Source organism: Rhineura floridana, chromosome 22 (genome assembly GCF_030035675.1).
Source record: "Rhineura floridana isolate rRhiFlo1 chromosome 22, rRhiFlo1.hap2, whole genome shotgun sequence".
Classification (NCBI taxonomy): Eukaryota; Metazoa; Chordata; class Lepidosauria; order Squamata; family Rhineuridae; genus Rhineura; species Rhineura floridana.
This window is the reverse complement of record NC_084501.1, coordinates 12,159,075-12,426,624: the sequence shown is the minus strand read 5'-3', so window position 1 is coordinate 12,426,624 and position 267,550 is coordinate 12,159,075. Positions and strand designations below refer to the sequence as shown.

Sequence of the window (267,550 nt, the reverse complement as noted above, 5' to 3'; positions counted from 1 at the left end):
ATCACAAGAGGAATTATACTGCGCTTAATTAGGAAATCGTGCCATTACACATGTGCAGAGTGCTGCTGTTTCCTCACTTTAAAAAAATCAATTATTTGCACGTATGTGGACATGTACGAGGGCCCAAGTGTAAGTTTCAGAGAAGATTAACTCGATACCTCTTTCATAGAAATTAAGCCATAACAACATGCCACAAGTTTTTGAATTTAAGATTACCCCTACACATCCATTGCCAAAAAACTAAACAAACACAAATTTTAAAATGTGAGGAAGACTTGCTTTCAGCTGCATGCAGTTTTCCTCCCCCAAACAATTTTAACTTTTCTTTCTCCAAAGCACTTTTTTCTCTGAAAGAACGAAGTATTCCAACCACCAGACAAAAAAAAAATTGTTTCAATTGAGGCAGGACGCACTGCAGCAGGGCAGAACGTATTCGCAGTACGTTGCTCTGTGCTGAAGATGTGATAATCTCTGCACGTGGGTGGAATACATCACACCAGACTAACCATAATCAGCCTCTGTGAGATCTGAGATTAGGGCAAATATCTTTCAGGTTTGGGGAACGAGTCGTATTCAAAATTAGGCATAGAGCCCAAAACTTTCATTTTAGAAATCCACTGACAAAACGCAAAAAAAGCCTGTTGGAAATAATAGAACCAGCATTTCCCTGCATTCAAGGTAGTCTGAATTTATGCTAGGGAAAAGCTTGTTGGAAGCAGAGCTGCACTTTTTCTGGAAATACTCGGGCAATGCCCTTGGCTCAGACCAGCCTGCTCTGTGCCACCCAGTAGCTGCTGCAGCTTTTAATGAATGACTGCAGGGAAATGGTTAACACAGAGTAGGTTGGAAACACATACACAAGCCATCCCCTATTTCTCTTCCCCGTTTCCAGTTCACAAAATTAAATGCAAAATTACTAAGTAGAAATAGATCTTTATTACCAAAAGAAACTCAATTGTTCGCTTGCTTGCGCCTTCCCTACCAAGGTCTCACTCACACACACACAGCTAAACAAAAGAAGAAAAAGTTCCCAAAGTAGGAAACGCTGTTGCTTCTCTGGTTTCTGATGAAGAGAATTGGCCTCTAGGGAAACTGCTCCAAACATACTTAAGACCAATATATGATTCTGGGAGGAAGGGCGGGATATAAATCTAATAATAAATAAATAAATAAAATATAAATGTAATAAATAAATAGTCTGAATTTTGCCAGGCAGTTCTCCAAACAATGTTTACAAAAAATGCATATATTAAGGGAAAGTGCCTGGCAATGAATTTATTAAATTTATATCCCACCCTCCCAGAAGGAGCCCAGGGTGGCAGGCAAGTGATAAAACACAAAAGCATATTTTAAAACATTTTAAAAACAAAACATACTAAAAGCACTTCCGGTACAGATGCAGACTAGGATCAGGTCTTTACTTAAAAAGCTTATTGCAAGAGAAAGATCTTTGGGAGGCGCCGAAAAGGCAACAACAATGGTGCTTGTCTAATCTTTAAGGTGTTTATAGTTGGTGAAAATAGCATAGAAAAATGTGTTATGATAGAAGAAATTGCTTACAAAAATGTGTACATTGGTCAGAACTGCATACAAAAAATGCTTATTAGAAATAAACAGTAAAATGCTAAGGTTTTGTAAGATTTTTTTTTACATAGTAGCAACTTGCTGCAGTAATGTGGACAACTGAGTTTAAGAATGGAAAAAGGAGAAACAGATTGACAGATCCTTCTACCGTTCCTGGTTTGCGCAGGGTGCCCAGTTGCGCCTTTCATGTTCAAATCCAAGCTTAACGCCAGTGTGCAACAGTGTGCGAGACCAGATAAATTTTCTGCAAAAATTTCATTCGGGTATTTTACAGGTAACGTTTTCCCCGCGAACACCCTCTTGCTAAGGAACGTCCATGTCATTCTGCATAATGCAGCGGCATCGTTGCAGGAACAGAAAGCCATCCAAGTGAACCTTTGGGGGTCCTCTGCAGACACACAATCAGCTTGCAGTTATACGCAGGAGCGAAAGGGTCACGCTTATGCAAATATCAGCCCAATGGCCAACAGGACAAGCTAATAAGGTTGAGTTATTTCCCATTTTTTAATATATGTATATTACAAGTGTCTGCTTAGCTAGACAAGGGAGAGAAACGTCCGAGTATGTAAGGCAGCTGTGGAAGCGGTGCCGATTCCAGTGGTGCTGAGTTTGCAGGGTCTATGCGCTCTCCGTCAACCCTAAATCCGTCGGGAAAGTAGCCTCGTCTGCAGTCCTGCACGGTCCAGTGTGGCTTCTCAGCCTTATGCCTGAGATCCAGAGCTTGGAAAAGTTACTTTTTTTGAACTACAACTCCCATCAGCCCAATCCAGTGGCCATGCTGGCTGGGGCTGATGGGAGTTGTAGTTCAAAAAAGTAACTTTCCCAAGCTCTGCTGAGATCAAGTGTAAGAATGCACAACTGACACCCGCAGAAGGAACCTGGGCCTATCCCGCTCCCCAGCCACTGGCTCTGCGTCAGGAGATCCACCTTGGACTTGCCAACGTGACTCCCGAGAAAGGACTTTCATGCCAGATGCTTGCACTGCATCCAGACCCCTACCTATCTAAAATGTAGTATTTTACCTTCCCTTGGCTTACTGTGTGTGAGCTTGCGCTCCGGGAACAGCAATGTGTGACATTCTCACGCACCTTACACCACCACTCCGTTTGAATACGCCGGATACAGCCGCCGCCGCAGCAGGGAACGCCTTTGGAAGAACCCCCTTGCCTCGGAGGAGAATCCCCGTTACTGAGGACCCACGGCTTGAGGCTACAATCGGCGGAAGATGACTGGGCCGGCCAGCTGGCCCCACACAAGGCGAGACTGGCTTTGCCCCAATCTCCCTTCTTGATATTCTTGAAATTCATTCATTGGACTCTGACCTTGACCTGCCACCTTCCCTAAGAGGACCTGCATGCCTTATCATATGCTGCTTCCTGCTATGGTTTGTCAAAAGTGTTTTCTGCATGCACCCGCCTTCTGCAGGAGTGATACATGCGGCTTCATGACCTGTACTTTCATCTGTAATCAGACATTCTCTAATAAAAAGATCCATCCGTTCTTATCAGTCTAATATCTGATATTGGGGACCAGTTATTAAGTGGATTTTTGCAACAAGGAGGATGGCTGGGGGGCTTGTTCCAGCCTCTCCATGCATCAGCCAGGTACTGCAGTCTCCCCAGGAATGGTGCGCAAAACATTTCTAGTTGAAAAAGAATTCAGAGCTTGGAAAAGTTACTTTTTTGAACTACAACTCCCATCAGCCCAATCCAGTGGTCATGCTGGCTGGGGCTGATGGGAGTTGTAGTTCAAAAAAGTAACTTTCCCAAGCTCTGAAAAAGATAGATGGAAAGGAGTAGTATGTCTAGTCAATTTTGACTCTGCTGTTTCCTTTCTCACCAGCCTTGCCTTTACTTAAATCCTGTGTTCTGGTCATTCTCTCGTCTTCCTTCATTCTTGCTTAATATTCACCTCAGAGGATCCACTTTTTAACATTTTCTTCCCCCACCCCTGAAAATACTCAGCTTGAAACCCCTGGAGCCAACTTTGACAGGTGGGCAAGACAACCCACTTGTCGATCCCTTGGCCTGATCATGATGCCCCATGGATTGACGGGGGCTGTCCCGCCCACCTGTCAAAACCCCTAGTGTGTGGAGCAGGGGCTAGGATCCCCAAGTGCCAGCCAGCCAGCCAGCCTCTGGCTTGATGCCAGTGGGTCATCTCTTGCGTGTTGCAGAGGACGCTTGCCAATGGCTGGCGTCTTCCCCCCCTCTCCCCATCAGCTCCCAAAAAAGAGCCTGGCGCAAGGGCTGGCAAAAGCCCTTCTCTCTCCCCTCTCCCCACCCCTGGTGTTTTGCAAACATCCTTTGCAAGTGGGAGAAAGTCCCTCTCTGAGCCATTGTCTGGTAAAAAAGGGGGGGGCTACCTGCCTCCGGCAACTTGAGCACAAGTTAAATCCCCCACCCCTTGCTGGTCCTCTGACAAGCGGTGGGGTGAGGGCTTAAATGCTGTTTTTGGCTGCAAATGCCTGTTTCCTGCTGGCAGAATTGAAACCACCACCCCCTCGCACCCATCAGCCCACCTCACCACAAATGGAATCAGTTGCTCTCTGCTCTTTGACACCTCCGTATGATGAAGGAGGTTTTCTCTGGACAGAATGGAGGCTCAGTGGATGTTGCAAGCGATAATATGTGGTGGATATTCTCAGCAGAAGGTGTTCTTTAAGTTCACTGATCCTTCTCTGGTATTTATCTTCAGTGTTGCAAATAAGTTTAATTCTCAGAGCTAAGCTATACACAATGTTTTTCTTTATATGCTTAGGATGGCAGGATTTCCAGTTTAAATAGGTGTGGGCATCAGTTGATTTGCTATAGAGATCAGTGGCTATTTTGTTGTTTTCAATGGTGAGAAAGACATCAAGAAAAGGGATGTGCGGATTGTTATTTGTACTATTAAATGTAAACTTGATAGATGGATGTTTAGAGTTGATGTAATTTTAAAATTGTTCTAAACTGTCTTTACCATTTGTCCAGACCACAAAGATGTCATCAGTGTATTGCCACCATAAAAGTGGTTTGTTGATGGCCTTTTTGAGGATCTCCTGTTCCAGTTCACCCATGAAGAGATTCGCATATGATGGAGCCATGCGAGTCCCCATAGCTGTGCCTTGTAGTTGCAGGTCGTGTTCTCCATTGAATGTAAAGTTGTTGCAAGTCAGGACTAGTGTAGCTAAAGTTGTGAGAACCTCCGTTGGAGGATTGTTCATATTCCTGGTGTTAAGGAACTCATTTAAAGCCTGAAAATGTAAATGTACTGCCTTCAAGTCGATTCTGACTTATGGGGACCCTATGAATAGGGCTTTCATGAGGCTGAGAGGCAGTGACTGCCCCAAGGTCACCCAGTGAGCTTCATGGCTACGTGGGGATTCGAACCCTGGTCTCCCAGGTCGTAGTCCAGCACCTTAACCACTACGCCTGAATTCCATCATTATGTGGTATATTGGTGTAGAGATGTGACATCTAAAGTAGCTAGTATAATATTGTGGTGGATTGATACTGCTTGTTTAAAGACTCCATTTTAAGCAAGAAGTCCTTGGTGTCTTTGATATATGATGGGAGGTTTTGCACTATGTCTTGTAAATTTACGTCAATGTACAGAGAAATCCTTTCAGTGTATGTGTGTGTGTATATATATATGCATACACACTACACGCATCTACAGTCTGCATCTGTGCTGGAATTGCTTTTTATGATATTTTTAAAGCTGTTTCTTTTTAACATGTTTTAGAGTGTTTTTAGTGTTTGTTTTTTTGCACCCCTGAGCTCCTTCTGGGACAGAAGGCAGGATATACATTTAATCAATAAAGTAATGACGATGATAATAAACATGAGGATCCACCTCTGTTGCTCCACCTTTTCCCCCCACCTGGCCCCTCCCACTGTTTGCATCTGGCCCCTCCCACCACTGGCATTTATTGATTTATTTGCTGCGTTTATATGCCACATTTTCCCTCCAAGGAGTTCAAGTGACACACTCTGGGGTCCCCCCACCCCATTTTATCCTCACAACAATCCTGTGAAGAAGGTTTAAGGCTGAGAGACAGTGACTGGCGTCCAAGATCACCCAGTGAGAGCTTCATGGCTGAGTGAGGATTTGAACTCGGGTCTCCGGGTGCAACACTGCTACTGCAGTCCTGGGAAGGCTGGCCTAGAGGGCATGAAAAAGGCTCCCCGTCCTAGCTTTAGAGCTAGAACAAACTTGTGTGTGTTTAAAAAAAATACATATATTGGAAGCTCAGATTTTCAGGAAACTTAATATTTTGCTTAATATCGCAATCTGTGCCTATACCAAATAGTAGCTACTTTGTCCCCACCCACCCCCTTGAGTTAACCTTTTCTGAATATTCTAGCATGAAATGGACACATACCTTCAAAAAATTTATTATGATGATGATGATTGCTACTGATTTGGTTATTACAAAGGAGCAGAAGGGGGGCAAGTTACACACACATTTGAGGTGTAGGGAAAGAGTATCTTAGCCTCCTTTGCTATGGCGGAATTGCACAAGGGATTTTTTTTTGTTATGTGTCCAGGGGGTGCGGCAAGAGAGGGGGAAAGGTTAGCGACGTTCTGCATCACTTTCCAGCTCTTTCTAAGAAAGTCTGCTCATGGGCTGCCTTGGAGAAGCTGCAAAGAAACAGGGAAAAACTGTTAAAAAATAGATAGATAGGAGGCAGCCTGTCAACTGGTTGCTCAACAAGTTTTATCTTTCCTGAAATGCCCAGTTGCCCCCCAGCTGGCAGTTGCAGACAAGGAAGGGGCTGGCTTGTGCAGCTGTGGCAAGCTGAGCGGGCCCTGGCCAGCTGGGGAGGACTAGCCTCGGAGGGAGGCAACGATAAACCCCCTCTGAATACCGCTTGCCACGAAATCCCTATTCATAGGGTTGCCATAAGTCGGGATCCACTTGAAGGCAGTGCATTTCCATTTTCTGTATGTGATGCAATTCTCCTTTCTCCCACTAGGGGGAGCCTGTGATGCAATTCCCCTTTCCACCCCCAGAGGGCACATGTGAGTCAATTATCCTTTCTCCCACCAGAGGGGATCTGTCATATCTAACATGGGAGACCTTTGGAGGTGCCTATACCACACCAGTGTTAAAGATCCTTTTACAGCCGAGTTTGCAAAACAGCAGTACCTTCCTTTAAAATTCCAGCAGTACCTTGAGTACTTAAGTACTTTTCCTTCCGTATTGCCACCTCTGTTTACTCCCCCATGGGGAGGACTTTTGCCTGCTGGCTGAGACAACTGCGCTATGGCTCCGCCTTGCATTTACACAACCTGGAGAGGATACCTTGATGAAGGCGGCATCTGGTTGGCCTCTGTTAGAGCAGGACTCTGTGGGTCCCTTTCGCTTGATCTAGCTACTCCGGGGCTCTTCTGAAGTTCCCAAGGAGGGACTTCATCAGTCTTGAACTGGGTGCCTCAGGAACATTCAGAAGAGCCTGCCTGCTGGATAGGGCCAAAAGGGGCCCACAGAGCCCAGCATCCTGTCCTTGCCGGGGCCACGGTCTGCTTCAGGGTCCGGTCCGCCTGACTTACGTGCAAAACTGTTGACCAGGTAGGTAGGCTTATTGCTGCACAGCAAAGTGGTGAGGCTGCCCAGAGAGCCGGTTCCCACAATCTGCACCTCCGAAGTGATCCCCAGCGTGGCATTTTTCTGCGACGGGATGGGAAACCGAGTCGGCAAAACCAGGTTTGACAAGGGCTATGTGACGTGCATCCCGAACTCACGAGGGATTGATCTTTTAGTGTGCCAGTGCCAACACTCTGAAACTTCCTGCCTATTGATATTAGGCAGGTGCCTTTGCTGTAAAAGCCTTTGAACATCGGGGGACTTACTTCTGAGTAAACATGCATAAGATTGTGCCATTAGACAGATTGTAACTGTATGAATTTTAGTTACCTGATATTAATTAAGTTTGTGTACGTATTACACAATAGTTCTAAAACTAGGAATGGGACCCCATGATTTTTGTTTTCAGATGCTTCATCATTTTTAGAAGAGGGTCCTCCACCCCTATCTCTGTCAAATCTGCTGGGCAAGACCCTTAACTGAACTCCCAGATTGCTGAACTGCCAGTCACTATAGACAATATTCAACTAAATCGACCAATGATCTGACTTGGTAGAAGGCTGCTGTCAATAACACCTTATTTGTAAAGTTATTAACTAAAATGGTTCTGTGGCAAGGAATTGTGTGGGGGAGGGACATCTTGCCTGAATTAGGGCTTTTGGGAGGCCATGAAACTGTCGGTTCTCACAGTTGAACTCAGTTAATTAGGCAGGAGTAAGAGCACCTGCTTATCAGCCTGAGACTGGTGCCTCAAGGCCACAGGCCTGAGAAGGCTGGAGAAGCGTGCGACTAAGTTACTCTGCTGGCATTGTGTGAGTATAGATTAGGCTAGACAGCTTTGTTATTTTTTACCTGTGACTTGAACTCTCTGCCGTTTGTATTTTACCTAACCCTTGGGGTGTTTGGTTTAAGGAATTATTTTGCTGCTACATTTTTGCACTTCTGTTTTACTAAAGTTACCTCTTATATAGCAGTGTGTGTTCACTTCAGGGGGGGGATTGGCTCTGAATCCAGCACCTTGGCCAATTAGCCACAGGCTACCGTATAGTTGGGTATTTTGCCTGAAGGCTCCAAGACAAGGAGCGCATCCTTGGCCCTTGTCTTTTGGAATCCTTGGCAGGTCTATTTCTGGCACTTTGGATTTCCTCTTGGCCCAGAGTGGGTGACCAGGTTTAAGGGATGGTGGCAGTATTCCTACCTTGCAGGGGTGGTGGTGGTCTAAGTCAGCTCTGGTAAGGGAAGCATGGGTTGTGCCTGCCTGGGATCAATTGCCCTGGCCTTGGGAGTTGACCCCCCCAGGGAGAATCCTGGAATTCTTGACAGTCGCTTCCTAGGTTTCCGTTTATGTCGGCCTTTTATTCAGAACCATGAGGACTAGAAACTTAGGGTTGTTTTTTAGGGAAGGGCTGGCTCAGTGGCAGAGCCCATGCTTTGAATACAGAAGGTCCCAGGTTCAATCCCTGGCATCTCCAGGTAGGGCTTGGAATGTCCTGTGGCTGCCAGTCAGTGTAGACTACACTGAACTAGAGGAACCAAGGGGTCTGACTATGTCTGAGGCAGCTTCCTGTGTTCCTAGGTCCGTCCCCTGAATGCCTCCCGATGCTTACCAAGACAGCTTGGAAGTAGCTCTCCAGTTCCTGGCACGACGGTAGTGGTTCAGATGCCTCCATCTTGCGTGTCACACACCCTTCTGGTTGGCCATGATACACCATCAGGTGCTGAGGGGAGGGGAGGGGAAGGGGCGGGCAAAGAAAGGAGAGAGGGGGTCACTCCACATAGGAGGTACTCAAACACCTTGGGCCAGCATCCAAATCCTTGTGTGGCTTGAACTTTCTCCTGCCCTGCCCTGCGGCATGAACTTATTGCTCTTGGGTTTTTTCCAGCTGCCTGCTGTTTTCACTGCATCTCCAACTAATTTTGCATATGTATTACTGTTTTTAACCTCTCTTTTTTTAATTGTTTGCCATTTTGGAATTCATTTTGAAGACAGCACGGGCTATACTTTTCAAATGAATGAAATGCTCCCATGCTCTTAAGTTCACCTAAGTGCAGTTCAATTAATTCTGATGCACTTTGGATACCTTTAAGGAAGATCTCACAGAATCACTAGCCCTGATGATACTTAAGGAAAAGGACACACACGTGTGCACTCGGGAAGAGCCACAGCTCAGTGGTACAGCAGCTGTTTGACATGCAAAAACTCTCTGGTTCAGTCTCCAGCAGCTCCAGGTAGAGCTGAGAAAGACCCCTGCCTAAAACCCTGGAGAGGTGCTACCAGTCAGTGTAGACAATACCCGGTTAGATCGGCCACTGGTCTGCCTTGGTAAAAGGCAGCTTCCTAAATCCACGTTGGTGAACTACAATTATTTCTAATGCGTGATTGAATAACTTAAAGAGACCTCATTAAAAAAATAACTGGCCTTTTAGCTCTGTCCAACTTTAAACCTGGCCCTATCGATGATTGCACAACTCACATTTCTTAAATCGCAGGTGATCCCCGGTGCCACCCCCTGGTCTCCCAGTTCGCTGAGAGCCAGCAACAGTGACGCTTCATTCTGGACGTTGACTTGAGGTGGCAGGAAGCTGAAGGCGTCTCTCTGGAGCGCGGCAGCGGAGACAAAGAACAGGGGAACAGGTGAAATGCAGGTTGGCCTTGATGGCCTTAGAGGCCCCTTCCAGCTCTGCCGTTCTATGATTCCTCATGTTGAAGGCACTGGATGTGGCCATCCGGGACTTCCGCTGGGGAAGGCAGACCGGAGGCCGGCCTCCATCACCACCTCCCTCCCTGGCACCGTCCCATAGACATGTTTACCTGGAGGCAGGCTGCTCGGCCCAGGTGCGTTGCCACCAGGACCCCCACGATGCTGATGGTAAGCGCAGACACAGCCCCAGCCATCAGGATCACCAGCTTGCGGTTCGAAGCCACAGGAGGTTCAGCCAGCTCAAGGCCAGAATGGAGAGTCTGGGGGGGAAGGGGAGAAGTGTGTGTGGGGGGAGAGAGAGAGACAGGGAGGGTGGCATATATCTGGGATGAGATTTGGTCACACAGGTGCCTCAGCAGAGCGCACTACAGGGCTGCACAAGCAAACAAGTTCAATGCCTGTCAGTTTGGGGGGGGTGTTTGTTTTGGCAGAAGCACCTTCAGGAAGATGTTTTTCGATGTTGATTTTAGAGGGTCTTTTCAGTTGTGGCTCCCCATGTATGGAGTGGGCTCCCCTGTGAGGTCCACCTGGCACCTTCATTGACCTGTTTTTGGTGCCGGGTAAAGACTTACATTTTCTCCCAGGCATTGCATAGACTGAGATGAAACAGATGTGCCCCATACGTTTAAAGCACATCCAATGCACATTTTAAGCATATGACTTCCCCCAAAGAATCATGGGAATTGTAGTTTCTTAAGGGTGCTGGGAAGTTGTAGCACTGTGAGGGAGAAACCACGGTTCCTAGGATTATTTGGGGGAAGTCACGTGCTTTAAATGTGCATTGGGTATTACTTAAATATATGGTGTGGACCATGCATAATGCATGACAACTTCCTACCCAAGCTTTCTGTGATTGTATGGAGGTGGTTAGTTTTATTTTTTTTGTTTTTATGGTACGGTATATTGTGTTTTTAACAATGTTGTAAGTCACTTGGAGACTTATTCAGAACCACGAGGACTAGAAACTTGGAGACTTATTAGTAGTAGTAGTAGTAGAAGCAGTAGTAGGTAGTAGTAGTGCAGTTTTGCCTTAATGTTACCATCCACTTTAGGATTCTGGATACTGGATAGTCTCTACAATGGTAAGATAGCTTCAGCACCTAAATTCTGGTCCAGGGGGCATTGCAAAAAGTTTGGAGGATCCAAAAAGTGTGGAAGATCCATTGCCAAGGCGATGTCAGGTTAATTCCTTTATTGTTAATTTGCTGAGCAAGGAAAAATGTGGCTGGCTTTCACCCAGGAATGCAAACCACAGGGTTGGCACCGACACAGGTTTAGTCAGAGAGTAGATGCACTGAAATTAATGGACCTGGGTTAGTTATAGCTATGTATATCAAATCAGGGGTGGAATCCTCTCCATTTTTACATTTGGCTTTAAGGTATTATATATATATATATTGCTTTGCAGAGAATTATCAATATTATAATAGTTATTTATTCACGAGTCTGCACTGATATCGCTGTTTATTCTGAACTCTGTCGTTATTGTTGCCTGTTTACATTCCTTTTCAAGGGCATTGCAGAGCAGATTAAGACAGATAATTAAGTCAGTGTCTTCCCCCCTGCTGCTTACAATCATCACCTCATTCCCCACTGCTGCTTTCTGTCTGGCAGGTTACTTTCAACACTTCATTGGTATCAGTGAAAGGGAATACACATTTGAAAAGCTGCCATAGAAAATAGATTGATAAACGTATCACTCACGCTATAGATGATTTCAAAGTGAATTAAAAAAAAATCGGGAAAAGAAGAAGAATGAATAGGAAACCAGGCGTGGAAAGCTGCTACTTCAAAATTCTCTCCGCAAAGATAGAGAATATCAGAAATAATTAATCCAATGGCAAATTCAATTATTGCACAAATTGAGCCTATTCTGAGAATGGCCGACATTGGATACAACCCATAGTTTTGAACATGAACTGTAGTTTGTTTTTTAGGTCTCTGCCTTGGTTGCTCATTTGTGTTGGGTTTTTTAAAACCTACTTGTTTTGATTTGTTTTTTTTTTTTTTTTTTTTTTTCAATAATTTTTATTCAGATTTTCATAAAACATACAAGACAAAATCATAAAACATTCAAAGACAAAAAACAAAATCAAAAATAGTTAAACAAAAAGAAAAAAAGAAAAGAAAAAAAAAAAACAAAAAACAAAAATAAAAAATAAAGAGTAAAATATTGACTTCCCATTTGTCAAAGATCAAATCAGTTATAAGTCTATAATATATAGCAATCCTGTCTCTTAAGTCATATTATAAAGTCACTTTCCTCCAGTAGTTATCTTACTTAATCATCAAATCTCATAAACATTACTTTATTCTTTCCACAAAAAGTCAAAGAGAGGTTTCAATTCTTTAAGAAATATATCTATCAATTTTTTTTTTCCAGATAAGCATATCGATTAATCCATCTCATTACTAATTATGATAATCTTATTGTCATAACCATAGTCAAAATAAACATTTCAATTAATCCATCACATCAGAATCTGTTAGGTTCAGTAATTTCAGTAGCCATTGTTCTATTATCTCTATTAGTTCCATTTTCCATCTTCCATCTTCAGTAGTCTTGTTAAGTCCAGTAATTTCAATATCCAATCTTCCATTATCAGTATTCCATAATAATCTTGCTGTCAAAGCCATAGTCATATAGTAAGAGTCTGATGGGAATTACCTCTATCCCAAATATTTTCTTGCCATCCATTCTGAATAAGTTGCTGAAATACTGCTGTAAAATCATATCTCTGTTCTTTTTTTCAAAATACACTGGGTCATCTCTTAAAAGTTTTTCCATTGTCACATGGCTGCAGTTAATTCCATAGATTTTCTCTATATTGGGCTCCATCACATCATTCCAGTCCAGAAGATAATCCATGCCATTGATAACTTTATCTCTAGAATCTTCATTAATTTCTTCAGAGACAACATTGAGTTCCAAACAATAGATTTTATTTCTAAAGTCCATAGACTCCAAATCTTGTTCCTGTTCCACGTTTGTTCCAATCTCCGGGATCTCCTCTCTCACAGGGACCCCTATTCCAGTCTCCAGGGTCTCCTCTCTCACAGGGACCCCTGTTCCAATCTCCGGGGTCTCCTCTCTCACAGGGACCCCTTCCAGGGTCACCTCTCTCACAGGGACCCTTATATCTTTAATCTCCTGCTTCATTTTACTCAATTCAATTTTCGTTATCTCAATCTCATCCATTATTCTCTGAAACATAGTTATTTCCAGATTCTCAGCCACTTTCTTAATTGCCATTTTAAAAGAAAAATATAGGAAAACCACTTCTTATTTCAGCAACAATTGGGTTAATACTCCAAACTTGGTGACATCACAGTATAAACAGAGCAGACAGCCTTATCTCTCCAATAGTTAAGTAAACAAAATGCAGTTCCCAGGATCGAAGCAATTAATGGCAATCGTCAAGAAACAGATTCGTCAAAATAAAATAGACCAAAAAGAGAGTAGTCTCAAAACAGTATAATATTTTTCAAAATAAAAATCTGGAATAGAAATCCCTCTTCTGTGTGTATCTTTAGAATGCAAATCCAGGACAGCTTTTTGCAACAAAAACAGAGATAAGCTATTAATTAGTGCGTAGCAGAGAGAAGTTACGGCTCCCCAGTGAGATGTCAAAAACCGATCAATCTGGCAAATCTCTTTTAAACAGCAACAATTTAAGTCAAGTAAAAGAAAAATATAGAAAGAAGGGTGCTTGCCTGTTAGTGCGTTCTCTCTTAGAAGATAAGATGAACGTTCGCTTTAACAGATAGAGCTTGCTGTTGAAAATCCGTCCCACCTTCGTCGGCTGGACCTCGTCCCATAAATTAATGAGATCTGGTCGTCCCAACAAAAATAGGCTTTGAGGTTAATCTCTTCGTTTCTCCCTACCCGGGAGAAGTTTAATCAGTCAAAAAAAAAAGAAAAAACTGACTGATATATCTGAATAAGCTTCTTTTGAGGCAGGAGCCCGTCTCAAAAGCAGGCACAGGCTAAGTCACCCTTCCCGGAAGTCCTTGTTTTGATTTGTTTAAGATTTGTTGTTTTTATTATATGCTTGTAAACCACCTTGAGATTTATGTGAAAGGTGCTTCTTAATTTAATAAAACAGAGGGAAATAGGAACAGATGTGTAACAAAATATCCAAGACCGTCACCCTTGTGGGCTGGCCTGTAGCGGAGATGGTGAACATGAGCTGGATTTGAGCCTTAACCTCTATATCCGTACCATACATTGCAAGACCGTGGCTTCCCCCAAAGTATCCTGGGAACTGTAGTTTGTTAAGGGTGCTGGGAATTGTAGTTCTCTAGGGGGAAACTGCATTTCCCAGGATTCTCTGGGGTAAGCCGTATGCTTGAAAAAGTGACTTAAGTAGAGAGCCACAGTGGTTTAGTTCTGAGGATGCAAACATATTTTAAACCACAACTTTAACGTCCTGTCATATAATGATTAAATGGTGATAAACCTAAAATTCTTAACAACCTTCGTCCCCAGATGATCAGAAAACACTAAACCTTTCTATAAATATATAAAACATCTAATTTGTCCAGAAAAATAATGGAAAGCTTCTGAAACCACCTTTCAGTAGTTTATTTTTATTGGATTGCTGGAGGGTGGGTCCATCTTCTAAATTTGAGGAGGATTGTTCTTTTTAGTTTACTTTCACCAAATTTCATTGTGGGGCAATGGCAATTGGTTCAAAGTGGGGAGATGTGGGTCTCCTCCAGAATGATGAGGGATTGATTTATTTTATGACCACATGTCGTTCTGAATACCATCAAATGCAAAACGGCAACAAGGGGTTTTTTTGGGCGGGGAAGACAGGAATCAGAAATCTGTATTAGGGCAAAATCTTTATTAGGCCAACCAGATTATTGCAAAATAGTGTGCAAGCATTCAGGTCTTTTTAGGGTCTTCTAAAATCAGGGGCAATTCCTTCTTAAAAAACACAACCCCAAAGCAATCAAAACTTTTACTCCAATGTGGGACATTAGATTGATTTAAGATTCCCCCTCATCCTGATCACACTCTGCACCCCGAAATGTCACCTTGAATTCTCTCACTACCTTAGACCTCTGTGTTTGCTCCCCATAATGCTGCTTTCCGGATCAATCCACTGACTTAAAATGGAATCTCCTCTCAGCCCCTCATTTTTGCAAAGAAGCTGCAAAACTCTCACCTGCCCACCTCTGCCCCTTCCCCTGAAATCCCTTCTTTCTAATCGAGTGGCGCATCTGTTTCTCTGGCTGCTCGTTAGCAAAGGGAAAAGGCACTCTGCGCATGCTCCAAAGCACCCTTGGCGTGTTGGAGAACTGTGCCCCCAAGATTAATATTTGACCCTCGCTAGAAAGACAGCAGGCAGAAATCCAGCTGATGCAGGGGTTTTCCTCACCCCCATGATGACAGTGCAATGATGGGGAAAGCTTCCCCTGATGGATTCCTGCCTGTCACATAGCCATTAAAGGCACAGGAGACCTAAAAAAAGACACCCCCGATTCCAATACCCTCCCACCTTTAAGCCCACTACTTACATAGGGAGGGCTTTTGAGATGCAGTCCTGCTGGCCACGATTCGGGGGGCTTCTCCTCGCTCATCATTTTATCTTCAGTGGGCCAGCGGCAGGACAAATCTGACCCAAACTGTGCCTCTTATACAAGTGTGGAACGCCCAAGGGCAGCTCTTATAAAGTCCCACCTGCCTGGCTCACAGCCAAGTCAAACAATGCCCCTCTCTGTGGCTGCCTGCATCTTAGGCTGAGTTTCTCAGCTTTTTTTGTGGGGAGGACACACACACCCCACCAAAAAAATACCTGTTGGCCAAAAGATGTGAAGGCCTATTTATAGGGCTAATCCCGTTTCCAATGGTAGGTCCTGGATTAAAGATTCCAGGTTTTATCTAAATCCTACTCAGAGGAGACGCATGGAAATGAATGGACTTCAATTAGTCATGCCCATTGCTTTTAATGGGTCTGCTCCGAGTGTTTAGTGTTTAGGCACAACCTTCCTTCCTTTTAATTTTTTTGGTTCAAGCGACAGGATCCTCTCTGCCGTCCCCGCCGTTTAGTGAGAAAGCAGGTGCACTCTGCTCATGCCCTGATAGACTTTCTTCTTTATTATCCCTTCAGGTGTTCCACAGAGCAGCCTCACAATGAAAACAAATTCTGGCGCGCAGCATAGGGGGATTTCTAGAAGAGACAGCAACAATCTTAGGCTGCAGTCCTAAACCCACCAATTTCGGGGTAAACCCCATTGAATTCAAAGGGACTTACTTCTGGGTAGACAGAACATCTCAGGAAAGCCTGGCCAGGCTGCTGGTTCAGGCCAAAGGCTCATAGAGTCCAGCATCGTGTCCTTGCAGTGGCCAGCCAGGTGCTCATTGTCTTTGTAAAGCTGAGATAGTGGCAAGACCTACCTGTTTTTGAGGCTGAAATTGGAACTGGAAACCAACTTCAGTCTTGGGCTGTGTATCTTTAAAACGTATTTTCCTCAACAACAGCAACAAAAATCCTGGGAACTGTAGTTTATCCCTCACAGAGCTACAATTCCCAGCATCCTTAAACAACAGTTCCCAGGATTCTTTGGGGGGAATGTGCTACCATTCCCAGCACTCTTACCAAACTAGTGTCTCTCTCTTCAGCTTCCCATCTATAAAGTGGGAGGGTACAATGGCCACATACCTCGCTGGGTTGTTGTGAGGGTGAATCAAGATTACATAAAGTGTTTGGCCAATAAAAAGCATTCGAGAAATTGCCCCTGGCACTACCATTTGCACTGGTTTTTTATGCTATTTCACCTTGTGTGCACCAGGCCGCCATGTTGGGGAATTCCCTCCCTTCTGCCGTACCTGAAGGCACCACTAAGCGTTTGACAAGGTACCTCACCAAAGGCTTCTGAGGAAGCTTAGCAGTCATGGAATAAGAGGAGAGGTCCTCTTGTGGATAAGGAATTGGTTAAGAAGCAGAAAGCAGAGAGTAGGAATAAATGGACAGTTCTCCCAATGGAGGGCTGTAGAAAGTGGAGTCCCTCAAGGATCGGTATTGGGACCTGTACTTTTCAACTTGTTCATTAATGACCTAGAATTAGGAGTGAGCAGTGAAGTGGCCAAGTTTGCTGACGACGCTAAATTGTTCAGGGTTGTTAAAACAAAAAGGGATTGCAAAGAGCTCCAAAAAGACCTCTCCAAACTGAGTGAATGGGCGGAAAAATGGCAAATGCAATTCAATATAAACAAGTGTAAAATTATGCATATTGGAGCAAAAAATCTTAATTTCACATATACGCTCATGGGGTCTGAACTGGCGGTGACCGACCAGGAGAGAGACCTCGGGGTTGTAGTGGACAGCACAATGAAAATGTCGACCCAGTGTGCCGCAGCTGTGAAAAAGGCAAATTCCATGCTAGCAATAATTAGGAAAGGTATTGAAAATAAAACAGCCGATATCATAATGCCGTTGTATAAATCTATGGTGCGGCCGCATTTGGAATACTGTGTACAGTTCTGGTCGCCTCATCTCAAAAAGGATATCATAGAGTTGGAAAAGGTTCAGAAGAGGGCAACCAGAATGATCAAGGGGATGGAGCGACTCCCTTACGAGGAAAGGTTGCAGCATTTGGGGCTTTTTAGTTTAGAGAAAAGGCGGGTCAGAGGAGACATGATAGAAGTGTATAAAATTATGCATGGCATTGAGAAAGTGGATAGAGAAAAGTTCTTCTCCCTCTCTCATAATACTAGAACTCGTGGACATTCAAAGAAGCTGAATGTTGGAAGATTCAGGACAGACAAAAGGAAGTACTTCTTTACTCAGCGCATAGTTAAACTATGGAATTTGCTCCCACAAGATGCAGTAATGGCCACCAGCTTGGATGGCTTTAAAAGAAGATTAGACAAATTCATGGAGGACAGGGCTATCAATGGCTACTAGCCATGATGGCTGTGCTGTGCCACCCTAGTCAGAGGCAGCATGCTTCTGAAAACCAGTTGCCGGAAGCCTCAGGAGGGGAAAGTGTTCTTGCACTCGGGTCCTGCTTGCGGGCTTCCCCCAGGCACCTGGTTGGCCACTGTGAGAACAGGATGCTGGACTAGATGGGCCACTGGCCTGATCCAGCAGGCTCTTCTTATGTTCTTATGTTCTTATGTTCTTGCAGCGACATATATTTTTGCCCAGGCTTCCCTGGACCCTGTCATTACAGAATTTGTTTTTATCATACTGTTATTGTTTCCATGTTGTGTTTTTGTAAACCGCTTGAGAGATTTTACAAAATTGTGCTTTTCAATAAATACAATAAAATGAACAAATAATAGATGTGACAGGCAGAATTCCAAGCAGTACAGCTTTCCCCCTAGCATGGCAGCTGTATAATAGGCAGAAATTCATCAGATGAAGCAGGGACTTCCCCCCACGATCCTTAAATGTCAGGACAAAGCTTGCCCTGCTGAATTTTATTTTGTATGTCCTGCTGTCGTTAAAAACGCAAGAAGAAATGCCGGCAACCTTATATTTGGGAATGTTCCGATCTACATTCAAGGATAGCAAACCCTCTATTTTCAGGCCCCCAGAGGGCTGGCAGAAGCTGGAGAATGGAGGCCTCATCTGTCCAGCCAAAAGTTTTTGGCTTTCGCTCGATTTGCTCAAGTTCCACCATCTGACCTCCTGGGAAGAAAAGGCCCTTTGGAAAGTGGGAGCAAAGGCCCCTGATCACCTAGCCATTGAAAACGAACGAGATCAAGCACAGACGAGGCCCTGTTTTTGGAAGAAACTGCAGCATCATGATCAGCTCGGAAAACTTCCAAGTGAAGGACCTTGGCTTTCGCGGAGAGGGGGAGAAAAAGGAGCCTGGTTTTGGAGGTGCATAAAAGGAAGATTGTTTACAAGCTGATGAACTGGAGCCCAGTCGCAATGACAGGCAGGGATGAGGAGATAAAAATCAGACTTGGCTTCCCTTGGTAAGGTGGAAAAACAAAGGACAATGCCTCCCTAGCTCAGAGGGAACGGGAGCCCTCGACGATGTGCCGTGCTTTAACTGCTTGGTAGCAGCCTTCAACGCTCCTGAGCTAGACAGACCAATGGTCTCACTCGGTATAAGGCAAACTTCCTATGTTCCTATTTATATCAGCCCTTTTATTCAGAAACATGAGGACTAGAATCTTGAATCATCTTCACCGTTTACATTTATCTCCTGCCCTTCCTCCCAGAAGGAGCCGAGGGTGGCAAACAATGAAGGATAAAACTATACAAACATCTTTAAAATAATTTCAGAATGGATGCAAAACTGGGAAAGAACTCTACTTGAAAGGCTTGTTGGAAGAGGAAGGTCTTCGGTAGGCACCGAAAAGGCAACCGAGATGGCGCCTGCCTAATATTTAAAGGGAGGGAATTCCAAAGGGTCGGTGCCACGCAACACTAAAGACCCGATCCTGATATCATACGAAACAGATCTCCTGATAAAGATGGTATCTGCAGGAGGCCCTCACGGCAGAGCTACACAGTGATCAGCTGAGTATATAATGGGTGAGATGATCTTTCAGGCATCCTGGTCCCAAGCTGTAAAGGGCTTTATACACCAGAACCAGCACCTAGAACTTGGCCCAGTAGCTAATGGGCAGCCAGTGCAATTATTTCAGCGGTGGAGGGGAAGGGCCCTCTTACAACGAGGCTTGTGCGAGCCGGGGCACATTAGCTATTCAACCCATTGCGCCGATCAGAAAAGAATTGCCGTCAAGCAAGCAAAGCTGGGCGTGCCACACCCCTTCGCCGATCTCCTACCAGCTCTGGAACGGAGGAACTGGCAGTTCCAAATGCACAATGGTAGCAGATGTGCACAGAAGAGCTTTTGAAGAAGACAACATATGAAACCCTCTTGGCCCAGGAACCTGAAATGGGGAACCCTGGTGGCTCTCTGGATGTTGCTGGACTCCAGCAGCCAGCGTGGGCAACCCTCAGGGGGTTGTAGTTTAGTAACATCTGGAGTCCTCCATGCCTGTGGTACTCTGAGCAGCCCAAGGATGTTTCACTGCGATCACTGCACGGGATTGACAGAATCGTAGAGTTGGAAGGGGCCTATAAGGCCATTGAGTCCAACCCCCTCCTCAATGCAGGGGTAGACCCACCGATAGAGTAAATCCACTACTGTTAGAGTAGGCCCACTGAAATTATTCAACATGACTTAGGTCCATTCATTTCCATGGGTCTGCTCCAAGGAGGACTTAGTTCCATACCTCCCATATTCTCTGCCCCGCCATTTCCATTTCAATCACTTTCTCTGTTGTCTCTCTTTCCGCCAAATTGTAGAGCATCAGTTCCCAAACTTGCCCCCCCCCGCCCACAGAATTCTTGAAAATTGCTGAGGGTCTCAAGAGAAGGCTTAATGGTTTTTCTGCCTGTTATGGCAATTGCAATGCGCTGTGCTCTATGGTTTTTAATTGCATTTTTACAGACATGCAGCAGACTCCCTGAATGAAGCTCTCGGACCACCATTTGAGAACCACCTGTTGTAAGGTCCATGGGGCAGGGACCTGTACTGAAATAAATGCATAGTTTTTTGCCCATTGTCTCACTTGTCTGCTTTCCTGGATGGAGGGCATGTCCCTCGCGAGGATCTCAGATGGGGAACCTGGTACCCTCCCGTTAGTTAGTTAATTAACTAATTACAACATTTACATCCCACAATTCCTCTAAGGAGATAAAGGTAGCTTACATAGTTGTCGCCCCCCCCTCCATTTTATCCTCACGACAACCTTGTGAGGTACGTTAGGCTGACTATGCCTGTGCCAAGGTTACCCAGCCAAGATTCATGGCTCAGTGGGGATTTGAACCCAGGTCTGCTGTGTCCTAGTCTACCATCCCTGATCATTGGCCATGTTGATTGCTGTGGCTGATGAGAGCTGGAGCCCAGCAACATCTGAAGGGCCATTGGTTTCCCCATCTGATTGTTATGTGCCTTCAAGTAAATTACAACTTATGGCAAACCTGTGAATCAGTGACCTCCAACAGCATAAACCACCGTGTTCAGATCTTGTAAGTTCAGGTCTGTGGCTTCTTTTATGGAATCAATCCATCTCTTGTTTGGCCTTCCTCTTTTTCTACTCCCTTCTGTTTTTCCCAGCATTATTGTCTTTTCTAGTGAATCATGTCTTCTAATGATGTGTCCAAAGTATGATAACCTCAGTTTCATCATTTTAGCTTCTACTGATAGTTCTGGCTTAATTTGTTCTAACACGCAATTATTTGTCTTTTTCGCAGTCCATGGTATGCACTAAGCTCTTCTCCAACACCACATTTCAAGAGTTGATTTTTCTCTCATCCGCTTTTTTCGCTGTCCAACTTTCAGATCCATACAGAGAGATCGGGAATACCATGGTCTGAATGATCCTGACTTTAGTGTTCAGTGATACATTTTTGCATTTGAGGACCTTTTCTAGTTCTCTCATAGCTGCCCTCCCCAGTCCTAGCCGCCTTCTGATTTCTTGACTATTGCCTCCATTTTGGTGATACAAGCATTAATTAATATTAATTCAATAATTAGTAATAATAATAATAATACTGATATATTAAATAGCGCTCCTAGTTTGTGAACATGCAAGACACAGCTTTCTTCTTTCCCCATCAAACTGGGATTTAAAAGAATTTATTATGCCTTATAATCAAAATTGCCCATTATTACCCAAAATCCCTTGCACACCCCACCCAGAATGCTCCACTCTTAGCCACTTGTTTCCCCACAATCCTTTGCGCGCATCCAGTTAAAGGCGACTATCCCAGAATCTCTTGCAGCACCGTGTTTTCCATTCAATCCCCTCTCGTCTGAGGAAGGTTTTGACGGACGGTTGCCACGGCCAATCGACAATCAGATCTGGGTCCTCCGGGGCCGTTCATAGGTGGTGCAGTTAGAGGGCTGAGTCATTATTTTGAACAGCAAGAATAGCGCCCGCCTTCTCATAAGTTGTCTAGCCAATAGAAAAAGGACGAGAGGCCGAGCCACCAAATGCAACTATTTTGAGTGACACAGACGTTCCCCAATAAGCCTAAGGGCTGGATGACTTTTTATAATTGACGTGACATATAACCAATTAGATCTCCGTTAGCTCCACTGTGAAAAGTAATGGGAGGTTTTTTTATGAGACTGGCTGCCTCAGCAAATGGACACCTGCTGCACTTTCTGTTTTCCCTCAGCTAACCAACCAATACAACTAAAGACCCGCCTTCCTGAGGCTCGCAGCCAATTGAAATGCGCTGTTGAGCAGCATGTTGAGTGACACATCAGCTTGGCCAATAATTGGAGGAAGTCTCGGAGAATAATAGATATCTTAGCCAATGGAGGAAGGGTCACTAGCTAATCGCGGGTGCCCTGTCTCGGCTTGGCAATAGAGAGCGGAAAAGGCGGGGGGGAGAAATAAGCCATTTGAGCGGCATTCCGCCCACCCAATAAAAGTGGGCTGCGCATGGAACGCTCTGTTCCAACCAATGAGGAACGATCCTGGAGAGGGCGGGACATTCTCTTTGACTGATAGCCGCCTTGGCCCAATGATAAGCGAGAGAAGCAGAGGCGTCTCTTGGCAGACGCCGCTTCGACCCAATGGAGCGCGAGGAAACCAGGAGGTGACCCTCAGAGCGGCAGCCCGCCGCGCCAATCACGAGCCGCAGGGTCGGGTCGGAGGGGAGAAGCAGGAAGCGGCCAAGGAGGCGGAGGCCGCTCCGCAGTCAGGAGAGGGGCCTTGCGGGGGTTGTGGAACCGGCGGACCACCTGCCCCTCTCCGAGTCGGATTACGCCGCCAGGGCACTCCAGGCAGACGGAGCCGAGCAGGTAGGCCCGAAAGCCTTTACCTTTAAGGGGGTGGGGCCTTGACAGGGCCCGCCCACGAAGCTTTGATTAAACGGGGGGGCAGAGAGAGAGAGAGAGAGAGAGAGAGACCTCAAAATGGAGGGGGGCTTTTGGGGGGGGTGAATAAAGGGGAATGAAGGGGGGAGTTTGATGCCAATCCTAAATGAACTGGAGGGGGAAAATATGTCAAAATGGAATGGGGGGGCTCAAAAGGTAGGGAGGGGGGAGTCCCCCCAAAAGCAAGATTCTAGTTCTCATGGTTGTAAATAAAGGGCTGGTTTTGAGGGAAATATGGGGAGGGGGAGAACCTCGTTCTATGCTGTTCAGCTTGAAATGGGGGAGGGGGTAGAGAGGGAAGGTCCATCTCAGTCCTGTTTTCAGAGGAGAGGAAAATTTGGGGCACGGCGGGGGGGGGAGAGAGAGTGGTGCTCCTCCTTTCGGGTCTCAAAATGGGGTTGGTTGGGGGGGCTCAAAAGGAGGGGAGGGCCCATCTCAGTCCCCTTTTGAGAGGAGAGGAAGTGGGGGAAGAGAGAAACTGGTGCTCCCCCCCCGAAAAAATGTTGGGAGAGGGAGATCGCAACGTGAGTTAGGAGGAAGGGTCTAAGTACTGTCTTAAGAGGACAGGAAAGGAATATTGAAGGGGGGAGAGAGATTGATGCTCCCCCCTCCCCCAAAAACAACCTTGGAGAGGGAGATCTCGGAATGGAATGGAGGGGCTCAAAGTGGATGCGGGCAGGAGGAGGAGGAGGGTACATTCCAGTCCTGCTTTTGGGAGGGCAGGAAAATAATAGTGAGTGGGGGAGGCTGGTGTTTTCCCTCCTCCGCCTCCCCAGAAAATCTGTCTCTCTCCACCTAAACTTAGGCTTAGGGAACATTTCAATGAGATGGGGAGGGGGCTCAAAATGGGGGAAGGGTCCATCTCAGTCTTGCATTGAAGGTGCAGTGAAGGCATCTGGGCTTCCTTCGCTCCATATATAATAAATAAATGAGGGGGCATCACCTAGGTGGCAGAGCGCACAATTTTCATTCCGAAGATCCCAACGTATATAAACAAACATTATTTGGAGAGGGGGGAGGAAAGTGGAGAGGACAACTCCACATTTTAACTCCTTTAAATAAATAAAATATTTTCAAAGGGCTAGGTTTGAGGGGCTTGACCTTTTTTCCCCTTCTCCCCCCCAAAAAAATAATCCTAGGAGATTGAAGGGGATGGGATAGAGGAACCCCCAGATTCCTTCTCTTTCTCCTCCTCCCCCAAATCAGGAGAATCAAGCATCCCTATACAGAGAAATATATCTGCCTATCATGAGTGTGGCTTATTGAGAAAATGGAAATGGACTGCCTTCAATTCGATTCCGACTTATGGCGACCCTATGAATTGGGTTTTCATGGTAAGCGGTATTCAGAGGGGGGTTACCATTGCCTCCCTCTGAGGCTGAGAGGCAATGACTGGCCCAAGGTCACCCACTGAGCTTCATGGCTGTATGGGGATTTGAAGCCTGGTCTCCTAGGTCATAGTCCAGCACCTTTTTAACCACTACACCACAATGTCTCTCTAGCTTATTGAGAGAGGTGAAATATTTCATTTCCCCGTGATTGGGGGGGGGTAAAGGAAAGGGCTCCACTCCCCCAATACATCACACTCATGAGGTGAGGGTGTTTCTTTTGGGTGGTGGGAGAGACTTTAGTCTCCCAGGGTTTTGGGCAGATGGAAGAGAAAGAATGTGAGGGAATTTCCATCACCCCAAACGCTTGGAAATATATTGATATCTAACTCCTCAAGATAAACAAATTAACTCAAGTAAAGAAATACTGGGAGATTGTTGCCTCCCCCCCCCATTTTGGGACAATTCATATTTGCAGGATGTTGGGTGGGAGGAGATCTCCCTGTTCTCTCCAAATTGAAAATAAATCCTGAAGCAGAAGGGCAGAAAATCTTTGCAGAATTGCAAATTTGGTTTTCCCCACCCTTTTAAAAGTAAGCATCTGGAAGTCTTGTGTCTGATAAAGGAGCATATCCCCCACTCCAAATATACACTAATAGGGGTGTAAAGGGGCTAACCAAATATTTATCTTTTTATTATTTATTTTAAGCATTTTAATGCTTGAGACAGTTCTTGAGTGGGCTTTGAAAGGGGCTGGATGTAAGAGTTTGCTGTAGCTGTGCTCTGGCTCCTATTGATCCTGTCCCTCGTGAGACGTTCAATATCTAAGAACGGACGTAGCTCAGCGGTAGATCATGTCTTGCCTGCAGAAAGTCCCAAGTTCAATCCCTCCTGTTTGCAACCCTAAAGTGCTGCTGCTAGTCAGTGTAGACAATATTGAGCTAGATGGCCTGACAGTTTGACTCACTATCGGGCAGCTTCCTATGCCCTTTTCTAGGATGGTAAAGCGCTTTTGCCAAGTCTTGCATAGGTCAGTTTAAGTGAGTTTAAAATGCTGATTTGGCCATCAGTGGTCTGAGTTGCGCTGAGCATGAGCCGAGGGCCAGTTAATTCTGCACCAAAATCCCAGCGGATTTGTGTATTTTCTTGATAGCTGCCAATAATTTCTGTGACTTTGCGTTCCAGATCAGAGTAGGTGGAGGTATGCCTGCACAAGTAACTGTTGCTCAGATTTCTCACAGAACTAAATTGTCCAAAGCGGCTGTGGTGATTCAGGGATGGAAAGCCCACTAGGCACTACATGCAACATAGGAGTCACCAGGGTCCTTCCTTCATGAAGAGCAGGAAACAACAGCCACCCACAGCATAGACAGATAGCATGTCAGTGAGAAAGCTGGGGTTCTCCCTGAGATGCTAGCTTTCTACTTCCAGGGATTTGGGGGGGGGAAATGGACTTCCCTCCCGTCCCTTTCTGTCTGCATCGTGAATTGATGCGGTCCAGGAAAGATTTGTCATTTGGAGCTGCCAGATGCCTGCAGTGGCTTTGTTGTTTGGTTTGTTGGCCCTGAGACCAGACAGTAGCCAGATGGGGTAGATATGACAAGCCCTCCATTGATTCATTCTGTTTCTCGCTCTCGCTCTCTGCCTGCCATGCTAACGTTAAGACTAGTTTTAGAGTGTTTTTTTTTTTAAAGAGCCTACCAGTGTGGTGTAGTGGTTAAGGCGCTGGACTACGACCTGGGAGACCAGGGTTCGAATCCCCACATAGCCATGAAGCTCACTGGGTGACCTTGGGCCAGTCGCTTCCTCTCAGCCTCACGAAAACCCTATTCGTAGGGTCGCCATACGTCGGAATCGACTTGAAGGCAGTACATTTACATTTTACCAATCCTTATTTTTCTTTCTTTCCTTCAAAAATTACACTTTTTTCCAACTGAGCCGCAGCCTGACTCCTGCTCTCTCCCCACCTTCCTTCCTCGCCTGGTGAAGTTAGCAGATGGTTGAGGTTTAATTCTGTTAAACACATTGGAACTGCATCGCTCGCCAGATTTCGGCTAGGCCAGGGCAGGCAGGTTTTAATCTGGAATATTTGGAGGCAGGAATGGAAAAGGGAGTTCTAGCCTGACCCTGTTTGGGATACATATTTTGAACCATGTGGGCTGGAATGCCAAGATTTAATCCTGTTGCACTGAGGAAGAGTTTGAGCTTGTTTGTAAAGCCACGTCTCCCATCTCAACCCGTCCGTGGAGTTTGTTGGTTGTGGCTGGGGGGAGGGGGAAGTGATGTGGTGGAAGGCCTTCGGGGAAAGGCTGTAGCTCAGCGGTGGAGCATCTCAGTGGCAGGTGACAGGTCCCTGTCCTGAGGAGCTTACAGCCTGACTTTAGACTCTGCCAGAAACGCAAGAGGGGTGAGGAAGGAGGGTGTGTGATTGGGGGCGATCGCGAACAGGTGCCATGGTGCACACACATTTGGCTGGAGAAAAGGATGGAGGGGCGAAACCCAAAGCGGAGGAGGGAGGGCTGTCCATGAAGTGCCTTCCTCTGAATCAGACCATTGGGTCATCTAGCTCAGTTTTCCCTACACTGATCGGCAGTGGTTCTCCGCGGTTTCGGACAGAGTCTTTTTTTATTTATTTTTATCCTCAGCCCTGCCTGGAGATGCCATCGGGGATTGAACCCTGGGTGCTTCTGGATGCAAAGCAGGGGCTCTACTACTGAGCTCTGGCCCTTCCCCTTAAAGTAAAAGAAGGTTCTAGTCCTCATGGTTTTGAATAAAGGGTTGAAACGTAGGAAGGTGCCTTGTATCGAGCCGGGCCTTTGGTGCACCTAGTTCATTGTTTATGCTGACCGGCACCAGGGCGTCAGGTACAGGCAGGGGTTTTTTTGTAGGTGCTTGTGAGATTGAACCTGGAACCTTCTGCATAAGCAGTGGTCTTTCCCTAAAGACCTCAGCCCCTGGAAATCCAGGGGCAGAAATGGATCCCCCCCCGATGTCTCCTGCTGGTGAAATGCTATTGTACATGGCCTGGGACCACAATACCTGTTGGAACGCCTCTCCCGATACGAACCTACCCGTACGCTGCGATCAACCGACCCAGAGAGAAGCCCGGAAGGTGACAACGAGAAAAAGGGCCTTTTCAGTGGTGGCCCCCAAACTATGGAATTCTCTCCCTGATGAGGTACACCTGGCGCCAACGTTACTATCTTTTCGGCGTCAGGTAAAAACCTTCCTCTTCTCCCAGGCATTTTAACATTTTAACATTTAATATATATTTATTTTAATATTTAACATCTTAACATCTTAACCAGTTTAATACTTTTTTAACAGTTAATATTTTAGTATTGAGTTTTGTACTCGTTTATGTGTTTAATTATGTTTGGGTTTTTGGTATAATTTTTCTGCATTTTTAGTTGTTTTAATAATGTTTTAATTGTTTGGATGTTTACATGTTGTGAACCGCCCAGAGAGCTTCAGCTATGGGGCGGTATAAAAATCTAATTAATAAATAATAAATAAATAAATACTCTGTGTGTTGTGTGTGTGATCTTTGACACACACACACCCCAGCACACACACACCTCTCCACTCCCAGAATGCCAGGGAGGAGAACAAGACAGCAGCAAGAATTCGTAACAGGTTTTGTGGCTCCCTCCAACCAAACCCGCTCAGCAAACCTTGCTGACCACCTGCCCAATTTTCATCCGGGGCTTGGGGTAGACAGATTGGCCTTCCAGCCAAGCTGTTGTCTGGAGGCTGCTGCGTCCTTGGTGTTTGTTGTCGTTTTCTGTCCTTGCGGTGAGATCTCCACCCTTCCCTGGCATGTTGCGTCTTGTTTGCCAATCCGAGGAGACGCAAGGCTCGGGAAACTGCCAGGCTTGTCTGCCCCTGCTCTGCTGGCTGGGCGATCGGAGGCGCTGGCTGCGTGTTTGCATCATGAAAGAAGAGAGACCTCTTTCTGCCGGTGCCCTTCGGCCACTTTGCACCCAGAAGGCCCCAGGTTCAGGCCTCAACAGCATCTTCAGGTGGGGCTGGGAAGGCCCCAGAGAGCCACTGCCAGTCAGTGTGGACAGTTACTGCGCTAGATGGACCAATGGCCCAGCTCGGTGTAAGGCAGCTTAATAAGGTGCCTGTGTGGGTTTTCACATGCCTAGCCTGAGTTTAGGAGCCTCATTTTCCACCAGGGAGGGGGAACCTGGACGATGGGGTTTGTTTGGGGGGCAGCAGGGAAGGAGGGACTACGTCTGGATGACTGGAGACACAGAATGCTCGCGCTGTGTGTGTGTGTCTCCTTTGGCCCAGCTGCAAGGCACTTTCACAGGTGCCACATTAAACATGTGCCACCATGGCACAGCCGGACTTGCGGCCTGCACCAGGCAGCTGTTGCTAGCCGATGGGCTGGGTTTGTGGAAGGGGGGAGCGGCGTGGCAAGGCCTTCCTTGGCCTGCCCTTTCCCCAGCAACTCAAAGGCCACGAGGAAGCCACTCTTCAGGCCAAGGCTCTCCTTGCCTCTTCAAAGCTGCCCCCTCTTCCCCCCTCCCCAACCCAAAGAATGGAAGCTGACTTGTAATGACAATGCTCTCTGGGGTGGGGTGGATCCCGCAAGTTAACCTGACAGGCTGCAGTTTAAACTTCAATCTTTCAAGAGGAAGTTTGTTGCCTCTGTTGCTTTGTGATGCTGATTTCATCCAGAAAGATTTAGAAATCCCATTTAAATCAAAATAGACCTCCCATGGTGGTTCTTTCTGTCTTTAGGCTGGATTTGGTTTCTGTAGGTGAATCCTTCTCTCCCCCCCCCCAAAAAAAATATACACATTTAAATCACTTTGCTTTCCGTGGTTTGTTGACGCTGGAACAGGGGCCTTGGGGCTTTCCATTAATCTGGTCTTGTTCTGATTTTAGTTGTGTGCTCAGAGCATCCAAAAAAGCTTTGTGTGTGTTCATGCGTGCGCACACTTGCAGTTGGGCATGGAAAAACTCACTGTGAATGATTCCAGTATCCAGTATTCATCCAAGGCAACAGGAAGAGTCAGCTAGAGCGGCTTTCACCAACCTGGTGCCCTCCAGATATTTTGGTCTGCAACTCCCATCGGCCCCAGCCATCGCGTTGTAGTCCAAGGCAACTGGAGGGCGCCAGCTTGGCGAAGGCTGGGGCTAGAGTGTCGCCCACAACTGATCGCGGCTGTGATCCTTTACGATCTGCAGGAGAAGAAATACTTTTTTTACAAAATAAATCGGGATCTCTAGCAGGGCCATTGGCCGTTCAGCGATGAATTGTTTTAACAATGAGTTGGCCTGCCTTTTCTGATCTGATCAATCATAACCGGTGATATTTGAAGAGATGTGCTCATTTCCATAGCCGAAACTAGAGGTGCCTTTCAGAGATGCGGAAGGCACTGTAGAAGGATTTGAGATGGGATACCAGTGTTGTTAGAAAGGAAGATGGCCGCTAAGGTTTCTGTCCTGTTTGATTCCCTTTTACACGGATGCACCGGAAGGAAAAAATATTTCAAACAGTGCGCTCTCAACTGTTGATGGGGAAAGGGGCAAAGCTCACTGGCTTTGCATGCAGAATACCTCCAGTTCGGTCCCTGTCGTCTCCAGATAGGACTGGGAATTTCCCCTTTTGAAATCGTGGCAAGCCACTGCCAGTCAATATAAACCAGGAGTGGGGAGCCCTTTTCCACCCAAGGGCTGCATTCCCTTCTGGACCACCTTCTGGGGGCTGCACGCTAGTGGTGGGCAGGGCCAGAAGCAAAAGTAGGCGGAGCAATGAATGCAAATCTTACCTTTGCACCGTAGGCTAGTCTCCACGCACACCCCCTACGTGCCCTTCTTCCACACAAGTAAGAGGCATTGTTTTAAATGGGTTTGTTTGCTGTATATTTTCATTATGGATGTTTTAATGTAGCTGTTTTACTGTGTATTTTCATTATGGGTAGCTGTGTTTTTCAAATTGGCTTTGTCCTTGTTATTTTGCTGTTGGCTTTTACTTGTTTTTGAGCTGCCTGGGTACTTCTTCAAACGAAGGCGGCATATACATTCCTTTATTAAGGATGATGTTGGTGATATTTGTTTATCGAAAACATTTCTATACCTCTTAATCATTTGCATTTTTAAGCGGTGTGCATGAAAACAAACTCAGTGTAACAGCAGTCAGATTTCAAGGACACTTTCCAACCAAGCAAAAATGCTCAGAGTATGGCCTGGAGAGAGTTCAGAGGCCTGGGTGGCCTCATTCAGCACCAGCACCGCCCCTCGGTGTGGACTGTGCTGAGCTGGATGGGCCAACCTTGTGACACTGTATCGGGCAGCTTTCTACGTTCCTATGACCTCAACGCTTAAAATTGGTCCTGGTGCCACTGCAAGTCAAGCGACTTGAGCGTAAGCTGACTAATCTACCAGGTTAGAGCCATCAGCCACACAGTGGTCCCCCTGAGAGGGAGGCGATGGGCCACCTACGCTCCCTCTACTGGCCCGCGAAAAGCAGAGCTTGGAAAAGTTACTTTTTTAAACTACAACTCTCATCAGCCCCAGCCAGCATGGCCACTGGATTGGGCTGATGGGAGTTGTAGTTCAAAAAAAGTAACTTTTCCAAGCTCTGGAAAGTCAAGAGACTTCTGTGAAATCTGGGGTGCCTCAAGCAGATCCATGTTCTTGTGGCCAAATGAACTTCCCCCGTCTTACTTATTGATTACATTTCTGTCCTCCAAGGAGCTCAGAGTGCAGCAAATACACCCTCCCATATTATCTTCAGAGCAGCCTCGTGGGAGAGGCAAAACCGAAGGAGAGTGACTGGCCCAAGGTCATCTAGCGAGCTTCTTAGTTATGGAGGGAATTGAACCCATGTCTCCTCGGTCCTAGCACAACACGCTAACCCCTACGCCACGCTGACTCTCCATTTGGCTCTGGGCAGGTTGCTAACTCTTTAAGGCTTTTTATGGGGGTTGGGGGGAAGAGGCTGACCTAGTGTGCAAGCGTCCTAGTGTTGTGCAAGTATGTCCAAAGCACTTCGTGTACATCATCTTAATATTACATCAGCCTTGAAAGGTAGGCCAGTGCTGCACCCTCCTCCCCGCACCTCAGTTACAGATGAGGGGTTTGTTGAAGTGAATTTTTTTGGTTGAGGTGACTTAAGCTGTTGCTGCGCAATTGATGGCTCCTACCAGACAGGCGGGCACTTATTTAACCTTTCCTGAAGGAAGTTTTCACCACCCGCTCTCCTCAGAGACCTCATCTTCCTGCTCTATTTATTTATTTATTGTATTTATATACTGCCCCATAGCCGAAGCTCTCTGAGCGGTTTACAGTAACTAAAAACATTTTTGTTTTTTTTAATCGAGGGTGCACATTTGGAAGACCTTTCTGAAATCCACCTGCCTTTCAGTCCCTGAGCATGCGAGGGTCTGCAACTGGCCATCTCGGGGCCAAATCCCCCCCCTCACAGTGTTGCTATCATTTCCCTCTCACCCACCCTTGCACCCTTTCCCTAACCGGATGGTGGGCCTTGGCATCAACCCCGGTTTGTTTCCTTTGAGGTCTGGGCGGCAGGCACTGGCCTGTTTCTTACCCTGCCCAGTTGCCAACCAGAGTCTCAAGAGGGGTGGGGGTGCTTGTCCTTCCCACCCCCCCAGGCAGATTGCCAGAACCTGCAAAGCCTTTTTCTGCAACCCTCTCCCCTCCCCCCCATAGGTGGCTAAAGAGGGCCGTGCCGAATTTCTGGGCTTCCGGCATCGCCAGATGGCAGAAAGCTCTACCTGCTAATTACTCGGCCTGGCTGGCACGGCCACGGAGGAGAATGTGCCGTAGTAAAGGTAGGCCTGGCTGCTGCTCCTCCGCTTGGCTCCCACGGGAATCTGGTGCTTGTTTTGCTCAGTCCTCCCCCCCATCTCTCTCTGTCTCTCTCTCTCCCATCACAGCTGTCCCTGCCGAGCTCTGACCTCATGAGCTCACGCTGGGAAGCCGAACCGGGCGGCCGCCCTTTTGCCTTTGAGCAGCAACTGCCTTGCCTGCCTCCTTCTCTTCTCCTTTCTCCCACCCCCCTCCACCCCGGCCACTTCATCGTTCCTTTTCTCTCATCCCCACCCTGGCCTTTGCACGCTCTCTTTCGCTCTCTCGGCCGTGACGCCCCCAAGAAACTTCCTCCATCAGGTTAGTGTTGCCTTTTTGCAGGTTCCTGCCGCACTGTTGCTTGACCATCGAGGCACCGCAGCACGCACAAACGCCCATTTTTGCCAGGAACCCGATTTCCAGGTGCTTCTCAGGAGCATGGTGGAGTGAGGCGCCCTGAATAGATCTTCCCACTCCTTTCTTCCCTGCATACTCTGCCCCGCACCCATACACTTTCCCTTGGGCCTTCGTCCTTTTACCCCACTGCAGTGAGAATTTTTTTGTGCTTAACCTTGCCGGGGTGGGTGGACGGGCATCCGAATCTTGATTGTGCCCTGGAAACTAGAAATAAGAAGAGGCCTGTTGGATCAAACCAAAGGTCAACCCAGCACCCAGGGGCTGCATACACACCCTGTGTTTAAAGCACTTAACTTACTCCTCCCAAAGCGATAATTCCCAGCACCATTAACAAATGACAGTTCCCGAGATTCTTTTTTGGGGCGGGGAGGGGGTAAATGTGCTTTTAATGTGCTTTAAATGTATGGTGTGCACACAGCCAGCAGCCAATCAAGTGCTTCTCCCTAGCCCCTCCGGAAACCCACAGGTAGGGCGTGAAGCCGGTTGCCCTCCTCTGCTTATGTTTAACGTCTGGTTTCCTGAGGTACACTGCCTCTAAACATGGGGGTTCCATTTCACTATCCTGTTGATAGGCAGTTCCCCTCTGAGTTTGGCGCAAATCACTTTTTTTAAAAGCCATTTTAAAAGAGGCATTGGCAGGTACTTAAGTGCTTCCGGGAAAGTAAGGCAGTGAGGGAGAGAGAAACCCCCCCACAAGCTTGAAGTGGATATTTGGGGGGAAATTATAGACCTCTTCCACCAGGACTATATCGTTTGATAACAGTGATGGTGAGGATCATGTGATCAATGTTCACCCATGGTTTAAAAAACAAACAAACCTTGCACTGACATGCTCACTTTTTACATTTGGGGTGTTTGGGGAGAATAAACAGCCAGCCTCTCCTTCTCTTGGAAGTGGTATAGTCTTGGGAGGGCTGTATCTCATGAATTTTCTCAATGTGTCACAATGTGGCCCTAAGCTGTACCGAGTTGCAGTGCATATAGGAAAAAGCATAATTTATTTATTTGCTTGGCAAAACATGAGCAGGGAGCTGGTTGATAATCTGGGTGGGATATGTCTGGAAAAGATCTGAGAGGGGGAAAAAATTGTACTGCGAAGCCATAGCTCAGTGGTAGAGCCCCTGCTTTGCATGCAGAAGGTCCCAGGTTCAATCTACGGCATCTCCAAGTAGGGCTGGGAAAGACTCTGGTCTGAAACCCTTGAAAGCTGTTCCTGGTCATTGTAGAGAACACTCAGCTAGGCGGATCAGAGGTTTGACAGGCAATGAAGCAGCTTCGTATGTTCCTGTTTAAAACCAGCCTTTTATCCAAAACTACAAGGACTAGAACCTTACTTTACTTTTAGGGGACAGACAGTAGCCCAGTGGTGGAGCACTGTTCACACTTTTACATTCAGCAAGTTTATAACCTGTGTTCTTGTGTACGCAAATAGTCGGCAACTGTACACTGTACAGTTCATCACACGTCACACTCAGTGAGTAGTTGAGGTGTACAAATCAACAAATGGTCCATTTTTCCGAACAAGGGGCAGCTTGTTCACACATTACACTGAATGTAGGTACAAAATTTCACCAGCATTATGCATCCATCCCAGACATATTGCCATGGTGACATTTTGTCATTCTTTTTAGAAATACGCTAACAGGAGGAAATGAGATAATTGACTTTTTGAACTGCCAATGTATCAGCCCTTATCAATGAAAGTAATATATAAGGTGTATGCCTATTAAGTCACAAGGCCACTGAAGAAGGCTCTTTGTCAAAAAGCGTTTGGCTGTTTTTAAAAGCCTTCATCCCGTGCATTTCCATAAGTCAGGCTGTTATTTGCAGGCATCGGAAGCAGAGCCATTTAAAAACTAAAACTATATTTGAGGTGTACAAATAAACGAATGGTACACTTTTCCACACAACTGCTTGTACATGTGCAGGGGCAGTTTTTACCTACGTTCAGTGTAATGTTAACAAGCCTTTTGTTCCTCACGGAAGGGAAAAGGTGGCCACCCGAGGGTATACCTCTTGTCAATGTGTGGAATGGACGCTTCCAGACGCTTACCCAAAGTTCCCCAAATTATACTTTGCTCATGCCATGAGCACCAAATGTTTTGTTTACCAAAGATTTTTAGTAAAGAATTTGCTTTTTTAAAAAAACACTTAGTCAAGCTGAAATAGCCAAAGGGATTTAGGGTGGCTGGGGAAGTAGAGCAGCCATCTTTTTTTCCTCGGCCTTCCACCTGATGCCTTTCACAGGCAGCCTGATGTACAGCCTTTCCTCTCTTTTTTTACTTTCTGGAACAAAAGCCTTCACCCCCTACATTTCCATAAGTCAGACTGCCATTTGCAGGCATCGGGAACAGGGCCATTTAAAAACTAAAAATAAAAACACCTAAAATCAAAATTGATGGCCGGCAGACTTGAGGAGAGAAGCTTCCTACTCTAGGCCTGGTTTGGACCTTGTCGTAGGCCTCCCTCGTTCCCTGTCAGCCTCGCAACGAGCCGTGCACTCTTGGCCTGGAACAACAGGAGAGGCAGTCGACGCCTTTTGTGAAAGCGTCTCCCTCCCTTCTTCCTCCTCAGCAGCTAATCCGTTCGCCTCATGCAGTTATTGGCAAGGCTGCCGTTTTGGTTACCCTTTGTGGTAAAAGGGTCTGAGGTGGCCATGAGGCTGGCAAGGGAACATTTCCTCAACACGTGTCCAGGGGCTTCATTTTGTGTGCTTGTGTAGAGGGGGGTTCATCTAAGGGGGAAAATGAAGTGTATATAGAGTGTTCTTATATACACTCTCCCCTCCCTTCAAAAGCGAAATGTTTAAACCTTTGGGCAGGAAAATATCTCTTGTGGGTCAGGAAAGGAACAGGAAAAGCTGCTTTTTCCCTCCTGCATCTCTTTCTCTTCAAAACTGCAGTCTTTTTAAACAGCCCCTCAAATTGGAGCAGAGTGAGCCAGGAACAACAGGGACAAAACCCAGCTAAAACCAAAAATAAAAATGTTCTAATAAAAGGGACTTGACAGAGATTTCCCTCAGCATCTTGGTTGCTGGAGCACAAACCGGAAGAGGCTTTTGATTAATTTATTTATTGACTTGGTTGTTTGTGGAGGCGATATCTCGGTGCCTAAAGCACAAACTGAGAGAGGCTTTTAACACCTTTATTTATTGACTTGTTTGCTGGGCCAATATATCTGAATGGTCCACTTGGGCTGAGCAGACCTTTTACCACCTTGAAGTCCTGTGTTCTCTTTCATGGAGGCCCAATTTGGGTTTCCAGGAGCAACCATATCTTGCCCTGATAATGTGTGAAGCAGACCTCGGGGATAAGAGACCCAGGTTCAAATCCCCACTTGGCTATGAAGCTCACTGGGTGTCCTTTGGCCAGTGGCCATCTCTCAGCTTAAGCTGCCTCACAGGGTTGTTGTGGGGAGAAAAAGGGGCTCCTAGGAGGAAAGTTCGGATATATATGTAGTAGTAAAAATGTCCTTATTTGCTTCTTCACATAAGCATTATCAGAATAATGCCTGCCCCATTCATTCCTATTGAAAGCTAAACACTCGCCCTCCTGAATAGTTTGCACATCACCATGGTAAGCCAGAGTTAATCGTTTACCATGAATGCCAAGATGGCCGCCCGCTTCGCTCCTCTCTAGATGGCAGGAGTAACAGACCATGACCCCGGCTCAGCATTGCAGATGAACCGGCAGTGGTGGTTTGTTTCGCTCCCAAAAAAGTCACAGTTGGTAAGCCAAGAACAAACTTTGGCTTTGCATCATGGTTTGTTTGGAATGAAACAAACCATCGTTCAAACACTGCCTCTGGGGTACAAGAAGTGTCTGAGGATTTTGGTGGACCGCTTGCTGGTTTTTCTGCCTGTTGTCGCAATTGTAATTCCATCAAATCCAAATTATTTGTAATAGAGTAAAAAATAAAAATGTAATAGAGTAAGAAATAAAAGAAGTAATAAAAATGCAATGTGGGCCCCCCGACTTTTTAAAGAAGGCACGACACAAAAGGAAAATTGATTGCGGGGAGGAGGAAACAAGCAAACTCAGGCGCAAGTTCTCATTTACAAGTTGTTCTAATGACCACCTGGGGTGGGAAACTTTCAAGGGGAAGTGGCGCCCAAAGTTGCTGGGGTCTCAGCTGCACTGATGGCCAAGTTCCCCCAGACTGCGCTTGTCTGAGAAAAGCTGGGGCTGGCATGTGTGTGTTTGGGAGAGCATGCAAACGGGTGGAGGCCTTGGTGTTTTGGGTGGTGGAGCCCTGTCACTCTTCTGTGAGGCTCGCTTCTAGGCAGTGATTTTGAATCTGCTCCTGCAAAGGCGAGGCACCCCCTTTTGAATAATTCTGATAACTGGGACCTAGAAGTGGGCCGTATTAGAGGTTTTCTTTCCTTCAAATCCTAGTATTCTGCCTTTTATTTAGGATGTTAGAAAAATTGTTGGGGGGGGAGGAGTGGAGGGGGAAAACAGAAAAGATGGAGACAACCTTACATTGAACTTTGGTCCCATGTTGGAGGTCGGCATGAGCGGAGGATCCCAGGTCTGGAAAGGTGTCAGCCACTGCCCTAGGGACTATCGAATGCCATGTGACGTTTTCCACATGCGTTCAGATTAACCACTGTATTTAAATACACGAAAGGACTGCAGCTGAGTGGCAGAGAACCTGCTTTGCATGCAGAGGGTCCCAGGTTCAAGCCCCAACGGCATCTCCAGGGAGGGCAGGGAAAGATGCCTGCCTGCAACCCTGGAGAGCCACCGCTGCCGCCAGCTGGTGTAGACCAGCCTTTGCCAACGTGGTGTCCTCCTCATGTTTTTGGACAACAACGCCCTGCAGCCCAACACCTGCTAGCTGGTGCTGATGGGAGTCGTATTTCCAAGCATCTGGCGGAGGCTGGTGTGGACAGTCCCGAGCCAGATGGGGTCTATGTTCTGACTCAGTGTTCTGATCCTTTTTAAATCAGCCCTTTATTCAGAGCCATGAGGACTGGAATCTTGATTTATTTTTTAGGGGAAGGACTGTAGCTCAGTGACAGAGCACCTGTTTTGCGTACAGAAGGTCCCAGGTTCAATCCCTGGCATCCAGGGAGGGTGGGAAAGACTCTCATCTGAAACTCTGTACCACTGCCGGTCAATATATACACTGAGCTAGATGGGGCAAGGGTCTAGACATAAGAGCTTTCTATGTTCCTATGAAAGCAGAACCATTTTTTTTCTTCATTGCCTCCTAGGGCTTTCTCAGACCTTCGCCATGGGTGACATGAAGACCCCAGATTTTGAGGACCTCTTGGCGGCTTTTGACATTCCTGACATCGACACAAATGAAGCCATCCACTCTAGCCACGAGGACGCAGAGGCACATATCAAGCCCATCCCTGTGGAGACGGCGGTCCCTGAGCACGTCCTTCCTCATGCTGACATCACCACAGTCAGCGTCATAGTGAAGAACACAGTCTGCCCCGAGCAGCTGGACCCTGCAGACGGACGTGTCAAAGAAGGCCACGGCATCGGCTCGCGCTTGCTGCAGAACGGTTTCACTGCCCCCGAGGTGCCCCGTTCCTCACCCACCCTCCCAACAGAAGTGGTGGCTGGCGCTAACGGGGAGTGTTGGGCACCGAAAGAAAAGGGGACCAAGAGCCTTGACATCTTTTCTCACTTCAGCCCCGATCCTCCTGAAGACAATCCGGCTAACCTTATTGACCGGCCGCGAGAATGCAAGTTGAAAGAGAAGACTCTCTCTGTGCCTTCCCTCTCCCCACCCCCCCTGCTTTCTCCTGTCCCACCCTTGGACTGCCACGAGATGGCGGTGGAGGCCGTTGGGTCTCTCCCTCCGACTTTCCCCCAACCCTTCGAAGCTTGCCCAGCCGGTGGAGGAGTGGGCCTTCCTCCAACCCCTCCTCCTCCAGCCCCTCTGGCCATTAAGCAGGAGTCCGACTGCGAGGCACCCTGTCAGGAGGCCAGTCCTTTGGGCTGCCCGAAATCCAGTTCTGTTTGCTACCCTACAGACAGTTCCCCTATGGCATCCTGGCCTGGTCCGGACACAGATCTTGGCAGCAGCTCCAGTAACGCCCCCGATGTCAAGAGCTCTCCCTCAAGCCCCCAGGACCCGTTCTTCAAAAGCTCTTCTCCGCTGGCAAAAGCGAGCCCGGGACCATCTGTCTCGCCAAAACAGCCCAGTGTTGAGACCCTGAAGGAAGAGGCCATTGAAAAGCCCATACAGTGCCCGCAGGATGCATCCAGCGGGGAGGAAGAGGAGAATGAAGATGAGAGTCCCGGTTCCCCCTCTTCCAGTTCTTCGCGGCCTCTGAAGGTGAGGATCAAGACCATCAAGACCTCTTCCGGAAGCATCACCAGGACGGTAACGAGGGTCTCTTCCGACTCAGAGCCCGGAACTGCCAAACTGCCTTCAGACTACGACATGCAAGAGGCTGCTGCTGCCGAACAAGCCGTGCTCCCCGCTGCCCCAAAGAAAGAAGAAGGTGCCATGGAGTCTCCCAATCCGAAAACAGTAGCCGCCAGTCCCTTGAAGGCCATCGAAGGGCCCAAAGTAGTCAGCGTGCAGCTGGGGGATGGGACCAAGATCAAAGGGACGGTCCTGCCGGTCTCCACCATCCAGAACGCCAGCAGCGCCATGCTTATGGCCGCCAGTGTGGCGCAGCAGAAAGCAGTGGTGCTGCCCAGCAAAGCTGTGGCCAAGAACATTGTCAGCTTGGTGCCACAGGCCCTCCCCAAAGCCACTGGCGGCCCGGCGGCCCAGCTGGCCACCATCACAGCCAACCAGAAGGTCAACGGCACCACCGTGGTCGTGATGCAGCCGCAGAAGTCCTCTCCTACCGTGGCCGGCACAGTCATTTCCCGCAGCCAGTCCAGCCTGGTGGAGGCCTTCAACAAGATCTTGAACAGCAAGAACCTCCTCCCCACTTACAAGCCCAACCTGGTCCCTCCGGCAGACTCTAGCCTGACCCTCCCGCCACTCGGCTACCGCTGCCTGGAGTGCGGCGATGCCTTTGCCTTGGAAAAGAGCCTGGCCCGGCACTACGACCGCCGCAGCATGCGCATTGAGGTGACCTGCAACCACTGCACCAAGCGCCTGGTCTTCTTCAACAAGTGCAGCCTCCTCCTCCACGCCCGGGAGCACAAGGACAAAGGGCTGGTCATGCAGTGCTCCCACTTGGTCATGCGGCCCATTGCTCTGGATCAGATGATCGGACAGCCCGACATCACCCCCCTCATCTCCCTGCCCTCCCTGAATGCCAGCAAAGTGGCCGCCGCTGCTACCGCTGCCGCGACTCCAGAGGCTGTGGCCGCAGCCAGCGGAGCAGCCTCTCAGGACCTGCCCGTCCTGCCTTTGAATGGCAGCACTGAGCAGGCGACCACCAACTCCTGCCAGTGCCTGGAATGCAAGGAGCCATGTAAAGATAAGGCTGGCCTCGCAGCACACTTCCAGCAGGCCACTGCGTCCACCTCCACGGTAAGCTATTGAAAGGGCAAGGCGCTTGGTTGGGCAGAAATACAGGCTCTTTGTGGACCGGGATGCTTCCAAACGCAGGCTGGGGTGGGCGGGTGCATGGGAACCTTGACCGGAATGCTCCATCCATTCAAAAGCTCATTGTACGCAGAACGCTAGCAAGACAGGGAGCAATATAGGAAACGACTTTATTATACTTCATGAGCTTCATGCTTTATGAGCGGCGTTTGGGGTCAGAACTCAGTTTTTCCGTTTCTGTCACCTGGAAGGGGGGGGGGATATATTCTCCGTTCCCTAAATAGGATTTCCCCCAGGCACCAGCCAACATAGGAGGCTGTGAGTCAGACCGTGGGTCCATCTTGCTCAGCATTGTCTATACTGGCTGGCAGCTGCTCTTTGGGGTTTCAAGGAGGAGTCATTCCCAGCCTATCTGCCGGGGATTGAACCTGGGACTTCCTGCCTGCAGAGCAGGTGCTGTGTCACTGAGCTACAACCTTTTGTTAGTGAAACCCTGGTTTAGACCAGGGCAGGCCCCGATTTCTGCGGTTCTTTGCCAGCGGCAGAATTAGGACTCGTGACATGCTCTCTCCTCTCCCCCTTCCCACTATGCTCTGTTAATGATTGGATTAACCATAAACCTCCCTGGGCCCCTTCGGGAGGAAGGGCGGGATACAAATTCAAGAAAAACAAAACGTGTACCTTTTTCTCCCCTCTCTCCCAAAGGTATGCAGCACATGTCCCATGATCATGCCCAACCGGTGCAGCTTCAGTGCCCACCAGCGCATGCACAAGAACCGCCCGCCCCATGTCTGTCCAGAGTGCGGGGGCAACTTCCTCTTGGCCAACTTCGAGACGCACTTGAAGGAAGCCTGCCTCCATTTCTCCCGGAGGATAGGCTACAGGTAGAGACATGGTGGGGGGGAGAATCCAACAAGGTTGTCCCTTTTTAATAGCCTTGTCCCTCAATGCGGACATAGTTATTTAACGGCTTGGCCATCGAAGCAGGAATCCAAACCTAGGCCCAGGTTGAGAACCGACTTGACCTGCTTGCCTTTGATTTCTGACTGGAGCGTCTGTGGTATGGAAGTCATGATGGAGCTCTGTGGCGACTCCTGCTTACTTGTACGTTCCATATTTGGGTGGTGTTCGGAGCAAGCAGTTGGAGCCTAAGATGCTAAGTAGAGACTTTGGCTTGAGACTCTGGCTGTGTCCTTCATCCTCTCATATTATCTATTTATTAACATTTCTATCCCACCCTCCTTCCATCGTGGAACCCAAGGCAGCGAACATGTAGGGTTCCCAGGTGGTCATTTGTCCAGTCGCTGACCAGTTCCAGAACTGTTTAACTTCAGTAAGGCGGATCGTCTCTTCTGCCTTCGCACCCCTGAGACCCTTCCCTCTTTCTGTCCGGGGTTGGGAGTGGGGTGGCTGAGCCATCTGTTCTGTTTAGGACCTGGTAGGATGGGGCTTTTCCATACCCCCTCAAAATCCCTGCTTTCTCCAGCGTGTGTGTGGCAGGTGGAATGCGGAGGTGGGGAGGCTGAGCTCTCATCATGCCGTGGGGTCTGCCCAGGGTAGTGGCTTCCCCTAGTTTTCCAGCTTGTGGTCTCAGAAGTAAAGTTTACTCCAGGAGTTCTTTCCTCTGGCTTGCTGCAGAAGGTTTCTCCCCCCCTCCAAAAAAAGAACGGAGTCCTTGCCTGGGGATGCTGTCGGCAATTGAACCTGGGGCCTTCCGCATGCAAGACATGCTGTGTCACTGAACTATCGCCCTTCCCCAATTTCAGTGGGTCTACTCCGAGCAGACTCGCTGAAGTTAATGAACCTAAGTTAGTCATGTCTTTTTAACTTCAGTGGGTCTGTTCTGTATCAGCTAGCATTGGATACCACATGTTTTCCTTTTCTGCTTTAATGTTGATTTTCATTATCTTGTATTGTATTTTTGATATTGTATTGTTTAGCAAGCTGCCCAGGAAATGTTTATTGATGGGCAAAGCTCTCTCTCTGTCTCTGTCTCTCTCTGTCTCTCTCTGTCTCTGTCTCTCTCTGTCTCTGTCTCTCTCTCTCTGTCTCTCTCTCTCTGTCTGTCTCTCTGTCTGTCTCTCTGTCTGTCTCTCTGTCTGTCTGTCTCTCTGTCTCTCTGTCTCTGTCTCTCTGTCTCTCTCTCTGTCTCTCTCTCTCTGTCTCTCTCTCTCCCTCCCTCTCTCTCCCTCTCTCTCCCCCTCTCTCCCTCCCTCTCCCTCTCCCTCTCCCTCTTTGCGCCCATAGATATATTAAACAAGTACTCCCCGTTCTCATCCGCAGGTGCCCAAGCTGCTCAGTTGTATTTGGTGGGGTGAACTCCATCAAATCCCACATCCAGACGTCCCACTGTGAGGTTTTTCACAAGTGCCCCATCTGTCCCATGGCATTCAAGTCAGCACCCAGCGCTCATGCTCACATTTACACACAGCATCCGGGCTTCAGCAACCAGCAATCCAAGTGAGAGGGCATCTCTGTCTGTCTGTCTTGTATCTGTCTGTAAAAAAATGACTAAAACTGAAGAAGGGCATGATAGAACAGGGGTAGGTAGGAATCCTATGGCCCTCCAGATGTTGGACTCCAGCTCCCAAATCTTCATAAGAAGAGCCTGGCTGCTGGATCAGGCCAGTGGCTCATCTAGTCCAGCATCCTGCTCTCTCAGTGGCCAAACAGTAGCAAGCAGGATCTGAGCACAACAGCAGCTCTCCCCACTTGCGATTCCCAGCAGCTGGTTTTCAGAGGCATATTCCCTCCGACAACAGAGGTAGAACATAGCCATGGTGGGTACTAGCTGTCGACAGCCTTAATATCCTCCACAAATTTGTCTCATTCTCTTTTAAATCTATCCAAGTTGGTGGCTATCGCTGCCTCTTGTGAGAGTGAATCTCATAGTTTAACTCGGCGCTGTGTGAAGGACTTTCTTTTGTCTTCCCTGAATCTCCCAGCATTCAGCTTTGTTGGATGTCCACGAGTTCTGTTGTTATGAGTGGGAGAAATTGGCCATGCTGGCTGTGGTGGCTGGGAGCTGGAAGCACAGTGACAGGTTCCCTGCCACTATGGTGGAAGTTTATGTGACGACACATGATGTAGAGTAGGGGTACCGAAACCCCAGGCCTGGATCTGATGTGCTTCTCCCCAGCAGCCGCCTCTACAATACATTTTTCTTGCACTCCAAGAAACCTCAGATTTTGGTGGTGTCGGAAAATAGAAAAGAAAAAAAATTAAAGCAGATGTGGTGCTGTGGTGGGCAGAGAGGGTTAAATCCTGATGGGGATGCGAATTGCCTCCTACCAGTCATCGTATCAGTGGGGAGGAGGTAAAAATCCTGCATGAGAAGAGTCCATCAGCTGATGGCTGTTAGCCGTAATGGCTGTATGGGACTTGCATGTCCAGAGACAGTCTACCTGTGGGTATTAGTTGTCTCCTAGAGGGGGCAGGTCACAAACATCTATTTAAAAGCCAGGTTTTGAGGGTGTGTGTTTTTAGGGCGCTTGTTATGGCCACAGAAATATAAACAAACAAGTGCTAAAATAAAGCGCAGAAAATGTCACTGGGTGGCCTGTAGTGGGGAGCGAAAGAGAGTGCAAAGTGGTCTTGAGCATCCTAGCAAGCAGGCCTTCTTCTTGGTCTTTGATGCCACAGAAACAAAATATTTTCCCAGCTCCTTCCCTGCCTGGCTCCCATTAAAAAGGCACACCTCTTCCTCTGTCCCCTCCAGGATGATCTACAAGTGTGCAATGTGCGACACGGTCTTTACCCACAAGCCCTTGCTCTCCTCCCATTTTGACCAGCACCTGCTCAATCAGAGGGTGAGCGTCTTCAAGTGTCCGGACTGCCCTCTTCTCTTTGCCCAGAAGCGGACGATGCTGGAGCATCTGAAGGTGAGGGGCGAGGCGGGAGAGTGTTGGGAGGCGGGGAGCTGCAGGCTTCTCTGAGCTGGCTTTTGGCGTATTCAGTAGAGGGAGATGTTGCACGTTTCACCCCTTTGGGAACAGGTAGCATCAATGATAAACCCAGCTGGGAAAAGGACAATGTTTCAGTACTCTAGGAACCATTACACGGGTTCTACATTATACCACAGCAGTATAGAAAAAGAAAAACTGGAATGTGATGTTTGTGGGTTCCTCAGAGCCATAGCTTTCATTCTTTGGAGGGAAAAAAAAGTTTTGTAATCTTTACAGTTACTGGCTGCAAAATTTTGCCTCCCAAGAATGATAGCTTTCTTTCTTTTTTTTTAAAGAAAAGAGATAAGTTATTAGTCCTCATGGTTGCAAAGACAAAATCAGAAGTGTGTGAGCAATGCCTGTTCAGGTCTCAGAAGAGACACCAAATAAGATTTTGAACAATCGGAGGGTAAGGGATTTGTTTCCCCCACACTGCGTCGCTGCCACCATCCTATGATGGACAGAAGCAGAATACATAATGCAAAATAAGAGGGCTTTGTGCAAAATGGCCCAACTGCATTTAAAGTCCTTCCATAGCCAGTGGTAAAGCACGGTTGAGGGTGCTGTAAGTGCCTACTTACTGTGTGCTGATAGTTGTGCTGTTCACTTTGGGCTTGAGGAATCTCTCCAAAAGGCGATGTGCTAGGCTAAGCTTAAGAAACTGAAGAAAAGCCCTGTTAGATCAGCCCAAAGGCACATCTAGTCCAGTGTTCTGTTCCCACAGAGGCCAACTAGAGAAGGATGATGATGATGATTTGTAGGGCTGTAGCTCATTGGTTGGGCACCTGCCTTGTATGCAGAAGGTCCCGGATTCAATCCCCAGCGGCATCTCCAGGCAGGGCTGGGAGAGAACTCTGTCTGAAACCATGGAGAGCCGCTGGTGCCAGTCAGTGAGGGCAGCACTGAGGTGGATGGAGGAAGGGGCTGCCTTAGTGTATGCTCCTTTGAGGGCTCTTCCCACTTTCTGCCTCTGGCAGGACGTTGACACAATAGGCCCTGTCATGAATCCCTGCCGTCAAGGCACTAGGATCATGCGTCAGACCCAATTCCCACCCTTAGGGTAATTGATCTGGAACCAGAAATACCAATTTCTCCTTGCCAAGGCTGTGTACGCTCACAACAACCCTGCAAGGTAGAAGGTAGGCTGCCACCACCCCTTTTACTGGTACCACTCAGAGTCAGGGGATCTCTGAGTCCAGACACTAGGTAAACCAAGGTCCAAAAAGACAAGAGCCAAACTTACACTCCTTGTCAGGAAACCTCTGGTAAAACCCACAAAATAGAATTAAGCTTTTAACTTCTTTTTCCCTCTTTGGTAGTTACGTGACTGAGAATGGTCAAGGCGCTGAATTCAGAACCACCCTTTCTCTCAATGAACACACCAGGTTAAATAGAAGTAGCTTTATTAAAATAGATAAGTGCACATCAAAATATAGCAGCAAGTAATCCTTTAAGACCATACACCCAAACAGGGTTTTAGGTACATACAAGAGAATTCATACACACAACAGAAAAATAACAACCTTTTCTAATCTAACATGAGGTAGATGGTTGAAGTGGCATCTCTCCTAAGAGAGAATGATGTTAACCACAAAGCAATGGAGCCAGGCATAGGTTACCTCCCATAGGCAACACCATGGAACCACAAAAGGCAGAAAGCTATGGAACTCTGGAACCAAGGCAGCAGAGAACAAAGGCTATGGGTCCCCACCCTATACTTAAGGGAAAGAATCCTAACGGTCCAGGATTCAGGAACCAATCAGAAAATGTCTGATGTAACCCCTTCTAGATGTTTCTCACTCTTTCGCGCCTTCCAGGCCCCCCTCCCAACCGGTGTTTCACTGTACAGGCCAAGAATGACCTTGGGTGCCAGGCAGTTGTTAATCAGCACAGATAGCCAGGTGTTTCTGTTTAGGCTTCTTCTTAACCGTCCTCAGCTGGAAACCAAAACCTAAGTGGGATTCTATCAGAGGCCTGTCTTTCTTAACATTTAAACTCCCAGAATTCTTTGCTTGAACCAAGATGTTCCCTTTATGGATTTTAATAACTCATGAACATATACAGGTTCATGACAGGCCCCTCCCACTCATGTTCCCCAGCAGCTGGCATCCAGAGGCATAAAGTCTTTGACACTGGAGATGGCAGTATCTGGCCGTCATGATTAGGCAGCCCTACCCCTCAGGATGCCCATTTCCTTGCCTCGTTTTCTCATCCTGGCTCTCATTCCAGCACCCCAGTTTTCTACAAGTTCCCTGGTTAAAATCTTTTAAGTAGGGACGGGATAAGCAACCTGTTGGGCTCCAACTCCCATCAGCCCCAACCAGCATGGCCAATGGTCAGGGATGGTGGGGGGTTTATTTCTAACATCATCTGGATGCCCACAGACGTTCCTCCCCTCCCCTCCCCCCATGCATCCCTGAAGTAGAGGAAGTTGAGCTGGAAACGGGATGTTGACCAACAAGGCGGGCCTCTTTCTCTCCCCTAATTACCTCTCCTTCCCTCTTGGCGGCAGAACACTCACCAGCCCCAGAAACCCAAAGAGGACCCAGTGAAAAAGCCGGCCGCTGCCCCACTTACTCCCAAGCAGGAGCCGGCCGAAGAAGAGCCTCCGCCGCCCGCCTCAAAAATCTCGGATTCATCGTCATCCTCTTCGGAAGACGAGGAGCCGCCCAGCTCTCCGGAGCTGCGGAAGAGCAAGAGGGGCCGTTTCCAGCGCAAGACGGAGACAGGCGTGCGCTCCCGGAGCAACGGCTGGACCTGCGGGATCTGCCATTCCTGGTTTCCAGAACGGGATGAGTACGTTGTGCACATGAAGAAGATCCACGGGAAGGTGAGGGAGTGGCCGGCGGCAGGGTAGGGGGGAGAGAAGGGAAGTGGCTGGACCGTTCCTGGCACCTCTGGTTTGAACACATCAGGTAATAGGAAGGGCTTCTCTCTCTGCCTGGGCTCCTCGAGAGCCGTTGCCAGCCACAGCGCACAATACTTGGGGGCCTTGGTAGTTCTGCTGCCCACTGAAGTTTGGGGGTGGCGGCCTGGGAGGGGGATTCTTTGTGGCAGCCCCTGAGCCGTGGAATTCCCTCCCACAGAAGGGCGCCTTGCGCCTTCATTGTATACAGTAGTTTCTGTTATATGCTGAAGATGCACCTCTTGAGCCTGGCCCTTGACACCACGTAGTCTTGAACTAACCACACTTTTCCTGGTTCCAGGCAGGTGGCAGTATTAGCCCAAAGGCTTTGTAGAAGGGTGCTGGTGTTTTGAATGTTGGAATTGTAACTCGCACTTTTTTTTCTCTTATTGTGGCTTCTCTTCCCCCTCCCGCCCCCAAACAGTGCGTAAAGAAGTTCCCATGCCACCTGTGTGAGCGATCCTTCTGTTCTGCCCCCAGCCTCCGGAGACATGTCCGCGTGAACCATGAAGGCATAAAGCGTGTCTATCCCTGCCGGTATGGAACAAGCCGTCCTCCTTTCCCCTGGGTTGTTTGGAAAGCCACATGGCAGATGCTCATGGGAAATGGGGGGGGGGAGTTACATTGAAGAGGGTGGGCCAACTCTGTTCTGGACAGAGCTGTGGGCGTGTTGTGCCCTCCACTGCAAAATCGGGCAGCCTGCATTGGCTTCCTTGTAGGGGACTGATTCAGCTGTTCCAATTTTCAGGTATCAGATGATTTCAGGGTTATTTTTGGCAAGGAGGGGAAGACAGCACAGGGCAGGAGGACCCTGGAAATTTCCCTCCACGTTGCTGAGGAAAGGAGCTTGTTGCTTCTTTTGAAAGAAAGGCAAGGCTGTAAGCCCCTTGAGTTCTGTGGAGAGAGTAGTAAATCCTGCAATCAGTTCTTCTAGTCCTTATAGGGTAGGTCACGATTTGCAAATCTGAGTGTAGAGGAGAAGAATAGCAGCTTCCTAAAGGGTAACTTAGTGAGTTTCTGGTTCAGTGAGAACTGAACTGAACCACCTTAGATACTTAGGGAAGGCTGTTTTGCTTACCCCTCTTTCTACCTCCTCCCTTCTTACTCCAGCATTTTCTACAACCTTTCAAAACCTATCTTTATGCCCTGATGGACTAGGGATTCTTTAAAAAAACACAAACCACTACATAGGAGTTTTCTGTGATGCTGAATTTCCAGTGGCAAACCCCACAGCTGTGGCAGAACCATGGCACGCCCTCAGCTGCGATTATAACAGGAATCCCAACAGTATTCAAAACACACTGGGGAAAAAATACTCCTAGCACCAGTAATGTTCTGGTCCTGTTCCAAAGTGATGGCACCGCCATGAGGGGCTCACAAACCCAAAGTTTGCAGTGGGAAGAGAGGCTCTTTGTTTCCAATCCACACCCTGAGCTTTGCATCTCTCTTCTTTGCCTGCTTCTGGAAAGCTTTGCGACGCAACCATTGCTGGGAAGACCTTTCTATGGTCCCCCCTCCCTTCCTCTCACAGGCCAGGATCCCCTTTCACCTCTGACCCTCCGCTGGTCTCTCACTGCTCCTTCTCTCCCCTGCCTCCCCTTGCTGCTCCAGGTACTGTACGGAAGGCAAGCGCACGTTCAGCAGCCGCCTCATCCTTGAGAAGCACATCCAAGTGCGCCACGGCATCAAAGTGACCGACGAGACTCGCAGCCAGGAGGTGCTTATCACCCGCATGGGTGCCAGGAACTCCCAGGTACAAGGGCAGCAGGAGGGGGGATTCTCGCAGCAAGGATCCTGTCCGGCTGGGAGACTCTGCTCCTTCTGTTGGGGAGGGCCCACAGTGCAGCTGGAAGAGCCATCAGCTTTGCATGCAGAAGGTCCTGGGTTCAGGCTCCAGTAGCATCTCCAGGCAAGGCTGGGGAAGACTCCCTGCCTCAGACCCTGGAGAGCCGGTGTCACTCAGTATCCACAGTCCTGAGCTGGATGGACCACAGGTCTGACTCTGTACAAGACAGCTTCCTACACTTCCTTTATTCAGAATCATGAGGACTGGAATCTTACTTTACTTTTAGGGGGAGAGCCATAGCTCAGGGGGAGAGCACGCGCCTTGCATGCAATCCCCAAAACTGCAGACAGTGCTGGGAAAAGGCTCCATGTCTGAAACCCTGGAGAGTGGCTGTCTGTCAGAGCCGGCAGTACTGAGCTAGATGGACCAAGGGTCTGTCTCACACTTGTATGTTTTTATTTACACCAGCCTTTTGTTCAGAACCACGAGGGCTGGAATCTTGCTTTACATTTGGCAGAGAGGCCCTAACTCAGTAGTAGAGCGCCTGCTTTGCATGCGGGTGGCCCTGGGTTCAATCCCTGCAGGCATCCCTGCAGACTTCCCTGTCTGAGACCCTGGGAAGCTGCTGCCAGTCAGTGAAATCAGTCCTGAGGTCAATGGGCCAATGGCATAAGGCAACTTCCTCAGTTCCTCTCTGCTTGTAGTCCTGGGTAGGGAACATCTGTGGCCCTCCAGCTGTTGGGACTCCAGCATGGCCAGTGATCAGGGATGGTGATGCTGGAAGTTGCAGTCTGGCATCATCTGGGGAGGGGGGGCTCACAGGTTCCCCAACTCTGTTCCTGATTCATTCAGATTGCAAACGCCTTCTGTAGCCAGGGCACAGGGTGCATCACAGGAACCCCAAATTAAATGAAATACCGTGCCGTAATAATTGGTGCACGCAATTGCTTCTGCTTAATTCATAAGGCTTGGCATGTCCAAAATGTTGTTGATATTTTCAGGCAGCAATTGGGGAAGGGAGGGGACATGATTAGAGAGGAAAGGCACAGGCAACAGCTTAGATGCCCAGGATCCTGAATTGAAACAGTGACAGATTTGTGGCGCAAACAAGAAACACTCAACCCCTTGGCAGTGGGCAGAGCGATAGCACCTGAGTTCTGTTCTGAACTAAAGGTGCAAGCAGGAAAAAGCTTGATGGAAGGATCAGTGGGTGAGTCTTGCAGTTGTATGTTACCCCCTGCTGCCATGGGTACAGTTCAGTTCCACTTCAGCTTCCGATCCTTTGCCATGCGTCTCCCAGATTTTTTTCCCCCTTGCACAAATCCTTGAGGGCTAGAACCTGTTACTTTTAACTTCTGGGAAGCTAAGATGCTCCTCACATTAACCTTGCTTTGCATAGTGGGGTGGGGGCAACATGCTTCAGCATGCTGGAGAAAACTCATCTTCCCGCTAATCTCCTTGGGATGCCACGCATTTTAAAGCCTCCTTCTGCCTCCTTGCAGGCATCAAGCCGGAAACGCAAGCTCTCCTCGGATGAAGGGGATTCGTGCAGCGAAGAGCCAGACAGCACCACCCCGCCGTCCAAGACCCCCAAAGGCGACCGGAAAGCCCCCTACCACTGCCGCAAGTGTGGCTATGTCGCCTCCACAGCGGCTGACTTCCAGGAACACATCCCCCAGCACAGGACAGGCGAGAGCGCCCACCAGTGCCACGAGTGCGGGCTCTGCTTCACCTCTCAGGTCTCCCTGAACCGCCACCGCTTCATCACCCACAAGAAGAAGCGGGGAGCGGGTGATGCGGAGGGTGCCAGCCCCCGGGGCGGCCCTGAGGAGGGGTCCCCGTCGGCAGCAGAAGGGAAACTCTCCTGCACCGTCTGCGGGAAATGCTTTGACACCCAGCTCAACCTAAAGACTCACTTCCGCACCCACGGGATGGCCTTCATCAAAGCCCGGCAGAACGTGGGGGCAGAGAACTAGGCAGGGCGGTGGTTGCAGGTTGATCCAAGCGCCTCAAGATCCGACCACGCTCCTTGATAGACTGGGTAAAATAAGCTGTGATTGTGGGAGGGTGCGGGGGGGGGGAGCCTTATTTATCACCCTCAATCACGGCTTCTTGGAACCTCACCTTGGCTGGTTGGTTTGGGGTCTGTCTTTTTCCTTTTTTAATATCCTTCAGTTTGGCGCAGGGGTTAAATCTAAAGAGCGTGGTGGAGAAGCATTGGCAGTGTTCAGGAATCAGACTCTGAGTCCTCACGGATTAACAATGCTGTGTGCAAGTCCAGTTGCTGGAAAGAAGGCCCTATAGGCTTTGCTAATCACTGTAAAAGGCAGCTGAAGCCTTGTTGATGGTTCTGTTTTTTTTTTTTCTTTATTGTCCTCCCCCCCAACCCCCTGCACAGGTGCACAGCACCACTAACCAATCCCAGTTGTGTTGCCACCGCCACTCCTCTCCTCTGATTTTCGTTGTGCTGCAGAAACAGTCTCTCTGTCTCTTCGGGGCCCTCTTTTCTTCCTCTTCCCTCCCTCAAGGGTGTCAGAAGGCTTCCAGGTTTATTTTGTTCTCATCTTCTCCCCCTCCCCCCGAGGTTTCAACTCCCATCCACTACCTTTCCCTGTGTCTTTTAAAAGCTTCCTTTGTCAGCCTTTTTAAAGAAAAATTGTCCGCAGCTCTAGGATGGAAAGTCACAATTAGCTACAGGTTAGCATTGCTCTTCCCCCTTCTTAGTCGGAATCATGGGTCAATTCTTTTGCACCTCAGAAAATCATTTTTTCCCCTTCACTTGCTAATCATAAAGCTGACTCCTTTTTTTGGTGTGTTCATAACCTTTTCCAAGCCATTCCAAGGGACAGAGTTTAAAAAAACCACAAATCGATTTTATTTGCATTTTGCTCCCGATACGTGTTGATGATGAGGACCTAGAGCAGAGACGAGGGGGGGTAATTTGGGGCTGTCCAGAAGTAGCTGGTCTACAGCTCCCAACATCATCCATGTCCATGGGCCATGCTGGCCACTGGGATTTGGCATCCCAACAGCATCTGGGGTTCTCCATCACTTGGCCAGTGGCTACTGGCCCACCCAAGCCCTTCCCCCCTCTTCCGATGAGCTATTTTCGAGTGGTTTGGAAGAATGAGAATTGGGGTCTGGCGGAGGCTGCAGGGAGAAGTGAGCAGATGCAGAGTGGGCTCCAGTTAATGACAGATTTCACAGTTGGAGCTTGTGATAATTTAACAGTGGGATCCCATGATCAGTGGGTATCTGCTTCCCAATTTGTGGTGGCTGGAAACATCAACTTACTCATGGTGGGGGGCAGGAGAGAGGAGGGCACCCTTCCTAGCGAAAGAGAGTGGCAGTCACGGTGAGCAGATGTGTGTCTGAGTTGCATCAGGCCTGCAGATGCTCCATGTGTTGCCTTTTTACCTGACTGCCTTACCTAGATGGATGGAAACAGGTGCTAGGGTGTACCGTTTCTGGCTCCACCTAGGAGGTTCAAACGTTTGGATGCTCTCCCCTGTGCAAAATGCAGGCACGCCATCTTTACCGTTAATCATAGGAGGGGAAAAAGCCCACAAGTACCATTGCTTAACCCGGACCCCAGTCCAACAGGCTCTCTTTGCTCCTGTGTTCTTCCAGCATCTGCGTTAATTTCAGCAGGGCTCTGTAAGAGAACTTTATGATAGACAGTACATTGCATCGTCCTGTTCCCCCCCCCACACGTCACAGTAGTATCAGCTATGTTAATCATGACTCAAGAAGCTCACCTTCCAGAGGGGGGTGTCTGTCCACCATAATGATTTTACAATTAATCATGGTCCACAAACACCACCTCCAGAACCATCTTGAAATCCCTCTGGTAGACAATCATTCCATAGGTTATGTGACCAAAAAAACAGCAGACATACTACCGCCTCTTTATTCTGACAGATGTTGAGCGTTTAGCTTCCTGTTTCGGTGAAAGCTTTGGAAAGATGCAGTTCTGTGCTTTAAACTTCCCTCCTCTTTAACATGGTCCACCGTCAGATCGTGTGTGAAAGGGTGAAATTTTACTTTCTGTGCTTTTGTGTTAAGGTATTTCAGTTGGGGAAGGGAGTCTTGTGGGTCTGTCTCACGCTCTGAAAAATTTGTGCACAAGTGATTTTTTAGTAACTTGGATTTTGTTTGTTTTTTGACTTCATCACTAACGCTTTTATTAACCAAGCATGTGTGCTTTAAACAAATCTGTAACATAACTGTTGTAGCTTCCTGTTTCAGGAAATATTAGTTGCATATCTGTTAAACTTGTTTTGAAGAGAGACCCTTTTTATGTTTGGCAAATGGTTAGAGCAGGGAGGAGGAACTTGGGATCCCCTCTAGAACAGCCTTCACCAAACTGGCGTCCTCTAGAAGTTTTGGACTACAAACTCCTATCAGCCCTGGGAATTGTAATCTAAAATACCTGGAGGCACAAGGCTGGCAAAGGCTGTGTTAAATCCTGTTGAACTACAAACACCCATCATCCTTGACCATAGGCAGTGCCAGCTGGGGCTGTGCCAGTGACAAATTGTGTAACTAAACATTTGAAGACTCCCCTGGGTTTCCCATCGCTGGGTCGGAAAGAGAAAGGGCCTGGTGGGAGTGTGTGTGTGAGAGAGAGTTGGTTAAGATTTTGCTCTCTTTGCCGTTGTGATTTTTTAAATCCCAACTGTAACATGTCAGACAAGAGCCTAAGCAGAGAAATAAATGTTTTTGCTACTGTGTTCCTAATTACATTGCTGAGATGGCAAGGTTGCTGTCCACATAACTGGCTTGACAGAGAAAATTAGTCTGTTTCCATGTTGATTTCCTCTTTTTCTTCGGTGCTGGGGTTGTGCAAATTGAGAGTCTGTGGGGAGGGCAAGCAGAGGCCTTAATTAGCCACTGTCGGCCAGTGCTCTGCAGTCACAACCCACAGCTTTGAGTTCAAATCCCCACCCCACCTGGTATCTGCTTCTAATGCCTTTCCCTGTCTCGGCACCAGAACCAGGTTTCGGTGACCTTCCACTGTGGTCTTAAACCCAGTCCTAAATCTGTCCCATCAGTGGGATCACCTTCCTAGTGAATACGCTGAGCAGTGGAGGCTTAATGGTCACCTAACAGGTAAGGGTGGGGTGAGGAGTGGGGATTGTCTGTGGTGTAGACAACTGCGCATTCATCTCCCCAGATTGGCTCTTTCTCGCATTGTTTGGGTTGAAGGGACTCAATGGTGGTGGCACCTTTTAAAAGGTGAACATGAGCTTTTGGGGGCCGCCCCATCCACTTTGTCAGATGTATGAAGTGTGAATCTGAATTTTCTTGCACTGTTTGGGTGGCAGCCCTTTTCTCTCTCTCACCCCCAGTCTGAAGTAGCCACTTGACAGAGGCACAAATGCAGCTGACAAACTCCGACCCTCTCCTGGAGGCCACTATGTAGTGAAGGAAGGGCAGTTAGTCGCCAAGGACACCTCCCCCTTTGTATCTGGTACAAGCCCCCCTCCCTCCTGGCAATCTGCATTGAGTTCGCGTCAACTAACAACTTGTTTTCAGCGGGACTTGAACAATCCAGGTAGGTGTGGATTTAAGAGGCCCGAGTTCTGTTGTTGTTTTGTACAAGCCAGGAGAGCAGAACAAGTTTGCAAAAAGCCAACGTAAGAGATCCTGACAGGGACGCTGTGCTCTGGTCTGCCTTTAATGCCTCCTTGTCATATCCAGCTTAGGGAATTTGAAAGTGGGGGGGCAGATGCACATCCATTTTTCTGGAGATCCAACATAAGGATTGGAGAATGGGAGGGAACAGGTAAGAAATTAACTTTTCCCCAGAACTTCTTTAGTAATATAGTAATGTTTTAATTGCAGTCTGCAGAATGTCTTTTTCCCCGTTAAATAAAACCATGAGCGTGTGGGGATACTTTTGTGGTAGAGCTTCATCAGATCAGAATTCCCGGGGGGGGGGGGGAAGAGAGAAATACTACTTAGTTCTTTCCCTTACCTCTTGTATAAAAAACTCACTTTCATCTTCCCTAGAGTCCTCCAGTGCTTTCTTCCCCCATCTCTCCTCTAAGCAAAATGTGTTTTTTTATTTCAGGCAACTCTTGCCTATGGAAAATACCTACTTAACTCACCTTCCCTCCCCCACTTTTTTTAATTTAAAGAAAAAGCTTTTTTTAAAAAAATTAGTTGAAAGTGTAAATGACATTTCATAGAAATTTCTTACCGTTTAGGGGCTACAAAAGAAGAACGATTGCTTTGTAATTATTGATGATTGAATTCCACACCTTTTATTCTTTTTTTTGGAGTTTTTTCATTGCACGCACTTGAGTGCCTTTAGGTATATCTTGTGAGGTTTTTTTTTAAAGATAAAAAGAGACTATGAATTCTGTATATTTGTTTTCTAGAGGGTGAAAAAAAATCCAGAGGGTCGTGGGAGGTTCGGGGAAGATCACAACTGTGAATTTAAATATTACGCTACATTAAAAAAAAATTGGTCACTGAAAAAGCCTCTCAGGTTAACTCCTTTCACTGTACTGATAATGCAATTAAAAACTTCTAGTGGTTTAACCCCCTTATAGAGCTGGTCTTAATTCAAATTAATCCTGGTGCTTTGATTTCCCTTTGCTTTGATTTCTTTTACAGAAGCAAAATGAAAAGGAAAAAAAAAAGATCCTGTCCTTGCTGTACTTGGGGGCCAGGGGGTAAGTGGCTGTGACACCAGCCAAAGTTTGCAAAAGATATTTCTTTACAAAGTCTCATATTCAGTTATTTTGCATCTCAACAAATATTTGCAAACCATAACACAGCAACAATTGGAAATGGAGTTGATGTTCAGAGACAATAAAGAAGCATAACTGAACTTCAGTGTTCGAGTCCTGGACTCAAAAATTATACCCCCGGCCATCTGCTTCCCTGTGAATTAAACTGTGCCCTCTTTTGTGGCTTTGGGTGAGCATGTCGCAAGTTACAGAAACCTGTAATTTAGCGCTAAACCTAGATATCAGAGAATGCACAAGTGGCATCCAAGCTGCTCTTGCAAAGGGCTTTCTGCACATACGCAGTTTATGGGCATCTTTCAGAAGAGCCTGCAAGCGTTTATGATGAAGGCTGACTCAAGCTATGCAGCTTTATTTCCTAGTGAGTGAAAAACTGAGGGCACAGAGAAGTTTTAGAAGGCAAGCCATCCCTTCTCAGAGCCTCCTCCCTCTAACCGAGGCCTAGTTCCCATTCATTAATATTTTGTCTTCTAAAGCAGTGGTTCCCAAACATTTGTGTGTTTTTTCTTCACAGATGATTTGAAAACTGCTGAGGGTCCTGGCAGAGCACTTAATGATTTTTTGCCTGTGGTAGCAACTGTAATAGGCTGGGCTAGCCGATGTATTTTTCTTGCTGTTTTAATTTCTTATAAATTGTATTACAATTTGAATTGCATGGTGGGCTTCAAAGTGTAGTATAACAACAACACAATATATAAGAAATGGAAGAAGCCATAAAAATACAACCGGAAATCAATAAGAACGTGTAATGTGAGAGGTATGCCGTATCTTATCTTTAACCACAGATGTGCCGCAGATCACTTGCATGAAGTGTGCAGGCCTCAGTTTGCGATCCCCTGTTCCTTTTCCACCTAGGGCCTTAAAGAGGAGTCCTGCTAGATCAGATCAACATTCCTACCAGGTTCAGCATCCCATTTCCCACACCAATGCTTCTGGGATGGATGTGTGCCTTAGAAATTGGAGGGACCAGGTTCCCATCAATACTAGTGGCTGTTGTTTTTATGACTCATTTGTAAGCCACTCTTTTTGGCTAAAGAGTAGGGCAAGAATGCTATAACTAAGTGAGTAAACATAAATAAAAGCTGATCATAGACCTCTTCTTCTTCCATAGATTTGTCTGAACCTCTTTAAAAAGCCCCTAAAGCTGTTGCTGTTCCTTGACTGCATGATAAAAATGTTCCCTTTGGGTTCCTTTTCCAGTGAAAAGTCAACCCAGACTGTCTAAAAAAACACCATCAATATATTGCCCAAAAATCCATTTACAGAAAAAGAGGTTCCTGCTGTAGATCATTTATTTCATCTGCAGGTTTTATGGTCCCTTCCCTGTTAAAATGCCAACCTCTAGACATGTGTTACAGTGCTTGCTTGGCCTCTGGGGATGCTTGCTAGCAGAGATTTTGCATGGAACTCTTGCGACCTTGTTCAGCCTCTGCAACTGCAGAGTGCAAACCCCGACCCTGGGCAACAGAGGCTTTCTTGCTGATGCTGGTTTGAAGCTTTAAAAAAACTGCAGCTCCCCCCCCCCCCAATAGATGAATTTGACACCTTCTCTGCTGGGGGGGGGTAAACATGAGATCCAACCTTTTTTCTTCCACTCTTGATCTAAAAGTTGTGGCATTTGGGCATTTTCACCAGCATGGCTGTTAAGGCAGCAGGGCAGTCATTAATATATATAAAATAAACATGGTTTCTCCTTGTACAACGGAAGACAATGTGGGTACTTCTCAGGCTGCTAACCTAGCCAGCCGATCAGCACCCAGCCACAAAGCAGCTCATCTTGCTGGTAGAAGTCTCTTCTCCAGCCTGCAGCCTCCTGGGAATACCCTCCCCTACTCTCCAGCCTTGAGACAAAGTCCAGAGCAAGTTGGTCAGTACTGGGATGGGGGGGGGGCAAGCCCCTATAGCAGCTCAGGACAGAGTGGGCCAGCAGCCTCAGATTTTCTCGACGTAGTTCCCTGGGAACAAGCCTTCTTTGCCACGGATGCGGCCCCGCCACCAGCCTGAAGGATCTGGAAAAAAGAAGGAAGATAGACTGCCCCTGAATGTCAAGGTTCTGCCTACCTCTGACAGCATGTGATGGGGTAGCCAACATTGTGCCCTCCAGGTGGTGTTTAACTACAGTTCCCTGTCGGCTCCTGCCAGCATAGTAAACAGTGAGCGATGATGGGAATTGTAGTCCCATCATCTACAAGTAATGCAGATAACTAAGATCGATGCGTTCAGGATTGTGGGCCTTCCAGCTGATATTAGACAGCCCCCACCCGCTGTTGAACTTCCAGCACCTAAGACTCTTTCAGCAGGCATATGAAGTCATTTCTGATTGTATCTCTACTGCATACGTTAAGCTTATTGTACAGCACTTATTATTACTAATATTTATTAGTCGCTTTCCCCCAAAAAAGGAACTCAAAGCGACTTACAAAAATGCAAACCACAGTTACAAAAGCAATTTCATAATAAAATACAACAGCAGTAATAAAACAACAACTGTCACAGCAACACAAAAAAACATTTCAATACTATAAATATATCACATTGCACCACTTAGCAATATGGCAAAAATGAAAGAAAACTGCAATTCTACGGTATACAAACTGTTGAAATAATTGTCTGGGGGCTCCACGTTGGCTATCCCTGGCTTAAGAGATGCTGATAGAGCTAATTGCAAATGCAGCAATGCCTTCACCGGAGCAGGCCAAAGTAGGCCTGTCTAGCCCACCATCTTTTACTGACTATGACTCTTAAGTAGTACTCTAAGATATACTGCCCTTGTCTTTGAAGCTGCGGTAGCTATCACAGATAACAACTGCTAAACCTTTAATTCAAGTCTGGGCAGGAGAAATGGGTACATTCATGATGCCCACCACCAAAAAGGATCCCCCCACACCAAACCCTGGCTTACCTTCCTTAATGATTTCGATGAACTCGTGGGCATTGAAGCTCAGTTCGTCAGTGTCCTGCGCGTCGTATGCATACAGGGCCCTGCACTGGGGAAGGCGTGGCTGAGGTTTCGGCTGGGGTTTGGGTTTTGCCCGGCCTCCTCCCGGGATGGGCTTGGCTTCCTTGGAGAGGCGCCGCTGGAGGCTGAAGAGGACACGGGGTAAACGGGAAGAGGTCAAATTCAAAGTTGGGAATCCGGCAAAACAAAATCCTTGCCCTTTTTTAATCGCACCCTGCTGGGATGAACTGCCACACCCCACCCTTGAACAGAGAGGAAGGCACTCTCTAAAGCAGGACTACAGCTCCGATCATCCTTGGCCATGCTTGCTGGGGTTGATGAGAGATGCATCTGAGCAACTCTTGTCCTAAACCTCCTGTAGGGAGTGGCAATATCGGAACAAAGAAACAGGCACGCTGATTGGCTGTTTATTGTTTAAGTGGGATGAAATGGTCATTCTATCCTGCTCTTCCTCAACAAGATGCCACCTCACTCCTTTCATGGCCCAGCAGTTAAGAAAACAGCAAAGATGTGAGCTACGTGGCAAAGTGCAAACAACCGATCTTGCAAAATACTGAGCAGTAAGGCAGAGCGCTAGCTATTACATAGACACACACACACATTTCTATCTCGTCTTTCCCCCAAGGAGCTCAAGGTGGCATACAAACACGGTTCTCCCTCTCCCGGTTTTATCGTTGCAACAGCCCTCTGAGGTAGGTTAGACTGACAGATATGGTGACTGGCCCAAGGTCACTCAATGAGCTTCATGGCCAAGCGAGAATTTGAACCCTGGTCTCTCCGGTTCCAGTCTGACACACAAACCACTATACCACACTGGCTCTCTATTCCATTTATGCAGAAGTTCAGCCTTCTGGACTGCTTAAATTGTCGATAAAATGGTTTGCAAAACTCGAAGGCAGAAGTGACCGAGACAAAGGCAATGGCAGAAGATCAGAATTCAAAGCAGAGAGAGAGGGAAAGTCATAAGGAGAGATTTTGTCCTATATAATCCAGAGTGTGGGAGAAGTGAAGTCTTGGTCAGGCATCAGGAAAGTGCAATGTTTGACTACACTCTACAGAGCTTACTCACCCTGCTACACCTTGGTCCGGGACATTCATGAAATCCAGGTTGAGCTGAGTGGGGAGGACTTTGGCCCTTCGGCTGGCTCCCTGACGGGGTAAGCTTGGCTGCTCCATGCTAACTTGCCTAGTCATGGAGAGATGGTGCTGGAAGGAGGGCCTTGTTCCTGCACCCTCACCACCACGGTTGTTCCACTTTGAGCCTGATAAAAAGGGTAAAAAAAGTCAGTGGCTGGCCCCTGGGAGGAGAACATGGACTGCTGAGTGGCTGGCCCTTGGGAGGGGAACATGGATCTCTGATTGGCTGGCCCCTGGGAGGAGAACATTTGGGGTAAGGAAAAATAATCTCCAAGGAACCGAATAAATTTTGAAAAGCTTGCTCCAAACTTTTAGCTCACAGAACTGCCCACCACTTGAAATGGAAGGCCACACCCCTGGTCTGCAGAAGCCACACTTCCATGGCATAAACTCCACCCACAACCTGGAAGACTGGTACCTTTCATAGAAAGACCATGTCCGGAGCAGGAAAATGCTTAACACTTTCAAAATACACCCAAAGAATTCTCCCATCTCCATCAGACTCCTCAGCTCAGCTCCCTTGGCACACTTTCTTTTTTGCCGCCCCCTTCTCCTCTCTCCTCTCCAAGAATATTTTGGATATTAGGAGAACTTCGAGTTTATTCCCTATCTTCATGTCAGCTCTGGAATGATGTTAGGAGATGGTCAAAGCATCCTCTAACCCAGGGGTTCTTAACCTTTTTTGGGGCCATGGACCCCTTTGGGAACCTGGTGAAAACTATGGACCCCCTCCCCAGAAAAATGCACATAAACACAAAACTTCTCAAAGTAACAGGAAGGAAATGAAACAACAAAACATCAGTTTTTCTGTGCTCGGTTCACAGACCCTCTGAAGCCCATCCATAGACTCCCTGTGGGTCCATGGACCACAGGCTAAGAACCCCCTGCCCTAACCTGTCATTCTCCAACTTTGTGCCTTCCAAATGCTGTTGGCCTCCAATTCCCAACAGTCCCAGCGGGCAGAGTGGAAGGTGCAGTCCAGGAACAGGTTGGGAAAGACTGCCCGAACAGGCATGCCTGAGAATGACTTCCGTTGAGGTTGTCCACAAAGGGTCTCAAGCAGGGAGGTGCCTGCCTTGACCAGCCCTTCCACCTGTGATCTTTTGAACCTGGGACTTGGTGTTCCAGTACACCCAGACAAGCTCCTTCAAAAGAGGAGGCCACAGCGCATTTGTGGAACCGAAGGAGTGCTCAGAGAGATCTCTCCGTCCCTGATCCCCGCAAGAGTGGGCAATATGGCATTAGATGGACCCACTCTCTGACCTTTAACAAGGACATAGAAAATCATGGCGCTGGAAGGGATCCCAAAAGGCCATTCAGTCCAACCCCCTACAGCTTCATGTATTCTTGGTAGCCTGTGTGAAAAAATCAATTCCTCTGGTACTGTCTCCTTTCCCCAGCACCCCTCTGAAGTCCAAGGTTGAGAACACTTACCTGTACCAGTCTGGGTGTTCCAGCCCAGAGAGGTGCCCCCGCCAAGGCACCGGCTCTTCCTGGTGTCTTTTCGGGTAGGCCCTGAAATTGGAGCGTCCCACAGTCAGCTCTCTGGGTGAAGATGGCCCTGATCCCATGAGAACCCGCCCAGCTTATAAGCGCTTTCATCTCCATACCACTCAAAAACTCTCTGAGGCAACCTACCCCCCCAAAAAGACCTCAAGCAGGTGGGTTTTTGCATCCTGGTATCAGCAACAGGAAATGGGAAACATCGTCCTGATAATTGGATGTGATATTTGGCTAGGCTAGTCATGTTGATCATTTTCAGTAGTCTACCCTGAGTAGGTCTAGTACCAAATACAACCCAGTTATGACTTACTGTGTTGGCAATTGCTAACTCAGAGCAGGGCATAAAACTGTTTTGCCTCTCTGACTGCCACCAGTGACTAACATCTGGCTATCCTCTCCCTCCACTGCTCGGAGGCAGGACGTCTGCTGGGAATCACAAGAGGGGAGTTGTGCTGTTTGGCTCAGGTTCGGCTTTTGGGTTTCCCATAATGGAGATCTGGTTGGCCCCTGTGAGAACAGGACGCTGGACTAGATGGGGCCCTTTTGGCCGGATCCAGCAGCCGGGCTCCTCTGATGTTCTTAGGGAACCTCCAGGGCCAGAGGCAGTCTATCTCATTCCTAGGTTCTTCGGGGCCATTTGGCCCCTGTGAGAACAGGATGCCGGACTAGGTGGGCCCCCTTTGGCCGACTCAGCAGCCAGGCTTGTTTTATGTTCTTATCTTGATCAGGGGCTTCAGCTAATCCCCCCTCCCCTCCCCTCCCCTGATCCTCTTCTATTTTAAACAATAATCCATGTCCTGCAAAATGAGACCAGACTCACGGGCGTTTCGGGGCAAGCCAGGACCAATGCTGACCACCAGCACTTTGCCGTTGTTGCGTAGTAGGGTTAAGTCCCCCTGGCAGATCTGGAACTGGATCTGCCGGGATCCAGCGGCACCCCAGGGTCCCCATCCGTCTTTCTTCACCTTGAACTCCAGCCTTGGGGTGCAGGCAGAGAACAAGAGAAAGATGAGATGAGGAAGGGATAAAATTAAAGACCACAGTCACTGGGTGTCCCAGGGCCAGCAGCTATCTTCTGGCCTAACCTACCTCACAGGGATGTTTGTAGATAACATGGTGTGTGTACACCTACATATAGAACCCAATAGACCAGGGGCTGCCTGGTTGGCGGTGACCCTGCGACAGGGCCTTCTCAGTGGTGGCCCCCCGTTTGTGTGCCTCCCTAATGAGGTACATGGGCCTCTTTCACTGTTAACTTCTTGGAGAAATTTTAAAGCATTCTTTTTAGCCAGGCATTTGATGGCTGAAAGTCCTGTCCCTGACAACCCCAAAATTATTCGCTTGAGAGTAAGTGATTGCGAGGAGAGGTTGGAGGAAGATGGCTGCTGGCAGGCAGGTCCACTAGCGAGCTCTGGAGCTCATACCCGCCTCGCCTCTTTTTTTGCTATCTTTAGAGATATTCTTTGGAAATTTTTATTCTGGAACCTAACAGCATCAACAACACCTATTTTTTGAAGGCTATGGAACCATTTTATCAGCAAGAAAACAGACTCTTTATCAGCCGGTGAGTCACAACTCTGCTTCGCACTACTAACTCAAGGAATATAATTTACCATAACAAAATCTAAGGATTCCTAAGATAAAACTACTTAGCCTTGGAGTCGACAATTTATAATTATACCTCCGTTCATCTTAGAGTTTAAAAGGCAAACTTTATAGTTTTTAAAATGGTTCAAACAAGGAAAAGATGTTATGAACATGACCATAAATCAGACCAGGTTTTGGAAGAATCTGGGAATGGGGATCAACAGCTTAAAATTACAAACTTCTTTTTACCAACCAAAGCGGATAAGACAAAGAGAAATGCATCACGATCTATTGAGAAAACCCCTTCCCAAATCGAAACAGAACAATTCTGCACCTGCTTGAGTGAGGAATTCCAGGCAAGGGATGACCCAGAAATTATACAAAGCCTGGTGTATGGAACATCCACAGATCCCCTTTTTGGGCAGACGCATACACCTAGTCTGATCAACTCTCTGCTGCAGGTACCTGAAAGCAAGGAGACGCCATCTTCCTCTCTGTACAAGGACAGTGACTTACATTCCCCCTTAGACATTCTGTCTACTGTGCATGCTACAGACATCGACAGCCAGACTCCTGTTTTTACTCAATCACAGCCATCTTCTGCCTGCTCTACAGAAGTTACTGAAACCACGGAACTGGCACAAATTGGCCAAAAACTACTTCTAACTGGCCAAAAATGTGTGCAGTTACAATTAGCCATCATGGCAAAAGAGACTGAAAACATCAAAGCCTTTTTGGAAGAAACAAACAACCTTCTAAAATCATTTATGGAAGAACTATCCAAACTATATTTGAGTTTAAACTACACTCTTCCCCCCCACAAAACAACAACAACACTGAAGTGTGCAAACATAAAGAAACCTCGTATTGCACCTAAGGAGAAAAAATCCAAAAACATAAAAAATTACAAACCGCCAAGGAGTAAGAAGATGAACTTTCAGAAACTTTTTAAAGTACGTAAAGCTCAACAGCAAACAGCTTCGCAAACAAAGAATTTATCTGCTTCATCTACAGCGAGAACACCCCCTAGATCTTATTGCAGAGCCTTACCAGAAAGAAAAAAAAGTCCAAATCTCCCAGAGCTACTTACTCACCCCAACCCGAGGTCCTATAGCGGAAAATGCTCTACCAATAACAAGATTTCACGACGAGAGAATACAAATGGGAATTGGCTTCTCAAATATAATTCAAACAAACTTGCACTGCTGAATCTTCCTCTTCTTAACATCAAAGAAAAAGTAAACATCAGGAAGCAAAGAGTGTGTTACGCCCTCCAGTCGTTTGGTGTAATGGATTTATGGCCTGACGATATCTCGTATGTGGAATTCCTTTACAACCCCTCAACAAAAACGTCTGCTTTACTTACCTTTAAATCGGCTGAGACAACAGCACGGATAATTGCAAATAAATCCCTTCTCAGCTACCATGGAATATCCGTTCAGAGACATTTCACAAACCTGGCTAGTCCAATTTCCCTGTTCACAAAGAGAACTCCAACAACAAACCTTATCTCTTCACAAGAGAGGAGGAAGTCTTCCTCGAACAGCAGCAAAAATACATCAAACTCTGGAAACTTGGATCCATTCCTGGAACAGCTTCCTCTTAAAAGCACATTAAACATGAACTGCTCTTCTCTATCATTAGGATCAACTATGCTGGAAAAGAATTTATCCCCTTTGACCCCCCCCAGCATAAGAAACGTTAAACTTTGAAACACTTAACTCCATGAACTCTGATCTTATTATTTTGGATGAAGTAAGCTCCTCCCCACCACCAGCTCCCATTTTCGTTCTGTTACAGTCACCTTCTTCTCTGGTAAACAGTAAGGAAAATCAAGATCTTGCATTTGACTTTGCTTGTGAGGGAGAGGAGGAACTATTAAATAGTTTCCATACATTCACTGAGAATGAACAAAGTGAGGTCATAAACAAAATGCAGAACCTGTTAAACAATCTAAGGGCAAAAAGGACATGCTCCAGATACTTGGAGGACTATGAACTGAACTCACCATCCAGCATTCAAGTTTCTCCTCTGAAAGTTCCCTTAAAGGTACTGCCACATTGTTACTCAAATGTTTGTAGACCTAGCACAATATGTGATGTGATAGTACATGAGGTTCCTGAACTGACTTGACAACCCTTATTAAATTCTAAAAACCCGATTCTAACCTGTGAATCTCCTGAAAAAATGGTAAACCCTCATTTCAGGACATCACAGCACTCACTCTGCAAATCTTATACAGCAAAGGAAATTTCTAATCCTACGAATTCAATTATTAATGCATGCCAGGTTTCTGTTCTCTCACCTAATTTTACATTCCACCTTCTCTCCTGGAACATTGCAGGGTGGAATGCCAAACAAAAAATTCCTGACTTTATTACTTTTCTGAACAAATTTGACTTAATTTTCTTACAGGAGACGTGGTGTACCCTTAAATTAATAGTGGATGGTTTCTCTTGTTCATGTTTACCAGCGACTTATTCCCAACCCAGTTCCAAAGGCAGACCCAAAGGAGGCCTAGCCATACTCATTTCTACTTCTGTAACAGCTCGCTCTATAAGTTTAACCCCTTGTAAAAACATTGCACAGGCTGTTTTATTATCTTTTAGCACATTTTCTCTTCTGTTAGTAAATGTTTATATTCCCCCTCATGCCTCTCGGGCACAAATTGACTGTGACTGGGACGTTCTTACCAATTATCTAACATCACTCGAGGCTAAATTCCCCAAAGCGCCTCTCATTGTTATGGGTGATTTCAACGCCAGGTCTGGCCCCCACAATGATGCGCTATTTGCTTCAAACCTCTGGGGGGGCGAGGACACCGCCCCATACCTCCCAGGCTATGCTAGGACTTCCAAGGACCCCAAGATAAATTATGGTGGAATATGTTTATACCGATTCCTTGCTAGACACAGCCTAATAATGTTGAACGGTCATAAGCAGATAGATTCATGTGCGGAATTTACCTACATTTCTGGCCTCAGGTGCAGTGTCATCGATTACACCTTGATCTCGCATTCCCTGTTCAGGTTTATTTTGGACTTTTCTGTCGGCTCCAGACAGGATAGTGATCACCTTCCCCTTACCTTTTCCTTTTATCTACCAGAATGCGGTCGCTTGCTCCTTACCCATAAACCAATGGCAAATCTAATCCACCCCACCCATAAAAGGACATTTTGGACTCCCACAGTAGCCTCTAATGTGGCCTTATTTCTCACTTCCCCCTCTGCCCTGTCCTTACAGAGGGAGATCATGCATGCTTCTGATTCATATTTAGCGTCAATAGTGTATAACTCCTTAATTACAAAACTTAAAGCCTCTATTATCCCACCATCTTCTTCCTTCAGGGCTCCTCCTACCACTGGTTTTCCCAGATGGTTTGATAAGGACTGTCTTGATGCTAAGAAACAGCTGAGACGGCTATACCATCAATATTGACACCAAAATTTAACCACCCTCCCCCCTGAGTATTTTATTATCAAAAAATACTACAAGCATATGATAGTCATCAAAAAAAGGCAGGTGATGCATGAAGATTGGGAAGCCTTAATTCAAGCTTCCAGATCAAATAATTCGAAGTGTTTTTGGGAGCTGGTTTCTGGTTCTATGAGCCCACTAAATCCGGTCCCTTGCCACATTTCCCCATACCTCTGGGAGAAATATTTTTCTGCAAACAACGAGACTGTAAATGCTGTTTCCTTTATTGATAATTTAACAAATCTTCCCACTTGGCCACCTGTAACCCAAAAAGAAATTATTGATTTGATTGCTAGCTTGAAATCCGGCAAAGCTCCTGGACCTGATAATATACTTTCTGAAATGTTGAAGGTGCACCAAGCTTGGTGGGCCCCTCTTCTAGCAAATTTCTTTACTCTGATCAATAATTCTGGATGCTTCCCTGAGTCTTGGCTCGAATCCATAGTTATCCCTATATTTAAAAAAGGGAACAAAGAGGACCCAGCAAATTACTGCCCAATTAGCCTCCTTTCCATTATTGGCAAACTATATGCCTGCTACTTAAAAGAGAGACTCTCATCTTGGTTGGAGGAGGATAATATCCTTGGGAGGGAGCAGGCAGCTTTCCGGAAAGGTAGGTCTGGGATAGAACACTGTGTGATTTTAAATCACTTAGCTGAAAAATACAAGAACTGCTGGGGTAACGGCCTGTTTGTTGCCTTTGTTGACTTGAAATCGGCTTTTGATTCCATCCCTAGGGAGATACTATGGGCGAAACTCACAAAATCTACGATCGACAAGAGACTCCTCTTCTTAATTAGCCGTCTGCACCACCACACATCCTTTCGTGTTAGATGTAGTTGTGAAGGTCATCTCACAAACCCCATTACTACAACAAAAGGAGTTAGACAAGGCTGCATACTAGCCCCACTTTTATTTAATTTTTTCATGAATGATCTGTCCCTTTATTGTCAATCCCCGGACTTCCACCCCCCTAAGTTAGCAAACCTGCATTGTCCCTTGTTATTGTATGCAGATGACGCTGTTCTCCTTTCTGTTTCTAAAGTAGGACTCAAACGCCTAACTAAAGCTTTTATGAGTTTCTGTCATGATAACAAACTATCTATAAACTTTTCCAAAACTAAGATCTTAGCTTTTGCCAAGCACTCTCCTCCTCACGTATGGACAATCAATACCCATAAAATAGAACAGGTTTCTCATTTCAAATACCTTGGTATACTATTTCATTCCTCTCTGTCCTGGACTCCCCATATCCGAGGGGCTATTTCTACTGCTCGCAACTCAGCCAGTGGTATTCGAAGGTTCTTCTTCACTAAAGGAGGACAATACATTCCAGCAGCCCTAAAGGTTTTTAGATCCAAAACTATTTCTCAACTTCTCTACGGGGTACCTTTATGGATTGGCGCCTTCAACTCTTCTGTGGAGGCAGTTCTCTCCTTGTTTCTCAGACAAATTTTTGGCGTTCCCAGGTGCGTTCCTGCGGCGGTCCTTAGGTTAGAATCTGGCCTAGTCTCACTTGAGTCTCAAGCGTGGTTGGCCGCCCTAAATTTCTGGTTTCAAATGTCTTATGAAAAATCTACTGGCTATCTCCCTTTACTCTGGGAAGACTCTTTTACCTCGAAATGGGCCCGTACGTTTACAAATTACCTTGCAAGTATTGGCCTCTCAATTGAACATCTGATGTCCCTCGCTCCAGAGACAGTTAAACATTCTATCCGGACTCGTATTAACGATATGGACTTCCAACGCTCCATAACTGCAGCCACCTCGACCTGTTCTCCTATTCATTTTGGTCTGAGCTTTGTGCCTATGCTCAGTGCCCCTTATCTGGAAACTCTTACGATCCCCAAATATCGTCTAGCCTTTACAAAGGCTAGATTTAACTGTCTTATCTCTGCCTTACTTGAAGGGAGATTTAAACGTATCCCGTATGCAAACCGATTATGCTTTTGTGGTGTCAGCGCCATAGAAACTCTCTTTCATGTCATCTTTGAGTGCGCCCTATATGACGATATTCGCTCCAAATTCATAACCCCCATCATAAATAAATACCCCTACAAACCGCTTAACTGTTTACTCTTACATCTTTTGTCAGCGGCTAATAAGGATACTATCTTGTCAGTTGCTAAATATATTTTCGCGGCTCAATCAATTCGGAAGGCATCTATCCCTTCAGAAGCTTCCGCCACCCAACTGTAACTGTTTTCCTTGTTGTTTTATTGTTTTAACATGAATGCAACTTTGTAACCTTTTATTATAAATGTATGTAGTTTTATTTATAAATGTCTTTTGGTCTATGACTGTATCAATAAAGATTGATTGATTGAGTGATTGCGTTTAGTTTTTAACTGTTTTTAGAAGGCTGTTTTTTAAACTGTTTTTAGAAGTTTTATTTGTATTACTTTAGTACTGACACGTTTGCCGCTCTGGGTGCAGGATATAAACTTAAAATAAATGAATACCACAAGTATACCAGAAGGGGCAGTCTATTTCAGAGTACCACAAGTAACATCAACACAGGACAGGACTGCTCAGAGTGGAAGATACTGAGCTAGATTAGTCAAGGGTCTGGCTCAGTATATAAGGCACCTTTCTATCTCCCTAAGCCACTGTTGGCAACAGGAACCTGCACAAAATAGCCCCACTTTGATCGATCCAGCAAGACAATTCTTGGGTACTTTCCCGCTAAATTAAATATCCCAAAGACGTTGTAACGCTAATATATCATTCCTGTATTCCTAAATGGGCCAACCGACAGCTAACGGCCCTTAATAACCCAATGGAGCCTCCACAGCCAGAGGAACTCTACCTCAAGAGTACGACAAAGCAGCAAACATCAACAGGGGGAGGGCCTCCGTGCCTTCATCCCTGGATGCCGCTGTTGGAAAAAAGGAACTCAACCGAGGTGGCCCCACCTCAGCCTGAACCAACAGGACTAAGATCTTATAGGCTCAAGAGAGTTTGTAGCTTACTCACTGGTTGCTGAACTTGACCAGCAGCTGCTTCTGCATCCTCTCTTCATAGCGCTTATAGAGCACACTCAACAGCTCCGTCTTAAAGACGGATTCCAGGACGCTGTCGTACTGCGGCTCGTGGATGATGATGAAGTCGTCCTGCAAGGTGCTTGGGAGGGAGAGTATGGGGGAGAGCGTCAAGAACCTCGGAAGCTAAAAAAGAGAGATCGGGCCAAAGAGGGCTCCTGCTCTCACAGTGGCCAGCCAGTTGCAATAAAACCCACATGGCTAGTAGCCATTGAAGTGATTTTTTATTTCTATGCTGCCTTCTGGCCAAAAAGGTCCCCAAGGCAGCTCACAAAGACAAGGAAGAAAAAACATATTACAACAAGTTAAGACAATGAAAAACTTATCACTTCCCCCGCAAAACACCAGACCTAACAGCCAAACACATCTTCCTGGCAAAGAGCAGCCCCCAGAAGGATGTCAGAAAGATCCAGGGTGAGGGGGCAAGGCAAGAGGAATGGGCCGTTGATGGCTGCAGCCCAGTCTCACCCCTGCAGCAGAAGCCTTAACCTCCATGAAATTGTCTACTCTCTTTAAAGCTGTCTGCAAGAACCCCAGAAGAGCCAAGGCTGCCGGATCAAGCCACAGGGGGCTGCCTAGTCCAGCATCCTGTCCCCAAAGGGAAGCCCCAAAACAGGAGCTGAGCGCAACGGCAGCTCTCCCCATTTGCGATCCCCAGTGACGTATTATTCAGCAATTTAAAAATAAAATATTAACAGTTCAAAACAAATGACAATCACAAGAAACACAACATCAAGGACACTTCCAGGCCAGAAAAAAACACTTGTGGGGGGTAAGAGTGGCCACTGTGAGGATGCTCCCCTTGGCCTGATCCAACAGGCAGCCTCGTCTGGCATGTGGATGGTTTGGTAGCCAACATGGCTTATTAAGAGTAGATCCATTGAAATCAATGCACCAAAGTTAGTCCCCTTGATTAATTTTAATGGGCCTGCTCTGAGTAGAGCTTGATACTGGCCACAACTCTCAGGGTGCAAAACAAGGCCAGTGAAGAGTGTGATCTTTGGAGGGTCCTGAGGGCCAGATAGAGAGGTCTGAGGGCCACATTTGGTCAAGAGGGAAGAAGGAGATTCAACGTTCTGGTGCTGGCCTTCCTGCGACCCACTCACCTCTGTGCTCCTCCCCAAGCCCTGTCGTCGCTCACCTCAAGGACACTGACTGGATCTTCTCCACTTCGATTTGCCTCTTCAAGACCTCCTTGATGGCCCCTTTATCCGGCCCTTGCTTCACCTTCTCGCGGCCGATCAGGTAGAGGAACTTGGGGGTCAGGATCAAGTCCCGCTTCACCGTCTGCAGGAGCAGCGGGGAAAAACAAAACAGTGAAACGGTTGGTTTGCAAGAGGGGATGACAAGCAAAGGGATTTCTAAGCACAATGCGTTTTGTAGGATTTACCCGGCTGCAATGCATTTGGGGAGAAGGTTTGTGAGCCTAAAAGGATTTAAAAAAAAAGGGGGGGGGACAAGAGGGATCCAAAACAAAATGTTGTGGAATGGAGTGCTCCCGCTCAGGGTTCCAGCCAGCCGTACGCTTTTCCAAAATACTCCATTCCATTCCCTTCCTCCACCAACCCCTGGTTGTTTTTTTCTCTTCCAACGATCTGCATCCCATTGCGCATGCTCAGCCCTCGTTGGATGGTTCTGTGCCATTTCTCCCGCCCCCTTGCAGGAAGATGCCCGCACAGGCTCCCCTTACCCAAGAGAGGAGGAGGATCCAGAGCTCACCTTGAAGCGCCGGTCGTACTTGACAACAGTGTCAGCAAAGTCAATGCGCTCCCGCCGGCCCACAAAGCGCCGGAGTTCCGGGTGCGTCTCCAGGCCGATGTAGTCACCCACAAAGTTCCGGTTGATGCTGTTCCGGCGCCGCTCCTTCTTGTTCAAAACAATGTTGGATGCTTCAGGGGACAGAAATAGGAAACTCTCCATTAGCCCCGGTGGAGGTCAGCCACCAGCGAGGGGAAAGGCACTCTGCGCAAGCTCAGAGATAGCTGAATTCCCAGAAGTGAATTCACACAATCCAGTGGCTAAGCCGTGCAGTGCCGACACAGGATCTGAGGCCAGAAGACCTCTGTTTCGGGCTTTGTGCTGGCCCTTGTTTAAATTAGGGGGCAGTTACACGCAAGCCCCACTGACTCGCAGGCAAGTTTAGACAAATTATGTCCCCACCCCTTCATAGCTAAGGAGGCTGTCACCGAAGGTAATGGGGCCAGGCCTTGTAAATCAAGCACTGGTGCTACTGGTAAAGCTGGGGGAGGGAGCCTCCTTTTTCAGCCCAAGGGCCACATTCTGTCACAAGGAGCCTTCCAGGGGCCACATGCAGTGGTGGGCATGGCCAGAGGCAAAAAAGTGGAAAGAGCAATAAATGCAAGAGGCATCGTCACAGCTCCAGGATCAATCCCCAATGAGAATTGTCCTCAAACTGAAATCCTACCAGTCAGTGTGGACAATACTGAGCTAGATGGACTGATGGTCTAACTCAGAATAAGGCAGCTCCTATGTTCTTATGAAGGCAAAGAGCAGGGCCTCTGAAGGGTCAAGACCTCAAGAGAACCTTGAGGGCCGGAGACAGAGGCCTTCAGGGCCACATTCAGCTCCCGAGCCTGACGTTCCACGCTCTGGCACCAGAGGGGGCTACAGAGCAAACGCCTCTTTAGTGTCACCACTAGAGGGGGACAGAGTGCCCCGCTGTGATGCTAAATGGTTTTCGTTTAGCCTGCAAGTTGGGCCAAGCTAGAGATAATTCAATCAGGTAGAGAGAAACTTGATATTTAATCCGAGGTGGCCCTCCGAGCTGACTGGACCCCTTAAAAGAAGCTGCTTCCTTTGGGCTCAATCCCACGCAGATCCGGCCACCTGCGCATGAAGGCGTTGTGCCGCACCAGCCAATGATCTGCACAGGAAGGGACCGCATGGCCCCGCCCACATGGCACCTGCGGAGCACTGTGGGATTCCGCCACTGGGGAAATAAAAGCTCCCCACTCGGCCCTGAGCTGCGAAATCGGTCTTCGGGTTCAGCTGGATCTACTAAGGAAGGGAGAAAGTAGGCTCACCCTCTTCCCTCATCTGGATATATTTCTGCACTGCCACATGCTTGCGCCACGCCTTCTGGATGACACGGGCGTAGCCATCGTAGCGGCGCTCCCGCATCTCCTCGAGGAGGAAAAGCTGTAGAGAGAAAGGGGGAGGAGGAGATGACTCCTTGAAGGCATGGCCGGGGCCAGTCTCACTGCAAAATATTATGCATGTATGTATGTATTCAATTAATTAATTAGATTTATATCCTGGCCTTCCTCCCAGGCTCAGGGCGGCAAGTAACAGGAAGCCGTTTGCAGGCTCCAAAGGGGGAAGCCGTCTCTGTGTGTCATTTAAGCATTTCTGTGTGTCATTTAAAAACAACTCAAAAAATAGAATGTGCTCCAATCCGGAACAAGCACAAAGTCCCTTTAGCTTTTCAGGCTGGGTGTGAAAATGAACCATTTTCACTGGGCATGGGTTGAGTCACCCTGAGCCAAACAGGTGCGGCCCCCATCTCAATTCACGATTAGATAGATGTGCAAGGAAGGAAGATGTGCGGAGAAGGAAAAAAGACAGACAGACTAAGGCGGTGCCGTCTTCCCCGCTGCCTCAGACTTACTCCCGAGGAGGCCCTGCTCTCCTCCACTCACCGACTCAGGGGCTTTGATGAAGACCTTGGTCCGGCCCAGCTGAAACTGGTCAGGGTCCATGTTGACAGATTTCATCAGGTGCACCACCCCCTGTTTCTTGTCCCCACGCCAAGATGGCCAGGTCTGTGGCGTCAGGATGGCGTATCTGGCCAAGAGAGAGAAAGGATATATGTGTGCACGCATGTGCGCATGCAGGATCTCACTGAGTTCTGAAAACTCTTGGGTGCTTGCTGGCTGGCACCTTCTGCTTGCTTTCTGCTTTTTTTTCTTCCGGATAATAGAAAGGAGACAGTCCCTCTTCCCCATAACATGGGAAGTGTTCCCCAATGATTTATAACTGGCCAAAGGTAGAGGAGCAGGTTAGACTGCTAGACTGTTGACGAGGACCAGGCAGTCCGCACATATAACACCTGTCCTGGCTCGTTTGCACTGGCTACCTATTTGTTTCCGGGCTAAATTCAAAGTGCTAGTTTTGACTTATAAAGCCTTACACGGCGCGGGACCACAATACCTAGCGGAACGCCTCTCCCGATATGAACCTACCCGCTCACTATGTTCAACATCAAAGGCCCTCCTCCGAGTCCCGACCCACAGAGAGGCTCGGAGGGTTGTAACAAGATCCAGGGCCTTTTCAGTAGTGGCCCCCGAATTATGGAACAGTCTCCCCGATGAGGTACGCCTGGCGCCTACACTTTTATCTTTTCGGCGCCAGGTTAAAACCTTTTTATTCTCCCAGGCATTTTAACTTAATTTATTTTTTAGCTTTCAATTTATACCAGGCTGTTTTACTGTTTAATATGTATGCTTTTTACTGACCTTTGTAATTTTATTGTATTTTACTCTATGTTGTGCACCGCCCTGAGAGCCTTTTGGCTGTGGGCGGTATAGAAATCGAAATAAATGAATAAAATAAAATAGGGTAGGTTTTTCCCTCTGGTCAGTTGGCAACACAGCGTCTTACCTATGGAGGAATTTTTGGAAGGTCCGCCGGTAGGCATAGCCGGCTCGGCGCACCCGGATATTCTCCCGCAAGCCCAAATATTCCACTTGGTGCTTCACTCTGGGGAAAAGCAGAAATTGAGGGCCCCTGGGACTACTTAAGCAACTCTTCTCATCTGGTCCCATCACAGGATCAAATTGGAGATGGAGGTGGGGGTGCAGGGGGAGGGTTGTCTGGATCCTACGCCTGCCCTGCGGCACCTGCTGTTCAAAGATGGACTGCGCCTGGACCCAGAGGTTCCATGTAGATCATTTATAACTGAGGCAAGCAAAATCAGAAACCAGGAAAGAGCTGAGGGTGGGGGCTGTCCCTGGTTTATGGATCTAAAGTGATGAAAGAGCCCTGCTGGATCAAAGTGAGGGTCCATCTCATCCAGAATCCTGTTTCCAACAGTGGGCAGCCTCTGGGGATCTTACAGGCCACAGGGAACAAAGGCATAATGTCCTCCTTTGCGGCTTGTCTCTAGTGCCTGACATTCAGGGGTATAGTGCTTCTGAACAGGGGGGTTCTGTTTTTAAAGCTATCATGACGCATAGACTTAGAATCATAGAATAGTAGAGTTGGAAGGGGCCTATAAGGCCATCAAGTCCAACCCCCTGCGCAATGCAATCGATCTAATCCCTTTTTAAAAACTGCCTAAGATGGTGTCCATGGCCACCATTTATGACAGCAGCTATTCTTTTAAGTTAAGTTACTCTAGGGGGAAACAAAGGAAGAGCTGTAGCTCAGTGGTTAGAGCATCTGCTTTGCATGCAAAAGGTACAGTCCCCAGAGGTATATCCAGGCAGGGCTGGGAAGGACCCCCTGCCTGAAACTCTGCAGAACTGCTGCCAGTCAGTGTAGACAATACTGAGGTAGATGGACTCAGTATAAAGGCAGGTTCTTCTGTTCCTAAGTACTCTCTCCCCCTCATTCCCCTTTTTCATCAGTATAAGAGTGGCAACTGACTTGACTGGCACGGGGGCTTCTAGTTGCCGACACCCTTCCACACAACACCAGAAATCCCTGGGAACAGAATCTTGCAGAAGAACTGATGCCCTACAGGGCAAACAAATTTTATTAAAGAAGCAACTCCCCCCCCCCAACGTCATCCTCTTCCCCCTCCCTGCACTCTGTGACGCCCCACAGGTCCCCACCTGCTCTCTTCCCAATCACGGGGCCTCTTGGTCTCGTTTGGCTTGATGCATCTGATGTAGTGAGGGGTGCATTTCATCAGCGTGCTGACCAGGTTGTTGGCTTGTTTCTTTTCATTGTGTGCGGAGGGGAGGCAGAGGGGAGCGAGAAAGAAGAAAATGTTTTGTTCTGTTATCTATTTTATTAAGTCATGACACGAAAGGAAAGTGGATAAGGAGGGAGGAGGAAATAAGTAAGCTCGGGGATGAAGTTCTTAGGGTTGCATCCAACTAAATTCAACTTAGAATAGACCCATCTTAGTCATATCCATCAGTTTCGAGGGGTCTGCTCTGAGTAGGACGAACTTTGGACATAACCCTTAGTTATGTGTTCTTCTAGCAACCAGCTGGGGTGGAAAAGCTTAAGTGGAAAAAAGGTGCTGGTCTCTTAGCTGTGCCAATGAAATGGCCCTGCTTATTTTAACTCCCCACCTTTGCCACAGCCCAACCTAACGGCCGCTACATGCATACATTTCTTAAAGCAAACAATTCTATGCATATACAAACACACACGTTCCTTATCTCCACATTCCCTGCCCAACCACAGTACCTTGATCTTACTGCCGGCTGTGGTGGGACGACCTTTCTTCTCTGCATTGAGGCTTTCCGGAAAGAGCTCTTGGATGAAGGGGCTTTCAACGAAAAGAGAAACTTAAAATCAATTATTTTCCTTCTAGAAAGAGTTTGAACTGGGTTTGTGTCCAAAGCACAGGGGCGACACAAAGAGTCATCAGTTGCATAACACTTTTAAACAAATTCTCCTAGATGTTGCCTATGCAAGCCAATCCTTAATCTTCCCATTTTACAGATGGGGGGGGCACTGAGGCACCACCCCCAGGGCCCATATAACTGAGTTGGGATTTGAACCCGCATCTTTCCAGGTGTGAAATGCCATCCCAAAGGGTCATGCTCACGGGATTGAGAGGACGCCAGGAAGGAAATCTCTTAGTTAAAGCTTAGGAAGAGATGGGGAGCTGGCCAGGAGGGCCATGGCTAGGGATGGGGTTCCCTAGTTCCGATCTGCTTGTATTCCAATAGTCCGTCATTCGCTTTGCACTTGCTGATTCGATTTGCTGGTTTTTGTTTGTTGGCAAAAAAACCTGCACAATTTTTAACATAAATGCTTATGTAAATGATCACGTTTCACTTTCCCCCCCCATTTACGTATTGAGGCAGATAAATCACCTTTGACTCTGTCTCTTGCCTCGGGTTAATGGACGTTAATGGCGACCGCTATCACACCTACACAACCGTTACGAATGCATCAACTTAGAGGAAATACAATTACAAAGATAATGATGTAAAATCAGGGAAAAAATGGGGGGGGGAGGGAATCCGTGCCGATTACAGCTGTGGTCCGCCGAAAGAAATCGGTGTCGGTCCAAAAAGACAGCGGACTGTCGGATTCAGTCGAAATCCGGTACTAAGTCTGATTTAGGGGATATTCTCCCCCATCCCTGGCCATGGCTGCTTCTGAGGGGCCCCAACACTTTCTCTCCATGCACCCCCCCCTCACATCTCACTCCTCTGCATCAGCTCAATGAGGTCAGTAAAGAGGACGTCGCGGTTGCGCTCGCAGAAACCCTCCACGTCGTACGAGACCTGCAAGGGCAGAAAGAAAGCGGCTCAGGTTCCTGGATGCTGCTGAGACGTGTAGATTCCAAGAGGGAGGGGGGAAATCCCACACCCTGTAAAAAGGCTCACCCACCTCCCCACCTCATAGCCTCTCTGGCACACTTTTTGGTACACTTGTCTTTCACTTTATTTGCATTTCTGCATATTCATATTCCTCATGGCTTTCATAATTAATTGAAAACCATTTTCAATGAGTGAGTAGTTTTATTTACAGTAATTAATTACTGTAAACCGCCCAGAGAGCTTCAGCTATGGGGCGGTATACATGTATAATAAAATAAATAATAATAAATAAATAATATATATATAATTTATTTAAAATATTTCTATCCTGCCCTTCTACCCGACAATAGGGCACTCAGGAGTGCTCACAATAAAATCATACACAATGAAAGAACATTAAAATAGATTATAAAATACAGTTAAGAAACCTAGAAGAGTGATAGTAAAAGGGGACTAAAGAGGTAAAACTAAAAAAAAAGGGGGGGGAAATACAATCAGTTTCGGTCTCGGCCTTCAGTCCCTTCAGCGATATATCATTCACACATACACACTTTTGATGGTGTGATGGATTGGGCTGTAAGTCAAAACATTTTTTTTTTAATTTAAAAAGTTTATCGACCAGGGGTTCCCAAGCTGTGCTCTGCAAGATGCATTCAGGTGGTCCAAAGCATGCCTGCGGATTTGGGGTTGAAGATGGGAGATGGCACACCCACCACACTGAACAGTCCTACTGATTTTTAATTGCACTTTTATTGCTTCCTTTTATTTCCTAGATTGTATACTGGTGTATTACAGTTTGAATTTTGTAGAATTACAATTGCTACATCAGATAGAAAAATCATTCAGTGGTCCACCAAAGTGGAAACGGACTGCCTTCAAGTTGATCCCAACTTATGGCGACACTGTGAATAGGGTTTTCATGGTACGCGGTATTCAGAGGGGGTTCACCATTGCCTTCCTCTGAGGCTGAGAGGCAGTGACTGGCCCAAGGTCACCCAGTGAGCTTCATGGCTGTGTGGGGATTCGAACTCTGGTCTCCCAGGTCGTAGTCCAACCCCTTAACCACTAGACCACACTGGCTCTCAACGGTCTACCAACATGCTCAAAATTTTTCAAGTGGTCTGCAGGGAGGGAAGAAAGGGTGGGGACCACTGTTCTAAACCACATCATATTATTATTAATTTGCACTAGACCATCTGTTGACGATCTGGTGCCCTCTAGCAGTTTTAGACTATACCTCCCATTGCCCCAGCCAGAAATATCTCTTCCCTCCCCCATTCCATTTGGAGAATCCCACTGGACTGGCAGCTGAACCTTACTGTTTATGGGATGCAGGGCAAGGCCTGCACCTCAGCGGCCAAGCACCTGGCTTTGCACACAGAAGGCCCCAGGTTCAGTCCTCGGCAACATCTCCAGGTAAGTCTGGGAAAGACTCTGAAAAATCTTGGAGAGCTGCTGCCAGTCGGTATCAACAGCACTGAGCTCAATGGACCAAGGAGTCTGACTTGGTATAGGGCAGCTTCCTGTGTATCACATGGCAGCTTCCTCTTCCACACCCAGAATTGTCTGTGTGTGGCCGCCAGCCCTCTGGCATGTGCCTCCTGAGGCAGCTGCCTCCTTCTCCCCAACAACAGGGCCGGCAACGCTTAAATTACTTTTTTAAAAAAATGGGATGCACAGGAAGGAAGGGAGATCTACCCACAGCTCAAGACTTGCTAGAAACTGAATCTGAAGTTTCAGACTGCAAATTAAAAGTCCTGTGCTGTAATCTCAGCTTCTCAACTTCAGTCTGCTAAGAAGCTTGTTTCTACAAAAACCTACTGCCGTACCTGGACTCTGATTAACTGGCTGGTATGTGCTGTGGATGCCAGGTGTTAAGGCCTCCAATATTTAAGCTAGTGCTGTGCTGTCTATTGTCTGAGTTTTTCCTCCAGCCGTTCATCCCCGGGAGGAAGGAGAGGCAAGAGAAATGGCGGCAAGCCGCACCAGGGGAGCGATAACCTTTTACCTGCTTCTTGCCCTCCTCCATGGTCCACATCATTTCAGTTTTCTTTTATAGAGCGGGGAGGGCGGTTTACAGGCTTCCCTTGGTGAATTCTGACTTTTATACGGTGTTTATGTGTATGTTTATGTGTATGGATATTGTTTATGTATTTTGCTTTGTAAATTAATTTGATATGTTTTTTATTGTACCTTCTGTATTCTATTGTAAACCACTTTGAGATCTTTTAGATAGTAAGCGGTCCATAAATGGAAATAATAATAATAATAATAATAATAATAATAAATGTTGTTGTTATGTGCCTTCAAGCCGATTACGACTTATGGAGACCGTATTCATCAGTGACCTCCAAGAGCATCTGTCGTGAACCACCCTGTTCAGATCTTGTAAGTTCAAATAATAAGAAGAAGAAGTAGAAGGCTCAGTTTTGCCCACCAGCGGGCACTGACCTTGCCAGCGTAGTGATGGATGACGAAGCCCTTGTTCCAGCTGTTGAAGTGGGGGTGGGTTCCGAGTGCAGACTGGAGCTTCTGCAAGAGGGTGTGGTCGGCCCCTTCGCCCTTGGCGTGCATGGTGGCACACACGTCGTCCAGGATGCTCATCAGGCCCGGAGGATTCTGGGAGGGGGAGAGAGAGAAAAATAAAATGGACCCAGCAGTTTATTGGGGGGGAGGGGGGGAGGATGTTTGTGTTTTTGTGTACACACATATACATTTTTTTATTATTTGTTGCATTTATATATTAAAAGTAATTAATTGTAAACCGCCCAAAGAGCTTTGGCTATAGGGCGGTATATAAATGCAATAAATAAATAAATAAAAGCATGATATATATTTAATATATTAAATTTATAATTTATATATATATATATTAACATGTTTTACATTTAGGTTGTCTTTTGATTTATTTCCAACCAAGAATGTTGTGACACCTTAAAGACTAACCAGTTTAATTATGGCATAAGCTTTCGTGGACCACAGAACACTGCTTCATTCATCTCTAGCACAGGGATAGGGACCTGTGGCCCTCTAAGTGTTGCTGGACTCCCAGATCCCATCAGCCAGCATGATCAATGATCAAGGGACAATTATGGGCCTTCGAGTCCAACAACGTCTTGAGGGCCACAGATGTTCCCTGTTCCTCCTCTAGCAAATCCCTCCCAATCCTGATCAGGCAAGGGCATGACTACACAGCAGATTTAAAACTGGTTTGGCAGTCTCTTACCTCCCTAGGAAACTAGAGTTCTCAGGCACAGAAGACATGTCCACACTGCAGACTTTAACTGGTCTAAGAGTCTGCTCCTTTCCCCAGAACCCCCTGGGAACTGACATCCGCTCCATGCGTGGGAAACGGCGCAAACAGTCTCTAAGAGGGCATGCTTAGCACCCTCGCCAAACTACAATTCCCAGGGTTCTTTGGGAGAAGCTGGTGACAGTTAAGGCAGGTATTGATACAAAAATCTGTAAGTTGGGCAGAGCTGCTCCGCCACCTTTCCAGACTCACCACTTTGTTCTCGATGAGGTCACACACAACCTTGTTGTTGAAGTAGTCAATGGGGTTCCAGTGGATACCCTCCTGCACATACTCCTCCTGCAGGTCGGAACAGGAGGATGGCAGGAGGGGAGGAGAGGAACAGGGAAATCCAAAGGAAAGGAGAAATGAGAAGAGCAATTTGCACAACACAAGATAAAGAGACTCTGACGACATCAGCACAAAACTGCTCCTAGGACTGTGTGTGGATGACAACACGGGCACTAGCCAATAGGCACCCAGTGCAGCAGGGATGGCCCTCCAGATGTTGCTGAACTACAGCTCCCATCATCCCCAGCTGTTGGCCATACTGGCCAGAACTGATGGAAGATGGAGTCCAGCGTCATTTGCCAGCGACCACCACAATTTGGACACTCCTTGAAGCACATATAAAAGTTATTTATAAATTTATTGTCATTCCACTTAAAAAAAAAGCAACAAGACTTGCTCAAAACAATTTGCTATATATCGATATCGGTTGAGCAAATTTATGGGGTTGGGGAAAGCCCGTAGCTCCGCGATAGAGCACTTGCATGCCATTCAAAAGGTCCAGGTTGAATCCCCAATGGCATCTTCAGGTAGGGCTGCGCTAGGAAAGACCCAGTATCTGAACACCTGGTCTGATTCAGTATCACGCAACTTCTTAAGCAAATCAGTTGAGGAGATACCTTATACATACCATTTTTTACCTACAGGGATCACATCTGTCAATCGGTTTGGCAAATGCTTCCCGTTGCTTGTGACCTAGAGATTTGCGCACAGCCTAACCCCAAATGCGCAAAAAGCGTTTCCAATTCTTGAAAAGAAAAGAGCTGGCCCACTTGTCTCTTACCTGTTCAGCCTTCAGCGTCAGCTCGATGAAAATCTGCTGCAGCTTCTCGTTCACAAAGTTGATGCAAAACTGTTCAAAACCATTTTTCTGCAGGGAGAAAGGAAAAAGGAGCCATCAAGAATATATTGGTGTTGCAGGAGAGATGTCAGAAAAGACGGGGTAATGCTGGGCACCATTGCCCTGATCTCTGTGGCTCCGCTCCCCTCCCCTCGCGCAGCAGACTCAGTCAGAACAATCCCCTGGTCTCAGAGCTTCCAGTGCATAAACGTGCATATATCAGTGAAAATAAAATGCATGGAATTAGGAGAAAATTGCCTGCAAAACTATGTGTATGAGACAAAATTGCATATAAAAAGTGTATATTATTTGTGATGTATTGCATATTTAGCATTTATACCCTGCCCTTTGGCAATAAGTGCCCGGAGCAGCTTACAAAAAACGAATAAACAGAAGTGTTAATATGTAAATTCATGCACATGACTGAGCACTTTTTTCCCCCCAGCCAAACATAACGCTAACACAGTTTTGTAATTAGGACATCATATCCAAATCTCTGTTTATCTTCATGTTTTAGAGTGATGTGCGTCTGTTCTGGAATCCTCACATCATTCATTCACAAAAGACCTGTTTAGACAGCCTAAATCCTTCACCAAGTGAATATTAGGAGAATTTTCATGAGGATTTTTTTTTTAAATTATGCGGAAATCTGAAGAAATTAATATGAACTGGATAAACAAGAAACTGAATTGGACAGATCGGTCCATGCCTAGATAACATACTTCCAGAAGTACATGTTCTGTGAGAAAACGCATTCAAAAAAATATTTAAAAGCAGATTTTTGTACAGATTTTCAAACCTCACAGATCAATGCAGAGGCGGTATGTTCCAAGGGGATTAAGGGGAACAGAGTGGAAATTGACCAACCCATCCATCCCTAATGCAAAAGATAAATGCTACAAATTGCAAATAAAACTTTGACATTCATAAAGGATGACTTTAATTGAGTGGCCCTAGAAATTGGACTCTGTTCCCAAAGATGTTTCCTTCTCTGACACTGATGTCAAAACCAGGCATCAAGGATGGAAAAGCAGAACCCGCTGAAATAAATGGCAGGTGCAGTTTCTTCACACCTCTGAAGAAGCTGCTGTGTCGTATTACCTGGAAGATCTCAAAGCCGTAGATATCAAGAACGCCAATGCTGTATTCCTGATTATCCTTTTGCATGGCCTTGTTGACAGCCTGAGAACAGCAGAAAAGAGAGAATGAAAAAAAAAAAGAAATAGCTTGGGACCAGTTTACTCGCCGGATCTCCTGACCCCGTATGTGCCCGCTTGACCGCTTCGACCTGCAGAACGGGCCTCGTTGCAGGGGCCACGTAATACTCGTTCCACACTTATTTATTATTTATTTATTTCTTATTTGATGTATATCTCGCCCTTCCTCCCCGCAGGAGCCCAGGGGGGGCAAACAAAAGCACTAAAAACACTTTAAAACGTCATACAAACAGACTTTAAAATACATTAAAACAAAACATCTTTAAAAACATTTAAAAAAATCTTTCAAAACATTTTTTTTTACAAAAGGTTAAAAACATTTTTTAATTGTAAACAGTCGTTTTTTTTTAGTGCAGCAGCACCTACGTTTTGGAATTTCCAGGCATGGCAAACAGCCAAGGATGATAGAACACTAGTCTCAACACATTGGGGGGGACAGGAGGGAACCACGCTGGCTATCCTTGCCCTAGCTAAATGACAGACAGACGCATGGTGGAAATGGAGACGGCCATTTCCCCACACATTTGATCATCCGTTCCTCGCCACCAGCCAGAGATCCAAACGCCTGAGCTCACCCTGGGGTGGTTTGATCACCTGAGAGGCCACTGCCCTACTGGATGACCTGTTGTGAAACTCACATCCACCAGGTAGTCAAAGAGGCGCGAGTAGAGGGCCTTGGAGAGTGCGTCGCGGGTGAAGTTGGCCTGCTCCACATTCAGTGTCACATCGATGACTTCCTGCCTTCCGCCCCACTTGCTGTCCATCTTCCGGCTGGTCAGCTTCTCCTTGAGCCGTTGCTGGTCAATGGCCAGGAGGTACGAGGGGAATGCCAGGACTGGGGGAGAGAGGAGCCCCCACCATCCCTATCATTTTGAGGTCCCATCCACACCAGATGTTTAAAGCAGGATGACCCAACTTGAAACTGTCCCATCTGTCGGGAATGCTTTGATTTGGATTCCTGTATTGAGCAGGGGGTTGGACTTGATGGCCTTAGAGGCCCCTTCCAACTCTACTATTCTATGATTCTATGAAACAGTCATGGCTTACCCCACCCGCCAAAGAATCCCAGGAACTGTAGTTTGCAGAGGGCGCTGAGAGTTGTTAAGAGTGGTTTAACAATCAATCCCTTTTCCCAGGAAGCCCTGGGAATGGAATAGGGGCCACCTAAGTTAACTCTCAGCATCCTTCACAAACTACAGTTCCCAGGATTTTTGGCCAGAGGGCGGGGTAGACCCATAATGGTTTCAAGTCGTATCATAGTACTGTCAATAAAGTGTGGATGTGGTCTCACTGGCTGCCATTGTCTGATTTTTTTAAAAAAAACAATCTGTTCTTATTTCGTGATTATTTTCTTTCTTTTTTTAACTACATATAGTAAAATGGGCTGGTCTAGCTCCTAAACAAAATCAACAACAGAAGTGCCAGGAATCCAAACTGTAGCCCTCTTTCTAGTAAATAAAAAAATAAACCAAACCAAACCAAACCAAACCATAATTTTAAGCTGTGTGCCCCCTTTTTAGTGAGAGGAAGAAAACTGGCGTCCTTGTGGGCTGCTTCACCTGGCCACACGGGGAAGATCCGGAAACCCTACCCTTTCGTTTCGGAGGTGTCAAGGACGGGAGCGCATTCTGCATGTGAAAAGAGATACCCTTCCCTTAACTAGTCCTTCGCATGTTCAAGAGCTTGATGAAACGTGGTAAATGCTGCACATGGCCGCAAGAGGGCGCATTTGAGGGTCAAGTTTGTCATACACAAACACACACACTTCTCACGGTTGCCCCTTGTAGAACTCAGCAGTGAGAAGGGTGGGGACAAAACTAGAATGAGCTGCCTCCGCCTCTGATGGGTTCTGGCTCCGCCTACCGTTGGGCTCCCTGCCTTCCGCCCCACCAGTCCCCACAGGGCCCTGGCCACCACCAAGTCCCTCTGCTCGCCCCACAACTCACAGTCCTCGCTCTCCACCATGGCGTAATTCCCTGACTCCCGGAATGTGATGTTGCCCAAATGGAGGATCCCGGCGACAATCTGGACCACCAAGGCCTGCTCTTCCCTTGAGAGACCCACCACGCCCATGGCTGTCTGGAGGAGGAGGAAGAGGCAGCGGTGTGAAGGGGAAAAAAAGAGAGTTTTAAGCGGGGAGCAGCCGGCACCAAAGGGGAACCTCGAAAGAAGATAACGGGAGGAGTGGGGACCGGCAAAACAGTCACCAGTTTTCATAATTCTGGGCTGCATGCCTCTGGGCATGTCCTGAGCGCCTTTTCTTCCGGCAGACAAACACACAACTACCAAGGCTTGTACGTAACGCAGTGCTAAGTAACATCCTGGCAGCTTGTGCAGCGGGACTTCCCTCCCTCCCTAAACAAATCAGAGCAAATGCTCAATGAAGACCAGACATAGTCTAACCGTCAGGTAAGCATCTCAGGATGAATGCTGGATCGCCAGGTTCCCTGGAGCAGTCCTGAATCTCCCCACATTCCCCCTCACTGGATGACCCCTTGGGGCTCTAGAACTACAAGAGAGGGAGAAAAATGTCCCTCTGTCCACAGTGTGTAACTCCTAGGGAGGTGCTGCTTGGGGTCCAGGCTGACCCGAAACTCTTGCCCTCCAAGCAGAAGGAACTGGCCATGGTTTCTCAAGCGTTCCGTGGGGAAACACCCTGGATGCTGGCTGAGCCACTGCATTTGAAGGAGAGGCAGATAATCCGCAATACCACAAACACATTTAAAAGCCCCAGGTCCATACCAGCGTCTCCTGAAACTCCTGGTGGTCATCCACATCGTCCACCTTGTAGGCTGCCGACTGGTTGAGGTAGTAGTAATAATCTGGAGTGGTGATACCCAAATTTTCTCGCTGCTCCGGGCTTGCTCCTTCCAGCAGCTGGGGTGAGGACAGGCCAGGAGATTTTAAATATAGTATCTGCTAGGGGCTCTGCACCCCTGCTCGCTTCACTCCCCAACCCAGCCTACTCCCCCCACCAAAAACCCCTCCCTTTGCCCCTCACCAAGCCAATCCCCCCCCTTTACTCCTGCCTGACTCTGTCTCCATCTCCCTCCTCTGCTGGCCCAGCAGCTCTCAGAAATCTGTCATTATACTGTCATTCGCAGCGCCACCTGTCAGAGGCCAAGCAAATTGCTGCATGATGACAACCTTAGGTAAATATATTATAGTACAAGTGTTCCCAAACTGTGGCCCGCAGACCACCACAGCATGTGGCGTTGTGGTTAAAGTTGGGAGATGGCACATCTGTTGCATTAAGTATATTTTTTAATTGTACTCTTATTGGTGCTTTTATTTCTTAAATATTGTGTTTGATTGTTGTCATGCAATCACACCCGACAAATAAGAAATAAAAAGAAGCAATAGAAATGCAGTTCAAAATCATACAGCATATAGCAGAGCACACTGCAATTGCTACAACAGGCAGAAAAATCGTTAAGTGGTCCGCCACTTAATTCAGCAAATTTCAAGTGGTCCGTGGGGAAAAAAGTTTGGGAACCACATTACACATTAATGAATCTAGCGGAAAGGAGAACTGTTAAGGACCAGTACATGAAAGCAATGATTGCATGGAAAACCAAACTGAATATGAATTTTCAACTTGGCTTTCAAATATAACTCTACTCAGAAGAACAATCTGCAATGAAGCTATTACATTAATGTATAATGTGCTGTTGGTTTCTCTTTCACAATATTCTGCTTGTATCTTTTATCAACTGAAATGCATTCACTGCTGAAGTATTTTTTAGAAAATTAATTGTTATTTAAATAGTTAAATATTTATAAATATTTATTTATTAAATTTATATCCTGTTCTTCCGCCCAGAAGGAGCCCGTTGAGATCTTAACACATTAGATAATTAAAAACTCAAAAAACTCTTGACTCATGAACCCTTTACAACAACCTTGTAAAGTAGACCAGTAGCACTGCCCCCCCATTGCAGACTGAGAAAGTGGGTGGGACCAAAAGCTAAAAAAGTGGGCGGAGCTTGCCTTTGTAGAGTGGGCTAGATTCCAGCTGTGCAAAAGTCAAAGGTCTAGACACACACACACACCCCTCTTGACCCTTCCTATAAGATGATTTGGACCTTGCTCTGATGCTTCGACGGGCTCACCTGGTAATAGATGTGGAAGTTCCTCTCTCCTGGGTTCTGGCTAACCACGCGAGACTTCTCCAGCAGGAAGTTGGAGATCTGGCCTCCATCTGGCTCCCCGCCCCGGCTGAACTGGATCTCAAAATATTTGCCCTGGTGGCCAATCAGCAGAGGACACCGTTAGAACGCCCCTAGAGTCCCTCCCCTGCACACAAGTCAACGCTGCCTCAGCAAATAGAAGGAGGGCTGTGATGGAAGGGTCGCCCCCCTTTGTGAGTCCCTGGGCACATTTGGATTTTTGAGCGAGTGCCATGGGCACCACCCCACCTGGTCTCTTCTCTGCCCCTCCTCCTGGATCAGACACCACCCACAGACAGGCAAAGCGAGAAATTGTGTGTGCATACACACTTCTCTTTTCTAAGGGATCTGTGTCAAAGAATTAACCTGAGCCTTGAAAAGCACATAGAGGTGAAAGAGGAAGGCAGAAAGAGCGTCAATCTTCCAAGTTCCTCCTTTTCTATGGAACTTTTATGGAACAAAAGGTCAACCAGCCTCACCACCTCATGACCGATGCTTCATGCGCACTAGAGAAGGCCTCAAATGGTGCAATGTGGTGCCCACGGGCACATTGGCAACTCTTGCCATGTTGGATCTGGTCCATTTCACTCAGATAAACCCCTTTTAAAAGTTTGAAAAGGGAGGGGGTTAAAAAAGAACATTGCACGGCCTCTACATCAATGGTCGGGGGAATCGAGTACCCCTTCATACCCTTTTACCAAACCATTGTATCTGCTACTCAGGTACTTAAAACAGGGATGTGGGAACATCTGTGGCCTTGCTGGATGGCTGGAGCTGATGGGAGTTGGAGTCCAACAACATCTGGAGGGCCACATGTTCTCCCACCCCTCAGTTATAAGGTAGGCTTCTCTTTTATATTTTATCTTATTTTGTTTTTAAATTATAAACCACATTATAAAACATCACAGTGGTGTACAACCCCCACACAAAAAAATATCAAATGTACACCAAGAATAATGCAGTTTAAAAAAGCCACAGTACCACACCAAGAGATGATCAGCAGAATAATTACAAATATAGGAAAAGGTTTGGGCAGATATAAAAGTCTTAAGCGTGCATCTGAAACAGTAGATTGTTGGAGCATGCCTTGTCTCAGAGGGTTATAAATTCCCTCTGGGAAGGGGCCATGGAAATTGTGTGCAGGCCACAATTCCTTCTCATCTGATTGGGTGCATGATTCAGCTTCTTGGGGATTTCCGTTTCTGTTTTCCTCTTCTGTTTTTAAAAGAGAATGCCAAGTGTCTAGCCCTCATGGAGCTGGAGTCAGCTCAGCGGCCAGAAAAGTCAGCAAGCTTCCAGTGAAAGCTCACATATCACTTTAAAGATTTAAGATTGATGGATCTCCCTGATCCCAGCTTTGCAGATGCAGCACTCACAAATCGGCTTGAGTTGTTGTTCCGCACGGTCTTGGCATTCCCAAAAGCCTCCAGGAGTGGGTTGGACTTCAGGATGATATCCTTCACGTGCTGGGATGGAAACAGAGGTCTCGTTAAAGCTGTAAGCAATTGCCCAATGCAAAGACAGCCCCTCTCAGTTTGGGGGCCCGGCACCATCAAATTAACATTAGCGTCGCTGAAAGCACAATTGCTTCGAAACAGGGGTGTGTGTTTAGCCAACGTGGCTCAATACCTGCACTTTGGGACCTCCGCCGGAGACCTTGGAGATGTAACTCATGATGTATTTGGCCGCTACTGTCTTGCCGGCGCCACTCTCCCCACTACAACATAAAGAAATGGGAAAAAATCAGAGAATCGAAAAGGAGTAAGACAGAAAGGAAGAAGAAACCAGAGAATCCAAAGGAGATTTAGATGGAAATAAAGGAAGTAGAAATCAGAGAACTGAAAGGGGTTTAGATGCAGGTGAAAATTGTGGCTTTCTGTATGCCCAGTTCTTTTGAATGAGGCTCACCCCAAGCTAAATTAGCAGGAAGGGAGGTTGCAATGTAGATTTTATCTCAGACACAAAAATGCCTGTACTGTAGGAGAATAAGTAACAAAGATCTGTGCCAACAAAAACAGTTACTTAAGGCCATAAGAATGGGTTTGCTGGACATGGCCAAAGGTCCATCTAGTCTTGTATCTGGGTCCCCACAATGGCCACCTAGATGGCTCTGGGAAGCTCACCAAGCAAAAGAAGAAGGCAACAGCCTTCCCCTGTTTACTTATAAGCAGCGTGTGGCAACCAAAGACATACTGTTCCTGAACATGGAGGATCTACTGAGCTATAGCAGCTAATAGCCATTGATTGAGCTCTCCTCCTCCGCGAACGGCATTCTGACAGCAGTAATCTCATTTTCAATGCCTCGCAGGCAAGGGTGGAAGGATCTGTCCATTTCAATTCTCTTTCTTCCCCATTTTTTCACTCTTAAATTCAGCTCTCCACATTTCTGCAGCAATTGGTGATTATTATTTTCTTAATCCTCATGAAAACTCTCCAGCACTTTAGTGTGAATTTCTCCTAATAAATACAGCTTTTGTACGCAGTTTTGACTAATGTGCACATTTTTGCAAGCAACTTCTCCTAATATAATGCATTTTTGTATGCTGCTTTTGCAAATGTGTTCATTTTCATGCACACTTTATCATAATATACACATTTTTGTAAATATAGGTTGGCTGGACAAATGCATCGCAAAATTTGGATAAGGGCAAATTTCAAAGGATGGCTGTGTTTCAGTTATCACACTTTTTTCGGAAAGGGCAAGCTTGATAGATTCGCCTTTAAACGCGAACTGAATCAAACATCTCCCTTATCTCTACGGGCAGGGAAATCTGCCACTTTCAACACTGCCATGCCTCCTCTGGCAACCCAACTTCCACAAGAACCCCTGGACTGTTCCCACAGAGAGAAAAAAGGACGAAGTGAGAAGTGTGTTGCTTTCAGCCAGGTGAGGCTACACTGCATCTCCCTGCCTCCTTTTCCTCCTCAACGGAGGGACAATCTCACCCTACCCTCCTCCAACATTACCTGATAATGACGCACTGATTCTCCCCGTCAATCAGCATGTTCCGGTACATGTTATCAGCCAGCGCATAGATGTGGGGAGGGTTTTCATACTGAGCCTGTGTGTCAGAAACACTCCATGTAAGATCCCCAATTATCCAGCCCTCCCGAACAATCACACAAATCAGATTTGGTTCGCAAGGCTTTTTCAGGCCTTAACAGAAGGGGACGTTCCCCATCACTGCCATTAAACGCAAGGACAGGCGTGGAGACCTTTTGGCCCTCTGGAGGTTGCTGAACTACAACTGCCATCAGACATGACTAACTTAGGCCCATTAATTTCAGTGGATCTACTCTAAGTAGAACTTCACTGAAGACAACATGATAATAATTTCTTTGCAGAGGTCTGCAGCTTTACTGCATTTTATTTAAAATATTTGCTAATGCCCCTTCATCAAAGGATCCCGGGCGGTGTGTACAAAAGCGCGAACTTAAAAAAACTAATTCAGTATAACAATTCAACTAAGAATGGCAAATAAGCATAGCAATATAAGAGATTAAAACCTGGGGGGGAAAAAACTCAAAAGCAAAAAAAGAGCAAAAATGCCACAATTAATAGGGGTCTTTACCTAGGACGAAAATACTTCTAAGGGTTGTAGAATTAGCTTCTTCTTCTTTTCTTTTTTAAAGGCATCACAAGGCTTTATATGTAGCACCACAATAAAATGCTTATAAACTTTGTTGAATACACGTAGTTGTCAACAGGGATGGTCTGCCTACTGGCCACTAGATGGCAGCATCAGCAGAGCTCAATGTGGGTCACAGCGGGGAAGGTAATCGATGCCCAGCCTTTTGACTGGGCACTGTTGGGTTTCCAGTTGCGCAACCCTTGCCCCGTGGCGTCATCCTGGCCAAGGGCGGCTGGGGCAGGGGTGGCTTTCTCCGACTCACAGCGTGGCCAAATTATCTTGCACAGTCACCAAGCAAGAGGAAGGCATTCCCACACTCCAACATGGTTTCAGACAAATTCCCACCTTTCCTGTCTTTCTGCCAGGGGCTCCTGTGCTGGGGGGGGGGTAGGAGCAGCACTACAGGCATAAATCCAACAGGTGACAGCTGACCACTCATCCATACCCTCCCAAAAGTTGAATGTCCACCTGTCTTAACATATAGCTACCAAAGCAGCAGCAGATTATTGTTGTTTTGCTATTTTAAAAGTTTTCCTGGGTAGTCAAGACTCTTTATCTGGGGATGGAGACAGGGAACCTGTGGCCTTCCACTACCGCTGGGCTACAAATCTCTGCCTGAGACCCGTAAGACAGAGCAGATAATAAACCAGCCTAGATGGCCAACAGACTGACTCCATATAAAGCAACCTCAAAAATAATAATTATAAGGCTTGGGCAGCTGAGAAATCATCTCCTTCACAAAGAAAAGTCACTCTGCACATGCTCAAGGGCCCTGCCTATCTTTTTTTTTAAGAAGGGTTCTCTTCCCTTAAAGGGAGAAAGGAACTCTGCAGAGGCTCAGAGGCACACTGCCTCAGCTGCTGGGGTTTTGTGCAAGCAAGAGAGGGCAAACCTAACTGCTTACCGCTCCCTGGTACATGTCGATCTCGTGGTCGGTGAAGTACGGCAATTGCTTGAAGGGGTTAATGGAAATCAGCACAGGACCGATGTAGGTCTTTTTGCAAGATAAGGACTGAGAAACGGGCAACACTTTCAGAGAGCAATCAAATCCACCATGTTCCCTGGATAGCTCCTTGAAAGTTTGGACTAAAACCTGGAGCGGATTCCACTGCCCCACTGACATGGAATCACCGGCTACTACTGGCTAGGGCGAGCACTCCACATCCTCTACTTGTGTTTGAGAGGAAAACAGGGATCCTAACCACAGTACACCCCCTCACCCCCCCTAAAAGAAATAGATCAGATCCTTTGCTCATGGCTAAGTTGGGCCCTTTCACACTCTCCCCCCCCCCCCCCGCCAACAAAATGTTGAAAAGGATACGAAGATATAGTCATCCATGAACCGCTTCTTGAGATTCTCCACGATGGCATCCTCGCTGATTTTGGAGAGGAGTACCATGTCATCCACCCCACTCTGTTTGACATTCTGCGTCTGCCAATGGTAGCGCTCTTTGCTGACCTGCGGAGGAAGAAAATTAATTGATTGATTGATTAATTAATTATTAAAATTTATACCTCACCCTTCTTTCCAAAGGTGCCCAGGGCTGCAAACACACAAGTGATAAAACACTCCTAACCTCTAAAAAAACAGTTCCAATATAGATGCAGACAGGGAAACATTGATATATATAAACAAAATATTGATTGATTCATTTATTCATAGCTGGCATTTATATCCCACCTACAAACATGGTTCTCCCTCTCCTGATTTTATCCTCACAACAGCCCTGCGTGGTAGGTTAGGATGAAAGACTGTGACTGGCGCCCAAGGTCTCTCCCAGTGAACTTTATGTCTTAGTGGGGATTTCAGCCCTGGTCCCAGTCCAACTACTCTAACCACTACACCATAGCTGGCTCTCAGCTTTAAAATCTCTACGTTAAAAAGGCTTGTTGAAAGAAGAAGGTCCTTGGTAGGTGCCAAAAGGATGGCAGAGATGGCAACCATTTTAACAGGAGGGATATTATTATTATTATAAAGGATAATAAAGGATATTATTATTATATAATATTATCTGAAGTATATTATTATTAAAAATACTTGTATGCTGCCTTGAAGGAGGAAGAATTAAATTAAATATAGTACACACAATTAAATACAATATAGAACAGTCAAATATTTAAAAGCCAGAAAAAAACAAACTGCAAAGGTACAGCCTTAAAACTACCAAAATAGAATACATAACGGCGCAAACATCAGAAGCTGCCATCGGTCCATTTAGCTCAGTACTGTCTACACTGACAGGCAGCAGCCCTTCAGGGTTTCAGGCAGAGAACATTCCCAGCCCTCCCTGGAGATGCCGGGAACTGAACCTGGGACCTTCTCTATGCTAAGCAGGGACTCTGCCACTGAGCTACAGGCATTCCCTTAAAAACAACTGGCAAGATTCCAGTCCTCAGAGTTCTCAGAGAACATGTCTATATCACGATATTCTCTGTTTGAAGAGAAATTATTTTGGAAGGGTCCAGCCAATGCTGCATTTAGGAAGATGTCTTATAAGGGTTATATTCGATTGGTAAAAGAATTCACTGTTGCAGCACATTGCAGATATGACCATGCTCTTTGGGCTCACGTCGATGTCCATCAATATTTGTCTGCCACTGAAGAAGACTGACATAGTCAAAATGCGCCTGGCTTAGATATTGGCTTCAGAAGATGCTTGTCTTATGGAATTTGCACAGGTCTTTCCCAAATTTATGGTATTTAGAACAGCAGTTCCCAAACTCCTCCCCCCTTGGACCCCTTCAAAATTGCTGAGGTTTTGGCAGACTACTTAATGATTTTATTCTGCCTGTTTTTCCAGCAGCTGTCATGCACTGTGCTAGATGCTGTATGATTTCAAATTGCGTTTTTATTCCTTCTTTTGTTTTTTATATATTGCATTGTATTCCACTGAATGCAATAAAATACAATTTAAAATCCACAGGAATAATTAATGCGATGGATGCACGCTGCAGAACACCTGACTGAAGCTCCCTCTTTCTCTCTCTCACACACACACAAACACACACAGGTTTAGTATACTGTCGTGGACTGCAGTTTTGCTGGCCATTTGGCTACGAGATTGTCTTTATACTGTTTTGCTTTAAGCTGTTTCAGATGTTACCAATTTGCATTTTAATCACAGATACCTTGACTTTGCTTTTCTGCATGTGTCGGTATTGGTCAGGGATACTTTCTGTTGTTGTTTTGATTTTCTCTGAATAAAAGGCTAACAAAAACAGGAACACTGGCAACTGCTTTTAAAAATGCTTTAAGTATATAAATATACAGGCTGCAAGTAAACTGGTTTTGCCAAGTTGTCTTAACTGACTTTTCAGGGAGAGATCCTGAATTAAAGTTTGGGGGCCATTTGCATCCAGGATTTTTCTGACTCCTTGTCTGAAAAGCAACTTTTTTAGTTTTGTTGATGATCATGTCTCTTTAACGCCTTCAAAGCTGCATTGCTAACCCCCGTTCCTCTGCTTCTACCCACCACCCCAAAATATCAGGGACTGCAAATCTCTCTTGCACCACAAAACCTGGGTGGTCTTCTTTCTCTCTCTTTCCGCCTGCACAGATTTTTTGCAAACTTTAGAATTGGTCTGTTGCTAAGGCTCCGTTTCTCCCAAGCTGGAAAAGACAATGCTGGTTGCCAGGCGACTTGCCAGGACCGAGACGAAGAGAAAAGCAAGCAAGGGGGCACCCTCGCCCTCTCCAGGCAGCAGACCCACTGAAACCGCAGCCCATGCCCAACTCCAAAGGGGATGGATTCTCCCATGGCGGCTGCAAAAGGAGAGGGTGCAATTCTCACCCCTGGAATCAGGAAGAGATGGGAGAGAGCATGCACAACAAAGCTCAGGCATCGAGTTCGAATTCCACCACTTGGCCTCAGTCATGTGGCAAGTGCAACTGAACATGCCCGCAGGGAAGGGCCGTCGCTCAGGGACAGAGCATCTGCCTTGCATGCAGAAGGTCCCAGGTTCACTCCCCAGCATCTCCAGTTAGAGCTGGGAGAGAGCCCCTGCCTGAAATCCTGGAGAGCTGCTGCCAGTCAGTGTAGAATATACTAGGCTAGATGGACCAGGGGTCTGACTCAGTATAAAGCAGCTTCCTCTGTTATTACATTGGGCTCATCATGCAAACTCTGGTCAGGGATGTCCTAAGTGTAACCCTAAGAGGTTTGGTGTGCTTTTAAAAGCAATAACGCCCCTCTTTAAATTTGCAATACATTTCCTCCCCTAGATAACATGCAGGGATGTCTGCCGCAGGGTATTGCTCAGGCCCCATTGCAGGGCCTGCCAAATTTAAGAGTGGAAAACCCTCCCTAATTTCACCCTCTCTAGGGATGCTGCCATCATTCTGAGGTCACACCCACAGCATGCATTTAAAGCACACGGCCTCCCGCAAGGAATCCCGGGAACTGTAGTTTACCCCTCACAGAGCTAAAATTCCCAACACCCTTAACAAACGACAGTTCCCAGGATTCCTTTGCAAGGAAGCCAAGTACTTTAAAAGTGTGTGTAAAAATGTGCTTTTAATGTATAGAGCGGCTTCATTCCTCCAGAGTGCTCTTGCAACCGCAAAATCTCCTCCCCGATTCCATCCAGCAAAAATGGAGAGAGTTCACCCGAGGATGTGCTGAGCGCACTTCTGAATCACAGGTGTAAGGAGAAAGAAAGGGACTCTCTTCTTCTTCGCTGTGTGTTCTCACCCCATTAATTTGGGGACCCTTCCCCCAAGAGGATTGTGGCACAGCCAGTTTTAAAACCTGTTTTCAATCTTCGCTACACTCAAAGTAATATACAGTCAAAGGAAGACTAAGGTTGGCACCTCCCGTCATCATCCCCATCGCCACTAGAGGGCGCAAGATGGGCACCTGCTTAAGGACAAGAGTTGCCAAGAGGCTGGCCCGACTCCCAGGCTTGGTTGCCATCGGCAACAGCAGAGGCCTGGCGGTGCCGGAGAATGGGGTAAAGGAGCTGGCAAAACAGAGGTTGGCAGGGGCCTCCTCTCTGTGGCATGCAGAGTGGCCACCTCCTCCGCCTCGCTCAAAACAGCCACACTTGCCATCGGGAGGTCACGGTGACCACTCCACCCATTCGGAGCACTGGCCACAAACCCAAGCCATTTCGGCGGAGAATATTCACGGCAGACCTAGCCAAAACCTTCTCTGAGCTCCTTTCTGAAACTGTGTGCTGCATTTTATTTTTGTTACTGTTATTTTTTATATTTATTAGTCACTTGTTTTTCCCAGAAACATGAACTCAAAGCGACTTACAAAAAACAAACATTAAAACAAGAACCACAAAAAAGCATGCTAAAATGCTCAGCCAATAATACACATAAAAGAACAGATCCAGCTCAACCCCACCGCACTAAAAGAGAAGTGCCAACGGCCTGAGTAACAACTTTTTTGCCTGGCACCTAAAAGCAGATAGCGATGGAGCTAGGTGGGCCTCCCTGGGGAGAGCCTTCCACAAACAGGGAGCCACCACTGCGAAGGCCCATTCTCATGTTATCACCAGGGCTGGCGCCAGGCATGCTGGGCCCCAACACATGCACGCACGAGCCACCTACCAACCTTTCCTTTGATGAATGCTGTACGCGCATGCCTGCCATCAACCAAGATAGCGGCCGAGACTTCCTTAAGAAGCCAATGCCCCTGTTGCCATCTTGGTTGATGGCACGCATGCATGCTACGCGCATGCATCCCTGCCATTAACCAAGATGGCGGCAGGGGCATCAACCCTTTAGGAAAACCCTGGCTACCAACTTGATTGATGGCAGGCTTGCGCCTGCAGCGCCACCAGCATTTGCATCAAGGGAGAGGTAGGTGGAGCATGCAGGCGGGTGTCGCAGTACAGGGGGATGCCTGGGAGTTCCCTCGCGCTATCCGCAGCAGGGTAGAACGACACTGTCGTGGATCGCAGAAGGGAGCGCTACTCACCCTAAGGAGGGGCCCTTCAGGGACCCAGAAACCCTCGGCCAGGGCCTGACCTGGCCGCCCTCTGGCACCAGCCCTGGTCACCACCCTCCAGCTTTTTGTGTGAGTAACCTGGTCCTATGTAGTTTCTTTCCTTACAGATTATCAACTCCACCCATTTTTATTTTTATTTTTTTTGCTGTGCGGCCTGGGTGTGGAACTCGCTTTATTGCTTGTGAAACCGGCTTCTCCAGGTCTCTCGTTCATTAACATGGGTTGGGAGTCTCCAAGATTCCCTGTCCGCCTCAGGGAAAAACTTCCAGGTGAAAAAACTTGAGCGATATAGATGAGAGAGAGAAAAGCCGAACTAGATTGCCTCCTCTTCGCCCATAACAACATTCCATTGCAAACTCGGTTTGCAAAAACCATAGCTAAACTGTGGTAGAGGCACTAAGGGCTCGAACAGCCCTTTCTCCAAATTCCAGGCCTGTGGAAGGAATGCAACACTTTATTTGCAGTGCAAACACATACTACACCCTGTGACAACATCTGGGTGTTACAATTCGCTAATGGCCAGCGGTCGGGGGCATTCAAGCCTACCGTACCCAAATGGTCCTGCATCACCAATGCAACCCACTTCCGTGGGGGCTTACATACGAGCGCTGCTGACCTTTGCCCTTGCATCCAGGCAAAAGGCAAGCAGTTATCCTAGACTGAATCATGCGCTGGAGAAAAAGAATTGAAAACTTCTGCATCCAAGCACGTGAAATTCTGCACCACGATAAAAGTTGTACAACATTTTCCTTATTTTACATCATTTTATCCTGCATTTTTTTAATATGAGGTTGCAAAGTGACGTGGCAGTTTTAGATGAACTAAGCATCCTGTTGAAAACTGAAGGCAGCTGTGTTTGCTCACAAGAAAAAAGAAAATAAAATCCACCTCCATATTAGGGCAATACCTTCATTAAGCAAATAAACATGTTCCAAAAATTATGTGTCAGCTTTTGTGTCACTTCCAGGGGAGAAGTCTACATCAAGCTCAATAACACCAGCCGTCTTTTTTTTCCCCTCCCTGACCCCCCCCATTGCGCTTTTAACATCCAGCCTGATGAAGAATTCTGTGGGACCTGAAAGCTGGCACACTATGTCATAACATTTTGATTGATCTAATAAAGATATTACTTTCATTTGGATTTTAAGCATTCTGTCGGGGGGGGGGTTGTCAGAGACGATAGGTGGAGTGAGAAGCAAACTTTTTTCTGGATTAATTAACCTAAAACAAAGAGCACCGTGCACCTTTTCTCACCATAGCAACCTCGAATTAGAATCCACAATCCACGGAGTAGAAGTAAGCCCCACTGAGTCTGGTGAAGTTACTCTCCAATAAGGTCACTTCCAGATGACCTATTTAACTGAGCATTCATCCTGATTTGTTTGCACAAAAGTTTGCTAGCTGTTTATTGAGGATTCATTCTGATTTATTTGTGGGGAGGTCGTACAATGTCGTGTCAAGGTTCCCAGTATCTCCTGAAGGTGCCTCTTTCTTCCATCCCATGGGAGGTCCTTCCACCTGTCCATTTCCTCTTTATTTTCTCTGGCTTTTAAAAGTTTTTTTAAAAAACCTCTTTCTCTTTATACATCATTGTAAATGTGCCAAAGCAGCAATATGGAATGGAATTTAGCATATGAAAATATAATTGTCAATTTATTTCAATTCATTTAATAGTGATAAAGTCATAATTCGTAGGAATTGGTAGCAAAAGACGGCAAGCTGGGCTGTGGCGAAGAGTTTTCCGATTGTTTGCGTTTTTGTTGGAAATGCTGTATACATGAAGTAAATCTGTATTTTGCTTTTTAAAAATGGTATCATTTTGCAGAAATAAACAATTACAATAATATTTTTAAAACGTTAGTTGCAATGTATTTTTTTATTGTTGCATGTTTTTATTCCAGTGCTGGAACATGCATTGAAATAATAAAGAAATTATAAGTCAGTGTGTGATTGCAGAAAGAATCAGGGCTCCAGGCGAGAAAGCCATCAAATACAACCAAACTTTAGAGCAGAGACAGAGAACATCTGCGGCTCTCCAGATATTTCTCAACTCCTACTTTCATCATTATCGCTGACCATTGGCCATGCTGACCGCTACGGCTGCTGGGACTGAACTGCATCAACATCTGCAGGGCTGCTGGATCCTCACCCTCTTAGAGACTCTAGGATTACAGACAAGACTGGATCACACAGATGGTCCATGGGCAATCCTTTCCCTCAGGCTGGCCAACCAGACGCCCTTCCCAACAAGGTATGAAGGCAACCTCCCTCCTCATTTGTATGTCCCCAGAGTGTGGTATACTGCGTCAGGACATGGAGGTTCTCTTTAACAAGTGTGGCTAACAGCCCCCTTTCTGGCTCTTACCCCGTGATATTTTGTTTTATTTTTGTAACTGTTAGAATGAATCACGTAATTTTTCAACGTTGTAAGCTGCCTTGAGCATGGCTCAGCTGTGGAAAGGCAGCATACCAATAAATGATGATGATATTTCTCTCCCCATAGCCCCTGCTGCCGTTCTTGCCAGGATCCCTCTACCAGAACACTGCATAATCCCAACCCCCTTTATACAGGACAGGCCCTAACCCCTAGAGATACACCTGTGGGCTTGCAGTTATTGCTGGACTCCAGCGCCCAGCAGTCAGCCTGGCCCAACACTCTGGAAGGGTGACTTTAAAGTACACTGGAAGCATGTGCTTCCCCCAAAGAATCCTGGGAACTGTAGTTTACCCTTTACAGAGCTAGAGTTCCAAGCACCCTTAACAAACTAAGAACAAAAGAAGAGCCTGGCTGCTGGATCAGATCAAAGGAGGCCCATCTAGTCCGGCCTCCTGTCCTTGCAGTGGCCAACCAGCTGCCCCAAATAAGAAGCCCACAAGCACAAATAAGAAGCCCACAAGCAGGACCCCAGCGCAACAGCAACCCTCCCCTTCCGCAGTTTCCAGCCGCTGGCATTCGGAAGCGTCCTGCCTTCCCCCATGGAAGCAGGGCAACAGCCATCGTGGCTAATAGCCAGTGACAGCCTTCTCCTCCATGAATTTGCTTAATCCTCTTTTGAGAGCCATCCAAGGCCGTGGCCATCGCTGCGTCCTCTGGCAGCCGCTTCCACAGCTCAACTATGCGCTGTGCGGAGAACTACAGTTCCCAGGATTCTCTGGGGGGGAAGCCATGTGCTTTAAATGTGCTCTGATGATGGGGGTTGCCGTCCAGCAGTACCTGCAGGGCCTCAGTCAGCCCATCAATGGGATACAAGATGAAGAGTGGACCCAGCCGACCTATTTTGGGGAGGGGGCACACTTTCAAGGAAAGAAGCAAATTTTAGTTTTTCTTTCCATTTCCGCAGAAAACACGGACATGATCTTTGATTCAGGTAAGCCAAACTGGCTGGGTTGTTCAGAGTAGCAGCCCCCCCCGGGTGAACAGCAAGTGGAAAGGCAATGTTTGGGTTGCTGACAGTGCCCACCTGTCTCAGAGACGATGCCTCACCCCACTGAATCAGGCCAGGGCTGGCTTCCTGAAGGGTCACCCAGTTGAAGGGGGGGGGATGTGACACCAAAAAAAAAGGGAGGAAAGCTGAAAAAAAGCTGACTCAGTGCCCCTAGGGGAGGAGACATTCCTACGGACTCTACACATCAAGGCTGGTCCTGTGCAGTTTTGCCTAAATGGGCAGAATGGCAGACGGGATCTCCTCCCTAGCCCTAAACACACCCACCACACACACATAAAAACAAGCCAGTGTCAAAAATCACATGTGACAGAAGAAGTTAAACATTAACCCAGCGGGCTTTGCTGGAATGGGTTTGCTTTGGGAGGAAAAGAAGCACAAGCGATGCTGGAACTCCACAGATTTGTGTGGGCACAGAACACCTTCGTTGCATTTCATTGCTTTCTTAAATAGGGGCAGAACCAGGAGTGGGCAGGACTGGAGACTCGTCAGAGATCCCGCTGGCCACCTCGCATCTCGACGCAAGATGACACCGCCTCTACCACACTTATTTATTTATGAATTTTCTATCCTGCTCTTCCTCCCAGAAGGAGCCCAGGGCAGTAAAGAGACAAAACACTGAAAACATCTATAAAACATCTTAAAAACAAAACATTTTTTTTTAAAAGCATCTTTAAATGCATCTTAAAAACAATTCCAAGACAGACGCAGACCCGGGAGAAGGTCTCCGCTTAAAAGGCTTGCTGATGACGTGAGCCCTTGCTTCAAATCAAGACTGGGCGGGATTTCAGAAATCTATAGGGAGATAGGATGCTACCTTACACTGAGCCATCTCCCTCAGAATTGCCCACACTGAGGGGCAGTGACTCCCCGGGGTTTGGGACTAAAGTCTGTCCCAGCCCTGTGTGGAGACGCCTTTGGGGACTGAACCTGGGCCTTTCCGCATGCGAGGCATGAGCTTTCACTAAGTCACAGCCCTTCCCTAAAATAAAGTAAGGTTCCAGTCCTCATCGTTCTCAATCAAGGGCTAATTTAAATGGGAATATACGTAGCTGCCTTATACTGAGTCAGACCATTGGTCCATCTACCTCAGTATTGTCCACGCTGAATGGCAGCAGCTCTCCAGAGTTTTTCGGGCAGGGGACCCTACCTGGGGACGCCATGGACTGAATCCGGGGCATATGTATACAAAGCTGGTACTCTGCCACTGAGCTACGGCCCTTTCTGCCAGGATTCAGGAAGTGAGAAGCGCTATTTAGAAACGCCGGCCAGACTTTGACCCGTCCTCTAATCTCAGATGCTTTAAGGCTGATTGTTGCAAGGCATTGACGTCCACCCGCAGCAGAATTATGATCGTTGCAACATTTCTATCCCACCTTTCCTCCCAGGAGCTCAAAGTGGAGTAAACAATTTGCTTCCTCTCTGTTTTGTCCCAACAACCCTGTGAGGGAGACTAGGCCGGAGAGTCCTATCAATGGTGATAGGGTGGACTGCACCATTTCAGGTGACTGCACACTGGCCACCTTGTATTTTTTACTGTAAAAATAAGGCGGTGGCGGGGAAATCTTTGCAAGTAAAGGAAAAATTGCCCGTCAGGGAGAAAGGTTCTGTCCTGCTTTTCGATATGCTTTTTTTCTGCTTACAGGGATTTAAAGCACACACACAAACAAGGGAGTGACACACACACACCCTTCCTGCAGTCTAGAGTGGTACAGTCATCCATTCTACCAGTCTAGGACTCTACCGCCTCATCCTGCTATATGTGTAGACCAAAAGGATGGAACGGTAAAATAGAGCATTTTGCACATGCTCCAGGATACTGTATTTTGCCCATATATCCAGGAGCAAAATGAGACTAGGAGGGCAGTGTCTTGGGGTGGGGTGGGGAGTTGAGAGGGATGATCCCACGAAATCTAGGCTGAAAAAGAATAATTGGTCCGCATGATTCTGAGCACAGAATGCAGACCTGAATGTGAAATGGAAATGGACTGCCTTCAAGTCGATCCCGACTTATGGCAACCCTATGAATAGGTTTTTCATGGTAAGCAGTATTCAGAGGGGGTTTACCATTGCCTCCTTCTGAGGCTATCTATCTATCTATCTATCTATCTATCTATCTATCTATCTATCTATCTATCTATCTATCTACCTACCTACCTACCTACCTACCTACCTACCTACCTACCTACCTATCATTCTCAGAGTGACTCTTGTTGCATTCCACTAAAGGCAGCCCATAGTTCCCAGGGCAGCAGGGATGCAGTCAAATTTACCTGCTCTCAGAGGAAGTTATCCGTTATGTCTCAGAATGAATACCTGCTCTGATTTAATCCCCTATATCTAATCAGCCAGTGCTGACTCCTCCTATCTCATCATCAGGCAAGATCGAAATTCTATTGTGGCTGATAGATATCGATCCAGCAAGTTTTATCTGCCTTGAGTCACTGTTCAGGATAAACCCTCAGATCAATGACTCATGCAGAGTCACAGGGAAGTGAGTTTCTTTTGACATTTTCCCCCACCACCACACCCCAATGCAAGAGTCCTGAGATTACTACTCCTTCCCAGCCCCCTCTGACAGTTGCACAACAGGTGAAGGTTGTCTATCAAATCACATTGGGTAAAACTTCACCTGTTGAATCAAGCCTCTGCTTATAGCCCCAAAATAATTGCATGCATGGATGAAAGACTGAATAATATCTGCTTTGACATTTATCCACATTATTTTGTTAGTTCTTCCTTTCATTGCCTGTTTCACGCTGTAAGCTCATTGTGGGCAGGGATCTGCCCATGCAACTATAGGCAGCTCCCTATGTACACTGAAGGCCTGGCTTAAATAAAATCATAACCATATCATTTAACATGCTTTACTTCACACCTAAAATTAAGGCACCTAGAGATTTTAATAACTGATTTACCTGCAGAATTGTCCTTGTGTTATATATTTTTTAACTGGTCCAGTCTGAAATCTCAGATTTAAAACCAGCCCTGCCAATATTAAATTCTAAAATAAAATTTAAGAAATCTGTTACAAGTAGATAAAGCGAGTAGAGATGGGTGAGAAAGGAAGGGGTGAACAAGACCCTCAGTCCCATTCTGTACTCCCAACATTATGTCACACTGTAGTGTGACCAACAGAACCTAACATAGGGCTATGCCACTAAAAGGGGAGGGGCTATGCAAATAGGAGCAGAATTCAGTGGCTGGGATCACCAGGGTGTGGATGTAGCCCCTCCCCCCCACACGCAGCTCAAAGGTGCCGTGCAAACTGCACCACTTTCTCCTATGTAAATGAATGGCACCCCTTCTCTATAAGGAGGGGTGGTGGAACTGAGCACTACATGACAACACAAGGAAAAGAAGACCTGCCCACTAGAGACTTAACACTATGGAGTATGCCAGTGCATCTCTGTGCGCATTGCATGTGCATACAGAGACACAATGGGGGTCCTCACCGACATAACTCCATTGCTTTCACAGTGCAAAGATAAACATCGGGGACACTCTTTCCCCACACACACACACACCCCTGTTCTCTGTGCTGGACTTGGCATGTGTCTATCCTGCAGCAGCTGCCAAAATAGGGGTGGTAAGTAAACTGGCTGCCACAGTTTCTTTTCCGGCAACTTTTGAAGGTTTCACAGGGGAAGGGCCATTGCTCAGTGGATAGAGCATCTGCTCTGCATGCAGAAGGCCCCAGGTTCAGTCCCCAAAAGCAGCTCCAGGTGGGGCGTCCGATTCAGTAGAAGGCAGCCCTCAACGTTCCTAGGGAATATTTCACACACAATGTGCTTAACTCAGAAGAGCTATAAATCTAGACATTTTCAGCAACATCTACAGATAGGCAGTAACTGGAGGGGAACTTCACAACTTTCTCTTAAGAAGGCAAAACAAAGACAGTGATTTGCCAGAACAGGACCCAGAAAACGGGAACTCTCCCTGGTAGTAAGGGAAATTGTTGCTGTTATGTGCCTTCAAGTCAATTACGACTTATGGCGAACCTGTGAATCAGTGACCTCCAACAGCATAAACCACCCTGTTCAGATCTTGTAAGTTCAGGTCTGTGGCTTCCTTTATGAAATCAATCCATCTCTTGTTTGGCCTTCCTCTTTTTCTACTCCCTTCTGGTTTTCCCAGCATTATTGTCTTTTCTAGTGAATCGTGTCTTCTCATTATGTGTCCAAACTATGATAACCTCAGTTTCATCATTTTAGCTTCTAGTGATAGTTCTGGTTTAATTTGTTGTAACACCCAATTGTTTGTCTTCTTCACGGTCCATGGTATGCGCATTTTGGATACTCTGTTCATAGGGTTTTCGTGGTAAGAGGTATTCAGAGGTGGTTTACCAGACAAATAATTGGGTGTTAGAACAAATTAAACCAGAACTGTCACTAGAAGCTAAAATGATGAAACTGAGGTTATCATACTTTGGACACATCATGAGAAGACCTAATTCACTAGAAAAGACAATAATGCTGGGGAAAACAGAAGGGAGTAGAAAAAGAGGAAGGCCAAACAAGAGATGGATTGATTCCATAAAGGAAGCCACGGACCTGAACTTACAAGATCTGAACAGGGTGGTTCATGACAGATGCTCTTGGAGGTCACTGATTCATAGGGTCGCCGTAAGTCGTAATCAACTTGAAGGCACATAACAACAACAAATGGTATCAGCAAAGCTCTCCTCCAACACCACATTTCAAATGAGTTGATTTTTCTCGTCCACTTTTTTCACAGTCCAACTTTCACATCCATACATAGAGATCGGGAACACCATGGTCTGAACAATCCTGACTTTGGTGTTCAGTGATACATCTTTGCATTTGAGGAACTAGAGCATATAAATATATCAGCCTTGCATACATGCATGCACAGAAGTACACACATCATTTTCATGGGCAGTACACTAGTCCACAAGAAAAGGCAGGAACCAGAGTGTCCTTTGTGGATTATCACCTTTCTTAGGTTGTTTCTAAAACTACAAGGGGAAAAAAAAACCTTCCCACCCCAAAGTCGCTCCTCCCAAGAGCCACTCAGATGGGAAACGCCTCCTGCTATTTCCGAACGAAAGGTTCTCTAAGTGGCAATTTGGTAGGTGATTCAGCACAGCTTAAGGCAGCCAAAGAGAGGGAGATGAAATATATTTCAAAGTTCAAAATCTGGGCAATACCTTTTGTTGTTGTTGTTATGTGCCTTCAAGTCGATTGCGACTTATGGTGACCCTATGAATCAGCGACCTCCAAGAGCATCTGTCATGACATTTTTTTAGGCCAGCTAAAATATGACAAAATATATGCAAGTCTGAGGGTTCTCCAGAACGCTTCATCAGGCTAGATGGTAAACAGAGCAGTTGGGGGAGGGGATCTTGGCTGATGGGAACACCATGGAGTCTGCATAGTCAGAATTTGGGAGGAAATGGCAGACCTTCAAATGAAATTGAAATACATTTTAATTCAAATATATCAAAAGTGCTTCTTAATAACTCTGCTTCTGTGTCGGAATTGCTTCTTAAGAAGTTTTTAAAGCTTTTTTTAAAATGTTTTTTTAAAAATGTTTTGTTTTAATGTTTTTAAAGATGTTTTGTTGTAACAGATTTTAAAGCATTTTTTTAAAGTTGTTTTAAGAATGTTTTTAGTGTTTTTTGTTTGCCGCCCTGGGCTCCTTCTGGGAGGAAGGGTGGGATATAAATTTAATAAATAAATAACTTGAAAACAATAATTTCTGTAGCTTTCAAAAAAGATATTGTTCCCTCTCTTAAACTACAAAATGTATTTCAATTTCCAAGCAAACATTTTTAAATAAAGCCCGCCCTGGGCTCCTACTGAGAGGAAGGGCGGGATATAAATCATCAACAACAACAACAACAGAAAATCCCCCTCTTATTTCTAAGTAGACACATAAAATGGAATTTAATTGTATTGGTTCCAGGATTACTGCGATTTCAAATACCCAAAATCTTCATGCCACCTGTTGTATCAAACAGTTAAACAGAAACTGTATCCGTTTTCAACATTCGTTCTAAAAGCACAGATGATGCGCTGCCAATTTTTTAATTATTCCATGTAGAAAGAGAGTTTTAGCTTAGGTTTGAATATCTTGAACAAGCTGCAAATGCGAGTGGAGACTTTTTTTGTGGGGGGGAGAGAGAAAATCAAAATTTAGGATTTGTTCTGCAAAAGATCAAAAAGAAAACTTGATCCGGTTATTTCGAAAAAAGTGCTTGGCTTGAACTTGATGCCCCCCCACAAAAAAAAGGGGGAGAGAGGAAAGAAGGGCAAAGAATAGCCAAACGCCGTTTCCAAGGAAAACCCGCAACACTCACCATGGTGGAATTTTACTGCCAACATTCAGCCAGACTCAGTTCCTGGTTGTTATCCCGCCTTCGCAGGTGGCGCCCATCAAAGGCTCGTCGGGGCGCCTGAGCTGCCCGCAACGGCTCCCTCGCTCCTCGTCGCAGGCGCTGGGAGAAAGTCCCCGGGAAGATGGGGCGCTTTTTCTTTCTCCCCCAAAGCAAAAGCGGCCCCAAAGTTGATGGAGGTGGTGGCGGCTGGGAGGGGGGAGGAGGACGGAGAGCAACTGCTCCCTTCAGAACATTCCTGCTCCGTTCGCCCTCTTCCTCTCCGGCTGGGCTGGGCCAGGAGGCGCAGCAGGAGGAGGAGGAAGCAGGCAGGCAGGCACAGACAGGTAGCTGCAAGGTTGGGAGCTGCGTGCATGTGCGCGTTTGGATTCTCAGGCTGGAGGGGGGTGGCTGAAGTTTGCATTAGAATGGGGAGTTTCACAGGCGCCCCCTGGCGGAGCAGAAATGGCAACCGGCGCAGCTGAGGGCGCGATGCTAATGCAAGGTTGCCCCCTCCTGGGGAAGAGAAGGAACTGCAGCAGCCGGTTCAAAGGTGGGAAAGGGGTATAGTCGTCCAAGGTCCCCGGGGGGTGGGGGTGGTGTCTTACACCCTTTGCTTTTTTGGGAGAAGGGTCCCAATGTCTCCAGCATCCTGTGAGCCAATCAGCATGAAAAGGGGAGTGTGTTGACCCCCTAGAAGCGTCTTCTAACATGCTTCCTTGACCTTCCCAGACTAGAGCCAGTGAAAGGAAGCCAACCAGCCACTGAGAAGACTCTTCTCAGCGGCTAACATGCTCCCCTTTCATGCTTAGTGGCTCCTAGAGGCGTCTGTTGTTGTGGGAGAAGGCATGAACAAGGGACCTCATTCTCAACCTAGCAGCAAATAAAAGGGGGGGAAGGGCATGGCTGTGACTAACATGAAGGGACCCTGCACTTCTGAGTTTGCCACTACGCCACTGGGTGGGTGATATACATCTGTGAACAGTAAAATAACGGGGGGGGTAGAAACACACAACTAGGACTGCAGTCCTCTAAGCATTGAACTTGATTTGGTCATCCCTGGAGTTGTCAGTGGATGGTGGTCCATTTGGGCCAGCCTGCCTTCTCATCTACAACCAGCTTCCTCCTCCTCAAGCCCAATTCTTCCCTCACAGAGAGGATTGGGGGGAAACTAGCATTGGTTAGCTCTGCCATCATTAGCTCTGGCTCCACCCACGGTTGGGCTCCCGGCCTTACACCCCACCGGTCCCAGTGGGCAACAGCTACTACTGGCTGGTTGTGTGCAAGAAAGCAGGCGGGCACCGGCTGAGGGCAGACCGCGGCTGGCAGGGCAGTGCCCCATCTGTCCAAAGAACAGCCTCCACTGGAGCAGGCCAAAGATTCCAAAGTTTGACAGGGCAATTAGGCCTCTGTGTCTACAATCTAGATCAGGGGTGGCTAACTTGTAGACCGCAGGCCATATCAGGGGGGCCCAAAAGATTTTTTTGTAGCTTCCACAAGAGTCCAGCCAAAATTTTTTTTTAGAACTGAATTTAGTCATGAATGATGATTTAAAATAGAACAGAGAAGAAAGCCTTTTGGAAGACAGCCTTGAGAACAGCAGCTCTCACCATGCCCACTTTTACTTTTTGGCCACATTCACTTTTACACGTTCGCCCCTGTAGGGTTGAGTGTGAGTCAGTGCAGCCCTCACACGGTCACCCCAACAAAAAGGTTAATCACCCCTTATCTAGATCATAAGCAGGTGCTGGTCTGTCAGACATTCCCTCTGCAAGAATATGACAAAGTTTTAATGGGTTTTTAAACATTTCATTTTAATATGTTTTAGAGTGTTTTTGTTTGCCGCCCCGAGCTCCTTCTGGGAGGAAGGGCAGGATATAAATTTAATAAATAATAAATAAAAGTTGGTTGGCAGCTGGACTGGGAACATTGGGAATGATGTTTCAGGCCCTGGAAAAGGCTACAAAGGGACTGGCTTGACGCAAGGCAGTTGTGCATGTCAAAAAGATGGGATGTCTCCGAATGCAAGCCCGGCATTTGTTTTCAGACCCAGTTACGATACCCCTTTGGAACTCCCTCCCCTTAAGTATTAAACAGCCGCCATCTCCGTTACCTTTTTGGCACCTATTGAAGACCTTCCTCTTCCAACCTGCCTTTTAAAGTAGAAACCTTTTCCCAGTCCGCTTCTGTGCCGGAATTGCTTTTTAAGATGCTTTTATTGCCTTACTGCTGGTGTGTTTCCTGCCTTGGGAGGGAAGGGCAGAATATTATGATGAAGATGATTAATATCTCACTTTTCAGAGGCGCAATGCTGAAATTCTTCACTGCCCGGACTGTTACAAAAAGGTGGCTTTATCAATTGGCCAGATAAAATCAGTGGGTGGAAGCCAAGAGACTGAGCTGCTCACTTCAGATTCATACACACTGACATGCCTTCCCCGCTCCCCATCTGTCACTTACCTGTTCCTTTTTGACTCGGCGCTCTGGCATTTCCTTTCACTCGTAGCCCACTTTAGATGCCGTAGCTGACCCAGGGAGAGATCTAGCCTCTTGCCTTTTAGTGCCAATTCTGCTCTTGAAAACAAGGTAATCGCCCAGCCAAGAGGCCCCTTTTAGCTTTCAAAATACTGCAGGGGATTCTGGATCAGCCACTGGGCCTGCCTCTCCCCTCTGTGACATCAGGGAAGGTCAACCAATCACTACCAGAGCCAGCATCACTAGCAACACAGCCATTAAAGGCCTCCCTTCCCAAACACACACACACGCACGAACACGCTCCTTGCCCTCGGCTATCACATTCGTCCCCCAAAGAAATGAGACTGTCGACAACTTCTCTGCAAACATTTGGCTTGCATTTTTCTTTTTATATATACATATATAGATAGATTTATAAAAAGGACATTTTTATTAGAAATTTTAAGTTCATTTCATAGATTTTATTTTGGAGTTTTGGCCCATCCTTACTAACTAGGGAAAAGAATGAAAGAACCCAACACACACACATAAAAAAAAGTCATGCGCCAAGATTTTGGGGGGCCATCAGCAATGCTCTGGAAAATGGGAGGTGACTTAATGAGGCCAGGAGGGTCATTAATGTAACATATTTTTTTAAAAAAAGAGGTGGCATGCATCCTCTTCCCTCAATAATTTCCTATCCTCTTCTTGAAGCTCCTCCCCTTTTGTGGGAGTGGTCTTAAGTAACGGCAAACCCCAACTCCTTTCTAGCTGCACAGGTCATCCAGTTTGCTGGCATCCCAATTTAGCTACAATCAAGATCAGTGACTACCCCACACCTGCAAAGCCTTGCTCAAATAATCCAGATTGTGTGTGTGTGTGTGTGAAGAATAAAATAAAACCACCCCTATCTAGGATGTCAATAGCCTGTTTGCAGAAGCGGCCATTTAGTCACCAGGTGCCCCAAAGCCTCTTGGTGACTGTAGCAGCTACTGGTTTGACAGCTGACTCACCCCCCTCTGCAGCAGTCAGACGAATGGCAAAAGGGGTCAGTTGCAGCTGTCAAAGCCAGCATCTTCTCTGTTGCTGCAGGCAGAAATGCAGGAGGTTTCTGGAAGGTGCTGTGTGGAACAAGCACCATCCCAGAGGAAGACAGGAAGCACTGTATCTACTGTGGATCATTAGTTGCTACAGTCACCCAGAGGCTTCTGACAATGGTGGTTCAGAAGTTCCTTGTAGGAACTGGCCTGATGTAATGGGAGAGGAATTTAATTAATGGTGATGGTGGTGGCGGCAAAGTGCTGCTGAATTTCATTGAATTTTTTAACCATGCTTTGTGCCTATTGGGTGAGGCTCATCAAACCACCACAGCCCATCAAAGGGTGGCCAGGGGGCGGTTCCAATGCACTCTGTAGGAAAGAGATTACATTGCAGAACTGACTGTGAATAAAACTGCTGGGTGGTGGTGGAGGAAGACTGAATAATTCTCCCCTAGAGAAGCAGAAAATTTCTAACCGTTGACCATGCGGAATTCATCTTTCTGCCAAAATCAGTCAATGCTGCAAGAAAACTTGCAAGGTTGTAAGGTTAGGAGGTACAAAAATCCTCCCCATTTCTGCAATCATGCTGTTGTGTTTTTAAAGAGCTGATTTCCCTGCCCAGTCCCCCTCTTCCCACCCCCCCAAGAGAGTAGCTGAGGATGGCTGTATAACCCCACCCTGTGCAAAAGGAAAAAGAGGGTTATCTTACAAGAAGAAACTAAACACAAACAACTGAAGAGACACAAAACTAATGAAACGAGTGAGGACAGTGACGGCCCATCACAAAAACGCTTTTTTTTTTTGAGATTGCACTTTTGTTGTTGTTACTGAAGTTGAGGTGGGTTTCGTCCCTTAAAAAAAAAGTGATGACCCACTCTGCCACAAGAACCATATATTTTTGTAAATAGAAGGTAACGCAGGAGGGGACCACAGATTTATACATACACAAGCACAGACTTCTTGGGGCTGGGGTGGGAAAGGAGACTTTTAAATCCCCCTCCCTGCAGATTTAATGGGGAGATGTGCTGAAGACACCCCCCCCCCAAGATGTTTCTGGATCACTATCTGCAGTAATGCGATTGCTACATCAGAACCCCCACAGGGTCATCTGGCCACAACATCCAGCTGACAGTTTCCCCCAATTTCATCACATTTTTTTTTTAAAAGGGCTCAGTGAACTTGTACATTTGAAAACAACACACACATACACACAGACAAGGAATGTGATCTGCCACGTCTTTGCAATCTATGCATCAGTTTCCAAGCTGATCTCCCCTCAATATATGGTCTCGTGCAAAAATAAAAAGTGATATTTTTTTTTAGCACGGCATGACGTTAAGCGCTGCACATAATGCACACACGGACCCGTGGCATAGCATGAAAAATAAAATCATATACAGGGAGGAGATTTGGGGAAGAGGCCAACAGGAAGCCTGTGCAAGAAAGAAAACAGATGCACATTAAGGTATCGTAGACGGGCTCACAAACGCACACACACCCCAGTCACATGGCATTGCTCCACCTCCCCACTCTCCCAAGGCAGAATTTCAGATTTTCATACATGAAACTGGGTCGTTCCCCCACCCACCGCAGAACCAAACAGGCCGTCAATCTTTCAGTGAGTCAAAAGTACCAACCGAGTCTGGGGGGCGGTGGCGGTTTAGTCAAACGCATTTCCCTCCCACACACACAGAGACACGGAGAGTTATTTCTGAAATTCATAATGCAAAAATCATTTGCATCCCCAGGGAGCTGCATCCCAGTGGTCATTTGGAACACCTTCCACGCTTGATGGTGGTGGCTTTTTTAAAGGGGGAGGGCTCACTAACGTGAGCAAAGGCGAAGAAGGCACTATCTGTGGCCCAAAAGGGCTGGGGGAGGGCAACTCGGCTGAAGAAGGGGACGCGGCCCCTTGGGAGTCCTAGCAATGGCATGGCATGGGAGAGGCCCACACCTCTGCTTCGTCACTCTGCCGGGAGCTGTAAACAGGGGCAACAGATACGAAGGAAAGATTAAAAAAAGAGGGAAGAGACACAAGACTAGGGGGAATATTCTGTGTGACCCCCAAAGAGAGAGAGAGAGGGAGAAAGAGGATGGCCAATTGGCCAAACACACTAGAAACAAGGGTGAGGATGTTTTAACGCGTCACAGCTAAGGAGGTGGTCCCCACCACTGAATTTATGTGGGGGGAGATTTTCTGCAGCAGTGCTAAGGTTGATTTCAACACAACACAGATTTAAGTAAACACTTAAAAACTCCCAGTTATTATTGCCAAGCAGCCCTGGATGCTTCCCATGCAATGAAGTCTCGCGTGTGTGTAAAAGAGGTGCAAGATGAAACCCCTGCAGTGCTTCCGCTGTGAGCAAAGACTTCAGTGCCTACATGCCCCATCGCTGATGGCCAAGTAACGCCCAAAACTGTGCTCTGAGAAGCGGTAAGAAATACAGAAACCGGCTTTGTGCAACTTGCAACCAACACCTTGCATTAAAATGTGCAGGAAGTAATACAGGTGAGTGGCAGCCGTGGGGAATTTTATCGTCTCGACATAAATGCACAAACGCACGCGGAAGAAAACCCACCATGCATAGGTTTGGAAGTTGGCCAAGGGGAGGAGTACCCCTCACCCCCCCACACTACAACCCAAGGGGGTGCGGTGGGAAGAAAGTGGCCTTGAAACAGAAGGCTCAGAAACGCACAATTTCCCAGAGCTGTTGCAAGGATAATCTCTCTCTCTCTCTTTTCCCACTGTGCCCCTCAGTCTCCCCTGGACCCATAAAAACATTTGTGAGATTGTTTGGAGGGGGTGGGGGGAGAGAGAGTTCAGAGGAGGAGAGGTATAATACTGAAATAAACAATGGGGGGAAGGATGAAGTGGGGGCAGAGACACAGGGGGACAACATAGTTTGTTGTTTTTTTCTCACGTCCAGAGATCGAAGGCTCTGCCCTTATTTGTATTTGCTTAGAAAAGCAAAATCTCAAGAGGGTTTCTTTTCTATACATGATCCTTCAGGATTTCACACGGAAAAAAAAAGTTTCTCTATTTAGTTCGAGGGGTTCTTCCCCCCCCTTACACCCCACAACCCCATCAGTGTCTAAAAAGGAACCCAGTTAAAAGCAGTGCCCGGATTGAGAGGGCGACAACCCAGCCGGCGCCTCGCAGGAGGAAGGAGAGGGCAAGGGGGGTGTTCCCCCATCCCTCGCTCCCTCCGAGAAGGTTTTCAGGTCTCTGGCTTTGGGGAAGAGTGGGATCCCGCCGCGTGTAGGGAGAGGGGAAGAGGCCGGCGTTGCGGGCAGGTCACATGATGCCGTTGGTGAGGTACTGGAAGCCGTCGTAGAGTTTGGTGGTGATGGAGCGCATGCTGCCGTCCACCATCTGCTCGATCAGCAGCTGCAACTGCTCCTCCGTCATGTTCATGTGGAAGCGCTCCTTCAGGTTGCGGATGGTGCTGGAGCCGTGGAAACAAGGCAGCTGGGAGCCTGAGGAGGAGGAGGGAGAGAGAAAACGTCGTACAGCAGCGGTTCCCAAATGCGCCCACCACTCGAAAATCGCTGAGGGCCTCGGCGGACCACTTCATAGTTTTTTCTGCCTGCCGTCGCCATAGAAATGCACCGTGCTAGGTGCTGGATTATTTTTAACTGTGCTTTTCCTTGCTTCTTTCATTTCTTATGGTGTCATTTTATTGCGTTCCGTGGAATGCAAGTTGCAGTACAATAAAATACAGCATAAGAAAAATACAATTACAACTTTGCTGCTCCTTCCAAATGCCCCCTTTCCCCCACCCTCTTGTCCCTTCCAGTCTGTCCTTCCTCCCTTCTGGGCAGGACTGCTGAGATCTAAGAACGACGGCTGAGCACCTCATGGATGAAGCTCACGGGCCGCGGGTGGTCCATGGACCGCACTTTTGGAAAACCCGTTTTAAAGCATCCGGCCACTCCCCAAGGGCTGCATAGAAAACAAAATCTTTCTCTCTGTTGGGAAGGCTGGAGTTTGTGGGGACGGCACAGTGTCTGGAAGGCCAGTCCTGCACATCTGAAAGGGGGCTCTCCGTGCTTTAGATGTCTGGTGGCCGAAGGCGTGAAGGTTTTTCTTCTGCCACCCCTAATTCGCATCCGCTGCAGTCCATCGGCACACCCCAAACCATTGCTCGAGGTTGCTGTCATGAAGCGATGGGACACGCGAACCCATCCCTGAGACAAGCCATATTTCTGCTGCCTGAAGTATGCAACTGATTAGCATTAAATGTGCCATAATGTAGTCAATATAACGTGCTATAATGCAGCAGTTCCCAAACGTCCTCCCCCCCAGATCACTTGAAAATTGCTGAGGGTCTTGTCGGCCCCCTTCATAATTTTCTTCTGCCTGTTGGCAGCACTCACCCTGCACTGCGCTACCCGCTGAATGGTTTTCCATTGACTTTTCATTGCCTCTTATCTCTTATGGTGCTTTGTGCTACAATTTGTGTTCTACAGAATTTAAATGGTAACTCAATGATATACTGTATGGGATATAAAAGAAAATAAAAGCACAATGGAAAATCGCTATATTTAAAGCGGACCTGCCCCTTAACTCCTGAATGAAGCTTGCGGGCCGCTATTTGGGAACCTCAGCCACAATGTATTTCTTGAGTGTAAACATGAGGGTCTGAACCTGCTCTGAATGCCCACCCCCCAGCCCTGCCCCCTCACAAACTGGGTCCCACACGGTCACCGCCCTTGGCCCTCAAGCTCATCACCGTTAAGTACCCCAAGGAGAAGGAAGATAGTCAGCAAGATCCTCAAACAAGATAATATTCAACACATCTGTAAGATGTTTCCTGAGTACGTCCAATCCACCCTCTCAGCAACCTGGTAAGGTAGGGTCAGGATTGTTATTCACATACTGCAGCTGGAAAAACTGAGGCGGGTTCCCAGCGGAGCCAGGATTTGAAGGGGATATATAAGTGCACTCTGGGAAGGGCTGCCGCTCAGTGGGTAGAGCGTCTGCTTTGTGTGCAGAAGGGCCCCGGTTCAATCCCCAATGGCAGCATCTCCAGGTGGTGCTGGACTCCCTGCCAGTCAGAGTAGGCAATACTGAGGGAGGTGGACGAATGGTCTGACTTAGTATAAAGCAGAGTCCTGCGTTCCTGTTAAATCAGTTCTTTATTTGGAACCATGAGGATTGGCGTCCTCCTTGCTTTTTAGGGGAACGGGCCGTAGCTCAGTGGCAGAGCCGCTCCTTCACATGCAAGAGCGCCCAGGCCCAATCCCCAAATGGCATCTCCTCCCTGCCTGGAACGCCAAAGAGTTGCTGCCAGTGCTGGGCTCGACAGACCAAGAGTCTGAGTTGCCGTAAGGCGGCTTCCCCTATTCTTAAGGAAGGATCACGCCCCCATCTGTGTCTGGCTCTTTCTCACACGCTCCCCGAGAGCTATTCCCACATGCACAAAAACGGCATCTAAAAAGGAACAACCATCGGCCTCACTCCTCTTTGCCGAATCACCTTTTTAAGGACCAGAGAGGTACATACCGGGGAAGGTGGTGTTTCAGACAGCCCTTAACACAGTCTTTGTCAACCTGAGGCCCTGCCGGATGCACTTAGACTTCAACTCCCATCAGCCCTGTCAGGACGCCCGCATGATGCTGAGGGGAGTTGTGGTCCAAGACATCTGGGAGGTGCCAGTCTGGTGACGAAGGCTGGGCTGAGGGCTTTTAAAGCCAGCACTCAAATGCTGTGCCAAGCAGCGTCCCACGGCTCTTTCCAAAACAGCACTATTACCATCCTCCTTTTAAAAAAGATAAAACACAGCTCTTTTTCTTTTTTCGAGGGATAAGGATTTGCAGGTGGCACTGTTTTGGAAACCTTGGACAGCCTTGCTCCAAGAGGTTTGTAAGGGGCCACTGAAATCTTCTAGGGAGGGGGTTGGGAAACTTTTTTCCAAAAAACAAACAAAAACCCTCCCCTATGTGAATTATGCAATTCACCGCCATAATAAAGTTAACGGAGGGCAAATGTATCAGTAGCTGTCAGCTACAGTAGGCAGCTAAAGGGAAGCCTCCATGCTCAGACACAGTCTACCTCCAAAATGTCACATGTTGGGGGTAAATAAAGGGTCAGCTGTCACCTTCTCTGTGAACTTCCAGAAGATGTCTGACTGGCCTCTATGGGAAACCAAACACCAGACCAGACGGACCTTTGGCCTGACTGAGCAAGGCAGTTTTTACTTTTCTTATGGACTAGCAACTTATCCGATTATGCTGCTCTCGACACTCACAGATGACCTGAGCTACTGCAGGGACCTGACTCTGCTGCGTTTCGCCCAAGCACTGCTGGCAACCTGCAGGACAAACTGATACAAGCGCTCTGGTTATTATTATTTTATTATTTTTAAAAACCCTCTCCTTTCTAAAAGATTTGTCTCTTTTAGGAGACTTTGGAACTTCTGCCTCTTCAGGGACAACTAAATGGCTTAGATGGTTTCTTGTACTTCCTTCAAAAGGGAACCTTTCCTGGTGGGATTACATCTAGGACGACACAAGATTTAACCAAAAGGCAGACTCAACAACTAAAACGATCATTTAAAGGCAGTTGATCACCTTAGTACGTGTTGCAAGAAAGCTAACCAGTTGGGTGTGGAGATGACTGGGGTCCACAGGCCCAGCCAGCGCTCCCAGAATCCTTTGCAAGGTCACAGAAATCCCTGTGCCTGACTACACAGGCGTCCCTCGGTGGATGGATGGATGGATGGATGGACGGTTGGAGGAAAGGATCTTCTTGTATCTGGAGGAGCCACTCTCTCAAGGCAGATGACCCTGCCTGAACCCCCAGAGTCGTACAGGTACCCCAAAGCAAAACACACACACATGTACCTTGTTGCATTATCTCCACGATCTGCACAACTTTATCCATGTGTTTCCGAGCAGCGATGAGGCCTTGCAACATAAGCATCTTATAATAGTTGAACATGTCGCCGTCCAAACCTCCCATGACCTGGAGAGTGGCGGGGCGGGGAAAGGAGGGGGAAAAGGACGGTAAAGACGTGCATCGCAAGGAAAGGGAGGAAGAGGATGTTGCAGAACCCACCCACCCCCCAGCCCACATTCTGAAGGCTATAGATCAGAGGTTCCCACACCCTGGTCCGTGGACCACCCAAGGCCGGTGAGCTTCATTTGGGCGGCCCACGGCACGGCCGCATTAAATATTCACATTGATTTTTTAATTGTGTTTCTGTTGCTTCTTTTCTGTCTTACCGTTTGAATTCTATGGAAATGTGAATTGAAACATAATGAAACACAACAGAAGAAGCAGTTTGAAGCCGCACAGCGCGTAGCACAGCACATTGCAATGGCTACAACAGGCAGGGGGCAAACATCATTAAGTGGTCCGCCAAGGCCTTTGGCAATTTTCAAGTGGTCCGTGCGGTCTGGGGAGCTCGGGGTCCGCTGCTATAGAGCAAGAACAGGGGAGCCTCTGTGGCCCCGCAGATATTGCTGCACCTGCCATCATCACCCCTGAACTGGCTGGCAGGGGCAGATAGGAGTCGGGGCACCTGGTGGTAGTCGGGGCACAGATGTTCCTCCACCCCCACCTGAGAGCAAGGACTGAACCATAGAAATTACTCCACCATGAAACACACTCAAGGCAAAAAAAAAGGGACAGCAGGTGTCTGTGTGTTGTGTGTTATAAACCCCCAATTTCTGGAGGCTATAGAGGCCGGAGAGAAGGAATGGGAGGCTCTCCAGCTGTTGCCGATCTCTAATTCCCATCAGCTCAGGCATGGCTAATGGTCGGGGGTAACGATGGAAGCTGAGTCCAGCAACATCTGGAGGACTACAGACATTCTTCCATCCACACTGCAGAAGCAGCAATCCGAGGCAGGCATCGCAGAACGGCCAGCATTCAGCACCAAGGGGAGGGCGCCATTTTTTGGCCTGATTACGCCACCCCATCCCTTTGAACCAATGGGGCAGAGAGGGGGCAAAGAGCTACCGTGGGCCCCAAGAGACCCTCCCCCTGTCTGCTGGGCGATCCTACTCAGCCCTGCCGGTGGCTTCCAAGTCACCAGGTGCTGTTCCCGTTTCGAAGGTCATCAGCCCCAAGGACTAGTGTATAAAATTATGCATGGCATTGAGAAAGTGGATAGAGAAAAGTTCTTCTCCCTCTCTCATAATACTAGAACTCGGGGACATTCAAAGAAGCTGAATGTTGGAAGATTCAGGACAGACAAAAGGAAGTACTTCTTTACTCAGTGCATAGTTAAACTATGGAATTTGCTCCCACAAGATGCAGTAATGGCCACCAGCTTGGATGGCTTTAAAAGAAGATTAGACAAATTCATGGAGGACAGGGCTATCAATGGCTACTAGCCATGATGGCTGTGCTCTGCCACCCTAGTCAGAGGCAGCATGCTTCTGAAAACCAGTTGCCGGAAGCCTCAGGAGGGGAGAGTGTTCTTGCAGTCAGGTCCTGCTTGCGGGCTTCCCCCAGGCACCTGGTTGGCCACTGTGAGAACAGGATGCTGGACTAGATGGGCCACTGGCCTGATCCAGCAGGCTCTTCTTATGTTCTTATGAGCTTGTTGTTTTGCTACACGCATGTTGCGGTGCCACTTCAGCAGCAGCCCCAAGGAATGCAGAAGCTTCCCGATTCCCTCACACATTTACTGGGATGGTTTCAGAGAATGGCAAACTCTGTTCACTGAGCAGGGGCAGGTTAACCTCAACATCACAGAGAGAACAAAACGTCCTTAATCAGACCCCTTAAGTAGTGGCTTCTTCACCCCTCCTCAAAACTTCCTTAGAAGATTTACAAACCGCTCGATCAAAATAAACTCTCCCAGGCAAGAAAGAAACGCAGCTAAAATCCACAGTTGAAGTTCTTCCCTGCAACTTACATCGACAAACTCCGTAGTGAGCTTGAAGGCCGACGTCTCGAAACCAAGATTCCGGGGCGAGCTGGAGAGGATGAACCCGAAATCTATGTGGATTATGTGTCCGTCCGCATCCAGCAAGATATTGCCATTATGCCTTTTTTTTGGGGGGGGGAGGAAAGGCAGGACAGAAAGGATCAACTGTCTGTCACATCGCATACGTAAGCTTCCTGCTGTAAAATGTCAAGCGATTCATGCCTATTATGTAACAGACGCAAAGCTCAACCCGAGGAACACAGGAAGCGGCATCACACTGAGTCAGGCCATCAAGTCTATCTAGCTCAGTGCTGGCTGGCAGCAGCGGCTCTCCAGGGTTTCAGGCAGGGAGTCTCTTCCCCAGAGCTCCCTGAAGATGATGCCATGGGGATTGAACCTGGGACCTTCTGCATGAAAGGCAGATGCTCTGCCACTGAGCTACAGGCCTTGCGCAGCTGTCCAGGTGGCAGGATTCCATGAGCACCAGGTGAATCATGAAAATCCTTATGCTCCTCCCACACCCACTGTTCTACTCACTCCTGCCCCCACTTCTAGCTTCGAGGTAGAAGGCAGGTTTGTTGAGTGCAGTGCGAGTGTTGACCTCTGCGATGAGTCGGCCCTCCCTAAGCCAAAATCCAGGCTACACGGGGATGTTTATCTCTCAGGAATCGCAGAGAGACTCACTTGGCTCTGAAGCTAATGATCACAAAGGGAGCTTTCCCCAGAGGTACCTATCAAGGGCTGCTCCTGTAACACATCTAACGCCACCCACCCACCTCCTCCTCCTCCAACACCTGAACCAAGAGGTACCCCTCAGATGAAAAACTCATTTTCTTCCCACCTCCAACCCCTGTCTCAGGTGCAGTCAGGGCTCCCACCCACCCTGCGCTGAGAAATTTGCAAACACAAGGCTTGTCTCCTCGATTCTTATCTTGGGTGCCTCCTATGCCTGCTTCACCCGTTTTCTCCAGGAGGTTCCCTCCCTCACACAGAATACACACACACACACCTGTCTTTGACCTGGAGCAGGTAGCAGACCAAGCAGTAGCCGGCACAGCTCTGCACGAAGTTGCGCTGGGCAGTCAGGAAGGCCTCGGTGGTGTAGTTGCCGTGCTCCTGCAGGAAGTAATCCAGCAGGGAGAGTTGCGATTGCTTCTTGACCTGGTGGATGGAGACGGCGTTGACCACTGGCTCGATCATGCCGCTGTCAGCCGAGATTACGAGGATTTTGTATGGCTTGATCCACAGGGGGACGCGCTCCTGTTCCCAGATGGACTGAAAGGGGGGGAAACGAGACACAAAAATGCATTTTGCAGCAGGAGCCGGTTGTGCTGGTGGGGGGAAGGAAGGTTCATCACGTAAAGTATCCCATGCAATATTTTAACAGGCTTCGCTAGACTGTGGGGGCAATCCAAGCAGGAGTGGATTTTTTTGGGGGGGGGAGGGAGGTGAAGGTTCTGCAAAGCAAGGTCTGTAGAGAGCTTCCTCAAGAGACCTTGCAACCACTGTTAAATATCTGGTTCTTGAAAATGCATTTAGTTATATTTATTTATCTGGAGTATGCATGACATCTTGTCTACCAACCAAGGTTCTCGGGTGTATTTAAACTCCGATTAAAACAGAGAAGAGTTGGGGGTGTGTGTCAAAAGTGTAGTACCCATATGTTTCCCTCCCTTCAAGATGTACCACTCTGAAGCTTCAATCTGTTCAACAGACCACGGTCTAAACCACACCACAGGGGATGTATATAAATCAAGAGGACTTGAGTCGACATGACCGAGACAGCCTCAGCAGCTCCTGAGTGAGACAGCCAGGAGTCGTTCCCCACCTGCAGCTGTTTGAGAACTTGGAAGGCCAGCAGCTCTTGCCGGAGATCGTCCCCACATTTCACAATCACGGACAGGAGACGCCAGTTTGGGAGGTGGCCGTACGGAGAGCCTTCCCGGATCCGTCTGCAGAGAAACAGGAAGGACGTTCGCCTTTGGGGATTGAACCTGTGACCTTCTGTGTGCAAAGCAGATGCTCTACCCACTAGGGATGGGAGAGAATATCCGCTAAATCGGACTTAATACCAGATTTTGACTGAATCTGACAGTCTGCTGTCTTTTCGGATTGGCACTGATCTCTTGCAACAGGCCGCAGCTTTAATCAGCATGGCTTTTTTTCCAGCGAATTTCCCCCCCGATTTTACGTAATCATCTTCGTAATTACAATCCCTATATTATCCATTAACTTCCAATGATTTACATAAGCATTTATGTTAAAAACTACATAATTTTTTTTCGCCACCAAAAAAACAACAGTGGATCAAATCGGCAAGTACAAAACAAGCCGGAACACAGAAAGGGCAAATCGGGATTGAACGACAGACTATCGGAATACAAGTGGATTGGAACTAGGCAGCGAACCCAATCCCTGCTACCCACTGAGCAGCTCTTTCTTGCCCTCGTAAGGGACTCGCAGCTGTTGTCCAGAGGCCAAGCCACGTCCTTAAGACTCGTGTGCAGAAGCAATCCAAGTTTACTTTTCATACCCGAGATAAGTTAACATTCAGGGCTATTATGCTGAATATCAGTATGCATAATTGTACATACTTTCTTGTTATAATATTTTGCTAATTCATGACAATGAAAAAAGGCATTACAAAAAGTAAAAAAACGATAAAAACGGCTGGATTAGACTAAAGAGGCCTCTAAGTCTGGCATCCCGTTTCCAGCAGAGGTGTCTAAAAAGCCAGCGAGGAAGGCGTGTGAAGGCCACAGCCACCTCCACTCTGTTGTCTCTCCCCCAGCAAATGACATTCAGAGGTAGACTGTCCCTGAATGTGGAGGCTTCATTTTAGCTGCCGCGTCTGTCAGCAGCGGACGAGACCTTCCTGTCATGAGCTTATGAAACCCCCTTTGCAATGCATTACCACTGTGGAATGGCTACCTCCCCGGATAATGGATAATAAAGGCTAGACTGGGAGCTGCAGGTCAATCCAGCTGACATCTGCTGTCAACTGACCCAGTTACAGCTTATCCTGTTCGCTCATTGCTCATCGGCTCCCTCATTGGCTAAACCCATAGTGTCAGCTATTAAACCTGCCTGACCTTTACTGATGAGCGCACGCGCATGCCAAGACTTGTCCGTAGCTTGTTCTGACTCCCCAGGCCCAGGCCCAAGAAGGGATCATGCTCGCTGGCCGCAACACCTTTACCTGACTTTTTCCTGCCAGGGTTCCTTCAGAGCAACGGCAGACGGGTCCTCGGGGTCCCTCCTGAATGACGTCGGAGTGTGCGCAAGCTGTTCCGAGAGGCGTCTCCTGCAGAAGGAGCAGGAAAATGTCAGGCAAGAAGCTTCTCTTTTGCCAGGGCTGGGGGAGAAGGTGCACGTTTCAGGGTGTCCAAGAATATGCCACGCAATCGATCAATCATTTATTATGGTCAAAGACCAGCACTATAAAACATTTTAAAAACTATAAAAACATATCAACGTTATATAAACAAAGAAAGAAACAGCTGCAACATGAAATAATATGACTCTTGAATAAACACCCCAGTGGGCACCAAGCCCCCTAAAGCTTAGCTTTTATTATTGCTATTTTTCCATCATCACTCTCCTACAGGTAACTACTACTGGTGCACAAAATCTTGCCACACTGTATGTGGCCTGTGGGTTCCGATTCGAGAGTGAACATTCTAAATATAATACATGTGACCTCCCTGGGATTTTTTTTGAAGAACTGGGGTGATAAGTCAGGAGTCCCGATAAAAAGGACAATGCAGCAGCACACAAGCAGCAGTTTCCGTACACTACACAGAAGAGGAACTGGGATGATCATTTTCAGGTTTTGGGGTTTTACTTTCTTTTAGAACGGGAGGCGATTATTTTCAGACCTCGGGGCTACTCAGCTGGCTTGCAGGCTAAAAACTGAGTCCAGAGGAGTCCTTTTCCCTGCCACTCGCTGGACGCCGCACTTCAAGAAGGATGCAGACAAACTGGAACGGGTTCAGAGGAGGGCAACAAGGATGATCAGGGGACTGGAAACAAAGCCCTATGAGGAGAGACCGAAAGGACTGGGCATGTTTAGCCTGGAGAAGAGAAGACTGAGGGAGATATGATAGCACTCTTCAAGTACATGAAAGGTTGTCACATAGAGGAGGGCTGGGATCTCTTCTTGATCGTCCCAGAGTGCAGAACATGGAATAATGGGCTCAAGTTGCAGGAAGCCAGATTTCAACTGGACATCAGGAAAAACTTCCTAACTGTTAGAGCCATAAGACAATGGAATCAATGACCTGGAGAGGTAGTGGGCTCTCCGACCCTGGAGGCATTCAAGAGGCAGCTGGACAGCCATCTGTCGGGGATGCTTTGATTTGGATTCCTGCATTGTGCAGGGGGTTGGACTCGATGGCCTTATAGGCCCCTTCCAACTCTACTATTCTATGATTCTATGACTCTGCCTCACCTGATATCTCCTGCAGCTATGAAGACCGGCTCTTTGCTCTCCTGGCTGGTGATGCTGTCCACAGAGAACTGAGAGATGTTGTCACAGCTGTTGGTGTGCATCTCCGGGAGCTGGAGGAGGAGAAGAGAAAACAAAGCACTCAAACAAAGTGGGAGTAGATGGGTCTTCTCTGCCTTTTGCAATGACGGAACAGCCTGGCAAAGGTCTGCGGGACTTAAGAACCCAAGAAGAGCCAACGGGGGCCTCCACCTAGTCCAGCATCCTGTTCTCACAGTGGCCAAGCAGATGCCCTAAAAGGAAGCCCACAAGCAGGACCCGAGCGCAGCAACAGCACTCTTCCCAGGGAGGCATACCACCTCCAACAGAGGAGGCACAGCACAGCCATTGTGGCTAATAGCCGTTGATAGCCTTGCCCTCCATGAATATGTCTAATCCTCATTTAAAGCCACCCAAGTTGGTGGCCATCGTTACATCTGTAAGAACATAAACAGAGCCTTGCAGGTGGATCAGGCCGAAGAGAGCCGGCTAGTCCCAGCATCCCGTTCTCACAGTGGCCAACTAGATGCCTCTGGGAAGACCCTCGTACTCTCCCCTCCTGCGGTTTCCAGAAACTGGCATTCAGAAGCATGCTGCCTCTGACCAAGGCTGCATTCACACTGCGCATTTATTCCACTATTATTCCACTCTGAACAGTCATGGCTTCCCCCAAAGTATGCTGGGAACTGTAGTTTGCGAAGGATGCCGAGAGTTGTTAGGAGATCCCTGTTCCCCTTGCAGAGGTGCAATTCCCAGAGCTCCCTGGGAAAAGGGATTATGAAGCCACTCAGGGAATCGTAACTCTGTGGGGAGGAATGGGGATCTCCTAACAACTCTCAGCACCCTTCGCAAACTACACTTCCCTGGATTCTTTGGGGGAAGCCATGACTGTTTAAAGCGGAATAGCAGTGGAATAAATAGATGGTGTGAATGTGGCCCAAATAAGATAGGCTGGAGTAACAACTCGTCCCAGCTTCATGTATTGAGCATGACTTCTCTAGGGCTACCAGGTGAGCCTGTAGCAAGAGCTGAACGGAAGGGCTTGCCAGCCGTCGCACTTTTAGGCCAACTGCAACGCATACGAACGTCAGAAGAGCCTGTTGGATCAGGCCAAAGGCGGCCCATCTAGTCCAGCACCCTGTTCTCGCAGTCACCAACCAGGTGCTTCTGCTGGGAAACCCGTGAGCAGGACCTGACTGCAACAGCACCTCTCCCCGCCTCTGATTCCCAATAGCAAAGGCAGGACCCTGACCACATTGGTACTCTGCTCAGGGTTAAACATTGCAAGGGACACTGGCTAAGTTTTAGGCTTCTGCAAAGGGGGCAAGAGCGAGCGAGAGATTTATTTCAGGATGGGCTGTGCAGTGTCGACTGGGCCCGAGGCGCTTTTACCTCCACTTGCAGCTCCCCGATATCATCCACGGACCATGCTTCGTCATCGTTATCGTAGTTGGGAACCGTGGTGAAGCTGCTGGCCCGCTGCTCGTGCGTGATCCCGCATTCCGGGAGGTTCTCCACGGACCGTGTGCTGCGGATGCGGTTCTCCGGGATCCGGGCCGGAACGTTAGTGGTGTCGAAATTTTCACATTCAAGTACTTCCACGTAGATTAGATAAGGAGCCTGGAAAAGGATGGTGGGTGGGGGTGGTGAGAAAGAGACGCTTTTAAGTAGAGGCCTTATGGCAGTCTGCATCTGTGCTGGAATTGTTTTTAAGATGCTTTTAACAACTTTGTTTTAAAGAGATGTTTTGTTTTTAATATATTCTCTTTGTTTTTAGTGTATCGTCGTTTGCTTGCTGACCTGGGCTCCTTCTGGGAGGAAAGGCGAGAAATAAATGTAATTAATTAATTTAATTAATTAATAATAGAGGCATTCTGATTTACAAAGGTTGATGAAGTGGAAAGGAAGTTTTACTATGATCCTTTGTTAGGTAAGGCTGGGAAGGACTCCCTGCCTGAAATCCTGGAGAGCTGCTGCCAGTCAGTGTAGATAATACTGAGCTAGATGGACCAAGGCTCTGACTCTGCAAAGGCAGCTGCCCACATTCTAGTGGGTGGTGGTAGCACAACACACCCAGCAGCTTCCCTCCACTCTCAAGGCTGACGACCCCCTGCTAACGAGAAAGGATGCACGGCTCCGACTGCAATCGTCTGTATGGCTGCAGAGCTGAAGGGAACCTCCTCTCTGGCTCCATCCAACGGCCACTCTGCACTCCCATCCTCTTGGGAAGGGGATCAAGGCAAGGAGAACGACCAGCCTGGCCCCGTGCAGCGACCCACCATCTTGCCACAAAGGGCCCTCAGCTCCAAGGGCCAATTGCCCTTGGACTGCAGAAGCAAGCGACTCCCTCTCCCCCCAGATTGCCCAGCTCCTCCTCAGCCACCCTTACCTTGTCCTTGGAGTTCAGCACCACAGCCTGGGTGTGCGGGACCCGCACCACGTGGTGGTCAAACCCAGCGGTGGGGAGCCAGACGCGGGCCGGCAGCTTGTGGTTGAGCAGGGAGAGCTCCGAGATGAGGCGCTGCGTCTTCTGCTCCTTGGTCGGCAGTGTCGTCAGGCGCTTCCCGATTGCCATCAGCGACTTGATGAACTCTCGCTCTGGGGCAAGTCGGATGGGCTATGTAGGGTTGTGGGGTTTGTTCCCACCCCCCGTTTTGAGGGAGGGAGAAAGAGAGAGGGAAAGTTGAAACCAGTTTTTGCACAGCCGTTGCCTGCCTTGAGCACTTTAGGCCCAGAATTATAAGAGGCCATCATATTCCTTTTCCTCGCAATGAGATAAACGTTCCTATTCCAATAAACTATCTGGATGACCAGGGCTGGATCCAACAGTACTCCTAGCTCAGTCCTCTGCCCACCACCTATGGGGTTGCATCAAACTAATATCTACTTAGAGTAGACCTACTGGAATTAATGGCCCTAAGTTATTTTATTTATTTATTTAAAGTATTTCTATCCCGCCCTTCTAAACAGTAAGTCATGCCCATTAAGTTAGTCATGCCCGTTAATTTCAATGGGTCTACTCTGGGCAGCACCAACGTTAGGTATATAAACCTTTTAAGTAGAGACCTTGTGCAGTCTGAGCCAGTGTTGGAATTGCTTTTTAAGATGTTCTTCAAGTTGTTTTTTTAAAGATTTTTTTGAGATGTTTTGTTTTAATATTTTAAAGTCTTTTGTTTTTAAGCTGTTTTAAAGTGCTTTTTGTGTTTTCGTTCGCCGCCCTGGGCTTTTTCCGAAAGGAAGGACGGGATATAAATAAAATAAAATAAATAAAATGGGTTGTATCATAAGAACATAAGAAGGACCTGCTGGGTCAGGCCAAAGGGGGCCCATCTAGCCCAGCATATCATGTTCTCACAGTGGCCAACCAGTGGAGCTGAGTATGGTCAAAATTTGAGGGTCTGGCAGCCCACGCAGAGAGAGCTTTCTCTGTGGCAGCTCCCCCTCCAAAAAATATTGGGAACTGTAGTCTACCCCTCGCAGAACTACAGTTCCCAGCACCCTTAACAAACCACCATTCCCAGCATTCTTTGGGGGAAGCCACGTGCTATGACTGGTGGGGCATGGAGGTGACACTGGACTATGAAAAGCAGCACATCCACATTTGAGCCTTCTGTACCCGCGGCCCCCACAAAGATTCCCCGGAACATTCTCTTTTTCTTGCGGATGTGTCAAAATCTGAAGCCGCCCAGCTCAAAATTCAGCAAAATCTTTTCAAATATTGCTTAACCCACTTGATTCATGTCAGTTCCACACACACACACACAACCCAGAAAGACTGCTCTCTCCCCAAGCAGCCAGCAGGGGGTGCAAAAAGTCAGGAATCTTTTGAACCTATCCTGGTCTTCCAGTGGGGGTTGCCCTCACTGTTATGAAGTCCAAATCATCCACAATGATTCCAGCATTCAAAAAACAACTTAGCAAGGAAAACACTGTGCAAATCTTTTTTTAAAAAAACCTGAGAGTTTCTATTTATTATTAAGCACAAAATGTCAGGTTTAAGACATCCTTGTGACCCTCTTGTCATCGATGATGGACTCCAACTCCAGGCCCAGCGGCCAGCATGACCAATGGTCAGGGAAGATCATGGGAGTTGTGGTTCAAGAACTGCAACAGGCTCCTACTGGGAGGAAGGGCGGGGTATAAATCTAACAAACAAGGAAGCAAATAAATAAACCAACATCTGGAGGGCCACAGATGTTCCTCCATCCTTGGGCTAAGAGAACTGAACAATGAACTCAGTGGGTACCTTGTTCAAAAGTCAGTTCGCCAAAGAGATCACCACCAGGGTTTTTAAGGAAAATATTCAGACGCCACCACCCCACAATAAAAAAGCAACGCTGGTCTACCCCACAAGGCCGTTGGGAGGCCGATTGAGATGGTGGTACACTTTGGGTACTGGAAACCCACTAAATAAACGTGACATGTTTCATCTCATCATTTTTTATTAGACACCGCGGTGCAGAACCAGTCTCCCACAAAACCACTCACAGCTACCACACACCTCCCTTCCTGAAGCGGCTGACCTCACTTCAGAAATTGCTCCCCCAAAAGTAAAAAAAAAAAAAAGCAGTCTAAAACAAACAAGCCATTCTTGTTGCTGCCACCTCCAAAACCAAGCACCAGTGACGGTAAAGAGGCATGCATTTAAAAAGGGAGAAGGGCATAAATCGTATGAAGCCAATGAAAAAGACGGCATGCGAGAAGGAAAAGTTAGCAAGGAAATAAAGACAGCTGGTATAGCACAGTGGGGAGGAGAGCCTGGCTGGGAGTCCAGAGTCTGCGAGTTCAAATCCCCACTTGTGTCTCCTGGATGTCAAGGGCCAGCTAAAGGTCACCCCCACAGTGAGTGGCTCAGGGGTTACGTGTCCTGCCACCTGTGCAGCCGTGGGCAAGCTGCAGAGTCCCAAGGAGCCCAGTTGCCCCCCAGCTGGCAGTTGCGGACAAGGAAGGGGCTGGCTTGTGCAGCTGTGGCAAGCTGAGCAGGCCCTCACCAGCTGGGGAGGACTAGCCTCAGAGGGAGGCAATGGGAAACCCCCTCTGAATACCGCTTACCATGAACACCCTATTCAGAGGGTAGGCATAAGTTGGGATCGACATTTCAAGTCATAGAGAAGGGGGGGGAAAGAGGCTGCTCTGGCTGGGTGGGAGGCGCCCTGGCACCCTTGGGAGGGGCATGAGGGTGGGGTGTTTTAAGGGCTGCTTGTCGTCAACAGAAAACCCCCTATTTCACCTAAACTCCCACATTGGAGGAAGTGGGCCACATCTGACGGAACAGGGACTTGCGCCATGATAGAACGTGTTAAGAGTCACTGCAACAGCTGCTGGGGTGTTCCCTACTCTAGAACAACTAATCCCCCCCCCACAAAAACACACAAATGGTGTTCCTGCACAGCCCCCAAAGCAGCAAACGAGGGCATGCTTTTAACAAAACCAGGATTCAGTTCTCCACAGCCCTGTTTGCTAAAGAAGCCCACCCCAACGAGACTAACTTCCAGATAATCAGGCCTAACGCATTTTTACAGAAGACTGTGGAATGAACAATTCTGGGTTTTCCAGAACCTGAGTTTTTTCCAAGGGGTGGGAGAGGAAGAAATCAGGCCAGGGGTTCAGCGGCAGAGCAACGTGCTAGACCATGTAGGAGATCTCTGGCGTCTATGGTTTGCAGAGCGGGGAAAGCCTTTCCCACCTGAGACCCCAGAAAACCACTGCCCGTCAGGGTAAGATCAGGGTGGGCTGGCTCCAGCTCTCTGCAGCCAGGCTTCTCTCCCCGCTGCCCCCTCCAAGTGAAACTCAGTGATCCTTAGATGGGCTCTAGCACTGTTATAAAACAAAGAGGGAAATATTCAGGATCTCCCCACGGTTAAGGTGTTAAAATACATCCGTGCCGGGCAATGGAGGGAATGCAACTGTCTGCATTTGAGCGAGTTATAAGAACGTAAGAAGAGCCCCACAGGAGTGGGATCTGGCCAAAGGGCAGCCCCATCTAGTCCAGCATCCTGTCCTCACAGGGGCAGGCAGATGCCTACGGGAGCCCCACATTCCTGGCAAGAGTCGCAGCAGCCAGCAGTTGCTCCACTGGACTGTGGCTGGTGGTCCATCAGCAAACACAGGAAGCTGCCTTATCCTGTCAGACCGTTGGGTCCAACCAGCTCAGGACTGACTACTCTGACTGGCAGCAGCTCTCCAGGGTTTCAGAGCTGTGACCCTTCCCTACGATCTAGCATGGGAGAGGGGGGACAACCGAGCGCCTGCTCGGCGTGCAGAATGTCCCAGGTTCAGTCTCCAAAGGCATCTTCAGCTGAAAAAGATCCCCGACAGAAAAGGCTCTTCTCTCCCACAGAGCACAGAAAGGCCGCAAGGCAAAGAGAGCAGACGATGCTGTATTGGGCTAGGCACGCAAACGGCCTCGTTTGTGCTGAGGCAGCATCCTGGGGTCCTGCCTCCGGACCACCTCTAGAGTAGAGCAATTAAGGAAATATGGAAATGGGGGTGTTACAGGGCAGCATGGAAACAAGGGGGCAGAGAAAGGGGGCAGCATTAAAGGCACCGCTCCACATACACCCCCAACACCAGAAGAGGAGCACAGATCCCTCCACACCCGGAAACAAACAAACAAAAATCCACAAAAGTTACAGGAACAGCTGATGGCTGACCTTTCAGAAATCCTGCCCGCTTGGTGTTGGAGCATTCTCTACGAAAAGGCATCTCAGGTGGTGCTTCCAACGGCAGGGACAATTCGACAGCCTCTTGAGATGAAGGCAACCCTTCCTTCCATGTCTTACATACCTGCCCTCTGAGATTTGGCCCCAGAACCCACCCACAATGCAACTACCGTAAGAACGGTTCCTCTGAGCAGTGCCACGTCGCCAAGGAACAACTGCTGCCCCCCTTAGAGAGGGATGGGGAGGTGGAGGCAGGAGAAGATGACAAGCGATCATTGCGAACATATGTAATTATAACGAAATGAACTTCATTTAAGAGTGATCAGAAGCTTGCGCACAGGGGCTGGCCCCCCACCCCATCACTGGACTATGCAGGTGCACTGGAAACTTTAGCCACTTTATTTACCAGCAATAACATTATTATTATTATAATGGGGAGGGCCATCCAAGGAAGAGGCAGGCGCTGCTGAAACCTGGAAGTGCCCGAATGGACTGAAAAGGAGCCAGATGGCATGGAATGAAGCTAGAGGAAGGGGAATCTGTTGGTTACGCAGCTTTTTCCAGTCTTAAATTGAGTTTGGGGTATTTCCACATCACTCTTTGCAGGTGTTTTTTTAAAGTCCTCACAAAAATTTGTTAGCATTTTAGCGCACATTATTCCTAAAACACACATTTTTTTGGATGCGATTTTCCCCTAAGGTGCACATTTGGGGACACAATTTCCCCCAAGAGTCACTTTTGTGTAAGCTATTCTACTAGACACGTTTCTCTAGGAGACCTTCACAAACGGATGCATTTTTATGGGGTACACACATTTTACTTGCAGACCTGCATCCCAAAATTCTGCAGAAGCGCACATTCCCACGGATAGCTGCATCCCAGCTGGCGTGCCGTTTTGGGAAGCGCATGCCTTCCCCCATCCCTCACTGGATCCACAGGGGAGGGACTCGAGACAGAGGAGCTGTGCGGATTGAATCGGAAAATAATGGGTTTATAGACAGGGAGATGCTCTTGATTGGAGTAACTGAAGATGTTTCCCTCAAGTCCGCTCCTACCTTCTTGCCACTAACTCATTTGTCCATCCCACCCCGTTATCAAGAAGCAGGAGAGAGAGAGAGAGAATGTATCCTCAGAGAAAATGCAGGAGGAATGATTAGCAAGAAGAAAATAATTCAACAGAAAGGGAAAAAGTGGGGCCAATTTTCATTATTTTGGGGAAAGGGAGAGGAGAAAAAGGAGAGCAACTGAAAATTCCTACCAAACACACGGCGTGCCAAATTAAAAATATACATACAACAATTTAGGAGCAGCAGAAAGAACAGCATTTCCTCTTTTAATTGCTAACTTGAGACAGGAGGTGGGGGGAGGGGGGAAGGAGACCGGTGGCCTGGTACAAGCGATTCAATTACCGTTCTATACACCTCTTCCTTTTTAAAGGCCAGATCTTCAAGGCAGGTCACTTGTGGAGAGATTTCCCTGCCCCCCATTGTGCATCCAGATTTTTTTATAAAAAATAAAATAAATAATAATGAAAAAAACCTTTGCACCAAAGAGAGAAAAGAACACATAATTCAGGTTGAAAAATTCTGCTGCGTGGTCCAGTTTGCAAAACCAGCTCCATCGCTGAGAGCCCAAGGGACAAGTCAGTTCTTGCATCTTTCAAAAATTAGTCTCTGGGTTTGTCTGCCTTCCACTTCCCTCCACACTCCCTTTTCCTTTTGCACTGCATCTGTTAGCTTGCTAAGCCTGCCGGCAACACAGACTGTCTTGTTTTTTTCAGAAAGTCTGCATGTACGGGGCTTAGTAAAAGTTTAGGTGCTTTATCAACAAATAATAAGTCACTCGTAAACGCAATATATTCCTTTCTCGTCTAACTTTGCAATACTAAGGGAAAGTAACTTAATTTAAAAAAACAAAAACAAAAAACCCCCCCAAAATTCTTGGGATGCTGAACTCTTCACCAATGGCATGAATTCACAAAAGATTGTCCTATATGTAAAAGGCCTTATCGTCTTTTGGGCTTATGCAATGCCAACAATAAAACCATGAAAAAAATGCTACCAGGAAGTGTGGGGGGGGGGAGAGGCACAAACAGCTTGAAAGGGGAGATGTTAATAAACTGATAGCTTTGTAGGAGGCCTAGAATTCTAGATGCAAGAGGGGCAAAAAACAGGTGCTTCAGGAAACTTGAACAACTGGATGTGTTTCTGTAAGCGGGCTTAGCTTCCATAATTTCGAGATGGTGGGGTGGGGCTAGCTAGAACTGGGGGAATGGGGCAGGGGAAGGGGAGACTGCGTAAGCAAGGAATACTGGGCCATACTATGGCTGGGAAATAGTCATTGCTTGTTTGGACTTAAGAGATCTTTGTGGGACCATCTATCCTGTCATCCTGGCAATATCTCACCCCCCGCACATACCTGGTCTGGGAGGCAGATGGGGAGGCAGAGGTTACACGGAAACAGCACCCTGCTTTCAGATTTCAAATGGCAGCAGTATGGTGAGTGGGATTACGCAGAGGGTGGCAGCTTTCGGGCAGTCCCAGTCCTTTAGGTGGAGCGGGAGGCAGAGAGTGTTGCACAGATCACCTAGTAATACTGACGCCCAGGTGTGCTCACATTCCCACTGAAGGCTGCTACTCTTAGAAGACCACCTTGGGAGAAGCCACCTCACGGGGAAAAGATCCAAAGCAACCAGCCCCGATTAGACTCCTCTAATGAGCCACAGCTGCCCCTACTGAGCGTTTACTGGCTGGTAAACACTATACCATAGTTTATTAAACTACGATCCGTTAAACTATGATATGGTTTGTGAAACTATGGTTTATTAAATGATGGCTTAGTGTTATAAGTGGGCCCAGCTCAGGAGCTTAACTATGGTTTAACATCTATGGTCAAAGGCTGCTGGTTAACCAAAGTTCGGAGCTGGTTTATAAACCTTGGTTAATGTTGACTCTAGCTATGCGTGAACCCAGACCTGCTTCGTAATCATAGATTCATAGAACAGTAGAGTTGGAAGGGGCCTATAAGGCCATCAAGTCCAACCCCCTGCTCAGTGCAGGAATCCAAGCTTTCCTGACAGATGGCTGTCCATGTTTAATCATGTTTAAGGAGCTGTCGCTGTCCAAAAGTTCCGACGAGTGAAGGGAGTTAAAAAAAAAATCACATTGCTTTCAAGGCACACCTGCTCTGGCTGCTGCTTTTAATTATTATATGATTTAATAAACCAAGCAAACGTCTGCCCAACGCCTCACCTTTAACCATGGTTTATTAACTATGGCTGACGCTAACCATGATTTAGCATGATGTGTGGAACAGGACACTGTAAAGCTAGACAAGGTGCAGGTCTGCAGTTGACATCCGTCTTAATATAGATGAGATGTCTCGTGCTGTAGAGCCTTCATACCATGCAGTTCTACATGCCACGCTCCCTAGCTCAGCATGCACACAGGTGGCGCGTGAGCAGCGGAAGAGAAAGAGAGACAGACGCACGGATGTTAAGGAGATCAATTTACCAAAGCGGCTGAGCCAAAAATGGCTCACAACAGTGTAGTATTTGGCTTGCTGGGGCGATTTTTTTTTTTTTTTTAAAGTGGAGTGTGGAGGAAAAGACAAGAGGGGAAGAGGGGAGAATGGATTTGCCTTGCTGGTTTGCACAATGCATTTGCCAAAGTGACCAGTGGCTTAGCAAAGTGGCTTATATGACGACACAGAGGAAATGCTGCTGCAGAAGAAATAATTTATTTTTGTTTTAAATCACAGGGAGGGGGTGAAAAAAGCAGGCAGCCCAATTGCTGGGAGGGGTTGCGGAGAGGACGAAGGGAAAAAAAAGCTAAACGCAGGCCACTTACGGAGCAAAATGATCTATCAAGGCTCTCCGTACTCGATGGCAACTCCTGAGAAATGGATGAGAGGGAGGGAGGTGGGAAGTTTTATTTTTTAATAAAAAAAGGAGGGAGGGGAGAAAGTTGAGGAGAGAAAAGGCAAGAGTTTAAAAATCTGGCTTTTTGTACACCCTCTCCCCCCCTCCCAGCCCCTTCTCTCCAACAGCCCCACTTAAACACAGAACAAATTACTGAAGTTTTGCACTGCAAAACAACAACTCCCCCCTGCGTGCACACACAACCTCGTCGATGGGATGTTCTGCCCTCCTGCATGAGGGTGGGGGCGCAGAGTTAGCATTTTGCTTCCGACGCGGGACAGCAAGAGGCATCCAAGGACTCAGGTGCAGAGGGGGCAGCCCCTTCGGCTGTTGGCTCCCAGTATTCAGAGGTACGCGCCCTCTGGTGGTAGAAGCCCCATTTAAGCCAGGGATGGGGTGCCTGTTGCTGATGCGCTACAATTCCCATCGTCGTTCCTGACCACTGGCCATGACGGCTGCTGGTAGTTGCAGGGCCACAAGATTCCCATCCCTGATTTAACCTATCCAGGTTACGAGGGATTGACAGACCTACCCTATAACCTTATTCAAAGGTCCTCTAACCTAACCGCGCTGCCTGTAGCCTGCGGAAACGAATTATGTAAGTTAACTTGGAAGAATGAAGACACTCGGGTACTGAGAGAAGGACAAGGGACAGGCCTGGTTCACACTTAATGCTAAGCCACGGTTTGTTTTCACAAACCATGGCTCACTTCTCCAAAGCTTGGTTTGTTTGCCAGCTGCTCTCAGCTCACGCCTTAGTAGCTTGGTGAGCGTCTAGGGTGGGATGGCCAAAAAAGAAAGCCATGGTTAAGGAAGGGGGCTGGGCTCACATGCCACTCCAAACCACAGTTAAAAAACAAACCAAGGTTCATAAACCTTACAACAAACCATGGCTTCAGATCATGACCGAGGTGCTTGAGGTGGTCTCGGACGTGCGGTTACGTTCCCCCAACCTTTTGGTTGTGGGGGATTTTAACGTACACGCTGAGTCTATCCTCATGGGAGCCCCTCGGGATTTCATTGAAACCATGACTTCTTGGGATCTGCACCTCAGTAATACAGGGCCCACCCATGTAGCTGGTCATGCTATTGACCTTGTGCTTGTCTCGGGAGGGGAGGGAAGTGTTCTGAAAGGGAGGGTTGTTTCTTCTAACCCTGTGTCATGGTCAGATCACTACCTGGTGAATATAGACCTCTCGATGCCACACACCCTCCGTAGGGAACAAGGACCTATTAAGATGGTCCGCCCTAGACGCCTGATGGAACCTCAGGGATTCCTGAATGCGCTGGGTAATTTGGAGCTGACTGAAGGTCGCCCGGTCGAAGCCCTGGTGATGAAGTGGAATCGGGAGATCACTGGGGCTTTGGATCGGGTGGCCCCGAAACATCCTCTCCCCCTGAATAGAACTCAGACAGCACCCTGGTATACACCATGGTTGCGGGGTCTGAGGCAGGAGGTGAGACGACTTGAGCACCGGTGGCGGAAATCTCGCACTGAAGACGATCGGACACTGGTTAGAGCAGCAATCACTGCCTACCAAGTGGCAATAAAGACAACAAACAGGGAGTTCTTTGCTGCCTCTATTGCGTCAGCAGAGTGTTGTCCCAGGAGATTGTTCCAAGTGGTCCGAAGCCTGGTCGGTCCAGTTGCTCAGGAACCCATGGAGCAATCGAAAATCTCCTGTGATAATTTTGCTAAACACTTTGCTGATAAAGTCGAGCGCCTGAAGAGCACGATTCCGCTCGCCATGGATACAGGTAGTGGGCCAGGGTCGGCCAGTTGCATTCCGGTCCGGTGGGATCGGTTTCAGCCTCTTCTCTCTGAGGAAGTGGACAAGGTGCTTGGTACCGTGAAGCCAACCACCTGTCTGTTTGATCCTTGCCCTTCATGGCTTGTTATGAGCTGCAAGGAGAGACTGAGCGAAGGGATCAAGGCAATGGTAAATGCATCCTTGAAAGAGGGTGCAATGCCATTAGCCCTCAAGGAAGCGGTGATAAAGCCCATCTTAAAAAAACCCTCCTTGGATCCCCGAGAACTGAATAACCCGCCCAGTATCTAACTTACCATTCTTGGGCAAGGTGATTGAGCGAGTGGTGGCCAAACTGTTACAGACACACTTGGAGGAAAAGGATTATTTAGATCCATTCTAATCAGGTTTCAGGACTGGGCATGGAACTGAAACAGCCTTGGTCGCTCTGGTGGATGATATGAAGAGGGCGCTGGACAGGGGGGAGTATACCTTCCTCGTCCTCCTAGACCTCTCAGCGGCTTTCGATACCGTTGACCACGGTATCCTTTTGGATCGCCTTGAGGGATTGGGAATGGGGGGCACTGTTTTACAGTGGTTCCATTCCTATCTCTCAAATAGGCACCAGAGGGTAGCTTTGGGAGATGAGGTTTCAGACCCTTGGTCTCTTAATTGTGGAGTACCACAGGGCTCTATCCTCTCTCCCATGCTGTTTAACATCTATGTGAAACCACTGGGGGCCATCATCAGGAGTTTTGGGCTGAAGTGTCACCAATATGCGGATGACACTCAGCTCTATCTCTCATTTAAGTCCTCACCAGAGTTGGCTGTAGATACCATGTCCAAGTGCCTGGAATCCGTAAGTGGATGGATGGGAGAGAACAGGCTGAAGCTGAATCCTGACAAGACCGAGGTGTTGCTTGTGGGAGACAAAGGGAGGCTGGGTATTACAGACCTGATGCTTAATGGGGTGAGATTACCCCTGAAAGACCAGGTCCGCAGCCTTGGGGTCATTCTTGACTCCCAGCTGTCCATGGAGGCTCAGGTGTCAGCAGTGAGTCGGGCAGCTTGGTATCAATTACGTCTGATACAAAGGCTGCGTCCCTACCTTCCTGTTCATCTGCTCCCACAAGTGATACATGCCCTGGTCTCCTCTCGCTTAGACTACTGTAATGCGCTCTACGTGGGGTTACCCTTGAAAACGGTCTGGAAGTTACAGCTGGTACAGAATGCGGCGGCGCGCTTGATCAAGCACAGCCATCGCCGTGATCACATCACTCCAGTGTTAATGGATCTTCACTGGCTACCAGTTGTCTACCGGGCCAAATTCAAGGTGTTGGTATTGACCTTTAAAACCCTAAACGGTTTCGGCCCAGTTTATCTGAAGGAGCGCCTCCAGAGTCACCAATTATGCCGCCTGACAAGATCAGCCTCACAAGACCTTCTCTCGGTCCCACCGGTTAAAATAGCTAGGCTGATGCGGACCAGAGAGAGGGCTTTCTTGATTCTGGCCCCCACCCTCTGGAACTCCCTTCCTCTTGATCTTCGACATACTCCCTCCCTGACAGGTTTTCGCCGAGCCTTAAAAACCTGGCTATTCAGGCAGGCCTATGGGATTGGGGAGGGTTAGTTTTATGATGTTTTAATTGGAAACTGATTTTAAATTGACTATGACTGTGTTTTATTTTGTATATTGTATATGCTGGATTGTTTTTTATTGTAAGTCGCCTAGAGTGTCCATTAACCTGGACAGATAGGCGACCAATAAATAAAATTATTATTATTATTATTATTATCATCATCATGGTTTGTTGGCAAGTTAATAAACCTTGGTGTTATGCGTGAACCAGCCTTAGAGGGCAAGAGGTGGAAATCTGGGTAAATGAAGGGCACTTAAGAGGAGGAAGAGATCCTAAGCCGAAAATCCTAGAGGGTTGGGGAATGGAGAGAATGTAACAAGATGAACCCTTCTATATGAAGGTATTTAAAAATACAGGGCGATAGCACGCACACGCATGCACAAACACACAGAGTGAAAAACTAGGACTTGCCATCTCACCTACAGTCCCCATGAGGAACTGGGCAGTGGAAGAAGGGAATCAAACTCTCTTAAGCAGTGTCACAGAGTGAGGCCCCAGAGGGAAAACACAGCACAACATCAGCTCACCCAAGGCAGGAACCGGACAGCTTGTGCTCTCGGTGTTGCTTTCACAGCTTTGTTTGCATGGTGCTGCAAGTCACAAACCATGGTTTACCATGTACAAGCTGATCGCACCCGCTTTGCTCCTCCTTGCAAATGTTGGGGAGGAACAAAACGGCCAAAGTAGATGCGTTTGTGGCAAACTGTTAACTACGACTTACTGTGATGCGTGAATTTATCCAATGAGGTCTCTGAACCCAGACTCTGAGCATACGGTTGTACAGTTCCTACCCTGTTAAATCTCTTGGCTGCTAGCTGAAGGTGACACAGGGCAGGGCCCCCCAAGTGTTGCCACTCCACCCATCTCAAAACATAAATGACAAGGTTAGCTGCTTACAAGCTGAACAACTTGTCCTTTTTGCAGGGGGGCACCTGCTTTTAAAACTACCACCCTGGGAACGGCAGGCTTTGCAAAGAGGCACCAAGGATTTTACAGACTAGACTCCCAGCACTGCCCCAGAACAGCAGCTCTTAAGGTCCCTCGCAGGACACACCTTCAGCTTATGGAGTAGGCACAGAGCTGTGGATTTGGCAGCGTGTAGGGTTTGACAGCAAAATGGGACCAGGGAGATCAATAACTGAACCGCTGCTCAGCTGCGACACTCGTTGGGTACCTTGGGGCAATTACTTGCAAGAGCTGCAGGATGGTGGGCTGTGGGAAGGGAGAATATGTACACTGCCCTGAGCAAGATGAGGACGTAAACAACCAAATAACCTGTTTGAGACAGGCGGAACAGGTTGACGCGGAACAGGCCACAAGTCCGCCACCAGGAGGAGGAGTTAAAAACAACTGTCATTCAAAAGTGCAGATCAGACCCAGCGGGTGATGAAAAGAGACGGTCAGTTCTCACACTGGGCTATGTACCCCTCCCTGCCATGAAACTCACGTCCCTTCCACATGGCAAAAGGTGCTTCTTAAAATTGTGCCACTTTCATCTGAGCCAACGCTCACCACCGCATGGAACCTCTAAAGAAAGAAAGAAGGCTCCACTAAGGAAAACCAACGTGAAACTGAAAGCAAGCAGGCTGGGCTGGATCACAAGTTAACCTGAACCCTGTCCCTTCTCTGTGTAGGAAATTAACCACACTGGAAAAGAACTTAAGCCTCTCTGCCTACAGCTCCCACCATCATCATCATCTCTGGCCACTGGGGCCGATAGGATTTGGAGACCAGCCACATAATATTATACACGGTGTGGAGAAAGTGGATAGAGAAAAGTTTTCCCCCCTCTGACTCATAACACTAGAACTCGTGGACATCAAATGAAACAGTGTGGGGAGATTCAGAACAGACAAAACAAAACCCTCCTTCGCACAGCGCATAGTTAAACTATTAAGATTTGCTCCCAGAAGAGGTAGTGATGGCCACCAACTTAGATGACTTTAAAGAGGATTAGACAAATTCTCGGAGTATAAGGCTGTTAAGGGCCACTAGCCACGATGGCCACGCTCTGCCTCCACAGTCAGAGGCAGGATGCATCCAAATACCAGTTACTGGGAACTGCAGGAGGGGAGAGTGCTCTGTGCACTCAGGTCCTTGTCTGCAGGCTTTCCGCGGGCACCTGGTTGGGCACTGTGAGAACAGAATGCCAGACTAGAGGGGCCACTGACCTGATCCTGGCTCTTCTTGTGTTCTTATGCATTAAAATTATCCACAAAGAGTGAAGAGCTGACGCAGCGACAGCTGGATGGACTTCGTCCCACTTTTATAACTGGCTATTAGAGTTTTCCGCTTGCAGTCCGCACAGGGATGGGTTGAGCGGGGCTGAACGACCAGTGCCTTCCACTGCCCATCCCCCCCACCAGTTGCTGAGCACCCTCCTCCCCAGCACAGAGATAGTCTTTGTTATATGCTCGTGCGCTCTCTCTGTCTCTCTCTCGCACACGCACACACGGAAGATTGCATTTTTTCCAAGCGCAGCAGAAAAACTGGGCCAAATCACTCGACAATTCATTGAAAACAGAAGCAGGCAAAGAAGCCACAGATTGAGGAAGTCTGCCCAAGTCACTGAGAGGACAGAAATCGCTAAAATTCTTTTCTCTCCCCCTTTTTTTTGCATCTGAAAGGCCAAAAATTGAGTGAAGCTGGGAGAAAGCGAGGGCTGTTTGGTCCATTAGAGAGAGGTAAAACAATCAGACTTTTTTTAAAAAAACAGGAAGGCTGGCCCAGTTATGTGCCTCCTTCACACGCGCATGCAAAGCCCATCCAGCATATAACACGCAGCCCACAGGGGGAGAACTACTCTAATGAAACTCTACGACCTCAAACACACATTATGAGACTATCTGTTGGGCTCATGATCTGCCTCTGTCTTCTTCCATCCCCAACTGCGGGAGAAGAGATCAGGCAGTGCCCTGATCTGCTCCCCAACACCACAACCATCCGATGCCTCATCAAATGCTCATGCAAGAAGGGGGCACGGCTCTGGAACCTGCAGCTGTCTGAAGGCATGTCTACCCTTGCACCCAGACAGGCAGAGCAGATGGACAGAAGAGAAGGGAGGTGGGGCCGTTGCATCGGCTCTGCCAGGAGACCAGCTGCCTTTGGCTTTTCGTGCCCCCACCTCCATCAAGTGTCACTTAGTGGTAGCCGTCCCTTCAGGTGTCCCGAGCCATTTCCGTTCCAGCCGGTCATTGTAAGACCTGCTACCTGCAAGGACTGATGCCTGAGCTTGCTTCCTTGCTCCCCAGAATGCCGGCCGACGGGCAGGCAGGGACTGGCCTTGCTACTACTCATCTTGCGGGCCAGTACGGGTGCCTTAACGGCTAGAGAGCAGGGTTGGTTTTTTTCTTTTTAAAAAAGAGAGACTGCTTTTTATAATGGACTGGGATAATGAAATACAGGAAAATGTAAACCCACACATTTTATTCTGTATAATGCATTGCTGCATAATGATACAGAGACTTTGTCAAGAAGAAAGCAACGATGTCCTCTAAGTTTCCGTTATGATGCTTTCTTAAAATTACTTCCCTTTTGTTCTCCTGGATTAAGTATGGAGGGGGGGGGAATGAATTAAAAAGAAGATAACGGTGTTTTTAAAAAATGCTTTTAGGGACATAGGCAGCTGCCTCATACCCAGTCACACCACTGGGGGCCCATCTAGCTCAGGACTGTCTGCACTGAATGGCACCAGCAGCTCTTCAGGATTTCAGGCAGGGAGTCCCTCCCAGCCCAACCTGGAGGTCAGGGCTGGCCCCAGGCATGCCGGGGCCCTTGGGCACCAGCCTGCCCTGGGCCCCGGCACACACATGCATGCCGCACCTACCTATCTCGCGGAGGAGCAGGCAAGGGGGCAGGAAGGCAAGCAAGCACGTGGGGGGCAAAGCGAGTAAGTGCGGGGGACAGCTTCCTGCCTGTGATCTGCAGCAGGGAGCCTGCAGCAGAAGGAGACTGCTACTCCCCCACCATAACTAGGGGCCCCTGTGGGCCATGGGACCCTCAGCCAGGGCCCCATCTAGCCGCCCTTTGGAGCCGGCCCAGCTGGAGATGCCTTTGGGGATCAAGCCTGGGACTTTCTTGGATGCAAAGCAGATGCTCTGCCACTGAGCTATGGCCCTTTCTTCTTTTAAAAAAATAAATAAAACCCTGCCGCAAACAGAAAGAAGATTCCTCTTCTTTTGAGCTTGCCTTCTCTCATCATGGAAGGAGAGAGATGAGGGGGGGGGAGGGGGCAGGACTCTGAGTGGCTTCAGGCCTGCCCGTCTCGCTTATGTTTTTTATAAAGGATTCTTGAAAAGAGACCAAGAGAAGGAAAATTCTGGCCCTTGTCTCATTTCACCTGGTTCCTAAACCAAAACAGGAAACCGCTGCAGTGATGATGTGGGTACCCCCCCTTTGCCGATCTGTGAATCATTCTGAGTCAGCTCTCGCTCCTTCCTGGGCTTCACCTCTCACAGTTGCCACAGAAACCCAAGAGCAAACTGGATGCTCCCTGCGCAAAGGTTGCTGTCCCTGCAAAGCAGGATCCTAAGCACTCGAGTTACAGGCGGCCACGATTTCCTGGCAGAACACAACCACCGGCCATCAGGAAACCAGCCTCCCCACACACACAAATATTACCTCCCCAGGTGCAAATGCTGCTTTGTCAGGGAAGGAGGAGCGAGACAGAAAGGCTCCAGCAGCTGTCCTTAAGGCTTAAAAAAAAAAACTGAGCAGTTCTGGAAACAATGCCAAAAGGGGGGAGACTGTTCTTGCACAGATAGCTCTGCACAAACCAAAAGTGGGCAGGCTCTGTTGGGGGGGGGGCAACAAGAATCCCGACGGCCACCAATTAAGACCAAATCAAACATAATGGTCCAGCCAGGCAGATGAGGGATTAAGGAACAGGGTGCGCCTCTGAGCCAATGCGCAGCCAAGGAATTTGTGGCCAGTGCCAAAACCAAGCTCACAACAAAGCACTTCGAAAGAAAAATCCGCTCCACAACTAAATGTGTGTGGGGGGAGATTTTGAGTTGCTGAACCCCTGCAAATGCGGGGCCAGAGAGGCATCCCAGCAGTGTGCCACCGGCAAAGGTGGGCGCAGCAACAGAAGCAGCTCACACTATAGGCTGTTTTCCAGCTGTGCAGAAGTCAGAGGCTTCTACAGTGCTCTATGCGCACGCACACTTCTCCATGATCCGGGCATCATAGTTCGAGGCCAGATTCTAGCCAAGTGAAAGCACTCGAGGAGGGCACAGAGCAGGGCCGGGGGGCCTGGAGAGAGTTCCAAGGGCCAGACGGAGAGGCCTGGAGAGAGTTCCAAGGGCCAGACAGAGAGGCCTGAAGGGCCATGTTCAGCCCCCGGCCCTCACGTCCCACGACGGAGGCGCATTCCCTGCACTAGACCCTTTGGCCTGGTCAACATCCAGGCTGTGGTGCCATTCAGAGCAAAGGAGGGACAAGGGCTGTGGAGTCAGTTTGTCAAACCTTCAACTCCGACTCCTCTATTTTTCTACTGTCCGACTCTGACATAAATGGCAAATGTATATTAATGTATTAATGTTAAAAAATAATATTAATATTAAAATATTAATTTTATTTTGAAGTCGGAGTCAGTACATTTCTACTGACTCCACCCAAAATTGCTTCCAACTCCGACTCCACAGCCCTGGGAGGGACGCCCACTTTAAAGTAGCATCGCCCCGGTGGCTCATGCAAAAACACAGCCCCGTCCCAGAGCAGGACCCCAGGACGGCTGTCCCAGCACCCGACGGGAGAAACCATCTTTTGAATAGTGGAGTAAAGCGAGAGCTGGTCTGGGGGCAGGGATCAGAGCGTCCGTGCAGGAGCAAGCAGGCAGGCAGGCCAGCTGGCCGGTCGGTCTCTCTCTCTCTCCCCCCCCTCCCTCTCCCTCTCCCCTACCTGGCAGGGTTGTTGTGAGGATAACAAGGGGAGTACGGGAGACAAGGACTGTAGATATTGGCCTGAACTCCTAGGCAGTGGTAAGAGGTTATGTGCCAATACTAACGTAAGCAACGCTTTTGCTGATGCCAGTTTTAGATCCCCGATATTAAAAAAAAGCCTTGGGTAGATTTGATGCCCTCTGGGCAAAGCAGCTGTAGCGGTATTCTAGTCACGAGGGCTAGGAACTTGCTCATAAACTGGGGCGGGGAACAATAGGCAGTGCAAGACACATACACACACCAGGACAGCAAGTATGGTGGGCAGGATTGGGCCCACAGGCTGGAGGGTTCCCTCCCTATCATAAAGCAAAGCAAAGCAGATCACTGAAGAACCCCAATGCTGCAGCAAGCCTCCACATTGGCCAGGCCCAGTTCAAGTGAGAGGGAGATTTCTGGCAAAGTAACCTGTGCCAACACAGTTAGAACGCCCCCCCCTTTTTTAAAAAAGTACATTTTAAGAGGAGAGAATAAGCAGTATTTTTAAAAAGTGCTCCAACAGCCAAAGCAGTTTCCACGTTTTGCTCAGAATGCCTAGACGCCCTTCAGCCCAGAAGATGCTCCCAACATTGCCAAGAGAAAGCTGGCTTAGTGGAGCCCGGCGTAAATTGATCACTGAGAGCTCCTGTTTCCAGTTGGTGAGCGGCTGTGCCCAGCAGGGGAAACCAGCGGCCTCGGAGTGCCCAGTTCTCTATCGGCCCATTGTTCTCAGGCAAACAATGAAGCGGTGGGGAGTGGAAAGTCTCTATGAGCCAAGTTTAGAGCCAGATGGAAGACTGGCCTGGGAATCGAAGTACATAGGGTTGCCAATTGTTCTGGCTTGGCCGGGACAGTCCACTAAGATCACCCTCACGCCCTGAGTCAGCACGATGCATCTAACAGCGTGCAGGACAAGGGAAAGTCTGTTTCAGGCTACCTCAAAAGGCTGTCGCGTGGATGAACAGGGACAGCCCACCCACCCCGCACACTTCCTTCCCCCACGCACGTCACCGTGACCTCTTTGGAGAAAATATGGGATAGGAATAAAATAACAAAACGCTCATGGCTTTGAGGACCGGAAAAAAGTCCTATTCCCCACAATCTCACATGCACAAGCTCAGAAGAATCCCACACCCACCCCTTGCCGCCTGGGAAAGAGGTTTCTGGGATTTCTTTCGATTAGCTGCGTTCGGGGCCCTCGACTAAAAACGTGAGGCCGCCTCCTGGACCTCCACTCTGGCCTCCGAGGTGTGCTTCCCATCTTTTAAAGGGGTGGCTTTAAAAGGTGATTGAGCCATTTCACAGGAGGATGAGGTTATCAGCGGTTACTTGTCATGATGGCCGTGTGTTGCCCCCTGGGCGGGTTTTGGGGACACCCCCACCTCTGAACGCCAGCAGCCAGAGATAGGGATCGGGACCGTGCCCTGCTGGTGGGCTTCCCAGAGGCATCTGGTTGGCTGCTTTGGATGTCAGACTAGGTGGGCCTTGGGCCTGATCCAGAAGACCTCTTCCAATCCTGGCCTATGAACTTCACCAAGACACCCTGTGTTCACTGCTGCTTCAAGTGAGGCTCCTCCTTGCCACTTTGCCTCTATTTGGGGAAGTTAAAAAAAAAGGAACATCTAGACCACATTGCTCCCACCAGAGTGAGGAAGATGCATGCTCCCAAGCTGCCCAGGTCAGCGAGAAGGGTTGCATCCTGTAACTCCTTGCGCTTCTGGGCTCTTCCAGAAACAAGCAATTAAAAGGTTTAAGCCATAAACTACTGCATGGTTTCTCCACCTGCAACCCCCATTGCCTGCTGCAAAATGAGAACAGACTTACATACAGCCAGCACTGCTGGTTAGGCCCAAGGTTCACCCAGTGCCAAAACCCTGCTGTGCACAGTGACCGCCAGGAAGCCCCACAAGGAGGTTGCCGGTGAGGGCAACAACCCTTTCCCAGAGTCTGCCCCTGGGATCTGGTGCTTGGAGGTAGACTGTTGCAACACATAGAGGCTCCACTAGCTACATTACGTTTGCCACCCTGGGCTCCTTCTGGAAGGAAGGGGGAGGATATGAATTTAATAAATAAAGAAATAAATGATTAATACATAAAAACGTTGTGAAAGCAAGGCAAGGCCCATTTCTGTGTGATGGACCTGCCCCATCAAAGAGAAAAAAATCCAGTTAAACGCATAAAAAGAACCAAAGAGCCCTGCTGAACCAGACTAAAGGTCCATTTCGTCCGGCCTCTGCCTCACAAGACTGCCAGACACTTCCCAAAATGCCCCAAAGCAAGGCACGTAGGCAGCAGCTGTCCCTCACTGCTGCCCCTCCCCCAGCAATTGGTATTTAAGGCTATACTGCCTCTGCACGTGGAGGCTTTGCTTCAACAGCTGCTGATAGACCTTCACCCTGGATAGTAGGGATGGGGGAACATCTGCAGCCCTCCAGATGTTGATGGGACTCTCAGCCCCAGCCAGCCAGGACTGCCGATGACAATGGGAGCTGAAAGCACTGGGAGGGACCCAGGAGCCCCTCCCTTGCTCTACGGCTCTGCTGAATCAGGTCCAGGCAGGTGCATCAATTCCAAAATCCTCTCCAGCAGACGGTGAAGGCACTGGCCCTCTCTTGCTGGCTGTCTCCAGTAACAGGCATTCAGGGTACCACCACCCTTCTAGGAGGTACAGTCCTGGCCGGGAGCCGGCACAGAAGACCCCTCAGCAGGGTTTACATGCAGAAGGAACAAGGCTCAATCCCTGGAGCCTCAAGGCAGGGCTGGGAAAGCTCTTGAGAGTCCACTGCCAGTCAGAGAAGACAATACTGAGCTCAATGGACCAGTGGTCTCAGGCAGCTTCCTATGCACCAGCTTGCACAGGCCTGAATAACATAGCTAAGCATCTGTCATAAATTACTGAGATAAACCCCCCCAACTAGGCACCTCATATTTTTCTAGTCTTGCCATAAAAGCCCAGAGAACCTACCATTCACTCCCCTCAGCTCCCCCCGGGCTTTCTCAAGGGACCTTACATCTCTCAAAACATCCTGCTCTGAAAAAACGCCCCAAGAAAGCGCGTTGCCTGACGCAAACCGAGCGCACGGAGAGAGGGGAACGTTCTGGTGCATGAAATATTCATTGGTGACTACACCAGTACTGAAATTTCACCCAGCTTTTCTGCACGGATGATCTCCGGCTACAAGAAGTCTCAAGGGGTAAGGCCAAGGCGGGGGGAGAGAAGAACCAAGGGAAGGTAAGCCTCCCGACTTGCCTGTGGAGTGTCTCCGCAGACCACTCAGAAAGATTTTTCTGCCCATTTTTATTAATTGTTATTCACTGTGCTAGAGATGCTGTCTGATTTTGTATTGCATTTCTGTTGCTTCATTTTATTCCATGGAATTCAAATTGCGATGACACAATAAGATGCAATACAAGAAATAAAAGACGCAATTAAAACTCAATACGGTAATACCTCAGTAAACCAATCCTCCAATAAGGAAGCTCTTTTTAAGGAAGGCTTTTTTTAAAGATGAAACTGACTAGCTTTGCTCTGCTCTGTATAAACTTTCATTCCTGTGCCATTTGCTTTATGGTGAAACTGACCAGCCTATGTCTTTTTGCTTTATGGTGAAACTGACCAGCATATGTCTTTTGCTTTGCAGTGAAACTGAACAGCCTATGTCTTGTTTCACAGTGAAACTGACCAGTATGTCTCTACTTTGCTCTGGATAAACTTTCCAGCCTGGGCCTTTGCTTTAAGGTGGAACTGATCAGCCTGTCACTTTGCTTTGCTATGGATAAACTGACAAGCCTGTGTGTCTGCTTTGCATTAAAGAGATCTCTTGCTTTCTCCCATGGGTAGGGAGGGAAGGATCCAATACGATTCAGGAGGAGGAGGAGGGGAAGGAGGTGAAGGGGGTGGGTGCCAGGTAGGTACTTTTTAAAGCCCCTGTTGAAGCTGCCCCCACCATCCATAACCCTGTCCCTATTTTTTCCACGTTATTTCTACCTCTGGTACCAAAGTTTCTGTCAAATAAATAATGCCCAGGAACCCACCTTCTTTGTCAACCAAGGTATTACTGTACAAATATTGAATATGATGGATGCACCTTCTCCTGTCTTCAACCACAGATATACCGCGGACCACCTGAACGAAGCTTGCAGATCACAGTTTGAGCACCCCTGGACTTGGTTATCATCCATACCTAATATGTCATACCTACGACATCATCAACTGTTGCAAACACATTTGTATATAGTTACAGCTCTCCACAAGTCTGGTGTCCTCCAGTCTGGGAGTCACGTGAAGCCCCAACCAGCATGATTGTGCTGGAGCAGACATTACGGACACGCTGGCAGGGGCTGATGGGGGTTCGGGACATCTGGATGGCGTCAGTTTAAGGAAGGTAGCCCCAATATATCGTAGCCTTGTGTAGATTTTTAGCCATAACCCCCTCCAGGGACAAGGTACAAATATAAAATTATAAACATGAAACCTGATTCTGAAGAAGCATGAAACAAGATATAATCCTGGAGTTCTCAACAATTATTATCTGTATTATTTGGAAAGCGTCACTGTTTCTTATACTGTGGCTATAGCTTGGATAACTTGTATATTGCTGTTCTGTGTTCTACACAAACATACTCTCATATGTTGACACGTATAGTTGTTTAAATAATCATTATATTGCATACCATTTTTATTGCTGTTTGCATCCCTGTGACTTTGTCATTTCATTACTTTTATTTGGGGACCTCCGCCCTCCTCTGTTGTTTTTTTTGGCAACTTCGAAAAGACCTGCTGTTCTCCCGGAATCTAAGTTTCCCCATCCTGTAAAGCCAGGACAGGAAGTGGCCGACAGCCGCCACACAGCCCACTCACGTTACCTCGTCATCGCTCTCCACTTTGGGATTACTGGCTGTCCTCTTCAAGTTGCTGCTGAGGTGGATGCCGATGGTGGCATCTGACTTGGACCGCTGGTGAGTCCTTTTGGACGGGGAGAGCCCCACGTCAGGTGCCGGGCTGAGGGACGGCAGCTCCCTCTTCCGGTGAGCTGGCTTCAGCTCGTCGGAGAGGATGAGCTTCCGCAGCTTGGTCCCGCGGGAGTGGCGCTGGGTGGAGATGTGCATGTCCGAGGAGTAGGCGCCCAGCAGCAGGGCACACTGGAGGGAGAAGTTGATGCTCTGCCGGCAGCGGTGGACAATGTACGGCTTGATGGCGTCCCCAACGTCCTCGTCCATGTGGATGTACATGTTCAGCAACTGCGGCAGGTAGAAGTCCACATCCTCGTTGCGGAAGCAGAAGAGCCGGTTACCGATGTAGGCCTGCACCCCGGGCTCCTTTGAGTTGTACAGGTACGAGATGCCCATGGAGATGTCGAAGAGCTTCGACTCAAAAAGTCGCAGCAGCCACGACTGCTTGGCTGAGTTGTTCTTCTGGCGCCGCCGGGCACTCTTCACTGAGTTGGGCATGTTCTCCTCCTCCTCCTGTATCTTATTGGGTGGATCGTCCAGGCACCTGATCTCGCAGCACTCCCCGGGGCTGCCGTTCAGCAAGGCCAGGCCAGGCCGGCGAGTGCCCCCCGCCCCCTTGCCCTTCAGCCGAATGGAGCCATCTGACGAGATACATTGCATCAACTTGACCTTCTCCAACACCTCCTCGCAGGCTTTCTTGGCCACCTCGGGGTCAATGACTGCCAGCTCGCTAACGCCCTCTGTGATGACCCCGAGGGCTGCTGCCGTTGTCCCTCCATTTCCTTTGGGTGGCGCCTCCTCCAATGGCTCCCCTGGTAGTGGTACGTCTACAGCAGAGTCACTCATATCCAAGGTGGGTCTGTGCTCATTCAAAGCTGGAAAGCAAGGCAGAAAGAACATTAGAAGAGCACGCAGGCTCAATAAGCAGCCTCAGAAGTTGCCTTTTGCTCTTGGTTCATCTAGCTCCGTACTGTCTACACTGACCGGCAGTGGCTCTCCAGGGTTTCAAACAGGGAAGCACTCCCTGGAGATGCCAAGGACTGAACCTGGGACCTTCTGCTGGCAAGGCAGATGCTCTACCGCAGAGCCATGGCTCTTCTCTTAAAAACGATACCAAGATTCCAGTCCTCATGGTTCTGAATGAAGGGCTGATTCAAATAGGAATGTTGGGAGCTGCTTTATAACCAGTCAAACCCTTGGTCCATCAAGGTCAGTACTGTCTACTCTGTCTGGCAGCAACTCCCCAGGCTCTCAGCTACAGAAGAGTCTCAGCCCTACCTGGAGAGGAAATGCTGGGGATTGAATCTGCAGCTGTTTGTATGCAAAGAGCTATGACCCTACTAAATTTAGCCTGTACAGTACAGTGCTTTGGGGGGGGGAAAGAGCAAAATAATGCTCTTTCACATTTCACTGCCAGAAGTATGATTATTGGTAGAATGAGGATTCTTCTGCATCGGACACAAAAAGCAGCCTGAAAAAAAAGGCTAGACGACCAGCATATATATTTATGCCAGTCATTTGTACGCTAAAAGTGTTTGTGTGAGTGATAAAGCTCCTCCCCACCCCCCAGTCACTAAGAAACAACTTTTGACTCACCACGAATGACCAGGCGAGTAGCTTTTTTGACAAGACTGCTGAAAGTGGATTCACACTCAATGAGAGCCACTGTGGGGAGCTGGCCTGGGTGCAAATCCCACTGTAGCCACCTATTCTTGGGGTAGAAACACACCCAGCTCCTGTGCATTTTTAACACGGCCTGGGAGTACCACCAGATTTGCTATGGCCAATGGGTTTAAAGAGTGTTTCTTGGCCTCCCTGTAGATCCATTCATTGGCCAGAGGTGGCGCACAGACTGAGCCCTGCCTTGAATCACCAGTTCTGTAGCCTCCTGTCGAAACAGCACAGCAAAAGCTTCTTAAAAATTTACCAACTTTGTGACCTCTGACCACATGCACACACTTAAGCTAAAACTTCCCCAACCTATTGGGAACCCTCAGAAAAGTTAGAGGGCTGGGGAGAGGATTGGGGACACTCTGCTCACTACGGGGACAGTGGCTATGGATGGCCACCTCCTCGCGAAAACAAATCTTATGTAAGAAACTATCCCCCAAGACCACCGTTTAATAAACTGCATGTGCTGTTACTGCTTCCCCTGTGGTGACCCAAACCACTCCATGGCGGGGATTGTACCAGGTAGAGAAGCCGCCGGGGACTGAACCTTCTGCAATGCACAGCAGGCGTTCTGATTGCTAGGCGGTCGCCCCTTCCCTTGTGAATTTGCAATCTTCAAATGTCACAGGCACTTCAACAGAACTGTGCTACCGCTTCCGTCTGGAGATTAACTAGAGATGTAAAATTTATTGAAAATTTGAAGCCATGGGGAAAAAAAACATTTTTTCTCCTGGGGGTTTTTCAGAAAAAACAGAATTTTTCAGGAAAAAATGCAATATTAGCACTTTTTACAGATTGAAAGTCACTTTGTTACTTCAGGAACATCAAATGAAATTATGTACAAGTTGGTTTGGCATAAAATTATCACATTTGGTATATTAAAAGTACATTTTATTAAAACAATTATTACAAATTGAATTTACTTTTTTAATTTTTACTTTTTTTGGTAACAAATGGATCTACAAGATCCTGAATGGTAAGGAACCTCTTTCGTTTTGCCAGTTTATGAGGAGCAGGCAAATTTTTTTTTTAAAAAAAAACAGAAGAACCCATCAACATTAATAACAAAGAAAATTATTTATGTCTCCGCTAGTCCTCCACAGTGTCAAGCAGACATAAAGCATCATTCCCATAAAAAGAATTGAGAAAAAAGGGGGGACCAAGATTCAATGAAACATTTTATTCATCATGCTAAAATAAAACATTCCATAATCCATTTTTTTTTGGCAAAAACAAAAAAGACTCTGGGAAAAACTCCCCCTCCCAAATTTTTCCTTCCCCCCCCCTGGGTCTTCACATCTCTCAGATTAACACACAGCAGGAGAATTAATCTCCCTCTTTCTAAAAGGGAAGCTTTCACTTAGGCAGTTCCCTACCAGTAACGATCCCAATTCAAAGTGCAAGGCAGGGGGAGGATTTACAGCCAGCAAAGTATGCGCTTCGCAGGGCACAGGGCGTGGAATTAAATGGCATCCTATCAATTTAAGGACAGAACGAATACCCTGTTTTATCTCCTGACCATGTGGCGTAACCCCTAGAGGTGGAGCAAATGACGTGGTGACCTTCTTTCCGTGAAATCTCTCTCTCTGTCTTCCGCACACAAACATACACACTGCATCACTGCTTTACAAGGGGGGGAGAGATACAGTAGGGCCCCACTCACACGGCGGGTTACGTTCCAGACCCCTACCTAAAAGCAGAACTCATTCAATCGAATGGTGCCCGGCGCCCAAAAAACGCCATAATAGTGGAACAAGCGTTGTATGAGTTGGGCCTTACTCTGTCTAACTGAAAGCCGATGTATTAGCGGAACGCCGCAAAGCGGGCCACCGAAAAGCGGGCCCCTACTGTACCGGTTTCAGATTAATCACCTGAAAAAGTATATTGTAGAGTTGGGGAAAGGTTGCAGCATTTGGGGCCTTATAGGTTAGGGGGAAAGGCGAGTAAGACGCGGGGGGGACATGATAGAAGTGCATAAAATGATGCATGGGGTGGAGGAAAGCGGCTGGAGAAAAGCGTTGTGGGGACACATGCCCAAAGCCCTTGTGAGTCTCCATCCAGGCAACCGGGAGGAGGCATGTATCCAACTTCAAGGGCACATACCAGACAGGCAAAATCACTCAAGGGGGGGGGCAAAGCAGGGCTGTGGTCTGGGGAGAGTCCAAAGGGCCAAAGAGAGAGGTCTGGAGGGCCACATTTGCCCCCCCAGGACTGAGGTTTCCTACTCCTGCAGTCGGGCAGATAGACACGATTTATTTCGGCCATTGACCAGCTGGCATGTAGACAGACGACGCATCATGTCTTGAGCAAACCGCCTTTCTCGACAATGGGAAAGAAAATCTAGCAATGCTACCACACAGGGAGAATTTATGCAGCCGTTTCCTCAAGCACAACACATACGGTCTCTTGAGAATCCTTTACACCAGCCCTGCAAAGCCAGCCGGCAGCAGCATCCCCACATTTTGGATTGGGGGAGGAAGAGAAACATGCTTGCCTGAGGTCACTCCCCAAATTCACGGCTCCTGTTTGATAGAAAGCAGGAGAAGACGAGAGGGGAATTCCAGCTCACAACTTGTGCTCTTCGTCAACCAGGTTACATCAGGAAGGGGCGTGAAGGCAAGTGCCAACTGGCTCTCCGCACCCAGAGTGGGCGAGGCAGCTCCAAAAGTCCCACGCAGGCCGGCCAGTCACATTTAACCACATTTTTTCAGTGCAAGCCCTGCTGAGGGCAGACCCACTGAAGTTATTAGACATGACTAACTTAGGCCCATTCATTGCAACGGGTCTACTCTGAGTAGGGGTTAACTGAATGCAACCTATGGTCAAAAGCAAGCACACAATGGTTGTATTCAACTGTCCTACTCAAAGGAGGCCCCCATCGCTGGCTGCAATCCAACGCAAAGCACAGATTTAAAGAAACGAAGCGATCTATAAGCAGTTGAGTTTTTTTAAAAAAGGTCAGTTTAAAACAGCAGCAGGAGGTACACAGTACAAGCCTGTTGAAATAAAAAAAGGCTTCTGTCTTTTAAGAAAATTTTTGCTGTTGTTATGTGCCTTCAAGTCGACTACGACTTATGGCGACCCTATGGATCAGCGACCTCCAAGAGCATCTGTCATGAACCACCCTGTTCAGATCTTGTAAGTTCGGGTCTGTGGATTCCTTTATGGAATCAATCCATCTCTCGTTTGGCCTTCCTCTTTTTCTACTCACTTCCGTTTTTCCCAGCATTAGCATTAATTGCTTGTTGAATTGATCGCTTCCGCTTTACTTACTGTATATATGTAAATACTGTATATATGTATTTTTAAAAAGACTATATATGTTTGTAACCTGTCCTGGGACCTTCCCATGAATGGTGGCGGATAAGAAATCTTATAGACGGATAAATAAAAATAACTATTGTTACATTATTATTATTTTTAAAAGCCATCCTAGGCAGGGGCTGTCGCTCCACCTTGTGGTAGTGGATTAGCGAGTTGTCCGAGTTTATTACGCACTGCATTAAAAGCTTGGTGACCCAATGCATGCAGCGCCGGATAAGTTGCAGACATCTGGTTGCTATTAAGCAGTGTTACTTTTCCCCAAGGCTCAGCATTTTGCAGCGTTCACTGTACACCCATTCTCCACACACACGCCTTCCAAGGACTAAACATGCTACTCTTGTTAAGCTGTGTGCGCAGCACTTAAAATATGTACATATAAGCACCCTCCCCCCAATCTTCTTTAATTCCTCGTCAAGAAATTGTTTTAAAGATTGGAAGGAAGGCGAGGCCTGAAGTTGTGAACACAACAGCAGAAAAGCGAGGGCTAGCCATGACCAGGATTGGTGGTGGGGGTGGAGGAGGTGAGGAACATGACTACACTCACAACTATGAAGCCAATGCAAATTAAAATGGGGCACTTGCTGAAAAACCATCGTCTTTCAAGTATGAAACTCACCAGATGGGATTAGGCTTTTCCACGTAGGCTGACCAAGAGAAATCTTACAAGCAAATTAAACGTCCCTTTCCAGTCAGCCCGAAACTTGGGCATCCTGACAGTCACAGATTCTGGCCCAAGCTATAGATGACTGGCCTACTGTGGCCAGATGTCAACTCCTCCGGCTCAAAAACACACACACACACACAGAGCTGCCTACACTTTGCATCGATCTCAGGTTTCTAGTCCTCATTGTTCAAGATGCCCATCTCCTTCATCTGTCATGAGAGACCTCATTGCTCCCTCCAGTCTGCATGAGTTAATAATCTCTTATATCACTCCCCGTTGGCTGATGCTGCCATCTCTTCCTTCATCCAGGAATATGAGAGAGAGAGAGAGAGAGAGAGAGGAGGTGTTGCAGAGAAGGCCCTGCTCCAAACAGCTGTCACCAGGGGCACAAAGTAGGGTATCTATCCATGGCTTTAAACATAGAGAGGGAGAAGGTGGTGCCTTTGGGGTGTTTTGAGGCTTTAACAGGGTGGGGGTGGAAAACCTGTGGCTCTTCTATCCGTTATTAAACTTACATCCCACCCGTTCTCCCAGAAGGAGCCCAGGGCGGCTCTTCAGGTGTTGGACTCCAACTCCCACCATCATTCCTCACCTCCGGCCATGCTGGCTCTTGGAGCCGATGGGAGAGGGGAGTGCCACCCCAATATCCAGAGAGCCACAGGTTCCCTGGCTCCTGCTTTTAAATGGTCAAAGCCAACGCCTTGAACTATGCCCAGAAACCTAACTTTAATTCTAGAGAGGCTACTAGTCACAATGCTCCATGCAGCCTCCATCTTCAGAGCAGTCTACCTTTGAAATACCAGACGGAGAGGCAGACAACAGGGATGGGCGTTACTTTTATTTTACCTTTATATCCTGCCTTTCCTCCACGGAGCTCAAGGGGATGCGCAAACATGGTTTTCCCCCTCTCAATTTTACCCTCCCAAGAACCCTGTGAGGTAAGTTAGTTTGAGAGACAGCCACTGGCCTGTCACCCAGTGAGCCTTGTGGCCAAGCTGGGATTTGAACCCTGGTCTCCCAGGTCCCAGTCCGACACTCAAACCACTACACCACTCTGGCTCTCCTTTTGCCTTCCCACCCTACTCAGGGGGCTTGCTTGAAGGCATCTGGCCAACCAGAAGTGGGAAGCAGGGCCCTGGGCTAGAGGAACCCACATCGTCTGATCCATCAGGGATAGGCTGATGTTATTATTAGCCCGGATAGTTTGAAATGGAGCCTCCATGTACACAGGATCTACCCTTGGATACCAGGTGCTGCAGGAGGAGGGCTGTGGCCTTTCCAAACCCTGCTTGTGGGCATCCTGGAGGCACGTGCTTGGTCTGATCTAGCAGAGCTCTTCTTGCCTTCAGTTGAGCTCATAAGCACTTGTGTCCTGGCCAGCTCAAGACACATGCAAGACTGGGCTCAAGACACATGCAAAAGAAGGAGAAATGGACTGTGCAGGGTCCCATCTGCACTATGCATTTAAAGCACTATCATGCCACTTTAAACAGTCTCGGCTTCCTCCAAAGAATCCTGGGATTCGTAGCTTGTTGTTTGGTGCTGAAAGCTGTTAGGAGACACACACACACACCGTTCCCCTCACGGAGCTCCAGTCCCCAGCCTGTTTGACAACCAGTCCCTCTTTGCCAAGGCGCTCTGGGTCAGCACCTGCAACAAACTACAGTTCCCAGGGTTTTATTGGGAGACGCCCTGACTGTTTAAAGTGGTATTGGTGTTGTAAACACAGAGTGCAGATGGAGATTAAGCCTTTGCCCAAAAAGGGAGTGATTCCAGGGAAGCTGAGCCCTCGCAGTTGCGACTACGAGGAGGAGGAGGCAGCTGAACTCCAGACAGTGCATGGTTGCCTTGGCAGGGATGAGTAAACAGGGCTTTTGCTTTCCTTTTTTGTTAATGCACACACACACACACACACACACAAAAAGTCTGAACCAGGCCAGTGAGTCACGCAGGAGTGATGACAGCAGGTTGGGGTTGGCTTCTGAAGCAGCGACAACAGCCATCTCTCCCAGAATGCTCGCTGGCTGGAATATCAGAGGCACATGCTCACATGCCCTCAGAGGCTGGAAAAGCACTTCAGCGTCCCACGCCATTCTGTCGCACCCAACAGCCTCCCCGCTCACCTGCCTGTACTAGGCAGAGAAGAATACCGGCCTGCCTTACAGCAATGGTGGAGAGCATCTGTGGCCCTCCATACCTTGCTGGACTCCAACTCCCCGCAGCCCCAGCAGCCAATGGTCATGGTGGGAGAGATGATGGGAGTTCTAGTCCAACAGCATCTGGAGGGCACCAGGTTGGGGAAAGCCGGTATGCAGAGTCCTCTAGGTACTTAAACAGACTCCATAAAAAAACAAAATCACTACTATCCTAATACAGTTAAGCAAACAAAGAGGGTTGTGGCGCTGCAAAGGCCAACTCATTTATTGCGGCATAAGCTCTTGCAGATGACAGTCGACGCATGAAGTCTTCTCCCGAGTTACACACGGTTGGGGGAAGAATTGTAACCAGTGTGGTCAAAGGAAAGTGAAACGCAGAGCGGAACAAAGAGAAATGACATGGTCTTCTTCCCTCCCTCATAACCACTGGCTCTGCTGCTGGGGTCTCCAATGTGGCACACAGAGATAATCTCCCTTGGTACCTACCATAGCCTTCTGCTGAAAGTGTTTTTTTTAATGATTCAATTTGTCAAGGTGTCCTGACATTCTTTGTCTTTTTGAGGAGAGTGTAGATGTTTTCTCTGCATTTTTATGGGGGGAGAGACATTCTGCGCATTTCCCATTTTCCTTCTGTGAAATCGGTATTTTGTGGCGCCCACAACAGTTTCTCGGCACCCCTTCCCTGGGCCTTCCAAAGGTTGGGGGCCTCTGCTGCACCACTAACCTGGCCTTGTGTTTTTAATTTTTTTTGGTGTGTTTTAAAATTTGTATATTTGCTTTTAATTGCTGTAAACCGCCTAGAGAGCTTCGGCTATGGGGCGGTATATAAATGTAATAAATAAATAAATAACGTCGCTATAAAGTCAGCATAACAACACATGCCCCTGAGGAATGTTTACGCCACTATAAATTTGTTAGCCTTTAGGGTGCCACAGGACACTTTTGTCAAGACCAGCACGGCTAACCTCTCCGGAAACAACTTAAGAAGCAAGCAAAAAGCAAGACAGCTGTGAAAACGCCATCACAGAACACAGCAAAACCACGAGGCAGGGTGACTCATGGGATTCCACCAGCTCTCCTGAAAGAGCAGCACCATTGCATCTCCTCTGCCCTGAACCGGTAGCTGGCAGTACCCGCTCCGGGCAGCAGCCCCAGGGGCCAGATGGGAAGCCAGACTCTCTTTCCGTCAGCTCAGCTGAAAAGACCACCTCGAGTGGGAGTCTCCTGCCCCTGAAATGTCCCCATTTCCAGCTGGTCATGATAAGTACAAGGCGGTCCATCACTTACCTCTCTCGTTCTCCTCCAAGGGGGAAGTTTGCCCGTGCTCAGATGCTCGCCTGCAACACCAGCCGAGTCAGCCATCTCTGAAGATGGAGACTCAAAGGGATTCTTTGCGATGAACCTTCACAGCTGGAAGGAAGAGAAGCGAGATGCATAACAGGAAAAAAAGGCAGAATCTCTCACTTTTGGCCGAGTGAAGCTCAGCCTTTTTCAGCTTAACTCAGAATTTTGTCAGCTTGTTAACACACCATGCCCCTCGGACGCTGAAATATTGGGATGATGGTCAGCTTGTACAAATTTGGCGGGACGTCATTTGCTGTTTCACGTTCAAAAACCCATTCCAGTTTTTGTTTTAAGAAGGAAAAGCTAGTTTTTCACCCTGCGCCATTCTGCATTGAAGATTAAAAATATCAGAATGGAAGGCAGTACACACATCCAGAACACTATCCTATGGATCAAGTTCAAACCCTGTTCTCACGGGGGACAGGGAAGGGTGGGCAGAGAAATAAGACACAGTGTGTGATGCCATACTGCCTCTGGATGTCAAGAGACTGTAAATTTGGTGGGTATGTTTACGAGGCAATTCTCCATTTGAAGTTGGAACATCAGCTCACTCTCTGCACCCGTTTCACCAGGAGAGGAGGAGGAGAGAGGCAAGGACGATACAAGACAGAGTGTTAAGTGGATCAGATGTCTCTGAATCAGCACAGACAAGGTGCAAAACCAGCAGGGGCTTGGAAACGCGGGGAGGGGAGCACTATTAGCCAACTTACTTTGACTCTCCCCACCCCACCACAGGCCAAACTGCATCTTTCCAGACTCTACAAGGAAGCAAGATTATAATTAAAAGAGCTTTTTAAAAGTCAAACTCGTTCCTTGGCAATTCAAGAAAATGAGTGAAATAGACTCTGAAAAATCCCATTTAAATATATATATTTAAATAGTGGAAGAAGTTTTTGGGAGTTGTGGTACGCAATAGTTGCGTAAATGTGCCCATGAAAAGTTCACAGCCTACAAAATCACTTACAGGCCTGGCTGCTGACATATCTGTATACTGAGTTAATGGCTTGGGGAAGTGCGTGGGAGGAGGGTCCCTTGTCTGCCAGACTGAAGGCAGATCTTACTCGGCCGAGGCAATCGGCTAATTGACATCTTTGCTGTACGGGACCTGGCTCTTAATTAATTAAACATAATTAAGTACTTGTTTTATTCAGATTTAGGGACTTCTCTCTCTTCAATGTTGTGTGCCAAAAACCAAAGGCTCCCTTCTCTCTTCAAAACAAGTGAGAGCAGCGGAGACTTACATCTGAACAATTAGCCGTATTCAATGCTCATGTAACTCAGAGTAGACCCACTAAAATGAAGGTGTGGCTAACTGAGGCCCACTCATTTCAGTGGGTCTACTCCCATGAGTCAGTGGGGCAAAGGGGGGGCTGGAGTAGTGAGGGGGGCAAGAGAAAGAAATGGGGGGAAGCCAAAGGCTCCCAGAAGCCGATGGGGCAAGAGGGAAGGGGGCTTTGAGGGGGCACAGAAAATTAAAGGGCACTAAGGAAAGGAATTTGGGGGGGAATGGGGCTTTCACGTGGTTGAGAGAGGCAGAAGTTTCCCAGAGTTTGTGGGGCAGAACAGGGGGAGACAAGGATAGTGGGGGCCACTTAGGGAAGTTAGCAGGGGGCCCTCGGGAAATAACTCCAAGGAGTCAATGGGGCTGTTCTTGGTTGGGGGGTGAAGAAGAGATTTGGGGACAAAGGAACTCCCAGGAGTCAGCAGCAAAACGGGGAGGGAGAACTCTTATTTGTTTGGGGGGAGGAGAAGCTGGGGCACTGATGGCTGGATGAGGAGGGGGTCAGGGAGGGGGGGTCAAGAACTCCCAGGAGGAGTCAATGGGGCGTGGGGGGTTATATGGATGGTTGGATAAGGAGGGAAAAGAAGGGAAGGAAGACCTGGGGCCTCCCCCCCAAAAAGAAATCCCAGGAGGTGAGGGAAGAAAAGGGGGGCGGTTCTTGGAGGGGGAAAGAAAGTGGGGGGAGGGGGAACAAGGAAGTGAGCGTTGCAAGAGGGGGGGAGAGAGAGAGAGAGAGAGAGAAGAATGTCCCATGAGCCACTGGGGCAAAACAGGAGGGGGCAGTTCTTGGGGGGCAGAAATGAAGGAGGGAAACTAAGGGAAGTGAGGAGGATTAGAACTCTCCCATGAGCCACTGGGACAAAAGGAGGAGGAACGGAGGGGGGCAGTTCTTGGGGGGCAATTCTTTGTGGGGGCAGTAATGGGAGAGGAGGTGAAGCGATGTGGGGGGGAGAGCAGAAGCCTCCCATGAGCCACTGGGGCAAAAAGAGGGGGAGGGGAAAGTTCTTGGGGGGGTCTTTGTGGAGGGGGAGGTGCGGGAGGACCCCCCAGTGCCTGCCTGGCTCCTCACCTCCAGCCGTGCCCCTGGGAGAGAGCCGAGGGCAGGGGTGGGCGGACCGAGCCAGCCAGGCGCCCCGCCGCGGACTCTCCCCTCCAACCGCCGCCGTCGCCGGGCCCAGCTCCGGGGCTGCCTGAAGCGCTGCCGGAGGGTCCTTCCCCTCGCACCGAACTAACAACGCTCCGAAGCCACTTGAAATCAAACTTGCTTTTCACCCCCTCGCATACAGAATGAGGGGATTTTATTTTTTTATATGTATTATCCTTGACACTTAGTCCCCGCCCCCTCGCTGAGTAGGCGAAGGACCCCTCTCAGGACCCATTGGTGGCAATGGGGGAAAGGGCCGTAAGGTGGCTACTCAAGTGCCTGCTCGGAGGGGGGGAAAGGAGGGAGGGACAAGCGGGGTAGGCGCGCATGCGTGGTTATGTCGGCGCCGGCGGCGCGATCCCGCTGCACTCGCGTGGCTGTCGCTGTTGTGGAACACCTCTCCCGCTATGAACCTACCCGTGCGCTTCGTTCAGTATCTAAGGCCCTCCTCCGGGTACCAACCCATCTAGATGTCCAGAGGACTGTTACTAGATCTAGGGCCTTTTCTGTAGTGGCCCCCGAATTGTGGAACAGCCTACCTGAAGAGATCCGCCTGGCGCCTACAGTATTTTCCTTTAGGCGCCAGGTTAAGACCTGGCTATGCTCCCAGGCATTTTAATGTTTATGTTTAATGTTTTAGCTTAAATTTTGCTGATACTTGTTATTGATTTTATTGTAACATTGTATTTTAACTCTGTTGTACACCGCCCAGAGAGCTATTAGCTATGGGCGGTTTATAAATGAAATGAAATAAATAATAAATGCGCAAGCGGAGCTGGGTTTGCTGCCGTGCAATGGGGGGGGTTGGGGGACACCGATCCCGTGCGCGGCTACTCAGGGGCTGTGGCTCTGGGGAGGGGCTGACACGATGAGCTCCTCGGGTTCACAATTTCACAATCGCATCCCGGCACCTGACTCAGGTGGAAAGGCAAGACAGCAACAGCCCAGGGCAAAGGTGTTGGCGGAGGGACGTGGAGGCTTACCTCTTGCCTACATTCTCCTCTGTCGGGCTGTCTTTCTCACCGACCTGTAATTACCCATAACCTGCCTGCTGGTCTCCTCCGTAAACCGCACCCAGACCTGAAACAGCAGCGTAGGGGCCGAGCAGAGTTCAGTTCTGTGGCCAGCTCGGAAGGAACCCTGATGGCTACAGGCCTTTCGTGTGGTGGCACTTCCCCTTCGGAATCTGAGCGATATGGCTCGACAGCCCTGACTTGGTCTAAGGCAGCTTCCTTATGTTCCCAACCCAAGTGGGGCTTCCTTCTGAGTTGCCTAAACGAAAGACCTTCAGTCGCAACCTTCAGCCTATCAGAAAGACAAATTGACTTGCAAGGAAGTGTTACCGTTGCAGCCTACTGGCATGAAGTGGGAACCCCTTCAAAGAAAAGGATAGTAGTAACCAGCCTCTTTAGATTTGTTTTGTAATTCTTGGTGACTTCATATGGCCTTCTGGGCTCCTTCAGAAGTCCAAGAAATCATAATATAAAGTAAAAATCAATATTTTTAATAAAGATTATTAGCCATAATAAACATTTAAAAAGAAACAAAATAAGGCATCCCCAAAAGAGAGACATAATTTGAATATTTTTACATTTTATTTAACATGTTTTCCTAGCCTTTTTCTCTGCTAATGTACTAATTATTGAAAGGGGGAGAATAGGTATTTTACCAAATTGCATCTTACTTGCCTCAAATTTGCAGCTCTAAGTGGAGACAGTATCGCATTTTGGCCCAATGCACATAAAAACAAGTTGCAAAACTTCCCAAATGCCAAAAAATTAACAAGTGTCTCAATGTGAGACCTCCTTTGAGCTTGAGGTTCAAATTTGAGCACCCCCCCCAAATTGACCCTGGATACATCTGTCCAGAATAGGATACTCAGACAGACCAACAGGTTGGGTCTGATCTAGCCAAGGGTTTCTGAAGTTCTTATGGAGGATGCGCCTATCAACAGTTGCTAACCATGGCAGAAAAAATGGAGCCTCCATGTGCTGGTGTGGTCTGTCTTTAATTGTTGTTGTTAATTATCCACCCTTCAGCCAAAGGTCCCAGGGCAGGTGGCGACAATTTTAAAACATATCATTGAAAACAGTTAAAAACAACCTAAACAACATTACAGAAAATAGGGTGTAAAAATATGGAACACTTTGGAAATGTGCATGTCATCCTTGCGCAGGGGCCATGCTAATCTTCTCTATCATTGCAACAGTAGTTGCTGGAGCAGGGAAGGACTGCTGTGTGTGTCCCCTTACATTCAGGTCCCAAATCCCACTTCAGTGGCGGTAAAAATCCCAGCCCCAGGTCACCCTCGATATCCATGCAAGCTTTCCTGGGGCATCTCAGCTCTGCAAGAAAACACAGCAAGAGTTAACCTCCTCCTAGCTCTCCACATACAGAAAACAAAAAAAGCCAGCCCTTTAAGCTTTCTGCATTTAATACTTTTTTAAAAAAATAGTCTTTTAAGCCATTAGAGGAATTCTAATTGGGTCAAGGTAGTAGATGCTGAAGTGGGACATGCACGCCATCTTCTGGTGGACACCTAACATTACATTACAATATAAGCATAAGGCAGGCTAGATGTGAACAGGCAAAAATTGCATCTATCATCACTTTCCTTTCTGTAGCTAACCAGGGGTGTAGTCATTCAGGGTCTCGGGGGGGGTCTTAGACCCTTTACTTTTTGGGGAGCAGAGTCCCAATGTCTTCAGCATCTTATGAGAAAATCAGTATGAAAGGGGAGTGTGTTCACCACTGAGAAGAGTCTTCTAACATGCTTCCTTGTCCTTTGCTGCTGATTGGAGCCAACCAGAGTGAAAGGAGGTGAGTCAGCCATGGAGAAGACTCTTCTCAACAGCAGCTAACACTCTCCCTTTTCATGCTTATTGGCTCCTAGAGATATCTGTTGTTATGGAAGAAGGCATTAACAAGGATTTAATTCGCAACCCAGTAGCAAAAAAGGGGTGTGCGGCTGTGCCTGGCATGAAGGGACCCTGCACTTCTGAACATGCCAGTACTACTGTAGCTAACGGAAAGAAAGGATTTCTTCATGCAGAGCGCAGTTAAACTCTGGGATTCGCTCCCACCAGAGGCACTGATGGCCACCAACTTGGGCTTTAAAAGAGGGTTGGATGAATTCATGGAGGAAAAAGCTATCAATGGCTACTAGCCAAAATGGCTATCCTCTGCCTCCATGGTCAGAGGCAGTACGCTTCTGAAAACCAGTTTTTGGAAACAGCAGGAGGCGAGAGTGCTGTTGCACTCAGATCCTGCTTTTGGGCTTCCCCCTTTGGGACATCTGGTTGGCCCCTGTGAGATGTTCTTACTGGTTTTCATGTGGTATGATTTTGTGATCCTATTTTATTGCAATGTGGTTGCATCCAGTGTTGGTCCTACTCAGCATAGACCCACAGAAATGAATCAGCATGACGCTGAAGTAGAACTTAATTAGATGCCTCTCATCAGGTTGCTTTTATAGTCTTTTAAAAGCATGAAGCGGTTTAGAAAAGTGCTTTGTTAAATGAATAAAATCAAATGCCAGACGTAAAAGATCAAATAAATCTTTAATAAAAAATAAATTAGATCTGGACCAAAAAAAAAAAAAAAGGTTTGGACTGAACAAAACAAACCTAGGTACATTCCGCTTTATCATAAAGATTTATATAATATATATATATTTATATATATTTATATAATCTGAGCACTCAGCCATTTCTATAAAATGTCTTTAGAATAAATGCTTTTTAAAAAAACAATTCCGTTTCTTGCCGTGCTTTTGCCATTCCATGAGATTCCAAGTCCTGACTCTAAGAGGGTTCTTCCTGCGCCGTTACAAGTGCTGTAGAAGAAAGAATTCCAACAGGTGCAGTTTCCCCACCCCTCCTCCCCCAGGGCTGCAAGTGAAACCACACCAGGTAGGATGTTTCTTCCACCTGAAGTTCTAAAATGCACAAGAGCGCCCTCACCATTGGGAATGGCCAGTATCCTCCCCTGCAGCTGGTGCTTAGCAACTTGACTGACACAATTTTGGCCCATTCTGGCCTACGAAAAGACAGGAGGTTGCCACCTTTTTCTTCCAGAAAGGCTCATGTGTCTTTATTAAATGGTTGCATAGGAAGTTGAAATCCATCAGGTGGACCTTCTCCACCCACCTTGCCCCATTGCTACACGTCTGCTGTTGCAGCAAGGTAGAGTGAAGGAGAAGAGCCTCTCCGCTTGTTGCATTTCTGCTGGAGCCCTGGCAAAAGACTAAAGGTGGCAATGTTAGTCTTGAGAAATCATAAAGGCCTAAGAGGAGATTTGGGTGGCAAATCCAACACAAAGTATTAACTATGTGATTAAAAGAATCCATCAGCCTGAAAGCACGTCCTCCCCTGCCCCCACAACCGTCCAAATATTAAATGCAGGATCTTGTTGATAATTCCCACCAACCTTTCTCCCCATCCCACCCGCTTCTAGAAGGCTCCACAACTTCAGAATAAATGTCATTACTGGGCACTCTCCAAACGTTTTGTGTCTTTGAGGGCTCTTGAGCAACGGCTCTTGACAGGCAGGAATTCAACACACTGAGCATCTCCCAGGCATGGGCAGGGCAAAGGCTACTCCTACTGGATTTACTGTTAACAATGCAGGAGCCCAGCCCTGAAAAAAAGTTGGCAACCCTTCACAACAGTGACAGAAAATTATCTCCACTCTCTCTTGGTCCAACAAGATGTTGGGACACACACACAAAGACGTGCATTTGACATGCAGAGAGAGAGACAATATATTCCTATTTCTAAAGATTAAGGTTGCCAACCATTTTACTGGGGCTGGCGCTTGTGCCTTTGACAGTCACCTCATCTGCAGACATTAGCAAACTGCTGTGTTTTATCTCCATGCCATAACAGGAGCTTTACTTCCAAATTTCTGCCAGTGAAGCTCCTGTTATAAAATCACAAGAGCAGGCCAAGCTGGGTTTTCTGGTCAGTTGGCAACACTGCCAGGGCTAAGAAACAGGAAAGAAACCTCTGAGAACCCTCTAGCAGCGCTAAGGTTGCCAGCTTTAGCAAACATCATTACTCTTGTGCCTTTAAGGGCAGTTTGATGTGGAAAAATAAAGTCAAAATCCAGCTACTGAAGCTTCTCTAGGCATGGAGATGAGCACAATCATGTTGCTGTTAAAGACCCAAGAACAGGGGCTATTTAAAAAGTGGGCAACCTCACGAATTACACGGAAAACCAAACTAGAGCAGGAAGCTGGCTTGCAAAGGCCCAGCCTGATGGGTCTTTCTAGAGAAGTATTTTTCCAAACCATGGAGTTTCTGCAAGAGCAACCGAGGAAGATCAAGAAACCTTCCTCTGGACAGTTTGCTGGTCACTGTCAAATTACCCTCCTGCAATGTATAGCGTGTTCTAGGTCAGCCGGGGGACGATGGTGAGATCAGGTGCACACCTAGAACACTCCCAGAACGCTTTGCAACCTTATTGCATCTGTGCCTCTCTGGATATCGTGGGATTTACAGCTCCCCAGTCCAGTGGTGGGTGGAAATCCAGCAACCTTGCTCCACCCCTAGCCATTCAGCCTTCCCTACAGTCCACATAGCACCAGCACATTTTTTAAAATGTGTTTTTCCACCCCGCCTCCGCACATCTGCAAATCAAAGCCAAGCCAATGTGGCTGCCAGGCTTCAGACTCAGTGCTGCCCTCCTCTGGAAGGGGGGGAGTGGGACTGCAGGGGCCTTGGACTCTAGTCTATCCCCCAGCCCTGTTGCTGCAGCTGGTAAGGTTTAGTGCCGGGTGGGCAGGTGCGGTGCGAAACAGATCGAGAGTACCCTCCCCTCACAGGCGTTGCCACTTTAGCACGGCTCACGAAACAGGTTCACAGATCTCAGGGGACGAAGCCACCCCAACGGCGTCCCCCCATATGTGGTACTGCACACCCACAAACGGCTTCCACGAAGAATCGGATCCAACAATTGCAAAGCCAGATAATCCACCCTTGCTCTGATCAAATGCCCCGCCAGCACCAAGCCAGTGGGGTGCAAAGAGTTTGCCTCATTCCAGCCAGTTGTAACTTGAACAAGAGTCTCAGGAACGGGACAGGACCGGCGGGGGGGGGTTGTATGGAAGTGGTAGGGGACCAAAGGTTTGTTGTGCCTTCAGGGAGCGAGGGAGGGAGGAGGCTGCTCCATGACTGGGCATGAAAGCCCCATATCTTTTGGGGTCCGTTAAGTCTTCTTTGCATAGCTAAGATCAACAACTTTATAAAGTCACCTGTGGGTCTCATTCTTTGCCGGAACTTTGTGCGTGGTGCTACAAATTGCCAAGTCGTCTCCCCACTTCCTTGCCACCGTGAAAGGGGACACAGTCTATAAACACTGTGTGAGTATGATGAGCCTATAGCTCAGCCTTGGTCATTAAAAAAAGGGGTGTTGAAGCCTCCCCCAGAAATATTGAGAACAGTACAGGATGTTCTTTCCAGAAACAGGACAGGGCACTGATGGGAATCTCTCTCTTAGTCCCGAGTTCGAATCCCTTTCAGTCCTCTCAGTCATGGTAGTGTCTCTGCCACGATCCCTTTCCCGTGGAGAGGGGCATTTGTGGATGACCAAAGCTCCTTTAGTCCATGAATGCTTTCAATGTGTCCCCAGTTCAAGTAAAGGTGTGAGTCCGGGATCCCAACTGGTCTGCTGACGCTACCGGCTTGGTCCGGCATGGCGCCTCTCCAAGGCGTGCGTGCACGAGGCGCAACAAACAGCCTTGTAGTACGAGTAGACGCAAAGACGAGCCTGCACGATTACCGGGCAATTGTGATATTTGTCCCTGCAGTTCTCATCTGCCAGCCAATGAGAAAGGGGAAAAAAGCAAGATGAAACAACAAAGGGTGAGTATCTCCTCAATCAATTTATTGAACCAGCCAGCAAACCTCACAATAAAGCTGGGACACCCCACCGACCCCCGTCAACATATGTAAATGGGATACAAGATCAGAGAACTCGACTGAGTGGCAGAGAAACACGGTTATGTTTATTTGGATAGGATTTCAGCTCATGTCTTCAATGCTACCAACAGGAATTTAGTGACAGTTTCTGTAATAATCTTATTTGCGCCGGACAAAAGAGGAAAAATGGATCGCTCAGACAGTCTTCCAGTATAAAAAATGGTTACTGGGTCAAGCAACTCTTTCTGGAGATTTCTACAAAAGTTACAAAACAACAAGATGTAGCTTCCTCCTTCGACATCTCCCAAGCCACAAATTTGTATCTGGATGTTGGTTTTTTTCTTGATATATATATATATACAATGTGCCTTTTCTTTCTATTTATTGTCGTTCTGTTTTGGGTGTTTGTAACTAAAACAAGTTCTGGAGGGGAGAAAACATCCTCTTGTTTTCGGTGATGGGGAAAGACCCCTAACCCCCCCCCAATCTTGTTGCTGGACTCCAGCTCCCAGGAGCCGGCTTGGCCAATGGTCAGGGAGTTGGAGGCTGGAAATAACATCTTGAGGGCCACAGATTCCCCATTCCTCTTTTAGAGGGTGATGGATTTCTCCCATTTCCCCGACCCCTGTAAAAACCTCGCTGTGTGATTTGCAGAAATGCATCCCACTTTTTTGGGGGGGGCAGTCTACCTCTGACCCCACCACCAATTTATGGTCTCCATCTTTGGCGGCCGACGGGAGCTAGGCAGGTTTTCTTACCGAGGTCTGGAAGACAGGGCTGGATGTTGCAGGGGCGTTTCTTGATTGGCTTGAGATCTGGCGGGCAGAGGCTGCTCAGGGTTTTGTTCTGGGTCAGGCATTGGACCTCCCGCACCTGGACACCTCCCACACAGGACTTGGAGCACTGCAGGGACAAGGGGAAAGGGGTTTACAGAGCCATTGGGAGGAGCCCCTCACCTGGGGGGGTGTTCCCTGCTGCGCCCGATGTACTCTTTTGTATCTTCTCCTTCTCTAGTCCCCTGGAACTTCTACAGGACAGAAGGACCCCAAGGGGGCTCCACGGACAGAGAAATGTTCTGTTTGGTCTAACCGAACAATCCGGCAGAATATGCAAGAGTTCTGGCCTTTTTGTTTAATGAGTTACCAGCTACGGCAATATCACCACCTGACTAATGCCATAGTTCCCTCTATTTCCAATGCTCAGGGTGTGAGTGCTGGTCCATATGTGTGGCCAAAAGGGCATCATTTGCACACAAAAGAGAGGTTATCGGCAGGGTTTTTTTTTGGGGGGGGGGGAACCCTCGAGGTTTGTGGAAGTAGATAAAAGGTGAGTGGTTGGAGTGACAGACTAGCACCTGGGAGACCAGGATTCGAATCCCCAGACAGCCATGAAGTTCACTGGGTGTGACCTTGGACCAGTCACTGTCTCTCAGCATAACCTACCTCACAGGGTTCTTGTGAGGATAAAACAGAGAGGGAGGAGAACCAAGAACGCCACCTTGAGCTCACTGCAGGAAAGGTGAGCTCTATATGTTACAATAACAACAGCAACAAAATCTTTAAAAATATCTTAAAAACAAACATCTAAAAAAAGTCAAAAACTAAAAATCTTTTTTAAAAAAACTTTTAAAAAAATGCTTTAAAAACAATTCCAGTACAGAGGAGGAATGGGACAAAGGTATCTACTCAAAAGGCTTGTTGGGAGAAGAATTGCTAGCCATGCCGGACTCCCAGCCTTGGGGGCTGGTGGGGGAAGCTGTGTCCCCAGTGGACACTCGCTCGGACTCACCATGCTCCAGGCCGTGGAGAACCAGTGAGCCTCACAGAAGCTGCTAACACAGGACTGGAGGGTGGGCGGCTTCTCCAGATGGATGCATTCAGAAGCCTCCGTCACATTGAACTCTGTGCCCAGTTTGCTGACACAGATGATATCACGCCGCTGGGTGCCGGTGCCACAGTCCGATGAGCACTGTAGGAGGAATGCACAGAGGAAATCAGACACCTGGAGGTGGAAGGGACCTCGGGGGGTCATCTAGCTCAGTCCCTGCTCAAAGCAGGGCTTGCTTCCTTCAACCTGAGTGTCTCAAGCAGATGGCCACTTGCCCTCTGCTTTAAAAACTCCAATGAAGGACAGTCCATCAACTCATGAGGCACTCTCCGTTCCGCTGCTCAACAGTCCGTACTGATAGAAAGCTTCTCCTAAAGTTTAGTCAAAATCTGCCTTCCTACAGCTCCTGCAAGGTCCTAGCCCTGCCGTTTGGAGCAGGGATAGAGAAATCCGATTTTCTTCACATTTTAATGAGAAACTAATTAACAAATCTCAAACTAATAAGCAAACCGATAAACACAAGAAAATGAAATAGCTCCATCGGCACCTATGATAGCCAAAGGAATCCTCCATGTATAGGGGAAGTTTATTTTGAAGACGGTCCGGAAATTACAGCTGGTACAGAATGCGGCGGCATGGTTGCTTAAGAACAGCCGCCGCCGTGACCATATCACCCCAGTGCTAGAAGATCTGCACTGGTTACCAGTTGTTTACCGAGCCCAATTCAAGGTGTTGGTGTTAACCTTTAAAGCCTTACACGGTTTCAGTCCAGTTTATCTAATGGAACGCCTCCAGCATCACCAAATAGGCCGCCTGACAAGATCAGCCTCACAAGACCTTCTCTCGGTCCCACCAGTTAGAACAGCTAGGCTGGTGCGGACCAGAGAGAGGGCATTTTCAATTGTGGCTCCCACCCTCTGGAACTCTCTGCCATATGATCTTCGGCATACCCCCTCCCTGGTAATTTTCCGCCAAAGATTGAAAACGTGGCTGTTCCAACCGGCATATAGGATTTCAGGGTAATTTTAGTTTATAGTGTATAGATGTTACAGATTGTTATAATTGTATAATTGTATTTATATGTGTACTTAATTTTATGTACGCCGCCTAGAGTGGCCGTTCATTCGGCCAGATAGGCGGCCTAAAAATAAAATTTTATTATTATATTATTATCTTGAAATACCAGAATTTGGAGACAAGCTATTGTAGAGGGCTTTCAGGCCCTGTTAGTGGGCTTCTGTGGGGCAATGGGGAATGCCTGGCCAGCCACCTCCTTGGAAGGCAGATGCTGGACTTAGCTGGATCCTCACCCTGATCCATGGAGGGAATTCTTATCTGCCTCTGGAGGCCATTCTTACTTGCCACAGAGCAGCATCCACAAGACTGAATTTGTCCTTCCCCATTTGAAGGGCGCTCGTTTACAAACTTGTCTGATATCAGTTTAACTGTTGCAGCTTCTTTCTGCAGCAAGGAATCATGGAATCTGTACTATTGTGGAGCCAAGATGCCTCCTGTGAATAATCACTAGCCCCTTCAAAGAACTACAATTCCCAGGATGCCTTAAGATGGAAACTGCAGCAGGGAAATGGACTTTCGCAAACTGGCTCCAAGGGAGCTTTTGCAAACCGGCTTCCAACAATGCAGAGTATTGCTTTAGGTCTCTGCCTCTCGCCCACTCACCGGGCTCCAAGGCCCCCTGTACCACTGGGTCACCCGCTGGCATGGGCCGCCGTTACATGCTCTCATGTCAGCTGGCTTGGTGCCTGCGCAATTCTCTTCCTCTTGCCCGTTGGCATTGCTGGATAGACAGACCACCGACCGCCTCTGGATCCCTGTTCCACACTCTGCTGAGCACTAGAATGGGGAGAGCAAGAGGGGGACACAGAGAGGGAACAGCAGACAATAGATAATTCTGCGCTTCATAATATGAATTCAGTATTTTATTATACAATATGCAATTTTTCCTCCTCTAGAGTGCCTTTGTAATATTTGCCCTAATTTTCTCTCTCTCTCTCCCCCCCCCTTTTCTTGGCGATCACTCGTGACCAAGTAAGATTGTCTTCCAAAATATACTCTTTAACAATGGATCCGTCTGAATCTGTATCCACCGCCGATGTACCAGACCATGACTAGAGGCTTTTGGATTTCACAGTCCTGCCCCCGTCGCCATTTGCCAATCGCCATGGGACTTTTGTTATGGAAGACGCCTGTGCGTGAATTTGTTTTATGTGGGGAGATCAGTGCACCACAATCAACACATAATCTTGACAGAAAAAGGCTTTGATCCAATGGCATGGGTACCACGACGATTGGAAGTCGTTTATCTGCTGCAGCCTTCACAGCCGTTGTAACGTACACATTGTTCTCCTCCTCCTGTTCTGCCGTTGAGGACATTCTTGGATCATTCTTTGTCTGGTTCCTCTCCCTTGACCTTACCGCCATGGGTGACCCTGCTGGGAGTACATGACTCCCGGCGGCACCGCTCACAGGGTTCATTGGAACACACAAGCCCACTCACCACTACACACACACACCCCTTGCCCTCTCCTCAGCTGAAGATGTGTCACTTGCTCCAGGCTCTGATGGGCATCTCATTCCAAACCACAGAGAGATTCCCAGCTATAAGGAGCTCACGTGGACGAAGCATCTACACTACATTAACCAGCAACCTCCCTAATAAAGGAAGGGTCAGTCAGCAGCATAATGCTTTCATTTGGCAGTGAATTGGATTGCTCAGGCAAGCTGCATGGCTCTTCTGATTTCCTTTTCGATATCCCAGCACCTGAACAGCAGCCTGTGAGGGAGACATTTCCAGCTCCTCTTCCACAAACGTTCAGACCTCCTTTGCAGAAATCTCTAGGGTTTTGTTGAAAAGTGCCTTAGAGTTAACTGAACGCCACTGTAATGAATTGAAGTGCATTTATTTCAAGAGTCAGGCACAGATTTGTATGTGTGTGTGTGTCCAGAAATGGGAGGGTAGCCTGGGAGGTTTAACGTACCCCCGGAAGGAGGGGGAATTTGGGGTTGGGAAAGATCGGCAAGGAAGGCCGGGGGGGGGGGCGGCGGGAAATAGGTACCGTGTTACTCCAGTCGCTGTAAAACCAGGTGCGCACGCAAGGCCCCATGTCGCACGCTTCGCTGGTCTTCGGCCGATGGTTTCCTGGGCAGTCGCTATCGCGCAGCAAGTCGCCGTGGTTACTGATGCAGCGAACGTGGCGCGTTCGATGTCCTGTGCCACACAGAACAGAGCACTGGAAGGCAGGGCGTGGGGAGGGAAGGAAAGAAGGAGAGAATCTGTCATGCATAGCCCCCAAAACATCAAAATGCAGGTGGATTTGGTGGAGGATTCCACACAGGCATGATTTGAAGGGATTTCTTTTTAAAAATTATTTCTAAACCGCACTTTCATGGAAAATATAACAAGGTTATGGACAACACAAAAAACGCGACACTAGGATAACAGCAATGAAAAAAAAACATCAATAGCATAATCAATAAAAATCGGCTGATAAAATAATTCACATTCCAAAGACCTGTCTGAACAATAAAGTTTTAAAAAGATATCTGAAATAATGTAGGGATGATTCCTGCTGGGCATCTGCAGACTGGGAGTTGCACAGGGCAGGGCCTATCAGGCTAAAGGCTCAATGGCTGGTAAAGGCTAATCAAACCTCAGGGCCATGGGGGACCAGCAAAAGTGCCCCACCAGAAGAGCCCAGAGATCGAAGTGGAGCGTAAGGAATCAGCCCTGAAGGTACTTGGGGCCCAAGTTGTGTAGGGCTTTGTGGATTAAAACAAGAACCCTGAACCTGGCCCGGTTGCGAACCAGCAGACACCGTAGCTCTCTCAGCAAAGGGGCAAACATGTTGCCAGTAATCTGCTCCTGTGAGCTGTCTGGCTGTTGCATTCTGCAGTAGCTGAATCTTCTGGATATGAGGGCAGCCCTATACCACCACCACCACCACCACCTCCATAGAATAGCAGAGTTGCAAGGGGCCTAAAAGGCCATCAAGTCCACCCCCTGCTCAATGCCGGAATCCATCATCACCAACATTTTAACATATATCTTGCCCTTCCTCTCGAAGGAGCCCAGGACAGCGAACATAAAACAATTAAACAGGAAAAGCATTCTAAAAAGTTAAAACATTCTAAAATAAAGTTAAAAACATTTTTTTTCATCTGTGATCTCCAGGCTGCCAGGCACAGTCCCTTTAACCATCAAGTGCCCGGGTAAAACAGGAAGGTTTTCAAACATTCCTCCTGAAAGTCAACAGAGACGGAGACAGACACACCTTGCTGGGGAGGGCATTCCACAAACAGAGAGCCACCACTGAACAGGCCCTGTCACGGGTTCAGGTAAGTGCGTTATAGTAATCCAGCCTTGAGTGGAGGAACCAGGCCAACATCTTACATGGTCAACATCTGACACTGCTGTCCATTTTGCACCCCTGGGCAGGAGTCACTACCTGAGTGGTCACTACCACTTCTCATAGCAAAATAAGCCTCACTTGGGCTTCTGGGAACAGAATCTGACAAAATGGCCGAATTCTCATCTTTATCCAACACTCCCCCCCTCCCCAATCCCGCCCTGCTCTCTCCCTTCCACTGGGATTCCTTACTGAGCTCCAGTTGGTGCGGACCTCCCAATGGCTGCACATCTGCACCTGGCAGGCCTGGGTGCCGTTGGGCTTCTCCAGCTGCCCACAGTGCTGAGGGTGCACCATGGTGGTGCGGTTGGCGTAGATCTGCCGGCACAAGACCTGGCGATGTTGGGTGCCCAGGCCGCACGATTTGCTGCAGGCTGACCATTCGCCTGTGTCCCAGCTGAAAGAGACAGGGTTGGGTGGGTGGGTGGGTGGAATAAGCGAAAGAGAGACAGGATGAGCAGCGGAAGAAATGTTGCTTGCAAAAAAGCCCTCGTGAAAATTCATCAGCGTTTTCGTGCACATTTATTCTATTGTAAACTGCCCAGAGAACTTCGGCTATGGGGCGGTATATAAATGCAATAAATAAATAAATAATGATGCATGTTGGCTTGCAATTTTGCCTTATATACAAATGTGTGCAAGCAATTCCCCCTAATATAATGCATCTTGTATGTTACTGTCCCAAATATATATGCGTTTATATGCATCCTTTACTGCATTGCAAAATTCAGAGAAGCGCAAATCTAGAAGGATGGCTATGTTTTGGTTTGTGCGTTATTTCTGAAAGTGCAAATTAGGTAGGTTCGTCTTTAATGCAAAGCAAATCATATTTCTTCCCTCTCTCTGCTGCAGAATGAGAAGCGAAGATCTGGATGCACAACCCTCTTTGCCTCACATCCAAATTGCACATTTGGTATTCATGGCCCGCATGACCTAAATGGTTTCTAGAATTGCTGGACACAAGGCTCAACATTGTGAGATCGCCGCATGTCATCAAGCCGTTCCCGTCTGCCGGAGACAGATGTGTCCTCGCTGTTCTTGCAACAGCAGCTCGCCCTGTCTAGCGGTGGCGAAAGCTTTGGTTGAGCAAGAAAGGGGGAAGCACGGCGCTCCAAAGTTCCGACGGACAGGGATTGCTATTCCTGTGAAAGAAGCAGCTTCTCCTGACTGCAGTTCAGTTTAAAGATGGCTTGCGCAAGCTGGGGTGTGTGTGTCTTGCTCAAGATTGTGGTGATTTGCTAACCGCCGTTCTCCCAAGCGGCCTGTCATTTCCTGCAAGCTTACGCCTGCAGTTTTAACATCTCAGTTGACAGTTGATTCGCTCCAAGCCACAACAGAAGTGTAGAAGTGGGTCGCCTTTCTGTAACCCCCCTGGATAACCTGATCAAATTGATTTGTGCGTGGGGAGTTCATCTATATCCCTGTTTGGTATAACACAAGGGGTTGTTCTGAGCCCTCCAGGCCTGCAGCGGGCAGCAGCTGCCTAAACAAAGGCGGCCAAGATGGAAGGGCTGAAACACTCACTAGGCTGGGCAGGGCTCAGTGTTGCATGCCTCTTCTGACACGATGGGCTTGGGAAAGAGGTGGCACTTCTCTTCCCCCACCTCTTCTTGGGAGGCACGAGAGACGCAGCGGTAGACCGACTGCCAGAATCCTGGAGGGAAAAAGATGATGGTCAAAGGCCAAGAACCACAGAATTCAGTATACTAGCAACACACCTTTTCCCCCTTAAATTAACTTTCTAGTCCATAAGGCTATGAAGAAGATGATGATCAAAGGCCAAGAACTGCAGAATTCAGAAAACTAGTAACCCAACTTCTTTTTCTTACATCAAATTTCTAGTCCTCAAGGCTGTGAAGAAAAGGAAGATCAAGGGCCAAGAACTGCAGAATTCAGAATACTAGCAACCCAACCTTTTTTTTTCTTAAATCAAGTTTCTAGTCCTTAAAGTTTTGAAATAGAAGATCTAGAACCATAGGATTCAGAATACTGGCAACTTAAGGTTTTTAAAGAAGTTTCCAGTCCCTAAGGCTGTGAAGAATTATTTGGCGGTTGATACTTGATAACAAGTTAAAGCTCTATTTTATATTTGTCTGATGCTGCTTTTATGTATTTCATATAGGTTTTAATACATTATTTTTCTTTCCTCTGCATAGCGCTCAGTTCTTTGCCATAGTTACTGGGCGCCTAACAAGTTTTAGTAAATAAATTTTAAAAATACTTGGGATGGTTGCACAGCACTTTCTCAAAGCATTCAAAGTGCTCCGCGTACCTAACCCTTACAACAACCATGCAAGGTAAGGGAGTGCTGTTATCCTCCATTTTGCAGATGGTGGAAACAGGCTGAGAGAGCGTGCTAAGGCTACTGAGGAAGTTCATGGCAGAGGTGAGATTTGAACCACGGACTTCCCCAGTTTGAAGCTCAGTCTTTTAACCACTGTGCTATTCCAGCTCTCTTAAAGGGAGTCTTTTACAGTTCCTGTTCGTTACTTAAACGATTACAGAAAAATTAGGAAAAAAATACACTTTGCAAAAAAAAAAAAAAAAGGGAGGTACTAGATGAATCCATGGAGGACCAGAGCTTCTAATAGCCAGATAGTCAAGCTGAACCTCCACATTCAGGGGCAGTCTACCTTTGAATGCTAGCCACTGAGGCAAACAGGGGGAAAGGGACTGTTTTGCCCCCTGCCCTCCAAGACTCACCCTTCCCACAGGTGGCCGAGCAGTCCGTGTTGCCGATCCGTCTCCAGTAGAAGTCGTGCGGATTTTCAGCACTGTACTGGGGTGGGGGTGGCAAGGGTGGGACGCGGACATTCCGTTGCAGGATCCCGGGTCTCCTTCCCGATTGGCTGGCTGAGATGGGAGGCACCGGAGCCATGGCATGGCTCCTCCCCGATTGGTTGGACAAGACCGGGAAGCGAGGCGGGATGAGATTCCGTGTGTCCGCCGGCCTTGGCCGGAGGTGGCCGGCGGGGGGCTCCATCTGGTTGCTGGGGGGAACCATGGTCAAGGCACCTGGTGGTTATGGGGGGAGGAGAGAAGGTTGGTTTTCCCCCAACAATTGACTCTATAAAAGTGAGGGTCTTTGTTTTATTCTGGACCCCACCAGCAGCTCCAGCAACCTCACACCTGAACTCGGGACTCAAAGGAGCTTCCTGCACCAGAATAGGAGAGGCGGGGGGTTTTGGCTCACCAAAGTCCTGCCGAGGCCTACGGAGGTCAGGATTGGGGCTCTCCGGCTGGGCCGAGGCCAGGAAGAACTGGTAAGAGACACCAGGATTGTCTTGCTGGAAGATCATCTGTGGAAGCCAGCAAAAAGGAATGAAGGCAGGGCAGAACAGGGAGCTTGGGGCTGGTGAGGGGGATGAGAACGACACAGAATGTGCACCTTCAGTTCCCGTCCCGATTCAGACTGCAGTTCCCTCCCTTTTGTGGGACAAACAGAGCCTTTCCACATCAGGATCCTCTCCCAAGTGAGAACACCAGAGAAGAGTCCTGATGACCAGACCAGGCGCACCTGGGTGGGGAGGAAGTTCCACAACTTAGGGGCCACCACAGAGAATGCCCTTAAAATGCTTAAGAATGTCTTTCAGATATTTGGAGCCTAAGTCGTTTAGCACTAATGTGCGCACCTTGAATTGGCCCTGGAAACGAGTTGGCAACCAATGCAGCTGTTTTAAAATCGGGGTTATATGACTCCTACAGGGAACCCCAGCCAGTAATCTGGCGGCTGCATTTTGGACCAGTTGGCATTTCCAAGTCGTCAACAGAAAGCTCTACTTCTAACTGTACTCATTCTCCATGCATGAGCCCCTTTAGACTTTGCAAACCATGACCAACACACTTTTCCAATGTAGCTTTGCTGTCTTCAGGGCTAGAAACTTGATTTTTTAAAATAACTTAATTAATTAAAGCTGAGATTTTTTTCCCCCCTGGATGCCAGCTTCTGCACTCAATATGAGCCAGAGGCATCCACATAGCACAAGCTTCCACCCCATGCTCTTCCTGCCCTCTTCCCTACTGCATACTCACATACACATCTATAGGTTCTGTGGTGGGTCCCTCCGCCATCAGCGACTCGCCCTCCCGCCTGTCGCTTCCTGGCCGGCTGTACACGAAGACAGTGCCGGCCGCCTCGTAGCTACCTGGTGGGTTCACCGCCCAATTTCCGTTGATGATGGATTTGCCGCTGTGGCTCCGAAGAGCTGGGGAGATTGGGCGGCAGAGGGAAAGAATCTTAATTTATTTTAAAGGAAAGCGCAATGGCTCAGTGGCAGAGCATCTGCTTTGGATGCAAAAAACGTCCCAGGTTCAATCCCGCATGGCGGCATCTCCAGGTAGGACTAGGGCAGAGACTCCCTGCCTGAAACCCTGGAAAGCTGCTGCCAGTCAGTGTAGACAATGCTGAGCTCGATGGACCTCCAATGGTCTGACTAGGTATAAGGCAGCTTCCTATTTTGCATTTCTATTTATTTTATTTTGTTTATATCCCACCCTTCCAGAAGGAGCTCAGGGCAGCAAACAAACGCTAAAACGCTAAAAACATCGATATAACATCTTAAAAACAAAATACATTTTAAAAAAAAAACCTTTAAAAACATCTAAAAAAGCAATTCCAGCACAGACACAGACTGGGATAAGGTCTCTACTTAAACGGCTTTTTGAAATTCAAGCACAGACGCAGACTCTGGGATAAGGTCTCTACTTAAAAGGCTTGTTGAAAGAGGACGGTCTTCAGTAGGCGCCGAAAAGATAACAGAGATGGCGCCTGTCTAATATTTAAGGGGAGGGAATTTCACAGGGTAGGTGCCGCTACACTAAAGGTCCGCTTCCTATGTTGTGCAAGACGGACCTCCTGATAAGATGGTACCTGCAAGAGGCCCTCACCTGCAGAGCACAGTGATTGACTGAGCATATCAGGGGTAATATGACCTTTAAATGTGTGTGCATGGAGAATGTTTTCAAGAAGCAGATTTATAAGCCCATTCAATGAAATAAATTGCTGTTGGAGCCAAGGGAGGGTGCCTTTTCACACAAGCCAAATTCCACACACACACACACACCATACATACCGAGGTAGTTGGGGCTGCGGGTTATCTCCTTAACCTGGATGCGGGTGGCTCCTGCCGGGATCTCCAGGATGCGGTGGTATCCGATGGCTACATCCGTGTCACTGAAATTGCCCACCACCAGCTTGCACGTGGTATGGTCCCCTCCGCACACTCCGCAGCTGTCCAAAGTACGATTCGAACCCAGGATCCCGTCGCATCCAGGGGTCTGGGAAGGCAATGTGGGGGGGGGAAATGATGGAGAGAGATGAACTGATGCATCCAAGTGGGGAGAGGGGGATGCCCTTTTATATAGGGCAGGGATGGGGGAACATCTGTGACCCTCCAGATGTTGCTAGACTGCAACTCCCATCATCCCTGGCCGTTGGCCCTACTGGCTGCTGGGAACTGTAGTCAGGGATGAGCAGTTTCTCATTTGCCCAATTTCAGTTTGCAATTTTTTAAAAAGTTCTCATGAAAATCCATAAGCAATTGTGTGCAAATTTCTCCTATGACACGCGTTTTTAAATGCACTATACAGAGTTTTGCAAAGCTATTTCCCCCAATATTATGCATTTGTGTGTGTCATTTTCACAAAACAGGCATTTCTACGCACACTTTACCCTCGTATATGCATTTTGGCATCTATTACCTGGCTGGAGAACTGCTTTGCAAAATTCAGAGAAAGGCGAATTTTGAAATGTGCATTATATAAGTCTGCCTTTAAATGCAAACTGGATTGAATTCTCCCTCCCACTAGTTGCAGCCCAACAACATCTGGAGGGCCACAGAAGTTGCACACCCCTTATGCAGGGAGAGCTTCCTTTACCCACCACATCCCAAAAATCTGTTTTTGCCCCCTCCCCTTAAGATTTACCACACTGCCATCTCCAGGCCCTGCTAACAATCTGATCACCTCCAAGTTAAAGAGGAAAAAAACAAGTGCGCAACTCACCAGGCACTGCCCAGCTACGCAGATGTCCAGGGAGGACGCCTCGCACGGGGTACCATCGTGCACTTTCTCTGTGTGGCGTACGTAGAAGCGGTAGCCAATGGGGCGGCAGTTCAGCTCGCAGCGCTGGGAGCCCCGCACTGCATGACGGAAACAACGGGAAGAAGAGGGGAGGGGTCAGTAGGTTCAGAAACAGATGCACACACACAGTCCCCTGGGGCGCATAAGAACTCCTTTCCAGGCGACCAGAGAAGCATTTGCAAGTTAGTAGAAAGTCTTTCAACGCAATGCCAAGCACTAACATTTGGGGTTTAGGGGAATGTCTCTGCAAGGTTCTGTCACTGCCCCTTCATCCCCAAAGCATGTATCTCTCTTTCTCTTCACTTCTCATCCTATAGGTCTGTGCCCCTCCTCCCTCCCCCCACATTTCCCTCCAAGGTGATGAATAATCCTTTCTTTTTTCCTTCTGCCCTGCCTGCCTTTCATACCATGGCCCTGTGGAACTGCCTGCCACAGGATGCAATGGATGTGGACGTGACCAGACTCTGTCCAAGATCCCTTCAATTCCCCCTCCCAGAACTACAAGTTCCCCAGATTTGGGGGGATCACTATGAAGCCAGTTTGTTTATTTACTATTTATTTAAACAATTTATATACTGCTTATAGTTAAACACAACTCTAAGCAGCTTAGAACACAGGCTCAAACATCTTGAATAAACAGCAAATACCACAGAAATGTGAGTTGCAAAAGCCCACAATGTAGAGATGTCCCCTAAGGACAGGGGCATATTAAAAAATGAGGACTAGCAACTTGATGTTGTGTAAAATCACCACCTGTAATAACCGAGTTCCAGGTGTTGCCCTAGGAAGGGATAATGGCCAAAGCTGCCTCTTCCACTTTCCGGTGCAGCGAAGGCGTTTTAAAAAATTTTGCAACCGAGATGTTCTTCCACATTGCCCTGTCTTTATTTTTTAAAAGAATTTGCTAGGCCAGGAGGGCAAGCGAAGGCTCAGTTGAGCCCCTGCTCTGGTGTTCTGCGCTGCAACATGCAGACTCTGGGCATGGCCTGACCGCTGACCCTTGCTGAGGCGGCCAGCGGAAGCAAGGAACAAAGAGACTTTTTGTGCAACGCCTCCTCCGCCATCCCCACCATCGTCAGCCCACAGCGCTTAAAAACATAAATATTGGCTTTGGATGTAAACAAAGAAGGCAGGCTGGCAGCGGGGGGAAGGCAGGCAAGAGCGCTCGGATCTCTCTCTGTCTGAAGACTGCCCCTACCCCCCTCGACATCTACTTAAGAATATTTAGGCTCAGGGGAAGCTTGCTTTGTATTTTAGACCCCACATCCCCACCCCAGAAGACCTATCAACAGTTTTCCCACACACACACACACACACACAAAATCTGGGATATATGGGAGCACACTGCAATTGAACACACTCTGCACATGCTCAGATGCAAGGAAGCAAGTTGCAAAATGGAGATTTATGGAAAGCTAAATTAATGCTGTTCATTAGGAAGTTAATTAAAGCTAATCTGTGGGAAGCTAGACTGAATTAACACCACTCCCCCTGCAAAAAAAACTGGAATGACTTCCTCATTCCTCCAGCAATGAACCCATCAGGGATGAATTAATAATAATAATAATAATAATAATAATAATAATAATAATAATAATAATAATAATAATAATAATAATAATAATAATAATAATACCACCTCAAGCCAGCCTCAAATCCCCAGTGTGTCCCAGGGTGGGGCTAGCTATGGTTCTTCAGGAGAGAGAGGGAAAGGCACTCTGTACATGCTCTAGAGTCCTCTGCTTCATTATTATCTCAGAAGTGCCAAGGCTGACAGCTGACATAGAAAACAGATCCCAGGGCTCAGATTAAACTCTTAACGAAGATATTTACATTAGTGCTTTAGAATCAGTCACTCCAAAGCAGGCCCGTGACTGAGACGGTGCATCTGCGCATGTCAAGAGTCCTGCCGGCGCCATCCACTTTTTCCAAGGCTCTCCTTCCACGGGGAGGACGTGAGAGACACAACAGAGTGGTGTGTTCTCTTAAACCCGGCCAGGGACCGGGAGCCATTTGCTCTGCTGGCAGGGCTAGTTGTGTGTTTTTGGGAGAGGGAACCTGGCACAGCTGCCGCCTTCCCCACAGCTGGCCAGCAGAGGGCGCTGGGACCCCCCCCCGCTCCACTCCACAATTCACCCACACATATGGGGGGGGTCCAATGAGGCAGCTTTGGAGGTGCAATGGGTGAAAGAAATAAGATATTATATGTAATCTTTGGCAATTAATTATCCATCTCTTCCCCCCCCCCCGACTCCTTTCCAAACCAGGAGAAGAGCATCAAAGAGGCCTTAAATCTCCTAGCATAAACAGACAATCTGGCCCTGGCCCACCAATGAGATCAGCTCAAAAAATGACTTGAGACATGATGGTTATGGCGTACAGTCAGCCTTCCCTCCATACTTCTTGATATGGTTCCTGCACCTTTCCAAGCTCCCCAACAGGCAGAAATCCCACTGGTGCAGCTTTTCCCACCAGGAGGCACCATGCAGGGATGGAGGAAAGCGACACCTGTTGGATTTTTAGCCACACGCCCGTTAAAAGCCGCAGCAAGCATCCTGTGAAATTGGGGGGGGGAGTGGTACCTCTAACATCAGACTGTCCCCTGTCTCATTTTCGCTTTCGCTCAGCTTCCAGAAGGGTGAACATTTGGAAGCTTAAAATCATCCCACCTTTTGAACAATCTATACAACATTGGCAAATGCAAGGACTGTCAGAGTGATCCTCCTGGCTTTCTTGCCGGGCGGGATATCCATGTCAATTTTGTAGGGCACGTCAAGAATTTCACTCGGTTCCAATCAATGGTCTGTGAAACCCACTATCCTGTCTCTGGCAAGGGACAGCCTGGGTCCATCCCCATGGAACGTTCCAAGCAGAGCATCAAGGCGATATCCAAACTCATTATCCAGGGGATAGACCGCCCCTGCACATGGAACCAACCCCCATTTAGCTTTCACAGTGCATAGCCGGTCTTATCCAGTCCTTCCTTGCGATTTGTTCTTCACTGATAGTGTTCTGAGGTATACTGGTCCTGTACATGGATGATCTATGAGGATGGAGAAGTAGTGGCCCTCCAGATGTTGTTGGACTCCAAATCTCCAGCAGCCCCAGCCAGCCTAGCCAATGGTCAGGGATGATGATGGGGAGGTTGGGGTCCAGCAACATCTGGGGGAGCACCATGTTCGCTACCCATGAAGAATACGCTTCCAAAGAGCTTGGGAGGTCGCCTTATCCCATATATGTCCACTCGACCGCTTTGATCTGCAGAACTGGCACATCATCGTCCATTCCACACTCACAAGGAATCAATTCTTCAATCATGGCAGCACTTCCCCTTTGGAACTCCCTGCCCACTGATATTACACAGGCACCTTCGCTGTACTGTTACTGGCACTTGCTAACAACTTTTTTTTTGTTTAAGCAAGGCTTCCCAGACACCTACATTTGACATTTATGTTAATATGCCATTTTATTGTACAATGCTGATGTTTAAAACAGCTGAGTTTATTTTTTGGGGGGGGGAATTAGGCTAAAATTAGGCTCATTTTAATGTACATTTTATATTTCATGTAAAGCACCTAAGACGCTTTGATGATGGAGTGCTATATAAATCCTGATCAATCAATAAAAATAAATTAATAAAGCTGTTGAGGCTTCTCAAAACAGAAAGGCAGGGGTTAAAGAATAAGCAGATCGGGGCATCGTGGTGGGTAGGGGGCGATCCCCTTGGGAAGGTATATTGGGGGCCAGGCATAGAGGCTGGGCCAGGCCTCAGGGCTGTCTGTTGCCCACTCCACCATACACAGACTTTCTCCTAGCAACTTCCTGGCGTTAAAAACAAAGAAACTGAATCAACCCTAGATGTTGGAGGCACACTATCTTCAGATGCACAGCCTCCCACGTCAGCTTTCGGGAGCCACCAAAAGAGAGAAGCAGTTTCTTCCCAGCCCCTGTTTTCACCTAACGTGGCTTTCAGGCATCCTGCGGCAAGGAGTTCCGCAGAGCCAACCATGACAATGTAGCTATAGGTGGGGAGACTTGTGGGGCAGATCTAAAACCCGGCTCCTTAACTGCACCACCCCGACGCTGGCAGAGCATCCATTAAAGATACTCCCCCAATCCGGGTTCAGGGAGTTCACAGCCTTGCCAGGTCCCACCCACCCGCTGCCGTGCCAGCCGCCTGCCTGGCATCGCCCTGACTTCAAACTCTTTTCCTAAGCTGCACTGCCCTTGTGCTGACCTCTCCCCAAAGCTGCTTACGTAAGAGCCAGCAACAAGCACCCAGCAGCCACACGCTTATATAAATTGTTCATTAAAATACCGGGGGGGGGGGGCAGAGAGAGAGAGAGAGAGAGGCTCCCCCCCAATCCTCTGAGATTTCTAGACAGCTCAGCTGCTGCTTGCAGAGGGCGAGCGAAATCACAGTCCAACAGCATAAACCTCTGCGGTCGTATTTCTAGACTGCCAGAGAGGAGTTTGGCTCCCTGGCTAAAAGGCAGAGCCAAGATCTGTGTGCGGAGGAGGGAGACGGAGACCAGCCGCCACCTAAGGAGGAGAGTTAAAAGCAGAAAGAAAAAGTTTCCCCTGGCAATGCTAGGAGTTGGAGGGGGGGGGGTTGTCCAACAAAAAAATGGCAAGGCAGAGTTGCAGACAAGCTGCAGATTCTGGCGACGCGCAGAACCCAGGAGTTCAAGATTCCCAGCGAGAATCCATTTCCTGGTTTAGAGCAACCTGTTAAGTCCTCCAGGTCACAAAGGCACACATGTAGGTTACAGCTTGTGTGGTCTGGGATAAGCTGCGGATTCCGCGGAAGCGCAGGGAGTCAGGTTCCTGAGGAATCCGTTTCCTGCTTTGGAGCAAGCTGCTAGTCCTCAAGATTTGCAAAGACACACATGAAGGGTACAGCATGTGTGGTCTGGGAGTCTCAAACGCTGGGGCATGGCGGAAGCTAAGCAGGTATGGCTCTGGCCAGTCTCTTAGATGGGAGACTCGTGTTATGAACATAACACTCATTAACATTTTATCTTTCCCCCCAACACGCGACACACTCCCCCACCTCCCAAGACTGTTTCACAGCTCAGCTTGGCGGGAAAAGTGGGGAGGGGAGACAAGGACTGTGCACAGCTCCTAATTCCTCTCCATGACTAGCGAAATCAGAATACACAATGCAAAGCAGGAGGCGTCAGTCAAATCTGCTCTATTGCATCGTTCCAACCAATCACATAATCCAGCCTTCCCTTCTTGCTCCTGCCTGTCTTGCCTTCTCCGGACCCAGCATGGCACCACCTGTGGCAACTAAACACCAGGCAGCCATAGCTATTCCTTTATGTATTGCAGAAGGTCAGCCGTGGAACTCACTGCTACAAGGTGTAAGGGCGTCCGACTACAGGAGAGCCGGGGAAACATAAGAACATAAGAAGAGCCTGGCTACTGGATCAGGCCAAAGGGGGCCCATCTAGTCCAGCGTCCTGTTCTCAGTGGCCAAGAGGAAGCTCACAAGCAGGACCTGAGCGCAACTCTCCTCACTTGTGATCTTCAGCAATTGGAGTTCAGGGGCCGTATTGCCTCTGAAAGTGGAAGCAGAAAGCAGCCATCGTGGCTAGTAGCCATTCCTCCATGGATGGGTCTAACCCTCTTTTGCAGCCATCTATGTTGGTGGCCACCGCTACGTCTTTTGGGAGTGAATTCCGTAGTTTAACTATGCACTGTCACCTGTAGGATTTCCATTCATCATTGCGGCTAGCAAAGGTACAGGAGGAGGCCTGCTTTGAAAATACATCTGGGGACATTATTATTATTTTATTTATTATTTATTGCACTTTTAGACCGCCCTTTAGCGACAAGCTCTCAGGGCGGTGTACAACAAGATAAAACCACATTAAAATACAGGTGAGTGTGGGTACAATACAACTATAAAAAATTTTTAAAAGCGAGATTAAGACAAAGATTAAAATAAAATTACAATTACAATTAGATTTAAAATTAAAATTAAAATTAAAATGCCTGGGCAAAGAGGTAGGTCTTTACCTGGCGCCGAAAAGATAACAAAGAAGGCACCAGGCGTATCTCATCAGGGAGGGCGTTCCATAATTTGGGGGCCACCACTGAGAAGGCCCTAGATCTAGTTATTGCTCTCCGGGCCTCCCTATGAGTTGGGACCCGGAGAAGGGCCTTCGACGTCGAGCGTAGCGAACAGGTAGGTACATAGCGGGAGAGGCGTTCCACCAGGTATTGCGGTCCGATGCCGTTAAGGGCTTTATAGGTAAGAACCAACACTTTGAATCTGGCCCGGAAACATATTGGTAGCCAGTGCAGTTGGGCCAGGACAGGTGTTATATGGTCAGATTTTTTAGTCCAAGTAAGAACTCTGGCCGCAGCATTCTGCACCAGCTGAAGTTTCCGAACCGTCTTCAAAGGTAACCCTACGTAGAGTGCATTACAGTAGTCCAATCTAGAGGTTATCAGAGCATGGATAACTGTGGCGAGGTTCTCCCTGTCCAGATAGGGTCGTAGTTGGACTACCAGCCGAAGCTGGTAGAACGCATTCCGTGCCACCAAGGCTACCTGAGCCTCCAGTGACAGGACCGGATCTAATAAGACCCCCAAACTAGACATCTTAAACTTGCAGTCACCAAGCTCTTACCGTCGGTGAAGGGCTCCCATTGGTACAGGCGGCCCATGAATTCCTGGCTATTGTAGGCGGAGCACTGGACGGCTCGAGCATCTGGGCGATCAGGCGGGCACGGCTGTGGAAGGAAAGGAAAAAAGGCCAGTGGAAGAGGAATTCTCATATTATTATTGGATTTTAAATTGCACTATTGCAGAACCTCTTACTCCCTAAGAATGCTTCCCAGTTCAGTATTGGGAGAGTCTTTCTTCCAAAGCGGAAAATGGCACATTAGGAATCCTGTGTTGTTCTGTCATCTCTCCACATTTGTGTCCAGTTTGCCTTTAGTTCCCTCATCGCTTCCCCCCATTCCCTCTATAAACATTGGGGGAGACTGATTAAATGCACATCAATTAAAACACTGCAACAAAGCAAACTCAGTACAAGTGTATTAAAACACTGCAACAAAGCAGACTCAGCATGACTGCATTAAAACACTGTTACAAAGCAAACTCAGCTTAGACAGTACTGAGCTAGATGGTCCAATGGTCTGACTCAGTATAAGACAGCTTCCTATGTTCTCAACAAAGCAAGCTCAGGGCAGCTGTGTTAAAAACCCTGCAACGAAGCAAGCTCATTGTGAAAGAGTTGCATCAGGGTTCTTTTGTGTGTGTGTGTTTTTTACTGGCAGGCAGGAGTGCATCCATGCTCCACTAAAACACTGCACTAAAATAAAACCCCAAACCTGGATGCAATTGTGCACTTGATTGCCTCAGGATGGTTTTTGTGTTTTACCCATGCAGCGATAAAACAGCGCACAACTAAGAATCCAGATGCAGTCACATATAATACATAACCACACTAAGACTGCTTTTTTGCAGTGTATTTTCGTATGACAATTTGTGCACTGGACAGGGAGATACATGCAACTGAACATAAGGAACTGAATGATTGAAATACTCTCATCCCTATTAGCTCTTTTCCCAGATCATCACTAAGCCTCAATTTCTCGGCACCCAGGGGTACAATGGTGCCCTGGAGGTCTTACTGCATGATGCCTCTCATTCCCCCCCCCGCCTTCACTGCCCCCTTGGCAGAGCTTGGAAAAGTTACTTTTTTAAACTACAACTCCCATCAGCCCCAGCCAGCATGGCCAATGGATTGGGCTGATGGGAGTTGTAGTTCAAAAAAGTAACTTTTCCAAGCTCTGCCCCTTGGTCATGAAGCAGTGAGGGCACTTACCTTTTTTCCCCTTGACAACTACCTAAAAGCTGAAGGAGGAAGTTGGAAGAGTGACGCTCTTTCCCACTTCCTCTTTCAGCTCTATGGCCTTTGCAAGACTCAGATTGATTCTGCAGGATAAGCCTTTGACTCCGTGGAAAAGTGAAATGTGTGTGCGCCTGTACTTTCTGTCTATCTCTTGGGAGTGGGGATGACCAGTGGGGGGAAGAGAAGTAACCAGAGGGGGCTGCACCCACAGCACTTGCTCAAAGATCCAAATGTGCCCACGTTGGTTGTAAAAAGGATGACAACCCACCAATTTTAAACCTGTTTAAATTACAGTAGCTTTCAAGCAAGGGATTCTGGGAAACGTGGTTGGCAGAACTCCCATTCAAAAATTTACCCCCAGTTTAGCACATTTGTATGCAGCCTTTACTCTGAGGGGCGCAGGAGAGTGTATAGACAGTACCCTCCCCATTTTATCCTCAAAACAACCCTGTGAGGTAGGTTAGAGAGAGAAACAGATAGCGACAGGCCTAAGGGCATCCAATAAGCTGCACGGCCAAACATGGGTTTGAACCCATGCCTTCTGATCCACTGTACCACCCCAGTTATTGTAGGGAAGGAAAAGAAGTCGGAGTAATGAAACCACTTACAACAAGTTTTACCACATAAGTGCATCGCGAGAACCTTTCCTAAGACAAAATCCTTTAATTACTTTGCAAGCGAGACATTTTGGCGGTTAGTTTTCTGTCCATTGTAACAGCATGGGAACGTCACCTCTGTGCTAACCATAAAGGACGTTTGGGATATTAACCTCCCCAGCAAGCAGGAAATTCAATCAAGAGCTTATCTAGGGTCCACTTCAAAGAGCCGGTAACAATACAGGCATTATATACAGAGAAGATGACGCCCAGAGAGGTCATACGAGGTTGGAAAGAAACAGTCCTTTTTTTCCCCTTCCCAGTGCGTGAAAAATGGTTGAAAAGAGGGATTGCTGCTTATGAACAAACAGGTTAGATAGGCTTTTATATGGCTTCCAAAACCTGCTGGATCTCTTTGACCACAGTTCAAGAAAAGAAAATGAGTGTGTAAAAAATGGGAAGCAATGTCTCTCTGAAAGGGTTGTTGGATCTCTTAGAAACCATTTTCTACCTCCAGTCAAAAATCATCTCCAGAAGCCGTAAACAAAATCACAAAGTTCTGCTTCTTTACACACACACGCACGTACCCGTGCTCTGACCACTAAGCCTTCCATACTGCTTAAAGCTGGGAACAGCATTCAGTACAGCAGCCAGAAGTAAAAGGGCCGACGTGTGTTCAATTCCTGGTTATACCTATTCATGGACAGCCTTCCTTTCCCACAGAGAATCCCCACCCCATCTTAAGGCAGCTGGCCATCTCGTCCCAGCGGACCAATCAGGAAAGCTTGGAAGGAGTCGTGCAAACGCCCGTGGTTCTAGCTCTGAATGAAGAGGTCTGTTTTCCATCAATGTTTTTAACTGTTTATAAAAAGACTAAAAAGAGGAGAGAGCGACGCCCTTTTCTGAAAGCGTATTTGGACATCCACAGGCTACGTACACACCGTACATTTAAAGTACACCCCCCAAGAATCCTGCAGATTGTAGTTTACCCCTCACAGAGCTACAATTCCCAGCACCCTTAATGAACTACAGTTCCCAGGATCTAAGATCCAATGTCTTTTTTCCAGCATCCCATTACCTTCGCTGCTGAATCCTCTATACTCCTGTTTCCCCTGTCATTTCTGGCCTGTCCCGCTCACCTTCTGGGGGACTGCTGGGTTCTAAGAACAATGGTGCAGCCGCTTTGTGCACTGTTCACAGTTGCTGTGCCTGCCACTCTGCACAGACACAGTGCAGCCCACCTGAATGAAGCTCGTGGACTGCTGGTGGTCCACAGACCACACTTTGGCAACCCTAGCTCTACAAAATAAACCCTGTGTGCTCTCACCTGTTGCCTGCAGGCCTTGAACTGCTTGCTTTCCCCTTCACAGTGGAAGGTTTCCGTGCCGGGATAGTAGAGATTCCACTGCGGGACATCGCCCCCTGGTCGCCCCCCTGCCGGCAGCCTTTGCCCCCTGGCGTGGAACTGAACAGGGTTGCCACGGTGCACCAACCGAATGTCTGGCTCTGCAGGACGAGGAGCAATGGGTTGGTCCACAAAGAGGCTGTGGGACAGCCGTCTGCCAAGGCCAGCCGCCTGGTGCTCGTTCTGTCTCTGGTTCCGGGATCGGGCATGCCCATGCGGAGGGTGTCCCGCTCTCTCTGTCTGTGCTACAGAGCTGATCTCCGAGCGACGAGGCAGCTCTGGCGTGGCTTGGTGGCCCTTTTCCGTCTCGGGGCCTTTACGTTTGGGAGCGGAGCTGTGGTTCCTCAAGACCTGGTGGGTCAAGGGCATGTCCCCCTGGGCCTGAGGAGAGGGGTTGCCCGCCAGTGAGGGCAGCTGAGAACGGGAAGGCATCACAGTTGCTGTGGGGTTGCTTTCTTCTTCTCCCTCATCCTCAGTGGGGATTGAGCTGCCCGTTGAACTCTCAGGCTGGAGATCCTCTTCAGGCATCGCGCGTGGCACTGCAGAAGATTCGGGGGGGGGGTGCTGCTGCTGGTCCCCTGCAGGTGCCGTTGAATGGCCCGGCTGGTTAGCATCGCCGTGTGACTCTGGAGAGGCTGTCGCCGGCTTTCCACGACGCTCCGCTTCCCCTGAGGATTTCTCTTCAGTAACTTGCACAGGGGGTTGAGCAGCGGCATCTGCTAGCAGAGACTGTTTCGGCTCGCGGGGGGTCCTGGGGTCAGTGCTGGCGGTTGGTGCCTCCTTCTCCGCTCTGGCATCCTCCTCACGGGAGGAAGAGTGGATGGCTTTGCGTTTCTGCTTCTTTGAAAAAGGGAGAGGAGGAGGGGGTGGCGGGGGAGGGGGCTCGCCGGCTCTGTCCCCGTGGTGCCTCTTAAAGCGAGCCGTGGCCCCCTCGGCCGCATCTTTGTGGAGGGGCAAGGCGAATGGCACTTTCCCGTAGCCGTACTTGCCTGGCTTGATCGCCTCTCGAACCAAAGACCTGGAAGGCAGAAGGTTTTAGAATGTGACTTTGAATGCGGCAGAAAATGCGCCTGTCTATATACTAAAGATCTACTCTCAACCTCCACCCCTCAGCTACTTTAACCTTAGCTGCTTCTTCACTTTTTTACCGTTACACTATTATTGTTTATTATCATCATCATCACTACACTGTTAATAGAGTAATAATAATTATAATCTCTGCACTATTAATAGTATAATAACAACAGTGCAATAATTATTATTACATTTTATTAATGTAATTACTTAATTACATTATTATTCCACTATTAGTGGTATTATTACATTATTATTATGAATGTTGTTGTTATTAATTGCACTTCATGAAGGTCAGAATGCAAAAAAATAATGAAATCTAAATGTGTTTTAAAAATACAAAATCTTAAGAGAAAAAAAATGCAGCAACGTAGCCTTTCGAGAGAAATTACGTTTAGAAATGCAGTGAGAAAAACATTTTAAATACATATTTAAATACATATTTAAATACATTTAAATATCAACTTTCTTATGGTTTCCAGGTAGGGCTGGAACAGACTCTGAGCCTGAAGCCCTCGAGAGCTGCTGCCAGTCAGTGTAGGCAATACTAAGTTAAATGGACCAATGGTTCGACATGCTAAAAAGCAGCTTCCTATGTCCCTCGACTCTCTGTCCCTAGACTCCCAGTCCCACCTCACACTGGACCCAAATGCTCACCTCTGGGCCGCCTGGGACTCTGGCACCAGAGATGCGGCCCAGCTGTGGCGGCCACTGTCTGCTTGGCTTCTATGGCGGTGCCTGTTGGGGCTCAATCCTGCCTCATGTCCACCGCGCCTCAAAGGCTTAAACAAAGGGATGGAGTCTCGGGTAGGAGGCTGGGCAGAATCGGCATGTCTGAAGGGCCCGTTGTTCACCCCATGTGGCAGCCTTTGAGACACAGCGCGGCTGGGGGGATCCTGGTTTTCCCGAGGCCTTGGCAAGTGAGCAGCATCACGGAAGGGGGCAGAGTCCCTCCGGCGGTTGGAGTGGGGAGCGACGACATCCCTTGACTGCACCGAAGGTAACTCCTCAGCGGGGAAGGCCTCGTGGCGGGTGTAGCGGTTCTGGGGGCTGTAAGGGGCATGAGGTGGCCGGCCCTGGCTGTGGAGCGGCAGCATGGAACTGCTCCCACGGAATGACAGGGCGGGCCTGACGTTCCTCTCGGTGTGAAGCGGGTACGATGGCCGGACCGGATACGGGTTGTTGGCCCTCTCCTCTTGGTAAGGGGGCTGTTGAGGATAAATGGGCTGCGGAGCCAACTCTGGCCTGCCGGCCCAGGGGACTCGTTGGTACGGAGACTGGCACATCCGAGTCCTTTCTAAGACTCCAAGGCCACAAGGCTGGGAACAGCCTGACCACGAGCCCCAAACGCTCCAGACTCCTGGCATTCTGCTCCCAGGTCCTTCATCCTCAGAAGCCTGACGCGGCATCCTTTGGGGGACCTGTGGGGAAAACCAGGAAGGTGTCATCACAGGCGCTCCTTGTCGGGATGAGAACACACCACTTATCCCATTCTCCATGCCCAACTTTTTCCAAAATCAGTTGCCTGCCTGCCACCATCTGCATGTTCATTCCCAACACACACACACCCTACCGTTTCCCAATTCTAGTTCTCCTCCCAAAATGGCAGCCTCCTTTTATTTCTAACTGGTGCAGTTCAGTCTCTCAGGGCGTCACCCTCTCCTTCAAACCATGCCCCCCAAATCTCTTTTGAACACTAGTACTTGGGGGTGGCCCAACGATGCTGACGGGTAGAAGACTCAGGGCAGACCAAAAGCAGTGCTTCTTTGTACACAACGGCACAGAGCTAACTTGTGGAACTCAACGCCACCAGATGCGGCAATGGCCACCGGGTTTCCAGGGCAGATGGAACAGAGCAAGAGGTCCTGTTTCAAGGGTTCTTCCTATATCAACAGCTGTGAAAGTTAAGGTACCAAGCCTCCAGTTTAAGAGGCAGTCTACCACTAATTATTTGCTGGGGGGCAACAACAGGAGGATCCAACTCCCATCAGCCCCAGCCAGCATGGCCAATGAACTATGGAATTTGCTCCCACAAGAGGTAATAAGGGCCACCAACTGGGATATGAACCTACCCGGGCTTTGAGATCCGCAGGAGAGGCCCTTCTCTCAATCCCAACACCCTCACAAGCATGATTGGTGGGGACTCGAGATAGGGCCTTTTCGGTGGCTGCCCCTAGGCTTTGGAATTCCCTCCCTAGGGAGGCAAGAATGGCTCCCCTTCCTGCAGTCCTTCCGTCAGCAGGTGAAAACTTTTTTATTCCGAAAGGTGTTTGGAACTGTTGGTTCCTAAGGACGGGGTTGAAGAGGGTGTTGTATTGTTTTACTGTTTTATCTATACTATCTTAAAATGAGTTTTGAATTGCTCCAATTGTATATTTAAATGGTTTTATTATTGCACATAGTTTAATTGTATTTGAATGTAGATTTTTTGTTTGCTTGTAATTATATGTACTTTTATATTTGGAAGCCGCCTTGAGTTCCAGTCCTTGGAAAAAGAGCAGGATAATAATAATAATAATAATAATAATAATAATAATAATAATAATAATAATAGAGGAATAGACAAATTCATGGAGGATGAGGTTATCAGTGGCTACGAGCCATAATGGCTGTGTGCTGCCTTCACTGTCAAAGGCAGGGCGAATGCTCTTGTGCTCAGGTCCTGCTCGTGGGCTTCCCTTTGGGGCATCTGGTTGGCCACTATGAGGACAAGATCCTGGACTAGATGGGGCCACTTGGGCCTGATCCATCTGCAGGGCTCTTCTGATGTTTTTAAGATGCCACAAAACGTATCTGGCCTGTGAGCTGATTGGAGAGGGCCTCTGCATCTTTTCTAGTCTGTACAAAAACAGTGTGAACGCAAGTCTTGTTGGGGAGGGGGCGAAAGGGCCCCTGTCTTGTCCCAGTTCAGATTGTGTAGCTCCTGCTCAGCATTACACACACAGAGAGAGCTGTCCTGGGTGTCACAAGATGCTTCACAGCTGGCAACCGTCTGACCGGGCCGCTGTTTCTTTCCTCGCTGGGCGAGGGCTTTACCAATGCATCAACCCAAAGAGGTCTGCAAGGGGCACATTTTTCAGCCAAAAAAGGAAATTATTAATAACATGTAAACGCTTGTGCTCTACAACCCAGATCCTTGGCACCGTCAGGGAGCGAGTCGGAGGGAGCGATAGCGCCGAGACAGGAAGATAACAGAGGCACCAGTCAGTCGGGCATAAGGGAACCTGGTTTGCTTTTGCTCTCTTGAAAGAAGCTAAAAAGGATTGTGAGGGAGGGGAGCCCAATGGAGGCTGGTGCTCATTTGGGACCGGTGGGGCGGAAGGCAGGGAGCCCAACAGTGGGCGGAGCCAGAGCCAATGAGAGGCGGAGCCTACTCATTCTAGTTTTGCCCTCCTTCTTACTACTGAGTTCTACAATGGGCGACGCTTGTGTGGTGCAGCGGTTAGCGTGCCAGACTGGGACCCAAGAGGCCAGGGTTCAAATCCCCGCTCAGCCCTGAAGCTCACTGGGTGACCGTGGTGGGCCAGTCACTGTCTCTCTCAGCCTAACCTACCTCACAGAGTCGTTGTGAGGATAAAATTGGGAGGGGAAGAACCATGTTGGACCGCCACCTTGAGCTCCTTGGAGGAAAGGCGGGATAGAAATATAACAAGAAATACAATTAAAAAATAAACAAACAGTAAGACTGAGGAGGAGGGAGGGGAGAGCTGTGGCTGTCCCCTGGACTGAACAGAAGTAATAAGGCAGGCAGGCGGGGCCTGGTTGGGGGCAGACTGATGCAGGTGGGGCAGCGCCTCCTTCACCCAAGTGATCAGCCTCCACTGCGACAGCCAAGTCAGGGGATCAGGGGGCTGGAAACAAGGCCCTGTGATGACAGACTGAAAGAATTGGGCATGTTTGGCCTTGAGAAGAGAAAACTGAGGGGAGATGACAGCACTCTTCAAGTACATGAAAGGCTGTCACACAGAGGAGGGCCGGGATCTCTTCTCGATCATCCCAGAGTGCAGGACACGGAATAATGGGCTCAAGTTGCAGGAAGCCAGATTTCGGCTGACCATCAGGAAAAACTTCCTAACTGTTAGAGTGGTACGATAATGGAGCCAATGACCTAGGGAGGTGGTGGGCTCTCCAGCACTGGAGGCCTTCAAGAGGCAGCTGGACAGCCCCCTGTCAGGGATGCTTCAATTTGGATTCCTGCATTGAGCAGCAGGTTGAACTCAATGGCCTTGTAGGCCCCTTCCAACTCTTCTATGATTCTATGAATCCTGAATGGATGCTGGTTTTTAGTGAAGAAGTCAAATTGGAAGGTGGAGGTGGTTAGGGGCACCTTTGGGGCTGAGAGAAGCCTCCACTCCCTCAAACAGGAGCCCCTGCCTTCTCATGTAAAAACCTGCCTCTGGAAGATGGGAAACAATTAAATCTGCTGAAATGTACTACCCGGTCTCCTCTGCTCCCTCGACACGCATCCAGAGACACTTGTGCACACTCCTCAATCACTGATGTGCACACATACTCCTTGGTTCCACTCTCCACCAAAAAACACACCCTTGACATTCAGAGATGAGGAAGCAGCAGAAAGCCACTGTAAATCTGGAGCCATCACTCCGGGCAAAGGAGGCTGTGGGTTCAAGATCGCCCTTTGCTGCAGACGCACTCGATTGCTTTGGGTACTGCTAAGCTGAATGTTTCTCCTGCATTCTTCCACATATCCCCAATCATTCTCCACCAATTAATGAGAAAAGAAATTGCATTCAAAAATGATCGAACAGGAGTCACCTTAGCTTCAAGGTTTCTCTCTGCTCACCTGTCAAATTGGGCCTCCAAGGCCGATCCTAAAAAGGATCTGGCTCGTGGAGCCAAAAATGTTCCTCCCGTGCTAGAGCAACAGGCGCTTTAATTCATTTCAATCGCAAAGCAAACATCCCGCAAGACTCTTAGTTTATATAGTTCATAAACATTAGTTACCAACTTTGACTGTCAGCAGTTCTCTAGGCAGAGGGAACTTCACCTACTTTCTGAGGCAATTTTAACTGGAGATCCCAGGGACTGAACTGGGGGCGTTCTGCATGCAAAGCAATTGCTCTACCACTGAGGTACGCACCCTCCCCCTCCTGGAGTAAGCTTCTATCCATCAGTCTCGGTCCCCCATTTGTAAAAACCAGGATATCAACAGCCTGCCTCACATGTCTGTTGTAAGGATAAGTTTTTTGTTCTTGCTAACAGGTGATAATTATCCCCTTCACAAGGAGGAAATGCTTGTTGACCTCTGGCTGGAATAATTCCCCATTCTAATTCCACAAGCAATTGTAATCAGAAGGCCTTGTTTTGCTTCTTTTTTAATTATTATTACTAGTGATGCAACACCCAAACCTCTGCATTCCAGGGTCCCCAGCTCAAATTACAAAATTAACATCTAGAGAATTGAGTCCAGCTGTTTAGTGACCCCCAGCGCCATACGCACACACCCTGGTCTGGGGCCAGTGACCCTAGGAGGCCTAAAATGCAGAGGCTCCTTTTACACACCATCTGGGGGCTGACCGGAGAGAAGGATTGTTCATTTAAAGAACTCCCCTTCCAAAGGAGCCAGCCTCGTTCGGCCCAGGAGCAATGGGCAGTGGCAAACGCCTCCAAGGAATCAGTTGCAGGCAAGCCCTTCCAGCAATTCTGCACAAGCTGAGAAATACTACAGAACTGAGTATTGAGCAAAAAATTCAGGATCCAGAACATTTCCTTTTCCATTTTTTTTAAAGTTTCTAGACCTTATGACTGCAAAAATAGATTGGGAAACGTGCTTGGTGGAATCCTCAAGGGCTTTCCAGTGGTATGGGATAAAGCTTCAATGCCTCCTCCAACTCTCCATAGCAGTAGTTGCTGTTATGTGCCTTCAAGTCAATTACAACTTACGGCGACCCCATGAATCAGCGACCTCCAATCGCATCTGTTATAAACCACCCTGCTCAGATCTTGTAAGAAGCTGTGCAAATTAGGGAAATGTACCTGGCATCAGAGTCCAGCTTTTCAAATCAAGGTTTTGATTTTTCCTTTGAAATGCAGGGTACACACCGTTTGCCTATGCTTACTTTGGGTGTGTGCGTGCGTCATATGCACTCTTCATGTGCCCTGAAGCACTCACTATTACAAAGAACATCAGAAGAGCCCTGTTAGATCTGACCAAAGATCCACTCAATCAAACAACCCTGTTCCCCGCAGGGGCCAATCAGGGAAGTCCCCAAGTAGGGCGTGAATGCAACAGCCCTCCACTGCTATTCACCACCTAATATATTACTTACATTTATTACTTTAGATGTTTCAACAGATATATTCCCTAGCCGAACTGAGTTTTTCAGAGGCAGCGTGCCTCCAAACGCCAGTTGTTTGAGGTCATATGTGGGGAGAGAGTTGCTGTTGCCCTCAGGTCCTGCTTGCGGGCTTTCAACTGAGGCATCTGATTGGCCACTATGAGAACAGGATGCTGGACTCGATGCCCCCCCCTTTGGCGGGATCCAGAAGCTGGCCTCTTCTGTCGCTCCTAGAGAATGAAGAGTCCTCACCACAAGGCAAAGCAAACAAGCTGGACGCGAGGAAATGCATAACACAGATCCCTCCTGGCTCTCTCCAGCCAGCTCCTGAGTAAGCTCATCGTTCCAGCGTGACTCACCTTTTCAATGGCTTGGCAGAGGACCGCCATCATCACGGAGAGAGTCAAGGAGAAGGCGGCCAAGGAAAGCCTGAGAAGAAAAACAAGACTGTAATTCCACTGGTCAAGAGGTGGTGGCGGCTGCTTGCAGGCAAGGCAAGAACAAAGAGGCCCCTTGGTAGTGTGGGCGAAGAGCCTTCCATTAGCTGCAAATCTCGCTGACTCTGCCTGAAGGAAACGTGCAGCCCATCAACGTCTTCAAACACCAAGGGAGACCTACTTTTCATAAAGCTGCAGTTGCAGAGGAGCGTCCAGAACTACTATGCTGAGTCAGAGAGGCGGTCCAGCTAACGCTGCTGGCCAGCCAGGCTCTCCAGGAAAGTTCTTGAGCAAAGCATGATGGGAATATCCCTGTTGTGAACCCTCCATCACCCAATAGTCAGGAAGGACCCTTTTGCTGAGCAAAGGAGGGTTGACGTCAGGCGACGAGGGCCTTGTATTCATTGCTGAATCTATCCTCCACATTACTGATAAGTAATACCTCAGTTAACAAAGCAGATGTGTTGCTGGACATTGCTTCTTTAACAAAAACTTTGGTACCAGCAGTAGGAATCGCATGGAAAGAATAGGGATAGGGTCCTACACACGCTCATAGATGGTGGGGGCAGCTTCAGCAGGGCCTTTAAAAGGGTTATTTTCATTGACATTCATTTCTATGCAAACTTTCCAAAACATAATGCATTTTTGTAAAGACTGATTGGGGAACTGCATTGCAAAATTCAGATAACTGCCAATTTCAAAAGATGGCTGTGTTTCGGTACTCATATTGTTCTGGAAAGTGAAAGCTTGATAGATTCAGCTTTAAGTGAGACCTGAATCAAAATTCTCACCCATCCCTGACCACTGGGTGATGCTGGCTTCTGGGAGGTGGAGACTATCAACAACTGAAGGGCAACACGTTGGCAATCATAAGATGAGCCCAGCTAGGTGAAGGATGACTCTGAGCTGGTTGAAGGCACCTTCCCAATGACTTAATCTCACATTTGGGAACTCCCTTAAAAAGCTGGCTGTGAGGAAGGTCTCCTGCAGGGAGGACAGAGCTTTTCCCATCACCTCAAACAGATTCTGACAGTGAAACCATTCTGACCTCATAGTCTCACGCTTGCAACACCCTCCCAGGGATTTTTGTCAATTGCGCAACAGTTATGTCACCAGGCACTTTGGTCAAGTCAGCATTTGGCCACACCAGCACCACTTCATTGCAGTCAGTCACGGCACATGGAGGGGAAAATCTGATGCTCAAATCTTTAGCTGTGTTCTTGCACACTGGCTTGGACACTGTGGACTTCCTCCCCATAACGTGCTTTTCCCTCGTCTCATAGGTAACTCTGTCATTGGGGAAGACTGGCACACACATAGAGGCTTCATTTTGAAATTGCAGGGGGGTGGAATTCACTACATGACATTAATTTAAATGCACTTAATGCCTTGGATTTAGCAGGGCTGCAGCTCCAAGCTGATAAAGCTATATATTTTTTAAAAAAACTCTTGATAGGCTAAAAAGGCAGCAGATTAAAAATCAATTATTAATTGAAGGAAAGGCATAAATGTTTGTGGCTGGCATAATCATGTACAATCCTCGTTTGTGCTTGTGTGTGCTATAGATTTGTGCATGCACGTGTGCATTTGTCAGTTGGGTGTGAATCTGTCAATTTCAACTGTGCCAATTTCAATTTGTGCTCATTTCTGTCAATTTCGCTTTGTGTCCCTTTCTATTGTCAATTGTGTGTACATCTTTCAATTTCTGTTAAGCTGCTGGACACACTACCCAAGGATGGGTGAATCTGTCCATTTCATTTCCCCTTAGTTCTTCATTTTTCCAATCTTAAATTCAGTCTTTCATATCAGTTTGTGATTTTTTAAAAAAAAAATTCCTAGTGAAAATTCATCAGCATTCTTGTGCAAATTTCTCCGAACAGACACATATTTGTATGTAATTGTGCCTAATAGACACACTTTTTGCAAAGCAGTGTTCCCAAATATAATGCATTTTTGTATGTCATTTTCACTGTTTTATCATGGAAAACGTGTCCTGTATTAATATTTTAATTTTTGATCTTGTGTATTTTATGCTGGTCTTTGACCGTAATAAATCAATCTATCATTTTCACTGATATGTACATTTTATGCATACTTTACTCTAATTTATTATTATTATTATTTATTATTATTATTATTATTATTTATTAAATTTATATACCGCCCGACTAGCAATAGCTCTCTGGGCGGTGAACATAAAATAGCATAAAAAATATAATAAATAACAAAATAATACAATCATTTTTGTACACATGCCTTAACTGGAGAACTGCACGGCAGTTTTGAAGGATGGCTGTGTTTTGGTTTGCATATTGTTTCAGAAAGTGCACATTAGGTATGTTCGCCTTTAAATACACCCTGAACAGAATTTCTCCCCGTCCCTAGCGTGGGCTGTTTCTCTCATATTTATGAGAGCTGTCCCAGTGTACCCCATAGCATGCACGCCCTCCCATCACAAACTTTCTGGCTATGGTCCTCTTCATCCTGGGACCGACAGGCTGCCCTGTACTTTTGCCAAGGTGAGTCACTTGCTCTGCGGCCCCTCGACTTCCCCATCCTTGCCTGAAAAATAACCCTTCCTGGACAAAAGGAAGTAACGAATCAGACAAGGAGGAACGTCAGCTAGCATGCTGACGTTATGTTGCCTGTGTTCTACCGACAAGCAATCCTCATGTCAGGCCAAAGATGACTCAGAAGCTGGCCTGGAGGGGGCCAGTGCTGTTGCCTGCCACGCCAGGGCAAACCACCCCCACGCGCACACATACTTCTCCAGAAATCAACTTATACAAACTGATATATCCTAAACAGAAATCAGGTGTCCCCAACTAAGTGTCGGTGACTCACACAGAGAGGCAGCTGTGGAATCTCCTTTCCTGGGGGATTTTGCAAGGGGAAAAGTTGGACAGGAATTTGGTTGGGATGTTTATAGAGGCTGTCCTGGCCTAGGATGGAGGGCAATGATGAGGTGGCGCAGATTTTCTTCCAGTTGAGCAATGAAATTGCTCTCTCTCTCTCTCTCTCTCTCTCTCTCTATCTCTCTCTCTCTCATACACACACACACAGAATGCTGCACACTGTGCCACTTGCACTAATCTGCCAATGTGCACCTCGCACAGAGCTGCTGACATTTTTTTCCTAATTTGGTTTGTTTTTAACGCACCCCTCCAACTTTTTCTCAAGTCTCACAAACCACTGTGGACATTATAAGATGGACAGGCAGGTCCTCTCCCCCCCCGGGCAAAAGAAAATTGCTTCAGAACAAACCAATTAAAACTAAACATACAAAGCCTGTTCCCAGCTTCAGTGACCTCAAAACAGATTCAGGGCAGGAAAAAACAAGCAGTTTTTTCATACAGTGCAAAATGGACTTAAGGCTTCCACGGCCACAAGATGTGATGGATGGTGCAGATAGTTAAACAGACAGTTTGCTCCCACAAGAGGCAGTGACGGCCACCAACGAGGATTAGACAAATCCATGGAGGACAAGGCTATCAATGGCTAGTAGCCACAATGGCTATGTTCTACTTCCACTGTCGGAGGCAGGATGCTTTTGAATGCCAGTTTCTGGAAGCTGCAAGAGGGGAGAGTTGCTGTGGCACTCGGGTCCTGCCTGCAGGCATCTGGTTGGTCCATGAGAACAGGATGCTGGACTAGATGGGCCCCCTTTGGCCTGACGCAACTGCAAGGCTCTTCCGATTGTCTGAGCTTCCTATGGATATATGGAGCCTTCATGTTTAGAGGCAGTATACCTCTGAATGTCAGTCACTGGGAACAAATAAAAGTGACTGAGGCTAGATCAGAGAGTCTAAATCTGGGTGAGGAAACTTCTGCCACATGAGATTCAAGGAACATGAAAAGAGTCTGGCTGCTGCATCAGCCCTAAGGGGGCCCATCATCTAGTCCGGCATAGTTCTCACAGCGGCCAAGCAGACGCCCCCATGGGAAGCCCGCAAGCAGGACCTGAGGGCAACAGCAACTCTCCCCACTTGTGTCATACACAACCACTGGTCTGCAGAGGCAAGGGAGAACAGAGCTATTGATCCGCAGATTGCAGATCTTATCCAGGGGTGTGGGGAGCGAACACCCTTCAGGACAGGCAAAATGTCTCCTCCGCAGGCTTTAAGACAACCCACCATAATCGAGTCTCTGGCTTATCTGGAATCAGTTTCTGCTCATCTAGCTCATTCACGCTTGTGCAAACACCCTTGGGAAAAATGCTTCATAAGAACATCAGAACAGCCCTGATGCTGGATCAGGCCAAAAGGGGGGGAATCGTCTAATCCAGACTCCTGTCCTCACAGCGGCCAACCAGACGCACCAACGGGAAGCCCATAAGCAGGCCCTGAGCGCAACAGCAACAGTCTCCACTTGCGATTTGCAGCAACCGGCATTATTCAGAGGCAGACGGTAGAGGTGGAACACAGCCGTTGCAGCTAGTGCATATTTGGCGGATACAGGGCCTCCTTTCTAGAAACGTCAACCTGGGTGGGCAGATTTCAACTCGGCAAACTTTGCAGGCGAAGTGGCAAAACGGTCAGCAAACACTGCAGGCGCACGCCACATAGAGAACTCAGGGAGGCAAGGCGTGGCAAAGGAACACTTGTGAAAATTAAATGTGTGCACAGACATTCCACGCTTGGGTCAATTCTGCAGTCCAATTACCACAGTTATTTTTTTCAGGATGGAAAGAGATTCCATGACTTTATGGCATGCGCGCACACACAGCTATGCTTTTATTTCATCAGGACTTCTCGGAACTGAGATTGCGATCTGTCCCGACAGGCGGAGTTCTGTCTTTCTGTTTCTAACTGAACAGTTTTTAAAGATATTTTAACTCTCTTTTTCATTATTATTAATTTTATTGCTAGCTGCGGAGGTCCCTTGCGGCCCTACAGGATGGAAGGGAGATACGTTAATTCCACAAACAAGGGGCCTCCTGGGAAAAGTCTGTGTTTGATCGCTCAAGGCCAAAGTTTTGCAGGGCAGGAAATGACGCTCCCCCAGATAAGGCGGGACATAGACAGGAGCCATGAGTTGCAAAGGGTCAGAGGAAAAGTTCTCCCTGGAGGGAATTCACTGTCCCAGTCAAGGCTGCCACCTGAGAGCTGGGCTGGTTGTCAGAAGGAAACATGCTAGAAGCTTCCAAGAAGCCAACCAATCAAATTCTGTCTTCAAGGTTCTATTCCCACCTCCACCATGTACCGGAAAACATCACATGTATCTGTGGACCCATCTGAACTATCCATATAAAGTAGGATTATGCCATTTTAACAGCTTCCCCCTCAAAGAATCCTGGGAACTGTAGTTTATTAAGAGTGTGGAGAGTTGCTAGGAGACCGCAGTTCCCCTCGCAGAGCTACAATTCCCACAGTGGTTTAAGAATCAATCCGTCTTCCCAGGGAAATCTGGGAATTATAGCTCTGTGAGGGGAATAGGGGTCTCCTAAGTTAACACTCACCACACCTACAAACTACAGTTCCCAGAATTCTTTGAGGGAAGCCATGACTTAAAATGCTTTAAATTTAGAATATATTACCTGTCTTTCACCCAGAGGTCCCAGGGCGGGTTACAACAATTTAAAAACACATAATTAAAACAGTTAATAAAACAACTTAAATGACAGAAATAAGTAATTTCTTACATGCACACGCACACACACAAACCCTCTTTGATTTTATGTTATTTTATTTTTTCAAGAGAAGATGTTGCCACATCATCTGGAATGCAGACGCTTTGGCATACGAAACCCTAACCCATTTCTGGCTCCCCTTATCAGGCAGCCGGACCTCACAGAGGGAGGCATCTTGGCTGTCTGGAACACCAGCTGCGATCTGCCAGTGGTGGGAACTTTCCGGCAGAAACGTGTGAAAAGGATTCCATCCATCATCTTGCACACTGATGTTTCCCTACAGCCACAACGCCCGATCCAAAGAGATCCCTTTGTTTTGCATGACACGAGAAAACAGACCAGGAGGTAGGAACCTCTGGCTGTACGTATATCCTTCAACTGCCTTGCTATGTTGCCTATGAAAGTGCGCTTTGGAGATATTTAAATAAAAACATAACATGAAATGAACTGCCAGCCCAGTCGGATTCTATACATAAAATAAGAGGATGGAGATGTTCTCTTGTCCTGCACAGGGATGTAGTAATCCAGGGTTGTTTGGGGTCATAGACCTAAAACTTTTTTGGGAGCAGGGTCCCAGCCAGGTCCCTATATATGAGCCAATCGGCATGACAATGGAGCAGGTTAGCCGCTAAGAAGAGTCCTTGTCCTTTCGTGCTGATTGGAGCCAATCCAAGTGAAAGGAGATGAGTCAGCTAACACACAGCCTTCCATTTCATAATGATTGGCTCCAAGTGTCATCTGTTGTAGTGGGGTGTAGATTCCTGAGACAACAGGGAGAGCAAGGGAGGCAAGGGGAAGTGGGATATGGGGCATGGCTAGGTGGGGTGCGTGGCTTAACTATCATGAAGGGACCCTGCACTTTTGAGTTTGTCATTACATTACTGGTCCTGCACCTGAGGTAGCGAAATGGCTTTTGTCACCCCTGGCCACAGGCCAACTTAGGGGGCCCAGGACAGGACAGGCCAGGCCATGGGGTGGCTCATCTGCTCCAGAGATATTTTCCTGGGTTGTGGATGGGCGGGATGGCAAAACTTGCCCATTTCTCATTGTTCCAATCTTAAATTCAGTTCTCCACATTTCTGCAGAAGTTTGTGGTGCTGGCATTTTTCTTTTTAATCCTCATGAAAATTCTTTAGCACTACGATTTTCTCCAAATAAAGACATTTATTATGCCGTTTTGACTAACGTACATATTTTTGCAAGCAATTTCTCTGAACAGAATTGCATTTTTCTGTGTTGTTTTTCCAATATATTTATTCCCCTAACAGATGCATTTTCGTAAGCACTGCTGGGTTGGAGAACTGCATGGCAAAATTCGGATAAGTGCAAATTTCAAAGGATGGCTACAGTTCTGTTGTCACGTTTCAGAAAGTACGCATTTGATAAATTTGGCTTTCAAGTTGAACTGAATCGAATTTCTCGCCCACCCCTACTCAGAGTAGACCCACTAAAATTAATGGACCTAAATAAGCTGTGCCCCATTAACTTTAATGGGTTTACTCTGAGTAGGGCTAACCCTGGTTACAACTCTTCTTTAAATAAATAAAAAAAGAGAGCTGAGAATCTGGGGGATTATGGTTCATCCAGAGAGTGGGCACAGTCATTAACCAAAATGGAGACAATCGTCAAGAAATCAGAAGAAGGCTATGAGAGAACTAGAAAAGGTCCTCAAATGCAAAGATGTATCACTGCTCACTAAAGTTACGATCATTCAGACCTTGGTATTCCCAATCTCTGTGTATGGATGTGAAAGTTGGACAGCGAAAAAAGCGGATAAGAGAAAAATCAACTCATTTGAAATGTGGTATTGGAGGAGAGCTTTGCGCATACCATGGACTGCGAAAAAGACAAATAATTGGGTGTTAGGACAAATTAAGCCAGAACTGTCACTAGAAGATAAAATGATGAAACTGAGGTTATCATACTTTGGACACATCATGAGAAGACATGATTCACTAGAAAATACAATAATGCTGGGAAAAACAGAAGAGAGTAGAAAAGGAGGAAGGCCAAACAAGAGATGGATTGATTCCATAAAGGAAACCACAGACCTGAACTTATAAGATCTGAACAGGGTGGTTCACAATAGATGCTATTGGAGGACGCTGATTCATAGGGTCACCATAAGTCAAAATTGACTTGAAGGCACATAACACCCACCTGGAGTGGGGGAGCAAGTGGCACCCCCAAGGATGCCCACGCAGTTCTGTCCTCCAACACCTCTCTGCCATTATTGCATGAGGCAAATGCCTCCCTCTACCTAAGAGTAGGGGCTGGCCCTTCCGGGGACCTTTGTGCTCACACAGGGCGATATCCCCTAGAAAATGAGCAGAGCGCTATTGATACGACGGTTCCTGTCTCAATCTCCCTGCTCATGGCTGTGAGCACGGTTATTGGTGCCTCCCATTTTCTTTGCAATGAAATCTTAATTTTTGTTTGTGTGTTTACATTGGGCTTCGCAGCAACTAGGGTTGTGGTGGTGGTGGGGTTCATACGAGGAAGCCGCTGGAATTGTCGCAGCAGATCAACCCATCCCTGCTTCACGTTTGCTATCTATGCCCTGCGGGGAAGGCTATTGCCTGAAACGCTCCAGACACAGAGGAAATCAAGACATTCCAGGCTGCACCTGGCTGGCCTCCACTTCTGTAAGTGAGAGAAGGATTTATTTTGGATCCTGCCGAACTATATGCCCAGAGGCCAGAAGGCCTTTTAACACATACACCCATCCTGATTATCTCCAACAGCCTGAATACAAAAAGCAACAGACAAGGAAAGAGTGGCAGGGCAGGGCAAGTTTCCTGTCCTCATGGTGGCAGAGGCAGAAGCCCAGAGGCATGAGAGTTGTTGGGGGGGGGGTCAAGCTCTAAAAACAGAACATACCAAAAGAATGTTCTTATTCGGATTCTCAAAAAGGGACAGAAGATGCAAAATGATAGCTAATTCCCAGTTTGCTGAAAAAGGCAAAGTTTTTGATAGAACGTCCAGGCTTTAACAGATGACTCCACAAACCCGTGGAGACATGATGCTTAACCCATGGTTTGTTCTCTTCAATCATGGTTTGTACTAACGATAGTTTAGCCCTCAAGCCATGATTGTACAGTTTCTGTCTTCTCCCCGCCTTCCCTGAGTATCCCTGAGAAGCTATCCCAGACTAGACACCGCCTCCAAGGATGGAGCCACATCACTAGCCCTAGTTTGTCAGTTCGGATGTAGCACGAAACCAAGGCTTGCTAAAATTGGGGTTTATGGTTTGCAAGCCAGCTTCAAACCATGGTTTCAGATCCAAGTTTGGCACCTGTCCACATGCCATGGTTTGGCGAACGGCACCAGGCCAGACATCTTGACAAACCATGGTTTGGTGTAACATCTGACGGGTTGCCTCTGCACCAGCAAACCATGGTTTCAGCCACTTCACCTGGAACATAGGAATGTAGGAAGCTGCCTCTACTGAGCAACAACCCCCAAACGGGGGACATCCACTTACCCGCCAATCGAGCCTTGGTTTGCCACCCGCATCGCTTTCTGATCCATGCTGTCAGTTTGGAAGACGGGACCTCTCTTGCAGCCTCACCATCTGCTCTGCAGTGAAGCCCTCTTTCTGGGGGAATACTCCCTCCCCTGTTTCAAATCCTTTTCAGTTCCCTGAAGCAACATTTAAGAGAGAGAGAGAAAAAAACCCTAAATGTCAGCATTAAAAAATGTCAACAAAGAGACCTGGACGGTTGGTTCCCTCCCCCAACTTTTAAATATTGACTTATGAAAGTGGGCCTGTAAAAGAAGGCAGGGGGGATTTTTGGAGGGTGGGTGGGATTGCCTCTTTAGTAAAAAAAACAAAACAACAACCTCTGAACGATTCCTGAACTTCCAACCCCTCGCTGACCTTTCAAAAGGAACAGAGGAGATGCTTATCTGGACTTGGGTTTGGTGACTCATAAATCAGTCACTAAGTCCTTAAAAGGGGTAAGGGGAGTCAAAAAGGAAATTAGGAAATTGGCTCATAAAATGCTCAATAGTTCCAGTCAACCTTCTTCATCCTGCCAACCACATTTTGCCTCCATGCCTTGAGGGCTTCATTTTTACAAAACAAAAGAGGTACCAGGAAGGCTCAGTTCTGCTTGGGGAACCCTTCCCGAGACCCAGATGCCCTGCGCCAAAAATTATCTTATGAGCTGGACTTGCAAAAGAGCCAAGTACAGAAAACAGAACAAAGCAGAAAAGCTCAGCTTTTTTAAAGTGTTAAGTTTGTAGTCCTTACGTCCGCAACAACAAGCTTCCAGCAAAAACTTTGGGGCCAACTGTTTATTTCATTCTTTCATCATTTATTGCATTCATGAGAGCTGACATTGCATCAAAGGGACTGAACAAATTTAGGAGGCCGCCAGTTTGAATCCCACCCCCTAGACACAGTAGAAGGGACTTTGGCAACCACTTTCTTCCCCCCATATATATCTGCAATTTGGGTATAATAATGAACTGCCTTACAGGACTGTTGTAAAGATTCCTGTGATAAAGCACTTTTCAACATCAAAAGGGACGTGTGAATGCCAAGGGTGTGATTCAGCCATGGTTAAGCACATTTAAATCCTGAGGTTTTCAGGTGAAGAACTGAGCACATCCTGTTGTTGTTGTTGTTGTTGTTATTGTTATTATTGTTGTTATTGTTGTTGTTGTTATTATTATGTAGCAGGAGCCCAGGGCTGCAAACAAAAGCACTAAAAACATTAAAACATCATAAAAACAAACTTTAAAACACATTAAAACAAAACATCTTCAAAAACGTTACTTAAAAAAAAGCTATCAAAACATCTTCTAAGATTAAAAACATTTTAAAAAAGGAAGTTTAAAAACATATTAGAACAATTCCAGCACAGATGCAGACTGTGCATCTATACAGAAACAGATTATGGAACAGCCTTCCCAAAAAAGGTGCAATTTGCCCTCTTGCTCCCCAGTTTTAAGCAGGCAGTGAAGACGGTGCCAATTCCTACATGTTCAATATTCCCTTCCCCCCCCCTTGCAACTTGCAATTTGCATTTTCATTTGAGATTACGGTTTTGATTTGTTTATTTTACAACGTTTAATCACAAGCCGCCTTGGGTGCAGCGTGCCTGGATGCAGAAAGGTGGGCTATGAATTCAATAAATAAGAAATATTAACATGATCTCTCTTGCCATTTAATTCAATGGGACTGAAACGTGCAGAACTGCAGCCGTGGATAGCAGTATTACTTCTTATGTCCCACAGCCATGCCCTCTGGTTGAGGAAACCCCTCCGGGCAGGGAAGGGTCCACTCACACTTCGCAGAGCACCATGGAGAGAAATCACTCTATAACAGGGGTGGAGAAGCGCAGGCCCCATGGACCAAATGCAGCCCTCTAGGCCTCTCTCTATAGCCCTCGGGACTCTTCCCAGACCACCCCCCTCACTGGCCCTCCTTGAGCATTTCTGCCTGGCTGGAATGTGCCCTCAAACTCCCATAATATATCTGGCTTGCCTGGATATAGAGGGGGACAAACAAGCCTACTTGTACAAAAGTAAAAAATGTACTTTTGTTGCCCCGCCCACTTTTGCCTCTGGCACCGCCCACCACTGGCATGTGGCCCCCACAAAGGATTGTGGCCCTTGAGCTGAAAAAAGAATGGTATCAGTTTCCCTCCATTTCTTTCTCCCCCCCTCCAAAAAAAACCCCGCAAGTCCCAAATCTCCTTTCCATTCCTCCTGGAATCCAACGATCCTTTCCAAGAATCGTTGCCCATTGGGTGCAAGACATTTCTACATCTCCTGGACAGGTCCTGCTGCTGCGGTTGTCATGGCGAAAGAAAAGAAACTGGATACCTTCTCCGTCTTGTCTCGGGGAGCCACACCCCTGCGAGGTCTGGCCCCCGCTGTCTTTGTTTGCCTAACCTTTGCTTAATCCATCCCTGGGTATTTTCATCCAGCTGGGAAACCATCCAAATCTTTGCTGCATTGGCACCATATCGGATGGACAGTCCAAATATACCCAAGACATTCCCCACTTATCTTTGCAAATCAGTTGGGTGAGGGAGGTTACTTTAAAAAAAAAAGGATCCTTGGCTTGGAGATGTGTGGGAAAAGGTCACCCCTTTGTGGAATCAAAACCACGTCTGAAAGGTCATTGCACCTGAGAGACAGCACACCCCAACTCTCTCTCTCTCCCTTTTAAAACCACACATTGCTAATGCAAGTATAATTGCAGAAGGGCAAATTTGCAATGAGGACTAGTAAGTAACCTGACAAAACACCTCTTAAGCCACACTATTTTATCACACTGCTGTGATTCGAAGAACAGGATTAGTCCAAGAATGGGATTGGTCCGAGAACATTCTCCTCGACTGTCGCACAGAATATCCCTCCCCAACCCCCCAAAAAACACATATGTAAATGACATGGTTTGAAGCCAAAATACTATTTGTCTGGTGGTGGGCCTGTTTTTCTTTTTTGCTTACGTGCATGGAGATCAGATTTAAATCTCTTTTGGAACAAGATGTTGCCGTGGCCTTGAAGATGTGGTAAAGTTTCTCCCATTGAGCTAATCCCTTCAGTGACTGAGCAGTCGAGGGTGACAGGCTGGCAACAGATTGGCAAGGTGGACGGAAAAATGAAGGTTGATGGGTAGATCAGATAGGACTGTTTGCAAACAAAGGGCGCTCTCCAAGACTGCACTTGTGGAGATGGGGGGCGGGTAACGACCGGGGTATAGTGGTCCAGGGTCTCAGTGGGGCTTAGATACCTTAGACCCCTTACTTATTTGGGAGGACGGTCTCAATGTCTCCAGCGTCCTATGAGCCTATCAGCATGAAAGATGTTAGTCACTGAGAAGAATCTTCTCACATGGTTCCTTGTCTTTTCCTGCTAATTGGAGCCAATCAGAGTGAAAGGAGGTGAGCCAGCCACTGAGAAGACTCTTCTCTGTAGCTAACACACTCTGACAAACTCACCTTGCATACTGATTGGCTCCTATGGAGATCTGTTGTTCTGGGAGAAGGTGCACATGGGAAGGACTGAGGAGTGTGGAGACGACGACAGAGAGCAAGCGAGGGGCTGTGGCTATGGGGAGGGGGGCGTGACATGGCTATCATGAAGGGACCCTGCACTTCTGAATTTGTCACTACACCACTGGGTAAGGGGCAGGGAGGACAGAAAAAGCAGAAATCTTTTGCCTGGCTTTTAAGGGCACGGCAAGGAAAAGTATCGTGCACACCTCTCCTACGGTGACCTTCTAGGCATGGCTAAGCTTTTAAACGCTTGTCGCATTTTAGCTGGTTTTGAAGCAGTGTGACCGCACATGCACACATTTTTCAACTCTTACTTGCTCTAAAAGTGGACCGTTTATAAAGGGTAGAAAAGTAAACCCCGCTCCAAATGCAGCAGGGGTTGTCTGCAGCTATCAGAAATTTGGGAAATACTGTTTTCTAAAGCAGAGGAGGAGGAGGAGGAGGCAGGCATGAACAGTAGGAGAGGTTCGACAATGAGGACTAGGAGCTCGACTCTTGATTCTACACATGGTACCTTGGTTTTTGGAAAGGTGTGGGGAACCTTTGGCCCTCCAGAGATTGCTGAACTATAGTTCCCATCAACCCCAGCAAGCATGGCCAATGGCCAGGGATAATGGGAGTTGCAACTCCTCAACAGCTGGAGGAACAAAGGTTCCCCACACCTGGTGTAAAGGGGGAGGGAGTGATACCCGGGAGGGAGTGGAGAGAGAAGATATACTTCTGATTTCTTTGCCAGCAGGCAAGTGGAAGACTTGGTTGGCGCACACCAAGATCTCTTGCAGGAGTTTTAATAGACAAGAGGTCCCAGTGGAATGAAAACATCCAGCAAAAGCAACAGACTATGGCAGATGTTTTCACATCCACATCTACGAGACGAATTGCAGATCAGGTTGGACACGGTGAACCGTCCAAGAAAGCACTTTGAAAAGGAACAATTAATAGAACAGGTCAAAGGTGCCAAGGCATCCGATGCTGGGAATCATTCTTTTTTTTAAGGGGAGGTGGGGGAAATACACCCTCTAAGCAGTAGCATAATGGCAAATTCATATGTGCAGGGTCCCTTCATGTTAATCACAGCCATGCCCCCTCCTCAGTTTTTTTGCTGTGAGGTTGACAGTGAGATCCCTGATAATGCCAATGAACCAATAAGCATGGAAGAGGAGAGAGTTAGCTACTGAGAAGTGTCTTCTCAGTGTCTGACTCACCTCCTTTCACTCTGGCTCCAATCCGCAGGAAAGGACAAGGAAGCATGTTAGAAGACTCTTCTAAGTGGCTAACACACTCCCCTTTCATGCTGATTGGCTCGTAGGATGCTGGAGACATAGGGACCCTGCTGGGACCTTGCTTTCAAAACAAAGGATGTAAGATCCCCCCCCTGAGATCCTGCATGACTACACCCCTGCCTGTAAGGAACATTGTGTCTGAACAGCATTTGGACCTCTTCTTTCTCTGCGCAGGAAGATTTTTGAATGGGAATGTAAGATCGTGGAACCAGCAGCTGGCATAACCTCAGAACCTAGTAAGATAGGGCCAGCAGGTACCCCTCCTCTCTGCCCATCCCTCACCGAATACGTGTAATGTCTAATATTATAACATATTTTGCCAATGGCTAAAACAATATAAAAACATATTAATCATTATCATTATTACTATTATTATATAAAAATGCTATGGGTGTCCATTTTGTGATGTGTTTAATTCATCCTCTGTTGCTGGTTTTCAACCGTTTTTTGTAGCCATTAATGATTAACAATATTAAGAGTAATAAAAACGGCTAATCCCCCCTTTTCACATCCTTCAACATTTCGCAAACAAAACTAGGGACGTGCTTGTAATGTCTGGGGACACTTGAGGGTTTGAATTCCAAAGCCAACAGGCCTGATCCAGACCTCTCGGATGAATGTACAGAACAGAACGTGCTTACCCTTCGGATCTCGCCCTTCTCCAAGTTTTGCCACGGCTCAAAGAAAAAAGGACCCAAACACATTAAAATACCTGTTTTAGGATAGGGTGCATTTAGAAAGCCATACGTTGAGACGAAATGTGTTTATATTCATATTCTCAAAATGATCTTTTTCAAGTGGACGTTTCATATAATATAGCAGTTCAATGGCGAAACAGGATCAAAGAAAGGTATGAATGAAGACATGGAAACCGAACATGGACTGGAAACGGAATGACCCGTCCATCTCTAGTAAACATCCCAACTTTTTATTTCAAGGATCAACACCCTAGAGCAGGGAGGGGGAATCTCAGGCCTGAGGGGGCCAAACACAACTCCTCTAGCCCTCTCCATCTGGCCCTTCAGGACTTTCCTCAGGCCTGCTTTAAAGTATTTTTTCCCCTGTCTAGAATGTGAATAAGGGTGCTTGCTTACTAGGATGAAGGACAGAAAGGGATATGCAAATAAATTAACACCTGATGCTCCACCCACTTTTGCTCCTGGCCCCTCCCACCACTGGCATGTCACACCTTCCTTCCAGAAGGTTGTCCAAAAAGGCTAAAAATCAGGCTGAAAATAGTATCCCAACCCTGCAATTAAAGTTGCCCTCAGACACAGGGCCAACCCTAGCTAGGAACGGGATAAAAGTTAAGGGTGATTCCAAGACAATTTCCTGGGGGGGGGGCGGAGGGAAAGGAGCAACAAAAATAATGGTGCTTCTGAGGATGTGCAGAGTGCCTGCCCACCTTCACTGAATAAGCACACCTGGAATTGGGCAAAGGGGAAGGGAGAGGTGTCAGCCCAGGAGTCGCTGCCTGATGATAAGATGATAAAATAAGGTAATAATAATCAACTGCTAAAGCACCGCTTTGCAAAAATGCTGAACGAGCAAGCACAACCCCTCCTTGGCTCGGGCAGTTACTGTAACATTCCCCTCCTGTTACTTCAACATTAACAAAAAGAAGGAGAAAAAGAAATCATTTAGTTGTTTGGCCAGGCTTTTTAGAACAGCCCGAAAAAAGTGCTCATCCCTGGAAAATAAAAGGGCAGCCGACCGAAGGAGATTTAAAAGCCAAGGTTAAACACACCACACAATTCCCTCTTCGATGGAGCGGGCCAGCTGCCCCATCTGGCTGCGTCAGCAACACACTCCACCCTTCTGTGATTTGGCAAGCAGCGTGCAAGGCCAAGCTCACGCTCCGGAACAATTAAGACTAGTCCATCGGCACAACCGTGCCATTACTTCTACACGCACACACACAAACACACCAGTTCACAAAGATTCCTAAACTTAAGATCTCTTTTATGCACACACACACACTTCGGACACCATTCATAATCACAGTTTTGACTTATATAGGATCAGAGAATTGTAGAGTTGGAAGGGGGGGATATGCTGGGAGGTCATCTATCCCAACCCCACTTTTGCTCAATGCAGGATTCTTGCAACAACAGCTTCCCTGAGTGATGGTATCCAGCCTCTACTTCAGGGGATCCTGTGGCCAGCGGGCCTAAGTATGCCCGCCACACTTCCTCATTCAGCCCACCAGGCCATCTGGGCCCAGCCATGCCTTCCTGCCAATCATAAGATACCGTATGCGATGTCAGGTGCAGGCAGGTAAAAAAGAGCTTTTGGCCAAAAGGGAGCTTCTGGAGCACTGTCAATCAGCTGATTGTCAGCACTTCAGAAGACCTGCACACAACGCTTCTGAAGTCCCAACAATCAGCTGATTTGGGGGAGGGCACATGCCTAGCTTCTGAAACGTCATCGATCAGCTGATGAGTGGAGCATCAAAGCACCAGACAGGACTCTTTGGCCTGCATCATGCCTCGAAGCCCTGACAACCAGCTGATTGGGGGAGGGCTTCCAAGTGCCACGTCGCCTGGCATCATTGTGACATCAGGGGATTAACAGATGGGTGCCCTCCCCACATGACAAATTTGGTCCACAAGGAACTGGCCACACAACCAGAACCAGCTCCTCTCCCCACATCTCCAACAGGGGAGAATCCACCAGCTCCTGAGGCAGACAGTTCCACTGATGAACAGGTCTTACCCTAACCCTTAGGAAAGCCGAAATCTGCTTCTGAGAAAAGAAAATGGCAGCCATCAGAGACACGTCAGATCTGAAGTCTGCTGCAAAAAATATACATATTCATAGGTGTCAGCTCTGCTGTTTCCTATGTTATGGTCTGTTGGCCTAAATTCTTTCAAACACCCCAGCCCCTCAAAATAACACAGAATTCAATATCAATGAGTCAAATCTGTGCTGTTTAGCTTAAGATGTGCAAGGTGCAAAATCCAGGCTTTCTTTGTGTGGAATTTGGAAAAACCCAGGAGCAGACGGCTTGAGTTTTGAGCACTGAGATCTTACGCATGCTATGGCACGAGTTGACATAACTCAAATGCATGGGCCTGAATAATCTATGCACATTAACCTCATTGGGGCGTAATTTATTCTGCTCCCCGCGGGGGAGGGGGAATGGCAAGGTTCTACACGGATCAGCAAAGCCCCAAAGCCTTGCCCCTTAAACCCCTGATCACCCCTAGCCCAAATTCTCCACCCCCCAGGTCATCTTTGCGACCCTCACCAGGATCAACTGGAGGGGACTTCTATTTCCTGAGCATCCCACCCACCCACTTCTGCAAGCCAGCAACACCCATCTCTTTGACTCACGAGAGCACAAAGTCTTTGCATGCAGCCGAATGGGTGCAGCCTGCAACACAGTTGTACACAAGGACTTGTGGATCAGGGCACTGACGCAGCCTTGGTGGATCTGTCCCAGGCTTGGTCTGTTGCAGGAGTTTGCAGCGCCCCTCCAGGTGTCAGGTGCAGGAGCATCTGCCGGCCCCCCGGCCCCTGGCACCTGTAGCAGAGACCCCGCAGGAACAAGTTCTCGACCCAATGGGCAGAATTACGCTGCAACTCTGAAAAGCAAAAGTTTGGAAGGGAAGGCTCCTCGGTTGGATGGCCTTTGTGCCGTGCGAAGCCTCTCCCAAGATTAGACCAGGACTGGTGGAACATTCCTAGGGTCCAGGGGGAGCAAACTTTGCTGACCTATGCAGGGAAAGGAGACAAAGGCGTCAGCTGACAAGCCAGCCCAGAGGTTGGCTCCTTTGGTCACGCTTTGCTGTGACGGCAGCCCAGAAGACCAGCGTCAACATTCCGCGGAGGTGAGGGGATGAGGAGGCCTGTGGCTCTCTCTGAAGGGGCACGCCAGCTAGGCCAAAGGTTCTGGCAACAAGGGACCTCTCCTCACAAGAATCTTCGTGCTTGCCACAAGCCCAGCAAACAAACTCCCTTCCCCTCGTGAGTTCACAAGAGCAAATGCATTGCCAAACATATTGCTGCTACAAATTGCTTATTGCTGCCAGGGTTCAGCCCTTCCCAGACCTGGACCTGGAGATCTCCTCGGCAGAAAGGCAGGAAGACCCCCTTTTCCAAGAGATCTCCACATTGCCAGTGACCCCCAAGACCCGTTGGACCCAGACATCCCTGCTCTAAGGCGAAGATCACCACACCAGCTGCCTGGCTTCCTGGACAGCTCCTGGACAGCCCCCACAGGCACTGCTCAGGAGGGGGAAGCGTAAGCAGCTGCCCGGATACGGGCCTGGCTGAGAGCATCCAGCTCCTTTTCGACCACGTGCAATTCAAATGGGGGGGGGGAGTGTAATCAATTATGCCCTATTTGCAGACTGAAAGAACAATTTATTTATTTATTTTATTTATTTATTTAATTACATTTCTAGACCGCCCTATAGCAGAAAGCTCTCAGGGCGGTGTACAACAAATAAAATCACAATTAAAATATGAGCAAGTGTGGAAAAAAAAAATATATAGTACAATTATAAAACATTAATAAAATTGCCATTGAGATTTAAATTAAGATCATATTAAGTTTAAAATGTTAAATTAAAATATTTAAAAATTTACAAAATTTAAAAAGCCTGGGCGAAAAGGTAAGTTTTTACCTGGCGCCGAAAAGATAACAGAGAAGGCGCCAGGCGTATCTCGTCTGGGAGGGCATTCCATAGTTCGGGGGCCACCACCGAGAAGGCCCTAGATCTAGTTGTTGATCTCCGGGCCTCTTTATGGGTTGGAACCCGGAGAAGGGCCTTTGATGTCGAGCGTAGTGAACGGGTAGGTACATAGCAAGAGAGGCAACAACAACAATGAATACCGATTGTATTTGCTGGATTGATTTCTGTTCCACACATGGGCCGAATAAGCAAACATCAGCCATTTCCGCTCCTGTCTCCATCACAATTCTCTGACATCCCTACTTGTGGGTCAAGGGGTGGTGTTCCTCGATTCAGAGCTGACTCAGCACTTTGTAGGGGAAATCCTGAGTCATGTTTTGGTTCAGGTTACTGCTATGTGTTCACTGAGGAGGGGGAAATATAACAACAGAAAGAAGCTCCTTTAAGAGCTGCTGAGCAGGCAGAAACCAACAGGCAAAGCTTGTCCAAGCATGCAGATGCACTTAAGGCATGGCACACACGCAAAAGGCGGTAACTCTGACTTTGTTGTTGGATTAGTGCCTTTTTTGAGAAAATAAATAAAATAAAACAAAAGTGGTTGCAAGATCTAGGTGTTTGAAAAAAATCTGTTTGGGAAGGACTTCCAGAAGAGAGTCACAATATATTATTATTTGTTGTTGTTCTTATGTGCCTTCAATTATGACTTACGGCGACCCTATGAATCAGTGACCTCCAACAGCATCTGTCATGAACTACCCTGTTCAGATCTTGCAAGTTCAGGTCTGGGGCTTCCTTTATGGAATCAATCCATCTCTTGTTTGGCCTTCCTCTTTTTCTACTCCCTTCTGTTCTTCTCAGCATTATTGTCTTTTCTAGTGAATCGTGTCTTCTCATGATGTGTCCAAAGTATGATAACTTCAGTTTCATCATTTGAGCTTCTAATGGTAGTTCTGGTTTAATTTCTTCTAACACCCAATTATTTGTCTTTTTCGCAGTCCACGGTATCCACAAAGCTGTCCTCCAGCACCACATTTCAAATGAGTTGATTTTTCTCTGATCTGCTTTTTTCACTGTCCAAAATTCACATCCGTACATAGAGATCGGGAATACCATGGTCTGAATGATCCTGACTTTGGTGTTCAGTGATACATCTTTGCATCTGAGGACCTTTGCTAGTTCTCTCACAGCTGCCCTCCCCAGTCCTAGCCTTCTTCTGATTTCTGGACTATTGTCTCCATTTTGGTTCATAATAATAATAACAACAACAATAAACCCTCCATCCCTAGCCAGAGGTCACCACGACAGCAGATAAGCGATGGAGATGAATATGACAGGGCCAAGGAGTGTTCTAAGTGAGGCTAGGATCTGCTTTCCCACCGTTCAACTCTTCCTGCAAACAGGAGGATCCCGGCCAGCCATCTGTGCATTGCTATGTGATGACGCAATGCAGGCCATCCTGCAACACTCTGGGTTCAATCCAGGGAAAGAAAGTATTTCTACTGCTCTGCTTCCATGTGCCCTGTGGAAGGTTTAAGGACAAGCCAAATGTCCCTCCCCGCAGGTATCGGACACCAACGCGCAAACGTTGGCATGGCATGGGCATAAGCTGAGCGTTAATCTTAACTAAGCAACAGCTGCAGGCGCATCAGCCAGCAACCTCGGAGAGGCCAGGGCAGTGGAAAGGAGTGTTCTTTGTTACAGAGCAACTGGAGTACACACAGAGACGCAGCGCCAACTAGATGAGTAATGGTTTCTCCCATGTAAGCACATACACACTCTCCCAACTAAAAAATTGGGTCAAAATCATCCCTTCCCTTTGGCTGGGGCAAAAAGTTCAGCAATTTCACGTGCACGGAAATGTCAAACTTGCCAGGGCACAGGAGGTTTTGAAAGTGCCATTCACCTCGTCACCAGTGGTGATTCAGCGATGCCTATAGGCGACCAGACTGCAATAGGATGATAATTGTTATTGTTATTCCAAACTGGAAGAGAGTTGGTACTTTAAAATTTTTCTTTTGGAGAACAAATCACTTCCATGACATACAGGTTTTTCTCTCCAAAGCCTGTGGTACAGGAACCTTTTCAAAGCCTTTATATCCTGCATGAATTTGCCACTGAGAAACCTGTATGTGTTGTGTAGGATTGTGGGGAATGTTCAAAAGCAGCCTGTGTGGAGTGCTGCTGGGAGGCCTGGCTGAACCTCTCCATCAATTAGCTTAAACTGCATATCCATCCCAGAAAATGTTCAACACTTTACAGGAGAAGTAGTATGCAGACCACAAACAACTTGGAAACCAAGCAAGCCTGAGCACTTTATTCCAGAGCAACCTGACTGGCTGCTAAGATCATCCACTTAGATCATTCCTCAGCCTCCAAACATCCATTTGGCAGCAATCCATTTGGGGAAGAGCAGTGGCTCAGTGATAAGACCATTGCTTTCCTTGCAAAGTCCCAGGTTCAATCCCTGGCATCTCCAGGTAGGGTTGGGAATGTCCTGTTTATGAAACCCTAGAGAGCTACTGCCAGTCAGTGTTGACAATACTGAACTAGATGTGGAGGAAGGTTCTGACTTGGTATAGCTTCCTCTGTTCTTATGTAAATCAGCTCTTTGTTCAAAACGATGAGGACTAGAATCTTTATTTTTAGGGCAAGGGCCACAAGCTGAGTGACAGACCACCTGCTCTGCATGCAGAAAATACCAGGTTTGACATCAGACTAAAATCAGCACCAGCCGACATCTGCGGAGGAGCCATTTCCCTCCTCCTTGACACTTCCCTCTCTGTTCAATGCACAGACACTCCCGTCTGCCATTGCACTTTTTTGCCTAGACTTTCATCTCTCCGCCGCTGCACCTTGGCAGACCTTTCCAAAAGGTCTGTCGTCCCTCCAGCCAAGAGGCACCCTGGGAGGCAGGGGAAAGGAGACGGCAGGGGAGGAACGATTTTTCCACTGTATTGCAACCGCTTTCAACGTCTCCGCCAAACACACACTGGCTCCACACCAGGTTTTAAATACCTGGAAAACATAACCCTCTCTCTCCTTCCCACCCACCCCATATACACCCTCCAACCTGGAACTGGGAGTTTATTTTTAAATGCTAATACTTGTACCGGAGGAGGCAAACCACTTGTTGCAATGAAACACTGGTTTATAAATAATACTGGAAAGAAATAAGTAAATGGGGAAAAAATAACACTCTGACTTGAAAGCAGAACTGATCCCCGTTGAGATTTCTCCATTTAGGGAACTGGCCGGTGATAATTCTTTGGGTTGTTGTATACTCCAATAATAATAATAATAATAATAATAATGATGATGATGATGATGATGATGATGATGGGAAAAACAGCAGGGAGTAGAAAAAGAGGAACGCCAAACAAGAGATGGATTGATTCCACAAAGGAAGCTACAGACCTGAACTTACAAGATCTGAACAGGGTGGTTCACAACAGATGCTATTGGAGTTCACGGATTCACAGGGTCGCCATAAGTCGAAATCAACTTGAAGGCACATCACAACAACAATACTCCAAAGGTTTCTTTTTTAGTATACAACCCAGTTCATATGGGGGTTCCCCTCCTCAAAAAAATGCATGTCCACGTGTGATTGGATGCCTCATGATGTGCACTCAGGGGCTCTCAAGACTGGTGGTTTTAAGTAGGTGTGCACATGCATATTCTGCAACATGTCATTGACCAAATAATTGTGCATTAATGGTGGATTTATAGTGGACTGTCCGCTAGGGATGGAAGGATCTGTCAACATTTAAAGCACATGGCTTCTGCCCAAAAGAATCCTAGAAACTGTAGATTGTTAAGGGTGTTTGCAATTGTGGCTCTGTGATGGGTAAACCACAGTTCCCAGGATCCCCGCCAAAAAAGAACACTGGGAACTGTAGTTTGTTAAGGGTGTTGGGAATTGAAGCTCTGTGAAGGGTAAACTACAGCCCCTAGGATTCTTTGAGGGAAGCCATGTGCTTTAAATATATGGTGTGTACGCAACCCCACTCTTGCGATATGGGGGACAAAACTACAGATCTAGGTTCCAGATCGGAATGAAAGGATCTGATTGCATCCTGGAGATAGCGCATTGCTTGCACCACACAACTCCCAATGAGAAACCCTTATGGAAACAGAAGAGGCTCGATTCAGACTCTGCTCCAATAGTGCACTTTGTTTGCAGTGCACGCCTAATCAAAATAAGACATCCTTAGGGGAATGCAGAAGCTCCTTTCAGATCATCCTCCAGGATAGCAATTTCTTAGCACCCCATTTCTAAGCAAAGGGCAGGGAGGAGTCCTTACGGAGCCACAGATGCTCCATTCAAATGATTCTTCACTCCAAACTATGGTTTGTAGGGTCAGACACAAGCCACAGAGTTACTGCTTCCTTCTCCCCTCCTCTGATGCATGCCTTCCTTTCCATTACCTGTTTAGCTCTAACTGTAAGGTGTTGCAAGAGGCATCGGAATTGCCAAACTGCGCTAAGTGCTTGCCCTTCAAAGCAGAATGTGAAGTGAGTCCCCAGATGCTGGTTTGGAGGGCAAACTGATGCAGGGATGTGTTGAAATGAATTTAAGATAATGAGTAGCTGAGAAAAAGTGGGCAAACACCTCAATCCCTGCCTGTGATTGATTTACTTTATGAATGATCTGCCTATCACATTTATATCAAAGAAATGATAGATGAGTGAAACCTCCAGGTTCAGTGGCAGCTTACCTCTGGAGTACTAGAAAACAGAGACACAAACAGCAAGGGAAGGCAGTTGCTTTTCATGCTTTGCTCAAGAGATTCTGAGAGGCATCTGGCTGGCCATCACCAGGGAGACCTAACGCTAGGCTCAGTGGACACTACCAATCCAGTACCAAGGCAATTCTAGGATTCTTATAAAAGAATGCAAGCACTGTACAACAAATGCCTCCACCCATTTTCTTAGGCTTGGATGGAAAAATACGAGAGGGGAGAGTGAGAGCGAGAGAGCAACCACCCCACACATATTAAAATCAGCTGCTTGAGGCTTTCCAAAATCTAACAGAATCTCATTCTCTCCCCTATCAGGTTACCAGCCTCCGCTGATCAGAGCAGAGACAATAGTAATAAGATCACACCCTTAAACAAGGCGCTATAAAGAGGTGGGGCTTTGTGGTATGCATGTGGGAGGCCTGTAGCTTAGTAGGTTTGACACATACTTTGCTTGCAAAAAGGTCCCGGGTTCAATCCGCGATGGCATCTCCAAGTAGGGCTGGGAAAGACTCCTTGCTCAAAACCCTGGAGGGCTGCTGCCGATCAGTGTAGGCACTTCTGAGTGAGACAGGCCAAAAGCCTGACTCAGGCGGCTTCCTCTGTTCCCATTTAAATCACCCCTTTATTCAGAACCATGAGGACTAGAACCTTGCGTTATATAAAGGAGGAGGACTGAAGCTCAGTGGTGGAGCAAGGGCCCTAACCCCAGCGGGAGAGCCCCTGCTTTGGAGGCAGAAGGTCCTGGGTTCAATCCCCAGGTAGGGCTGGGAATATCCCCTGCCTGAATCCCTGAAGAGCCGCTACCAGCCAGTGTTGACGATACCAGGCTAAATGAACCAACAGTCTGGCTCTGTACAAGGGCGCTTCCCGCCTTCCGAAAAGGCCAACTTGGCTTTGGAAATTAGGCACGTGCTGCCGCTACCCACATTATAAGCCGACATTTTCCATCTGCCACACTGATCTTCATCCCCAGATTTTTTTTTTTAAAGCATTCTCTATCGTGGGTGGTCCAAAGCCAAAATTATTCAAAACACAAAGACATGAGAACGGGGGGGGGGGGGACAAGGGGCAGGAAGGAAGGAAAGAAGAAAGTCCCTTTGATTTAAACAGGATTTAACTCACACACACCCCTCCGAAACCAACAGGCCTTAAACTGTGCTTAGCCACAGCTGGACAGAACATGCATGATGTGCCCCTTTCCACACCGCAGCCCACTTAAAACAGGGCACAGTTGCAACCCCCACAATTGCTGACGGGGCAGTTGAGCCCCCACATGTCATTTAGGACCACCTCTGAGCACACACAGAGTGCATTCCTCAAACCCCCAAATAAATTACAATGCATTTCTCGACTGGTGAGACCTTCAAGGCAGGGCTCCAGTGCCTTTTCCTTGTCAAAATTAAGCCCCTGTAGTGAGTCAATAAAACATTCCCCTCACCACCCTGCTTCTGACACCGCAGTCAATTTTCCGCAAAATCAAAATTTGTGAACTCACCTTTCCTCCTCCCTTGGTTTGGAGTTACTGATCTGGGGATGGAAAGACAGCAAAGGCAGGCAAAGTCTTGACTCTCAAAAGGACGGGTCTTTTAAATGTGGATATAGATGATCTAGTGAAGGAAAGACAGAGAGATGAAGAGGAGAGTACATGTTTTGCAGAAGGAAGAGGAGAAGAGATAGGCCAGAAGGGGTGCAGAGGAATAATTCAGAAGGGCGAACGAGAGAGGAATAAAGTCTCTCCGAAAGGGCGAGACAGTAAAAGAAACAGGCGGAGAGTTGGAAAGGGAAAGAAAAGAAAGTAAAACCCAGTCAAGGATGTGCGAGAGTGAAGGGAGAGTTCAGGGAAATGGGCAGATCCGTAGGTCGCTCCAGATCTAAAGATGTAGAGAAAGAGTCGACAGGGCTCACCAGCACCACTGAGCAAGTTTAGGATTAGAGTCCCTGCAGCCTGATCTAGGATGGGCAAATCTGTCCATTTCCATTTCCAATCTTCAATTCAGTTCTCCCACATTTCTGCAGCAGTGTGTGAATTTTAATACTGGCAAAAATTCATTGCCATTTTTAGCGCAGATTTGCTCCTAAAATACACATTTGAGCATGTTGCTTTGACTGACATACACATGCTTGCAAGCCATTTTCCCTATAAGGCATCTTTGTATGTTATTTTCCCTTCATATGTTCATTTTCATGCACAGACTCCGCTCAATATACAGCATGCCTTTCCGTACACATTGATCGGACGGGGAACTGCATCGCATCGCAAGAGTGCGAACTTCAAAAGGTAACTGTGTTTCGGTTCGCATCGTGGTTTGAGAAGCACAAATTGGGTCGCTTCTCATTAAAATTGCGGTCAAAATCAAGTTTCACCCCCCACCCCATCCCTAGGGCTCTGATCCCACCCAGGGCTACTCAGATTGCAGTTGTAGTTAGTTCGTGGAACACAATAGGTAACACCAAAGGAAGGTGCTTTGTGATGACACAGATGGACCACCTTTGTGGCAAGATGAAAATAGAAATGGACTGTCTTCAAGTCGATCCCGACTTATGGCGACCCTATGAATAGGGGTTTCACGGTAAGCGGTATTCAGAGGGGGTTCACCATTGCCTCCCTCTGAGGCTAGTTCTCCCCAGCTGGCCAGGGCCTGCTCAGCTTGCCACAGATGCACAAGCCAGCCCCTTCCTTGTCCGCAACTGCCAGCTGGGGGGCAACTGGGCTCCTTGGGACTCTGCCACTTGCCCATGGCTACACAGGTGGCAGGGCATGTAACCCCTGAGCCACTCACTGTGGGGGTGATCTTTAGTTGGCCTTTGACACCCAGGAGACACGAGCGGGGATTTGAACTCACAGACTCTGGACTCCCAGCCAGGCTCTCCTCCCCACTGTGGCAAGATAGGTGTGCAAAAGAGAAATGGGAAAAGGGTCTCCAGAGAGCCAAAGAGGCAACCTGCTTGGAGCCCAAAGGGGCAGCTAAAAGATAGACAGGCAGACAGCATTTATGGGGACACAGAGCGAAAGAGCACATGAACGCACAAGCGAGAGAGAGTGCTTCCAAACAGGGTGCTTATTTTGGGGGTCGGAGTTGCTCACGGACATACGCTTTTTGCAGCGTCCATATAGCATCAAAATGCCAGCCCCCTGTTTTCTCCCCTGTTCCCCGCTCCCCAATTTAATCCAGACTTTATCCGGTAAGTTAATGTTTGCAACATTAAGCCTCCATCTGGAAGCACCCAGACAGAGGCAGGAATAAGTGCGTGCAGATGGATGGAGAAGCAGCGCTGCTTGCCAAGTGGGCCGGCTGAGGAGGAAAGAGGGGTGTAGGAATGGAAAAGCAGGTTGGGGGGGGATAGAGATTGTGGGGAGTGTGCAGAGGAGGATGCAGCCAGCAGAGAAGGAAGAGCAGAGGAAGCTGCCTTATATTAAAGTCAGACCATGGCTCCATCTAGCTCAGTCTTGTCTACACTGACTGTCAGCGGCTCTCCAGGGCTTCAGGCAGGCAGCCCTACCTGGAGATTCAGGTTCAGCCTGGGACCTTCTGCATGCAAAGCAGATGTCTTTCCAATGAGCTAGGGCTCCTGAATCCCCTAAAAACAAAGCAGCATTCCAGTCCTCATGATTCTGAATAGGATTTAAATAGGACGCTGCCTTATATCAAGTCAGAGCGCTGGTCCACTTGGGCAGGATTTTCCACTCTGACCGGCAGCAAACCTCCAGAGTTTCAGACAGCGGATCTCCTAGCTTTACCTGAAGATGCAGAAGATTGTAGTCCTCATGATTCTAAATACAGGAGTGAATCAGATTCCTGGACCATCTAGCTCAGAATTGTCTACACTGACTGCAGCAGCTGCCCAAGGTTTCAGGCAGGGGACATTCCAAGCCCTACCTGGAGATGCCGCCGCTGGGGATTGAACCTGGCACCTCCTGCACTCCAAGCAGATGTTAGGCTTGAGGTCGTATCCCTGTGCCCCCTTTCTTTAGATGGTAATATTGATCCATCTATTATTTAAAATTGATAGCCTGCCCTCCCTTCCCATGGGGGGGAGCAGGGGCAGTTCACAATTGCAAAGTTAGTCACACAGAGAACCACTTAGAACAACCAGGCAACATCTTGAAGGCAGCAACTAAACACCAGCCAAATAAACGTTTCGCGAAGGTACAATGTCCAAAAAAAGGTTGGCAGCAATAACAGTAATGGCAGCAAGAAAAATGCCTTGACATCCCTTCTGGAATGCAGGTAAAATGGGAGACCGCCTGGTTGTCCTGGGGGGGGGCAGGGGGGAGACGTTCCAATATGTCCTCACTTCAAAAAGGTGGTGCAAGCCCAGGCTGCTTTGCCTGGCAGGCACTCCCCCCCCAGCTCGTTCAGCAGTGCGATGCCCTGGGCGCCTGCCCCCAAGTCCGTCACCCCTGGATTAATAGGCAGAGGCAGGCAAAAAGGAAGGCAAAAGAGAAAGAGACTCACCGGTGATGCTGGGGAGTGATAAACACACGAAAGCAGACAGAAGTTCTCCTGGTGTAGATCTGGCGGCCCCTTTAAAAAAACGATATTTGCTGGTCCTTCTCTCTCTCTCTCTCTCTCTCTACGTTTTCCAGGGAGGGACGGACAGCAGGCAGGAGGCTCCTATCCAAGTCTGCTGTTGCTCTTGCAGCCTCTTTCCCAGGACAGAGTGCGTGGCCAGCTGCAGATCTTTGGGGGGGGCTCAAGGAGGAGAGAAAAGAGGGGCTTGCAAAGCACTTGTGTCCCTCCCCACACACACACTGCACTGCACCCTTCTGTACCTCTCTGCCTGGCCCCAAATGCTGCTGTTGGAAAACTTTTGCATCCGGATGTTTGGCTGAGCTGGCTGCAGATGCGATGCAAAGTCTCTCTCTCTCCCCCTCTCCCCTTCCCCCCCCCCGCCTGCTCAGTCACTTTGTCGCCAGCCAGCCTCCCTCCTCGGCCTGCCGCTACCCCCTCCCCTTTTCAGACCCATCAATCCTTCCCTCTCTCTCTCACTTTCTCGCTCACAACACCCCCTCCATGCCCCCTCGGAAGCTCCGCCCCTTTCTCTGTTCCTGAACAGCCTAACCCCCCCCCCGCAGTCCCTTTCTCCTTTCTGCCCGGCTAATGTAAGTGCAGGGTGGTTGGGGGTGGAGAGGAACCCTTCACCCCACCCCACGCATCCACTGCACATGGATCAGGAAGAGAAAGTAAAAGCCAGAGGAAGGGAAAGAGTGAAAGTGGAATGCGTAAAGTTCCAGCTATGGCTAGTTTTGCACGGCAGGTCAAGGGCAGAGCTAAAGTGCACTTGGGGAGGGATGAGTTCGAAAAAGTCCAGTTGCGTGTCAATATTTCGTTCTGTTTTCCGTGGGCAGTGACCAATAGGTCAGTCCCACTCACAGCAGATCCCTCCAAATTGATGGGCATGGCTAGACTTTGCTCCATTAATTTCACTGCGTCTACTCTGAGTAGGGCTTGGTTGGAGACAACCCCAGCTCTTCTGAAAGATACTCAGAGCAGCCCCAGCGGGTGGTATCCAATGCTCCTCCTACTCAGAGCAGAGCCAGTGAAATTAACAGATGTGGCTAACTGCAGTTCGTTCATTTCAGTGGGTCAGTGAAATTAATAGACATGGCTAACTTCGGTAGGTTCCTTTCAGTGGGTCTTCTCTGAGTATAACATAGGTCACAGCCACACAAGTCACAGCACCCTAAACAAACTACAGTTCCCAGGATTCTTTGGGGGGAAGCCACGTGGGTGAAAGAACATTTTCAGCTGTAATTTTTGGAATCCTTTTGACTGCAACTGTGTTATAGAATGTTTTAAACTATTTTTAGAATGCTTTTCTTGTTTTATTGTTAAATTGTTCTGTTGACGGGTTTGTCTCCCTCTGGGCTCATTTGGGAGGAAGGGTGGGATATCAATTCAATAAATAATAATACTAAGCTTTTAACATGGAGCAACAGTAAGATGTGTCAGTTAATTTCAGGGGGTCTTCTCTGAGTAGGGAGAGCCAGTGTGGTGTAGTGGTTAAGGTGTTGGACTAGGGTTCGAATCCCCACACAGCCATGAAACTCACTGGGTGACCTTGGGGCAGTCACTGCCTCTCAGCCTCATGAAAACCCTCGTCATAGTGTCACCATACGGGAATGGACTTGAAGGCAGTACATTTACATTTTCTCTGAGTAGGAAGAGCACTGGAAACAATCCCCCTGCACGTATTGTTGGCACATTTCTTCCTTCTCCCCAAGACATAACGTATAATGTGCTGTTCATTTCTCTTTGATACTATTTTGCCTTTATGTTTTACGAGCAGAAACGCATCGACTAGTCTTAGGTGGATGTATCTAGAATAAATCTTTCCAAATACTGTGGCCTCTGGGCACTTCTTTGACCCTCTTCTCTCACCAACTGGGACAAATTAAGAGCCTCACTTTAGTTGGCAGTGAAACCCAGGCTGCATACACACCGTAGCATATTTAATGCCCATTACTTTCACCAAAGAAGGCTGGGGAGGAGGTGTGGCCTGAAGGGAGTTCCCAAGGGCCAAAGAGTGAGGCCTGGAGGGCCACATTTGTCCCCCAGAGTCCCAAGGGCCATAGAGAAAGGCCTGGAGGGGCACATTTGTCCCCCAGAGTCCCGAGGGCTACATTTGTCCTCCAGAGTCCCAAGGGCCAAAGAGAGAGGTCTGGAGGGCCACATTTGTCCCCCAGAGTCCTGAGGGCCATAGAGAAAGGCCTGGAGGGCCACATCTGTCCCCCAGGCCTGAGCTTTCCCCTTCCCCCCTGTTCGGAGGAACTAGTTTGAAGCGACGTGATGTCCAGAGATTCGGTTTCAAGCCAGCTCTCGCTGTTTGCACACATGTTATGATGGGATGCATCGTCTGCTCTTGAGTAACTGCCACTCCAGTTCCCACCCACCCGCCTGTTACGCTATGCAAATCCTGAGCCACAGCTACAGAAAAAGTCTGTCAGGAAAATGACAACCACAGGCTGGTTGACAGAGCTGGATCAAGCCGTCTGGCAGCCTTGAGAGGCGAAGCAGCAGATGTTGTCCCCCACCTCACCCCACCAGCCAAGGTACAGAGTGCTCAAGGCCGGTCAAATTATTTTGGCAGCTGGCAAAAATAAATCACAACCCCACCAGGCAGCTTTTCATTCCCTGCCAATAATTACACAAAGATAATAAATTTAAATGGCTAACAATTCTGCATTTCCAAGGTGCCCAAAATCTGTTGCCGCCGCCAGTCACCAGCCGCCTCCCTGTGCCAGCAGGGCCGGCCCAGAGATCATTTCTTCTTCTTACGGAACCGGAAGGCCCTATCTGCGCCATATGCTGAAAGCACTGCAATATGACTTCAAATGGTCACGGCTTCCCTCAAAGAATCCTGGGAACTATAGTTTTGCTAAGGGTGCTGAGAGCTGTTAGGCGATTCCCCTCACAGCGCTACAATTCTCAGAGGTCTCTTGGAAGAGGGATTGATTGTTAAACCCCTTTGGAAATTGTAGCTCTGTGAAGAGGGAACCCCTAAGTTAACTCTTAGCACCCTTTGCAAACTACAGCTCCCAGGATTCTTTTGGGGAAGCCATGACTGTTCACAGTGGTGTGAGAGCACTTGAAATGCACTGCGCATTGTACATTTTGGGGAAGGGGGCTGTTCATGCTAGGGAGAGTGTCTAAGAGGGAATTTCCAACAGAGAAGTCTGAATCAGCTTCGTCAAACTCAAATTATTATTGGGGGGGGGGAGGAAGGGCACAATCTGGGAGAAAAATGGGGGCATGTTTTTAGGGGAAGAATAGGGGGCTTCCACCACCCCTAAAGCTGAGCAGATTTGGGCCCAGTACTCAGAGGAACAGATCATTTAAAAAGGAAGTTGCACCTGCAAGTTGCAGTAAAACAGCCACCAAATTTAGACAGCCTTAAAAGGGGATTAGACAAATTCACGGAGGGTAAGACTATCAATGGCTAATAGTCACCATGGCTGTGTGCTACCTGCGTTCTGATCCTGCTTCCAGGGTTCTCTTTGAGGCATCCGGCTGGCCACTGTGAGAACAGGACGCTGGACTAGATGGGCCCCCTGGAGCCTGATCCAGCTGCTGCAAGGCTCTTCTGATGTTCTTGAGGAACCTCCAGGTCCAGAGGCAGTCTATCTCGATTCCAAGGTTCTTAGAGTCATTCGACCACTGTAAGAACAGGACGCTGGACTAGATGAGCCCCCTTTGGCCTGACTCTTCCAGCAATCTAGAAACTGGAAGAAAAAGAAAAGGCGTTTGGGGACCGTGTTATCCATTTGCTGTCATGTGAGGTGGGAAACACTGTTTTCTTCCTCAAAAGGAGGGGGCCAAGGGTTGGAGGGTGAAGGGACTCTGTGTTTGGCCACGGAGAGAAGTTGCATTCGTTGATTGCAAACACAGGCTGACAGACATCAGATACTCGGGACCGAAGGGAAAGGCACTCTGTACACTCTCAGAGGTCCAGATATAGTTTGTGGAAATGGATAAGAAGTTTTTCTTCTTCTTTCATAAGATTAGAATTGGGGGGGAAGATCCAGTGAAAAACGTGTAGGCAGGTAATTCTGAAGAGACAAGGGGAAAATGCATTAGTGATGGGGGTGGTATTCAGTGCCAGTTCTACTCAGAGTAGACACATTGAAGTTAAAAGACATGACGAACTTAGATCCATTAATTTCAGTGGGTCTACTCTGCATCAGACCCAGCTGAATATGGCCCAGATAAATCAATGCAAAAAATGCATTAAATTATGGATAATTAACATTGTCCCAGAGTAATTTTGCCCTCTGGGCCACTGAGTGATCCAGCAAGCTCTTATTATGTCCAGTAATCTCCACATTTCCACAAATGTTTGTGTTCCCCCCGCCCAAGTCCTCATGAAAATTCTTCAGCATGTTTGTGTGCATTTCTCCCGACAGTCCCATCCTCGCATGCCATTTTGCCTATTATGCACATCCTTGCAAAGCAGTTTCTCCAACTATAAAGCATTTTGTATGTTGTCTTCACAGGTCTATGCATTTATACATGCACTGTACCCTAGAGTATATGCATTTGTGGACACGTTAACCAGAGAGCTGTGTGGCAGAATTTGGAGAACTGCACATTTCGAAGGGTGGGTATGTTATGCTTCTTGTTTTGGAAAGTGTGGGTACGTTTGCTTTTAGATGCAGACTGAATCCAGTTTCTTCCCCCATCCATTCCTACTTGTCCAGTGGCAGGGAAGGGCAAGGACTGCTAATCCTAGCTAAAATCCACAAATCAAAACCTGCCAGATTTGGCCTGCTAGGGCTTTGGGGATGCTTGTTATGTCAGCTCAGCTGAAAAAGCCACAGAAAACCTCTCCCATGGGCTGGAAGACATGACTCGCTTCTCCCCTGCCACCAAAACCACTGCCACACTGAACTCCACAGCCTTTAATGAGTCATTTCCTACAGGGTTAATCTGTGGCCTCAGTTTACAGATTTCGGCTTGGCCAGTCTGATGCTCCACCAGCTGATGAAAGCAACTCCGACTTGGTGGCAAATGAGCCCTGACATGATTTATTATCGCCTGAGGAAAACACAAGGCATCGGGCCACAGGCCACACTGTATATCCTTCCCTTGAGTGCTTTTTGCCAAATTTAATTTGACTTCTGTCTGCCGGGATCACGTTCCCAGTGCCCCCCCCCCAATTTCTACCAGTGACCCCAAGTTTTTCAACACCTGAGAGGGCAATATGAAAGCTATTTAATTGGTCTCACCCTCCCAACAGAATTTGGGAGGATAGAAAGTTCTGTCAGTGTCTCACTTTTTCAATCTTGAATTCAGTTCTGCACGTTGCTACAGCAATTTGCAGGGTTTTCTTTAAAAAAAATCCACGTGAAAATTCTCCAGCTCTTTAGCGCAAATTTCTCCCAATAAATACATTTTTGCATGCAGTTTTGACTAATGTACACATTTTTTGCAAGCAATTTCACATCACAGAATTGTATTTTGTATGTTATTTTCACTCATATATTCATTTTTATGCACACTTTCCCCTAACACAGTATTCTTTGACCTTGAGTCCCCAGATGTTGCTGGACTACAATTCCCATCATCCTCAGCCATCTTCACTAATGGTCAAAGATGATGGGAGTTGTAGTCAGCAACATCTGGGGACCCAGGGTTGAAGAACACTGACCCTATGCAATGTTTGGTTGGAAAACTGCATTGCAAAATTCGAATAAGTGGGCATTTCACATGACGGCTGTGTTTCACTTCTCATATTGTTTCAGAAAGCGAAGATTTGACAAATTCAGCTTGAAATGTGAATTGAATAGAACTTCTCGCCCATTCCTAATCCTTGGTTGTGCACACACCATACATTTGAAGCCCATTTCAAACCTGTGGCTTCCCCCAAAGAATCCTGGGAAATGTGATTTGTCAAAGGTGAGTGGTAAACTACAGTTTCTTTGAGGGAAGCCATGGGTTTTAAATGGGCTTCAAATGCACAGTATGCACGCACAGCCTCTTGGGCTATTTCTCTGGGGAAGGGCCATAGCTCAGAAATCCTCTTGCCACCCAAACACTCCTCACATCAAGGTTTTCCATAAAATCCAGGGGTTGAGAAAAGAACAAACTCTCCTCCACCCTTTAGAGCTACAAACCTCAGAGTTGTTCCACACTGATCCCTGACTCTAGCCTTGACCAAGGTGCTGTGTATTTTGGACACCAGATTAATGTGCTCTTAAGCACCTCTGTGCATAAAGGCTGGCCTGTTTGTGACACTCTCCCAAAGGAAGGGAAAACATAAGCCGCCCTGGAGGAACAGAAGGCGACTGTGTGGGCTCCTTGGCTTATTCTTTTTTTATCGCAGAGAGGGACAGGAATTTTGGAAGGGAAAAGCAGCCCCCTCCCTATCCCCTGCTCCAGCCTTCTGGAAACGGAATTGAGAAAGGCCGTAAGCGGAAAGGAGACTTCTCTCTCGGCTCTCCTGATAACAAGGAGAGCATTTTTGCTGCTAATGGAGCATTCGCAACATGAAACAACACCAAGTTAGCCAACAAGCATTTCAGATTTTCCCTTAACCTGCTCCTAAGGTTCAGCCATCTCGCCTTCACTTTGAGGAGCACAGGAAGCGGCCCCTTCCTCTAAAAACAAAGCAAGGTTCTGGCCCTTATGGTTCTGCACACCATACATTTAAAGTGCATAGTTTATCCTCCCAGCGCTACATTCCCAGGACCCTTAAACTACAGTTCCTGCTATTCTTGGGGAAGGTGAAATGTATGGTGCTTACTAGAGTATTTTAAACAACAACAACAAAAGCCATCTGTGTTGGGGTTCCCAAACTGTGGTCCGTGGCTCACCAGTGGTCCACAGCGTGTTCAGATGAAACATTCATGTTCATTTCTAATTGTTTTTCTTGCTTCTCTTAATTCTCACACTGTATTTCATTGTCTTACAGCATGAACTCTGTAAGAAATAAAAGCAGCAATAGAAATCCAGTTAAAATCATACAGCATCTCACAAAGCGCATTACAATAGCTGCAACAGGCAGGAAAAAAATCCAAGCTGTCTGCCAGGACCCTCAGCAAAAAAAGAGAAAATAAAAGGTGTCTGTGGTGAAAAAATATTATGGAACCACTGGTCTATATTATCTCAACTCTATAATCATGATGTAACCACCACTTCCAAATATCCACAGTCAAATATTTGGGGCTAGTGGAGGACATGTTTGGCAACCTAGACTTATCATTGTGGCTAGAAGAGGGTGTCTTTTGCCTGCCTCTGTCTATGCTGGAGGCAGCATTTGGGGGGGGATTGTGAGCCTTCAGATCATTGCCTGCAGGACATTTGTGTAAACCAAACAATTACTAGTTCAAGAAAAACCCCAGAAACCTCTGTGGCCTGCGGGTAACTCAGAGCTGGCCTCTGAGCGCTCTGGAGAGAACAGGTGGGTTGGAAGCAGAGATGAAAAGATCTGTCCGTTTCAGACCTCTCCGTTTCTCATTTTTATCCCAGGTTGTAGTCCAGCACCTTAACCACTACACCACACTGGCTCTCCAACCTACGTTAGTCACGTATATTCACTGCAAAGGGTCCACTCTGAGTAGCACTAGCACTGAATGTATGCCATTGCATGAACAGAAGGCATTCCTATGCATACTTTACCCTAGCTAGTATATTCATTTTCGTGCACATTCCTTGGCTAGAGAACTGCATCTTAAAATTCGGAGACGTACACATTTTGAAGGATGGCTGCCTTTCGGTTTGTGTATTGCTTTTTTGGAAAGCGTGAATTAGATAGATGTGCCTTCAAATTCAAACTGAATCAAATTTCTTCCCCCTCCTTACTTGCAAGGAGAGTCCGCTCAAGTTCGGCTTGCAGGCTTCCAGTTAAGGCAGCTGGTTGGCCACTGTGAGAACAGGAGGCTGGACTAGATGGTGACTGGGGTGCCCTTTTGGCAGCTGATCCAGCAGAGTAGCGTTTGTCCAACGTTCTTAAGGGAGTTCTGTTTATGGGCTTCTCCCTTTGGGGCATCTGGTTGGCCACTGTAAGCTGACACCCCCACACAGCGCATTTCAAGTCCATGGCTTCCCTCCCCTCCAGCCAAGGAATCCTGGGAACTCTAGTTTGTCAAGGGTGCAAGGAATTGTAGCTCTGGGAGGGGTAAACTACAGTTCCCATGGGTTGGGGGAGCACTTTAAATGTGCTTTAAACATATGGTGTGGACGTGAGTTAAGAATGGGGTGCTGGACTAGATGGAGCCCTGGGCCCTGATCCAGCAGCCAGGCTCTTCTGATGAAAGGAGAGGAGGAAGGGAAAACTATTCTAGGAAGAGAGAGAATCTTTCCTTTTATGGAATGGCAATAATAATATTTATAATACCCGGTCTTAAAAGATTACAGTTCAGATAGACAAAAACCACCAGAAAAAGAACCAGAGGCTGGAAACAATTCTCCATACTTTTGTGCAGGGGACAGGAGTAGCCAAATGTGGCACCTTGCAGATGTTCTCAGACTCCAACTCTCATGAGCCAGCAGGTCCAATGGTCAGGGCGGGTGACGGCATTTAGCAACATTGGAGGGGAGGCACAGATGTTTCCCATCCCTGAAACGCAGCCAAATTTTAAAGTTTGTTTTTATGATGTTTTAAAGTTTTTAGCACTTTTGTTTGCCACCCTGGGCTCCTGCTGGGAGGAAGGGTGGGATATAAATCAAATACTAAATAAAATAAATAACTTTACTGGTGGATGGAGACTTGCCTTTCGGGCTTTCCCCACCAAAGGCCTCCAAATTGTTGCGGGCAAATGCAGTTTAATCAGGCTCCCCGCGCCGGCTATTCCTTCTTCGGGGTGCACAGGAGGAATGAAGGAAGCTGCTTGGCCCATCTGGATTAGTACTGCCTACTGCACTGACTGGCAGCCCCTCTCCAGCTTTTCAGGTGGGGGACATTCCCAGCCCTACCTGGAGATGCCCCCACTGGGGACTGAACCCAGGGCTTTGTTTGCATACAGATCAGATGCTCTGCCACTAAGCGACAGTCTCTCAACAGGAGGGAGTGACACCGCCAGCCTGGGTGGCTTTACAAGAAAATGGAAATGGGCTGCCTTCAAGTCAATCCTGATTTATGGCGACCCTCTGAATAGGGATTTCGTGGCAAGCGGTATTCAGAGAGGGTTTCCCATTGCCTCCCTCTGAGGCTAGTCCTCCCCAGCTTGCTAGGGCCTGCTCAGCTTGCCACAGCTGCACAAGCCAGCCCCTTCCTTGTCCGCAACTGCCAGCTGGGGGGCAACTGGGCTCCTCGGGACTATGCACCTTGCCCACGGCTGCACAGGTGGCAGGGCACGTAACCCCTGAGCCACTCGCTGTGGGGTGATCTTTAGCTGGCCCTTTACACCCAGGAGACACAAGTGGGGATTTGAACTCACAGATTCTGGACTCTCAGCCAGGCTCTCCTCCCCACTGGGCTATGAGAACTGGACAAATTCATGGCGGATAATAAGGCTCCCAACAGCTACTAGCCAGGATGGCTCTGCTCTGCGTGGTTGGATGGTTCTGTAGAGCAGTTGCTGGGAAGCGCAGGAGGGGAGAGGTGCTCTTGCACTCAGGTCCTGCTTGTGGGCTTCCCCCTTTGGGGCATCCGGTTGGCCACTGTGAGGACAGGATCCTGGGCCTGATCCAGCAGAGCTTTTTGAAGTTCCCCTGAAAGTGCAGCATAGGAAGCCGCCTTCTCCCAAATCAGACCCATTGGTCTATCTTGCTCTGTACTGTCTATGGACTGTAGGCAATTTTCCAGGGGTCTTTCCCAGCCTACCTGGGAGATGCCATTGGGGGACTGAACCTGCAGCCTTTTGCTTTATAAGCAGCTGCTCTGCCCCTGAGCTACCACCCTCCCCTTAGAAGCCAGCAGGACTTGGATCTTTCATTGCAAGCTGCCTTTGGGGTGGTCTGAAATTCTTCTCTCTTTTTCCTCCGAATGTCCTCTGCCTCCCGAAATAACCAGCTCTGTCATTTTGTCAAAAACAAAATAATTCCGGGTGCTTGGTTTCTAGAAAAACGAGGGTTGAAACATTTCTGGAAATGTCTCTCTCTGGTCTGAAAGGCCTTCGCCCTCCTCCCCCCAAAAAAACTTTTAACGTACAAGAACATTGCGCATAGTGGCTTAAGGGTGAAAGGGAATGCACTCTGCACGTGCTCGTGAGTGATTTAATCTAGTCTCACTTCGTAAGTTCCAGATTGAAGATCTGGCCCTGGGAACGGACGTGAAGGGAGAGGCGTGGCACACATTAAGCCCTGAGAATTCTCTTCTCTCTCCTATTTTATTTTAAACACACACACATGCATATATATATTTAAAACCCTCTCTTGGTGCCTGTGACTCACTCTCTCCCTATTTCCTTTGGACCAGGAGCAGGAAAAGAACCAGGACAAAAAGGTCCTAATATTAGCCGGCAAGGACACACAGAATCTCGGTGGGCAAGTGATTTGACTCCACCAAGATAACAGTATCTGTTTTATCAGATGGCCTCCTGCTTCCTAACCAACAGTCTCTCCTCCAGCTCAGAACTCCTGGGATGCTCCCACAGAGTTTCTCCAGGAAGTGACCTCACTCTTCTGCTAAAATAAGCCTGGCTGGGTGCAACCTCTGGACGTGGCTAGACAATGGACAGGGACAGCACTCTGCATATGCTCAGGCATCCTTTATTATTTCATGTTGACGGAGGGGTGCTGGCACAAAAATGCCTGTCCTAGGATAAAGCGTGCATACAAATGCATATATTAGTGAAGACAGCATACCGAAGAGCATCACATTAGGGAAAATTGATTTGCAAAAATGTGTATAATAGGCAAAATTGCACACAAACGTAAGGACGCCACAAGAGACTGGCTTGCAGGATCAGGCCAAAGGGGTCTCATCTAGTCCAGCATCCTGTTCTCACAGTGGCCAACCAGATGCCCCAATGGGAAGCAGCCCACACGTGAGCGCAAGAGCCCTCTGCCCTCCTGCAGTGTCCAGCAAATGCTACTCACAGCCCTGGGCTCCTGCTGGAAGAGCGGGATATAAATAAAATAATAAATAAATAAATACTGGGAGGGCACAGCCATCATGGATTCTTAGGCTTCATCACTGGCTGAAGCTGATTTTTTCTCTCCTGTGGGTTTGGCCCCTTGGACATTAATTGATGTATATCAGTCAAGATGGAAAAGCTCGCTGTTTGAGAAATTGCAACATCTGGGATTTACCCCTTATGCCAGCCTTTCCCAACCAGTGTGCCTCCAGATGTTGTTGGCCCACAACTCCCATCAGCCTCAGCCAGCATTGCCAATGGTCAGAAAAGATGGGAGTTGTGGTCCAACAACATCTGGAGGCACACTGGTTGGGAAAGGCTGCCTTATGCCCTTCTCGCTCTTGGATATGCTAAAGCAAAAACTCCTGTCCAACAATTTGGGATACAGAACTACAAAATCACTTGAGTCTTGCTGGCTGGCTCCCTGAGTTCTGGGTTAACGAGAGAGTGCCGGTGCCTATGCGTTATTTAACAAACTTGAATATCCCTAAATACAGAAGAGCTTTTATAGCTGCCAGGTTCAATGTACTTCCATCTGCCCGCCTGGAGGGAAGATATAGAAGGGGACCTTATCAGGAAAGGGTCTGTCCATGTGGAATGGAGGAAGTGAAGACTGTAGTCATGTTTTATTGTACTGCACCTTTTATAGGGATCTCCGTTACTCTTTTACTACCCCAATTTACAAAGCATTCCGGACATACCCAGCGAGTTTTACTTAACGTATTTATCGGCAGACAGGAATCCACAGGCTACAGTAAGAGTGGCCAGGTTTGGTGCTGCTGCTATCGCATGTCGGAAAACAATGATAAATGACCTTATATAGAAAATTTATACTGATCGTCATTTTGTACTTTTTATTCACTCGCGATTTTATGTATTTTGTATGATTTTCATTACTCATGTCTCTATGTACTGATCTTTGATCGAAATTTATTCATGCCAGCCATCACGGCTAGTAGCCATGGGAAAACACGTGTGCATTAGGAGAAACTCACAGTAAAATGCTCATGCATTTTCTTTAGGAGTTTTTAAAATAAAGAAATAAATCTCAACCTGAAGCAGAAAGGTGGAGAGTTGAACTTCAGACAGGGAAAATAAGAAACCCAAATGCACAGACTCACCTATCCCTCATGGCCACCTACTGGCATGCAAATATATTTTGATATTCTTATTCTGTTATTGTTGTTTGTAGAAATAGCATTATCACCCACCCTTTACCAAAAGGTCCCAGGACAGATCTCTGGCACGTAGTCCACTGACTTGTAAATATGTCCCGCCTGATTTCAGGTCAGGGTTTGTTTATAATGTGCAGCCAGACCCATTTTGTGCAGTGTCAAAAAAGTTTCTGCAGCGTAAAATAAGTTTTTGTGCAGTTGAGCATATGGGATTTAATAAGGAGCTAGGGAGTTTCTCAAAAAGAAATAGATGAGAAAAGATTAAAAGAAATAGGAAGTGAAGAAAAATACTCATTCCTTTCAAATCTTCATCCCCTTATACTACTAGTCAGTACATTTTTGGTAAAAAGAGAGAGAGAGAGAGAGAGAGAGAGAGAGAGAGAGAGAGAGAGAGAGAGAGAAGCAGGGTACTCATATCATGATAAAAGTACTGTCAGCACAAAATGGCTGGGATAGGCAGCCAAAAAACAGAGGTGCCGGTACTCCATGCTAGTGGATACTGTCACAAAAACAGCCCTGCTAATAGTGTATTACGAGACTAATTACTTGACCAGTTTGGGGGCAGGCAGTGTGCTGGCTGCTTGTGCAGGAGGGACAATAGCTTAGAAGCAGGGGTGTAGTCATGTGGGGTCTCGGGGAGGTCTTAGACCCTTTACTTTTTTGGGAGCAGGGTCCCTACATCTCCAGTATCCTACAAGCCAATCAGCATAAAAGAGGAGTGTATTAGCCACTGAGAAGAGACTTCTACCATGCTACCTTGTCCTTTCCTGCTGATTGGAGCCAATTAGAGTGAAAGGAGGTGAGGCAAACACTGAGAAGACTCTTCTCAGGAGCTAACACACTTCTCTTTCGTGCTCATTGGCTCCTAGGCACATCTGGTGTAGTGAGCGTAGGCATTAACAAGGATCTCATTCTCAACCCAGCAGCAAAATCAGGGTGTGTGCGGCTGTGACTATCATGAAGGGAGGACCCTGCACTTCTGAATTTGCCCCTACACTACTGCTTAGAATAAACCTGGGTTCAGGTAGTTGTTTGTAAATGATGTTTTACCTACCTGGCTTTTGTTGTTGTTGTTCTGTTGTCATTGCCTCCAGCCACCTTGAACACTGTGGTGGGGAAAGAGAAGGCAACGTTTAACACACAGTGAAACAAACAAACGGTTTCACAGGGTTTACTGGTCTCCCCTCCAGGGGGCTGAGCAGATTCTCCTCACCTGTTCAGCTTCAGCAACATCAAAGCTTCAGGTGTGTCCACTATGCTGTTCCCTGGGTCAAAATACCTGCCCTGTTTTTTAAAAAGTGCACAGCAGCCAGGGCGGGGGGTGGCAGTTGGCAACCACGAGTGGAAATTCAGTCCATGAAGCTTCTCCTAGCCTGTCAATTAGGGATGGTGGGAAGTTCAATTCAGTTCACGTTTCATGCCAAGTCTAACAAATTTGTACTTTCCGAAACAATGAGAGAAGCGAAACGCAGCCGTTCTCCAACGTTCACACTTATTCGAGTTGCGCAATGCAGTTCGCCAGCCAACCAGTGTTTACAAGAACGCGTATGTTAGGGGGACAACGTGCATTAAAATATATGAGTGCAAAGAACACACAACAAAAATGCATTATAGGATGAGAAATCATCATTGTGACTTGTCAGCCGCTTGTTACGCGAAGGTCTCCAAGAGACATAAAACAGATTTAAAAACATAAAGATAAATATAATATACTATTAAAAAAAAAACTGAACAAAACAAGCCCCGTAATAGCCACAGGAAACTTTGGCAGCACGCTTTGTGCAACACCTGTTGAATCTGTACTCTGCCCATAACGCCGGGTTGTTGTTGTTTTTTTAAAAAAGTTAGAAGTCCTCGTTACTCGCTATTACAGTGTGAGTCTCAGTGATTCCTCCTCCTCCACGCTAGCCTTTCCTGGCTTCTCCGAAATAGCTGTTTTGCATCCCGCAAACTGAGCCTGTGCGCCTGACCTTTTCTGAAAAGAGACTCTTCAACAAGTCACAGCAAGCTGAGAAGCCCTCAGGTGCCTCTGCCAGTGGGGAACGGAGTGGGGGGAAGGAAGGAAGGGGCCAGGCTCTCACAAGCCCCACATTTCCACCCTGCCTTTTTGGAACAAGCTGCCTTATATTGAGTCATACCACCGGAGGTCCATCTAGCTCAGTATGCTCTACCCTGACCGACAGTGGCTCCCTTCCAGGGTTTAGGGCTAGGGGCGGTTCCCAGCCCTACCTTGAGATGCTGCCAGGGGTTGCACCTGTGGCCTTCTGCATGCAAAGCAGGTGCTTGGGCACTGAACTACGGCTCTTTCCTTAAAAATAATAGCAAGATTCCAGCCCTCATGGTTCCGAACGCAGGGCTGATTTAGATAGGAACGCAGGAAGCAGCCTTATAGCGGATCGGACCATTGGTCCATCTCGCTCAGTGTTGTCTACACTGACGGGCAGCAGCGGCGCACCGTGGTTTCAGGAAGGGGTTGACTGCCAGCATGGCCACTGGATTGGGCTGATGGGAGTTGTAGTTTTAAAAAAGTAACTTTTCCAAGCTCCAGCTCTCCCTGGAGAAGTTGGGGTCTGACCCTGGGACCTTCGCCATGCAAGGCAGGTGCTCCCCCCTCGGCCACTGCCCCTCCCTGCTTTCACCAGTGGCGTTTTTGAGGCCATGCAGGCATTGACAAGCTCTTCGGGGCCTTTGCTCAAGCTGGGGGCCTCTCTGCTAAAAATTTGCTAGCCATGGCTTGCGTTCCATCAGCAACAGGCTCTCCAAGACGCCGCCCCCTCCTTCCCTCCTCAGCCCAGAGACCCCAAATAAACCCCCAAGGACGTCTCTGGCTCCTTCCGGCTGCTATCATGCCCAGCGGCTTGTGTCAAAAGAGGCGATGTCTGAGGGCCCTGTCATCACGCTCCGGAGGTCTGCCTGACGTACAGCAGCCCGGAGAGGGAGATATCAGAGGTCTGGAAAGGGGTAAATGAGACTCAGCCTTCCTCTGGGTTTGCCTTCCATATATTTCAACAGTTTCCTGATCACCAGGGACCAGAAACTTGGAAGTCCCAGCAACTCATTTATGGTTGCTGGCTGCCACTCTGCCTGCACAAACATCTCATGGCTCACTAGGACAGCACCTGCCTGGCACGCAGAAGGGTCCCAGTTCAATCCCCCATGGCAGCATCTCCAGGTAGGGCTGGAAATGTCCCCTGCCTGAAATCCTGGAGAGTGCTTGCCAGTCAGGGCAGGCAATACTGAGCTAGATGGACCAAGGGTCTGACTCAGTCAAAAGCAGCTTCCTAAATTCCTAAAGGCCAAGCAGCACGCACACAGTGCCCTCATGCCAGGGGCTTTCAGCTTAGCGTCAAACTTCCCTCTGATCCCGAAATCTGATTGCAACGTCTGCCGTTGCCTTTCTCCTTCATCAGTTTCCACCTTCATTAAAAGGTTCTCCCAGCAATGAGGTTTACTCCAAGGCACGAGAGAGGTTGTTGAAATGCCCTTAAAATGGAAAATAATAATAATTAAATATCTGTTAAATTCAACCTCCACGTTACGTTAACAATAAAACTCAATCCGCTTTGATCCTCGTTTTTTTTGCTAATGCAAACCATTTTGGAATGAGGTATTTATTAAGGATGTTGGCGCGGATGTTTTTAACAAGGCAACAGGGAATAGCAGGCATTTTTGTAACTATGGATCCTCTGGTAGTGATTCCAGGATGGAAAAAAGTAAAAACTGTCTTGCCGGGTGAGACCGAATGTCTGTTTAACGCAACATCCTGCTTTCCACAGTGGCAAACAAGGGTGTGGTCGTCCTGGGTCTCAGAGGGTCTTAAACCCCTTACATTTTTGGAAGCCAGATCCCAGCAGAGTCGTTATGTCTCCAGCATCCTATGAGCCAATCAGCGTGAAAGGGGAGTGTGTTAGCCACTGAGAAGAGTCTTCTAACATGTTTCTTTGTCCTTTCCTGCTAATTGGAGCCAATCAGAGTAAAAGAAGGAGGGTTAGTCACTGAGAAGACTCTTCTCAGCAGCAGCTAACACTCTCCCCTTTCATACTTACTGGCTCCTAGGGATGTCTGTTGTTGTGGGAGAAGGCATTAAGAAGGATCTCATTGTTAATCCCAGCAGCAAAAAAGGGGGGAAGAGGCATGGCTGTGACTAACATAAAGGGAACCTGCACTTCTGAATTTGCTACTACGCTACTGGTGGCAAATCAGATGCTTCCGGGAAGGTCACAAGCAGGGGCCAAAAGAACTAACCCACACCTCTGGTTTGCCCTCCAGTATGTGATGTTCAGAGGTAAACTGCCCCAGATCATGGAAGTTCCATCATCACTGATAATCCCCCTCCCCTCCTTCTCAACGGATTGGTCTAATCCTAGTTTAAACCAACCTAAGCCGGTAGCCACCATCATGAGACAATGAGTTCCATATGTTAACCACACAGTGTCTGAAGGGCGACTCTCCTTCATCCGCCCTGAATCTCCCACCAAACAAATCTCTTTCAGACAGAATCACTCGCCCTCAGCATGCCGGGATTGCGCTGCTAATGATCCGATGAATTTGCCTTTTGTAGGTCACCCGCTTAATTTTCTAAAGATAGACAAGGGAGGAGGACTGAGGCTTGCTCTGCAAAGGGAAGGTCAAAAGCAGAATGAGATGACGAAGGAGAATGAGGCAAGGCCTACTGGTTTCGATAGGATCCGTGGCCTGTCCTCGCACGATGCTAGGGTTCCGCTCTGGCAGCTAGAGGTTGCTCCAGTTGACAGGGATTTGGGCGAGGTCAGCAGGGCAAGAGGGAATTTAGAGCAAAGCTCTCCTTTCAGGCTTGGTCTCAAATAGGGATGGAAAGATCTGCTAGTTTTGGTTCTCTCAGTTTCTCATTTTTTCCACTCTTAAATTCAGTGTTCCACATTTCTCCAGAAATTTGCAAAAAAAAATTTTTTAATCCTAATGACAATTTTCCAGTATTTTAGTGCGAATGTCTTCTAATAAACACATTTTGGCAAGCAGTTTTTCCTCACCTAATGCATTTTTGTATGCTATTTTCACTTATATATTCATTTCCCGCCCCCCCCGCAAGATCTAGGGCCTTTTCTGTGGTGGCCCCTGAGTTGTGGAACAGCCTCCCCGAAGAGGTACGCCTGGCGCCTACACTTCTATCTTTCCGGCGCCAGGTAAAGACCTTTTTATGCTCCCAGGCATTTTAATCTTTTAATTTTCTTAATCTTTCTACTTTTAACATGTATCCTTCTTAATTTGTGTTGTATTTCGTTTTTGTTGTGCTTTCTGTTGTTTGTTTGTACATGTTTTTGTGATTTTTTACTATGATATATTGTATTTTATCTTGTTTGTTCACCGCCCTGAGAGCTATTCTGCTAAGGGGGGTATATAAACTGAAATAATAAATAATAAATAATAATAAATAAACGTATGCATTTTTGTAATCCTTGCTTGGTTCGCAAACTGCATCGCATAATTCCAAGTGCAAATTTTGAACGATGGCTGTGTTTTGGATCTCAGATTGTTTTGAAAAGTGTAAATTTGATAGATTCAGCCTGAAATGCAAACTGAATTGAATTTCTCACCCATCCCTAGCCTCGAATGAGAAAGCCACATCGAGACAGTCTCCTGATATAGTGAGTCTGGATGGTACGGCATCAGATGAGTGTCACCCTAGACGAGTCAAGCTCAGCTGAAGCTGCCATCCACCCAGACTGTTTGCTTGGGAGTCAATTCCCCCTTGAACTCAGTGAGGCTTACTTCTGAACAAACGCGCTTAGGATTGCACCGCTAATCTGTGCATGGCAATACCTGTAAATTTGTGCCTGGGGAAGATTTCAACAAAGAAGGCTGTAAAGGCAGCTGCATTTTGTGATCGGGGGGAAAAATCATAGACTGTAAGGAACAGGCCCTTTCTCTAAAAAAACAGACCATATTGTCTCAAGGGTCTGGGGGACAATGGCATTTTGCCAATGAGTGTGGCAGTCCTAGAGTTTTGCCACCCTAGGCAGCTGTGTCTGCCGCCTGCTCTGAGCCGCTGGCCGCGTACACGCACCACCACGCATTTAAAGCACATGGCTTCCTCCATGGCTTCCTCCTACCCCAAAAGAATCCCAGAAAGTGTGGTTTGTTGAGAGTGCTAGGAACTGTAGGTCTGTGAGGGAAACTACAGTTCCCAGGATTCTTTGGGGGAAGCCATGTGCTTTAAATGTATGGTGCGTACATGCAGCCTTGGTCTTCCCATCTGTGATATGGGGGGACAACAACGTAGACCTACCTTCCAGGGTTGTTTTAAGAATCGCAAGAAGATAAATGTATGGGACGCACTCTGGACACGTGAAAGTGCAGTATAAATAAGTTGTTAGTAACAACTGCAACAATAACAAGCATTATTCAGTTTTCCATGTACCAGGTTAAAAATAGGCTTGTACCCTTCAGTATTTTCAGTTAAATGGATGACATGATTAACGTGGGTCCATTCATGTCAATGGGTCTACTCTAAGTAGAACTCAGTTGCCGACACCCCCATATCTTCTCTGTGCATTTCTCTAAAGTAGGATATGAACATTGAATATTCATAGATAAATAGCTGAGAAAAATTAGCCTGCAGCCATTTGGCTTGACACGCAGCATCATAAATATCCCACCATAGATTTGCCATCCATCAGAGCAAATGGAACAAAAAAAATAATAACATGAAGCCAGCTATTTTTATCCTGCTGTGCCTGCCTCCCTAAAATAGATTCCCACCCCAACACCAATTAATGTATTTTTAAATGTCACTGTGTCCCCTACCCTGTCTAATCTTGTCCCACTGCAAAGTTCTCCAGTGTTTCTTGTCTTGCGACCCAAGGCAGCCCAGAAGTAACTCCAGAAGAGGTTGCATTAGAGTGATTATATAGCACAGCTGCTGCCAACCTCGCACCCTCCAAATGTTTTGGACTACAGTTCCCATCAGCCCCAGCTATCCTTGGGGAGGCCAAAGCAAAGAATGATGGCCTCAGTCCTTCCTCTCCCCCACCAACTAATATTCAAGGTAGACTGTACCTGCACAGGAGGTTCTGTTCCCCTGTTAGGCCTAAAAGCTGTCAGTAGACCTATCGCTCCGCAAATTCGTCTCTCTTTCTCTCTTTTTAAATGCCTTCTAAGCATGGAGGAGAGCACCATCCCCTCACTTGCTCCTAACATCTTTCATAAGTTTAGACAATTTAAGTGCATGGACTCTGTACTTAGAATGCTGTCAAGGACAGCAGTTTGATACGGTGTTTGTAATTTCCTAGACAGATTTGTGCCAGGAATGGGGGGGGGTGTCACCTGCATAAGGTTTACTTGTCACACACTTTTTAAAAGAAACGCGAGCGGTGAACACCCAGAAAGTGGACACGGAATTCCAGTTGGTGCCTCCCAGGAAATCCTGACAGATGCAGAACCTCGGTTTTAAATCGAAGTCAGCCACAGGCCCTCTTGGGCTGCCAAGAGTTTTCCTTCCCAAGGTGGCTTCCGGGCGGGTTGCTCCAAAGTCCAGACAAACAGCGTTTTGCTGAACGATTAGACAGCTTTGCGTGGCCTGAGGGACGGAGAAGCTGCTGATTCCTGGCCCCGGCTGGGTGGGGTGCAATGCACAGCTGCCTAAACATGCATTCTGTCGGAGAGCAAGACTGGGAACGTGAAAAAGGGGAATATCATTTTTATTTATTCAGTCATCTAAACGGTTGTATCCCACTTATCGAGGAACTTCCTCCACAAAACAGTTGGCAATTTTATTATTATTATTATTATTATTATTATTATTATTATTATTATTATTTATATCCCTGCCCTTCCTCACAGTAGGAGCCCAGGGCAGCAATTTCTTTATTATTATTATTATTATTATTATTATTATTATCATCATCATCATCATCATCATCATCATTATCATTATTATTATTATTAACAACAACAACAACAACAACAACAATAATAAAGAAATTGCTGCCCTGGGCTCCTACTGTGAGGAAGGGCAGGGATATAAATAAAACAAATAAATCCCAGTCTGCGTCTGTGTTGGAATTGCTTTTTATTATGTTCTTAAACCTTCTTTTTAAAATGTTTTTAATCTTGGAAGATGTTTTGAAAACTTTTTTTAAGAAACGTTTTAAAAGATGTTTTGTTTTAATGTGCTTTAAAGTTTGTTTTTATGATGTTTTAAAGTTTGTAGTGCTTTTGTTTGCCGCCCTGGGCTCCTGCCGGGAGAAAGGGCGGGATATAAATCAAATAAATAATTATTATTAATTACATTTATATCCCGCCCTTCCTCCCAGCAGGAGACCAGGGCGGCAATTTCTAATAAAAACGCCACCTGACAAGGGTTTGGACTTGTTAGTCACTTGCAAGCAACTTACATTTAAAAACATAGCCATTTGCACTGGACACTGAAAACAATGTTATGCCCATTTTAACAGTTATGGCTTCCCCCAAAGACTCCTGGGAAATGCAGTTTGCGAAGGGTGCTGAGAGGAGACCCCCCCCCCCATGCCCCTCACAGAGCTGCAATTTCCAGAGTTCCCTGGGAGGAGGGACTGATTATTAAACCACTCCGACAGTTAAGGATGGAAAAGGAGTGAGATTCAGTTCATATTTAGAGGCGAATACCTAATTAAAACTTTTCCAAACAAACTGAAACGCAGCCTTCCTTTGAAGTTTGCCCATCTCTGAATTTTGCAATGCAGTTCCCTCAGGCAAGTCATGTGTCAAAAAAATAATGTCTCTACGGAAGTGTGCGTCAAAATGCACATATTGGTGAAAACAACATGTAAAAATGCACTCTCTGAGGACTAATGGCTTTGCCAAAATGTGAACATGAGGCATATATGCCTACAAAAATGTGTACATCAGGAGAAATTTACCCTAAGATGCTGACGAATTTTCATGAGGATTAAAAAAAAAAATCAGAAAATGATGTGGAGAACTGAATTTAAGATTGGGAAAATATGAGAAATCGAGAGGAACCAAAAATGACAGACTTGCCTCTGCGTAGCGTGGACCCACTGAAATGAATGGACCTAAGTTAGTCATGCTCATCCATTCCAATGGGCCTCCACTGAGTAAGACTAATATTGGGCACAAGCCAATTATAATATTGTATATAATGGCACCCTGGGCTCCTGCTGGGAGGAAGGGCAGGATAGAAATCAAATAAATAAATAATATTTATACTTAGATTGAATATATACAGTGCCTTTTTTTGGGGGGGGGGAGAGGAATGAGGTGTCACCGGTACTCATATCTTGATAAAAGTGCCATGGGCGCCAGCACATAATGGCTGCCTGGTGCTGCTACTTTGTACCAGTGAGTGATGTCACACACACAAAAGGACTAAACTTATCTGTCTACACACACGCTCATACTATTTATAAGGTGCCCTATAACAGAGGTTCTTGGAATGGCCTGTATATAACGCAAAACATTTTTAGAAAGCAATCAGTCCCTTTCTTTTCTGTGGCACAAGGCTACACTCGCCACCTCAGGGTGCAGGTCAGAGAGCTCTCTACCTTTGCAACCCTCGGGAAGAATGACTGTTGTGGGGTGAGACTGAAGGAATCAGGGAAGGAGCGAACGCCAGGGGACGAAAGAAATAGGCCCTTTGATTCCTTTTCTGAATCGGTGGACATTCCGCCCCATTCAGAATGGAGCAAATTCAACACATGCACACCCATTTCCTGCTGACCCTGAGCAGGCCCAGAATGCCTCATCACCTCAGCCGGCCAAGGGGGAGAGAAAGTTGCTTTCCACAGAGGGCCTGTTTTGTCCCTCAAACTTCACTCACACAGGCCCGTTTATTTTTCACACCCCTAGAGAGCCAAGGGACCTCCTTCCCCCAAATAAACACTCCATTTCAGCTTGGCCTAGGCTTCCCGAGACTGGCTTCCCCCCTGCTGTTTTCCTGTAACCCCACACCTTTGGCGGAAGACTAGCAGCGGATTCCAGATTTGGCGAGAGGGAAGATTCTGGTTGCTGGCACCTCCTGCCACACGCCATGTGCAAATATTTAAGCAAATCTACCACGGAGGCAACAGAAGAAGAGCCATTTTCTGGTCGGAAAGCAAAGCCAGGCTCCCCCGTGCTCCCCGGTTCGAATTACGCTTCCTAGGTCTGGAGTAGGGATGGAATTATCTGTCAGTTTTTGGCTCTCTCAGTGTGTCAGTTTTGTAATCTTAAATTCAGTTCTCCACCTTTCTGCAGCAATTTACCATTTTCTTAAAAAAAAAATCCTCATGAAAATTCTTCAGCATTTTAGTGCAAATTTCTCCTAATACCTACATTTTTGTATGAAGTTTTGACCGATGTACACGTTTTTGCAAGCAATTTATCCTAATATAATGCATTTTTGCATGTTATTTTCTCCAATATATTCATTTTGTGCACGCTTTCCCCTAATATATGCATTTTGGTAAACACAGGTTGAACAATGGCATTGCAAAATTCAGGTATGCGTGAATTTCAAAGGATGTCTGGGTTTCAGTTCCCATGTTGTTTCGGAAACTGTGGATTTGATAAATTTGGCTTCAAAGGCAAACTGAATTGAATTTCTCCTCCATACTTAAATCTGGCGATAAAATTGGGACGGTCCGAGAGAGCAACGAAAACTCACCAGTACAGATTTATGAGCTTAGGCTTCGCAGAGGTACTTAATCGGGGTGTCATTGTCCAGGGTCTCAGGGGGTCTTAGACCTTTTACTTTTTTGGGAGCCAGGTGCCGGCAGGGTCTCTTTGTCTTCAGCATCCTGTGAATCAATCAGCATAAAAGGAAAGTATGTTAGCCACTGAGAAGAGTCTTCTAACTTGCTTCTTTGTTGTTTCCTGATGAATGGAGCCAATCAGAGTTTCTGTAATCTTAGAAGGGGGCATGGCTTGTGACAATTATGAAGGGACCCTCTGCTTTGGAATTCGCCACTACACTGCTGTACTGAATACGCGGCAGCAATATGTTTTCAATATATATATTTAATTTTTTTAAAGGAGCACCTTCTCTAGAGGAAAGGAGGAAGCATTTGGGGCTTAGAAACAAGACAACCAAGAATGGGCGCAATCGAGGTTTATACAACTGTACCCGGTGTGGAGAGCAAAATGTTTTTCCCCCTCACCCGTAACTCAAAAATTCCAGTGACACTGACTGAGGATTTGGATAGACCCAAAGCAAAGAGCTTCAACACACAACAGGACCACAGGGAGCATGTACAGTATTTATTTATTTTATTTAACAGGATTTATTATTTATCCATTTGTATACTGCTTACATGCCAAAATGGCTTCCAGTAAGTATACAGTGCTTCACCACCAACCCCCCCCCATACATTAAGATCTTTGAGTGGAGGGTGTCCTAGAAGCCCCCTCCCTTCTCTAAGGCTGGGATGGGCAGCCTCAGGCTAAAATATGCCCCTCCAGACCTCTTTACCTGGCCCTCGGGACTCTTCCCCAGACCACACCCTCTCCCCTCAGGCCATTATAATGCCTTTTTTAAAAACATTATATTCACAAATATAAGCATTTTCGTGCATACTTTCCCCTGACACTTTTTATGCACGTTTTGGCTGGAGAACTACATAACTGAATTCGGGGAGGTGCCAGTTTTGAAGGACACCTGTGTTTCAGTCTGGTGCAGGAAGCGGGGATGTAGCTTTGCATTAAATGGCATTCAGTTAAGTAGGTTTGCTTTAAATTCCATTAAAGTTCACCCCCACCCTCCTGCTACCACCGTGACTTATGCCACCAGTCTAGGCATACAGAATCAGTCTGGTGTCCGTATAACTCCCCTTTTCAAGGCCAGGAAACCTGGCATCGCTGAGAGGAGTACCTTCGGTGAGAGAAACCAAAATTGTCAGGACGGACGGACAAATCCATCTGTTTTGGTTGCTCTCATTTTCCCAGTGTTAAATTCAGTCTGCAGCAATTTGCAAGTGTGTTTTCTTTTAAATGAAAATTTGTCAACGTTTTTGTGTGTATGCAGTTCTAACTGATACACAAAAGATTTTTGCAAGTAATGTCCTCGAATATAATGCATTTTTGCAAGTTATTTTCACTCATGTATTTTTATACACACTTTCCCCTAAGGTATGCATCTTCTACACCTTGTTTGGTTAGAGAACTGCATCGCAAAATTCAGAGACTTGCACATTTCAAACGATTAATGGGCTTTGATTCATGTGCTGGTTCGATAAGTGCAAATTAGGTCGCTTCTCATTAAAATGCAAAGAAAGTCAACATTCTTTCTCCCCCCCCCCCCCCGCCTTTCAAGGCTGCTGGGTCTTTGGAAAAAAACATACTTAGAAGCAGGCTGACGTTCCTTTTCCCAGCAGCAGGGATGGAGTCATGCAGGGTCTCAGGGGTCTTAGAGCCTTTACTTTTTGGGGAGCAGGGTCCCAGCACGGTCCCTAAGTCTCCAGCATCCTACAAAAAGCCAATCAGCATGAAATGAAGAGTCTTCTAACACGCTTCCTTGTCCTTTCCTGTTGACTGGAGCCAATCAGAGTGCAAGGGTAAGTCAGTCACAGAGATGACTCTTCTCAGTAGCTAACAATCTTCCCTTTCATGCTTATTGGCTCCTAGGGATATCTGTTGTTATGGGACAAAGCATTAACAAGAATCTCATTCTCAACTCAGCAGCAAAAAAAAAAGCGGGGAGGGGGAATGGCTGTGACTAACATGATGAAGGGACCGTGCACGTCTGAATTTGCCGCTACACTACTGCCCAGCAGTGCCAAACTGGGATCACTCTGTGTGGGCGCTGGTACCACCACTAGAACCGTCAGAATCTGGCCCAGAGTTCCATGGAAGAGTTTCAAGTGGGGGGGGCAAGGAGGGGGAGAGAGAGCTTTTGCCAAAAGAATTCGGTCAAGGTGGCGCCTCTAACTCTCACTAGAAGGTCTCCTGGAAAAAAAGACATGGATCCAAACAGGCCCGGCTTGAGCCGTTTCCAAACACTCCACTTGGAAATGAAAGTGGAATAATGGAGCCATTGAGGGAGAGCCAAATCGCAAAAGCACTCCGTTTTCTGAGCAGTTATCACAACGAAGGTTGCAGACAGGCCATCTTTTTGAAAATACATGTTGAGAATTCGAGAGAGATTTTGTTCCCTGGGAGGTGCGTACATGCACACACATGGCACGCGCACGGACACTTATTTTGTCCTCCACTGCCTGTGTTCAAACAGGTTTGAGAAAGAACACAAAAACCTTACAAACCTGTTTCCCAGAAGCAGGATGAGTTGTACACAAACAGCAGTCCCTTCTTTCAAACTGCCTTCAGTCCTGTTTTGGGGGGTAGACGCAGAGAGAAAGGGAGAAAATAACTCCATTCTAAGTTTGTAATCTAAGGTGGTGTGTAACTGGTTGCAAGCAGCGCTTAAAATGATCTGTGGGGCTAAAGCGATTTAAGGATATTTCACATTTTTTTAAAAAGGCGATTTATAGCGCAGTCCTACGGTCAGGAGCAGACAGGAGAAATTCGGATGAGTTTACATTTAAAGATGAATCTACCTGATGCGCACTTACAGAAACGATATAGAACCTGGAACAAATCCATCCTTTGAAATTTGTGGGTCTCCAAATGTTTGCAGCGCAGTTCATCAACCAACTGTACAAAAATGCATATACTAGGTAAAACATGCAGACGAATACATATATTAGTGAAAATAACCTACAAGCATTCCTAAGGACATAACAGCTTGCTGGATCAGGCCAACGGGGGCCCACCTACTCCGGCACCCTGTTCTCACAGGGGCCAACCAGATGCCCCAATGGGAAGCCCACAAGCAGGACTTGAACGTAGCAGCAACGCTCCCCACTTGGGATTCAGAGGCCTCTGAGAGCGGATGTTGCACAGCAGAGCCATCGTGGCTAGCAGCCCAATTTGATAGGCTTATCCTCCATGGAGTTGTTGAAGTCATCCAAGCAGGGCCCCCCAATATTGTTTGAAGCTTTCCTAAGGGCAGCAAAGAAGTCCTAGAAATAGTGGCTGGTGCCCATTGGGGCTGGTGGGGGCGGAAGGCAAGGAGGCCAGCAGTAGGTGGCGCCAGAGTCAATGTTAGGCCGAACCACCTAATTCTAGTCTTGTCCCCATCCTCTTTCCTGCTGAGTTTGGCAAGGGGCAACATTGAGACTAAGGTGAGGAGTAGCCTTAGGAGACCTCTATTCTGCTCATAGAGCTACAATTCCCAGAGTTCTCTGGGAAGAGGGACTGACTGTTAATTGTAGCTCTGGGAGGGGAATAGGGGGTCTCCTAACCAGTGTGGTGTAGTGGTAAAGGTGTTGGACTACAACCTGGGAGACCAGGGTTCGAATCTCCATACAGCCATGAAGCTCACTGGGTGACTTTGGGCCAGTCACTGCCTCTCAGCCTCAGAGGAAGGCAATGGTAATCCCCCTCTGAATACCGCTTACCATGAAAACCCAATTCATAGGGTCGCCATAAGTCGGAATCGACTTGAAGGCAGACCATTTCCATAACAACTCCCAGCACCCTTTGCAAACTACGCTTCTCAGGATTCTTTCAGGGAAGCCTTGACTGTTTAAAGTGGAGTAACAGTGCAATAAATGGATGGTGTGAATGTGGCCTTGTAGTCCAACAACATCTGGGATCCCAAGGTGGAAGAACAGTGCCCTAAAGAAAGGTCCCATGAGACCACATGCCCTCCCACAGGAATTCAGGATGCTTTGGGATGGCACCTCCAAGACTCAGACTGAGAGAAAAAAAGACTCTAAGACTCATCCCAGAGGGGGGGGAAAGTGAGCCAAATGAAACCAAGAAATTTAACTCTCTTCCCTGGTGCCTACCAGCAGAATTTTCCCATTGGTGCCTACCACCATGGCATCAGGTCAGCTCCTAATCTCCCCAGTCAGCAAGCTTACTTTTAGGTTTATTGGATTTCTAAGTCGCCTACTGCCTCCTCTAAGTAGGACTAGCAATGAATACAACCTGATAGTAATAAATGAACCTTTGCTAGGGTACATCTTATTTTCTTACATCAACGCAATTTACTGAAAAAAGTAAAGAACTTCAGGTTGCTCTTCCACCCCTCTGTACCCAACTGGGCCCAGCTGACATTTGCTACCGTCCCACAGAACCAAAACTCGTGACTGGTAAGAGGCAAAGGAAAACTCCGCCGTGACTAAAAACTGGTATTTTGCACCACTTCAAGGCAGCTTATAGAAAAAGAGGAGGTGGGCGATTGCAGGAAGGCAGGCATTCAGCCTTTAAAAAAAAATCAGAAAAGGACACCCAGCAGCAATTGTACTTTTAAAGTAAGAATTTTGGCCAGGCCTCTCAAAGGAGTTGAAAAGCAGAGCGGATAGCTCTCAGCCAGAGGCTCAGTACTGTGGCCATCTCCGAGACAGTGTGGCTCTCCAAACCACAGGCGCTGGGCTCAACCTTCCCGTTTCCAAACTATGCACAAAAATTCCACCCAGCGGTATTTTGGCAGGCTGCAAAAAGCCGGAAGCTGCACCTGGTGCAGGTAGCCGGTAACCCCTGAACCTCTCAGCCAGAGGCTCAGTACTGTGGCCATCTCTGAGACAGTGTGGCTCTCCAAACTTGCAGGCTCTGGGCTCGAGGGCTGTCAGTTCGTTCCCTTTGCTTCAGTAACTCGAGTATGAAATAATCTGAAAGGAGGCTGGGAGGGGAGGAAGAGAAAGAGAGAGAGAGAGAATGGAAATGAAGAAAAGGTTTGGTCAGCCCCATGGCCAAGAGGAGGGGATGCAAGTGTGAACTCAAAGGCAGCTGGGCTGCAGAGCTGTGGCTGACGGGCCGAGGACAGTTCGACTCCAGGCCTCAAGACGCTGCGCCCTTGCAAATTGCCGCGGGGCCAAAGCAAATGTTGCTTCAGCACTGGGAGGGTGGCGATGGGCATGTGCCAAAGACAACCTAGCCTCCATCTATTTTTCACTCCAGTTTCCCTAGGAAATAAAAACACAGGATGCTTAAGCCCCTGAGAGAGAGTGAGAGGCAGCAAGAGAGCGATGAGGATGAATTTGACTATCGCAGATTGCAAGTGCCGAAACCAATCTTGCACAGGGATGGTTCAGCATCCCGAGGGCCAGATGAGATGCAGTCATCGCTAGCATTAGCGATGGGGGTCAGAAATTCGATTCAGTTCACACTCAAAGCCGAATCTATCAAATTAACATTTTCCAAAATAATATGAGTACTGAAACACAGCCATCCTTCCAAATTTGCACGTTTCTGAATTTCGTGATGCAATTCCTTCACCAAACTTATTTCCAAAAATGCATATATTAGGGAAAGAGTGCATGAAAAAGAAAATATGAGTGAAAACAGCATGCAAAAAAAGGGTTGTATTAGGAGAATTTGCTTGCAAAAATGTGTACATTAGTCAAAACGGCATACAAATATGTGATTACTAGGAGACATTCACACTAAAATACTAATGGATTTTTAAAAAATTAAAAATCACAGATTGCTGCAGAAATGTAAAGAACTGACTTTAAGATTGAAAAATGAGAAACGGAGAAAACTGAAATTGACAGACTCCTCTATCCTGGTCTCCCTCTGGGCATATGCAAAGGACCTTTTTCTCTATCTCCCTTTATCACCACAGTGAAAAACCACACAGGGCCCCACACATCCCAGATGAAAGGCCAATGCTTTGGAGATGAAAAGGGCCCGCCCTATCCCCTCAAGCCTGCCTGCCATTTACTGTGCTTCCCCATCCGAAAGATGGTGCTTTAAAAAGCAATCATCCAGCTTTGAAGCAAAAGCACTCTTCATGTGCCTAGAGTTACCCTTGTGAGTTTATATGCGCCAATGTTAAGCTTGCTGTAACAGCGATGCCATTGCATGAACCTGTCCGGGATTTGAGATCTTCAGGTGAGGCCCTTCTTGTGCTCCCCACACCTTCGCAAGTACATACGACGCGGACACGAGATAGGGCCTTTTCGGTGGCCGCCCCTAGGCTGTGGAACTCCCTTCCGAGTGAGGTGCGATCAGCTCCCTCCTTGCCGTCTTCCCGGCGACAAGTAAAGACTGTTTTATTTCAACGGGCATTTGGGATGGAGAACGACCAGGATTAAGTGTCATCGGTTTGGTGACTACATTATATGATTTTATTATTTTAAATTGTCCGCTGTTTTTAACCTATGTTTTATGGTTTTAATTTTTCTCATAGTTTAATTCTTTTTTAATAGTATACTTTTGTATGTTTTAATTGGTGTTTTTAATAGTAAGACGCTCTGACTCCTATTGGAAAAAGGGCCGGGTAGAAATAAAGTTTATTATTATTATTTTGTCAAGTAAAAAGATAACCATTTTTTTGTTTGCTTGTTTGACAAATGAGCTGGTGTCTCAAGAGCCAGCTGAGATTTCTCCACAAGGATGATGTTGTTTATTTACAGAAGTATCTACATACTGCCGTCTTGCAAAACGTCAGGCTGGTGTACGACAACACAAAAAGCACTTAAAAATAATACAAAACAATCATGAAAACGACGGGCTACTAGAAAAAGAAAAAAAGCAGCCTGTCAGCACAATAAGTTTTCAAGAGACGCCTGAAAGCAGGAATGAAGATGCCTGCTGAATCTGAGCATGCCACAGCATGGGACCAGTGACACTAAACCTCCGTAACATGAAGGACCACTGATGGCACTCCTCCGGATGATCTCAGAGATCACGATGGGATACGAGGGCTCAGCCCACCTGAGCAGCAGCCCTCAAGTGACCATCAGACAGCTGCTGGTGGTCAGGACTACCGCTAGGCACGCCCACCGACATAGGTGGGGGGCTCATCGGATCTCAGTCTAGCCCCATATTTGAACCACAGAGGACTTGTGGGCATCTGATGAAGTTGGGAGTTTCAGGAGAGACAAGAGGAAGGCGTTCATCGCACAGCTCAATGATGGAATTTGCTCCCAGAAGATGGCCACCGACTTGGGTGGCTTTCAGAGAAGGTTAGCCAAATTCACAGAGAAGAAGGCTGCACCTGTGGTCTCCCCTCCACTGTTGGAGGCAGCGTGCCTCTGTATCATACCAGCTGCTGGAAACTGCAGGAGGGGAAAGCACTCTTGTGCTCAGCCCCCCCCTTCCGGGCTTCCCTTTGGGGGCATCCAGCTGGCCCCTGCGAGAACAGGAGGCTGGACTCGATGGGCCCCCTTTGGCTGGATCCGGCAGCCGGGCTCTGCTGATGTTACAAGATGCAATGCACAGTCTTCAAAACAGGGTGTCACTCAGTCGGGAGGACACGCTGGACTCGCATGATCTCTTGTGGGCCTCAGCCCCTCTCCCCCTAAACCTGTTTCACTGTGCTGAATCTGGAGTGGTGCGTGTTGGGGACAGCGACTTGCAAAGCCAGTGCACCATTGTCTGGGCTGACCTAGGGGGACCCTCCCCTATGATCTGAGGCTGGGTCCCTCTCATGGACTCAGGACCCACTCGGCCTCCATGTCAGGAGCCGAACTCACCCTGGGTGCAGACGGCCCTTCTGTGGCCTGGTCACAGGATCATGGCTCCTCCTCACCCTCTCAGATGGAGCCGGACCCAGGGCTGGAGATAAGGCCGGAGCCTCCTGATTTTCCTCTGATGAGGACTCCCCCAGCTGGGACCTGACATTGGCACACAAGTCTTGGTGGGCTTCCTCAAACACGCCTATTTGTAACGGGCTACCCCAATGAAGAAATTTTAACATTTCCTCCCATCTCCATTCCCTAAAGCCCAGAATAATCAATGAGATGCACTAGCACTACTCAGGCTGCATCAACTACTCCTCCCCCCCTTGCTGTGGATGATGAAAAACACTCGGTAGAGATGGAGCCTGATCCACAATGGAACCTCCAGTGGAAGCAAGCTGTTGCCCATCACTGGTAAAGAATGTGCCAAGTGTCCTTGCCACCACGGCTTGTGTTGCTCTTCCTCGCTGCTTGTCACCACCCGCCTCAGCACCAGCATGGCCATCTTCAGCCTCCTCCTCAAGCCTTTGTCCTGCTTCTTTGTCTATCAGATGTGCCGGGAGTGTGGAGGAGAGTGTGCCTTGAACCTAGACTGGGAAGGTTCACCGGAGAGACATGTTTCCCGGGATGGTGTTGACTCCGCTGCTGTTTCCCTTGTCTGCCACTGCTGGGCCGGCTTCCTCTCTCTGTTCCTTCCAGAGGGGCTTTTCTTGCTTTGTGTGTGTCTCTGCCGGTTTGGAGATGGGCATTTGCCTCCCATCTTTTCTCCTGGGCCCTTTTTAGAAGGCCAAGAAGAGAGAGGAGTGAAGTTTTGCTTTGTGATTTGTTAATGTATTTTATTGGATGTTGTAACTGCTGTTTTTTGTAAATTGTATTGTTTTTATTGATGTATTTTTATATTTGTGTTAATTTTTTTTTGTAAGCCGCCTTGAGGGCCTTTTGGCCAAAAGGCGGGGTAGAAATAAACAACAACAACAACAATAATAATAATAATAATAATAATCCCTCCTTGAAAAGTGCCCTTTCCAAAAACCGGTGCCAGTTTAAACACTAATTTGGGGGAGTTTGGCTTCTTCAGATCTGACGTTGAATAACCTCCATCATATGACCAGAGTGCAAGGAATATGCATTCTGTCATTCCGCGGGCCCTCGAAGCCAGGGGTGGAGAGAGGACAAGAAAGCTCTTCCCTGAAACACGTGGCTGAGTGCCTATCTTGAGTGATCTGTCTGAGGCCGGTTCTGCTGAGGAGCAAATTCAAGCACGACTGAAGATCTGGGGTTGCAGACACAGATCTAGAGTGCTGAAACTGTCTGGAGCCAATGTAGAGGTGACCCCGGGTGGTTAAATCACTATATCATGTTTATACTTTGAGAGCGAATCCGCACTTTCTGAAAGTGGAAACGGCAGCTGACATTTGCACTTCTCTGAATTTTGCAGCGTAGTTCTCCAGCCAAGTAATGTGTGCAAAAGTGCATATGCCAAGGGAAAAGGCATGTATAAATGCATATACTAATGAAAAATAACGTACCAAAACACTTATATTAGGGGAAATTGCTTTGCAAAAATTTGTGCATGAACAGAAATTCGCACTGAAATTATGAATTTTCATGAGGACTTCCCCCCCCCAAAAATTCATAAATTGATTCTTGTTTACATTTATGTACTGCCAAAGCACTCAAGGCAGTTGCCAATTTAGGGCAATAATTTAAGAGATATTCATAGAACTCTCCCTTCTGTGCATTGCTCAGATCCTTTTCTTAAAAAAAGTTTTCCAAGCTAGGAGTCATTATCACATCCTGTAGCTATGAGTTCCATAAGTTAGATAAGCATTGTGTTTCAGTTTATTTGGTCTACAGACAACAAGCATTATATACAATATAGGTTTAGCAAGACAATCACAGATGAACAAAAATTGTGCACTATGCAAAAAAGTACTTCCTTGTGTGACCTGAACTCACCCTGCCAGTCATAATTTTGTTTGACGACTCTTGAATTCTAGTATTCCGGGGAGAAAAAAAATCCAACCAACTCAACTCTGTCTAGTCTGCTGATAACTTTTCATATACTTGTATTACATAAAAGAGCTTGCTTGTTTACTTAAACTATTTTTATTTTGTCCTTTGGCTGCAAAAAAAGGTCTAAGTTCACTACAAAAACCACAGTCAGACTCCCCAGTGTTTGATTTTGGTGTGGGCATGGGCATTCTGCTTGCCTCACCCTACCTCCTGTGCCTTGCTGCCTTGCAAATCATTACTATGAGAAGCAGCTTCTGCCAGGCGAGGCAAGAGCGTCCCTTGCCTCGCTCCGCTTTTGCTGGCAGTTGCTGTTGCTTTCCAGCAACTGGTGCTCCCCAAAAGGGCTTCCTTGTGCCCTTTGAGTTCGCTCGAGAGCCGGAAGTGTATGCATGCCTCTCCTTCTTGCTCGATATGGTGATCCTTCCCTCCCTGTCAAGGCTGTGCCTCTCCCCTAGTCATTGGAAGGGTGGGGGGAAGCCTTGAATAGAAAAGGGAGGGGGAAAGTAGGGTTTTGCAGCCCCCTCCTCCTGGAGACTTTAATCTTGTCCAAAGATTTTCACCTGGGAGCTCAACTATAGCTGCCAGGTTACTTAGGCTATCCTCCCCAGCTGGCTAGGACCTGCTCAGCTTGCCATGGCTGCACAGGTCACCCCCTTCCTTGTCCACAACTGCCAGCTGGGGGGCAACTGGGCTCCTGGGGACTGTGCCACGTAACCCGAGCCACTCACTGGGGGGGGTGATCTTTAGTTGGCCCTTGACACCCAGGAGGCACAAGCAGGGATTTGAACTCTCAAACTTTGGCTTCCCAGTCAAGCTCTCCACCCTGCTGTGCTATACCAGCCATTGGGAGTAACTCTTTGGAACTAATATTTGAGGCTCCAGAGGTCCTGGGTGACCATTATAAAATGAAAGATCTCACAAGCCTACTGTGGGATTTGAACTTGCAACCTTTGGCTCTACCACCCACAGCTCTTCCCAACTAGGCCTCCCTGGCTGCTGGGAAAAACCTCCCGGAGGTCCTATACGAGGCCTTTGCTCCAAACACCTGCTTCAGGTGCTATATGGGAGTAGCTTCTACAGCCTCACCTGTCTCCCCAGAGTGTGTTTGGAAGTAAGAAGCAGCAAGTGTCTGGCCTGGTCTCTCAATGGAGGGGAGACCACTTGTGAATCCTAGATAGTTATTTATGTATTTTATTGATAAAATAAATAAGAACAGAAGAACATAAGAACATAAGAAGAGCCTGCTGGATCAGGCCAGTGGCCCATCTAGTCCAGCATCCTGTTCTCACAGTGGCCAACCAGGTGCCTGGGGGAAGCCCGCAAGCAGGACCCGAGTGCAAGAACACTCTCCCCTCCTGAGGCTTCCGGCAACTGGTTTTCAGAAGCATGCTGCCTCTGACTAGGGTGGCAGAGCACAGCCATCACGGCTAGTAGCCGTTGATAGCCCTGTCATCCATGAATTTATCTTCCTTTAAAGCCATCCAAGCTGGTGGCCATTACTGCATCTTGTGGGAGCAAATTCCATAGTTTAACTATGCGCTGAGTAAAGAAGTACTTCCTTTTGTCTGTCCTGAATCTTCCAACATTCAGCTTCTTTGAATGTCCACGAGTTCTAGTATTATGAGAGAGGGAGAAGAACTTTTCTCTATCCACTTTCTCAATGCCATGCATAATTTTATACACTTCTATCATGTCTCCTCTGACCCGCCTTTTCTCTAAACTAAAAAGCCCCAAATGCTGCAACCTTTCCTCGTAAGGGAGTCGCTCCATCCCCTTGATCATTCTGGTTGCCCTCTTCTGAACCTTTTCCAACTCTATAATATCCTTTTTGAGATGAGGCGACCAGAACAGTACACAGTATTCCAAATGCGGCCGCACCATAGATTTATACAACGGCATTATGATATCGGCTGTTTTATTTTCAATACCTTTCCTAATTATTGCTAGCATGGAATTTGCCTTTTTCACAGCTGCCGCACACTGGGTCGACATTTTCATCGTGCTGTCCACTACAACCCTGAGGTCTCTCTCCTGGTCGGTCACCGCCAGTTCAGACCCCATGAGCGTATATGTGAAATTAAGATTTTTTGCTCCAATATGCATAATTTTACACTTGTTTATATTTAATTGCATTTGCCATTTTTCCGCCCATTCACTCAGTTTGGAGAGGTCTTTTTGGAGCTCTTCACAATCCCTTTTTGTTTTAACAACCCTGAACAATTTAGTCTCGTCAGCAAACTTGGCTACTTCACTGCTCACTCCTAATTCTAGGTCATTAATGAACAAGTTGAAAAGTACAGGTCCCAATACCGATCCTTGAGGGACTCCACTTTCTACAGCCCTCCATTGGGAGAACTGTCCATTTATTCCTACTCTCTGCTTTCTGCTTCTTAACCAATTCCTTATCCACAAGAGGACCTCTCCTCTTATTCCATGACTGCTAAGCTTCCTCAGAAGCCTTTGGTGACGTACCTTGTCAAACGCTTTTTGAAAGTCTAAGTACACTATGTCCACTGGATCACCTCTATCTATATGCTTGTTGACACTCTCAAAGAATTCTAATAGGTTACTGAGACAGGACTTTCCCTTGCAGAAGCCATGCTGGCTCTGCTTCAGCAAGGCTTGTTCTTCTATGTGCTTGGTTAATCTAGCTTTAATAATACTTTCTACCAGTTTTCCAGGGACAGAAGTTAAGCTAACTGGCCTGTAATTTCCGGGATCCCCTCTGGATCCCTTTTTGAAGATTGGTGTTACATTTGCCACTTTTCAGTCCTCAGGCACGGAGGAGGACCCGAGGGACAAGTTACATATTTTAGTTAGCAGATCAGCAATTAGTTAGTTAGTTAGTCTGCTAATTAGTTAGCAGATCAGCAAAAAATAAAATGCATGTAGCCCTTCAGTTCCATACTGAGAGAAAGGTGGGGTGGAAAGATACATCTCTAAATAGATCCATAAGAAAATTACCTTCTCTGAAATAGCAGCAGGGGTTGACAGCCTGGGCTCGAGAGCAACGAGGTGGGGAACTACTATGGCCCGCCAGCTGTTGCTGGACTACAACCTCCATCATCCTTTGTTGAGGCTGATGGGAGTCGTAGTCCAGCAACAGCCAGAGGGCACCCACTCGACAAAGGCTGACCTAGCACCTTTGAAGAGAAGGGTACAGGTGTGGCAATGGATGAAAGGGGGCCACCACCAGCGTTGCACCCCTGAGCCAGACTTCTGATTTATTCACCAGCCTCAACCCTCATTGCCATCTGAGCAATTGATTGCAGGGGGGAGCGCCTTGATCCCCACGGGGAAGGCGTCTCAAAGGTTGGTTTCTCCCCCCCCCCCATTGGCTGGATCCATTTTCTTCACATTTCCCTAGCCCTTGGGAGGTACAATGGTGCTCTGCAAGACTTGCCTGGCATTTGTCATTCAAATAGCCTACATCCATAAAAAGGGTCCTACTCTTCTCTATGCGCCCCCCCTTTAACGCCATCTGAAGCTAGTGGCCAACCCCTCCACATCTTGCATCAGTGAGCTAACTGTGTACGATGCTGTATTGCATCTAACATAAATGAACCTTGGGGAAGAGCCACTGAAATTAATAGACATGGTGAACCTAGGTCCATTAATTTCAAAGGGTCAGCTCTGAGTTGAGCTTAGGTTCAACACAACACACAGTTTGTACGTCTCCTCTGTCTTGAATTTCATTGTGAACCTTGACAATAGGGGGCTGCTAGACTCCAACTCCCATCCGGCCTAGCCAGCCTAGCTGTGGTCAGGGATGAATGTGGGGGCTGTAGTTTAACTCTAGCAGGAGGGCCAAAGGATCCAGCACCTCCGGTTTAGGGGGTGAAAGGCAGGGCTGGGCAGGAGTTGAGACAGCAATCCAGGCAATCCGGTCCCCTCACACTAGCGCCTCCAAGAGGTGAAGCACTTCTTGGCCAAATGATGCACTAGGAAGACGTGTGATCCGAAGTGGGCAGGGCTGCTCCATGGAGGCCATCACAATTCACAATCTCCATCAGGCTTACTGTTTCCTTTTACTGTCCTCATTGTCAACTTTAAAGTTACATAAATCTTCTGTTGTCATTACTTTAGTCTTCTTGACATTCAGCTGTAGTCCTGCTTTTGTGCTTTCCTCTTTAACTTTCATCAGCATTCGTTTCAAATCGTTACTGGTTTCTGCTAAGAGTATAGTATCGTCTGCATATCTTAAATTATTGATATTTCTCCCTCCAATTTTCACACCTCCTTCATCTTGGTCCAGTCCCGCTTTCCGTATCCCAATAAATCAGAAAGGTCACCTAGGACGATTTGCTACATAAAACCACCACCACCAGCAAAAGCCATGACAAGGAGACTTTGCACCTTTGTCTCGCACTATGGGTGGGAGAGAACACAACAGTGAATCAGAACAGAGGGATGATGGGAAAGGTCATTGTGCTATGTCTGGACACTCACAGGTTCACCCATGCCCCTTGTTTCATGCAAGGCTCCACCGAGCCTCTGGCCCTAAAATATTGGGGCAATGGGGCATAGAAGTTTATATTTCAGGGAGGTTTCTCTCTTTTGCAGGGGTGGGGAGGATACATTAAAATAGCCGGGCTCCCGGTTCCAGGTTCTGCAATCCTGGGACGGTTTTTATTGAGAATGCAAAATAGACATGACAGGCTGAATCCAGTTGGGTCCTTTTGTCTGTGGAAGGTCTAATCTGTGTCGCCTTCTGGATGTTGCTGGACCACAGCTTGCATTGCCCTGAAAATCTGCCCCAGAGGTCTCTACTTAAAAGGCTTGTTGAAAGAAGAATGTCTTCAATAGGAGCCAAAAGGATAACAGAGATGGCGCCTGTCTAATATCTAAGGGGAGGGAATTCCACAGGGTAGGTGCCGCCACACTAAAAGTCCGTTAAGATGATATCTGCAGGACGCCCTCACCTGCAGAGCGCAGTGATCGACTGGGTATATAAGGGGTGAGACGGTCTTTCAGGTATCCTGGTCCCGAGCTGTATAGGGCTTTGTACACCAACACTAGAACCTTGAACTTGGTCTGGTAACAAATAGGCAGCCAGTGCAATTCTTTCAGCAGTGGGGTGACATGGCATTTTGCACCAGCTGCAGCTTCCAGACCAACCTCAAGGGCAGCCCCATATAGAGCGCATTACAGTAATCCAGCCTGGAAACAAACAAAACCTTCTGCTATACAGTTAGCCAACAGTCTGCAATTTCGGTTTTTTAACATATTTATATTTGCTGGACACACCTCTCTGATTTTTTTTGAATGAAATTGCTTTTAAAAAGAAAAAAGAAATCAGCAAAAAGTTCATTCATCAAAAAGTGGTTTATTAGAACCCTTTGTCTTGGGCAGAGAGCTGTACAAATACTTCACTACGACATGTTTGTGAGCTCAGTTACAGCAGAGAAAACCAAGGTCAAGATGCAAAAATGCGACTTGGCCGAGCAACCAGCAAACTCTTCCTGAACAGTGTTTCCTTTTGGTTTAGCGTGTGTTCCGGTCATGTTTCATTCACCATCCCATCACTCTTCGCTTGGGCCCTGGAGGCACAGGGCTGTCCTTGCTAAGCTGCTCAGAAATAGCGTTCCCTTTTCAAGTCGCTTCCGGCCCTGTGTTTCTCCTCCGCTTACTCCATTACAAAAACAAAACAGTGACACCCATCCAGCTAATTGGAGACCAGTCTGATCAGTTCAGCACAAATCCAAAAGCAGAGTCTGCAGAACAGAATGCAATGCTCCCCACCACCACAAAAAAAAAAAAGCCTCCGAAGTTCTCACCAAGATCTGAAGATGTCCAGTTTGGAGGGAATGAATTAAACTTCGCCAGTTGGCCAAGATGGTGATGCTCTCTAGCAGGAGAAACACTACTCCTGCTTCCTGCCCCCCCAACTCTCAGTTTGAATCAAATACTATCTATTTATTTATTTATTATTTATTTCATTTCATTTATAAACCGCCCATAGCTAATAGCTCTCTGGGCGGTGAACAAAGCAAGATTAAAATACAATATTACAATAAAAGCAATAACAAATAGCAGCAAGTTAAACTAAAAATGTTAAATATGAAACATTGAACATTAAAATGCCTGGGAGTATAGCCAGGTTTTAACCTGGCGCCTAAAAGAAAGTACCGTAGGCGCCAGGCGTATCTCCTCAGGTAGGCTGTTCCACAGTTCGGGGGCCACCACAGAAAAGGCCCTAGATCTAATAACAATCCTCCGGGCATCCTGATGAGTTGGTACCCGGAGGAGGGCCTTAGATACTGAACGAAGTGGACGGGTAGGTTCATAGCGGGAGAGGCGTTCCACAAGGTATTGCGGTCTCACACCGTGTAAGGCTTTATAGGTCAAAACCAGCACCTTGGATCTGGCTCGGAAACAGGTAGCCAGTGCAAACAGGCCAGGACAGGTGTTATATGCGCGGACCAATGGGTCCTCGTCAACAACCTGGCTGCCGCGTTTTGCACTAGCTGAAGTTTCCGAACAGTCTTCAAGGACAGCCCTACGTAGAGCGCATTACAGTAGTCCAATCTAGAAGTTACCAGAGCATGAACAATCTAGTGCTTCGGCTATGAAAGACAAAATCAGACAGAAAGCAAGGAAGAATCTAGAACCTTTTAAAAAAGACTCAAGATGTGATCTGTGTATTGCAACTGTGTAGGAGATAAAGTGCATCCAAGCAAGGGCTTTTCAGGGGCCCCCATTTAGTGAAAGGTCAGTGCCTGCAGAGTGCTTTAAGTCCCCCCACCCCTTCACTTAGGGAGGGGGCAACATCTTGGTTGACAGTCTATAGGCCAAGAAAACAGCTAACCCACTTCCTTGAAGCACGGAACTGGAACCAGCCAGAGAGGTGAGAGGAGGGGACAGGCTGAGGGAAGAGGGGCCTTTTAGCAGGAGGTGGGCAAGTCTGCACAGATTCACAAGGCCGGCTCTGTTGGGCGGGGGACTTCCACGGCGCTGGCAAGGGACACATTGCTCAGGTAGCTGAGGTTGAAGCAGTTGTCACGGGCCGCGTCTTCTGCCTGGGAACAACATTTCTTTGGGTCTTTCCATGTGTTTTTCTGAGAGCTGCAGAGAGTGGTGATGAACTGGGATTTCTGAGGAGGGGAAATAACAGGTTAAGTTAGAGGGCCGTGGATGTCAGAACAAAAATATGGCTCTCTTTCCCTAAGCGGTGGAACACTCTTGCCTAGATTTTCCTATGTCAGGAGATGTCCCAGGCGTTTGACGGCTGAAAGGACTGTTCCTGGCAACCTAGAGGTCACTGGATAGAGGAACGTTGTTAAACCGTAACTGTGCTTTAGGATGTTTTTAACTTTTTTTAGCATGCTTTTCTTTTTTGTTTCTGTTCAATTGTTTTGTTATGTTTGCCACCCTGAACTCCTTTGGAAGGAAAAGAAGGATATAACTTTAATAAATAAATAATAGAGAGAGATAATTTACACCAGTGTGGAGTAGTGGTTATGGTGTCAGATGATCATCTGGGAGTCCGGGGTTCAAATCCCCACTCAGCCATGGAAGTCACTGGGTGACCTTGAGGCACAGTCACTAACTCTCAGCCAAAAATACCTCACAGGATTGTTGTTAGGATAAAATGCAGAGAGAGGAGGAGCATGCTTGCCAACTTGAGCTCCTTAGATGAAAGGAGGGATAGAAATTTATTTATTTATTATTGGATTTTTCCGATCTCTATGTATGGATGTGAAAGTTGGACAGTGAAAAAAGCTGATAAGAGAAAAATCAACGCATTTGAAATGTGGTGTTGGAAAAGAGTTTTGCGGATACCATGGACTGCGAAAAAGACAAATAATGCGTGTTAGAACAAATTAAACCAGAACTATCACTAGAAGCTAAAATGATGAAACTGAGGTTATCATACTTTGGACACATAATGAGAAGACATGATTCATTAGAAAGGATAATAATGCTTGGAAAAACAGAAGGAAGTAGAAAAAGAGGAAGGCCAAACAAGAGATGGATTGATTCCGTAAAGGAAGCCGCAGACCTGAAGTTACATAACAACAAATTATTGGATTTATATCCCGCCCTTCCTCCGAGCAGGAGCCCATGGAATGGAATAATGATTTTAATATCATTTATAGCAGAGATGGGGGACCTTTGTGGCCCTCCAGATATAGCTGGACCATTTCCCAGCAACCCTAGCAGCCAGCGTGGCCAATAGTCAGAGATGACAGAAGTTGTGGTACAGCAACATCCAGAGGAGCAAGGCTTCTCCATCCCTCAATTAGAGGCAGAGGAGGAAAGGCACGGATGAAACAGCAGAGTGAAGCCATCTGCAAGGGAGCCAACTAGCAATTACTCACCACTTCCTCAGCACACAGAGTCCTCCCGTCGCCCTGCAGCTTGCAGCAAGGTTCTGTGATGTTCTGGACTAAAGCAGGAATGTTTCTCCTGGAGAGCAACGCGGAAGAAAAATGCTGTTATTTATAGGAACACAGGAAGCTGCCTTATAGTGCGTCAGACTCTTGGTCCATCTAGTTTGACACTGTCGACACTGACTGGCAGCAGCTCTCCAGAGTTTCAGGCAGAGAATTTTTCCCCGCCCTACCTGGAGATAGCTTTGGGGATCGAACCTGGGGCCTTTTGCATGCCAAACAGGTGCTCTGCCACTGAGCTACGGCCCTTCCCCCAAAACAGAGGAATGTATTAATAAGCCACACTCTGTGTATGGATGTGAAAGTTGGACAGTGAAAAAAGATAAGAGACAAATCAACTCATTGGAAATGTGGTGTTGGAGGAGAGCTTTGAGCACACCATGGACTGCAAAAGAGACAAATAATTGGGTGTCAGAACAAATTAAACCAGAACTATCACTAGAAGCTAAAATGATGAAACTGAGCTTATCATACTTTGGACACATCATGAGAAGACACTAGAAAAGACAATGATGCTGGGGAAAACGGGAGTAAAAAAGAGGAAGGCCAGAGAAGAGATGGATTGATTCCATAAAGGAAGCCACGGACCTGAACTTACAAGATCTGAACAGGGTGGTTCATGACAGATGCTATTGGAGGTTGCTGATTCAAAGGGTCGCCATAAGTCGAAATCGACTTGAAGGCACATAACAACAAACAACATATCTTGATCAACACATCAGCTGTTTTGGACAGCAAATTCTCCTCTTCCCGCCTCGTTATTTTCTTCTGAGCACCAGAGTGTTAGGTGCTGTATACACAAGCCCTTGTGTTGAAAACCTATCAGCTGTGGGTTCAGAGATGGGCAAACCTGTTCAATTCCAATCTCTAATTTTTCCAAGCGTCAGTTCGTATCAGCACCACGAAAATCCATCAGCTGTTTCTTGTGCTTTTCTCCTACCATACCCGTCTTTGCAAGCAGTTCCCTCTTCACACAGGGCATTTTCGTATGCCATTTTTACTGACATATGCAATGAACATGCAGACTTTAACCGAATATATGCATGTCTGCATGCGTTCCCTGGTGGAACTGCATCGCAAGATTCAGAGAAGTGCAGATTTTGGAGGGCGGCTACGTATCAGATCGCATCGTGTTTCGGAAAGTGCAGTTTAGACTCGTGGAAATATACAAATCAAACCAAATTTCTCTTCCATTTCCCCCCCCTGTGTTCAGTTAATATGACTGGGGAATAGGAGATGGGATCTACGACAGAAACAATGTTGGGTTTCAACCACTAGAGGGAGAAATAAACCTCTCTATCTGAATCAATGTTAAGTGTCCCTTAAACTATTTCGTAACAGCACAGTTTTGTTTTTGTAAGGCACCCAAGGTTTGCTGCCTCCATGCAAATTGTCGATGCAGTTGGCATGCAGGGCTGTAATCTCCTCAATCTGTATTCCACCCAGTTGAAATAATGGTCATTAGGACAAGCATAATCACCATATATAACAGCATAGTTTGAAGTTTTCAGAGCACCCCATTTACATAATCCCAGTCAGCTGCTAAACAATCCTAAAAAGTAGGCCACAAGGCTGCAGATATTGCTGCCCAACTGTGGCTAATTAGTTTCGCTGAATTTATACACTTTTTGCAAGCGGTTTTCCTCAACATGCTGCATTTTGATATGATTTTTCACTTATGGCTTCTTTGGGGGGTGGAGACACTTTCTGTTTTGTGCACCCAATTCTTGGCTGAAGAACAGCATGGCAAAAATCAGAAAAGTGCGAATTTGGAAGGATGGCTGCATTTCGGTTGGTATACTATTCTTTTTCGGGGGGGGGGTTTCCCCAAATTAGGCAGGTCCGTATTTAAATGCAAAATGAACTAAAATTCTCTTCCATCCCTGACGGGCGCACCAGCTTATCCCAGGAGAGCCTCTCTGGTGTCAAGATCAGCAGAAGGGACCCTCTTGGTAGTTGAACTTCCATCAGAGGTTTGTAAGGTGGCAGCCCGGGAAAGGGCATTCTGCCAAGTCAGATCACTGGTCTAATTTAGCTCAGTACTGTCTGCACTGACTGGCAGCAGCGGCTCTCCAGAGTTTCAAGCAGGGGTCTCTCCCAGCCCTACCTGGAGATGCCGCCATTGGGGACAGAACCTGGGACCTTCTGCATGCAAGGCAGACACTCTGCCACTGAGTCACAGACGTTGCCCAAGGAAGAAATCAATCAGAAATTGAAACTGAATAAATAACAATCCTTACTGCTTGGTGAGAAGGGTGAATTGGCCACAGAGGGACTCCAGGAGTGTCAGGCTGATCTGACCGAGGTTGACCTGCTGGATCTCTTTATCATAAGCCGGATAGGGGGCCAGGCGGGAAAAGCAGGTGTTGCGGGGCTCTCCCAGAGTCTCTTTACAGCAGAAGTGAGGTTTGGTCTTCACGGAGAACTCCTGTTTGCAGTACTGGGTCAGGACGTTTTCCCACTGGAGAGGAAATCAAAACAGTTTACAAACAGGAAATCAAAACTGTTTACAAATAGGGATGGCAAATCTGTCCATTTTGGCCTCTCTCTGTTTGCCATTTTTCTAAAAAAACACCAGTCCTCATGAAGATTCGTAAGTACTTTCATGCGAAAGTTATCCTAAACGTACACATTTTTGTATGCAATACATGCTTGCAAAGGGATTTTCCCTAATATGGCGCATTTCTGCATGTTGTTTTCACTAATATATGCATCTATACACACGCTACACGAATATATACATTTTTGTACTCATTTATTGGCTGGGGAAGTGCGTTGCAAAACTCAGAGAAGAGCACATTTCAAAGGATGTCTGTGTTTGGTCCGCGACTTGTTTTCAGAAAGGCAAGGCTCACATACTAAACAGTGCAGTGTCTTGCACTGTCAACTGCAGGCTGCCCTCAAAAGATATTGCAAGGAAGAATTAAAAAAATAAAGCTAAATCATATGTTTGCTTGGCTGTGAAATACCAAC

General features: G+C 47.5%; 6 protein-coding genes, 1 long non-coding RNA gene, 1 other non-coding gene and 1 pseudogene across 24 annotated transcripts in view; 3 read left to right on the top strand and 6 right to left on the bottom strand.

Annotated features, from left to right (window-relative positions):
• Positions 1–3,053: 3,053 nt before the first annotated feature.
• On the top strand, positions 3,054–3,222 carry LOC133375259 (U2 spliceosomal RNA; annotated as a pseudogene).
• A 2,751-nt stretch (positions 3,223–5,973) lies between these two features.
• Positions 5,974–31,833, bottom strand: LOC133374577 (uncharacterized). Of its 3 annotated transcripts, none has more exons than XM_061605590.1 (6): positions 31,811–31,833; positions 9,969–10,118; positions 9,631–9,753; positions 8,764–8,874; positions 7,123–7,240; positions 5,974–6,210 (listed from the first exon to the last, which is right to left on the bottom strand). In XM_061605590.1, the coding sequence occupies exons 2-6, from the start codon at positions 10,050–10,052 to the stop codon at positions 6,176–6,178; spliced, it is 471 nt and encodes a 156-aa protein (XP_061461574.1). In that variant the 5' UTR covers positions 10,053–10,118; positions 31,811–31,833; the 3' UTR covers positions 5,974–6,175. The 3 variants fall into 3 exon arrangements, with proteins under 3 accessions (XP_061461574.1, XP_061461573.1, XP_061461575.1); XM_061605589.1 differs by lacking the exon at positions 31,811–31,833 and adding an exon at positions 15,385–15,644; XM_061605591.1 differs by lacking the exons at positions 7,123–7,240; positions 31,811–31,833 and adding an exon at positions 15,385–15,644.
• On the top strand, positions 22,417–54,965 carry ZNF687 (zinc finger protein 687). Of its 4 annotated transcripts, none has more exons than XM_061605581.1 (10): positions 22,417–22,653; positions 31,746–31,867; positions 37,519–39,758; positions 40,479–40,657; positions 42,057–42,233; positions 43,492–43,654; positions 46,230–46,547; positions 47,047–47,159; positions 48,234–48,339; positions 49,911–54,965. In XM_061605581.1, exons 2-10 carry the CDS (start codon positions 31,852–31,854, stop codon positions 50,382–50,384), a joined length of 3,786 nt encoding a protein of 1,261 aa, XP_061461565.1. In that variant the 5' UTR covers positions 22,417–22,653; positions 31,746–31,851; the 3' UTR covers positions 50,385–54,965. The 4 variants fall into 4 exon arrangements, with proteins under 4 accessions (XP_061461565.1, XP_061461563.1, XP_061461564.1 ...); XM_061605579.1 differs by having other exon boundaries at positions 48,234–48,375; XM_061605580.1 differs by lacking the exon at positions 31,746–31,867 and having other exon boundaries at positions 48,234–48,375.
• Positions 54,966–55,534: 569 nt separating this feature from the next.
• Positions 55,535–106,153, bottom strand: LOC133374575 (unconventional myosin-Ie-like). Of its 2 annotated transcripts, none has more exons than XM_061605583.1 (28): positions 105,501–106,153; positions 91,100–91,237; positions 90,683–90,772; positions 89,114–89,208; positions 87,776–87,863; positions 87,523–87,612; positions 86,090–86,221; positions 84,720–84,854; positions 83,924–84,056; positions 82,616–82,812; positions 81,862–81,942; positions 80,704–80,790; positions 79,845–79,931; positions 78,791–78,958; positions 76,218–76,303; positions 75,252–75,333; positions 74,666–74,772; positions 73,491–73,589; positions 72,530–72,674; positions 71,915–72,029; positions 70,590–70,759; positions 70,012–70,157; positions 68,806–68,952; positions 61,586–61,743; positions 60,697–60,777; positions 59,195–59,387; positions 58,069–58,250; positions 55,535–57,175 (listed from the first exon to the last, which is right to left on the bottom strand). In XM_061605583.1, the coding sequence occupies exons 1-28, from the start codon at positions 105,501–105,503 to the stop codon at positions 57,099–57,101; spliced, it is 3,312 nt and encodes a 1,103-aa protein (XP_061461567.1). In that variant the 5' UTR covers positions 105,504–106,153; the 3' UTR covers positions 55,535–57,098. The 2 variants fall into 2 exon arrangements, with proteins under 2 accessions (XP_061461567.1, XP_061461568.1); XM_061605584.1 differs by lacking the exon at positions 105,501–106,153 and adding an exon at positions 95,706–95,809.
• A 2,192-nt stretch (positions 106,154–108,345) lies between these two features.
• Positions 108,346–159,103, bottom strand: PI4KB (phosphatidylinositol 4-kinase beta). 3 transcript variants are annotated; one of them, XM_061605587.1, is made up of 14 exons: positions 158,728–159,103; positions 156,320–156,442; positions 147,131–148,092; positions 132,888–132,932; positions 124,767–124,994; positions 123,770–123,997; positions 122,342–122,451; positions 121,091–121,195; positions 119,720–119,843; positions 118,901–119,166; positions 117,880–118,012; positions 115,856–115,976; positions 115,261–115,323; positions 108,346–112,486 (listed from the first exon to the last, which is right to left on the bottom strand). In XM_061605587.1, the coding sequence occupies exons 3-14, from the start codon at positions 148,061–148,063 to the stop codon at positions 112,305–112,307; spliced, it is 2,538 nt and encodes an 845-aa protein (XP_061461571.1). In that variant the 5' UTR covers positions 148,064–148,092; positions 156,320–156,442; positions 158,728–159,103; the 3' UTR covers positions 108,346–112,304. The 3 variants fall into 3 exon arrangements, with proteins under 3 accessions (XP_061461571.1, XP_061461569.1, XP_061461570.1); XM_061605585.1 differs by lacking the exon at positions 115,261–115,323 and having other exon boundaries at positions 158,728–159,102; XM_061605586.1 differs by lacking the exons at positions 115,261–115,323; positions 132,888–132,932 and having other exon boundaries at positions 158,728–159,101.
• Positions 159,104–160,933: 1,830 nt separating this feature from the next.
• Positions 160,934–161,037, bottom strand: LOC133375260 (U6 spliceosomal RNA). The gene has a single exon (XR_009760116.1). It is a non-coding gene; the product is annotated as a U6 spliceosomal RNA (small nuclear RNA).
• A 1,357-nt stretch (positions 161,038–162,394) lies between these two features.
• On the bottom strand, positions 162,395–246,495 carry ADAMTSL4 (ADAMTS like 4). 9 transcript variants are annotated; one of them, XM_061605654.1, is made up of 24 exons: positions 246,368–246,495; positions 236,960–237,119; positions 236,801–236,852; positions 230,366–230,471; positions 227,020–227,275; positions 223,509–223,745; positions 220,547–220,658; positions 204,855–205,012; positions 195,664–195,733; positions 189,663–190,426; positions 187,854–188,949; positions 184,698–184,800; positions 177,980–178,116; positions 177,049–177,253; positions 176,009–176,181; positions 175,170–175,275; positions 174,680–174,991; positions 173,501–173,630; positions 172,169–172,373; positions 170,627–170,800; positions 169,230–169,403; positions 167,511–167,690; positions 166,481–166,625; positions 162,395–165,617 (listed from the first exon to the last, which is right to left on the bottom strand). In XM_061605654.1, the coding sequence occupies exons 8-24, from the start codon at positions 204,899–204,901 to the stop codon at positions 165,478–165,480; spliced, it is 4,161 nt and encodes a 1,386-aa protein (XP_061461638.1). In that variant the 5' UTR covers positions 204,902–205,012; positions 220,547–220,658; positions 223,509–223,745; positions 227,020–227,275; positions 230,366–230,471; positions 236,801–236,852; positions 236,960–237,119; positions 246,368–246,495; the 3' UTR covers positions 162,395–165,477. The 9 variants fall into 9 exon arrangements, with proteins under 9 accessions (XP_061461638.1, XP_061461646.1, XP_061461643.1 ...); XM_061605662.1 differs by lacking the exon at positions 220,547–220,658; XM_061605659.1 differs by lacking the exon at positions 230,366–230,471.
• On the top strand, positions 243,337–255,217 carry LOC133374597 (uncharacterized). Its single transcript, XR_009759928.1, has 3 exons — positions 243,337–243,484; positions 246,736–246,951; positions 253,122–255,217. It is a non-coding gene; the product is annotated as an uncharacterized LOC133374597 (long non-coding RNA).
• Positions 255,218–261,490: 6,273 nt separating this feature from the next.
• Positions 261,491–267,550, bottom strand: part of ECM1 (extracellular matrix protein 1) — a 14,727-nt gene continuing 8,667 nt past the window's right edge. Inside the window, exons 5-7 of the mRNA XM_061606289.1 lie at positions 266,818–267,038; positions 264,506–264,593; positions 261,491–263,278 (exon numbers count right to left, since the gene is read on the bottom strand). Of these exons, the coding sequence (XP_061462273.1) occupies positions 263,099–263,278; positions 264,506–264,593; positions 266,818–267,038 (489 nt within the window). The 3' untranslated portion in view covers positions 261,491–263,098. The remainder of the gene's footprint in view (positions 263,279–264,505; positions 264,594–266,817; positions 267,039–267,550) is intronic.

Coding starts and splice junctions, on each gene's coding strand:
- LOC133374577 (XM_061605589.1), bottom strand. CDS start 15,450: ATGATGAGCGAGGAGAAGCCCCCCGAATCGTGGCCAGCAGGACTGCAT. Junction 10,119..15,384: donor ATCTCAAAAGCCCTCCCTAT/GTAAGTAGTGGG, acceptor CTTCCCCCCCAG/ACTCTCCATTCTGGCCTTGA. Junction 7,241..8,763: donor GCTACTTCCAAGCTGTCTTG/GTAAGCATCGGG, acceptor ATCCCGTCGCAG/AAAAATGCCACGCTGGGGAT.
- ZNF687 (XM_061605579.1), top strand. Junction 39,759..40,478: donor CCACTGCGTCCACCTCCACG/GTAAGCTATTGA, acceptor TCTCTCCCAAAG/GTATGCAGCACATGTCCCAT. Junction 47,160..48,233: donor AAGCGTGTCTATCCCTGCCG/GTATGGAACAAG, acceptor TTGCTGCTCCAG/GTACTGTACGGAAGGCAAGC.
- LOC133374575 (XM_061605583.1), bottom strand. Junction 78,959..79,844: donor ACCTCATCGAGAACAAAGTG/GTGAGTCTGGAA, acceptor TCCCCCTCCCAG/AATCCTCCGGGCCTGATGAG. Junction 70,158..70,589: donor AGTACGACCGGCGCTTCAAG/GTGAGCTCTGGA, acceptor CTGCTCCTGCAG/ACGGTGAAGCGGGACTTGAT.
- PI4KB (XM_061605587.1), bottom strand. CDS start 148,063: ATGAGTGACTCTGCTGTAGACGTACCACTACCAGGGGAGCCATTGGAG. Junction 124,995..132,887: donor TTGATAGATCATTTTGCTCC/GTAAGTGGCCTG, acceptor AACCCTACATAG/CCCATCCGACTTGCCCCAGA. Junction 118,013..118,900: donor CTGCTCCAGGTCAAAGACAG/GTGTGTGTGTGT, acceptor CCCAAAAAAAAG/GCATAATGGCAATATCTTGC.
- ADAMTSL4 (XM_061605654.1), bottom strand. CDS start 204,901: ATGGATCAGAAAGCGATGCGGGTGGCAAACCAAGGCTCGATTGGCGG. Junction 188,950..189,662: donor GAGTCCCAGGCGGCCCAGAG/GTGAGCATTTGG, acceptor TCTGCCTTCCAG/GTCTTTGGTTCGAGAGGCGA. Junction 172,374..173,500: donor ACTGAGCCCTGCCCAGCCTA/GTGAGTGTTTCA, acceptor TGTCTCTTTCAG/CTGGGACACAGGCGAATGGT.